Source organism: Pseudorasbora parva, chromosome 1, assembly GCF_024679245.1.
Source record: "Pseudorasbora parva isolate DD20220531a chromosome 1, ASM2467924v1, whole genome shotgun sequence".
NCBI lineage: Eukaryota > Metazoa > Chordata > Actinopteri > Cypriniformes > Gobionidae > Pseudorasbora > Pseudorasbora parva.
In genome coordinates, this window is record NC_090172.1 from 47256693 (window position 1) to 47545050 (window position 288358).

Here is a 288358-nt window from a genome sequence, read left to right on the forward strand (position 1 = left end):
TCAACCACTCATTCCTAATATTGGGATCCGAAGGAAGCTTATGCAGCAACTGTGTTCTTCCACAATCAGGAAAAGCGCAATATCTTAATCTTCCTCGGAATGTTTATTGTTGTTGACCAGCTAGCACGAGCCCTCCATTAAATGGTGGGTGGGGCTACTGGATTAGACACGCTGTAGAGGGTGTGTTTTGTCGCGCAGTGATTTAAGGTATGAAGCACAGGAACATTTGCTGGGCCTGGTGTCTATAAAAGCTTTTCTTTGACTAACAAGGAAGTTTTCAGTTCTTAAACTTAGAGAATATTCTTATATTACCATGACCTTTTATATATCAAAAGCTTAAGGGGAAGTTGATTTCTCAAGTCATCACCCCTTTGAGAGTTTACTTGCTCAAAATGTGTGTTTTTTTTTTTTTTTTTACTTTAAACTTACCCACATTCAAGTGCTGATAAAAAAAGAATGCATGAAGCTAAAATAAACTTTTTGTTTGTTTAAACGCAGAGGGTCTGTTCTTTCTTTTGTTGCATGTTAAGATATTCATACAACAATTTTGATTGTTGGAGGTCAAATCTTAAAATTTTATTTTGACTTTTGCATTAAAGATGTTCAGTTGTCTCAGTTAAATTATGCAAACTCAATGTCTTTTAACCCCTTGCCTGTCACCCCCAATTTTGGCAAGTGAGGCATTTTGACATACCCCAAATAAAAGGGCTGGTGCTCGCAAGTCTTTATGAGTAGACACATAAGTAACATATATCTAGAAAGCCAAGTTTCTAGTTTTAAATATGAAGATATTTAGGCTCAAAAATTTAAACATTTAAAATATATTTTTAAATATATACAAATATTATGTGACTTCTAGTATAACAACTTATAACCACAACTAACGCGAAGCCACAAGTGTTGGCAAGTGTGACCTTCATTTCAAATCTAAAATCATGCATTTTATGAAGCATATTGTAATGTCATGTGAGTGTTTAGCAGAGGCTAAGAGAAGATGCTAATCATTATGGCAACACTGGTTAAACCAAGATTTTAAATGCAACATTACATTAAATGCAACATTAAATGCAACAGTCTTGGCCTCCAAAATCTTTTTACAGTGCATCTTTTTGTAAAAATAGAACCCTCCATGCAGATAAAACATGATTGCTGTTAACCATATTTTAATTGTTAGGCTTCAGATAGCACTTAATTGGAGCCATATATTTGAGAATATACTTAGTTTTAGGTTTTTAGCAAATGCTTTTATCCAAAAAGACGTACAAAAGAGAACAATATGAGCACAAGCAAGCACAGTCAGCAGAAAGCAAACATAGTGCTACAATATCAAATTTCAGCCCTAAAACAGCACTTCTAATGTTTTTATAATGTACATTTATAATGTTTTTCTGCACAAAGTTTCATCTGCAATAAGTGCCATATGTTGGGGACTGGGGTTGCTTGGTGTGATTCTGAAGCGTAAGTATGTGCAGTGTTTTATGAGCTTACTAGAGGAAGCTCCCAGTGTTAGCAATAGGTCAGTAAATCCTTTGTGCCCTGCTGGCAGAGCTGGCACTGCCACACTACTAAACTCACTGCCAACAACTGAGTAATTAGAGAGAGAGAGAGAGAGAGAGAGAGAGAGAGAGAGAGAGAGAGAGAGAGAGAGAGAGAGAGAGAGAGAGAGAGAGAGAGAGAGAGAGAGAGAGAGAGAGAGAGAGAGAGAGAGAGAGAGAGAGAGAGAGAGAGAGAGAGAGAGAGAGAGAGAGAGAGAGAGAGAGAGAGAGAGAGAGAAAGAGAGAGAGAGAGAGAGAGGGTGGGGGTGGTAAGGGTACATTTACAGTTATGGTAGACATGTAACTAAATCTGTTGATCTGCCTCACCTTGTTTGCTTTTGCACTCATTAGCCTATGTGAGTCAGTTTAGGGTGTGTCAGAAAATCACATTATGGACTTTGCTCATGTACATGCAAACACACATATACATCAGGTAATAAGTCTGAATGGAAATGTATAGGGTATGCAATGTACTTCTGTAATGTGACATTTCTGAGTACAACATGATATTCAATAAGAAAAAAAAGATATAGGGCAGATATTATTTATTTGTCAGCAAATGATTAGACCAGGCATACCAGAATGGAATGGGATTTTTAACATTAATATTTGTAAGGTACGCTGGTTGCGTTTGATCCACAAAAAATGACCCATTAGATAGAAAAACTGGTTTCACTGATTTTCCCCCTTATTTTTTCTGATTCACTGAAAAGAACCAACTCATCAGATTCATTAGTTCATTCGGGAATTGGACTACAATGGTTGCACTATATATTTTCAATTCACTAGAAAGAACGGCTCATAATAAGAGTCATTAATTTGGGAATCAGACTACACTGGATGCAAAGTAAATTCAGTATTGACAATGAGGGACGCTGAATAAGGAATCATTCACTCACAACACATTATTGGAAGTAGAAGAATGAGGATCAACATTGGTCCAGCGTTTGCTCGTCGGCGTGAGCTGGAGGAGGCGTGCCCGACCGATGCTGTCCTGCTTGTTTATGGTGAGCTACCACTCAAACATTGAACTGAAGTATCATATAGATTCTGTAAAACAGTAACCAATAGACTACTTTATTGACGCTGGCTTGTAAACGTGAGCATCGTGATTATTTGCCGTTTGAAAAAAATAAAACCCATGAAATTATATTCATATGACATGCTGAAACATGCCACTGACTGTAACGTTACCTGGGATGAAGACATTTCACACGCGACGCCAGAAGAACTCTGAACTCCTCTTGCAGTGTTCAGGGGAACTGTTAGTGCTGCACCAACCCGCGGGCCGCTTTTATGAAGTTATTTGGCCCGCCCCGCACCACTGTATATATTTTTACAACCCGCCCCGCACCCGCGACCATTAAATAGACATACGGGGTCCACGGGTTATGAGACGACCCACGCATCACTAGTTCAGGGCTATCAGGGTTGTCATGTCAACAAATGCACGCGCGATGGCATCCCCTGTTGTAGGATTACAGAGCTTACGACAGTAGTTGAGGACATTATTTTTTCCAAACTGTAGGGGGACCCCGAGAACAAAAGTAGCCAAGTGCTGCTTTAACAGAATCAAATGTCATTTTTATAAATTACGTTCTGATTAATAACAAATTTTCTTTTCCGAAGCCTCTTATTTATTTATTTGGAATAACGACAAATTATTTACAATTACAAACAGGGGAGTCCAAGCCTGCTCATAGAGATCCACTGTCCTGTGGAGTTTAGCACACACTTGCCTCAACACACCTGCCTGGATGTTTCTATAGTTTGCCTACAGGGGTGTCCAAACTTGGTCCTAGAGGGCCACTGTCCTGAAGAGTTTTGCTCCAACTTTTATTAAAACACACTTTCTGCTAATCAAGGTCTTAGTAGGCATAGTAGAAACTTACAGGTAGGCAGGTTGAGGCAAGTTGGAGCTAAACTTTACAGGACAGCTCTCCAGGGCTGCATTTGCATACTTCTCTCCTACATTGAAGGTAAAAAAGTATGTGACAAGAGTAGTATGTCTGAATTCACAGTACACATAAAAGAGTGGGCAAAAAGTACCCAGATGACCTAATTCTTCCGACGAGATTCTGAAGTGTGCATACGATCGTTACGATGGACACTTTACTATCCCATGAGGCCATGGGAGAGGATTTGTGAATGGCAGCGAAGAGTGGAAGGCATGTGACGCTGGTTGGTCACTTGATAATGACAACATGGCAAATTTTGTACATCCAGATTACATTCGTACTACACACATTCATACTATACAGAATGTACTTTTTAGCGGATGTTAAGTAATTACTAGGTTTCGGACGCGATTTTGGGATGGAGCTAAACTCTGCAGGACAGTGGCCCTGCAGGAGCAGAATTGATAATTCTTTTAAAGGTAAGGTGTAGGATTGAATTGACAGCTAGCGGTTGAAATAGGTACAAATTCAAAATATTGGACACCCCCCCGCCCTCAGATTTGATGCTCACGAGGGTTGCCAGCTTGAGGACACGTAACAGAGCGAGTGCAATTGACAATGAAAGCCGAAGAGACTTACAGACTGTACGCTGATGAGTTGATTTGTCCGTGTTTTAATACGCTCTTATTCAAAGAGATTTTTAGATGGATGCTGAGGCTTTTTAGGTCGGGTCTGACCCAGTTTTTTTTCCTGGCTTCCATGGCAGCAATATGCTGTGTTTTCCACCAACTGGCAATCCGTGGTGGCGAAATACTATAAAAGGTATGCACATGATGTCAGCGTTGGCCGGAATGACTGCGGTTACGCCCACTGAGTGGCAAAAACACTAAGAGTAAGACTAACCTTTTCACTTCTTATTGGGCTGCACTCACTAGACTACAATATGTACAAAATTCTGCTGCCAGAGTCATCAATCAAGTCAAGAAAAATGATCACATTACCCCTTTGCTCTATAATCTACTGTCCACATTCAGTATAAAATTCTATTAACTTTTAAATATCTTCATGGACTTGCTCCCCATTATTTATCTGAACTTCTGCACTATTATTCTCCTCCTCGTTCTCTCCGGCCATCGGGCTTAAAACTGCTTACTGTTCCTCGTTTCCGTCTTTTAACTCTGGGTGGTAGATCATTCAGTGCAGTGGCTTCAAAACTCTGGAATTCACTCCCTCTTACTCTGCGTGACACTGCCACTATATCCTCATTCAAATCTCAACTATCTTTTTTTTACAGCTTAGTCATGGACCCCTTGGTCATCCCTGTGCACCCTCGATCAGGACTAAGGGAGACGGACTTGATAATAGCATGTCATTTTCTCACTCCAAACACTGCCGTCTGCTGCTTCTTCTACTGATTGCTTTAAGAAGGAAAAGCTGCCCAAAATGATCCAGTGCGTATATGATTGTGCTTGTCAAATGATTATATTTCCGCTGTTTTTGCTTCGGTCAGCGATGTAACCAATCACAGGTTTTGTCGATTTCTTGAAGGCAATGGCCAATCACAGGTGTTGGAAGTTAGAATCCACTCCCGCTCAAGTTTTGTCCAGTGCTGAGTTCTGCACGTGCGCAAATACTCAGTGTAGACATTATGTAAATAAGAACGTTCAGTGATTATAAAGGAAGCACTCTTGCACGCTGTCTAGGCGATTTCCATTTTTTCCATTCTTGACAAACTGCCACATATACATGCTTCAATACACAGGCCCATTGGCATATATATGCGGGATTCACTCTCAAAATTGTGATGACTGACATTGATAAATATATTTATATAACGAAATCAGGTTAATATAAATGTCAGGAAAACATTTCCTGGCTACATGTGATCTGGCTCTTTGGTATGTTGTAAGGAACACTATATCAAGTCCAGCCTTTAAACTGATAACGGTGTTTTACACGCTGTTAAATCCCGTCATGCAGCAGCTCTTTTGCCATTAAAAGGGCATGTTCTGGCGGGAAAGTGACGTCGATGCATACCCTCTATTAAAGGTGCACTATGCAGCTTTCGTCCAGTGGAGGGCGCCTATTCAAAACAAATCGTAGTTTTATGACGCAAAGTGTGAGCGCAGCATCTTGGGAGATGTGGTCTTCTCATCACAGCCGGTGGAAAATAGGATTTGAGCAGAAATCACGTTCATACACGCGGTTATTAACGTTACTGTAGTCTAAAGCAGAGCAGTACCGAGTGTTATGGACCTGAGCACAGCTGCTGGAGCGATTGTTAAACAAATACCCGCCTCGCGAATGCCGGGACTTTTATTATGACGGGACGAGACACATTCGCCGGGCGCCTGCACAGATCCGCTCTTCCGGTTATGATTTTGAGGTAATGTAGCTCTGTTTATCATATTAGATACATTTAAGTGTGTTCAAAACGATGTTATGACTTTACTCCGTGCGTTCACTTGTTCACACTGCTAAGAGTAAAGCGCTCCTGCGAAATAAAAGCCGAAACCGAGGGTAACGCAGATATGACGCAATTGACAGGCGACTCCCTCAAATGCAATGCTGAAACGTCCCTGTCCTTAGTTAAAATAGCAATTTTCTCACAATTTACAAATAGTTGGAAACTTCTGGGATATTGTAGGTACTCAACTGAACAAAATATATAACACCGGCCTAGTGGTTTTTGGATATTTTACTGCAAAATTACTACATAGTTCACCTTTAAGTAAACTGGCAGCTAGCGGTTATGTACAAAGCAAAACAAAAACAGACATTCTGACAAGTATAATAACTGACTGTAGCATTGGTTTTCTGAGGTGAATTTAGCATGTTTCATAAATATTTGCAAACATATTATCAGTGGGCCGTCAGGGCCAGCAGGGCCTTCTCTGCTGGCCCTGTCAAAATCATTATATATATATATATATATATATATATATATATATATATATATATATATATATATATATATATATATATATATATATATATATATATATAGTTACGATTATATTTCCAGAAAGAATGTATTTATTTTTGGTGTATTTTCCATATGTCATCATCTAAACGCATCACAGCCCCGAGGACCAGCACTAGTAGAATAGCTTGCCTTCCATTGAAGCTGCTATTTTCCATTGGACCATAGCTTTGACTGACGTGGGTCATTAGCCAATCAAAATTTGATGTGTAGTGGATAGAACGGCCCAGAGGCCCAGCGATGTGTCGGTTTGCTACCCCCTGCTGATGTCATCAGCCGTCTGAACTTTTCGCGGGTTGTGAGAATTCTGTGTGAAATAAACTATGGCCGCCGCGGATGACAGGCAGCGTGCGAATGATCGATCCTGATGTCAAGCCGGTAATGTTAGCTAACAAGCAGTGTTTTTTCTGTTTCTTTGGATGTTCTGTTGGTCCGTATTTTTGTTTGTTTAAGAGTATTTGTGCCAGCTGATTTTGATTATTTTCACCGTTTGCCTAAACGGGGACACGTGAGTGCAGTATCATCAATAAATAGTCAAATTGCCTTTTTGTCTCGCGTGTACTTTTTGCTTGCCCCCTTCCCAACGAACACTATGAAAGCAAAGTTCGTAGTAGTATTGCGTACAGTGCATTATTGTATTTTGTGTGTGTGTGTGTGTGTATTATGACACACAGGAGAGGGTGAAATATGAGGACATTGGCCATATCACTTTTCAAAATGCTTATAAATCATACAGGATGAGGTTTTTTTTAGAAAGTAAAAATGCATAATGTTTCCTGTGATGGGTAGGTTTAGGGGCAGGGGCAGTGTAGGGGGATAGAAAATACGGTTAGTACAGTATAAAAACCATTACGCCTATGGAATGTCCTCATATGTCACAAAAACAAACGTGTGCGTGTGGGGGGGTGTATGTGTGTGTTGTTATGGCGACGGCGTGGGGCTTGTTGATCGTGTGTGTGTGTGTGTGTGTGTGTGTGTGTGTGTGTGTGTGTGTGTGTGTGTGTGTGTGTGTGTGTGTGTGTGTGTGCGTGTTGTTATGGCGTGGGGCGTGTTGATCGTTAGTGAAGGCCCTGACTGAAACCCCACGGTACGCTACTGCATATTATGGTATTTGTATGCTTTAGTAAAGTGAAAAACTTACATACAGCACCTTTAATGTAAAAAGCAAAACTCTGTTCTCCCAAAAAACTGCATTCTTTTTTTCCTTATATATTTTGTTATTAGCCTGAAAAGCCAGACTCACATCAAGATGTTTGGTCTGGAAACTCACCATTGACAGGGCTCAATCCGAGCGGTGGGATAAACGGTTGTCTTTTAAACTCCCTCTGCACGCGATAGGATAGCGCTACCACCAACCGGAGCTCGTTGACAGATTAAACATTCGCCGGTCGGCAAAACTCCAAAAACATCTTCCCTGTTTAAGAATTACTTCAGTGCCGTTCTTTGTTCTTTTCTCAGAGAAAAGCTTAACTCCAAGTCTTCCAGAGTCGCGGTTAAAGCTGATTCGAAAGACCGCCGTTTGCCAGTTTCTGTGTTTACTAGACGCATGCAAACGCAACTCGGCTGTCGTCATTATGGCCCCGCCCACCGACTCTATACACGATGTGATTGGCCCGGCAAGGGTTAGGCGTTTACAGCTCAGAAGGGTATTGAGGTGCTAGCTGTCTATGGGTGCTAGACGACACTCGCGGGCAGCAGATTAGATTTGCTGCCACTAGGGTGCGTCTAGATTTCTAGGCTATTTTGTTATACATTGAAATACAAATTTTCCTTCAATTTCATATTTTTTCCATCACTGTGTCCCCTCCATAGAAACTTACTCAGTTAACAAAAATATGTTTTAAGAATGTTTTGCAAATGTCCTCATAAAGTTATGTAGACATTATGGAAACTTTTGAATGTTCTCTGAAAATGTTAAAACAAGTAACGTTTAAAAACAGTCAAATGCCAAACTAAAATGTTTCAGAAAAAATGTAACAATATACGATTAACATTTTAGTGCTAAGGTTTTTCTGATACCTTTGAATGAACATTCTATTAACATTTATTCACAACATTGTTAGAACATTAGTCAAAGTTCTAAGAACGTTCCCTGTTAGATGGGTAGTGCCAATTTCAAGTTGGAAGCTTGTGTAAAAAAGCCAATAAATGGACAAGCTGTTAACCTGCGTGCCATTTTTCTCTATGGTATTCATCCTTGAGAGGTTGAAGTGTTATAAAAGAAAGGTCATTTTCACTAGCTCTTGGTTGTTGCTCGGATAGACAAGACAACTGCAGTGAGAAGACCCGAGGGAAGAAATCTGTGTCTGCTAGTGTGTGAGAGAGCAGAGAGAAGTAGGTGAATGTGTGAAGGAGACAAGAAAAGGGACACTTAGGTCTCTCTTTCTGCTTCCATTCTCCCTGTATCAGCAGAAAAAAAGAGGAAAAAAATGCTGGCCTCTGTTGACACAGCCCTGACCTTCCCCTCATTCTGCTCCCCCAAGTGTGAAATTGAATGCCTGCCAGAAAGAATGAGGGAAGACAGAATAGAGAGAGCAAGACAGAAAGAGAGAGGCAGAGTCGGGGAAACAGAGAAAAGGAATGGGGAAGAAAAGGGATCTGTACAAAGCTAAGAGAGAAATCCAATATCACATGAATCAAGCAGTGCTGATTGTTGCTGTGCTTTTCCATTTATGGATAGTCCTCCATATGACAACCACACCAGGGATTTTTCCTTCATGCATGCTGCTTTGTCAAGAGAATAGAATTCAAACCTATAGTGTCACAAAGATTTTGGAAGTTTAGAAGCTTGGTCAATGCGTTGTTTGTTTGACTATATTATAACTATATTCAGTGTTATAAAGAGAAAAATGTTGGATTTTTTTTGAGCTGTGCATAAAACCAAAACAATGTTAAATATGTATAATGTGAACATTACACACACACACACACACACACACACACACACACACAGACACACTTCCTACCTAAAAAAAAGATATCTATAACAAACATGTCACACCTTTGCCTCAGCACTTAAATATCCCGATTTACTTAGGAGGGTGGGAGAGAAGTAAAGTGGAGTCAGGACAGGAGGTGGGTGGTATGTAGCCTACTGTCTGTGATGTCATGGGGGGGTGTGTTGCCCATAGCCACCAGCCTCCTGCTGACTCCAGACATTTCTGTCATTCCTACGAGACCAGCTTCCATTGTGCTGCGGGGGACCTTCCATTCATTCAGCCCAGGAAAAGGGAAGGAAAAGAACAGGGAACATTGAGGGAGGGAAGAGCAGAAAAAGAAGCGGGTGGGGGTGTGATGGGGATGTTCTGACATCCTGTAGTCGTTTATGAGGTATTAAATATTCAAGAAATATTCAAGAACTGCTCAAGAATCTACAATTAGATACGTTTTTTATATAGCCTACTCAAATAAGGATACAAAATCCCTTTTAGGGTCAACAAGTAAACACTTTAGCCATGTGTGAATGAATCATATAAACTAAATGTCAATGCTATTATTATTTTATTCCTGAACTAAATTAATTAATCCTGTCGATCTAGATCTGTTCTGTATGACGTTCCCTGAATTATTATAAAAGTCCTTTGTGCATAGATTTTTCTTTTATTTAATCCCAACGCAGGTTTCACAATTTAAGAGTTTTCCCAGTACTAGCGCAACATCTAGTGGCATGTTTGTGAACAGGATTTCAAGGAGAAGGTGATAGCCTATTTTAAACTAAACAGCTACGTTCGGTCGACAGCAAATCATTTTGGCGAAAATATAGTAGAATTATTAAATTATTCAAATGTGTTTGTAAAGTTGTCTAAATTGTCCTTCTGCAGCGGGACTACTTTTCAAGGTGAACGAACTGCTTTTTTCTATTTCCAAATGTCTAAGTCACGTGACGTTATTGTTATCCCTTGGCGGTTATCAGTTGAATAAATAGTAGGCTATTTTACACAAGCTTGGTTTTGCCAGTTTTATGTCCATTGAATAAGATTTTATATAAATGTGTAAAGGATGTTATTGTAAATGATGCCCTTTAACCTGTCATGTCAATTTATACTTTGCGCGACCTCCTCTCACCGCTCCAAAGATGCTTTTTGACATGTTCTGTTGACAAGGCTAAGAAAATGTAGCCTAGCTAAACTAGTTAGAAACAGTGAAGAGTAGGCTACTTAGCTGAACCCCACAATTACCTAGCCAGGTAAGTTAGCCTATGTATGATATTAGTTGGAAATATAAGTGTCAAAACAACAAAAACGCTTACTTTTTTAAGTTTCTTGTTCTAAACTGCACAAATATAAAGACAAACGCCTTATCAACACGATGTTTCGCGATTTAAAAATGTTTATTTGTGTTCAGCTGAACAAATAAGATCATGCAATCCTAAGTTTTATGGTGATTATAAAAAAGTGTACTAAGTCTAATTCCTCAAATTTGAATTAAAAAAAATTCTGTGTCCACTAAACAATGGACTATATGTTGTTGTACTATTCTTTACAGAACATAGGATACTTATTAACAGTAGGGAGAATCAGAGCCTTTGAGTTCATATCACCTCTTTTGTTGCAGGGGCTTAAAAATTGATAGATTTTCTCAGTAAAAGACTGACCAAACAAACCCACCTTCTGTGGCTTGTCTTTCAGGGAAAGGGAAACAGGACTGGACTCATTAGCCATATATTCATCCCCATTCCTTAGCCATATACACCAAAATCCATTCTTCGGACAGACTCTTATTTTCTCCTAATGGACTCTCGGGCCATACCTAAATCCCATTCAGTCTTATCACCGACTTGGATCTCAAAGTAAAATCTCCTGCAGGAAAACCCATCCTTTCCCAGGACACAGGCAGAGGAGTCAAATCTCTCAGGGTTATTGGGAACATCTGTCCAGTTTCCACCATGACTTGCTTGTTTTCTGTCTTTAGACAGGATGAGTTTAGGGTAAGCTGTGTTAGGATCCAAAATCACATCCACTGAAACAGAAAGACCGGTAAAGTGATGAATGCATTACAAGCACCCCTGAAGTTGAAGTTTTTATTAATCCTACATTACTTACCTGCATAAAGTTTCTGTATTGAGCTCAGATCTGGCAATGGCGATGGACCCAGACCGATGCATTAGACCGTCACTTGTTTATTAATTATTCCAACTCTTTTCGTTAAGGGAGTGTGAATGCCGCTGTCTGTTTTACCCAGTGTAAAATAGATTTTGACCTCTGTCTAAACTTTGCTTGTTTTCATTTTTGATATCTCCGTCAGGGTGGCCTGCTGTGTTCTCAAAGTAACAGTCGTATTCTTTTTCTCAATCACTGAATAACTTTTAGGTACCCATTACAGAAGTGAGGGAACAGAATCTGTGTTAGTGCTGCCAATTACAAATATCCTATTGGCTGAAGGTTGTGGTGTTGGTAGAACGAGTTTGAATCCTTGAAAGACTGAAGGTTGAGATGTGAAAGTAAATGTGAAAATCACTGGAATGTTTAAATATTTCAGTGAACAACCAAACTGATGCATGCTTTATTTTAGAACTAGCAATGAGCAACATACACACCATTAGGCAGATGCAAAATGTTGCTGGCAATCAGGATTCTGACCCGAATAAAAAAAATGGAGCATATATTTAAGCAGACTTGCAATCACATTTTAAAGTGCAGTAAGCGATTTCACTGTTGATATTTGAAATCAATCCAAACAAAAATGTCCCTCCCTTCATTGCTCCGCCCCCAAAATGCATGCACATGGAATTCAAGAATGGATGTTTTTTTTATCATATCTGAAGCGAAGGTAAATAATGCTTTGCGAAAAATAAAGCGAAGATGACGTACACAAGACTATACAAGCAAGAGTTGGTTGTTAGTCGCTAGAAGCACACCAGCTCCAGACAAACAATGACACCCAAAACTGTCCTGTTACCATTAACATTACAATAACAGCATATTTTAGTTCTGTAAAACAGCAAAATCAATGTTACTCCTGTATTGAGCAGAAACTAAGTTTCTAAGGAATGCTAGTTCATATATAAATTCACCTCCACAATGCTAACTGATCTCATGGATTTTTTTCAGTTCCTTGTTGACTTTTTCCTTGAGGTAAGAGCTTTCTCCAGAGTGTCTGTGTTTAGTAGATGAGTGTTAATGTCGATGTTCGTCCAGGTCTTGACTTGTGGAGGGCTGCACATGAGTAAACCTGGAGCAATGCAGAGGAAGAGAATTGCTTTTGCTTCAGAATGAGGAATGTTGTAAAGTCATGTGAGCAGACAGAGGGACACTGACCTGGAGGAGGTGCAGGTGATCCTCAGTGAGTGAGAGCAGGCTCCAGCTCAGCGTCTCTCCTCTTTAGCTCAGCGATCTCCTGCTCCAGCTCTTCATTGAGATCTTCAGCCTGCTTCTCTGCTGCTTTCTGCTTCTGCTCCATCACCTCCAGCAGCTCAGACTGATAGCTCTCAATGGAGTGGATGAGATCAGTGAGAATTTTTACACCATTTTTCTGGTTTGGTTTAGAAAAACATTAGAGTTAAGATTTATATTAAAGAGATTGTTCACCCAGAAATGAAAATCATTGCTTACTCACCCTCAAGATGTTCCAAACCTTTCAAAGAGTTTCTTTCCTCTGCTGAACACACAAAAGAATATATTTTGGAGATAATATCCCCCTCTTTGTGGAACTCTTTGGTTACCCACAATCTTCAAAATACCTTATTTTCTGTACAACTGAAGAAAGGAATTCAGGTTTAGAACAACTTGAGGAAGAATTATTAACCATTTTAATTTTTAGGTGAACTATTGCAAGTTTTCTACAGCAACAGCCCCAAAAGGTAAGCAATCACTACAAAAAAGTCTTCATAGTTTTGAATCACTAAAACTTTACCTTGTTGGTTTTTACTGAGCTTTTTATTTCCGCAGTCTTCTTCATTCTATCCTGGATCATCCTCTTGATTTCTGCTTGTGTTTTATCCAGCTGAGCCTAAGGACAAAAAGCAGAAAAATCGTTATTTTTAGTGAATTTGTTGATTTATGACAGTTTGGTTTGATTTACAGAGAATGGTATTTACTTAAATATCATCATATAAATGTGTCGTATTTCTCACCCTCCTATCCTTACTCTCTTGTTCTATAGGGACAGTATTGTGAGTTTTGTGTCCTGCTTCAATGCAGAACAGACAGAGAAATGTCTGGTCATCTCGACAGAACATCTCCAGTGGTTTATCATGTTTCCCGCTGACACTCTTCCATGTTCTTCACGGGGTCGATCAGTGTGTGCCATTTGAGCCTTGGTGCAGTTTTGTGATTTTCCAAGTGAGTCTCACAGAATGATGTTACACATTGCAAACATGACTTGACTGCCTTTAGTTTTTTAGTTTTGATTAGGCATCACACATAACATTAGGTTTGTTTGGGCTTTTTTGCATCTTCATATGGTCAACCACCTCTAAAGTTTTTGCTTCGGATTAGTCCATAAAACTGAGCACCTTTCAATACAGGCACAGAAGCTGTGTTTATTTTAGTAGTGAGTAACTTCTGTTATGGCTCTTGATTTGCCTCTCAAAATTTTTCAACAATTTCAACTGCATGCTCTACAGTATTAACTTTTTAAGGTGTATTTTATCCGATAAAATAATTCAAGATCCTAATGTTGCCCCCCCCCCCCCCCCAAAAAAAAGCAATTAATTTCAGTTTCAATTATTGCAATGAACATTTTATTATGTTGAATCAAATACAATATGTATTAAATAATCTTAATTTAACAATATACACCATTGGACTACTGCTTTCTCTGCATTATCCTAAAATTTCCTATGATTAATGTATTTAATAAAAATGAGTGTATCTACCAATAACAAAACCTTATTATGAACACCGATTTCTCATATGAAAAATATTCCTCTCACCTGTCTGTTAGTGTTGCCTCTATCTTTCAGGAGAAAATGCACAGCAGAAAATTTGCCCGTGTTATTTAAAACCAAAGATTGAAGAAAGTTCAGTAAAGATAAGGTTATTAAGATTATATAGTTTCAGCTTCACTTTGTTGTAAAGGTGTGTGCTAAATCTAAGTTTACATCAATCAATCAATCAACTTTATTTATATAGCGCTTTTACAATCACGATTGTGTCAAAGCAGCTTCACAGTGTCAAACAGGATAATATTGCGACAAAATTAGATTTGGCTGTACAGTCGTACTGGAGAAAACAGTGATGTTATCAGCTTATTTTAATTTATCATATAGCGACAATGTTGGCAGATCAGTATTATAGTTTATAGAATTAAATAAGACCTAATTCATAGATTTTATTTGTATAATAAGTTGAATAACTTTAATCATATTTTTAGTGTCCCCAACTGAGCAAGCCAAGCCAAAGGCGACAGTGGCAAGGAACCAAAACTCCATCAGGGCGTGATGGAGAAAAATAAACCTTGGGAGAAACCAGACTCAGTCGGGGTGCCAGTTCTCCTCTGGCCTATTAACACACCGTGTAAGATTATTACTCTGGCAACCTTACAGGTCGGAAATCATATTAGATCGGATTATTCAAAATTTTCAGGGTATCACGGAAGAGACAGATTTATTTAGGATGGGGCGTCAATTACACAAGAGTATGAATACATGAAAGATCGGAATTATTGCGCCGAAGACGGGTTTGAGCATGTCGTGCCAGTGAGGCAAATTCAGAGGAGACACCATTTGACACGGCTCAGCAGACACTCCAGGATGCGTTGGTCATGTCCAGGCAGGTCCACCATCCGATCCGGACAGGGCCCAGATCCGGGATAAACCTCGGGATAAACAGAGAGACTAACATTAGCGTAGATGCCACTCTTTTTATGATGTAACGAGTACATCAGGTGTTATGGGAAGTGTTCCCGGTTCCGGCTGACCTAGTTAATGCAGCCTAACAATCAGTCAATTGATCTGAATAATGAGAGTTAATAATGTTCTGTGTGTATGCCATAGTAAAGAGATGTGTTTTTAGTCTAGATTTAAACTGACAGAGTGTGTCTGCTTCCCGAACAATGCTAGGAAGACTATTCCACAATTTAGGAGCTAAATAGGAAAATGATCGACCGCCTGCAGTTGATTTAGATATTCTAGGTATTATCAACTGGCCAGAGTTTAGAGACCGCAATCGACGTGATGGGGTATAATGCGTTAAGAGCTCGCTTATGTACCGGGGAGCTAAACTATTTAGTGCTTTGTAAGTAATAAGCAAGATTTTAAAATGTATGCGATGTTTAATAGGGAGCCAGTGCAGTGTTGACAGAACTGGACTAATATGATCATACTTCCTGGTTCTAGTAAGAACTCTAGCTGCTGCATTTTGGACTAGCTGGAGTTTGTTTATTAAGCGAGCAGGGCAACCACCCAGTAGAGCATTACAATAATCTAGCCTTGAGCTCATGAACGCATGTACTAACTGTTCAGCATTTTGCATTGAAAGCATGTGCCGTAATTTAGATATATTTTTAAGATGATAGAATGCGGTTTTACAGATGCTAGAAACGTGGCTTTCAAATGAAAGATTGGTATCAAAGAGCACACCCAGGTTCCTCACTGACGACGAGGGCTTGACAGAGCAGTCATCAAGTGTTAGACAGTATTCTCGGTTACTACTTGTGGAGCTTTTCTGTCCAATAATTAAAAATTCAGTTTTATCTGAATTAAGTTGCAGAAAATTACTATTCATCCAATTTTTTATATCAGCTATGCATTCTGTTAATCTTGTGAATTGGTAGGTTTCGTCAGGGCGTGAGGAAATATAGAGCTGAGTATCGTCAGCATAACAATGAAAACTAACGCCATGCTTCTTAATGATATCTCCCAGTGGTAGCATATACAGGGTGAAAAGCAACGGTCCTAACACTGAGCCTTGCGGTACCCCATACTGAACTTGTGATCGGTGTGACATCTCTTCATTTACTGCTACAAACTGATAACGGTCAGATAAGTACGATTTAAACCATGCCAAAGCAGTTCCACTAACGCCAACATAATTTTCGATTCTATTCAGAAGAATATTGTGATCGATAGTATCAAATGCAGCGCTAAGATCGAGTAACACTAATAGAGAGATACAACCACGATCAGATGATAAGAGTAAATCATTTGTAACTCTAATTAGAGCAGTCTCAGTGCTATGATATGGTCTAAATCCTGACTGGAAATCCTCACATATACCATTTCTTTCTAAAAAAGAACATAATTGTGAAGACACGGCCTTTTCTAGTATTTTTGACAGAAAGGGTAGATTCGAGATTGGCCTGTAATTGACTAATTCATTAGGATCAAGTTGCGTTTTTTTAATAAGTGGTTTAATTATAGCCAACTTAAAAGTTTTCGGTACATATCCTAATGTCAAAGATGAATTAATGATATTAAGCAGAGGATCTATGACCTCTGGAAGTATCTCTTTTAATAGCCTAGTCGGTATAGGGTCAAGCATACATGTTGTTGATTTTGATGATTTTACAAGTTTAGCCAGTTCTTCTCCTCCTATAGCAGTGAATGAGTGTAATTTTTCCTCAGTGACCCTGCAGTGCTCTGTCTGAAGTGATACTGTAATAGACGGCTGCATGGTTATAATTTTATTCCTAATATTATCAATCTTACTAGTAAAGAAGTTCATAAAGTCATTACTGCTGTGTTGTTTACAAACATCAGAAGCTGAAGCTTTATTTTTTGATAATTTAGCCACTGTATCGAATAAATACTTAGGGTTGTGTTTGTTTTCTTCTAAAAGAGATGAGAAATAAGCAGATCTAGCAGTTTTTATGGCCTTTCTGTATGCAATCATGCTCTCTTTCCACAAATTGCGAAAAACCTCTAGTTTTGTTTTCTTCCAGCTGCGCTCCATTTTCCTGGCTGCTGTTTTAAGGGCCCGAGTGTGCTCGTTGTACCACGGCGTTGGATTATTTGCTTTAATCTTCTTTAAGCGCCGGGGAGCAACTATGTCTAAAGTGCTAGTAAGGAGAGAGTCAATAGTTTCGGTTGCAGCATCAAGTTCATCTTGGCTATCTGTAATGCTGAGGAAATGGAACTGATGAGGAAGATTATGTACAAAGCAATCTTTAGTCGCAGCGGTTATCGTCCTGCCATATTTGAAGCGAGGGGATGGCTTTGCAGCCTTAGGTAAATTAAGTATACATGATATTAGGTAATGATCTGAGATGTCATCGCTCTGCTGCAGAATTTTAACAGTATCAACATTTATTCCATGTGACATTATTAGATCTAAAGTATGATTAAGGCGATGAGTGGGTCCCGATACGTGTTGTCTAACTCCAATAGAGTTTAGAATGTCTCTAAATGCATATCCCAATGCGTCTTTTTCATTGTCTACGTGGATATTAAAATCCCCAACAATTAGTACTTTATCTACAGCTAATACTAACTCCGATACAAAACCAGCAAATTCTTTGATAAAGTCTGTATTGTGCCCTGGTGGCCTGTAGACAGTAGCCAACACAAATGTCAGACGGGATTTATCATTTACACTACACAGTGTTACATAAAGCACCAAAACTTCAAAGGAATTATATTTGAAACTAGACTTCTGAGTAATACTGAAAATATTATTATAAATTACAGCCACACCTCCCCCTTTACCTTTCAGACGTGGCTCATGTTTGTAACAATAATCTCGGGGGGTGCACTCATTTAAAGTAATGTAATCGTCAGGTTTTAGCCAGGTTTCTGTCAAACACAGCACATCTAAGTTATGATCTATAATCATATCATTGACAACAAGCGTTTTTGGCGAAAGGGATCGAATATTCAGCAACCCAAGCTTTATCAATTGTTCATCCGTATTATATCTGTTGTTTATTTGTTGGACATCAATTAAATTTTTACTGTTGAATGGTTTTGATGGTTTTTTGTATTTACTAATTCGGGGAACAGACACAGTCTCTATGTGATAATATCTAGGTGAAAGAGTCTCTATGTGCTGGGATTTAGCTGACTTTGGTGACGTGAGACAGCTAGCAGACGGTTGGTTTAGCCAGTTTGTCTGCTTCCTGACCTGGGCCCCAGTGAGTCAAGGTTTAGCTCTAAGACTATGTGCCAAATTACTAGAGAGAAGAGCAGCACCAGCCCAGGAGGGATGAATGCCGTCCATCTTCAACAGGTCAGGTCTGCCCCAAAAACTTTTCCAATTGTCTATGAACCCTATGTTATTTTGCAGACACCACTTAGACAACCAGCCATTGAGTGATGATAATCTGCTAACTATTTCATCACTCCTTTTCGCGGGGAGAGGACCAGAGAAATATACGGCTCTTGACATCGTACTTGCGAGTTTACACACCTCTTTAATGTTAATTTTGGTGATCTCCGACTGGCGAAGTCGAACATCATTAGTGCCAACGTGAATAATAATCTTAGAGAATTTACGATTAGCTTTAGCCAGCACTTTTAAATTTGCTTTGATGTCAGGCGCTCTGGCTCCCGGTAAACATGTGACTATGGTGGCTGGTGTCTCTATTTTCACATTCCGTGTAATAGAATCGCCAATAACTAGGGCACTTTCAACAGGATCCTCAGTGGGTGCGTCACTGAGTGGGGAGAACCTGTTTGATGTTCTAATCGGAACGGAAGAGTGGTTTTTTGATCCGCGACTATGCTTTCTCATCGTCACCCAGCCCTGCTGCGCGGGCTCAGCCGGAACCAAACAATGAGTGTTCACTAAGCTAGTCGCATCCAAAGCAGTATCTAAAGCTGTTACATTCTCACTACTCTCACATAAAGCTTGGATGCGTGTCTCTAAATCTGAAATCTTCTCCGTCAGCCTGATTAATTCCTTACATTTATCACATGTGAAGCCCTGTTCGCCAACGGAGATAGATATGCTAAACATGTAGCATGCAGTGCAAGTGACAATGACAGGAGAAGAAGACATGGCTTACCGTATTTGTTGATGAATCCAAAACTTACCACAGTTGTCTGATGGAGTCTTTTTAATAATCCAACTCACCACAGTTGTCTATAGAACTCAGAAAACAGGAGACCTGGATGCTGGGATGGAAAGCTACCAGGCTAGCGAAAAGCTAACGTGTGGTAGTGATTTAGATTAAAAGCTAGTAATGTCAAATTTAAATTGATAGGCTATATTAAACACTATATGGTGATGAGTAAGTTATATTTAGCAGTGTAAATTACAAAGAAAATATATCAAATAGAGATTCAAACACAGCTATACAGAGCTACAAACACTGTGGTGGCAGCAGCAGCAGGCAGACAGACAGGAGCAATCGATGCTCCTCGATTGGCTCGATCATACTATCATCCCAAATGTCAGCAGGCCTATGCTTTTATCTATTCCTTTGTTGTGCTTTTTGCTGGAGGTGCATTCTGGTAGTAACAATACAATATGTGCAGAGCAGTGTCTTATTTTTTTTTGGTAGGCCTTTGTGGTATGTAGTACGGTGCAAGAAAACACTGGAAAAGAGGGGAAACGGACTCATTCATTCGTGTTGCCAGATCTTGCTAGACAAAACAGCTAAATAAATCCAAATGCTTTGTTTGATCATGCCAAAATGTTAGATCGGATGGATCTCCATGTCGGAAATATTAGATATCAGAAGCTATATTAGATTCAACCCCCGACGCCGAATCCCTGCCAGAAAATATCTGTCTTCTATCAGCCTGAGAGTTTGACTGAGAAAGCCAGGGAAGAGCAGCATCAGGAGACAAGGTGATGATGATAAAATAGCAGAGTTTGAGTAATAGCATGCAAATGGCTCAATGCTCAGATTTCATCTGGATGTTTCAATGCTCAAATGTTATTATACCGAGAGTAAAATAATGGAAAATTACTGCTTCACAACATGGTCATGTGACATTAAAAACCTTGAAATGGAGACATTCTCTTATTTGTGGAGACAAACATCTATTTAAACCACACGATCAAGATTTAAAGTAATATAAAAACAAATGAATAATAATAAAATGATAAATTATGCAAATCAAAGAAGAAAAGTATGAATAAATGAAGGACAACTAGTCTACATAAAAGACGCAAATTAAATTAAATCATATAAAAATAAATAACAAGTAACATATAAAAAGTAAATAAAACAACACAGATATATGATTGCTCTCTTAAAATACCTTGACCTTGACCTTAACTCCATGAACATCATCGTTTTATAAGCCACAAACAAACAGGGCCAAAATGGTTATAATAAGAGGACGTGGAAACATTTTAAAGTCACCATGAAATAAAAATGGACAATTCTTTTTTCTTTTATGGCGTATTGCAGTATTTATTATAAATCATTACTTTTTTAAAATTCATGTGTCTATGTATTATTTAATCAAATGATTTCCCCTCCCTCTTGCATCATCATCTCTTCTCTGATGATGTGTTCACTGGGGCGAGGGCGGGACAGCCTGTCACTCACATGACATGACAATAATAGCATAACAACAACAATAAAACAATCGAATCAATTCCCAGTGAAAAAAATCTAGTCCTGCCCTACATTTCAACTTGTTCGAGAAGCCGTTTCACATGGATATATCACAAAAGAGAAGAAAATACTATCACAACTTCAGCCTTCCAATACAAAACACAATGCCTTTGTTTATGATGGTTTAGTTAAAATTGCAGATTATAAATCATTGGTCACTGCAATATTATTTGGGTCAAAAAGACCAGATATTGCACACTTGAGATGCCAGAACATTGTTATGGTTACAATTTTGAGATGTACATGTAGCATGATATAGGGGATTTACTCTTTAAAACTGTATTTAATTTCAGTTGTCACTCCTGAAACGTTACAATGTGTAGCTACATAGCTATATACTAAATAATTAAGAAAAATGAAAAAAAAAAAAACTAAATTACTACACTAATGTAGCATTGTCTTACCAATAATGTATTTGTTTCCTGTGGCTCTACAGAAGACAAGCAGTTTGGAGAATGGATGGATGGCTTTGTGTTTGTAAGAAATGTTTATCTACTCAAATTCAATTGTTTAAATCTGAATCACATTCTTAACTGTGTCAGGAAAATGAAAAGATTTGGGTGGATGTTTTTGGTTATTGGCATGCATGACCAAAATTGTAAGTATATTACCTTACTAAAAAAATATAGATTTATATTATGAACAATAATTGATTGGCCTAATGGTATTCCTGTCATGTTAAAATGTATTTATAAAGAGATCTCCATTGCTTTTTATAGAAAAGGTTTAATTGAGACAGACAGCAGCAGAAGTGAACTTCCCAAAACTTGTGACTCAGTTGCTTTAACAGGTGCTGACCAAAAGCATCCTGTGCCTTTAAGAGGAGCTGCAGTCTGTGATTGAAAGGACAGTGTGTGTGTGTGTGTATGAGTCAGACTCGGGGCATTAGAGCCAGTGTGTGTGAGTGTGTGCAAGCTGCCAGGAAGCGGAGCAGCAACCACACCAGCTACAGTCCCATCAGACCGCTGTCCTGTGCAGTTTGTTGTTGCAGATCTTTTCTGTTTTTCTTTCTACCTATTTCTCTCTACTCTTTTCCTCCTCTCATCTCTTTTCATTTTCTAGTCTTGGAGTGAAAATCAGAGTTATTATTTTGGACTTATTTAGGATCCTGACACACCTCCAGGGGTCCATCTCTGTGTGGGACCACAGTGTGCCATACTGTGACTCACAAGTGTGTTACCACCGGATCCCGCTGTAACCACTGTCCACCCATGCTGCGTGTGTTTATCCTGTGCGCCCAAAATGTGCTGACGCATGACGATGACATTAGCGATGCCTACTGCACCGTCACTTATGAAGGTAAGAGCCCGAACAGGGTAAATGAGTTCGAGGTTTTATACAAAATGCTGTATGTTTGCGTAGAATACCACTTTCTTTTCTGCACAATCACGGTCATTCTCTCTCTTCCACCGCCTTGTTGCCAGTCTTCCTACTTTCCACATTCCATCAAGCAAGCTATTATTGGAAAAGCAGTGGCAATCTCTCTCGTGTATATTTATGGGTGTCCTGTTGCACTTGGAATATGTGTGTTTGAATGAGTGCTGCAGAGCTGCTCTGTTTTTCTAAGAGATGCCATGTCATCACAGTTTGGTTCAATGTGGGGCTCCTCTTTGCTTAATGTTCAAAGCTTTTAGGGGCCCATAATTCATAAGATGGCTCAGAGAGGCTTCCCTTGTGTCACCCAGGTGTTCTGTTGAATAGCTTCTTTTTTTTCCTTGTTCTTTTTTTGTAAATATCTTGAAATTATACTATTTCACGCAACCTTCTTTTTTGAAAATCTTACCAAACTTTTACCAAATGTTAGCAACCTTTCTATTCCTGGCTCATCAGTCTGTGTAAATATTTGATCTTAATCAAGTATTTCAGTACATTGACCTGAAGTTTGCTGAATGTTTATCTCCGTCACAGACACGAGTCGGAGTTCACTCATGCTCGGGGGTTTATAGCCTCTGTGTTTCTTAGAGAATGCAGTTTGTTTGCTCAATAGAGGGCTTGTCGTTGTAGTCATGAGGCAATCGTAGCCCAGCAGACACAATCAGAGATAGCTATGCTAAAGTGCTACAGTAAATCACGATATTAGATCAATACGATATAGCATTACATTCCATTACATCCATTCAGTGGTGTGTTTTAGAATAACTTAAGCCATTATGAGAGAATAGTCAAGTGTTCAGTTTTACTGCAATGATTCATGCTATTTTGTTACTGCATCTTTTATTGCTGAGGTTTTGGAAGATATATCGATCTATTCGAATACAGAAATCTAAATACTAGTAACCCATGTTTTCACTAAATCTCCTGTACACCATTCATATATCTTGTGTCTTAACACTGCCAAGTTAAGGCTAGTCTGTGCCTGCTCAAAATGCAGCGTAAAGATGCGATGTCAGGCTAAAAATGATGCCTTCTCTGACCCATCTCAACATCTATAATGAAAGTATACAGTTTTTGCTGTGTAAATCCATTTATGCCAACTCATTAAACAGCAGGTAAGATGTGAATGCCACCTCAGAAGCCCTTTTGTGGCACCTTTGCATTATAAATTTAGCATAACATCTCAATCCATTTCAGCATTTGTTTATGGATGGATGATGTAAGCTCAATGTAAAAGTGTGTAGGCTAGCATGACTAAAGTGTATTCCAGTTTGTGCTATTGATTGGACAAATAGAGAGTCTCTTCCTAAACGTACTCTTTGCTCTGTCAGGCTAATTAGGAGGCTTGATATTTTGTGCAAAAGTGTTTTTTCTTCTTCAGCTAAATCAACTTATTTGTCTCTGCATATTAAGGATAGTTGAATGTATTTTAACGAAACAAGCTTTAAGATTCAGAGAGATGCATATTCAGGTTTCAGTAACTGACTGAGTCATGCAGTAGGTGGTGCTCCTCGCCTGGAAACGTCAGCTAACTATCGAGCCTACACTGAGCCCATAGAAACTCTTGAAGGAGACTCACATAATATATTAACTCTTTATAATAAACTAATGTGCGCAAGTCCCTAAATTAATGGATTTTAGTATTTATGTAGGCTATTACAGGCACCATTAAATCCCCAAATACCTTTCCCGAATTGTTATAAAATGCTGTTCATATGCACGTATATTATAAACTGTAAGAGATTTTATATTCTTTAAGGTTTTAATAAGTAAAGGTAATATAGTAAGAGAGAAAAACGTAGATGAGTAGAGAGAAGTACAAGCAGCAGGAAATGTTTAAATTTCCTCTTGAGTTATGGGCAGGGTCACTGGAGAGGAAAGTGTGGTCCAGGGTAAGCTTGGCTCCATAAGTTCCTACATGACAGTCTCTGTGTACGCATGTAAGAAGCGCTTGCAAGGGAAGGTCGTGAGACTCGTTTATAAATTCAGACGCCTTATCAAGGAAGCAGGCAGAAATTGATTTTCTCAGGATAGTGGTGGTGATACATTCCATTCTGGACATCACGCTTATCCTCAGCTTTTGGACCTGAAGATCACGAGGCGTTTATCTTGCAGAGGTCTTTGCTCCTGTTCTGCGGTCTGATGGTAGTTTGGCCTGTTTTTTTGTTGGAGAGTTTGGACATCAAGGCAGCATGTTGAGGTGTTTGCTACAGAGGGCAACCAACCTGAGAAATGTAGAAAAGGGGGAGAGGCATAGTGACCCACTTGCTAGCATCACATTCAGAGGTAAGGGTTGACAGCAAAAATGTGATTGGCAGGCTTTTTGAGGGCATGACAAAGTAAGATCTTCAGATTTCAGTCTTTGAGACTCTTGGGTAGATTGATGCTAATTGTGGTTGCTTAAGTTAAATTATCAGGAACCTAAATTTCAAACCGGAATAGGAACATGAGAGCAGAACTTTGGCAGTGTTCACCTTTATTAACAAATGAATGATTAAATCATGTTTAGTTATAGTTAGAATGACCTTTTTGACGGGTCACTGTGACATTGATTGTTGACAGCAGATTTCAAGTGACGAGTGTTTTGATAACTTTACTCTAGATGGATCAATAGATCATTACAGTCAATAGCAGTGATGTCATTATATCACTGGAAAATGCTAGCTAGATAATCTTGTGGATTTCTGGATTGATCTGAGCTCTGTTAATAACTGAATAAGCTCTTACTTTGAATGAATGAATGTGAAGGATACTAGTTTTAGACTACCTCGCAAACTGAGTGGCAGTTCCTCTCATTGTTACATGCTTCCTGTTCCAGCACAGGGATGTACAGGAACATGCGTTAGTGACTGTGTGGGATTGATGAGCTTTAAGTGTTTTTGTATTTTGAGTTGCCATGGGAACAAAATCCTTTCTTCAATTTCTTTCGTGTATCATGATCCCATTTGATTCTCAGTTATTACAAAACAACAAAATCAAATGATTATAATTAAATTCCTGAAGTTCATTTAGTTATTTTTTTGATATGCTTTTACAGGATGCTCAGAGAAACAATGCAGTTCCTGCCTGTGTTATTTAGCAGATCATTGGTGATCATTATCTTGGCAAACCGTTTTCGTCAATATAAAGGAAAACAGCAATTTTCTGAATTTTATTTGGATATATCTGTATTGTGTGACAGATATATAATGTTACAAATAAAGCTGTATAATTGCAGCGTTTATTTGGTTATATATCTGGCTATATATTCATTCATTCGGTTCAGTATTATTTTAGCATTATTTATTATTATATTGTTCATTAATGTTTTTATTTTAGTGTCCTTTTAATTTTAGTCTATAGTTTCAGTAATTTTACCACTTGCATGTAATTTAAAAAAATTCTATTTAACCTTATATTTATTTCATTTTACTTTATTTCAATTAACAAAAAACAAAATACTTTTGTTCTAGTTAACAAGTTTTAGTTAACATTAAAGTTCACTCAAAAATGAAAATTCTGTCATTAATTAGCCACCCCATATATCTTTCCAAAACTGTAAGAATTCCGTTCATCTTCGGAAAACAAATAAAGATATTTTTAATGAAATCTGATGTGTTTCTGTACTTGCACGGACAGCCTATGCACATATGCATTAAAATTTTGTAAATAAAGGGGGATTTCTTTTTTTCCCCCGCAAACAAAGCACTTGTGACGCTTCATAAAATTGAGGATGTGATACTTTAATTCATGTGGATTACTTTAATGCATTTTCTACCAGGCTTGTGCACAATTCAGAATTGAATTGAGAATGACTCCTAAATTCCAATTCAATTCTTGCATTTGAATTGAATTTGAATTGATGTCAAAAACAGGATGTAGAATTTCAATTCGAATTTGAATTAAAGGAAGCAGAATTGAAATTCAAGAAAAATTCATAGAAATTCATATAGATGTCTATCTTGCCATAGCAGCTTCATCTGCACGCATTGAGAGAATCTTTACGGTCAGAACGGTGCAGACTCAGTGATAAAACATTTGAGGAGTGATTGAGAATTAGATACAGCAGTGTTGCTCAGTGAGTTTTGCAGTGAGTTTTCCTCTGGGGGTTAGTCAATTCAATTCAAATTCCAATTCATGAATTGAATGGCCAATTCTGAAAATCTGAATTTAGCACAAGCCTGTTCTTTACTATTTTTCTGGGGCTTGAAATTGGTTGTTGCGCAGGCTGTCAATGTAGGGGAAAAAAACTCAGATTTCATCAAAAAGATATTAATTTGTGTTCTGAAGATGAACCAAATGTCCTACAGGTTTGGAAAGATAAGAGGATGAGTACTTAACATTACATATTTTTATTTTTTTAAATAAAAATTTAGTTGGAAAGTTTTTTTAAACCCCCCTTTCCATGCACGTTATGTCATACTTTGTCTTATAACAGTTGTGAACTTCCTCTCCGTATCATTAATGAGGGTCATCTCTTTTTCCAACTCTTTGTTACGTGATGTAAAGATTTCCCCTCATTCTGTCAGAAACAGATACTGAGTCACTCTATCCACTCTATAAACAATGACTCCAAACAATTGAAGGAAAATTAGATTTTCTGGCCTTTATTCTGAGTTGAACAATTAGCTCACTACTTTAGGGCTTGTAGTTGTGACATATTTCAGAGTCACATTTTTTTATTTGGTTTTTCCATTTACTTTGTTCTAATAATACTGTAAATATGTGTCTTTTAGATTTTACTTTCAGACTATTTTCATGCTAATATACTAACTAGTCTGATTGCATTTTAATCAGAACAATCTTGTGCTTTCTTAATGTGTGTGTGTCTGATTGCATTCTAATCAGAACAATCTTGTGCTTTTTTAATTATGTGTGTGTGTACAGTGTGTCTTCCGGTGTATGTGAATGTTAGGGATAGGGGATGGAAGACATAACGTAGCTGCAGTAAGTGTTTTTTTCCTCAGGCATGGTATCAAATACCATCTCCATTTATAGACATCACAGACGTAAATTAACCTCCTGGTCCAACTGCCAGAGTCCTTAGTTTGAGCTCTGAGTAAGCAACAATATATGCAGACTGCGCAAGAGAGAAAGAAACCGAATGAGACTTTGTACAGAGAAACATAGATTGTTGGCATTGCTGACAACCAACTTTGTACGACTAACAAAATGGCAAATCTGAAATGGTATGAGTATCTTTTGCATCTAGACATCTAGATTATGTTTAATACAAACTAGTATTGTAACAAACACTATTGTAACTATTTTATTTAAATAAAAATAAAAATAAAAGTTTAAAGTTTTCTATTTATAGTTTCAATAAATTAATATATTTAAATGCTATTCATGAGTAAATAATACAGTAAAACATTAGCATGTAGCCTTTATATATTTAATTTAAAATATTTAAATAAGTAAACATTGCATTAAAAAATTAAATAAAACGGTAGCAATAAAATGAAAAAAACAACAATAGATAACAGAAAAGTGGCAGGTCTTGTTGAATAGACTGCAAGACACAATACACAGATCTGTTCTGATTTTTTTTAGCAGTCTCTGACTAACTTAAAGGCACACTTGAAAAAAAAAAAAAAATTAACACAATTTATAAATCATTCTTTCAAACCACGTTTTGTCCTACCCTGTTTCACTATGGTAAGCCTATAAGTGAGGACATTTTAGACCTAACAGGTTGGTTTTCACGGGAAATTGCGTACATCCATAAACAGAGAAAATTTACTCTGATTACTTCAACGCTTGTATGGTCTGGGAGTGGCATAGTTGTCACAACGAGTGAGAAAGGTTGACGCGTTAATGGAGCGTGGTGATTCTAGAACAGAATCAGCCATTTAAAAAAAAAAACCTGAATAGAAAGTCTGCGGGAAAAAAGAGAGCGAAATATAGCAATGTTGAAATGTTGAAGAATCAACATTAGCTTGGCTTCTTGAAGATGACGGGAACTGAGGGATTTGAAATGTTTTAAAAGTGATCTGGAGATGCCGTTTTTATTACGGCACAAGGTATTTTATTGAACAGATCAATTTCCATATCTAGCTCTAACAGAGTTCATTGTAAAGCATTTCTGTGAACGGTCATTACTATTATGGTTTGTTGTTGCGCTGTGCTGGAATTAATTTTTAAGGAAGTACTGTGTCTATTAACCAGCAGCCATATCACCCTGTAGCCCAAGACTGGTTTCCCACTGTAGCTAAGCAGGGCTGAGCCTGGTCAGTACCTGGATGGGAGACCAACTGGGAAAACCAGGTTGCTGCTGGTAGAGGTGTTAGTGAGGCCAGCAGGGGGGGCTCACCCTGTGGTCTGTGTGGGTCCTAACGCCCCAGTATAGCGATGGGGACACTATACTGACAAAGAGCACCGTCTTTCGGATGAGACGTTAAACTGATGTCGTGACTTTCTGTGGTCGTTAAAAATCCCAGGATGGCCTTCGGAAAACGAGTAGGGGTGTAACCCCGGCATCCTGGCTAAATTTGCCCATTGGCCTCTGTCCTTCATGGCCTCCTAATCATCCCCCTCTCCTGATTGGCTTCATCACTCGGTCTCCTCTCCACCAATCAGCTGGTGTGTGGTGAGTGTTCTAGCGCAATATGGTGCCGTCGCATCATCCAGGTGGATGCTCCACATTGGTGGTGGTTGAGGAGATTCCCCACTTCAATGTAAAGCGCTTTGTGTACCTTGAAAAAGCACTATATAAATCGAACACATTATTAATGGGTATAGTTACAGTAACAACTTCAGCTAGTCAGCTTGAGATCCTTTTCCTGTAAACTGGTTATATCTCCTAGTAGTGAATGTTTTTGTAGGATAACCATATTAATCCGCACAGTCATGCAGAGGCGAAGCACAACCCAAATAATGTTCTTCCACAAAATTCATGGAGTTTAGCTTTTTTAACTACTACAAGGTAAACCATTAAACACCTATGATTGGCCATTGAATTTGCACACTCAACAAAGATTTCTGTGATTGGCTACAATGCAACACATTGTAAATGGAAACCTTTTTCACGCTATCAAAAGAACGCTCATTCTATGGCTGGTGGAATTGGCATATACAATTATGGTCTCACTTTCGAAAAATATATTTTAAATAGTTACAATTGTATTTCACAAGTCATAATTATAATTTGACTAGTCAGAATGATAATTGGAGATCTACAATTATTATTGATCTAGTAAGATATTCAATTGTAGATATCTCTAAATACGTTTTGACTATTCTAAAAATGATTTATCTACAGATTTATTTAGAGAAATCTGTAATGACTCATGAATAATGAGTAAAGAACAATGGAATTATACACCAAAATGTGAAATAAGCACGTGACTGACAGATATAGTGCTTCATAATCAAGATATAATCAAATTTAAGTTAAAGGCTTAATTTAAAAAAAGATTTCAAGTTAATAAAAGTTTAACTGATATTAACAATGTACTGATGACATTGATTAGTACTATATGGAGTGTGCCTTCTGTGGATTGACTCGTTACTAAAAGTACTGCAGTTTTTAATTTGACTTGGTACCGAAGTATATGTATTTAGACTGCATCTCAGTCTTGTTGTTTTTTACTCATACTTATTAAAGGCATGGTTTCCTGGCAATTTCTCAGATTCTATCCACCCATCGACTAGAATCTGATGTGTGCACACCAAATAAAGCCCAAGACTTTGAGGGTCAGATGGTTACAGACATTTCAGCCAGTTTCCATAACATTCAGTTCGAGGATGTCATACCATGCCAGCATTTGCCTTTTTCCTCAATCTTTTGTTGTCCTCTTCTTGCTCCAGGTCTATTTCAGGATTGCGAAGAGGAGCTTGTTTTTGCTTTATTCACACCTCTTGACATCTACAATCAAAACAGGAAGATAAACAGAGCTCTTTCCTAAAACACTTAATAGCGTGACAGACTTGTGGTGATTTGTATGGATACAATGGATAAGCCATACTATTGGTAGCCTACTTGTTTGTGCATGCGACTACTGTATGTAGCAAGAAGGATCAAAACACCTTGACAATGTGTACCTGCTCATTAGATCAACTATAAATTGTCCTTCACCCATTCAGGCTCAATGTCAAGCCTAATCTGTGTCCCTGTGGAAATCTTTCATCTGTATTTGTCAGGTGGAAGTTAGTACCCATTGTCCATCTTCCTCTCACAGAAACATTTTCATCATAGATTTATTGGAGGCTTGCCACTGCTGAAAATTACGTCAGATACATTGTCCTCATATGGCCCTATCTGAAAAGATGTTTCCCTGATCACATAGTTTTTCAAATCATTCTTTTATTTTGAAACTCAGCGGTAGTGTGTATCTCATGAAAAACTCACACATGACAATTACACCAATTGTACTCTTCCTTTTTTCATCTTCTTGTAGGGACAAAAAAGAAGACCAAAGTCATCAAGAATAATGTCAATCCTGTCTGGAATGAGGTTGGTTAATTACTTCTTTCATCTAACTAATATTAATTAACCAATAATATTTGTTGTTACCATAATAAGCATTATAAATGCTTTCCAAATCATTATTTTGTCCCTTTTCATCATTCCCTTTTCTTTCTTCCAGGGCTTTGAGTGGGACTTAAAGGGAGTTCCTTTAGATTCTGGAGCAGAGCTTCATGTTGTTGTCAAAGACCATGAGAAAATGGGCAGGAATAGGTAAGCTCTCTCTCTCTCTCTCTCTCTCTCTCTCTCTCTCTCTCTCTCTCTCTCTCTCTCTCTCGCTCTCGCTCTCGCTCTCGCTCTCGCTCTCTCTCTTGCTCTCGCTCTCAACTTCTCTGCCGACATTAAACAATTGCTTAACAATTCATTTGGGAAAGCTGTAGAATTTATGGAATGCGCCATTGTTTAAATGACTAGTGGCATCAGTGCGGAATGTGGTAAACAGCCACACAATTTTCCCATTTCCTCATCATGACCAGCAGTGGTTGGTTCCTAACTGGCCTTTTGCTTTATCGAATCCCCACGAAATTAGGCTAATATAGTACATATCAAATCACAGCTTGTACATTTATAAAGGCAGTAAATGTCACCCTAATAAGTGTCTTAAGTCTATTGTTTATTACATTACTACAGTCTCCCACTCTGACATTTTACATTTTGCAATATAACTTATTCTCACCAAGGGTGCATTTATTTGTTCAAAAATACAGCAAATACAGTAATGTTGTGTTAAATAACTGTTTTCTATTTTTAAGATGTAGTTTCATCCTGTGACTGCAAAGGAAAATTGGTCTTTTTTTTATTTTATTATTCTTATTTTGTGCTCAAGAAATATTTCCTATTATTATCATGTTGTGTTGCTTAATATTTTTTTGAAACCGCGTTACATTTTCTTCAGGATTCTTCGATGAATAGAAAATCAGTAAATGGTTAGTGAATACTATATTAGCATTTTGGGTGAAATATTGTTACTTTAATGATGGAATAAAGTAATAGGAGAAGGGTGGAAGGAGAGGAAGGAAAAGCCAATTGGATGGAGGGGGATGCCCACAGGAAGTGAGTCAGGGCAGTTTGTCATGCCTTCTCTTTCCTTTCAAACCTTATCTGAGCCTCAGAAAGCAACTGAAGAAATGCAATTTTTAGAAAAGCTGGCCAGACAGTGAAAAATCTGTCATTCAGGGTCAGATGACTAGTCGTATGTCAAAATTGTTTTGGCTTTAGTGTGTATTTTTATTTCTTGGCATCAGATTGTGAATCCTCATCTTTAAATAGCATGTCAGGTTTTAAAATACCCCTTTGTATATCTTCACAGGTTTCTGGGGGAGTGTCGAGTAGCTCTTCGAGATGTGCTCAACTCTCCAAACCTAGCTGCTACTTTCACTGTGTCCCTGGTAGACACCAAAAGGAACAGCACGGGGGTGCGTTTCTCTGTTGCACTTCACATTTCATTTGATATTGTCTATCACTTTTACATTTATGTTGAATGATGGAACTACATGCAGCCTGGACCTTCATTGTGGGTAGCAACATCTCACCTTCATGTCTACCACAGTCTATACTTCATTTGAATCTCACATTCATGCCACCCTGTCCCACATGTAATTTAAGAAAGACATTTTGGAGAAATACTACAAGGCTATGTCTTACACAACAGAGTGCCACTTCCTGGAATTGTGTGGTTATTTATGCGTGTAGGTTGACGTTGGGTGATAGAGAACGAAAAGAAGGAGAGGGAAAGGTGGAGTTGGTTTTCTTAGCTCCTTTGCATCCGTGTGCTCTTGAAATAGCTGAATCCGGAAATAATTTCAGGAAAGTACATTATAAGGTATCACCCTGACGCCGGTCTAATCTCAAAAACAACTTCATCATGTGTAGTAGCTTTTCTTTCCCACCCCTCCCAAAACAGCTCCATCTTCATTTAGGACTTTGATAATTTCATAATAAATCAAGTAATTTTAGCAATGATATCCAAAACGCGGTAACACTTTAGAGAACCATTCCATCATTAGTGAATAACTACACTGGAGCAAATGAATAATGCATTTTTATCCCTCTAGTAACTACTATTAACTAAAAAGAACTCTAATTAACAAATTTGTAAGTAATAGTGCTTACTTAACTTAAAAGTGGTAGTTCACCATTAGTTAATCAATAACTAAAAAAAAATTCACACCTCACAGAGGACTACTAAGAACTACTACATACAGATTCATAATTAAAGGGTTAGTTCACCCAAAAATGAAATTTATGTCATTAATGATGTTCCACACCCGTAAGACCTCATCTTCAGAACACAGTTTAAGATATTTTATATTTAGTCAGAGAGCGTATCTAAGTGTATGCACACTATACTGTCCATGTCTAGAAAGGGAATAAAAACATCATCAAAGTAGTCCATATGTGACATCAGTTGGTAAATTAGAACCTCTTGAAGCATCGAAAATATATTTTGGTCTAAAAATAACAAAAACTGCAACTTTATTCAGCATTGCCTTCTCTTCCGCGTTTGTTTTCAAACCTCAAATAAAGATTCAAACGGTCATGAATCGGTGTATCAAACTGCCAAACTGCTAAAATCACGTGACATTGTCGATCCGAATCATAATGATTCATATATGAATCAATATGATTCATAACCGTTTGAATAAAGTCGTAGTTTTTGTTATTTTTGGACCAAAATGTATTTTCGATGATTCAAGAGATTCTAATGAACTAACTGATGTCACATACGGACTACTTTGATGATGTTTTTATTGTGTGCACACACTTGGATACACTGTCAGACTAAATATAAAATATCTTAAACTGTGTTCCGAAGGTGAACGGAGGTCTTACGGGTGTGGAATGATATTAGGGTGAGTTATTAATGATATAAATTTCATTTTTGGGTGAACTAACCCTTTAACATGAATAATGCATAATATATAATTAATTCTAAAGTGGAGGTCATAGTAAGCCACTATTAATGACTCAAGTATTGCCAAATTCTTTAGAAGTAAAAACTAATTATTTGGATCTGTATTCTAAAGTAAAAAATAAATTTAAAAAATAACACTTATTACTCAAGTCATTGTAAGCTTTTGAGGTCTTTTGTATGTTTTTGGAGAGCTTGCGATGTGTGTGAAGAGTGGGAGGCTCGTATAGGGACTGGCCTGGCGGGAGCGCTTCCACTACAATCCTCAGATCACCGCGCTTATTAACGGAAGTGGCTCTCTGTGGTGCAGAAAATCCAGAACAGGGAATAATAGAGGGGACATCTTTTTCTAGGTACTCGAGTCTCGATCTCAACATCACAGTGGTCTTTTTCTCACACTAATAGCATGAACCATCAGCAAAAGCTGCAAAAATCATCAGTGAATTGCTCTTTTAGGGAAACGTGATTTAACCAAGTACAACATGCTCCTGGATCACCATCGTCGTATATCCTGGAACAACATTCCAGCCATATTTGAGGGAAAATTTTACAGCTGATGTCAAGTTTAGGCTTAAAACCGGGTCTTAGGTGTAAGTTATGGGAAGGGTTAGGTTTAGGGGTAGAGATAAGATTAAGGCTAAACGTTCTGACAGGAATGTTGTTCCAGGATCAACAAAATATGTTGATCCAGGAACATGTCTTGCTTAGTAAAATCACGATGACCTGAAGCACCCAGGGGAAGAATCACTTATCTGTGCACTTCATGGGATGAAAACACTGCTGCATGTGCGTTTTCTCCAACAAAAGAACGTCTCCGGTCTTTAGTGAAGGCAAATGGCAGAGCGTGTCGAAACAAACGCTCAGATTTGAAGCAAACAGCAGAATAAGTGAGTTACTGGCTAGCTATGTCTGGGAGAGAGGCTTGTTGTAAATCTCACTCACCAATCTTCATTGGCCTGTTTTCCTACTACTCAAAGGTGATTTGGCACCCAAGTGAGACCCCATACGTCAGTATCGACGTAACGTTGAACGTGACCGACTGAAAGGGTTTATTTATTTAATTTTTAAAGGGTTTATTATTTCATTTATTTGAAATAATAATCTAATCTGAAATAATACTTTCTTTGTCTCTCTTGATAAATTTAAGACATCCTTGTTAAATAAAATAAATCTTACAGAGCCCAAACTTGAATGGTAGTGTATATTAGTATTACATCTATCATCTATTAGTATATTTAGGTTATTGTATATTGGAGATGTAGTGTGTGTGTTTGTTTCCTGTAGGTGTGTAAATAATAAATATAATTCGTTCTGGACCAATACACCCCACATCTATCAAGTTGAATAATTATTAAGCTTCTAGATTACAAATAAATATATTATGAAAAACTGATGATAGACACCATATGCAGAGAAAATATCAGAATTCCAACTGTAAGTTTTATTACAGGAAATATGTTTGTTGCAGATTTGTTGTTGTGTCATTGCGGATTTTGTGCTCATTTCTTCAGTCTTTCTGAGAAGTGTCAAGACATCTTCAATCTGTGTTCCCTCTGCCAGGCCACAGTAACCCTGCAGGTTTCCTACATCCCTCCTCCAGGAATGGTGCCCATCTTCCAGCCTCCTCCACAGCCAGAGGCCCAGCACACCCCAGTGGAGCTGGACACCGTTACAGGTCAGTCTTCTTACCTAATATACAGGGCCCATTCATAGAGTTCCCTGTTATAGGATGCAAGTGTTCCATTGCCTATTTGTAAACCTGAGGGCTGCATCAGTATAACATCACATCTGTGCGATGTGATTCATATGACTTGTGCATGCGATTGTGTAGTTTTCTCATTGGACACTATGGGTGAGGAGGACACCGAGAGCATGCTGATGATGGAGGTGGTGGAGGAGCCTGAACCTATTCCAGGGCCCCAGGGGCAGGACATTGGGGCTCCTACAGCACCACCCAAAAAGGCTCCACCGAATTATAACCACGGCCTTAAGAAAAAGAAACGTCAAGGAAACAAATCCCCTCTGCCCGACAAACCTCAGGACCTCCAGGTGTGTATACAAGTATGAATCTTTGAGTGGGTGTGCATCTCTGTGTGCATCTATGAATCCAAAATTTGCTTTGTCATGTCTGGCAATTATCTATAGATGTCTAAAAAAATGGTACCTTATTTAATTTTCAAAAACGTTTTGTCTATAAATTTAAAAAAGCTGATTAATAGTATTTTCTTATTTCTCAGTGCGGAATAGATGCCCTAATTAAATATATGTGTATCACATAACAATCACTGTCCACTCTAGCAATTGTCATTTTCTCGCTATGCTTATACTTGGAAGATAGGGCCACCTTGTGGTAATGTAAAGTCTTGTGCAATATGTCAAACATTTATTTGGGCTATGAACTTGTTTATTTGCTCTAGGCAAGACAATCTATTCATCTAAATGTTGGATTGTAGAAAAGTTTAATTTAGAATTTTGAAAATTTTAACTAGACAATAAAAAAGTTGCAATATTAAAGTGTATTTAAGATAGTGGTTCTCAACTGAAAGATGCTCAATAAAAATAATAAAATCCAAATAACAAAACTATTTTTTGTGAAATGATTTTGCCTTTGGTATATCAATCAATCAATCAATCAACTTTATTTGTATAGCGCTTTTACAATCACGATTGTGTCAAAGCAGCTTCACTGTGTCAAACAGGATAATATTGCAACAGATCATATAGCGACAATGTTGGCATATCAGTATTATAGTTTATACAATTAAATAAAACGTAATTCATATATTTTTTTTTAATAATTAGTTGAATAACTTTAATCATAATTTTAGTGTCCCCAGTATAGGCTTGCTGAATTTGGCAGATTGCAACATGGACATGACATTTTGTTATTAATACTAAGTCTAATTATAAGTGATAACAACAATAGTAACTATAATATGAATAATAATTATTGATAAAATTATAATAAAATTGGATACTGTGTAGGGTCACCATTTATGCAAACTTACAAAACTAGACGAGAACCACCAAATGAAGCATTTAGCCAAGGTTTTATCCAAAGAGAATTTTAAAAAGTGCTTTAATATCCTATGCAATGATGCCATATATTACTGTGTAGTTTTGATTTTAAAAGCATAGAAACATTAATTAATTGAATGTTAATTTTAGGTACGGCTGCGTATCATTGAGGGAAGGCAGCTCCCTGGTGTCAACATTAAACCAGTTGTCAAGGTCACAGTTGGAGGTCAGACGAAGAGAACACGCATCAAGAAGGGCAATAATCCATTTTTTGATGAGGTAACAATTTTTGTTCTTGCTTTCTGAATAAAAAATTATGTAAATAATTGAGTTAAATGCTCAAATGTCATTTTCATATATTCTTTCCTTTCAGACTTTCTTTCTAAACTTTTATGAGAAACCTTCAGATCTTTTTGATGAACCGATATTTTTAACCGTAAGTTATATTATTACCTTTATTAACAATGTTGTTACTTTCATTGAACGCAAACCTGCAGTTAACTTGTCCATGTCCGTTCCAAGGTATTTGATTCCAAGTCGTTACGGAAAGACTCTGTCATTGGAGAATTCAAGGTAGATTTGCTCTTGTTTTTTTAATTTTTCTTCCCTCTATCCTTCTCTTGCTAATCACTGTCTTCATTTGGGGGTTTCTTCTCATTTCCAGTGAGTTCCAGTATATCTTTATTTTGATTTTCTTTACTGGTCACAGGCGTGTTTTTTTCTTCATTTTCAGCACACGTTATTTGTTCTGTTATTTCAGGCTTTGCTAATAATAGTGCTGATTTTGTGTTTTCTCTTTCAGCTGGATGTTGGCATGGTGTATAACGAACACCGTAAGTACCACATGGTCATAATGTGATGTTAATTGCTCTTTTCCAAAAGCACCGTTTTGATTGTGTCAAACAAACAAACCACTGGACCTAGACAAGTCAGTTTTGAGACTCAATTAAGCTTGTTGCCTTTAAAATTGAAGCTAAAAGCCCCCCATTGTTTTATATTTAACATAGTTTTTTTCTATTCCACTGAACAGGACATGCTATTCTCAGGAAATGGTTGTTGCTGTCAGACCCTGATGATCTTTCGGCAGGGGCCAGAGGTTATTTGAAGGTCAGCATGTTTGTGCTGGCTGCAGGTGACGAACCTCCGGTAAGTGAGAGAGAGAGTCAGCAGCATCTTAACAAATCAAACATTTTCATAAAGATCAATCTCTCATTCTTTTGAAAATACCAATTCTGTGTTAGATGGATAAGAAGGAGGGTCTGGAGGAAAAAGAGGATATTGAGGGGAACCTGTTGAGACCAGCTGGTCTTACCCTGAGGGGAGCCTCCTTTACTCTCAGGGTGTACAGGGCAGATGATCTGCCTCAGAGTGAGTATCAAACATGTCTGTGTGTAGATGTGTATGTTTTCTGTTTGCATCTGATAATCTGCTCTCCTCCTCGGGCAGTGGATGATGCTCTTATGGATGGTGTCAAACAGTTTCTTGGTTTTGAAACCAATCGGAAGAACCTGGTGGATCCATTGGTGGAGGTCAACTTTGCTGGAAAAACGGTGCTTCTGTCTTTGTAACTTTGTAACTAACTAAAACACACTGTATCATATTTGATATGCAAATTTCTATAGTCTCTAAAACTTTGCTGAAATATCTGTTGTTCAGAATCTGCTACATGCCTTCGGTCATCTCAAAGATTTTATAATTTTTAATATGTACTTTTTTTATAATTCTAAAAACGTCCCAATTCAGGTTGAGATATGCGTGTCTTTTTGCTGCAAAATCTTTACAGATTTTTATGAAGTAAATGGAGGTATACATTTTTTTATTGTTAGTAATATTTAAGGAGGAACATTTACTGGACTAAAGTAATGGGTTTACTTGATTATCCATATATCATTTATAATCCATATATCATAATCTGGTTATAATGTGAGTATCAAATATTATACATTATGCTTTTGTGGAATGTTTATTTGTACTTCTTTCATTGTCATTGTATTAGATTGCATTGCATTATATGTTTTAGCGCCCCACAATAATAACTATGTGCTTTGATTATAAAACTAACCATTTAAATATCATCTTACTAAAATATATTATTGGCAGATATTGAGTGACACTGATATTTAAGTGCATTTTATGTAAGTAGTCTGCTATACTGTTATAAAGATCTCATTTATTTTAAAATGTTGGATAAATATAGGATATTTTGCTCAGTTTTTCCCTCTTCCTCTTTGAGTATGAACCTCATATTCTCCTATATCATACTATACAAGCCATACAACTACCAGATATGATACTCAACAAAAAAACTATATTATATTTTTAACTATATTTTTAAGATTATAGTTTTAAGATTTTTAACTTAAAACTATATTGTATATGTCCTGCTTTATAGGTTTAATAAGTGTTTAAGAGGTACTGATATTATATTCAATTCTATCTCTAGATCAGTAGTAAGATTCTGGAGAAAAACGCCAACCCTCAGTGGAACCAGAGCCTCACTCTGCCCATCAGGGTAAATGTCATACACTCACCTCACAGAACAACCTAACAAGTCTTTCATTAGATTTATTAAGAATCTGTTTTTCACTTCAGTTTCCATCCATGTGTGAAAAAATGAGGATACGCATTTTAGACTGGTGAGTTACATTTTTCTTTCATAAGTGTAAATCTAACCTCCATATGTTAATATGGATTTCTACGGAAGAGGATTATACGGAAGAGGATTAGGGCCAAGCAAAAAAAAAAAAAAAAAAAGCATCTCGAGATTAAAGTCATTATAATGCGAGAAAAAACTTGTTATATTTCGAGAAAAAAGTCGAAATAAAATCTTGAGAATAAACTCATTAAATATTGAGAATAAAGTCGTTGTGTTTCGAGAAAAAACTTGTTATATTTCGAGAAAAAAGTCGAAATAAAATCTTGAGAATAAACTCATTAAATATTGAGAATAAAGTCGTTGTGTTTCGAGAAAAAACTTGTTATATTTCGAGAAAAAAAGTCGAAATAAAATCTTGAGAATAACGCATTCGATCAGTGTTCATTGCATAGGATACTGATAGAGGACATTAATATAATTTTGTCATAATTAGCTAAATAGTTGATAGTATTTCTTTGTTACTGAAAGAAAGTCTGAAATATAGCTTGACTAAGTGATCCAACTCTGCCATGTCCTCTATCAGTATGCTATGCAATGAACACTGATCGAATGCGTTATTCTCAAGATTTTATTTCGACATTTTTTCTCGAAATATAACGAGTTTTTTCTCGAAACAGAACGACTTTATTCTCAATATTTAATGAGTTTATTCTCAAGATGTTATTTCGACTTTTTTTCTCGAAATATAACGAGTTTTTTCTAGAAAGAGAACGACTTTATTCTCGATATTTAATGAATTTATTCTCGAGATGCTTTTTTTTTTTTTTTTTTTTTTTTGCTTGGCCCTAATCCTCTTCCGTAGTTTTCTTTATTTATGATGAAAATGTGTTATCTCACATGCCTTCCCATTCGCATTCTCTCAGGGATCGCGCAAGCCACAATGACGTTATTGGCACTACACACTTATGTATGTCCAAAATCTCAGCTCCTGGAGGAGATATTGAGGGTAGGTTTTTATTTTATTTTTTATTTTTATTTTTAATACAGCATGATTGAATGCTTTTGTTAAATGGTAGTGGCAAATCTAGAGTCACTGTCCTGCTTTACGGTTCTTGTACTCTCTTTATCAGTGGTTCTCAACCTTTTTGACTCCAAAGCTCCATACTGTCCTGTCCTCAACAAATTCAAAAGACAACCACCACCTCACCCGACCCGCCCCGCCCCGATCCCTGCTTGGGTTGAGAACCACTGCTCTATACTAACCATTTAAAGGGGGGGTGAAATGCTGTTTCATGCATACTGATCTTTTTACACTGTTAAAGACTTGGAATCCCATACTAAACATGGACAAAGTTAAGGTGGACGTTTGATGGGAGTATTTCTTTGTCAAAAATACTACTTCCGGTTAGTCATAAGTTTCGGCAAGTTTTTTGCGATCATGCGTCCCCTTTGACGTTAATGGGGGCGGAATTTCCTTGTATGGGCCTTACGGACAATTCTACCGGAAGCGCGTGAGAGAGAGCGAGGGAGAGAGCGAAAGCAACAGGCTATGCCCATCAAAGCGCTCGTAGACTGCGCTGCACAGGTAATGTGCACAATTAACAATGACATCAAAAAGTGCGTTTTTGGTTGCCAGACCAAGACAGTCCTGCACAGATTCCCCCAAAACCCCGCGGTAAGGCAACAGTGGATGGAATTTTCTTTTCCGGATCAGCAACTGAGTTGCGCAAATGTTTATATCTGTTCGCTGCATTTCGGTGCCGACTGTTTCATAAACAAGGCCCAGCTTGACGCCGGCTTTTCCAATCGCCTAATGCTGAAGGATGGAGCAGTCCCAACGTTAGAACCGCGGGCGGTGAGTTAGACTGCTTCAAATGTCTGTGTCTATGCTCATCAAGTAGCCCAAACATGATCACGTATAGTTACTATATATATTACTATATATAGAAATTGATCAATGGAGCATGCGATGTGTAGTGCGTGTACATTTGTTTAGCTGGCCACTATATGTGTAACTTTATGTTTGTGTATTGTAAAAGCACTCCAAACAACAATACACAAAGAGGGGGGAAATATGTTGAACTAAATAAGCACGCTTCTTCATTCAAATGCGCTACTATTCCGTGTTGTCTACACAAACCACGCGTAAACACACACACACACACGTGCACAACTGCACTTCCCACATGTACACCTTCAAAGCCTAAAATACGACGATATAATTCGAGTATAAATATGTAAATAACACAAGCCGCTAAGCATATTATATAGTTAGTGTATAACTTGTACCACATAGAGACGTCCTGCTCTAGTCGTTTTTGCTGCTGCTCCTGTTCAACTGCAGCATCTGGGTCTGATTCCGGATCATAGATGTATGGCTGTATCTGATTAAAAGCCATATTTTTATTTTGAATAAAGTTTTTCCCGCTGTTAGGGATGACAGCTTTACGACGCACTCAACACGGCGGCGCACACGTCACTATTTAGCTCCGCTCACACGATACGCCCCCACCCGCTCGCCTTTTTTCGGAAAGACTCGGAACAGCGCATCTTTCTTATATAATTATTAAAAAAATAAAGACTTTTCGGAGATATGCAGGATGCAATGCTACTCTATAGGTACTCAAGATTGACATGACACTGACTGAAACTGAGTGTTTCACCCCCCCTTTAAAGAATTAAAAAAAGTGTTTTAATTCTGCACTCCTAACAACATCATGCATAACTGCTGAAAATGGTACATTGTGTCAATTCCCAGTGCAAAAGCTTGTTACAATCAGTCCTTCCCAAAACTCACATTGGTTGAGCCAGAATTTGACATGTTGAGTCACTCAAACAGCAGTGCTTGTGCCACAATGCTTGCCACACTCTTTGGGAAGAAAAACAGCATCAAGTAATTTATTTGTAGTCTCTATCTATTTAGATAGTTGTAAGTAACATACAATCAAAATAAAGTATTCTGCACCTTTAAAGGTGGGGTAAGTGTTATTTCAAAACCGTTTTACAAAACGGACTCGGGCTGAGTGCAAGAACAAACTTGTAGCCAATCAGCAGGTAAGGGGGTGTGTCTACTATTGACGGTGAGAAGAGAGCACTTGGTGCACGTCGTTATTCACACAGGACGGACATTCGCCGAGAACTAATATATATGCTTGAATGAATATGCTTGTGTGTTATGTTCATTTGTTTGTCTATTTGCGATCGTATTGTGACTCACTTCAGCGATGACAAAGACCCGTTTATTTTCACACCGTATGGAGCATCTAAATCTCCTCACTGTCTCCGTCAGCTCACAAAATGTGTCCCACAAGTAAGATACTATACTCCTAATATATGTTTGTTTCCTCTTTTCATGATCTGTATAACCCTTATCCGGTCATAATTGTAATATGTTGTTAGCTGAACTAGCTGAACAGAGCCTGTGTACTATTGAGTTGTTCATGAGAACTATTTGTGTTTTGTGATCGCTATAACTCTAATCTTGTCATAATTGTAATATGTTCGTTAGTTGAACTGTCGGCTCGTGTTCTATTGAGTTGTTCATAAGAATGGTTCGTGTTTTAGTGATGGATATTCACTTTTTAATTGCATATTCGACCTGGATTAGTGTAACAGATTCTGCCAGTCGTTGACTGGGTTATGTTTGTGTGAGGCGAAGCTATCAAAATAGGGCCGAAACCCTTTTGGGGGTAGGGGTGTGTTTGTTTTGGTGATTTAAAATAACAACAACGGTTACCAGAAAGCACTTCCCCACCTTTAAGTGCATTTGTTAATGTGGAATGATGTCATATTGTTAGAGTAATGTGCTGGTTCCAGTGTGCTGGTTCAAGTGAGGAAAAGCATTACTTGTTGTTTGCTGATTTGTTGTTTTGATTTTGTACCACTTTGTATTGTCATCATAAGTAATGAATTGGCTGTGGTTTGAAACTAGAGAATTAAATTAACTGCATTTTGGGGAGTGTTGTGTAAAATTGGCTTGTGTGTTCTACTCTGTGTTCTTCTAATTACAGACAAGGATGACTAACAACTACAATTTTGTTAGCTACTTTTTTTAAACTTTAGCATCTATGCTATTGCCAAGGAGGTATGACAGATCAAAATTGGGTTACACATTATTTGAATGTGTCCCTATTACAGTGTAATTATACATTTAGGTGCAGAGTAATTGCAATTAACTACTTACTATAGGGTTATGGTAGGATTAGGGTTAGTTGCATGTACTTAAAAATGTAGTATATTTCAGTGTAACTGAAATTGGTTTTAGCATGCTAGCAGTTAGCAGTTGGTTGTAATATTTTGTGAGCTGCATAGAGTGAGTTTGGTGTGCAAATCTAACTACGTGTGGTGCAGACATGATTAATAAAGACTTGTGCATGAGTCAGGTTGTATAGCATCGGCTGGACTGCCTGTATAATTCATTATTATTGTGTCTCAAAACTTTTATTTCTCTCTGCACTCTGCATTCAGATGAGTTCCCTCCCAGGACCTTCCACGGCACTAGTATGTGTCTCTCTGATCTCAAATATCTGTACTACACTTCCTGTAGATCACACCTATGTCAGATTTGGCCTTTTGTTGGGCTGTAGTGCTTGTAGATTATAAATGACCTATTGCTTTATTCTGCTGGTCTTTGGATAAGGTGTTTTCCATGGCTAAATGGCAAAATTATTTGCCACTGAATCTATATCAGCAAGCAATACGACTACAGCAATCTGTTTTTTTATTTTTTACTGCTTCTAGGCTAAAGGTGACTGCTGTGTGTCTAATTCATGCTCTCCTCCCTTTTATGTCAATAAGTGGATGACAATATAGGCTTTCTTCCGACCTTTGGCCCCTGCTATGTCAACATGTATGGGAGCCCTCGAGAGTTCACAGCCTTCTCAGATCCACATGAGGCGCTAAACCTAGGAAAGGTGAGATTCACTATATATATGCTATTAAATCATTCAAGTGCGATAAGGTGCAAAAAAAGTACTGTCTGTGAATCACATGTCTGTTTGACAGATATGACTTGTGCGCACAGACAGCCAGATCAGACAGTGCGCCGGCTGCATTGAGTTCTTTTTTGCACTTGAAGGGACAAAAACACAACACAAAAGAAACAAAAAAGTATGCCAAAATCCCTGCTTTGTCGAGTATCCTCATAAGCACAGTCTTAAGTTAGTTAAATATAGTCTTAAATGACCTTAAAGAGTTTTGAGGCCATGGAATATCTGTCAGATCTGTGTCATGTGCTTTAGACATTAAAGTGACAGCAGCCTAATTAATATGCTGCTGTAGTGTCTGTACCGGGGGGGGGGGGGGGGGGGGGATGCTGTTTCATGCATACTGAGCTTTTTACACTGTTAAAGACTTGGATTCCCATCCTAAACATAGACAAAATTTCAAAAATTAATGTTGGACGTTTGATGGAGTATTTCTGTGTCAAAAATACTCCTTCCGGTTTCTCACAAGTTTCGGAGAGTTTTTTTTGAGTATGAGTCCGCTTGACGTCGATAGAGCGGAAGGTCCTTGTATGGGCCGTGCGGGCTCTTCTCCCAGAAGGGTGCGCGCGCGCGCGTTACTAGAACGAAAGAGCAAATGCACGCCCATAAACACTGCTCTCAGGTGGCGATCCATTTTACATTTTACATTTACATTTATGCATTTGGCAGACGCTTTTATCCAAAGCGACTTACATTGCATTCAAGGTACACATTTTACATTATTGTCAATTCTCAATTCTTGCTTTCCCTGGGAATCGAACCCATGACCTTGGCGTTGCTAGCGCCATGCTCTACTCATTGAGCTACAGGAAAGATCCACTCGTCCATGCAACACTTATGTCGCACCGCGCTTTACTTTATTCCTATGGGTGATGTCAAGCAACTTCAACGCTTCAGCACAGCATTCCAGGAAGGCAGCGCTGCATTTGAACCGATTTGAACGCAGAAATGACGGGAAGCTTCACAACATCGCTTCAGTTGCGTCGCAAAAAGTGGATCTCTATGGTCACTGCTGTCACAGGACTTCACTAAATCAAAAATTACCAAAGAAGTGTGTTTTTGATGGAGCGGTGACGATAAAGGTTCGCGGTCGTGCTTTAGAAGCAGGCGGTGAGTAAAACTGTCTGTGTTGTTGGCTAACGCTGCGTAAGTAAACATCAGTAAACAACACGATCGTGTATAACGTTAGTTAATTTATCAATGGAGCATGCGATCTATGGTGTGTGTTTAAATACATTTGTTTAGCTGACCACTATAGGTTTCAGTTTGTTTATTGTAAAACCACCCAAACATAAACCTAGCGTTCTCACAAAGCGTGCTTCGTCATTCAAATGCGCTAACGGTTACTCCATTGTTGTTCTATGTATAACGTTACACTAGTCTGACGTGCAAAACCGTTTTGCTTGCTACTGCTAATGTTTAGTCACATACAATAGTCCATAAACCGAATCATGTCCTCATAAACTGCGAGTAAACACACACAAATGTTGACAGGCCACTAAATACAGTACATACCACAGAGACGGACGTCCTGCTGTTGCTGTTTCTCCTGTTCAGTTTATTTCAGCCTCCGGATCTGATTCTGGATCATATCTGTAGTAGTTGAATCTGATTTAGGGTAGCGTTTTCTTCTCCACGCTTGAGGACGTCACCGCTTTGTGTGCGCTCGTCATTCTTTAGCTCCGCCCACACGATATGCCTCCAGCCGCTCGTTTTTTTCGGAAAGACTCGGTACAGCCCATATTTCTTTTATAAATATGATAAAAATAAAGACTTTTCGGAGATATGAAGGATGCAATACTACTCTACAGGTACTCAAGATTGACATGAGATTGACTGAAACTGAGTGTTTCACCCCCATTTAATGTAAATCAGAAAACAAAAGACAAAGAGAAAATCACTCACTGTTCTTGACTAAATAAATTTGGTAGCTTTAAAAGGGATTTATCTATATTTTAATTATAGTGAGACTATAGTTTGGAATAATCCCTTTTCTTTGCATGACACATTGACATTACAGTACAGAATGGCACCTTCTGCATTATCCTAAACATTGTGTAAGCATTCATTTAATGTACTATTGACCGGAAGAGAGGCTGTCGGAGCATGCGTGAATATCAGATTTTTTTTATTTTCCCGTCAAAAACGTGAAAAGTCTTTCAGGGTAAAACGGTCTACAGTATTTTATAGACAACCTAGGAAGTCTGGCAAGGTCTTGTTTTTTAAGCTTTGTTACAAGCTGTTCACACATTGGCAATAAAATGTGATTAATACATGATAATTCTTACATATAACACCTTTAATATCACTTAATACTTAAGTATACATTTCTCTGTATGGTTTTTTGACAAAGGGAGAGGGTGTTGCCTATCGAGGACGTGTGCTGTTAGAACTCATTACGAAGCTGTCTGATCAGGTGGAGCAAAAGATTGAAGACATACACTCCGATGAACTGCTGGTGGTAGAGGTGAGATCACAGTTATTCCTCCTGGGTTTAACGCAAGACATGAGATCATATGAAACAGGAATGCATCATTTAATAAGTGAAAGACCACAGTTGTGTTGTGTCACACAGAAATTCATGCGGAAGAGAAAGTTCTCCCTCTTTGCTGCATTCTACTCAGCGACTCTTCTTCAGGATGTGGATGATGCAATTCATTTTGAAGTCAGTATTGGTAACTACGGCAACAAGTTTGACAACACCTGTCTGCCTCTGCCCTCTACCACTCAGTTCAGCAGGGCTGTGTTTGATGGTGAGAAAACAACTAATGATTTATATCTGAAATGTTTAGATTAAGCATAGATTTTATAATACCCTATATAAAATGCCCATACTGCTATTTCACTTTAAAGTAGATTCTTGTGGCATTTGTTCTTCCTTTAACAAAAACACCATACCATATACAAAGATCAGGCACATATCTCTTCATCACGGCACCTGTTAGTGGGTGGTATATATTAGGAAGTGAACATTTTGTCCTCAATGATGTGTTCGAAACAGGAAAAATGGGAAAGCATAATAATTTAAGCGAGTTTGACAAGGGCCAAATTGTGATGCTAGATGACTGGGTTTCAAACAATCACCGAAACTGCAGCTCTCATGGGGTGTTCCTTGTCTGCAGTGGTCAGTATCTATCAAAAGTGGTTCAAGAAAGGAACAGTGGTGAAATGGCGACAGGGTCATGGGTGGCCAAGGCACATTACCGCACGTGGGGAGCAAAGGCTGGCCCGTGTGGTCATATTAAACATACAAGCTACTGTAGCTCAAATTGCTTAAGAAGATAAAGCTGGTCCTAATAGAAGAAGTATCGCCGTTTGTTGTGTATATGGGGCTGCATAGCCGCATTTTGGACGTGCATATCTATACTAGTAAAATGTAGAGCGCTATGTGATTTTGTGGCGGAACAAAAGAGTTTTAAACATTTTTTAAAAACTAAGTAGTAAGATTCAAGTTTTATATTACATGAAATGCCCAATATTGTTTAATTTTAGATTATTAGTTGGAAGGATCACCTATAAGCCAATGAGTGAGATTCACTCAAGTATCTAACTAATCACTTCTACTGTTTTACATGGTTATTAAGGCTGCCATTACTACTACCTACCATGGGGAAATGTGAAACCTGTGGTGGTCTTGTCTTCAGAGTGGGAGGATATCGTCCCTCGCATAGAAGCCTTGAACATGCTGCTCAGCATAGTTGACCGACTGGTGAGGAATGTTCCTTCGGTCAACACATCAAATTAAATCGAAGCATAATCAGTTATAATTGCATTTCTTAATATGTTCATCATAATAGGAATCAAACCTGGAGCGGGTACAGCTGGAGCTCAAAGCAAGAAGTGATGAACAGGAAGTGGAGCAGAGGGTTGTCCAGCTGCTTGATGATGTCATAGCCGACTGCAGGTGCAGATATGCTCAACTGTTTCATGAAGCTGTACCACACTCACTATGACCTACTAAAGCGTTCTTGTGTGTGTGTTGTAGTGAGGAGCTCCCAGAGGTGGATAAATGGCCCTGTGTGACTCCACTAGATAAAGCTCTGAGGAATCTGCGCAAGATTAACATGCAGCAGATAGTGCAGGCGGCACTGGCGCTTAAACACGGACCGGAGACCGAGCTGAGTACAGTGCTGGAGCAGGCTGAGGACTGGACAATGAGACTACGTTACCTCGCTGAGGAGGTGAAAGAGATGTAGCTTGCATGTCGAAATGATATATTTTGGTGGTTTTGTGATACTTGCACCTGATTCAAATAGTGACAGCAGCCTAGTATACCAGCATGTTATGTCAGTAACGTTAATCAAAAAATAAAAGAAAAAGAGATTAATTCACGGCTCTTGACTGATTAACTTTTGTGTTGTTAATTTTATACAGTGAAGGTTGAAAATAAAGTATACAGGGCCCTTAATATTTTTCAAATTAGGTATATAAATTTTACGTCATAACAACATTATTAAAATACATGGTTACATGGGTCAAAAACAAAGATTTTTTTTTTTCTGGTGGTGGGATGTTGAGCCCTGCTGTATTAAAAGCACAGTTAAATGTGGCATTTATTTTAATGGGTTTTAGCAAATATTGTTTTAAGTTAAATTAAAAGTTGTTATATTTTTTAAAGTCAATTAAATGTCGGCTTTCAAATATATATATGTAATGTTGAATGGCTATAATAACTAATTTCATCCCCCCAAATTAAGGAAAAAAATCTGTGCACTATGTAGTATTTTTGCAGTAAAATATCCAAAAACCACTAGGCCAGTGTTATATATTTTGTTTAGTTGAGTATTTACAATATCCCAAATGTTTTCAACTATTTGAAAATTGTGAGAAAATTGCTATTTTAACTAAGGACCGGGACGTTTCAGCATAGCGTTTGAGAGAGTCGCCTCATATCTGCGTTACCCTCGGTTTTATTTGGCAGAAGTGCTTTTCTCTTAGCAGTGTGAACATGTCACAGCAGCGCCGAGCGAACGAGTAACGTCATAACATCATTTTAAACACACTTAAATGTATCTAATATGATAAACAGAGCTGCTTTAACTTATAATCATGACCATCCCGTCCCGTCATAATAAAAGTCCCGGTGCTCGCAAGGCGGGTATTTGTGTAACAATTGCTCCAGCAGCCATACTCAGCTCCTCAACACTCTGTCCTGCTCTGCTTCATACTACAGTAATGTTAATAACCGCATCGATGAACATGATTTCTGTCCGTGTCCTATTTTCCACCGGCTGTGAGGTGAAGACCACATGTCCCAAGATGCTGCGCTCAAACTTGGCGTCACCAAACTAAGCCTTTGTTTTGAATAGGCGACCTGTAGTGGACGGAAAGTTGCATAGTGCACCTTTAATTATTAAAAATGTGCGATTAATAAGGTATTTTTTTTATTTGATTGACAACAGTACTTTCTTCCTTTTAGCCCCAGAACAGTCTTCCAGATATAATAATCTGGATGCTTCAGGGAGACAGACGAGTGGCCTACCACAGAATCCCCACACATCAAGTTCTCTTTTCCCAGGGTTACTGCGGCAAGCATTGTGGCCAACTTCAGACGGTTTTCATGAAGGTAAACATGCTATTTGAAGGCAAAGCACATAATAATGCTGCTGTGCAAATGATGAATGGAACCGTCGGGGTATTGATAAATCTCTCTGTCTCTGTATGCAATGTTGTGCTCAGTATCCGCAGGAAGATGAGGGATGTAGTAAGATCCCAGCTCAGCTCAGGGTCAAGCTGTGGTTCGGACTCACTGCTGATGTCAAGTCCTTTAACCAGTTTGCAGAGGGCAAACTATCTGTATTTGCAGAAACGGTTAGTGGGCAGTTACCCAACATGCATTTTTTTGGGCATTTCTTCACCTATGGGTATTTTTGCCTTGTGGATGTCTTAGTAAACACTTTACACTCTATTTCTAATGTATTCATTTGTCTATTGTTATTAATAAATACTGTTCTTTTACACTTTCTATTCATCACATAATAAAATTTTAAATAAAAAAATAGTTATTTTAAATGTTAATATTATTTCACAATATTTATGCGACTAATAATTATTTTAAAAACAAACAATCTTTCCTGGTAATCTGGTAGTGTATATAAAATAAAACAAAGAATTGTAATAGTGTTCATCCTTTGTATTTATGTAGTTGCATTTGTTTGAGTTGAATGTGTCTTTTAGTATTGTGTGTTTGAGCTTCTGAGCCCCTAATGGCGTTATTTTGATTCCCAGTATGAGAACCAGACTAAACTGGCCCTGGTGGGGAACTGGGGTACGACCGGTCTAACATACCCCAAGTTCAGCGATGTGACTGGCAGAATCAAACTGCCAAAGGAGAGCTTCAAACCCTCTCCAGGATGGAGCTGGGCAGGAGACTGGTACGTCAGCCCAGAGAAAACGTGAGTTTTATCATTAAATTTGCTTACATAATATTAGTGATATCAACATCATTGAACACCCTCTAAAACGGCATAACATGGATGTGTATTGATGTCCAGAATGCTGTACGAGGCTGATGCAGGTCATATAAGCTTTTTGGAGGAGGTGTTTGAAAATCAGATGCGTTTGCCAGGAGGACAGTGGATCGGCATGTCAGAGGGGTACACAGATGTGGTCAGTGTGTAGTTGTATTGTGACAAAACTGATAAAACTTAAGTTCTTTTTAAGTCCAGTGAAATTATTTGTTTTATTCATGAGGCACAAAGGAATTCTCAGTCAAAGATTATAAAATTTAAAAAAAGTATGTTCTACATTAAAATCAGTTGGCAGGAACTGACCTTTTTGTTCTTTATGTGTCCACTGGGGGGCAGAATGGAGAAAAGGCCGTGCCTAAAGATGAGATCGAGTGTCCCCCCGGTTGGGTGTGGGAGGATATTGAGTGGAGCGAGGATCTGAAGCGTGCAGTGGATGATCAAGGCATGGAAACTTTGAGACGCCTTATGCCACTGCTATTCATCATTCTGTATACCTATCTCTAGAACTACAATAAATCTGCTTTTACCTGTAGGGTGGGAATATGGAATAACCCTCCCGCCGGACCGCCGGCCGAAGTCCTGGGTTCCATCTGAGAAGATGTACCACACCAACCGCCGGAGACGTTGGATCCGACTCCGCCGTAGAGATATGCAGAAAATGGAGGCGCTTAGAAAAGTACATCATCAGTCATTAGCGAAGTGTTGCCGCTCGGTTTATTTTCAGTCAAAGATGTAACAAAGTTTCACATTGAGAGCAACTTATAAACAAAAGAGGAATCTTGGCCCAAGCTTCATTTTGTTCCCTTTGAATTCTGGGGGATTCTGGTAAAGCTCAGGGTGGCGTGACATAAAGAGCTCTGTGTAGTCTCAGGAGGTCATCCCCTGTCCCTGAACACATCTGGTGAGAGGCAGATGGAGCTCGAGAGGACACCTAATTAATCATGCCATCTGAGAAAAATCTGAAATCAATCCCACACCTCTAATCCACTTGGCAGGAAAACCTGGGTCCGACTTTAAAGTCCCGCCGCAAATACGTTTAATGTTCATCATCTGTGTGAGGGCGTGTGTAGGGGCATGTGTGTGTCCACTTATCCACATAAGCGAACAAGTTTGGGTAAAACACACTTTGTTAATAAATTAAATTCTGAAAATTACTGTTAAAATTACTGACAGAAGAACATCCACATATTTGTTTTTTAGAGTCACAGAGAATGGCAATGGGCCTCATTCATAAAACACGAACAGAACAAATTTGTGTAAATCTTTCGCAAATCCATTTTTATGTAAATTGTCACATTCAATTAAATGCGACAGTTTACATAAGAATGGATTTATGAACGATTTACACACACATTTGTTCTGCTCGTGTTTCCTGAATGAGGCTCATTGTGTTTACGTTTGGTTCTTTGCAAGAGACAAATAGGCCTGCAAAAAGTGGCTAAAGAATTACAAGGGAAATGTGAGGATTGGGTTCAAAAGGTGGTTTAGATTAATGCCATTTTTTTAATTTATTTTTTTATTTAGACAACTACTAAATAACATAAACCATCTATTAATACACTGCTGTTCAAATGTTTGGGTCAGTAAGAGTTTTTAAAATATTTTTGAAAGTAGTCTCTGTTCTCCTAATTGTAATAATATTTCACAGTATTACAGAAATCTTCAGAAATTATTGTAGCATGCTGACTTCCATTGTTATGTTTTCAACTGATTGTTAACCGTGATGCGTTTTTTCTCCCTCATGATTCTTTGACTACAAAGTTGAAAGAACAGCCTTTATTTAAAACTGAAAACTTTTGTAACATTACAAATGTCTTTACTGTCTCTTTTGAGTAATATAAGACGTACTTGCTTAGAAGTATTAGTTTGTTTAAAAAAAGGTTGTACTGTCCCCAAACTTTTGAATAGTATTGCATATTATTTATGACATAAAATTATTATTAAACTAATGCCATTTGTCTATTCTTCCAGAACTTCTGTAAATTTGCAAATTTGCTTATACTTTTATACCTATTATTAAAAATATGTTCAATTTTAGTTTTGCTTAAAAAGTGTGCTTTTAAAATAAATAAATACATAAAGCCACTTAGATATTTTATTTAATGCAGTATTTTATATTGTTAAAGTGTCCAAAGTACTTTTTGGGGTTATGATTTTAGGAGTTGTCCTCATGGTGGCAGTCTTTAAGCACAGATTTATAAACGCTTCTCTTGTGGTACCTCCTGTCTTTCTACTCTATTAGATAACTTTAATTCCTCACTAATCCTTTCCTCACTAATCTAAAGATCCTCGTGTCTGCTTTTTGTCTTTTTTAATGTTTATTGCACTGTGCACCACTGGATAGGATCATACATATTATGCAATTTGAGAAAAATACTTTAAATTACATTTAACAATTTAACTTGATTGAATTAGTCTTTTTCTGTGTGTGCTCACTCTTCAACAGCAGCATCCGGACGAGTCGGAGCGCGAGGGCTGGGAATATACCTCTTTATTTGGTTGGAAGTTTCACCTCAAGCAGAAGAAGACGGACTCCTTCCGGCGCAGACGCTGGAGATGTCGCATGGAACCGTTAGAAAAGACGGGGCCGGCGGCCATCTTTGCCTTGGAGGGTTCGCTGGTAATGAGGGTTGACTGTTTGAGTGATGTGGAGCTGGAATTGGGGTGAGATTTAGAAATAGAGACAGTAATGGAAGGAAAGGAAAGTGGTCGGAGAGAATCAAACGACGGCGAGATGCAATTTAGACAAGGCAAAGGCGAGAATGGGTGTGGAGGGCTTTGAGTTTGGACGAATCGGAGGTGCTGAGAGAGACTGGGCAAGCAAAGTGGAATCAGTCTGGTAAAATAAGGGCATCATGGGATATCATTTACAGGGAGACAGAGATGGAGCAGTGAGTGTGAAAGACGGTGTATGCATAAAGCCTAGTTAGTATGCTTATTCTTTTACGTATAGTCTGGTCCATTGGGTCCATTGTTTCAGGTCTATTCCAGGCAGCTTTTGGCATGAGATGTCATGTGGGCTTGGCTGGGTTGAGAACTGAGAGTTGATGAGGGTCTGGAAATGATCCATGGTGCAAGTAAGGCTTTACGGAGGTGAACTAGATGATTCCCTTGCTCTGCTTCCCAGGGCACCTGAAAATTCTGATCCATAGACATCAATTAATCACATCAAATGCTTAATTTAGTCTCAGTATAAATGAGAGAGTCAAATAAGAATGAATCTGAATTTCCACCATTACAAATAAGAGATTTGTTAAGGACGAACTGATTCACTTGAATTAACTCGTATGACATCGGAAATAGAGTGAGCGTTTTGAACTGTGAGAGGCATTATACTTTCTTCCTAAGTTGAATACGGAAGGCGGTCTGGCGGCAGCTAGATATTGTACTTTTTTCCCCCTTTTTTTTACACAAATGCATCGCTTTGCTTCAAGAGGCCCTTAATAACCCCCCAGAGCCGTGTAGATTACTTTTATAATGGATAGATGCACTTTTTGGGGTGAACTATCCCTTTAAGATGATGCTATTGTCCAATTCACTAGAATGAATCACACTTTTTGCCACCTCTATGCAAAAGAGTTGGGAGGATTTCATTAACCACAATGCATCAAACTTTAGTTTTCACTGCCACAAATGAGAGACCGAAAAGCATGTCTGATTATACCACAACTTGCTTAGCACTTAAAGGGGTACTTCAGCGCTGGGAAGATGAATCTGTATTTAAACTGGGTCATCAATGTAGTAGAAATGTGAAATTATTTTTGAATTTGGTGTCTTCTAGACTGAGAAAAGAGAGAAAATGTATTTTTGTCCCATGGGGATGAAAGACTACAATTCCCAGAATGCTTCGCTGCCCTGTGAGGCCATTCCCAACGCCAACAACTTCATTACTGTGACTGAGTTAGAGACACTACAATTAAAAACTGAACGTGTGTGTTCAATATAATGAGTGAGTCACCGCGCCAGTATCACAGCACTGAGCACTAACTGCAGGAGTGATGAGAGCTGAGGTAATCGCGACTACATTCGCGGCATACATTCACAACGCGATTTCAGTCTGGCGCGTTTCAGTTCATGCCTTTGCAAGCTTAACTTTCATAGAAAGGAATTTGAGAAGTTAAAAGACTTACATTGCTCACCATAGCTCCGTTTAAATGATCCTGTCTGCAAGCTGAGCTCTCCCTGCAAGCTGAGTGTAATCTCCCATCCCCCAATGCCGGATTCAAAACATGCGGAAATGGCTCCCTCTGCTGGCTGTAGTCTTTAGCCTCTGGGCAAACATTCCTCCTATGATGCAAAAATCGTCATTTTGCATCATAGGAGGAATTTTTCCTGAAATAAAATGCATAAATCTCTCGTCTCAGGGAGATATGAGAGGGGAAAGCACAATAATTTGAATATTCTCCAGGGTTTCTACTGATACAAAGCCATATGCTAATCGCTGAAGTAACCCTTTAAAGCTGCATGTGTGAACAAAGGGACATTGAAAACAACGATTCACTTTTTGGGTTTGCACTTCACTGCTAGTCGCTGGAATTGGATTCCAAATTCTGTTCTTGTTTTAGAGGGCACTTTGGAGGGTGTGTTTCTTTCCTTTTTTCTCCAAAACCATACAAGGGTATTGGGTTATGTAAATATTGTTAGCCACAAATGACATAGCAGTTTTATTTTGGTTAAGAGACATCATCAGGCATTTTATTCAGAGAAGATCAGGATTTTTGTACGTGTCAAAATTATATTTGTGTGTCTTGGTGTGGTGATAAAATCACTTCATGCCAGTGGTTTGTGGTGCATATACATTTGCCCTTTCCACAACTGACAGCAGTTATCATTAACACATACTCTGTTTATCCTTTTGGTCAGGATATTGTGATATTTGATCCAACATGAATGATTGTCTTGTCTGAATGCCAAAATGTGTGAATCTACTGTTTAGGTTGAAGGAACATAATGTGTCTCACAGTTTGTTTGTTTTTTTATGTCGACAGAGCAGTGTTACTGATGAAAAGAATGACGATAAGACAGTTACAACAACCTTTGGTGTCAACCGCCCAACCATCTCCTGCTTCTTTGATAGTAAGTTACACATGCCAGTTTTTTCATTTAATTAAAATAATAACAGGTTTAAATGATTACTGAAACTATGATGATTACTGTTCTTTTTCTTGATTCTTCAGATGGGACCCTGTATCATTTGCGATGTTACTTGTATCAGGCCAGAGACCTGTTGGCAATGGATAAGGACAGTTTCTCAGGTGAGCATACCACGAATGAGCCAAACATAAATACTACAGGCATATCAATGTTTTTGTAAATCAGGGTTGTGCAAAATTCAAAATTTAATTTAACACAACAGTTTTCTATGTTTAAATATATTTTAAAACGTCTTTGTCACATGATCCTTCAGAAATCATTCTAAAATGCAGATTTTCTGCTCAAGAAACACAATGATACTTTTGTCATTCTATGATGAATAGCAGGTTCAAAAGAACAGCATTCCTATTCTTTAAAAAAAAAATCCTAATGACTACAGAGGCTTTGAAGGCTTTTGAAGGGTAGTACTGGTATACTTTCTATTTACACTAAGTGCAAATAGCGCACTTTGTTGGCAAGCACTACTTACACTATTTCCACCCAGCAATGCCACACAAGATTAAAAAAGATGTGTATGTTATAATGTCTGCAGTGGCGTAGTCAGTAGAGCAAAATAAAAGGTTTTAATGCGATCGACCAAGGTTCAAATCCGCCTTTTGCCGAGCTCGCTCTTCTCACTTTTCCCATCACATATCGGAAAGGCATTTACTTTCAATACAAACAGAACAGTTTCGAAAAGTGGAAATAAACTGCCTAATGACTGTTTAATAGTAGTAAAAGTATGTACTGGGCTAGGTTTAAATGGCGGCATCCATTTTATCATTTTAATAGCATAGTGTCTATTCACACCAAGTGCAAATGTTGTGGCTTGTTGGCAAGTGCTATTGCACTAGCTTTGCTTTCAATGCCTGGCTGTGCTGCACAACATTTAAAAAAACACCTGTAATTTAACATCTTCAGTGGTGCAATCAGTAAAGTGTATGGTTAACGGATCATTGCTCTGATGCGATCAAACAAGGTTCGAATCCGCCTTTTGCAGAGCTTGCTCTTCTCTCTTCTCATAACAAATCACATCGGAAAGGCATTTACTTTGAATAAAAATTTAAATGTTCTTAATGTATATCACTATTGTCACTAAGTGTAAATTGCATGTATCGCTAATAAAATGTTATTTGCACTTAGTGTAAGTAGCCACTGCCATATACTGTATTTTAGCTTGTTTCTTGAAAAAAGAAAAAGGAGAAATTAAGGAGCCAATTCTTCAGCCAAACCATGGTGAAATTCCAAAGTCTTAGAAATCAATAAAAGCTTTGTAGGTTACTCAATCTTGTTGGGTAAAATCGGATCAAAGCTATGGATGTTACCAAGAAATGTATGCAAAGTAATTCATTTTGTAAAGCAGCAGCGTTTTATTTGTTTTATATTTTTTTTATCTATGTGTATTAGACTGTGACCTCTTAGATCCTGAACTTGTGGTTATTTGCATGGATTCTGAGTAATATATTCTTCTGAATGCAGTAATAGCATGACATTCAGACACACAGCAGGCATCGGCGAAATCTGCCTTTTTAAGACATTTACTACAATACCACATGAGAGCACCCTGCCAGCTGTAATGGCATTTTGTTCACGTTAACATACAATAAGATACATATTTCCAGGTCATGTGGTGAGACCAAATGAGGTCAATGATTAGTCCTAATGTGAAGCATATTGAGCCATAGCATAACATGGCAGAATTATGATTTTATGATTTTTCTGTTAAAAAAGGGTCAGTATTGCCTAAAATAATAAGAGAATTTTTATAAATAACACAATCATAGTGAAGTCTTTTGAGACTAAATAGTAGAGGAACCATAACTGAGCTTACGTCAGAGGGTGAAATATTGTGCCTGGCACAGGCTGGGCCGAGGCAGTTTGGGTCAAGTGTAGCCCAGAGAGAAGCGAAACGAAGTAGATTTACAATGGTGTCCATGAGAGAAGATGTTGGCAGCGAAGATGTAAATATGTCATTTGTATCGAGAAGAGGTGCTACATAAAGTAAAACAAATCAAGTCGGAGCTATGGTCTAGTGGCTAGTGCTTGCGCTCTGAAGCAGGTTTGAATCTGGCTCGCAACATATCCCATTACCTTCTTTCTCTCCCTGTCACGTCCAGCTTCTCTGAACTTTAAAAAGTGAAAAGCCCTGAAAAAAATGAAACATTATATGCTGAATTTGTTGCTCTGCTCTGCCGTTTTTCTTTTTGATTTACTGGCGCTAGTTTCTTTTTTGCCAAGCTATTTTTTCATAAGAAATCATCTTCCATGACTTGTGTTCTTGGAAAATATCAAAACAAAGGCACATAAAGCATGTGCACTGCATGGCTTTTTTTTTTATTCAAGATGCACGTGATGTTTTGCCAGGTCAAAGGGGCTTAACTTTGGGATTGTGGTCAGAGTAGCAGAAGTTTATGTGAAGTGTCTAAACACACACATCAGGTGAAACATTCTCTGGTTTTGTAGTTATAGATGTGCGTCTGTCTCCTTTCTAATCTGTATGTTAGCTATTGGTTATAGATTTTTGTAGTGGTTTTCTCTAACTCCTTAGAAAAAGGAAGCTACTCAAAAATTACTACTCCAAAAATCCACACCACCCTTCCACTTGATTGGTTATTCTTTTAATAATTGTAATTTGAAAGAGTTATGCGTAAATGTATTTCAACCACCAATATGTTTAGCGCTCCCGGCTCTGTTTAAGCCATTCCACAGAATTACCCTCATAAATGTGCAGATTCCGTGTGGGCCTTGTTATTACCTTATATTAATATTACCTATTAATAAACATGAAGTGAGTTTTCATTCAAAATGTGAGACTGATTGTTGATGTTGGCAAAAAAAAAAAAACAGTGCCTGAAAAAGTCAAATATAAAAGAGCTTTCTTGGCAAACCCAGAGCAGTATTTCACCCCCTTTAAACCATAGCGAGTGTTGCCATGGTCTAAAGCTCTAAGAAGTTGTGGTAGTGAAATTTTTAACCCAGAGTGCTCCACATCATTAAAATGCAGGCAAAATACGCCTGCTGGTTATCACCCATTAGAGATGTCTGGTATAAATCTCATATGCATGGAAAAACCATAGTCTAAAAATGGGAACAAAGCGGACAAGGATGAAAGAAAAAAGAAAAGAGACTTTAAGGTGGAGAAAGATCTGAAGTATATTGTTTTTTGTTTTTTGCGAAATCCTGGAAATGTAGCTACCCGGGCTATGCGCTTAAGGTTCATTCTGAACCCACAAGCACAGATGAAAAAACATTGAGGATCCTTTTAAAAATACAGGCCTGGTATAAATCAGGCCAGTCTGGCGCTCTGATTACAAATCTACAAATAGTTTTGGGTCAGTCTCCTGATGCAGAAAACCCAGCCTAGATCTTTTACAGGGTTCTGAGCTCTGAGGAAAATGAATAAATCAAGCTCGAGGCAGAAATCACTTGTCCTTGGTGCGCTTGAGAAGGAGTTTGGTAAAGGGAAATGATCGATGGACCACAATATTTATAAAGGAAGGAAAAATGTGGAGCTGCATCAGTGCTTTGGCTACTGGAGGGAGATTAGATGAAATCAGAGGGTTTTGCCAGATGCTATAGGCCCCTCTGTTCTGTCTATCTATCTATCTATCTATCTATCTATCTATCTATCTATCTATCTATCTATCTATCTATCTATCTATCTATCTATCTATCTATCTATCTATCTATCTATCTATCTATCTATCTATCTATCTATCTATCTATCTATCTATCTGTCTGTCTGTCTATCTGTCTGTCTGTCTGTCTGTCTGTCTGTCTGTCTGTCTGTCTGTCTGTCTGTCTGTCTGTCTGTCTGTCTGTCTGTCTGTCTGTCTGTCTGTCTGACGTGTATTTGAATAAGATTTTCGTACAGTTAAACACTGTATAGTATTGATATATGGGAAATAATCTATTGCCAAAATCCTTTCCCTATTTTCTTTGAGCATGTCATTGTTCCCAAGGGTCATGCATCATGTTTGAGTCGTACACGTGGGCAGCCGTCGACATGTCCAGTCCCATAATGCCCTTGGGGAAGACAGTTTATTTACATTTCACTGTAAGCAGGCAGATTAGACACTGCCTGTGTTTATTTCCCATTGGCTCCTGGGTAACAGTGCACGCTCCCCATAGCTTGTTTATCCGTTTGTTTATTTGAGCCACTGTGTTTGTGGGAAGTGGGAAGTTGTGTGTATGTGTGTGCATGTGCGTAACTTGGCTAGTTTATTAAGAGCTGGGAAAAGTGTCTATTTCTCCCTCCCAAGTGAAACTATCCCACTGAGGCTGCTTTACGTCGACTGAAATAATAAACATTGACTGTCCCTCCAATTTCTGGCATTCCTAAGCAGTTGATGTCACTGCATTATTTTTCTACACAAACACATTACCCCAAAACACACACACACACACACATTTGTTTTTGTGACATATGGGGACATTCCATAGGCGTAATGGCTTTTATACTGTACAAACCGTATTTTCTATCCCCCTGCACTGCCCCTACCCCCTAAACCTACCCATCACAGGAAACATTCTGCATTTTTACTTTCTAAAAAAACTCATCCTGTATGATTTATAAGCCTTTTGAAAAGTGGGGACATGGGTAATGTCCTCATATTTCACCCTCTCCTTGTAATACCTATGTCACACCTATGTCATTATACACATTTGTGTCCTCATATGTCACAAAAACATGCTCCCCCCCACACACACTTTTCATTCAAACATACAGTATATATATTTATTTTTTGCTGTTTTCAGTGACACATTGCTGTTCAGTGACAGTTCAGTGACCACAGTTGTCATGCTCCAGAAAGGACAAAAAAAGTAACCCATACGACTCGTGCATTATGTGCCTAGTGTTCTTTAAATCACATTAAAGTTTTGGGTCAAATTCATATTTTGACAAAAGCTCACAAATGTGAAATTTGGGCTTGCATTCAATTGAAATATTTTAAGAAATATCCCAAATGCCTTTGGCAAAAAATAATAATTTGAACCTAACTACATAGAGATTTGGAATGACAATGACATAATTCTTTTTTCCCTTTTTTGGGTGGGTGGGGGGGGGGGGGGTGGACTATCTGTTTAAAATGCTCTCTTAAATACATAAACACTCACACATGCACATGCTTTTGCTAACTCACTTACTTTTCCCCCCTTTCTCTGTCTCACAACCACACATCATCTTTCAGACATTACATAGACCTACTAAAGTTAAAAAATGGTCTCACCCTCCCTTCACCATAACTCAGGGTATCTCTGGTTCTTTTCACTTCCATAATTGATGTTATATTCTTGGCAAAGTCACCCTTATTACAGAACCAAATAAAAACAGAAATACTTGTGTTTATTATGTTTACTGATGCATTGAAAGTCTTGTTCTGAGGAGAACGTACCGAATCACTGCCTCAGTCTTGATGGCAAACAGACTTCAATGAGTTGATGGCTGCACATCTTTCCCAACTCTCGATGCAGTTCTTTCCATTGCATTTATCCATCTACGTGGCAATAACCTCCATCTGACCTGACGAAGCCTTTCTCGTTTCAGTTGACAGTTCAGATCTCGTTTTTGACAGTATACAAATGCACATTACCCATGCTATTCCCTCTCGATGTGAACTTGCAACTCATGCCATACTTCATCACTCTCCACAAAGTGAAAATGCCATGCAATATAGTGACCTTTGATCTTTGACTCTTTGATTAGATCCCTATGCCATTGTGTCCTTCCTGCATCAGAGCCAAAAGACGGTGACTGTTCGGAACACACTCAATCCCACCTGGGACCAGACCCTCATCTTCTATGAAGTGGAAATATTTGGAGACCATAAAGTGACTGAAAGGAGCCCGCCGCACATTGTGGTGGAGTTGTATGATCAGGACACCTATGTGAGTTTTTGTTGAGTTGGTATGTGTTATTTTATAAGCGGGTGTGTTTCATGTCAAATTTGTCTTGAGTAGTCAGACACTTGAAGACTTGAAGTCTGAGGTCTGAAGTCACTTTAAGTCTGGTCCAATTTACAGCTTATTCAGGTTGAGAACTGCCAACTTTGTCAAGCAGAGATTATCTGACCAAAGTTCCTTTATAGAAAACCATATTAAGTCATATTCATAACGCCAAGCAAGTACAGCTCTTATCTACTTAAATGAGAAAACACTGAAATCCATGCAACTGTTTGACAAATGGACGTATAAATAACAAATTATTCAAATCTGACAATGTTGGTATCATAAATTGCACTTCCATGGCAACCAAAACATTCAAGGTCCAAATCAATGTCGTTTCAATGTGCTTTGAAGGGCTTCAGAGGGCTCTCCACTATCCCAGTTGAGGAATAGGGTCTTATCTAGTGAAACCATTGGTCATTTAAAAAATAAAATAAATATGTATATACCCTTTAACCTAAATTGCTCATCTTGGGCTGCTCTGCATCTAGCCAGGAATTGCACGAATTGTCACGCCGGAACGGTCACGCTAGACAAAGGCGGAAATACCGCCCCAAGTGAACGTGCGAGGACTAATACAAACGCCCTTTACCAAAAAAACACTCCATCTTTAACTTCAAAATCATCTGACATTGTTGCTTTACCTTTTTTTTTGTTGCTAAAAGACATTTATATCTTCGCAGCTTTGTAAACACGGGGTGGTACTTCCGCTTACGTCTCGCGTGACCGTTCCGGCGTGATTACGCAATCCGTGGGATGAGCAATTAAGGTTAAAAAGTATATATATTTTACTTTTTTTATTTTTTTAAATGACCGATGGTTTTGCTAGGTAAGACCCTATTCCTTAGCCTAGAAATCTAGACGCACCCTAGCGGCAGCAAATTTAATTTGCCCGCAAGTGTGGTCTAGCAACTCTCAATTCCTATCTGAGCTGTATTCCTCAGAATCTGGACGGCCCAATCACATCGTGTAGATAGGCTATAGAGTCGGCGGGCGGGGCCATAATGACGACGGCCGAGTTGTGTTTGCGTGCTTCTAGTAACACAGTCTTCTAGTAAACACAGAAACTGGCGAACGGCGGCGGTCTTTCGAATCAGCTCTGCCCGCGCCTCCGGAAGACTTGGAGTTAAGCTTTCCTCTGAGAAAAGAACAAAGAGTGGCACTGAAGTCATTCTTAAAAAGGGAAGATGTGTTCGGAGTTTAGCCGACCGGATACGGCGAATGTTTAATCTGTCAACAAGCTCTGCTTCACCGTCGTTGCTCCGGTTGGTGTACCGCTATCCTATCGCGTGCAGAGGGAGTTTGAAAAAAAACGTTTATCCCGCCCCTCGGACTGAGCCCTGTCTATGGTGAGTTTCCAGACCAAACATCTTGATGTGGGTCTGGCTTGTCAGGCTACCTATTCCTCATCTGGGATCGCTCAAAGCCTCTGCATCCCTTCGTTGATGAAACCAGTGTCTAGTTTAAAAGGTTAGTTCAGACAAAAATGAAAATTCTGTCATAAATTACTAACTCTAATGTTGTTTCGACACCTGTAAGTTCATCTTCGGAAAACACAAATGAAGATAGTTTATTTGAAATACGATGGCTCAGACAGGCCTTCATTGACATCAATGTAGATTCCTTTCTCAAGACCCATAAAAGGCACTAAAGACGTTGTTACAAATGTTATTTCGTTTTTTGCGCCCAAAAACTATTCTCATCGCTTCATAAAATGATTGTAGAGGCACTGTAGTGAGATGGGCTTTGTAACAACAGAATGAACAGAGGTCTTATGGGTGTCGAATGACATTAGGGTAAGTAATTAATGACTGAATTTTCATTTTAGTGTGAACTAACCCATTAAGTTTTATAGTATCCATTTATTTAAGTCATAGTATCCGTGTTAACCTGGTCTTTAAACAGAAAATGCTTGACAAGTTATTTGACCTCTGCAGGGTGCTGATGAGTTTATGGGCCGTTGTGTTTGTCAACCTTCAATGGTATCTTCACCTCGCCTTGCCTGGTATCCCATCCAGAAAGCTGGGAAGGCTGCTGGAGAACTTCTCGCTGCCTTCGAACTGATCCGTAGAGATAAAGTAAGAGTTATTTCAATTATTATCATTCATAGTCCTTGTTAACATCAGTTGTGATATTGTAATTGGCATCACTGGCCTTCATTTTCCAATTTTCAATGTTTCATGTGAAGGACACAGTCATGATGCCATTAAAAAGCCATGAAGGTCACCATTTATCATAATTAAAATGACCTTGATGATTCTGTGGGATTCTTTGTGTCCTCTAGACACTTCTAGCACAGCTGTTGTCTGCAGCATCTCTTTTAAAAGAGATGCTTTTGTTATGAGTTTAACCCACAAGTGTTTACATGGCACATATCACTGCTTCTCCAGCACCACAGAGGAAGTTTCGTGGCTCCTTCACCCACGCAGTTGCATTTGTATGCATAGCGTCTGACAACATTTGATTTAAAATTCAAAACCGCTCTCAGTTTTTATAGTGCATCTGTGTACACATAGATGAGTGTTGAAATAATGTATTCATTTATGTTCCTTCTTTCTTTCTTCACAGCCTGCAGTTCATCACATCCCAGGGCAAGAGGTTAGTCATATTTTATTTTTTATTTTTTTAATTATTTGTAATTTTTTTATGTCTTCTATAAAAAAAACATGCACAAACACACACACAGACTTCCTGTTCTCCTTCGAGTCCCCGCTACTCCTTGTTCTCTCAGTCAGGCACGACTGAGTAATTGGATGGAGCTGCTGTAAATGACATAAACATCACTGTATCTGAACTGGTTTCCCTTGCCCTGTCTGTTTGGAGACTGGCACCGCTCTGCAGCTCTCAGTTCAGGCAAAAGGCCCTGTCTGGGCAATGCAGACAGCCAGGAGACTGATTGGAGATGCCAGTGGAGTTTAAGAGTGCCAGAGGCCCCACCCAGTCCAGACCTGACCAGCTGGCATCTGTTAGAGTGGGATAATCACAGGGAAATTGAATTAAAGTGAACCCTTAGAGAACAGTCAAGCCACCCACCCACGCACACACACAAACAAATGCCCACACAATAACACTTTATTTATTTGATTTTTCGTTTGTTTTTCCCCCAGGGGGATATTATACCACCCTCACATATCATGGATGAGGTAAGTGTTGGTAAAGGGCTCTTGTATAGAGTCAAGACTCAAGAATACAGAATGACTCTTGTTTGCAGTTGTCCCAGAGCATCTCTTTCCTGTTCTCTTGTTCATTTTCCCCTCTCTGTTTATTTTGGGCATCTTCAAGCTTGTGCTTCCAGGGTTCCTCTCTGACAGTCAACAGAAATGGGTACAATTCAGCATGCACACACATACTCAAACACATTTTACTGTATTTAGCAGGAACTTTTGACACAAAAAAAACAAAACAACACAGGATGTGGTTCCACCATAGTAAACCAAAAGGATTACAAAAGCCCTTCAGATCTCCATAGCAGCGTCTCTTCAAATGTTAAAACATAAAATGGAAGATAGCTGGAACCAGTATAGTTAGCTCCAAATTGTCATTCCCACTGGTTTTCATTAGGCTGTAGATATGGGGTGTTGAGATCTAGATTGTTTTGGGGGTTTTGTATCCCTGGTGGGTAGATTCCTCCAGAACTCTATGTACTATGTATGCACCTCCTCGATTTTTATGAGGCCTGCCAAGGACAAGATCTTTTGGGAGGTGACTTGGAAATTGAGAGCCCTTTCTGATCTGTCTGTATTCCCAGCTCTCCTAACTACTGGATTCTACTTCATCTGCACAAAGATTTGTATTGTTCTGCAGTGGCATTTCAAAAAGACACAAGTGATGGGCTAATGGTGTAACTAACATGCTGCTATTAGACTGCATAATAGCTGCTCTTCATTATATAGAAACACACTAGGGAATTAAACACACTGGACTAGTACATGTGCTTTGTGTCTCCAATAGCAAATTAAAACATTGGCAGTACATGGGAAATATGGCACTGAAAATAAGGCTTGCACTTTTCCTTTTCCTCTCTACTCCACCTTACTGTCCATGCTTTGCTGGAAATAACTGCATGATATCATTAAGGTCTAGGAATGCAATTATATTAATTATATTGACCAATATTAAACAATTATAATATTTTGTCTAAACAAATTAAAATTAAACACTTTGTTTTAAATGCTACAAGTGAATTTAGGCATCACAGCATTATAATGCACGGTATGAAAAATTCATATACATATGCATATTCAGTTGGGGGGCAAAGTGGGGCAAAAAAATATTTAGTCAGCCACCAATTGTGCAAAAAGTTCTCCCACTTAAAAAGATGAGAGAGGCCTGTAATTTTCATCATAGGTAAACTTCAACTATGAGAATGAGGGGGAAAAAATCCAGAACATCACATTGTCTGATTTTTAAAGAATTTATTTGCAAATTATGGTGGAAAATAAGTATTTTGTCAATATCAAAAGTTCATCTCAATACTTTGTTATATACTCTTTGTTGGCCATGAAGAGGTCAAACGTTTTCTGTAAGTTGCCACAAGGTTTTTACACACTGTTGCTGGTAGTTTGTCTCCATATCTCCATGTAGATCTCCTCTAGAGCAGTGATGTTTTGGGGCTGTCACTGGGCAACACAGATTTTTCAACTCCTTCCAAAGATTTTCAATGGGGTTGAGATCTGAAGACTTCAGGACCTTGAAATGCTTCTTACAAAGCCACTCCTTCGTTGCCTGGGTGTTTGGGATTATTGTTATGCTGAAAGACCCAGCCACATTTCATCTTCAATGCCCTTGCTGATGAAAGGAGGTTTTTACTGAATATCACGATACATGCCCCCATTCATTCTTTCCTTTACATGGATCAGTCGTCCTGGTCCCTTTGCAGAAAAACAGTCCCAATGCGTGATGTTTCCACCCCTATGCTTCACAGTAGGTATGGTGCAACTCAGCATTCTTTCTCCTCCAAATATAACTAGTATAGTTATATTTGGAGTATAGTTATAGTTCAGTTTTTACCAAAAAGTTATATTTTGGTTTCATCTGACCATATACCATTCTCCCTCTTCTGGATTTTCCAAATGCTCTCTAGCAAACTTCATAAAAGGCCCAGACATGTACTGGCTTAAGCAGGGGTACACGTCTGGCACTGCAGGGTTTGAGTCCCCTGGTGGTTACTGTTGGTAGCCTTTGTTTCTTTGGTCCCAGCTCTCTGCAGGTCATTCACTAGGTCCCCCCATGTGGTTCTAGGATTTTTGCTCACCTTTCTTGTGATCATTTTGACCCCAAGGGGTGAGATCTTGCGTGGAGCACCAGATTGAGGGAGATTATCAGTGGTCTTGTATGTCTTCCATTTTCTAATAACTGCTCCCACAGTTAATTTCTTCACACCAAGCTGCTTACCTATTGCAGCTTCAGTCTTCCCAGCCTGGTGCAGGTCTACAATTTTGTTTCTGGTGTCCTTTGACAGCTCTTTGGTCTTGACCATAGTGGAGTTTGGAGTCTGACTGTTTGAGGTATTGGAAAGGTGTCTTTTAACGAGTTCAAACAGGTGCCATTAATACAGGTAATGAGTGGCAGACAGAGGAGCCTCTTAAAGAAGAAGGTACTGGTTTGTGAGAGTTTGTGAGAGTAATTTGCAAATAAATTATTTAAAAATCAGACAATGTGATTTTCTGGATTTATTTTCTCATTCTGTCTCACATAGTTGAAGTGAACCTATGATGAAAATTACAGGCCTTTCTCATCTTTTTAAGTGGGAGAACTTGCACAATTGGTGGCTGACTAAATACATTTTTGCCCCACTGTATTAGTGTTAAAAGATGTTTTTTTTTTTTTTTGAAAATGTAATCTAAATGTATACATTTTTTTGGATAAATAAGCATGCAAAATTAACTGTCCAATACCAGCAAATAAAAAAGCTACAGTATATTGGCCAATGTGTGCAATACAATATTTTGTTCTGCATTCCTGTATCTCAAACAGTAGAGCATGGCACTAGCAACTCCCAAGGAATGCATGGACTGATAAATTGTATACCTTGAATGAAATGCAAGTCACTTAAAAAAAAGTCTATACGCACAATATACATTTCAGTGCAATATATATGTGTACTGGTTAACTTTTAAATACAGTGGCTTTTCCAAAATGTTATGTTTGTGTGTAAAGGCTTGAGCATGTTGAGCACTGAGTTTGTATAACTTTCAGGAAAACTGATAAATTCTCATTTATCAGTTAGATTATCGATGCATTTTTAAAGGCATTCCTATTTTAAAGTCACCATGAAATCAAAACTGACTAGGGGTGACCCCAAATAGTCGAAGATTCGATGCATCGAAATGCAGAGCCGGATTCGACCACAATCCCACAGTCGAATCTTTGTGGGTGTTATGAGCCACAGAGCGCCATTTCAAGGTTTTATATTAAATTTATATTATGTTTCCCTCAAATCGTCAATGCACATACTGATTTCACCCTGTGCTATGTCTGCGCAGTAGAGATCTTGGGACCGGAATCTGCACTGTAGAGAGCAGGAAGTAGAGGCGCAGTATTAAAAGCCCACCCACACTCGCAGATGCAGAACAATTCATTAAGTTGGTTTGAAATAAACAGTTATGGACATGTATAAATTAAATAACTAACTATAACTAAACTTATTTTAAAAAAATTAACACTTGAAATGAAATCATCGTGATAAAAACTGTCTACAATGACAGAAACTAACTTTGGTCACCTGGGGCCGAGGCGCGGAGGATCCAATCGATTCCCAAAAGACAAAATCAAATCAAAATCAAGTCAATATATTTCTTGTTTGAAACACAATTTCACGCAGATATACATCACAATATGGAAGAAAAGACTATCACAACATTTATTTAATGCTGATTTTAATGGTGCTCTTTTAAATGAAGTTTTTAAGCATGGAGAAGTTTTCGGCCATGGGGAATTTAAAGCTTCAGTTCTCCATGGCTGAAGAATATCTCCAAAGGTCCCTTTGCACAGAGTACCATTGTATTCAACAGTAGTGCCATTCATCAAACAATTGCACTGGCTCAATGCAGACCTGGCTAATCATTGTATATGCGTGTGTGGACTGTGAAGTGATCGCTAACTTTGATTGTCATGGAAAGTTATGATGTTTGACTTTTTGTTGCTGCTATTAGTAACCAATTTCTTGTTTGTTTTTACACCCATTTTAAAATTTGGGTGTGTCGTGCACATGCACTTGTAGAGAAGAATGGAACAAAGTTGAGTCCTCTAAATGTACTCTTTGTCTCCTTCAATTATATGAAGATAACGGTTTTTGAATCCCATCTTACCTCAGACTAAATAGTGAACTTGTATAGTGTATACGCATATCAAAACATCATTATCAATGTTGTTGTAGTAATATTTACCTACGATTACATTTTTATTCATATTTTTAATAATCTTTTCTTATACATTTTTTATATATATTTTTTTTCTTTTGTCATTTATATTGGTATTTTATTTAAATATTACTGTTTAGGTTTCATTTATTTTTCATTTAACTTGCATCTTTTGTTTTTTTATTATTATTATTATTATTATTTTAGTGCTTCAACTTTTGAATATTTGTATTTTAAAAAATTCCGGCTTTAGTTAAATTAACATTTTTTGTTAATAGTTTTAGGTTTAGTTAACAATAATAATGATCCTTATAGATTTTTTCCTATTATGCTTTGCCCTTTGTTAGTCAGAGGACTCTGATTTGCCCTATCCACCACCACAGAGGGAACCTAATGTCTACATGGTGCCACAGGGGATAAAACCTGTCCTACAGCGCACTGCTATTGAGGTGGGCCCAAAACATAACCTCAATTATCAATTTAAACAGTTTAAAAGCACTTCTAGCAGATTTGAACCTCACAAAATGCTATTTTCCCTTGATTACTTTAGGCCATTGCACCTGATGTGACAACCTTTTAACCTTTAAACTCTTAGATACTGGCGTGGGGTTTGCGTAACCTGAAGAGTTTCCAGCTGGCCAGTGTGACATCTCCCAGTCTTCAGGTGGAATGTGGAGCAAGTGTGGTTCAGTCGTGCGTCATTCGAAATTCTAAGAAGAACCCCAACTTTGACATCAACACCCTCTTCATTGATGTCGTAAGCTCTGGATTTAGATTTTCCAGTTATTATCTACATAATTTTGTTGAAATAAAGCAGATACAGTTAGGTAAGATTCAACTTCAGTGTGCATTCATCAAGGACGAATACAAAAATACGGCATCTATTGTAACTAACAAAGGTTAATAGTAAATACCGTTGACATTTGGCTGAGCCCTCTTCAGACATTTCTTGTAGATACTTCATGTAAAAATCCGGTTAAGATATCAGATTTTTTGTTACAGCATGCTGCTAACCAGTTGTGACAGACTTATATACAACGTGGTCATGGTGTCCTTCACATGGTGGATGTTTCTTGAGTGATGACTGGCACAGTAACAATGTTCCCCAGCAATGAGCGTCAGTTCTTAATTCTTAAACGTAAGATAGTTTGGATTCTGTTCCAATACTCATCTAAGACTGGGAGGCATCGCATGGAAAGAATGCTGAATGACTGGGAAAGTTATTTGCACTGTCAGTCGTGGTCAGTCCTGTGCCATACCGTGTCATGTTTGACTCAGTTTAGGGTGTTAAATACTTTCACAGAGAACGAGAGGAGAGAGAGAAAGGTTCTTTGGAATAACAACTGAAATGGATAAATAAACAAGTCATTATGTTACAAGTTAAAAGTTTGGAAGTCTTGCATCTCTTTACGTTCACATCTCTGCTCTTCTCATTCACTCTAGCGACTGCCCAAGGAAGAGCTCTACATGCCCCCATTGGTGATTAAGATTATAGACAACCGACAGTTCGGCAGGAAGCCTGTTGTGGGCCAGTGCACAGTCCACTCACTGAATGAGTTTCGCATTCAGCCAGAGATTCTGGAGAGAGACCCTACAGAAGAGGAATTTGGTGAGACAGAGGAAATAAGAAAAATACTTTAAAAACCGTTTGAACCATATTGTCCCTAAGGTGAATGTAATTTCACCAAGTACAGCACGTTCCTGGATCAACATCTTTAACATTAATGATGAATAACATTGGAATCAACCAATCAGATTTGAGAGACACCTTTACCGTTTACATCAAGTTTAGGTTTAAACCCAGGGTTAGGTGCTTCTACATCAGTGTTATTCATCATTTCCTTTGATTTTAGGGAAGGGTTATGGGTAGGGTTAGTTTTAGGACATTTTCGGACATGAATGTTGTTTCAGGAGCAGCAAGATGACCTTGTTATTAACTACATATCAAAATATATTTTTAATATTTTAAACACAACAGATACATTTAAAGGTGAGCTTGTACTGCTTAGGGAATCAATCAGTCATATTGGAGAAAATTATTTTGAGATTTTGTTTAGGGTTGCATATGAGAACTGGTTCTTATTTGGAACCAATTCATGTAAAAATCAAATGATTTTCTTGATCCTCGGTTCCATTAACAGTTTTCGAGTGTGCATTCTTCTGACGATGTGGATGAAACATTATACTTAAAGGGTTAGTTTACCCAAAAATGAAATGTATATCATTAATGACTCACCCTAATGTCGTTCCACACGCGTAAGACCTCCGTTCATCTTCAGAACACAGTTTAAGATATTTTATATTTAGTCCGAGAGCGTATCTAAGTGTATGCACACTATACTGTCCATGTCTAGAAAGGGAATAAAAACATCATCAAAGTAGTCCATATGTGACATCAGTTGGTTAATTAGAATCTCTTGAAGCATCAAAAATACATTTTGGTTTAAAAATAACAAAAACTACGACTTTATTCAGCATTGTCTTCTCATGATTCGGATCGCGTGTCAAACTGTTGAAATCACGTGACATTGGCGATCAGAATCATGAATCAATACACTGATTCATTCCCATTTGAATCTTTATTTGAGGTTTGAAAACAAATGCGGAAGAGAAGACAATGCTGAATAAAGTCATAGTTTTTGTTATTTTTAGACCAAAATGTATTTTTGATGCTTCAAGAGATTCTAATTTACCAACTGATGTCACATCTGGATGACTTTTATGATGTTTTTATTCCCTTTCTGGACATGGACAGTATAGTGTGCCTACACTTGGATACGCTCTCGGACTAAATATGAAATATCTTAAACTATGTTCTGAAGATGAATGGAGGTCTTACGGGTGTGGAACGACATTAGGGTGAGTCATTAATGACATATATTTCATTTTAGGGTGAATTACCCTTTAATGCTATACAGTATTTATGGTATATTTTCATCAACAGAGGAAATTGCTCACACCCCTAGAGATGAAGTTCTGGTTGATATCGATGACAAGGAGCCTCTCATTCCAGGACAGGTATGATCTGTCTTTTGACCTGTGACTTAAAATGTCCTTCTTTTTCTTGAGCTGATTGACAAGGTGACATGTTGTGCTGTATCCATATCTCTTCCTCAGAAATGCCTTTTGAAGAATGGCTTTATACCAGTCATTCTCAACCAGGGGGCCTAAGGGAAAATTCTAAGGGAGCCTCAAAATGTCACTTTAAATAAGTAAAATCAATTTCATACATGTAATGATTATACATTATTCTAGTTTTGCCAAGCTCTGAAATATTTTATCAGATACACGTAAAAATCCATATCCAGTAAATCACAACAACTGGAAAAGTCATGGGGCCTTTGAATATTGTTGTGGACACAGCAGTCAGAAAGTTGAGCGCAATGAATACACATTTTATTTTTTCGTCTGTTATGATGTGAGTCCATTTGGCTTTTAGGAGCCTTGTTTAGAGTATGAGGTATGCTGTCATGGCAAGGTTAAGGACCTCTGAGTATACACATTACTTTATAAGGTCTTCTAGGGATTGTATTCTCCATGCCTTTATTGGTGGAATTTAAGTGTGATTCTAGTTGTGAAACATGGCAATCACATCCTGTCCATTATAAAGTCTGGGTTACGGCATTGCTCCAGCGGGACACGACATTTGTGGCACTAAGAAAGGCAGCTTCTTGAAGGATTGAGAGACAAGACCACAATGGGCATAGTATTGAATTCAATTAGGTATTAGTAGAAATGCTGTTTCACAAAAAAGTTTGCGATCTATTACTCAAATTTACCTTTAATTGTAATTTAGGAGTAGTCTTGTAATGTTGCTATGGTGGCATGTTAGTCAACTTATGACATAATTGGGGGTGGGTGTGTGATGAAATCATGAACTATGAATTCAGTAACATGATGGAATATTGTTTGGCGCTAGCATGTAGGATGAAGGTTTACACCATCTTGAGACAATGACACGCTTCGCGTTCTGAGAAAAGAGAGGCCAGCTTTAATGACTCCTTCTCGAGCTGTCATCAATTCCCTCTCATAACTACGACCTAAAAATACTCCCAAAAAATAAATAAAAACAACATAAAAAAATGATCAAGGGGGATTAGGAAAATTGTTTCCATGTCTCAGCTTTAACCTCTCAGCCTTTATTTGTTCATTCACTGGAAGAAAATCTAGACTAGAATATCAGATTCGGGCCCGCATGGCCCACTTGGTTTCCTTGGAAATGTATCATACTCACAAACGGCAGTTTATTTAGGTTTTTGACCTTCCAGCACGGCTGGCAGTGCTTCCCTGTGGATATGAGACGTTCTGTCGAACGCAAAGTGGAAACAGGAATATTTCACGCTTGCCCTTTTGAGCTCAGTTTTATAAGCCCACGCCCAGCTCTAGTTAAGAGTCATTAATGGGGATTTTTTTTCTTCTGCACTTGCTATCTTTTCCGTTGATCTAATCTGAGAACAAGATTCAAGATTCAGTGTGTGACAAAGCAGGCTAATGTTTTTTTTTAACCTGCAGTGTCTTGCATTTGGTAGCCAATTATGAACCTGAAATGTGCGATTCAGATGGCATCATTGGCCGCACCATTTGTGGTTTGTCTGAAATCAGTTGCATACTCGAGAAATAACCACATGTTTGACTCTGAAAATGTATTGCTAGATACACAGTAAACATCCCCTCCAGTTCTGCTCCTGATTTCAGATGTCTCGTGACCACTGCGCTATGGGCTTGATTTATAAATGTGCATCCATCAAATGGCTCGTTCTTGCTAACAAAAATAAAAGAAGGACCACAACCACAGTCATCTGTGGTAGAATCCCAATGTCCCTTATTTTTGTCTATCAGAAATGTTTGATGGAATATAGGATGTGAAGGAACTGTGGGAAAATGGGCATGTTAACTGTTCATTTTTGTAAAGAAGGGCTATTGTTGCATGAGTTTGCATGCTCATCACTTTTTGGTTTTGCTTGAGGGTGTAGACGTTTTTCTTTTGCACATGTCAATCATGCCTTTGATTAGCAAATTTGGCAGCTCATCATCTTTACGTTTTCTGTTTTATACCATGTAGCGTTCATACATTTTTCAGGTTCCTCCAGGGTAGTTTTGACATACAGTAGCAAGGTCTCTCGTATACCGGCCAGCTGCACTGGTTTAGAATGAAGTTTCAGGGGTCTATCGCACTAGAAGGAAAAGCAATTTGATCCCTGGGCCGCAATCCCACATGACTTCTAGAATTCCAGTGGGAGCTTGAAGCCAAAGAGGAAAATATGATCGTCTCTATGTGGCTACTGTTTGGAATCTGATGGCAGTAAATGGTCTGATAGTCATTCTGAGATCTGGAAAAAAGATACTCGATATCTCCAATCAATATCCTGTGCACAGTAACTTTTGATTGTTAAAAATAAAAATTCTTCTTTAGACTTTACTCTTTAAGAATGATTCCAGCAACCATGTTTTACACATTTATCAAAGATTCCAACTCAGACAGTTTGCAAGGGTTCACAATTCACAGAAATCTTCACAAAATGCTACTTTTGCTTGCCGTATTTAAACGAAGGGAAAAATCAACACAACCATTTTAAAGTTTGGGTCAATTTTTTTGATGTTGTTTTTTGAAAGAAGTATCTTACGCTCACAAAGGCTACATTTATTTGAACATTTGTGAAATATTACAATTAAAAAAATATTGTTCTATTATAATATACTAAAATAGACTAAAATAGGGACACCAAAATTATGATATACAAATAAAATAAATAAATTAGGTTTTATTTAATTCTATAAACTATAATACTGATCTGCCAACATTGTCGCTATATGATAAATTAAAATAAGCTGATAACATCACCGTTTTCTCCAGAACGACTGTACAGCCAAATCAAATTTAGTTGCAATATTGTCCTGTTTAACACTCTGAAGCTGCTTTGAAACAATCGTCATTGTAAAAGCGCTATATAAATAAAGCTGATTGATTGATTGATAATATATTTAAAGTTTCAATTTTTTTGACAGCTGAATTTTCAGCAGCCTTTACTCCAGTCTTCAGTGCCACACGATACTTCAGAAATCAGTCTAATATGATGTTTTAGTGCCTAATAAACATTCTTATTATTATCAGTGTTTTGTGGAAACCGTGATGCTTCTTTCCAATAATTATTTGATGAATAGAATGTTAAAAAGAACAGCATTTATTTAAAATAGAATACATTTTTTTTACTCTTACTTTTGATCAATGTATCATTGCTGAAATTATTAACTTCTTCAAAAAACAAACAAAAAACAAATCAACTTTTGAATGGTTTAGTTGATTTTGTAAATTTATTTTGTATGTGTTGTTTCTGCTGATCTGATTCAGGTGTCTGAACTGCAGCACTGATGAAATGTTGTTGTCAGGGTTACGTTTATGCCGAGTTCACATTGTACGATTTTTAAAGTCGGATCACTGTTCTTGTCACATTGCACGATGGATCAGCGACAGGGGGTTACACTTTTGCGACAACTCTGTCTACGTTTCACAACCAAACACACGAGAGGTGATGGAAAAATATAGCAAGATCACGTGTGAGGCCGGAATTATTAAAAAATGGTTGCCTGCAAGAAGCTTGAAATCCAATTTCTGCGCTGATTTGCTGCAAAAAGGTGAAAAATGTAACCCCTTCCCGAAATTCCCTCTGCCGTGTATCTTGCTCTCTTATTGGTTGTTGGTCATCGCTGTTTTCAGTTAGACAGGTCCAGATATTTATCATGCCAAATATCTCAGAAGCACAATGCGTGATTGTCATCGATTTGCCTCCAATTTCGGGAATTTGTCGGCTATTTTGCAAAATCTGTTCAAAATCGGGGGTTAAAATCATGCAGTGTAAACTCAGCTTTAGTGTTTTTTCCTTCATGTGATGATGTGCTTGTGTTACTTGTGTTTCCTTTCAGTTTAGTCTTATTAATTCCTTGTTAGTTGCCTTAAGCCTAGTTCACACTGCCTGATTTTAGCCCCGATTTTGACTCGCCGACAGGTTTTGCGAAGTCGCCGACAAATCGGTGCTCGTGCATGCGAGTGACAATCACGTAGTGTGAATGATCAAAGACACGATCAGAGAGAATCGCAGACGAGTAGCCGACCCCCGTGAGATATTCGGCATGCTAAATATCTGGAGCTGTCGGCGATTCAAACTCCTGCTGTGTGAAATGAGTTCTGACTGAAAATAACATCTGCAATGACCGACAGCCAATGAGAGAGTGAGATACAGGGCAGCGGGAGGTTTAGGGAGGAGTTATAGAGCAGAATATCAGTATTTTAATGGATATATTTACAATTCTTTCAAACAGAAACAAAGCCCAAGCCGAAGCAGCAGCACATGCAAAATGATTTACCTCAAACTCTCTTTGCAGAACACAATCCTTGCCCCCTCTGTCTCTACAACAATTTCCTCCGCCATAATCTTTTTTTATTTTTTTCCACAAATCAGCGCACAGACAATTTGGAGCAAACTTTGTGCAGTTTATCATTTTTAATAACAATTCCAAGTGTCGCATGAGAACTGGTCTCACACACGTGTGATCTCGCGTTGTTTACTTGTCACATCATCGCACGTGTAGTTGGGAAACGTAGTTTGCACACCGGAGAGAGAAGGTTGTCGGCGATTGTTCCTCCTGTATAGTCATGCAGTGTGAACTCATCTGTCGTCGATCCATCGGTCAGTAGCATTCAGTCACTACTGTGTGAATAGAGCAGTGACCCGACGAGTTTGAAAATCGTGCAGTCTGAACTAGGCTTAAGTTATTACTGCGTTTCTCCGGTGTCTAGTTTAGTTGCCTTTGTTTGTCCCCTGTATATATTGTTGTTAGTAAGTGTGTGGATTATGCTGCTGCTTCTCCTGGTTTTCTCTTTTGTGGTTTTCCGTGTCAATTAAGTAGTACCTGCATCAAGCATTTTGGATTGGACCGTACACAACACGACAGTTGTATAGTCCCACTAAATTATGCTAGATTGTAATAGTCTGTTGCATCATTCACAGCCTCTAGCACTCATAACTGACCTCTTTGATAGAGAATTAGGCCATGCAAATTGCATTCAACAGACAGTGTGTGCCAGTAGACTAAAATATATTGGGATTTTTTTTCTTTATTCCCCCTTAAGCATTATAACTTATAATATCTTCCCCTCTAATGCCCTGTGTTTTGTGTTTGGTGGTGTACAGAGTGGTACAGCAAGCTGATCCCAACAGTTTGCATCAAATGAAACTCGAACCCCATCAACTCCCCAAAGACTTTGCTTTGGCTTGGCCCAGACCCCAATACTATTCCCTAGCGGTCTCATAAAAAAATGCTCCCTGGATCAGGTTCGTCACTTAAAGCAAGTTTTTGATGAGGCCAAACACAACCTCATAGGGGAAAGTAACACCAATCCAGTGGCTTTGTGGATTTGCTACGGTTTTGAGTGGGTTAAACGATATACTTCAGAAACAGGGCGCTAAAAGCAAGGACCCATGTAAAGGGACTTTGAAGAGGTTTCTGCGGTTAAACTTGAGGGAGAACTACTGAAAAGGTTTCATTTTGATCCTACGTCTTGGTGGCTTCGCCCAAAGGCCTTTAGACAGCAAGAGAGGCAAACAGCCCTACTAATGTGTGTACTTCAAAATGTTCTGTAATGCAACTCCTCTAGTTGGAGGACAACAGCAAACAAAGCGGCCTGGTCCTAATTAGCTGTTCTACTGAGTAGCTGCGTGGAGTCCTCTCTCTTGTTGTATTTATTATGCCCTGGCACTACACAGCAGAAGGCGCTGTGAGGGTTCAGTCCTCCCTCTGATGTGGTAAGTCCTCGTCTTGGGCAACTGCATCCCCCCGCTCCTGGCTGCTCACCACCGGCGCCACAATAACTGCCACCCCCTACCCCCACACCTCCCCTGCTAGGGGTCGACTCTGGGGGAATGAGAGCGCTCGATGACAGGCCTTCGCGACCAGGTCCCTGTTTATGAGCAGCCGGTCTGATGGCCTGTTGAGCTCAGTTTTCGTGCCTTTCTTAAAAGAGCCTGTTTGAAAAGGTTACCATAGACAGGATGAACTGTCCTTATGTCTTGCACTTATTAGAACATTTAGCTGTTTTTTTCCCTGATGTTTAACACCATATCCAGCATTCTTGATTGTATTTAGACTGTGGTGTAAAAAAGAGCAAGCTTGATTTCGCATAATTTCAGCAGGATGTGGTCGCTGCATGGGAAGACACATCTCTGGCTCGGCTCTGCTGTTTGTAACACCAGCCTACCATAGCATTGTAATCACCCACACCATGTGCATCAGAAAACAAAGGAATCGGGAATGCTTCGGCATGATTAGCACGTGACGGATGCGGTGAGGCTCATCAGGATGGAATGTGTAAAATTGCTCCGCGTAAAATGTGTTTATAGTTAAAGCTGCCGTTTATCGCAAGGCATTTTTGGATTAGATTACTTCTTAGGAAATGTATGTAAAAATCTCCAATTCACACAAGATAGAGACCAAAGTAATCGTAGTATTATTTGCATTCTAATAGTTTTTTATAAAACATCACGTAATTTATAAGCTGTTTTCATTATGGTGACCAAAAATCTTCTCACAAGGATTTCAGTGTAACAGCAGAACTGTTTTACATGATATATTATCCTTTTGAGGGGAGCATTTGTTGACATATGTAATAAGATTTCCACTTAAATGATATTAAATGTTTACCCTGATCATTTTATTTATCACAACACTTTTCATAATGCGCACAGGGACAAATGTCTTTAAAATGACACTGTTACGCTAGGTTATTGTTACTTCTTGGAGAGCTCTCTCCTCAGAATTCAATTATTTTATTCCATTGTTCAATCCGCAAAAATGCATTTTTACCAGTGTTGTTTTATGGCTGGTGTGGCACTTTCGCTGCAACACGTTCCCATAGAAAACACTGGTTTTATTTAGCGTTGGGAGGCGCAGCGCTGCGGAATATAAATGCGTGTTGTGTCTGCAGCTAATTAGCGTTAGCGCTTACATCGCAGCATGAACTCATCCTACTGTAGAGCCCCTCATCTGTTAGAGCTATTATTGAAGAAAGAAAGAAAAAAAAAAACACTTTTGAGCCCCATCCAGGAAAAACAACAATCTTGGGGTGTCATTCTTCATCGGGGAATCACATTTCATGGTCCTGACCTTGGTAATGATTTATCTATCGGCTAGAAACACAGCCCCGTCTGAGTTCACAAACCGCAGGTCGAGTCAGAGCGTTCGGTAGGGTTGCCATCTGTACCTCATTGACGCTCTCTGTTGCATCTTAGTCTGATAGTTCCAGACCTGGCGTTTCAATCCACTGTCTGCTCCATAATATATACTGTCATCTTACTTCATCCATATATGCTGCTGATCTAATGTGTTCCTCTGTTTTCATGCAATTTCTCTTTATAATCGTCATAACTGCGGCCAGGATTGAGCTGTTGACTGGTAGAGCGTGGTTTAACATGCAGTTGCGCTAGATTTGTCTTGATAAGGATATTTAATATTACAAATTCCAATTACAGCCTCAAACATTTATCATTTAAACCTGAAACACTGTTTTGCTTTAGACTTTGGTTAGCGAAATGGAAAGATTTGATTTTCTTAGATATTATAAATGCTCCTCTATGATTGCATATGTTTGAAAGTGTGTTGATTAGCGAATGAAGTGTGTTTACTAACGCTAACCAACTAACCAATGCTTCTGGTTTATAACAGGCAGACGGCACCAACTCTGCCATTATTAACATCTCGCCTTCTCAGTCCAGCCTCCATGTACGTATGTATGACACCATCACCTCTTTCACCATCTCTTTCCATCTCTGCAACTTTCATTTCATCATGACTTGAGGTCATTGAGTGGATAATGTTATGGTTTGAGTCCGGGTTTTTTTTTTTTGCCTTAAATTAAGTGGGAAAATAATATTAGATTTTTTCTCGTTATGTGTTTGTGGTTCATGGCACGTCACCTTTATTCATTCAGAATAGCTGTGACAAAGTCAACAAGCGGAATACACATGAGATGTGGCTTGAGTTCTGTCCTGCATGCCCTTGGTGTATACAATGCATGGACAAGTGACATCACCCAGACCAAGGTCTGACTAAAAAATATGACAAAATAAATGTCCTGGTTTCACAGAAAGGGGTCAGATTATGTTAGGATCAGGCCTAGTTTAATTAGAACATCTAGGTAGATTTAATAAACATACCTTAGGAAAAAAAAAACATTACTGGTGTGCACTTTGAGACAAAACAATGACACGGACAAAGTTTAAGATCAACTATGCATTTTAGTCCAGGACTAGGCTTAAGAGGCGGACAGTAGTGGAGTATTTTTATTTTCTAAGTAATTTTATTTTTCAAGTATATGTACTTCACAACATTCTAAAACATAATATTGTAATTTTTACGGCACTGCCTTTCACATTGAATATAATTTAATACTTAATTACATAAAAATGTAGTGCTGTATACTTTTACTCAAGTAAAAGTAATTAAAATTTTACCTGAGTACAAGTAAGAAAGTACTATAATGTTTAATGTAATTAAGACTTTTATAATTAACTTTTATTTATGAAATGCAGTGCAGTAAAAAGTATAACATTTATATATTATGCTTTGGAATGTAGTGATGTAAAAGTTTTTCAAAGAAAAACACTGATAACGTATATACTTAAAAAATGTACTTCAGTAGAAAGTAAAAAATACTCCACTACTGTCCGCCTCTGCTAGGCTTAAACCACATCTGTGAAACTGAGGGAAGATCTATTCTCTCAAAACAAGTCTTAATATTACTAAGCCATTGTGCTTCTCACTTTGCGTCTCACTTTAAGAGATTTTTAAAGATGATATTTAAATATGTGTAATGCGGACACTAATGTAAAGTACACTATGTGGAAAAAAATACGTGGACACTTGTTTAAAGAATTGTTTTGGCTTTTAGGTGTGTAAAATCAAGCATTCAGATGTCTTGTGTCTGCACAAAGTGAGGTCCATATAGAAATGGTTTACTCAGTTTGCCGTGAAAGAACCTGACTGGCCTGCACAAAGTCCAGACCTGGACCCCAATTGTTTTGGGATGAATTGGAACTCCAACTCCAACCTCCCCGAGGCTCTTGCATCTGAATGTGTGCAAATTCCTGCAGCCATGTTACAACATCTTTCATATTCCACAACATTCCCACAGCATGTTCCAAGCCTTCTCAAATGATCGAAAACTATTTTAGCTGCAAAACTCCCTGTCAATACCCATGGTTTTGAAATGAAATGCTCAGACAAGCTCATATGGGTGTGGTGTTTGGGGGTACACATTCTTCTGACCATAAAGTGCATTTCCAAATGATATTTACACCAGTTTAATTAGGTTAACGATATATAACGGAAGATATATGCAAGTGGGAGATCTAGCTGGTTTTGTGAGTGGTTACTCAAGGTTTCTAACGCAATGAAGGATTTTGTATTTGTGACTTACTGCAGGAATTTACAGACCCATTATTTTATTTTATTTTATTTATTTTTGAGGCAAAGCTAATTTGCTCTCATATTTGTCTTTTACTCTGTAAATTTCTGCTTCAGATTGGTTGCAGAACACGATTCCTCCACGGACATAAATCCTGTTTTGTGTTAAGATCAAGGAGACTTAATGGTTTTAAACTATCCTTTCTGCAGTTTTTTAGTTACAGGAATTTAATTTCCAACAGAGGAAAGTCAGGATCATGAAAGAGGGACATAGAAAAGCGAGGCAAGCATATAGGAGAAAGGTGTGTTCTGATATCTTTTTAGGCCCATTTACTCTTGGATGTGGTGCAGGTCTTCATGGGGTAGATCCAAATTGGTTCTATTAAAATGATATGATCTCCACAGCTTCAGGACTTTGGTTCTAGTCCTTATGACTTCATTACACAAGGCTAGGACCAAGCTGAATCCTTTGATATAACTTCTTGTTTATATCACACTCTAAATGTAGTACTCTTTGCCTCCACTTGCCAAAACATAGAGGTTTCTTTTTCTTTCTTTTTTTGCAAACAAAGATATTTATTTTATTAGAAAACATTGAAACCAGATGATCAAAACCCAAATTTTCTCTTTCACTAGAGCCAAAGTAAATAGGGCTGTTAAAAGATTCCCAGTGTATTGCCCCTCATTGCCAAATGTCAAGAACAGAAAGAAAAGGAATGAGTGAAAGGAAGAGAAAGACAGAGAGAGAGACAAAAATATGTATTCAACCCTCAGTTTTCCACTAATGAAATTTTGAAGATGCAGACTTTCTTTGAGCTTGTCCTGTCCTGTTGCGTTCAGGAGCGATAAAAGGTAATTTCCTCATTGTTTTTATAATGAGATGTTTCACTGATTCAGTTTTTTTTTAAATGTGTCACATGAAGTTGACATAACTTTAAGATGTTATATATTTATCAAATATGTGTAATGAAAAAAAAAAATATATATATATATATATTATATATATATATATATATATATATATATATATATATATATTATATATATATATATATATATATATATATATATATATATATATATATATATATATATATATATATATATATATATATATAATATTTGGGAAAGGTCACTTCAGGTGTCACAAGTGCACCGGTCCTCCCTTACTGCTTCACTCCCTCACTCACACTCTAGACTACAATTCCCAGCATTCCTCCTGCTCATCACCAGCACCTCATCAGCACACTCATCACTGCAATATTTTTGTAGGGTTAGTTCAACCAAAAATTAAAGTGAAGTCATTACTGACTCACCCTAATGTCGTTCCACACTCGTAAGGCTCTCGTTGATCTTCAGAACACAGTTTAAGATATTTTATATATTTAGTCCGAGAGCTTTCTGTCCCTCCATTAAAAATGTATGTGCGGTATACTGTCCATGTCCAGAAGAACCAGAAAGGTAATAAAAACATCATCAAATAGTCCATGGGACATCAGTGAGTTAGTTAGAAATACATTTTGGTCCAAAAATAACAAAAACTACGACTTTATTCAGCATTGTCTTCTCTTCTGGGTCTCTTTTCTATCCGCATTCACGACTCCGCACTGACGCTGCTGACATGTTATCTGGTGCACCCGAGCTTCGTTTATAGTCTGAGGGAGACGCACGCTGTTAGTGGTGGAAATGTTAGTAGTGGAAACCACTATTCTTTCAAGATAGTCGTTCATTATCAATTTGTTCACCAAAATGATTCGCTCAGATACATTCACTGATTCATTCAGTAACCATTTTTTAATATTATATAAATATGACAGCAGGTGACGAAAAAGAGTGTTTTATGTGTAATGTCTTAATCTACTCATTAAATAAAATAAAGTCTAAATAAGTGGTTCAGATGACCAAAACAGGACCAAACCCGGAAGAGAAGACAATGCTGAATAAAGTCGTAGTTTTGTTATTTTTGGACCAAAATGTATTTTCGATTCTTCAAAAAATTCTAACTCATTAACCCACTGATGTCACATGGACTACTTTGATGATGTTTTTATTAGATTTCTGGTCCTTCTGGACATGGACAGTATACCGTACATACTCTTTCAATGAAGGGACAGAAAGCTCTCGGACTAAATATAAAATAACTTAAACTGTGTTGAGCAGAGGTCTTACGGGTGTGGAACTACATTAGGGTGAGTCATTAATGACATAAATTAATTTTTGGGTGAACTAACCCTAAGCGCACACACTGCATCTGCATTAATCCGGATACATTTCAAAATGCCGTTTTCGCTTCAAAACACTCTAGTGTTTTTTAAAGCATTTTTTCCCATAAACTTTCACATTCACACTGAAACCTTGGAAAACACCAAATAAACCTTATTGTGCATGCAAGAAACCTTATAAATGCTTACTTGAATTATACAGACAGAACAGATAACGTTATCATGTTATTCTTCTGGCAGGATCATTTTATTTAGCAAAATATCTCACTATGCACTGATGCGTCCAGTTTGCATTCAGTCAGCATTATTTGGTCTAAAACTGCCCTCATGTATTGCTGCAGGATAGCAATTGTGAGTACATTTTCTGTTACCTTTGCAGGACTGTGGTATGAAGAGTGTAGAAATAATTTTTAGCAACAGTGTAAAAGTGAATAGCACAGACACAATACCGGTATAAAGAGAGATTTCTATTGGTACAATATGAGTCACATGACTAAAAATGGATCATCGCTTTCGAGTACCTCCATTTTCACAGTCCACACTACAACACGAGAACAGTGTTTTCAAATTTATATCTTTAATACATATCTAAGTTTCTCCACAAAACATCTGTCTTGAGTGTGATTTCGTAACATTAGGTTTATTTATAATAATAATAATAATGGATAGAAAAAGAGAGACACTCTCAGCAGAGATACAAAGTAAATATCTTCCAAAATTTTCATAATTTGCTTATTCTTTTGCTTTAGTAGGTTACCAACAATTTTAATGCCAATTATTTAATTTTGAAAACATATTTTTTCTTTATATTACCACAGACTTATATAATAAGTATAATTTTGTCCTGGAACATACTTTTTACTTGTGGATAGGGTCCATCACAAAGGGGTCATCATATTTGATATCTTTTGTATACATTTTTTTGTAAACCCCTGTTTTCAAGTGTTTTGTTCTTGCTTTCTAATGTTCCTCTAAAGCAGGGCCTATTCTATTCTATTCTATTCTATTCTATTCTATTCTATTCTATTCTATTCTATTCTATTCTATTCTATTCTATTCTATTCTATTCTATTCTATTCTATTCTATTCTTTGTGAGAACTTTGCCAAGCCTTTAGACACTCCAGAGGACAAATAATATTTTAACAGTTTTGCCAGTCTCTCGGTCGTAGCACTTGACATCCAAAACACATCAGTAGTTTTGAGAAGAGAAAAAGAAACATGTCGAACTGTGGTTGCTCATAAAATGGAATATTGGTTGGTGGCTTAATTTTCTTCAGACCATGCGAATATGCTAGAGGTTATTTGAAAGAATGCCTCTGCTCAAATGTGCAGACAGCGAAGGAATACAGCAGACTTCTTAGTGAACAAGAGGCCTAAAATCAAAATAAATTCAGTTGTAAATGTATACTTACATTGAAAAGTCCCTTTAGCTATATCCAACTTCCTAACTGAGAAGGCCACCATGGGTGTAATATTGATGTGATATTGTAGATGCTAAATCCAAGTTGACACATATTTATTATTCACATTTACATGTATGGATTGAGGCAGATACCCTTTTCCAAAGCAGCTTACAACAGAGAAACGTGGGGGGGGGGGGGGGATTTATAATGTTTTATATATATATATATATATATATATATATATATATATATATATATATATATATATATATATATTTATATGACTGTACTGACTAGCTTTCATTCTGTTAGTCAGCAAAAGCACATATTGAACATGTCAAGTGCTATGAAATGCTCTTTAATGACATGTGCTGTCTCAGTCCATAGCCTAAGCAATCCTCTTCTCCACTGGTAACCCAGTATAATTTAAATGGTTCTAATTATTCCAACATAATTAAACGTTAAACACTATTAAACAATATAATAGCGGCAGTGGATCAGTGGTTCATGTAGGTTGTCTACAAACCAGAAGGTTGGTGGTTCAATCCCCGGTTCCACCTGACCAAGTGTCGAAGTGTCCATGAGCAAGACACCTAACCCCAGCTGCTCCCGACAAGCTGGATGGCGCCTTACATGGCTGACATCGCCGTCGGTGTATGAATGGGTGAATGTGAGGCAAAAATGTAAAGCGCTTTGGATAAAAGCGCTATATAAATGCAGTCCATTTATAAAGTCTCCCCCTTATCTAATTTGGCCAAAAAACATAAAATATTTACAAAAAAATTACTCTTTTCATCAAGTCACACCCAAAGCTTGCTGGGAACTACAGTTTCAGCAAAAATCATGTTTGAGTACTTGATTGGTTCAGATTAACCCCAAATAAACCCCTAATCTAGTAGATTGCACATTTAAAAGAATTACATTGATCGAAAGCAAAGAAATCATGTTTAGAAGAGAAACACAATTTTGTTGCGTAGATCGCAAATAATAAGATTATGTAAATTGGACAATGTGTGTTTTCCTTTTTTCAGTGTTTGTAACAAAGCTTTCACCCTTTTTCAGGACTTATAATTTTTTTTTTTTAAAGTATTTTTTTTTTTTATGTGGTAATTCAACCTTATGGCACGTGGAGGTAAGCGGTCATCTCCGGTCGTGCAAATGGTTTGTCGGATCTGTGCGCTTCCACAGATTAAAATCTCACACTTTAAAGCACCTAATTTAATAAAACAGGCTGTGTGACTGTAAGGAGCAATTACCTCAAAATGTATATCCGTATGCAAGTTTGAATATATTACACAAAAAAAAAATCTTTAGCTATCGTCACGTACCAGTGATTATGTATCATGCCATAGGTTATTGACCCCTGTGGTAATTCAAAAAGACACTGTGAGCTGTGTGTCATCTGGAGATTTTAGATTGTGTCTTTCGTTGAAGCTGTTCATGTCAATAAAGTGCTGTACACATACAATTTGACAAATGAACTTGTGCCTCCATTGGACTCAGTTATGAAATATTGTGGAGCCAGATGTGGTAAGACTTTGATGTACACTGCCATCTTTTGTATTTACTTGCTGTGTCCAAAGTCACATATTGCCTGAGTAGGTATACTTCATTTAAATAAAAAAAGACTTTGTGACTGTTAACATAGGGTTCTACATAATATGGATGCGTGTAGTATGAATGAAATTCGGACCCGCCATATTGTCACTGTCTCGCTTACAGCATCAGTTACTTCAGTTATGCCACCATACCTTATTCAACGGTAGTAGTTGGTCATCCAGATACTTTTTGCCTACTGTAATATGAATGCCATGAATATGGACATGCTACTCTTTTCACATACTGTTTTTCGCCTTCTATAATGTAGGAAAGTAGACGCATACAGATGCAGGCACTAGTAAATACGGCCGTCATCCCCAAACCATGACTGTGTGAATGTAGCTTAAAAGTGTAGTGTGTAATATTTATGAGGGTCTATTAACAGAAATGCAATGTAATATACACAACCATGGTTTCAGTGGCGTATAAAGAAAGAAAGACCTTAAATAATGAAATGTTGTTTTAATTAGACTCTGGTCCCCTTACAGTGTTTTGTATGTTTTTTAAATGGACAAACTGCTCTACAGAGCGCTAGCTACTCTCTGCTGTATCAGAAGACAACATATAAGTCCTGTGTTGGTCACCATAGCTTCTCTATGTGCTTTGAAAGGGAGGGGCGAGCGCTGAACAGTTGCAATTTGGTTATATCATATATATATATATATATATATATATATATATATATATATATATATATATATATATATATATATATATATATATAAACGGTTTCAGATGCTGCTAAAATTTACACAGTGCACCTTTAAACAGTCGCATACTATATAGTATATAGTGTATGTAGTATGTATATCTTGACAGCCTCTACTGCACTCTTCACAGCATTCATGAAAAACAAAGGACTGTCTGAATTGTAAACTCATGGAAAAAATTTTACCTGCTTTAGATCCTTTCCACCAACTCCATGTCTCAAATTCCTGAAGCCATTTTGGATACTGCTTATATTTCTGAACGAACCATCAATCAAATCGCATGGAATGTCTGTACGGTATTTTCAAAAGTCTGTTCATTTCCCAATTAACTCTCCATTTTTCTCAACTAGTGCACACAAGCCCTTTTAGCCAACTCTACCAGTGCTCTAGATTAACCTTTACCTCAGGAATTGAGAATGTTTGCAACCATTTTAACAGGTTTTGCATGAATGAATTTTTGGAGGAGCAGTTAAGTTCCCTGTTTTCCCTCTGCCTTTCCGACCACCCTGTTCAAGTACCGAGCCGCTCTGGGGCATAGCAACCAATATAAATACTCTAATTTTCATACATTTTTAAATTCCTGATGTCTGAAATTTTATCGTACCCTTAACATTATCTTTTCATCTGTATAACATCTCTTTCAACGGTGTGTTTCCATTTTTGTGAGCATGCACGCACATATACACCAAGGTTTATACGAAGCAGTACTTATTTTAATAATAGCCTTAAGCCCTAAAACCTTTGGGTAGAGTATAGAATAACTAAACACATACATGTGGTGCACTCGAAGTGTCTGGGTGACCAGAAGCACATGCACACACACTCATTACACATAATTTCAGAGGCAAAATGGAACATTATTTCCTTGGTCACACGCAATCCGATTAACACAAACTTGCGCACAAACACCTAAGACGCACACACAGTAACTCAGATGGAAACATGGCTGTCACGGCGTCCTTAGGCTCCGCTTTAATAGCTCTTTCAGACAAAGAGAGGAGACATGTGGCAGTACTATGAAAAGCACCATTCAGGGCCGGTTAAACTGCCGCACAGCCAGGCCAACTCAGCCTAAGTGATTCTGAAGGCAGCTTCACAATACACTGCAAATCCTTACCGCATGCCCCATCCCATTTACCCTGTGTGCCGCCTTCTCGGTAGACGCATGAACCGGGAGACACTCCCCCAAAAACGTTTCCTTCATGTTACCTTCACCTTCCTGCTCTCTTTTTCTGCTCATCTCTTTCTCTCTGTGAATTACTAACGCTGAGTCATTCATTTCTCACCATAGTTATGCTGGCTTGAAATTATTGCATAATTTTGCTTTCTTTTTACAATCTCTGACCTGAGACCAACATTTTTAACTCTAACTTTTAAAGCTTTCTGTTTACAGCCCTTCAGCCTATTTTGACTCTCTTTTGTAAATGATTGGACTTACGGTTTTTAAAAATTTGACTGTAATTTGTCCAAACTTGACTTCCGGTTACACATATGTGGTGCACTTGTCTCTTATTTGTAAGTCCTGTAGCTTTATTAGCATCTTCTAAGTTATTAAAAGTAAAATAAACCACCATTTAAGGTGCACTTATTATGATTTTTTTAAGTTGAAAGTGCATGATAAATAAAGTTATTGCCTCCCAAAAGAAAGAATCGACTCTGAACCGTCTTAACTCTTTCCCTGCCAAACACAGAATTTTCCGTTACTTGTGAGAAAACGCATCCAGGCCAAAAACGGATTTTTTTGTGTTTCCGTGTTTTAAAAGTTAGGCACTAGAAGGTGCTATTACGCATCTCCTGAATGTGTGCTGAATCTCCTGATGAAAACGCACACGAGTAAGACGCAGTAAAATAAGCGATCATATGTAATCATATGCATATGAAAAATAACGTGATCACAAACATTAAACAGCATATGAATCAAAACGGCCTAATGTTAGTGAATGAAATGTGGACCCAGGACGAGCCACAGGACTGTGAAGCATTAGGGGTGTTAGGTGTAGGGGTGCTCTGAGTCTTTCACAAAAACGTGATTTTCTCAGCTTTTTGTTAAAAATGTTGTTGGTTTTTTTTAATGAAACTTACCCATATTCAAGTGTTTTGTGTTTAAAAGAAGAGGGTCAGCTCTTTCTTTTGATATGTTGCTTGTTCAGACACTCATAAAACAAAATATTCTATGTGCTATTCAGTTTTGGTGAAAATGGTCAAAAATCCTGGCGGTGGCTGGTAACTTTTTTTGAAAATGCTGGCGGGGAAAGAGTTAATGAGTCTTTTTTTGTGTGTGTGACGGTTCTATGTCACTAGAAAATACATTTGCATAATGCCTATGCTGTACGTTGTCCGCCTGCAGCTAACTCCTGTTATTACTGTCCTGTACTATTACCTAAAACTGTCGTTCTTACTACTTTCAAGAAAGTAAGGAGCAAGGTTTGTTTTTTGTGCAAGATCAGTAATTCACTTTAGTGCTTGGCTAATGTATGCACCATTATATAGTTTACACATGTGTTTCGCAATAAATTAGAAATAAACGCATGGGTTTGTTGATGGACATACTCTTGTTAATGCTGATGTTGAGGAATTACAGCTGCAACATCTCAGAATGTACCTCAAACTGAGTAGCCGATCACTGAGAAACGTCCTCCTCATATTGTCCTTGTGATGGAGGTTCGGTTTGGGTTTCCAATGTTTCATCATCGGTCTTGCGCTCAAATTGATATGGTAAAATCAACATCATCATTACTGTCTTTACAGTGTGTACAATCGCTGAGCTTTAGGAAGCTTCAGTTATGGTAATGGGAGTTTAGCTTCCAAAACGGGTATTGTACATGGTAGCCCAATCACAAAAGACTGGGCCATCTAGCCAATCAGAGCAGAGCACAGCAGTTTTGTGAAAAGAAGGGATTTAGAGAGACTTATTAATCCATAGAGTCGTTTGAGAATCACTGAAAAAAAATTTGATGTGCAATGTATATTATGAGAAAGTGAAAGTGTTTTTTGACCTTTGGTGCATGTATGCCTGTTGTACTAGTTCAAAAAAAAAAAAAAAAAAGGAATCTTTAAAATAGCCTAATAGGGGCACTTTAAAAGTTTGAGGTCAGCAAGGACGTGTTAAGTTGATTAAAAGGGACAGAAAGGCATTTTTGTCATGAAAAATTTCTGAGTGTTTGGCATGGTAACGGATATGACAATGTTAATATTATTGGTCTTGGCAGAATTGATCTGCTATACACTGCTGCTGCAAAGCAAGTACAGTACTTGCTACTGCCAATACATACATGAAACACTGCCGTGAGCAAGTAAGGCATGCTGCTGCTGTACAATATCGCGTACATGAATTACCCCCAGCAGATCTATACAGGTGGAGCTGGGGAAGGTGGCGGGTTTCTGAAACCGCACTGCAACTGCTGCAGCAAATGCTGATCACATATTTGTAGGTTGAGCAGCAAGTTCAATAGTTACTGATACAGTAGGAACCAATCAGCAGTGATTGATGTCAACATTGATGGTTCTTGGGCACCAAATATGTATATTAAAATGATTTCTGGAGTAAGGATAGTATAAATTCAGCTTTGTCACCACAGGAATAAATTATATTAAAAAAGAAAACAGTTCTTTTAAATTTAGAATATTTTTTTTATTTTATTTTAAAATTAGAAATGTTATTGTTTATACTGTTTTTTTTATCAAATAAATACAGTCTTGGTGAGCATAAGAATATATATATTAAACATTAAAAAAACTTACTGACTCCAAACTTCAATGTTTGTCTTGATGATTTTTTTTTGACCATTTCCAAAGCAAAGTAGATTCAAACTCATGTCACCCACATATAACTCAATGTGTCAGAACAAGTGCACTAAAAATAGGCCATAAATATATTTGACTACATTGAGTTTACTGTACAACACACATGTACAAAGTGTGGGTCTGTGACAGTAAACAGGATATTTCCTCCACATACAGACACTGTAAACACACATAATCGTTTACAGCAGTGGTAACCTATATGACACACTCTGACACGAGCACACACACATTCCATGGCATGGCATGTGGCATGTGGGGTAATTAAACAACACTGTTGGTCCCCCTTCCTGGCCACCAAAATCCATGCCACTCTGCCACACTCCCCAACGACTAAGATGAGGAAAAAAACTAAATATCCTGGCATTGCTCCACCACTACTATTTTTACTCCCTTATCGTAAAAGTTGTAAGAACGATGGGAGCGAAACTTGAAGTCTCTCCCCGGGGTGAGTCGAAACTGGCTTTCTAGAAGAGAAAGAAGTGTGTGGAGGTGCAGCCAATGGAGGAATCTCATTTCTTCCAAACACACTGCGTTTCATGCCACGGTAGATCAGTCTGACTTTCATCCATCTGTCACACAGACACACATGAATTTGCACAAGACTCCCATCATAATCAGGCTACTACACTTTTCTTGTTTTGAGGCAGTGTCGCTTGCAAAGGGTGTTGTCCTCATTAACAACACTCTTTTGTCTTTTGGTTGGATGGGAATGTAGTGCTGGCTGAGGTGGGATCTGCCTGATTTGTACCTTTTTGAAAAATTCCCACATTTTCCACATGGAATGAGCGAGCGTTGGCGAGACTTGCAGCATCAGTGGTGATTAGCACATCAAATTGCAGCAGAACATCAGCGTTCCTGAATCATACCCGTGAAAGTACCAGGAAAATGACAATATGAAAGCTTACTTTCTAGTTTCAGTTGATATGCTCACAATTACCAGCATTACAGCAGATGAATGATTTATCAGTCACTTATGGAAAAGATTAAGTTATGGAAAGGGTTGTTTCCACTGGTCATTTGGTCTGTGGTGTCACTGTCACTCATGCATGTTTCTGCTTAAAACGTTTTGACATTTGAGGGTATTTTCTCTTGACTCTTTTTCTGTCTTCACTTTTCCTAACCTTGTCTTATTGTTTGTGTTGAATTTGTCGGACATGCTTTAGATGGGACAGTCGGTAAGTTGAGGCCTTCGTTGCTTTCAGACTTGACGTTCCTATTCATGAAGTTACAGATTTAATTAAAGGGATAGCTTACCCAAAAATGAAAATGTGATGTTTATCTGCTTACCCCCAGTGCACCCAAGATGTAGGTGTCTTTGTTTCTTCAGTAGAACACAAATGAAGATTTTTAACTTCAACCGTTGCAGTCTGTCAGTCATAATGCATGTGGATTATGCATCTCTATCTCTATGAGAGTAAAAAAAAAAAACATGCTTAAGGCGGGCGTACACTGTGCGAATTCGGACACTCGGAAGGTCGTGAGATATTGCAGACGCTACGACTCATTTAATTTGATCATCGCATCAAATCAGCTGGTACACGGCACGACTGTTTGCACCGCGAGCCGGCCGTGATCACACGAGTTTTCATGTAACACAGACACCTGAGCTTTCAATGTTGCTGCTATAGCTTTAGATACAAAAAATAAAGAAAAAAGATGTGAAAATGATTTGTTGAAAAGCAGAGAACAGCCATTCCTTTTAACCGTTACCGAAACAACCAGAGGGAGAGAGAAGAGTGCACGTGAGAGAGAGAAAGTGTGTGTGTGTGTGTGTGTGTGTGTGTGTGTGTGTGTGTGTGTGTGTGTGTGTGTGTGTGTGTGTGTGTGTGTGTGTGTGTGTGTGTGTGTGTGTGTGTGTGTGAACTCAGTATGTGGCAGCCACTGAGCTAATAATAGTCATATAGATTGAGCGTATGTGACGTGCTTGTGCATGATTTGGCAATAGGGGACAGCCATATGCTGGTAAAAATCAGGCCGACTCCCCAAACTTTTTAAACATGTTTAAAAATTATCGTAAGGTCGGGAGGTGCTCTTAACGTGCTCGGCTCGTCTCGTATTTCCTCTCACACGGTGCGAGCCGCGACCATACGAGCATCCACGATGTCCACGCGATTTCTCCCGAGAAAAAAAAATCGTCTGTGAGTTCGTACGACAGCAAAAATCGCACCGTGTACGCCCGCCTTTAGACAACATGCACAAAAACTTGGCTGCTCGTGACGACACATTGATGTCTTAAGACACGAACCGATCAGTTTCTGTGAGAAACTGAATAGTATTGGTTCTTTTTTTTAACCTCATATCCAGACGAATCTCATCTAGTGTTCCCATCCGCTATTACTGCCGTCTGGTAAGGTCAAACTAGCGTGAATTACTGCCTGTGCGGATGAGGAATCTACATCATATATATCTATGATTGCGCCAATTTGACCTAACCAGATGAAAGTAATGACGGATGAGAACATTAGAAGAGATTTGTCTACATATGAGGTAAAAAATAAAACATAAATACTGTTAGTTTTTTCACAGAAACTGATCGGTTCGTGTCTTAAGACATCAATGTGTCGTCACGAGCAGCCGAGTTTTTGTGCATGTTGTCTAAGCATGTTTTTTTAAAACTCTCATAGAGTTGTTACCCATTTACATGCATTATGACTGACAGACTGCAACGGTTGAAGTTAAAAATCGTCATTTGTGTTCTACTGAAGAAACAAAGACACCTACATCTTTAATGCACTGTGGGTAAGCAGATAAACATCACATTCTCATTTTTTGGTGAACTAACCCTTAAAGCAAGGGTCTATTGAATGAGGGATGTGGGGTCGGATATGTACAGACCTTCCTTGCTTGTGATATTTCAATCTTTCTGGTCTCTTATTTTCTTGCTCTGTTTCTACAGCAGGATGAATTTATGGACTGGTGGAGCAAGTTTTATGCTTCCACAGGAGAGAGGAACAAATGCGGAAGTTATCTGGAGAAGGACTTTGATACACTGCAGGTAAGGCATCAAAGTAATGTTGTCCCTCATGTTGTTCCAAATGCATATGACTGACTTTCTTTTCATACTTCTGCAGAACACAAAATGAGATATTTTAAAGCACTTTTTTTGTTCAAACATTGAAAGTCAATGAGGCCCAAAACAACATTAGAACCCCATTAGAAACACTAAAAGGCTTTTCACAATGCACTTATAGGGAAAATTCACCCAAAAATTAAAATTAGCCCATGACTTACTCATCCTCAAGTCATCCTAGGAGTATATGATCAAACAAATCTTTATTAAGACAAGTTGTCTAAGAGAGCGATTCGTTCATTTTATGTTGACTGCACATGCGCAACATGCCATCGCTTCTGTACAGGTTCTCTTCTGTTTCTGTATTCAGCCTATGGGGCTGTGAATTGGTGAAACGAATGATTTAAACCCAAAGACTCGGGTGGTGAACTAATCAATTCTATGCATTACATATGGGGCTGTCACGGCCCAGATCAGACACTGATGACGGAACTCAAACCCGAAGACACGAGAGGTGTACTAATCTTTCCAGGGAACAGAAGTGATTAAATGCGAAGTGGCAAAAGAAAGAATGACTTGGATTCAGAGTTGAGGTGAACTAACAGACTGCATAGCCTGAAGACCCAGCTAAGCAATTCATTAATCATTTCTTTCTCAAAGTTTGGCCGTGGCTGCATTAGCTTATAATAATTTTTTGCAACGTTTTACAAACGTCTGCTCAAGTACTCAATGTGTTGGGTAATTTAGTGTGACATTTTAATTATATTCTGCTGAAATTAACAAATTCTGACTTGAAAAAAGATTTGTTCATTTTGCTGAATGAGTTTCAAAGATCTAAACATGTATAATGATTCAAACTTCCCACTACTACAAAAAGAATAACCCCTGACGCGATGTATACGAGTATTGCAGGTTTTGATGCCTCTTGCGGTTTAAAGGAATAGGGCTGGGCAACAAACTAAAGCCCCTCTCCTCTTATATTGAAATCCTCCAGCATTTCTCTTTTAAAATTCTTACTTTAGACTTCTAATTCATGGCCGGTGTTTTGTTTTGCTCTATCCTCTGTGCTTCTGCGTTCAAGGGGTTACTCCTTTGCCGTAAATCAATGCTTACGGCCATCTGCCAGAAGCTAGTTATTTTAGTTTATAAAGTTTTAAATACAGAGATTTTTCCAACACAAACACATAGCTTTGCTTCAGAATGCCTTTATTAACCCTCACGAGCTTTGTGGATTACTTTTATGATAGATAGATGCACTTTTATGGACTTCAAAACTGAAATAACCATTCACTGCCATTATAATGCTTAGAAGAGCCAGGACATTTTTTTTAAAAATATAACTCTGATTGTATTTGTCTGAAAGAAGAATATCATATATGCAGACGATGGCATGAGGGGGAGTAAATCATGGGCTAATTTAGGTTTTTGGGTGAACTATTCCTTTAACCCTGGGGTATCGGCCTTCTAATCTCTTTTTACCCTGGGCATAGAACGTTTCACACTTTTAATTTAGAAGTGGGGTTAGCATCATTTTTGATCTGGCGTTATGAAACCCTGGAGCAGGGTTAGCACCTACTGACTAACTGCACAAACGTTATGGCTAGAAACAGAGACTAAACTGCATGCCTCATATTCACATGCTTTGGATAGTATTAGTTACAAAATCACTGTGTTGTGTTGTTTTAACGTTTGAGGGGAAACATGTTTTATTCTTAATTCTATAGACCAAAAAGTCTCATTCAGGTTTAAGTCAATATATGCAGTACACAGGACAGAATATAATAAGAGGATATGGAATGCTAGAACCTTTATTTAAACGGGTCGCATACTCATAGAAATAGAAATAGCTGTCATTTCACCATCTCAGTTAACTATAGACCTGATATAGTCTGGCTATGAGTAACCCACTTCTAGCCGAAATAACCTTGAATTTGAATGTTGCTTTTGCCAAAATAACTTTCGAGATGTATGATATTCCATCATGTAAGCAGAGTCAACTGTGATTACAAGGTGTTTGGTTTCATTTCTTTGACATGTTCATGTTCTTGATGACTAGTCTATTCTTGGGCTATGGCGAGACAGCGTTTACATTTTCACTGACTGTCCAGGTTTTGCCCAGGATTCCATTTACCCAGGGTTTAGAATGAAAAAGCCATTTTTTTAAAAAGGGGTGATGACTTGAGAAACCAACTTTCCCTTGAGCCTTTGATATATAAAAGGTCATGGTAATATAAGAATATCCTGTACGTTTCAGAGCGGAAAACCTCATTGTTAGTCAAACAAAAGCTTTTATAGACACCAGACCCAGAGAACAAGGCTCTCAATCAGTGAGGTATTAGATGGGGGAAACACCGCCTGTGTCTACAGATAAATGTACGCCTGTAGCGTAGATTCTGTAGCCCCCCTCCCCATCCCCCCAACATGCCAAAGATAGCAAAATTATCTTTTGTAAACCAGACACAGGTCAACACTGGATTTACAGACATATTGAGATTAAAGCACAATGCTGCGCCTTCGATATTGGATCCGACAGGAATGGTGCAACACACTTATGTGAGTAAATAAAAAAATAAAAAAATAAATAAAAATATATTAGTATTGCATTGTTACCATAGCACACTGTCACAGGTTGGAGAATCTTTTATTCGTTAGTTGTTTGCAATTAAGTTGGTTGGTTCATCAGACTCCCAGGGCTCGCAAAGCCAAATATCCCGGGGCCATGTGTTTTCCAGACGGGCTACCAAACCGTAAGCACGTCGGCAGCCTGGTGAATTTTAAATTGTGAAATAACATTAATTTCTTGATCTGCATTCACTCTCTTGACTTGATGTTTGAAGAGCGTGTGTGCGTGTGTGGTTCAAGCTTATATCCACCGATTAGACAGGCCAAGTAATAAAAAAATGAATCAGTCACGGGTGGATGAGAGATAAATCATTGTGTTTGTTTGATAAATACGTTTTGAGAGCCCTGTCAGAGAATTATTCCGGTTGCCGCTTTAAAAACCATCCCTTATCCCTCCCATGAACTGACAAGGGAGTTGAAGCTCATTAAATATGCAAATCTTATCCAATCCTAACCGTGGGTGTTTACTTCTAAGTCTCCAGTGCGTCACACCCATTAAAACCCAGTGTTTAGGAGAGAGCCTCAAAACCAGTGTAGAAAATAGCCTATTACTTATTAGGTATGTTGTTTTTGAATGTAAAAACCATGTGAACGTCATAAGAAACAGTTCATGACACCTTTAAGATATCTTTTTTTGTGTTCCACAGAAGAAAGAAAGTCATACTGGTTTGGTACAACATTAACATGAGCAAATAAGGATTTTCAATTTGGGGGGGACTACAGCATACTCTTGAAAAACCAGTTCAGTGTCCTGCAGAGATAGAAAATGAAAAGTTCTTTGTGGAACTTCAAGGAATAATTCAGCCAAAAATGAACATTTTGCCATTGTTTATTCATGCTCATGTCTTCCCACTGGCACGTCTAACATGATCCCAGCGGTATGAAATCTGTACGTGGAGATTAACAGCAAAAGTTCATTGTAACATTAGTGACATTATCAGTGCCCAAGCAAAACCAACATAAGGATGCCAGAATCAGAGGACGCAGAAACATCAGCTCCACAACCGAACTTCAAAGCCCTGTGGTCTCCCGAGGGAGTGCATGTGCCTACTTTCAAACGCTCACTTACCCCGACTCCAGTCCACTCCAGCCCACTTCCCACAAGCTTATCCATTTATAATAGAGCCAGTGGCTGCCAGATTCCCAACTTTTCCGATGAATTCATGTCGGGGTTGCCACAGGGGGATAACCAAGTGCAGACAAGGGCTCCGTTACTGACGTCATCCAGCCGTTTTCCCCCCAGCCCACACCTCCCTATCATCCCTCGATCTCTGGCCGGTTTGTCAGCGATCTCCCCTGTCACCACGTACTCTCTCTGCTTGCCTTAGCCACTCTTTCCAACCTTTCCCATCTAAACGTGTCCGTTAGTCATCTGGCAGAGGCCTCTGGTCTCAGGGCTACCTGCTAGGAACGGGCCCAGTTGTTGGCTGCCACCGTGTGAGAGCGTCCCACGCACCGGGAGGAGCGACGGACAGAAACACTTTCCCTAAAACTGCTGAGATGAGCTGTTATTTTGGGCTTATGGTGCCTGAGGGAGAGATTGAAAGCAGGGAAAGAGCAAAAGAGACTGGGAGAGGGTTTCATGTGATGTGTGCAGTGTCACACGTTCAGGGACCGGGCCTGAGTGAGTCAACTAGAAAAACAGAGCGACTTGCTTACGAGGATTCCTTCGTACTTTTGTCACTAAGTTGTCTCCTGGGTGGCCATTTGGTTATAGAGTTGTGGGGCGCTAGTTAAAAGTTGTGTAATGTCATGGCGAAGCATATTTTCCTTGGGCACAAATCGCTTTTGCGCATTTTATTGCCGTTTTTAAACATTCTAATAATCAGGAATTTCCAGATCTTTTTGCATTAATGGTGCATTTGAGGTGATTTGACTTGTGCCTGAAATGTTAAACCCACAATTAAAGATCCCAGAGTCCAAGATTCTTAAAGAAAACTGCTTTGGCAAGACAAACAATGGATGTCTTGTACATTGTGTGTCTTTTCAGCCCTTTGAGTTGATTAGAGCACATTTTTTTCACAAAATACACATTCTCCTGTGCTTCCTTTCTCAGGTGTATGACAGAGAACTGGAGAAAACTGAAGGCTTTGAGCAGTTTGCTGATTTCTGTCAAACGTTTAAACTTTACCGTGGAAGATCCCAGAATGAGAGTGAAGACCCTTCTGTTGTTGGAGAGTTCAAGGTAGGGTCATTATAACATCTCAGTTACTATCAGCTGCTATAACATGTGCTCTCATTCAGTGTTCAAGAGGGAAAACATTCAGACGTTGCCAGATAAAGCAAGGGTTGGGTGTCGATGCTTATTAGCTGAGCTAATGAAAAGTCATTGAAAGTCATTGGTTTCTGGGTTCTTCAAAGCACCAGCACATTGATAGTTTCTGAAAAACTAGAGAATAAATTGTTTGTTTGTTTTTTGTTGGAAATGTAATTCAATTACGACAACTCTCGGAGTGGATAGATTCAACCAGCATTTTATTAGCATAGAACATGGAATGTACATAGGCTTGATTTTGGTGGACGAAATCTGCTACACTGCTGCTGCTTCATAAAATATGAAGTTTAGTCATGAAACTCTATTAATCGTTGATCGGTTCTTTCTGTTCTACGACACCAACCAGAGGTACTTCCTCATCTATGTGGCTTTATTTATACCGTATTCTAGCCGCAAACAGTACGCCACACAATATGAGAACTCCTATTATCCCACTTCCTCCCCAGTGCCACCTGTAGAGATCTGCTATGGAGGTTATGTTATTCTCCAGCAGCCTTTCCTTGTTGTTATCTTGACTAAGCTGAACATTATGTTTTGCACAGCAGCAGTGTAGCAGATTTCGTCCACCAAAATCAAGCCTATGTACATTCCATGTTCTCTGCTAATAAAATGCTGGTTGAATCTATCCACTCCGAGAGTTGTCATAATTGAAATACATTTCCAACAAAAAAAAAAACAACAACATTTTATTCTCTAGTTTTTCAGAAACTATCAATGTGCTGGTGCTTTGAAGAACCCAGAAACCAATGACTTTCAATGACTTTTCATGCACCAGATTTTAAAAGTTTCTTCCTCATATTTTATTTTATTTTTTATTTTCTTGACAGATCGCAGCAGATTTTAACAGAATAAAAAAATTATAATTATATATATATATATATATATATATATATATATATATATATATATACAGTCTTGTTCAAAATAATAGCAGTACAATGTGACTAACCAGAATAATCAATGTTTTTAGTATATTTTTTATTGCTACGTGGCAAACAAGTTACCAGTAGGTTCAGTAGATTCTCAGAAAACAAACAAGACCCAGCATTCATGATATGCACGCTCTTAAGGCTGTGCAATTGGGCAATTAGTTGAATTAGTTGAAAGGGGTGTGTTCAAAAAAATAGCAGTGTGGCATTCAATCACTGAGGTCATCAATTTTGTGAAGTAACAGGTGTGAATCAGGTGGCCCCTATTTAAGGATGAAGCCAACACTTGTTGAACATGCATTTGAAAGCTGAGGAAAATGGGTCGTTCAAGACATTGTTCAGAAGAACAGCGTACTTTGATTATAAAGTTGATTAGAGAGGGGAAAACCTATAAAGAGGTGCAAAAAATGATAGGCTGTTCAGCTAAAATGATCTCCAATGCCTTAAAATGGAGAGCAAAACCAGAGAGACGTGGAAGAAAACGGAAGACAACCATCAAAATGGATAGAAGAATAACCAGAATGGCAAAGGCTCAGCCAATGATCACCTCCAGGATGATCAAAGACAGTCTGGAGTTACCTGTAAGTACTGTGACAGTTAGAAGACGTCTGTGTGAAGCTAATCTATTTTCAAGAATCCCCCGCAAAGTCCCTCTGTTAAAAAAAAGGCATGTGCAGAAGAGGTTACAATTTGCCAAAGAACACATCAACTGGCCTAAAGAGAAATGGAGGAACATTTTGTGGACTGATGAGAGTAAAATTGTTCTTTTTGGGTCCAAGGGCCACAGGCAGTTTGTGAGACGACCCCCAAACTCTGAATTCAAGCCACAGTACACAGTGAAGACAGTGAAGCATGGAGGTGCAAGCATCATGATATGGGCATGTTTCTCCTACTATGGTGTTGGGCCTATTTATCGCATACCAGGGATCATGGATCAGTTTGCATATGTTAAAATACTTGAAGAGGTCATGTTGCCCTATGCTGAAGAGGACATGCCCTTGAAATGGTTGTTTCAACAAGACAATGACCCAAAACACACTAGTAAACGGGCAAAGTCTTGGTTCCAAACCAACAAAATGAATGTTATGGAGTGGCCAGCCCAATCTCCAGACCTTAATCCAATTGAGAACTTGTGGGGTGATATCAAAAATGCTGTTTCTGAAGCAAAACCAAGAAATGTGAATGAATTGTGGAATGTTGTTAAAGAATAATGGAGTGGAATAACAGCTGAGAGGTGCCACAAGTTGGTTGACTCCATGCCACACAGATTTTAAAAAACTGTGGTCATACAACTAAATATTAGTTTGGTGATTCACAGGATTGCTAAATCCCAGAAAAAAAAATGTTTGTACAAAATAGTTTTGAGTTTGTACAGTCAAAGGTAGACACTGCTATTTTTTTGAACACACCCCTTTCAACTAATTGCCCAATTGCACAGCCTTAAGAGCGTGCATATCATGAATGCTGGGTCTCATTTGTTTTCTGAGAATCTACTGAACCTACTGGTAACTTGTTTGCCACGTGGCAATAAAAAATATACTAAAAACCTTGATTATTCTGGTTAGTCACATTGTACTGCTATTATTTTGAACAAGACTGTATATATATATATATATAATTTTTTTTTTTTTATTCTGTTAAAATCTGCTGCGATCTGTCAGAAACTTTTGGTTTTGTAAATAATTTATTTTGATTAAATTATGAAAAAAATATTTGTGCAATTTAAAAAATACTCTCCTATGGCATCCGGTATATGGCCGTAAAACACATTTTGGTTCTAATCGGAACCTCTAATTTGAAGAGTGTAGATACTTTTTCCTGGTTTATTTGGATTATAACTGGTTTAGTTTTAGTAGGATTTGAGGGAACTAAATTTGAGGGATTAAAGTGTAATTTGAGGTCTGTCTGGAGGCCCCAGACAGCAGTTCTCCAGAAAAAAGTAAAACTAAATTGCACCATGAGTTAAACTGAATCCTGTCCCGTGCTCCTTCAGGGTTCATTTAAGATCTATCCGTTGCCTGATGATCCCTCGATGCCTGTACCCCCACGTCGCTTCTGCAAGCTCCCCCCGAATGGAATAGAGGAGTGCCTGGTACGCATTTACATCATCCAGGCCTATGGCTTACAGCCCAAAGATGCCAATGGCAAGGTATGTACGACGCAACCAAAATACATAAAAAAGGAAAGGAACATGCTATCTAGCCGTTGGCTTATCAGTGTCCTTGTATATTCTTCGGGAATAGGAGAGGATGTTACAACAGCCCTTGTATTTTCAGCATTCACAAATCTCTGTAGTTTCTCGTCAGCCAGACGAGCCCTTTGCGAAGCCTCTGCAGTGCCAGAGTCATAAGAGAGCCGAGAAATTGCTTTATGAAAACATGGAGCCACCCTTTTACCCACAACCATAAACTCTCAATCGCTGCCCGAGACCTGGCCAACACGCCACCTCTCTGGCTCTGCGTCAGATGGGCTTTCCCTTCATTAGTTGCGAATATGCTAAGATGACGTCCTTTCATCACCTACTCAGGCCAGGAGTTATGATATGGAACATTTCACACATGTACTCGCTGCCTATGAAACAACGCACTGATCACAGAGATTTGATGCTTTTTTCCACCGCGAGAGCAAAGAGCGGTTGTTTTAAGTACGAAAAGAGGGCGTGCTGTTTTGGATATTGTTGCTTATAGTATATATGTGTGAGTGTGTGGCTATGTTAACACATACTAACAAGTACTTCTTGTTCTTTCGTAGTGTGACCCCTATGTTAAGATCACACTTGGCAAGAAATCAGTCCATGACCATGACAATTACATACCCTGTACTTTGGACCCCGTCTTCGGAAAGTAAGTATCTCTCTTTTTTCTCTCTCTTTCTTTCTGTCTCTTTGAACAGATTCTCTGTCACACACACACACACACGTACAGAAAGACGTCATGTCAAGCATTGATTATACCAGCAGGGGTCGCCACACTCATAATAATGATGACACCCCTAATTCTAAGTCTTTAATGTTGGATACGTGCAAGAAGGAAGGTTTGATCTGGTGGCTAAATGATACTTAGACAGAATATGGATCATGTGAATGATTACCTTTGAAAACGTTTAAGCAAAAATAAGTCTTTTGCTTCTCATTTAGGATGTTTGAGCTGACATGCTCTCTGCCTCTTGAGAAGGACCTAAAGATCATGCTGTATGATTATGACATGGTCACTAAAGATGAGAAAATCGGAGAGACCGTCATTGATTTGGAGAATCGCTTCTTGTCGCGCCATGGCGCTCGCTGTGGCCTGCCACAGTCCTACTGTCTGTAAGAAATGCCTCTGTCACTCATCCTATTTCCTTTCACTGCCCATGTTTTGTAGTCATTATGAAAACTGTAAAGAACAGATAGTTAATGTTTAAGTTTGATCTTTTTGAAGCCATGACGAAGCCTTTGACCTTTGAATCACATCATATTGAATGGTTAGTTCACCCAAAAATGAAAATTCTGTCAATAATTACTTACCCTAATGTCGTTTGACTTCCGTAAGACCGCCGTTCATCTTCAGAACACAAATGAAGATATAAAAAAGATATTTTTGTTGAAATCCGATGACTCAGACAGGCCTTCATTGACACCATTGTCATTTCCTCTCTCAAGAACAATAAAAGGCACTAAAGACGTCGATACAAAGCCCCTCTCACTACAGTGGCTCTACAATAATTTTATGAAGCGACAAGAATAGTTTTTGTGCAAAAACAAAAAAACTACTTATATAGTGATGGGCCGATTTCAAAACAAAGTTTCTAACCGTTATGAATCAATTAAACGATTCATGATTCGGATCACCAAAGTCACGTGATTTCAGCAGTTTGGCGGTTTGACTCAATACGCTGATTCATGACCTTTCGAAACTTTTTTTTGAAATCGGCCCATCACTATATAAGTCGTTATTCCGTTTTTTGCACACATGAGAAACTATTCGCTTCATAAAATTATTGTAATACCACTGACTGTAGTGAGATGGGCTTTGTAACGACGTCTTTAGTGCCTTTTATAGGTCTTGAGAGAGGAAATGACATTGGTGTAAATGAAGGCCTGTCTGAGCCATCGGATTTCAAAAATAAACAAATCTTCATTTGTGTTCCGAAGATGAACCAAGGTATTATAGGTGTCAAACGGCACTGGGGTAAGTATTTTATGACAGAATTCTCATTTTTGGGTGAACTAACCCTTTCAGTCATAATCTGATCCTGATCTCTATCTTCTATGACTCTGCTGAAAAAAACTGCTTAAATCAGTCTAAGATGGTTAGTTGGTCTTCTAGCCTGGCCAAGCTGTTTAGACTAGTTTGTTTTGCTGGAAAAACAGCTAAAGGACAGCTAAGAAACCAGTGTATCCAAGCTGGTAGACTAGCGAAGACCAGCAAACCACCTGTTTTTCTAATTATAAGTTTGAATCATGTGTCATGTTATGATCAAGGGCAATCTGGTTTTTAACTTGTTCAGGTTACACATAATATTCTCATGTTCTTATTCCCCAATTTTGTATTAAATGATTTATATTAATTGTAATAATTGCGATTTGTTTTACTTTTTACTTTTTTTATTTATGTACTAATGTATTTTTTATTATTTTGATATATTATTTAATTTATTTTTAAATATGTTATGGATATGTTCCATTTTGCTGAGCCATTTTGTCTTATGAAGTTTTCTATAACTTGTTTAGTGGGTTGCTTGGCAAATACATATCAGCCTCAACAGCTTGGCCTGGCTAGGAAACCTTTTTTTTCTTTGTTGTTACCAGAGTAATCATCTCCTAAATGTAAAACAAAATAATAATTAAATGAAGTTGAGTAACCGTTGGCTGTCCCACACCCTCATCATACATCCGTGGTTTTGCACTGTAAATGAACTCTATGTTTCTGTGCTGACTAGGTCGGGAGTTAACCAGTGGAGAGATCAGCTAAAACCATCTCAGTTACTTCATCGTCTGTGCGAGAGGCGAAACTACAAACTGCCCGTCTACAAGCAGGATAGAGTCTATTTCAGAGGACACGAGTACACCGTTGCAGACCTTGGTCAGTGTCCTAAACACACACTCCAACTAGACCTAGTTTCCTACCACTGAATTTAATATTGATGATATTTGATCATTAATTCTGCTATTGTCATTACCAAAGAGCAGCTTCTTAGAGAATTGTGCGCAGAAATGCACAGCAACACGTACGAATGAATAAACACGGGCATCACGACCTATCAAACCCGGGGGTTGGACGGCGAAAAAAGAAAGTGGAAGTCTTTTCTTTGGAGCTGCTGAAAGCATTAGTCACGAGTAAGAGCTAATCAAAGCAGCAGCCTGACTCCATCACATCTTCCGTCATTAAAAAAAGCGAGTCGAGCACGAGATCGGCTGCGGTTCTGTGAAAACACTGACAGAAAAAGAATAACGATATATGTCTCGACTTGTGCCATACATCATATCTGTGTGTGTGGGATCACAGAGCTGTTGGGGAGGCCGCTTGGCTTTTCTTGCTCGGGCGCTATGAGCGGAAAGAATGAGTTGTTCCTCTGTGTGAAGAAAAACAAGTGCGATATTGTAAAGACGAAGGACCTGTGTAAACATACAGCACCTCTGACATAGTCATTCATTCACAGCAAATATATCACTCCTTGCCACAGCAACTTGACGTCCCCTCCTGTTTTAAAGTGTGCCCCTGGGATGACAATGCTAACTAATGCTAGTTCACCATTAGGTGTGTATTATGTTGATCTTAATGATGTGTGACCTCCATCAGATCCTCCCAACACTTCTGGTTTGACCTCTAAGCCCTTAAAGTCCCATGGCCATCTTTCTACCAGTCAGATGTTACACAGAGCCTACAGAAAGCCAAGCTCTCCAGCCATTTTCCCTTCCATGATGCTTTGGGACGAGGTCGGCTTCAGATTTATGGTGAACTAGCATACAAGCGTGTTCAGCCAAGGTCAACACTGTGGCGGGCTTCTCAGCCTCCAGCTCCTGTGTCTCGCCGCGGAGGAATACTACATCTTTTTGTTTGGCCCACGTAACTGCGGCAACCCGCGCGTCAAAGCAATTATCAGGTGGCCGTTTCGGGCATCCAACTTCATGGCAGGAATTGTCTTCCTCCACTTCAATCTTTTTCCTCTTTTCTCCACACTCCGACCATGTTTCCCTCAGGGACATGACACAGGGTTTCAAACCATAAACTTAACATTGGACGTTTATTTTTTTTTCTTCTCTCGCGCTCTCTTTTTGCTTTTTGAAAGGGGAAACTCTCTTCTTAGATCAACAGCAATGAAATCAACGCATCATCTGAGAAATGGAGAAAGATAAACATTTCCGACTATTTAAGTGGAATGCTTCATGAATGTTGGCTTTTTTTTCTGCTCTCGGTTATGACTTCATAAAACCTGATGCCCAAATGTTCTTCATATCAAACCAGGTTTTGCATAGTGGTTCCATTTCACAGTTTTAATGGAAAATAACATAATGATGAATCTTCCTTATAACTGTTAAACAATTTTAAGTTAAAAAGGTCAACATTTTGGATACAATGACCTTATGGTTGACCACATTTGGCCCTCAGATGAAGGGAAAGCTCTAAACCCTCACCTGGGACCAGTGATGGAGCGTCTAGCTCTGTTGGTGTTGAGAAGGCAGGGTCTGGTGCCTGAACATGTAGAGACGCGACCCCTCTACAGCCCCTTGCAGCCAGATATAGAACAGGTTACACAGTCTTAACTCTTATTCCATAATAGTATCTATTAAAATATATTTGACACATTTATTTTAGTAGAATTGCATGTTTCATTTTATATATGTAATTTATTTTATTCTATTGTATTTTAATAATTCTTATTTATATATTTTTTTATTTTATTCAGTTTAAATATGTAATGATTTTCATTTTATGAATGTAATACGCTTTGTTTATGTCATAAAAAATGTATGCCCTGTCAGTCTTCACAGAGTTGTTTTATTTGCCAACACACAGGGGCGGCTACAGATGTGGGTGGACCTGTTCCCTAAATCTTTAGGTCCACCAGGACCTCCATTTAACATCACACCACGCAAAGCTAAAAAGTAAATGCATCGCCTTTGTTTAGCATCTATCGGTTTGTCTCGAAACACATCCAGAAGCGTAACATGTTGATGTTTTCTGCTCCCATAGGTTCTTCCTGCGCTGTATTATATGGAACGCAAGAGATGTTATCTTGGATGATGTCAGTGTCACTGGGGAGAAGATGAGTGACATTTATGTGAAAGGGTACATCTGGGTGTCATAAACGGGTTGTTGGGTTTGTGTGTATGAGCTCTGGTTAGATTAAGTTGTTATTGTTTCCCATGTCATGGGCCTGTTGCTTGTCTGTTGCCACTGTGACCAATAGTAACAACGGCATGCAAAAATGATCGATCAGTAGAAACAAACACACAGTTGCAAGGCAACCATAGACCCAAGCTGTAGGTCAATTACAGCTAAGCTGCATTGTCTTCTAATGTGTTGGAAATGATGTGTCGGGTAATTGCGAATGTTATTTTTTCAATCCTAGCTGGATGCACGGCTACGAAGTGAGCAAGCAGAAAACAGACGTGCACTATCGATCTCTGGGAGGTGAAGGCAACTTTAATTGGCGGTTCCTCTTCCCCTTCCTCTATTTACCTGCAGAACAGCTCTGCACCATTGATAAGAAGGTAAGGTGTAACGTACATTGGCCAGTAAGAGCAGTGCATGTGACCCTCGCTCCCCTGGCCTCAAGAGGAGCACTAGCGAAACTACGTTCTTTATCGTCCTTGTTAGTGTGCGTTTTGAATACCGCTCGGAGCAAGTCTGGTAGGACCGGTTACATTTGGTGCCGTTGACCCGGATGAGAGTGAGGTTTAAGGGGGGTGAGTGTAACGTAGGCCGTTTAGAACAGTGTGTGTAAACCTCACTCCCCTGATCTCAAGAGATACACTAGCGACTGATGCGAGAGGCTGCGGTCTTAAAGGGATAGCTCACCCAAAAATGAAAATTTTGATGTTTACTGTATCTGCTTACCCTCAGTGCATCCAAGATATAGGTGTCTTTGTTTCTTCAGTAGAACACAAATGAAGATTTTTAACTCCAACCGTTACTCGTATAATGCATGCCAATGGGGTGTTTTCTATGAGAGTCACTATGGGAGTAAAACACACATAGATGTGTGATACCATATTAAACACAGAGGCTCGTGACGATACATTGATGTCTTAAGACACCAAAAATCGGTTTGTGTGAGAAATCGAACAACATGCCTGTTGCATGAAGCTAGCTGAACAAACTCTGAGTTTCAGAGTAGGTTTAGAGTTGACAAATCCAGATAAATCCAGCCTGGTTTAGATCAAGTTCAACCGTTTCTCTAAGCTCGGTATAAACATTCTCTGTCAACTCATGTTTAATCCAGAGTTTGCAATTAACTCTGAAGTGCGTGCACCTGAATGTGTGACACGTGCGCCAAACAGCCAATCACAGTGTCCGTTTGATTCACTTCTCTTCTGAAGATTGAGAGATTGCTTTAAAAATTATTTTGAAATTAAATGCGTTTACAAGGCAGGAATAAACACTGCTGCTGCTGCTGCTGCAACAGTGTGAGAAGGCAGCTGAAGGATTATCTGACTATATCAATGCATTATGTGAATCAAAGAAATATGCCAAAATAATTATAGGTTCACAAAGAGCTCAAATTAATAGACGTTTTAAAGAATAATGAATGCATGTATTATGTTTATATTACTATTTGGCTACATATAATATTTATATGAACATATATAAATTATAATTACTCTGAACTCATATAATATAAATATAATAAATAAATAGCGCCAAAAATGCGCAATTTTATTTCTAACGTTTTTTTTAATTATAAACTGCTTTAATTTGGAACGAGAGATACAAGGGGGTATGACTTTATTGCTTGCAGCTGATTGGTCCAGTTTGGGTTTGCGATCTCTAGGTTAGCCGTGTAGTGTAAATTACCATAGTGATGAACTGATAAAAACCAATCCACCTTCTTGAGCCCGAAAAAACAGAGTTTGCTCAAACTAATCTCAAACTTACCTGGGTAACAACTGAAACCAACTTTGTGCAACAGGCCACTGGGGCTGAGCAGATAAACATCAAATTTTCTTTTTTGGGTTAACTATCACCTTTGTTAGCATGCCCACGTCCCACGCCGGAGATCCAGGTATGAATCCCGTTCTGAGCGGGTCGAGTCGGACCCGTTACAGAGGCGCAATCTAGGTTTACTGTAAACAAAGAACAAGTCAGAAACTCAAACCCTGTCAGAATTTATATCCGCACGCTGCACTTCAGCTTCGTCGCAGAAACAAAAATCTTCTGCCTTGATTGAGTCTGAATAGGTGATCCGCGGGTCACCCTGCATGATTTGCGGGCGTTTTGTCTAACGCCCACATTTTGAAGGATATCACTGCAGTTGGCAGGTGTTTAATGCAATGTTTCAAACCCAGATATGTTACAGGCTGCATCTGGCAAGCCTCCACATACCAAACGTGGTACATGAACATCTTGTAACAGCAAGACAGTCCAGCCTTCAGTCAAGCCAGCTCAGGGAAAACAGCTGTGATGGACAAGGCACTTAAAGTGAGGTTTTGGCAGGCAAGAGATCAGTTATAGTAAGATTGAAGATAGCGGTTCCACCCATTAAACTGAGAGCGGCCCGCAACAGCTGTCAAACGATAGATCCACTTTGGCTGAGCTTTGTTGGAAGCAACGCATAATAGAACAGATACATAGTGAAACCAATTCTCTCGCATGAAACACGGCTCTCAGTGATAATTGGAAGTGAGTTCTTATTTGCAGTGTTTGTTTTGATGGAGCTGTATGCGGTTGTCAGGCAGGATGTGCAAACCGGCGGGGCCTATTTACCGGTGAACGGCAGCAGTTCAGCTCCGTGAAGCGTGAGTTCATTATCCTCGTCGTGTTTGTCCACACATCCATCACGGGTACAGTACGGTGGGAATGCTGTCACGCAGATGGAATCCTGTCTGGCGATGGGGTGCAGAATCAGGGCTGTAGTGGGAGTCGCTAACACTCTTTTCTGACTGGGACGTTTCTGTCGCTCTCGGTGGCTCTCACTCTCTCTCTGTCTCTCACCCTCTTTCTAATTCTGCTTCACACATTCATGCTATCATTTCCTCGCTCTGTCTTTCTCAGTCGTTGTCTTGGTCTGTCAGTTTATCTCTGTTTCTCCTAGAGGTGGTGTAGCTCATTTCTTGGGCTGGTAACTAAAGGGTTGGTGGGTCTTATCTCACAAGTAAGGCTCTTGTGATGCATGATATAGCAATTATTTACTGATATTAGACATTATTTAATGTATTGTATCTGTCGATATTGGACATTTAATTATTAATTCTCGTTTCTCCTCTTTTTACATTTAGAGTACCTTTGCCATCATATAAAACCAACTTATAGTTAATCTTTAATACATTCATAATTTTAAAACACTATTAAATGTAATCTTTAGCAAGATATCTCAAAATTAATATCTATTTTTATACTATTATTATGTTGTGATGCCTAAGCTCAATTAGGAGCTTGGTTAGGAGCTTGGTCATGGTTAGGAGATTCTGAATTGCAAGATGCAAACTCGCAGTTGTGAGAAAATAAAGTCTGAATTGTGAGATGAAAAGTTGTAATTATCTTTACAAATTTATTCAATGGCGGAAACAAGCTTCCATTGTTATCTGTCGATGATGCTTTTTTTAATTTATTGGTATCACCTAAATTTGGATATTTAATTGTGAATGCTCATTTCTACATTTATATAACTTTTTCCATCATCTAACCCTCCTTTAAGTTAATATTTAAAAGGCTAAGACCACTTTTAAATGTAATAATTACTGTATGATGTTTTGATTCCTAAATGTACTTATTTTTTTAGACAAAATATCATAGAATTGTAGCATCTGTCATATATATATATATATATATATATATATATATATATATATATATATATATATATATATATATATATATATATATATATATATTATCAGCCGCAACATGGAAATAATTATTGGCTCAACATAAAATGTTCATATTGGCGCATCTCTAGCTTCTAGTCCAGGTTACACTTGTCATGGTTATAGTAACACACAATGAAATGATAAATTAGCTAGTAGTTCTGATTGTACCTTTGTGAATCTCACCATGTTTCTTTTTCTGCAGGAGCATTTTTGGAGTCTGGATAAAGTTGAAACAAAACTTCCTCCTAAACTTTTTATCCAGATCTGGGACAATGACAAGTTCTCCTTTGATGATTTCCTTGGTAAGATTAAAACCTAATAGTCGTCCCTCAACTCTTCATCTCCTCAACTCCTCAACTCCCTTCCTCAGCTTTGCCACCCTCAGCGTATTCAGTCACGTTAACCTTGCACGGCACCACAAAGCTGTTTTTCAAGCATATTTTTCAGCCTTGACATGACAGATGAAAAACTTATGGGACTGGACCACACTGATAGGACCATGTGTGTGGTTTATTGTCATTAACCTATGTCTGTCTATATGGACATGCGAGCACAGGGAGATGGTAACCAAAACCTGAACCTCCTTAACCTGTGTGAGGTTACCAACCACATTACTGTGAAGCGTGACCGTCAGCATAAATGCACTTAACAACCTTAACACAAATACATCATTCAGACCACAAGAGTCCTCTATAACATATTTACTGCTAATGTTATTATTATCAGCTGAACCTAATTTCCAACATGTCAGCACAACTAGAAGAGAAATAAGTTATGACCTGACTCTTTAGAGACCTCGATAAAATACACTGATCTATGTACATTTGTAAAATAATTAGCATCTGACCGCAATGTGAAAACCTCAAAGAAAATGAAAGACTGCCAGCAGCAAAGTCTGAAGGACAAACATTTTTTTCTGTCTGATATTATGGGAAATGATCTGGAAAAGATTCAAACAATTCCTGTGTTTTGCTTCTATTCTATTCTTCTTTCTTTTAGATAATATACATTTACCTATGTTCTGTTGTGTTCAATTCACACACATTCTCTTTTCGGTGAAGTCTACAGCACATTTTACTGCTGTAGTGTGTCATTTAACTTTAAGATTGTGATGATTCATTTATAGCTCTCTCTCTCTCTCTCTCTCTCTCTCTCTCTCTCTCTCTCTCTCTCTCTCTCTCTCTCTCTCTCTCTCTCTTTCTCTTTCTCTCTCTCTCTCTCTCTCTCTCTCTCTCTCTCTCTTTCTCTTTCTCTTTCTCTTTCTCTTTCTCTTTCTCTTTCTAAGGCTCTTTGGAGATGGACCTGAACCATATGCCGAGTCCAGCAAAGTCTCCAGAAAAGTGTGGACTTGAGATGCTCTCTCAGTCCCAGGACAAACTGGTGTCTTTGTTTGAGCAGAAGACAATGAAAGGCTGGTGGCCTTGTGTGTGTGACAGAGAAAACGAGAAGTTACTTGCTGTAAGATTTACTCACAAAAAACAGGGTTTTTATTGTGTTGAGAAATAATAATAATAAAAAAGTCAATACAATAGATGCCAAAAGTTATGTCCGGAAGGGATATTTGTTTTTAATGAGCCTACAAGTTCAATTAAGCCATCAAAATATGAGAAAAATATTTTATATTTTTTAAATATTGTAACTATGGGGGAAGAACGAAACACTGAACTTGGTTAAGGTATTTTTCTGACAATTATTATTTGACACAAAAAACTAAAACTTTGACACAAAAAACAAAAACTACAGCTACAGGTTTTATTTTACTATGCAAAAAAACTGCACATGAAAAAGCATAGACTGACTACAACATGATCAATTATTCATATTTTGTTGGTTCTTTCTTGTTTTTGCATATGCTCATAATTTCTTTGTTTGACAGTCTCGACAAAAACATTGCGTTTTCACAATTAAAGCAATTGACTCCAAGCACAACTACACAATATGCTTACAAAATCTTTAAAACATTTTTAAATAAAATTTTAATAAATGGTGGAGTTGCCCGGACATAACTTGTGGACACTTATGTGTTATTTATTTATAGTGTAATACACATTTATAGCTTGCTAAGTTTTGATCCATTTTTATTTTGTTTAAATATTTTTATATAATATTTGTTATAATATTATTACATATTAAAGTTAAAATATAAAATATTTTAATGTTAAATATTTTTAAATGTTATAGAATGCATTTTACAACTACCAGTCTCTCTCTCTCTCTCTCTCTCTCTCTCTCTCTCTCTCTCTCTCTCTCTCTCTCTCTCTCTCTCTCTCTCTCTCTGTCTTTGTCATTCAGGGAAAGTTGGAAATGTCACTGGAAATCGTCTCGGAGCAGGAGCAGGATGAGAGGCCTGCTGGACACGGCAGAGATGAGCCCAACATGAATCCTCATCTAGAGGAGCCACAGTAAGTCAAGCACAAGAAGAAGAAGAAAAACAACTTTCTGTATTAGCCTTTTTATTGGTCCTCCTTCCAAGGTGGGAATTATAGAATTTAATATAAGGTTAGTAATATAGTGTCTGTTTCTCTCCAGGCGCCCTGAGACCTCATTCTTTTGGTTCTCGTCCCCATATAAGACGTTTAGGTTCATTGTGTGGAGGAGGTTTAAGTGGCTTATTCTGGGCTTCTTTATACTCTTTTTCATTATTCTTTTCCTTGGAGTATTTCTCTACGCCTTCCCTGTAAGTATCTGTGTGTGTGCGTATGTGTGTGTACAAGCTCATGGTAGTAATTGTGTCAGTGAAAGAAGAGGGTCAAAGCGAAAATGGGGGTTTCTGTGATCATGAAGTGTTTGATCAGAGATGTGTGTGTCTGATCGCAGTTCAGGAATGTGGCATGTGTTATTCAGTACTGCAGACACACTCACACACAGAGTCATATTGAAGACATTTCATACACAGTTCTGTGTAACATATTAGTCAATTTAATGCATTATACATACATATATTAATTATATTATTAAATTACATTATTATTCAATTTTTACATGAATACATTTATTCAACAAGAATGCACTACGTTTATCAAAAGGGACAGTAAAGAAATTCATAATGTAACAAAAGATTTCTATTTTTAATAAAAAATCTTGCGCTTTTTAACTATTCATAAAAAATATAAATAAACGAAAAGTGATAATGAAATTCTAATTGATCACCCTATCAGAATAATCCTTCAACAAAGACTGGAGTAATTTGACTCTGTTTGATCAAATAACTGCAGCCTTGGTGAGCACAAGATATACTTCTTTCAGAACATAAAAAAATCCCAAAAAAGAGTGAGACTTTTAAATGGTAGTGTATATTACATTGAGAATTCATAGTGAAATGCATAAATATAGACATGCCCATTTTTGTATTTTTTAAATATTATTTACATTTTTACAGAACTATGCTGCTATGAAGATGGTTGGACCCTTCAGTGGAGTAGGAAAGGGAACACAGTGAGACTCCGATGGGAAAAAGGACACAGACCTTCACGCTCAAAACCAACCTCACCAAAAATCCATCCCACTGGAGAGATCTGCCTTCCTCATACACGTGCAAGCTGAAGACGGGCTGAGATTATTTGAAGTCTTGTGTGCGTGTGCCTTTATGTGTTCGTTAGCCTGTTCTAGTCCTATATGCATGAAAGTTGCGTAACATCTCTGTGTGTGTACGTACATGTATTACACATCAAGCTCCCTGCCCCGTATCTGACCCGGTCCTGAACTCTCTCAGTATTCTCTTTAACTCCCACTTACACTTTCATCTCCCTGCCTGTTTAATCCTTTTTCATGTCTCCTGTAAAACAGGGTTCTTTCTTCACAGCCAGATGCTTCTTTCTTCTTCCTTCACGCAGAGAGAGGGAGACAGAGCCGCGTCGCACCACCTCCCATCCATTCATTCCTCTCCTTTACTTCCTTTAGGTTCAACCCTGATTTGTACAGTTAGGCTGTAAGGTCCAAGACAGGCTGGTTATTAGCTGAGCCCCCGCTGTCAGCAAGCCCACCTCTCTGATTACTATCACACTCTGTTATTTTGCCTTAGCGAAATCCCCACTAAATGGATTCGAGGTCAACTGTGGGTTCGCAACATGTGTGTGTGTGTATGTACGCGTGTGGAATGTGGGCTGCGAATGAGAACAAGAGAAAAAAAAAGACTTGTTTATTTGTGTAAATGTTACACTCACGCCCTGGTGCCTTTGTGCCTTTTTGCTTTTTACTCCGTAAAGTATGAAAATGAACAGGCGCATCTGGAAGAAGTTGCCAGACTTCTAAACATGCATGTGAACGAGCTGTTACTTGACAAAATACACAAATTGCTTGTTTTCTCTCCATGACCAGGTCATGAGCTCCTCTTCTACCTAGTTAAGTGAGTATAAACTGTTGTGGAGTCACAGTTAGGGAAACTGGAATCTGAAAACTGTTACACAACTTGTCAACTTTGTGCATTCTCGCATTACATTTATCTGATGGCAGGAATCGTACTATCTTCTCTATGAACAGGAAATGTCAAGAGATCAGGGTTAATCCGACCTAATCTTTAGGATTTCCAGAAGTGTTTACATTTTTTTTATTCTAAAAAAATGAGGGGTAAATGTAAAGAAAGGATTTCCATAAACAACACTGATTTGACAGTAAAGAGAATGCATTCCCGTCTCACGGATAGTACAAGAAGGTTTATTGCCATTACAATTTTTTTTTAACAACACTATTTTTTGCATGGATCTACAATATCACGCATTCATGAAAGTAAAATAAATCAGATGAACCAAAAATCCTTGCATTTAAGCAAAAATGCTCTCTTGCCAAATATTGTACAGTATATGGCTATATAACTGGATTTATGCAAATAGAAATCCCTCTGGTATCTATGAAAAGTCATTCATATACAAGATTCACAACAAGTCTCTTAATTTGACAATCAAGATGGATATTTCTGTTGTTGAACGTAAACAATGATATTCTGCTCTTTTACTGTAATGGTGCATGTCATCTAATTGCCTTAAAGCTTCTGTTATTATGAATTCACTGTTAAATTGACTGTATTTGTATCTCCACGTGAGCACTGTGTAATATGGTATGGCCAAATATATACATCCATATCAATTCTATTCTATATTTTGATCTTTTCAGATTGAGCCATTTAAGTCCGATGTCTGTTCTAAAGAACCGTGTTGCATTGATTACATTTTTTTTCTACCAGATTCGCGGACCACCTTATGTGCAGATTTAACCTTTTAAAGCCAAACCACAACAGACTGGTCAGGGTGTTTGACTTGAGAGCAAATTAGAAGCACTCCAGTGCCTAGCCAGGATTCATGGAGCCAACGGCAACTTACTCTTGCATTTAGCAGCCGTTCTGTGAAGTGAGTGATAAAAAAAATGATGCAGGATATTTTTTGACACACTTTTGAGTTCACTTTTCTTTTGGTGTAGGGTACTTTTATATGGGTTACCTTGTAGCAGTGCAGGGAAGAAATGTTATAGCATTGTAAATCTGGTGAGTACAATGTTTTGAAGGAGCACAGTGTCATACTCATACTCTCTCATACTTATTGTAACCAGCATACACCATATAGAGAAATGGCAAAATATTGTAGTGTTCACTGGAAATTATAACAAGAGTAAAAAAGATTTAGCTTCACATCCTAACTGTAGAAGAAGAAGAAGAAGTTTTATTTATATAGCGCCTTTCCAAAGCTCAAGGTCGCTTTACATTCAGACAATTACATATACTTCTATGTATACACATCACATAATACATATAATTGCATTATCCGAAATGCTTGTTAAATAGATATGTTTTAACTGGGACATAAATTCACCCACAGATGAGATGTTTCGTAGTGTAAGAGGCAGCGAATTCCATAATTGAGGAGCATTTCTAGCAACAGGAGCAACTGTAGCGCTGCATAATGTTCTGGCCCATCTGAATGGGACAAGAGACCAGTTCATGTGCATATGTGACCATGTTTGTATCTACAAGAATATATAATGTATACATAGACTACCATAAAAAGTTTGGGTAACGCTTTACTTTGATGGTTCCCTTTAGACATGCTGTTGACTATAAGTAACTTTTTACCTACATGTCAACTAACTCTCATTAGAGTATTAGGTGAGTTTTGGTAGACTTTTAGGGGTAGGGTTAGTAGAATAAGTTGACATGTACTTGCAAAGTTATAGTCGGTAGAATGTCTGTTGAGGGACCAATCGCAATACCGATATTAAATCGGTAGTTATCAGATATAGCAGACAATCGGCTAATGCTTGTGACAGTTAGTAGACATTTAAGTGCAACGCTACTTAAAGTCAACAGATTGTTTAAAAGTGACCATCAAAACAAAGTGTTACCAAAGTTTGTAGTCGGTATGAATGTATTTATTTCTTGTCATTAAATTGACAGGCTTCTTTTATTCAGCAAGGGCAATAAAACAGTAAATACAAAATCTCGGTTAAAATTCTGTTCAAATAAATTCTGATCTTTGTAATTATCAGAGATTCCTGAAAAAAAAATACGATTTGGACAAAAGTATTAAGCAGCAAAACTGTTGAGCACCAAATCAACAGATTGATCTCTGAAGGATAAGGATCACGTGACAATGAAGACTATGCCCTGCAGAGCCCTTGAAGGAAGCAGGACATGATGTATTTGTTTGGAACACACTTGGAGAAGGGAGCAACGAAAAACAATGTCATTTTCTCATCTTCACATAAAATGTTACCATGAAAATCACCTCGGTGTTCATCAGCCCATTAGTGCCAGTATATGCTGACACAATATAGCAAAGAAAAAAAAAGAAAGTCTGATCTCAACTTTAAAACTTGTCAACTCTTGTTTGGATACTATTAAACTCATTTCTTACCTATGAAACCTTACACTTTATATGAAAGTGTGTGTAACATCTAATTTTTTTTTAAATTTTATATATATATATATATATATATATATATATATATATATATATATATATATATATATATATATATATATATATATATTAGCTTAAAATCTCCTGCATCACGTGTAGCCTTTGCTAACGGGCTTCAGGGAGGCTCCTTCATTGAGGGATTTAGTTCCCCTACAAATGGCATCCACTTCACGAAGAACCTTCAATGGTGCAACAATGTTGTGTGTAATTTCACAATAATGTGATTTTCCCATAATTATAACAGTCATATAGTATTCCTTTTGTATTACTAAAAGTAATGAGAAAATTAGGTCAATGCACATTATTGGCATACTAGTATATTCAAGTGGCAAACATACCCCTGGTTTCACAGACAATGCTTAAAGTCCCACTGAAGTGCCTTGAAACGCACAGAATTAAATGTGTTGACGTAATTTCCACTTAAACAGGAAGACAGGGTGGGGCATATTGAAAAGCTCCTTCTCCTTTTTAAAAAAGCCAATAGCGTTTAGTTTGTATTACAGCTCAGCCACAGCGTTTGAGCCCGGTAAAGCTGCAGTTTCCTTCTAATGTCTAATCTTCCGAGAGTGTTACTTTAAGCCCTGTCTGTGAAGCAGGCATAAAATATTCCAATGTCAGTTTCTTCATTTATATGTGAATTTAATCCAGCCAGAAGAGAGCTTTAATAGTGCAACAGTCGCTATACATTTGCTTTAAAACATGCTCATTGACATTTAGAAATGTGAACAAGAGCAGGGCATATTTTTTGTTTATAAAAATCAATTTCGCCCTGTGCAAAATCAACCCAATCTTGCTCAGGTACTGAACTGCGCACCATCTTTCTGTAAAGGAAGTGACATCATAGTTATATGTCAATCTTACAAGACAATGAACTCTTCTCTCAAACAGCAAAAAAGAAGTGAAATATGTTCTCTGTTCACTGACCTGTATGTGAACTGGTGAAGTCTGCAAAACGTTGACTGTAACTTTGTTTCAACAGTCTTCTAGTTTTCCTTAATTGCTGCCGCGTTTCTCCCGCTTTCTACACTTCGCCCTCTGTAGATAACAGGCACGTGAATGTCAGCTTGGTTTGGGTGTGTTATTTCAGCCTTGGTGAACTTCCTGTGCTCCCTGACCGCTGTCCACATTCTGCATGGGTGGGAGGCAGGAGCCAGACCCTTGTCACCACTTTTGGTCTCTCCTTTGTTTTGGGGAAATATCGGATGTCACCAGCTGAGGGGTTCCTATAAATTAGACTCCTGATGCAACTAGGAATTATGGAAATATTGCTTAAATTGACACTGATACCCATAATACTTAAATATAGCCTAATTTAGAATAGGCCTTTGCAATGGGTTTTACTATGTTTGAGGCAAAGGCGGGACTTGTTCTCCGCATGGAAAATGATCATTGGGCTTAACAGAACTTATTTTTAATGTTTCTTGAGTGAGAACATGGAAAAATCCAGACAGTCAACATCAAAAAGCTTTTCCTATAAAACCACATCTGCATTGACTGCCCTGATCTTGCCAAGATCGCCCCCAGCCACTATCTCACGTCCGTAGACCAAATCCATGTAGACAGAAATAATGGATTAATAACCCCAAAACTATGGGAACATCATGGGTGCTGTAAGAAATGGATGATGTTGGACGTGGGTTCACAATAATTAGCCATCTTTGGATTTGCATTTGTTGCATGTTTATTCTCTGCCTTTATGGCAGCTAACTGCATAATAGTCTCGCTAAGTGGTCTCTTAAAGCGCTTTTTGCAAGCATATACATATGTATTATCTCATTTTACACTTAATTATCAACTGAATAAACAAGGCGGAATTTTGAACTGCGAAATGGAAAAAGCTATATAAATTTACAAGCTGAGCAATCACTAGATTTTTGATGTGTTGAGTCACCTTTGTTTCTCTTGCCCTTGTTTTGACAATGCTGAGCTTTAGCATGTTTGCACTGTCTGAACAGCAAAATAATGCACTTAAAAAAAATCAAGGCTTTTTTATGGACATTACTCGATCATCCAACATAATCTCATTAGTAATCACAAAGTGTGGTTCTACATTTTTGTAGACACTCAAACATTGGCAGCACCTTTAAAACTTTAGACATATAAATCTTTAAAAAAAAAAATCCTTTTAGGTTCCAAGAATATTGAATTCATTAACTGATTAGGTTGTTTTTAATTATATTTAATCAACAAGAGTAATTATTGCATTTACTTTACCCATTTCCTATAAGCTGATATAATGGTTACAAAATTCCTGCTTAGAAATGGTCACCACGTGAACGAGCTTCTGGAACAACATAACTGTCTGAAAATGTAATCCTAACCATATCCCCCAGAGTGAAGGGTGTGTAGATTCTCAAATATATATATATATATATATATATATATATATATATATATATATATATATATATATATATATATATATATATATATATATATATATATATATATATATATATATATATATACAGTGCCTTGCGAAAGTATTCGGCCCCCTTGAACTTTGCAAATTTTTGCCACATTTCAGGCTTCAAACATAAAGATATAAAACTATAATTTTTGTGAAGAATCAACAACAAGTGGGACACAATCATGAAGTGAAATTAAATTTATTTATATGAAATTTAATGATTGCCGTGCAAAATTATTCGTCCCCCTTAATTTAATACTTTGTAGCGCCACCTTTTGCTGTGATTACAGCTGTAAGTCGCTTGGGGTATGTCTCTATCAGTTTTGCACATCGAGAGACTGAAATTTTTGCCCATTCCTCCTTGCAGAACAGCTGGAGCTCAGTGAGGTTGGATGGAGAGCGTTTGTGAACAGCAGTTTTCAGTTTTTTCCACAGATTCTCGATTGGATTCAGGTCTGGACTTTGACTTGGCCATTCTAACACCTGGATATGTTTATTTTTTAACTATTCCATTGTAGATTTTGCTTTATGTTTTGGATCATTGTCTTGTTGGAAGACAAATTTCCGTCCCAGTCTCAGATCTTTTGCAGACTCCATCAGGTTTTCTTCCAGAATGGTCCTTTATTTGGCTCCATCCATCTTCCCATCAATTTTAACCATCTTCCCTGTCCCTGCTGAAGAAAAGCAGGCCCAAACCATGATACTGCCACCACCATGTTTGACAGTGGGGATGGTGTGTTCAGGGTGATGAGCTGGGTTGCTTTTACGCCAAACATAACGTGTTGCCAAAAAGTTCAATTTTGGTTTCATCTGACCTGAGCACCTGCTTCCACATGTTTGGTGTGTCTCCCAGGTGGCTTGTGGCAAACTTTAAACAACACTTTTTATGGATATCTTTAAGAAATGGCTTTCTTCTTGCCACGCTTCCATAAAGGCCAGATTTGTGCAGTATACGACTGATTGTTGTCCTATGGACAGAGTCTCCCACCTCAGCTGTAGATCTCTGCAGTTCATCCAGAGTGATCATGGGCCTCTTGACTGCATCTCTGATCAGTCTTCTCCTTGTATGAGCTGAACGTTTAGAGGGACGGCCAGGTCTTGGTAGATTTGCAGTCTGATACTCCTTCCATTTCAATATTATCGCTTGCACAGTGCTCCTAGGGATGTTTAAAGCTTGGGAAATCTTTGTATCCAAATCTGCCTTTAAACTTTTCCACAACAGTATCTCGGATCTGCCTGGTGTGTTCCTTGTTCTTCATGATGCTCTCTGCTCTTTAAACTGACCTCTGAGACTATCACAGTGCAGGTGCATTTATACGGAGACTTGATTACACACAGGTGGATTGTATTTATCATCATTAGTCATTTAGGTCAACATTGGATCATTCAGAGATCCTCACTGAACTTCTGGAGAGAGTTTGCTGCACTGAAAGTAAAGGGGACGAATAATTTTGCACGCCCAATTTTTCAGTTTTTGATTTGTTAAAAAAGTTTGAAATATCCAATAAATGTAATTCCACTTCATGATTGTGTCCCACTTGTTGTTGATTCTTCACAGAAATTATAGTTTTATATCTTTATGTTTGAAGCCTGAAATGTGGCAAAAGGTCGCAAAGTTCAAGGGGGCCGAATAATATCCTAATTAAATTTATAATCAACTCATTAATCAATAATTATCCTCCTATATAATTATAATGATTTTTAATGATTCTTTCCAGTTATGATATTACTTAATCAAGTCTTCATGTATGTTTTGTAAAGTTTTTATTTGGTCTCTGAGGAGTGACTGAGGGTCTGGCCTGCAGTGTAGCAACAGTGCTTACTCACTTAGCCAGGCTTCCAGAGATGAAATATTGATTTGTCTTTCATTTCATATTATATTTTATTACATTCATTTTATATTTCCTTTTACTGAAACACTAAATAATTGGAGAATACTGCCTGTACCTCTTACTAAGAGAAGCACATGATATTATGTTTTGCGAAACTTTCTGGTCAGAACTGGAGCTCAACCAACTCCAACCTTAGAGAGACTGTATCTGTGTGTGTGTTGTAGTCTGTGTTACAGATCAGTATTGAAGGTGTACAACGGGCATCCTAGGGAGAGTGACAGAATGTTGTTCTGGACAAGCTGGCGCCTGCTCCAGACCTGGAAGGTCACTACGTGCCTAATTTGTGGTGAAAAACGTCAACAAGTGATATATGGCATCTGATTAACTGACAATGTGTTTTTTTCAATTTACTATGACTATCTGTTTTCTCTTAGCCAATCAGAATTATTCCACCTGCAGTAATGACGTAGTTAGACCTTGAAAAGAGTATAACTATTGAGAAATTGTGGGGCGGACTACAAACTCCTCATGAGACTTTCTCTTGGTCTTTCTTCTTCACTATTGGTCTTGGGTCCTAAACCGTTATCCCCTAACAAGAGGGAAATTATAGGTAAATAACACGGATGAAGCACCTAACCCTGGTTGTAAGCCTAAATTGGGCATAAACTGTAAACTTGACCCTCAGATCTGATTGGTTGACTGTAATGATGGCGGATCATTCCAGGATCAACATAGAGCAGATAAATTCAATCACTGTAATAATACAATTTAAGTATTTAGATTTTTATGTTTCTACGCACATGTAGATGCTTTTTACTTACTGTAAATATGTTTTAGAGACAGTCAGTATGTCCATATTGTAAAATTCAGCATATCCAAAACCTGCAAAAGTGCTTTAACAATATGAATACCTATTCTGTATTGTAATTGTTTCCATTACAGGCCAGGTGGCCTTACTGTGCCCTCTCATCCTTGTACACTCATGGGAACCACAAAGGAGGTAGTTTTTAATGGAGCAGTGTGCATAATTGTTTGCCCACTCCATGCATTCTGCAAGCAGCGGGGTGGTACACATGTGATGCCCTACTGAGGTCTGGCTCACAGCCTATCCTTGAGTTTGGACCATGACAATAAAAGCTCCTGCTACAGGTCTGCCTAGTTCTCATCCACAAAACCTCCAAACAGGCTATTAGCTCGACCTACCACAGCGCCTGACAGTAAGCAGCAGAGAACACCATGAGAACAAAAAGAAGGGAGGAGAGGAGAAAACTGCTGGGAAGTCAGTCTACAGTAACACAAACGCAATTTGAGGAACGCGAGGGATGCTGATCAATGAGAAATTAAATGAAACTGTTTGTGGTTCCAAGTTTATGAAGGCAAAAGCGGCCGAGGGTGTTAAACGACAACAGGAAAGACGAGCTCCGATGAGTCCTTACAGGACCTTTATTGATGGAAGACAAGTGTGCGGCTTGCGGCCACTCAGTTGTTACTGGCTGTATTGCAGATGTAAAGGCATCAGTCTCACATTATGATGCCTGGGAACCAAACTCCACACAGACGGCCTCTTTCCTCTCATTGCAGCAGGAGGAAGCATTCAAGGTCAGCTAACAGGAAGTGAAAAATGCCCTTTTCTTTGAAGCTGTAATGTGGGAGTTTAAGCCCTTAGCTTAAAGCATCTAGCCCTTTGGGTCGTCTTCTCCAGCTAGAACAATGTGTTCCTTTGTTGTGGGAAATTGCATTGTCGTCCCCAGTGGTATTTGGTTTTACCACTTCATTTTACCCGTGCTTAAATGTGCCCACAATTCTTTTGTTTCCAGCAAAACAGGGCGCTAAATAACATGTAGCATCAGTCGTGTACAATGTTCTCATTTGTAATTACAGCTGAAAGCCCTCTATTACACTTACATTGATTTTCATTTTAATTAGGGAAACATTTGAGCAGCTGACCAAACCTTCATAAAAAAGCACATTCTGGTGGTTTCCGATCAGCTGAGACCTCTAGTGTCGTTTTAATCAACTTATGCAAACTCCATTACGAATAACAGCCAATTCTGTTTACAATTCTTCTGCCAATATGGATAGAAAAATGTACGAAAGTATTTTTTCAGAGTTCAGCGGAGGTGCTAGCCTTAAAATCTAGACACACCCTAGCGGCAGCAAATCTAATCTGCCCGCGAGCATCGTCTAGCAGCTCTCAATACCCCTCTGAGCTGTAAACGCCAAACTCTGGTCGGGCCAATCACATCATGTTTAGAGTCAGTGGGCGGGGCTTAACATAATGACGGCCGAGTTGCGCTTCCGTGCTACTAGTAAACACAGAAACTGGCGAATGGAATCGGTGCAACCAGAGTAACTTGATTCACAAACAAAATACTGATTTGAGCCGGATCTTTTAAGTTATTCAAAAACATACGATTTGAAGAAATCGTTTTTTATTAGTGACTTAAACATGCAGCTTTGTTTGGTTGTCTACATAGTAAAGGCAGTCAATTATTTGACTGCAAACCATTATTTGTCTCTGGGAAAAGTAATTTAGCAAAAACATTTTTTTAAATGCATTTATTAATTTAATAATATAAATGATTTATTAGAAGCACTAAAAGAATGGTTAATAGAACAATAAAGGAACCACAATTATTCATTAATACGAGGAATCAGATCCTGAAACATAATATTTTTAAATGTTCCCATTCATAAAGATTTTTAAAAAGTTTTAACGTTTTTATTAATATAGCATTGTTTTTTTAAAGTTTGATCACCATGACGTTTCCAAATCTACCACATTATGTTCACATTATGAATCTTTCCTAAACCAAAGACAAAAGACTATGGCATCAGTGGTGTTTTACTAGCAATTTTTGCAATCAGTTCTGGACAGGACATTTTCATCATTCCATTTTACTGATGCAAAACAACGAAAATGATACAGTGTGGCGAAAGAATAATTTTTTTCAAGTAATAGGGCGGTTAACATCTTTATTACCATTCAGAGAAATACTGGAATCTGCTGGAATGCTGTCCGGTCTGAAAATGTGGCTTGGAAAAGTTTGTGAGCCATGTTAATTTCACTTTTTATTTTTCTAATCAATTTATTACAGTTCCTGTGACTCTTTCTTCTATGATGCCTTCAAAAAGAGATGACCTATGAACTTTATGAATCATAGCATCGCAAAACACTTTAATAGATCAAATGACTGGCAACTCACATTACTTTGTGATATAATATCCTGTTGCTGTTTGATGTTGAATTTTTTTGTTTCACATTTGTTTCCAGTTCTGCAGAATGCAGTTCCCTCCAAATTTCCTTAACCTTTCAGTCACCTCTATAAAACCGAAGGGGGAATGGTATCGAAAAAAAATGTCAAAAACAATATTTCTGGTTTTTATAGGGGTGATTATTATGTTTCATAAAATAAATTAATTTAGGATTTGTGTGTTGCATCTGCCAACCCGTGAACCCACTACTTCATTTCCCCTCATTTTAGAGGGGGAAAATCCTTTGGTATTCTTCCCTGTTCAGAATCATTAGGGCCTGGTATGTTAAGCTTGTAAAGTTAAAATTTTCTGACTTTCAAAGAAGACTTTCAAGACATGGTATGATCAAAAACAAGGTATTGATTCCATAATGGGAGCAAAATCCGTCACTCCTCCACAACAGTTAGGGTTTGACCTGTAAAGAATTCCTTTGAATCCAGAGCAAAGGAATTCGCCTTGAGCCAGTGCTTCCATAATGAAAAAGACTAACACCTTACGTGTCAGAGGTTATTAAATCATAACCAGGACTACTTTTTTTCCCTTCATGGCTTCAAACATCAAAAGTATGAGTTAGTCGAGAGAGAGTCTGCTGATCGTAGCTCCTATAAAATCATAATGACGTCTGCTGGCCTCGCACATTTCCTCCTTTCGACCAAGCATAATCAAACTGTGTCTTTAGAATAAAATTAAATTCCATTAAAACCATAATGGGATTACACTTGTTTGCAATCATGTTTAGTAGTGAGAGACAGCACCACCCATCTGCTTTACAGCCCTCAAACACCGTCATCACGTCTACTTGCTCAATACTGTAATGTCCAAATGATTTTTCTTGTTTCTTGCTCCATGTTGCACCAGATGTTTATCTCTTTATTTATTTACAGTGCATCCAGAAAGTATTTACAGCGCTTCACTTTTTCCACATTTTGTTATGTTACAGCGTTATTCCGAAATTGAAATTGATTAAATTCATTATTTTTTCCCTCAATTCTACAAACAATACCTCATAATGACAACATGAAAGAAGTTTGTTTGAAATCTTTGTAAATGTATACAAAATTAAAATAAAAAACTCTGGAAAAAATCATAAGTACATATTCACAGCCTTTGCCATGACACTCAAAATTGAGCTCAGGGACATCCTGCTTCCTCTGGTCATACTTGAAATGTTTCTACAACTTGAGTGGAGTCCACCTGTGGTAAATTCAGTGGATTGGACATGATTTGGAAAGGCACAACATTTTCTATATAAGGTCCCACAATTAAAGGGATAATTCACTTTGAAATTAAATTTTGATATGTATGTCATACTTTCCGGATGCACCGTATTTATTGTGCAAACATTTCATTGCAGTTTATCAGCCAAGCACTTTAGATTGACTTCGGGTTGTAGCTTTATCCAAAAGGCCCTACACATTTGGGAAAAAAGCTAAACCAGATGGAATATGCGTATAGTGCTGCTGCTCCAAAACAGCACCAGAGCTCCATTGTGTTTCTGTGTTTTTATTGCAAAGCCATCATACATTAATAAGGTTTTACAGTGAGTGTTTCCAAATTATAATTATTGAATGAAAGTAATGTGTGAGCTGCCCCGTACAGACTTAGGCCTTATAAAGCACTCTGTAATTGCTCTTGTCAATTACACTCATAAAAGAAACTTAGTAACCATATTCTGCGTGCCAACTGTACCTTACGGACATGAGCGTATTTTGTAGCAGAAGCTATTTCATTAATGCTAGCCACATGAGCACATAATAAAAGCACATAGCAAATTTCTTTATTTTTATTTCTCTTTACAACTGTTTTAATTGTCCTTGTTTTTATTTTAATTCATACACATTTCTTATTTCTTATGCATGTGTTATCAGATATTTTAATTATTTTTTATGTAAAGCACTTTGAATTGCAATTGCAAATAAACTGCCTTGCCTTGCCTTAATAAAAATAAAATCCTAAATAAAAATCTAAATTGTTTTTTTGTCTGTCAAAACAGGTAAATCATATACATTTTTGCACCCATTACAAATCTGTTTGTTTATTAGAGGAACAAAAAATTGGAAAGGGAATGAATTGAACAATGATTCCGGTTATTCCATTGTGAACCTTTTGGCAACCAATTCAGTTGCCAAATGCTGGGATCATGTGTTTTGTCACTGGTGTTTTATAAAAAATAAAGAAATAATTGAAATATAGTTAAACTAACATTTTTGTTATATGTTGTTTTACTTTTATTAGGCTATTGAAATAAAAGCCTGATAAATGTAAAACAACATATAACAAAAATGTTATTTTAACTGTATTTCATTCATTCCTTTATTTTTTTAATAAAAAAAACAGAGACAAAACACATGATTTGTATCTTTAACTAATTGGTTCATGTAAAAATTATAACCTACAGTTTAGTCAGATTAATTCAAACTGCTTCAACTGATTGACTGTAAAAGGTGCTGGTAATTTTCTGCAAAGACATTACCATTTCATTGTTTCATTTCCCTTAAAGTGGGGGGTGAAACACTCAGTTTCAGTCAATCTCATGTCAATCTTGAGTACCTATAGAGTAGTATTGCATTCTTCATTTCTCCGAAAAGTCTTTAGTTTTATTATATTTATAAAAGAAATATAGGCTGTACCGTGTCTTTACGGAAAAAAACGAGCACCTGGAGGCGTATCGTGTGGGCGGAGCTAAAGAATGACGAGCGCACAAAGCGGTGACGTCCTCAAGCGTGGAGAAACCCATGGCTATTGATCTCAGCTAATAGATATATGATCCAGAATCATTCAGAGGCTGAAATAAATTGAACAGGAGAAACAGCAACAGCAGGACGTCCGTCTCTGTGGTATGTACTGTATTTAGTGGCCTGTCAACATTTGTGTGTCTTTACTCGCAGTTAATGAGGACATGATTCGGTTTATGGACTATTGTATGCGACTAAATCTTAGCAGTAGCAAGCAAAACGGTTTTGCACGTCAGACTAGTGTAACGTTATACATAGAACAACAATGGAGTAACCGTTAGCGCATTTGAATGACGAAGCACACGATCGTGTCGTTTACTGATGTTTACTCACGTGACGATAGCCAACAGTATAGACATTTGAAGCAGTTTTACTCACCGGCTGCTTCCAAAGCAGGACCGAACCTTTATCGCTGGGACCGCTCCGTCAAAAACACACTTCTTTGGAATGATTTGGTGAAGTCCTGACAGCGGAGATCCACTTTGCGACGCGACTGAAGCGATGTTATAAAGCTTCCCGTCATTTCTGCGTTCAAATCGGTTCAAATGCAGCGCTGCCTTCCCGGAATGCTGTGCTGAAGCGTTGAAGTCGCTTAATGTCACCCATAGGAATAAAGTGGTGCGCGGCGTGGAGTGTTTATGGGCGTGCGTTTCCGCGCGCTTCCTACCGGGAGAATAGCCCGTACGGCCCATACAAGGACCTTCCGCTCTCTTAACGTCAAGCCTACCCATACTCGAAAAAAACTCTCCGAAACTTGTTAGTATTTTTGACACAGACATACTCCATCAAACGTCCAACATTAGTTTTTGAAACTTTGTCTATGTTTATCCAAGTCTTTAACAGTGTAAAAAGCTCAGTATGCATGAAACAGCATCCCCCCCCCCCCCCCCCCACATGAACGTGCTTCACCGACCGCTGGAAGACTCATTATTTACCTCAGACGAGCAGTGTGCATGTAGTGACATCATGTAAGAATCACATGTAATAAAACATCTAACTTTATCAGTATGAATATAAACAAATAAGATGTCTTTTAGTACTCACTATCAAGCTTAATACCGATACTGGTAAAGTTTAAAATATATTTTAGTTTGATTCGGTAATGAGCTAGTTATATTTTAGATATATAGTTAGTGACTTCCTTTTTTGCATTGTTTACCTTCGCTGACTGCAAAACCAGGCACTGTGAATTTTGAATGCTTTTGCTCTTCCTAGGGGCGTGCGCATGTGGGCAGACCCTGTTGCGAAAGCGGTGGTTGCCATGGTAGCGAGAGAGAGTGACAGTCGCCCAAGCCAATCATTTGTTTTGTCCCGAACTAAAATAATGAGCTTTTTAATTGCAGATTAAAAAGTCTGGAGTCACTTGATTTTTATACCCTCTTTTTCAGAGTATTTACATTTTAATTATGTATTGACACATGAAGAAAGTTTAAACAAATGTGGACAAAAGTGTTTTAGATCATTCTTACCTACACTACCTTTAACACTGAACATTGTGCTCAGTTTTTATGCTATTGTGATTCACAATAATAATAAAAAAATAATAAAAAAACAAAGTTTAACAATCATAATTCACCGTTCTACATTTCACCTGTATGTTCTGTTTTGATTCAGTTTTCATTTTGTTTCTGTTTGCTGTAAGGCCTGGGGCACAGACAATTTTCAAATTTGGTGTCAAACTTTTACCACAGACATAAGGGCAGTTTGTATCAGTTGTATTTCTGTGGGTTCTAATTATAGACTGTTCCGGAATTTTCTTGGTCTTCGTGAGCTATATACTACAGCCGATCGTGACATCACTGGTCATGCTATATATTTTTGACTTAATAAAATGCTTTTACTTGTTTTGCATTCTGGTCATACTGTAAATTTACTATAGCCTAGAAATCTAGACGCACCCTATACGGCAGCAAATCTAATCTGCCCGCGAGTGTCGTCTAGCAACTCTCAATACCCTTCTGAGCTGTAAACGCCAAACTCTGGTCGGGCCAATCACATCGTGTATAGAGTCGGTGGGCGGGTCTTAACATAATAATGGCCGAGTTGCGTTTGCGTGCTTTTAGTAAACACAGAAACTGGCGAACGGCGGTCTTTCGAATCAGCTTTGACCGCGACTCTGGAAGACTTGGAGTTAAGCTTTTCTCTGAGACGAGAACAAAGAACGGCACTGAAGTCATTCTTAAGAAGGGAAGATGTTTTCGGAGTTTTGCCGACCGGATACGGCGAATGTTTAATCTGTTAACAAGCTCTGCTTCATCTTTGTTGCTCTGGTTGGTTGTAGCGCTATCCTATCGCGTGCAGAGGGAGTTTGAAAGACAACCATTTATCCCACCCCTCGGATTGAGCCCTGTCTATGGTGAGTTTCCAGACTAGTTCCTGTCTACTACCCTACTGACTCAGAAGAATCATTTACTTTAGTGATGCAAATTTATTTCTGCAAATCAGTTTTTTTTTCAGACAGTTTAGCTAAATGAACTGATTACAAAAACAGATTCATAGGCTCCTGGTGTCATCATACAATTATGTCACTATGCATTTCTTTTTTGATACATTTCTCAGTGTCATGTTACATCAAGGACCACATTCAAATAAAGTAATCTATGTCAATGCAAATAAAGTTGAGCGTGAGCATTTGCTGGTTATTGCCTTTTATTCACGTTAGTTAATAATGGTGTTTGTCAGAGTTAATTAATTTATCCTTCGTAACTACAGTACGCATTACAGGCACCGAACAACAAACGTGGATATGTTACATGTCTAAAGTAGCCTTTAGAAAGAATAAACTTTAAACTAAAATGAACTAGAAACTTTTCAATTTCACTTAACAATTTAAAATATAATCTGCATGCATAATAAACTACAGTAAAATGTATTTAAATCTCTCAACAAAAAGGTTTTTGCAGGTTTTTTTCTTCACTAAAAGAAAAAGCAGAGTTATTTAATCTGTAATCGGCATTCTCTGGTTGTGCTGTATGTTTCACGCTGAATACTTCCAGGGTTTCACTTTCCATTCCCATTAGCACATATGAAGCATGAAGAATGCACGCAGGAGGACAGTTAACGGCCCGAACGCCATTAAAATTCTGGTATTTATTTATTTTTTAAATGGAACCGCGGTTTTGAACAAATACTTGTTTCTCGGTTTCCAATCCTACTCGCAACTCTCCCAAGGTTGGTGTTACGCACACAAACCAATGCTCAACACTGTCTTGTCGCCCTCAATCAAAAACAAAGCCCATCATCCTCCAGCAATGCTGACCCCACCAACTCGAACAGCGTACTTGCCTTAGCATTCTGTTTTCAAGAATTTGTGTGGTTACGATGACGCCATGGGCTTTTGAAATGGAAAAATTTGCAAGAATCCTTCATGACAACAGCTTCTCTTTTGCCGCGTGTTAAAACATGAGGGATGGGAAAGAGAGGGTGAGATGAACCTTTAGTGCCAAACAACATAAAAATGACAAACAAGCGTTTCGCAAAGAACTGAATCCAGAAAGGGAGAGAATCAACTAACTCTCAGTCCTAGTCCTGGTGGGGATTGAAAACAGCTCCCAAGAGCACTAGCACAATCTCTTTGCTGTCTCGCTCCTTTTTTCTCCGTCGGTCTTTCTAAAGCTGTGATTCTGGCACCAGTTGGTTGCAAAGCAGGCCTAATGGCCACTCGCCTCCTCTGATTTTCCATAAGTCATTCCCAAAAGGCCACAAAACATTTCATTGCATGCTGGGTTAAAGACGTTAGAAGTCGAGGTAATGTGCAGAACAGGGTCCTTTATAGTCTGGCAGAGACCCAATAATCAAACCAGAAAAGCAATCAACATGGGTGCCAGGGTCAAGGTTCACAGTTGTGTTCATAGTCCCAGCAACTGCCCTCTCACAGGGTGGTACTCCTGGATTTCTGGAACGATTCACAAATAGCAATTTCTTAATAAGGCAGGCATTTATTAGAGTTCAGTGCTAAGCCAAATCTTAGTTAATCTGTTACAGCTCTGTAAATGCTAGTTTTACTTTGGGTGTGGACTTTTTACAGTCGAGTCATAATATTCGCATTATATGCTAGACATATAAAGATTAGCATGGTCATTACAAAGAATGAAAAAGGAAATATTTTTACTTTTTAATGTATGTTTGATTTGGACCATGGCATGCTCACATTTTCAATTGTTTTGTGGTTTAGACTATAAATTGTACAAATAATGAGAGGTCTATTTGACATTGGTATTTGTATTATTTATGAACTATACAGCATGTAAAGGGAAACCAAAAAGAAAAAAGAAAAATCCTGTCAATATTTCTGTCAGTAATCTCACCTTTGTTCATGTTTTGTTCTTCTGTAAATCACAAATGAGATGTTTTAAAGCATATATTGATCACTCTCTTCAATATAATGAAAGTGAATAAGAACTGGAGCTATCACAAAACAAAAAAGCCAAGTCATAAAACCAAAAGCTGATTTGTCAACAAATTGTTCTTATTCAGGTATTTGCAATGAATCAGATGAATACAAATGAGGCATTCACAAATCAGACTGATTTGGTTCTTGAATTTTGACTCAATGATTTGACTCAATGATCCACAGCAGTTAACAACTCACTGGAAAGGTTGATTATCGCACTGTGAACACGAATAAGTTGGCAAAAAAAAAAAGGTAATCAGTTACATAAATGTTTTTAATTTAAGACATTTTAAGTTTAAGTAAGCAGAACTTGCAGATTTTTATGTTGTACTAAGTACTTGAGTGAGCCAATTTATGCATTTCACTTTAAAAAAAAAAATCATATAAAATCAACTTAAATATTTTTGTAGTAGCTTTAGAGTAGCTTTAACTCTATAATTCAATAAATGCTACCTTGCTAATTGGTCAAATAATGTTCTGATAGCATTAGCATAGCAAAACATTTGCTGAAGGAGTACTGCAAAAAATGTTTAACATACTGCATATCTGTTTTTAAACCAAGCTCATGCTCCACTCGTCCTCCATCATGATGGTAATCTCCCCAAAAAACCTAACATAATAGACACTCTTCTTCTAAACTAGAATACAAACCTTTAAATAATACTAAAACTCCCACTTTACACAAAAAACATAACACTTCATTTTAGCATTTACTCTCGTTTGAGTGCCATATAGCAAAGCATCTTGGGAAATAGAAATCCCTGCCCAGTTTCAGTTAAATTTACGTTTGTCTAAATTATAAGAAACAAGATCATAAAACTCAAACCAATGAAACAATTCAGAGTACTTAAAATGTGTCAGTTTTGTGTTCTAAATACTCATAAAAGTTAATTTGATTGAACTAATTAGCTTACTTTGAGTTGGCTCTACGCACACCAACAAATTATTTTGATTGCAGTGAATCATGCTTTTTTGGTCTGTGAATCATACAAAGCTTGAGTGACGCATATTTTATTTGTACCTCACAGCTTGTATGTATAGCACAGAAGATACAAAATAAAGTGTGGACAGCACACTTTATTTTGTGTCTTCTGTGCTGCTATACTAAGCTGTGAGGTAATATGCGTCACTCAAGCTTTGTATGATACTTTCGTGATGCTTTTATAGTGTGTTTGTGTCCTTTCTTATATCTTGAAAGCTCTGGGCTCTATTCATATAATTGCATGGAAATGAACTACTAGTTTTTGTTTTGTTTTGTTTTTTTCAGTACAACAGAACCACAGGAAAAAAAAGAAAGAAATTCACACAGGTTTGGAACAAGATGACTTTTCATGTTCAGCAGAACTGATGCTTTAATTCAAAAAGTTTTCAACATCCGTGATCATCAATGAACACATGATGAAAACCTTTGCAGAGAAATATAAAGTATATAAGAATACACCACCAACATACCACAACATGAAAGACATCACTGTTAGTCTTTGGAAATGTCAGGGCAACAGAACATTTGGCTAAGAAAATCATTATTTCAGACCATATTTCTCTTCACTTTAGTCTTACAGTATGTCTGGAACATGCCCTCGTCTTTTCAGCTATTTCACTATGGACCATTAGCACAATGAATGGAAAGCCAGCATAAACAAAACCAATCTTCAAAACCAATCCCCGTTCAATCAGGCCTGTTGAAACGCTCTCATGTTTGACCAGGGCACACTGAGTGGAAGAAGCAGAGCTCCAGGGACTTTGCAGTAGCTGTTTAAATCAACTCTGAATGAATATTAACTTACATTTATGAGGCTTTAAAGGATATGCATTAATTGTTTCCTATAATGTATGCACATTAGAAAGAGTAAATCGAGAACGGTGTGAAATAATGGCATGGTTTTGATGCGTATATGTGCATTAGATTACTCCAAGTCTTCATTCTAGAGACTTTCCTCTTTGCACTAACCTCAGTTTCATCCCTCCTGTCATTTTCTTCCTGACCTAAGAAAAAGAATGTTTTTTTACTGGACCTCCCAGTCTTTCTCTCAATACTGTAGCTCCTGCGAAATTATGAAATATTAGCATGGCTGTAAATTTTTAGAATTATACCTCAAGCTTGTCTGAACTCCAGCTTAATAATAAATAGAACATTCATATTTCAGACCATAGAGAGGTTTTCACATAAATATCTTCAGCATAATAAAACTATTTCAGCTCTAACCTCAAATCAAATATGTGTGGCAGTAGAAAATATCTTTTTTTGATCTTTGAGAGTATCTGATTTCTCACAGTAGTTTAAAAACAAAAAGTAAAATATTGGGAAAATTTGCCAAAAAACAAAAAAACTTTTTTCTTATACAATGGCTATTAAAAAGAATCATTTATTAGACAGAAACCAGCTCAGTTAGAAAAATACTCGAATTCATGTTCTCAGTAGCTGGAAATTCAAAGCACCCTGGTTGGAGGCCCTGCTATTAGCTTACGACCAAAACAAACAGCGGAGGGAAAAAATCACCTTTGTAAAAATGTAAAACGGAGACTGCCAAGTCGAACGTTTTTGCTGTTATCACAATAAATCACATGTGAAACTTGGACAAGAGAGCGCACATAAGCGCTGCCTTTGTTTTCTATTCCACTTAGAAAGGTCGTGTCTCAAGAGGAAAATTAATGCTGAGATATTATTCAGGGCATGTGTGTGTGTCTGAGTGTGTGTTAGTAATGTGCGTATAAATGATGGAGATGAGTTTATGTGCTTAAATGCAACAACTGATTAGTCCTCCGCTGCCAGTGTGTCTATTTGGTTATTTGTACCGCACACTTACAAACGTGTGTGTGTGTGTGTGTGTGTGTGTGTGTGCGTGCGTGTGTGTGTGGAAAGGGGAAGACACTCTGGCCAAAAGCAGGTGATCGATTGGTCATATAGTGACTGATGATACCTCAGGATGTCTGGGTAATAAAGTGCTGCTTTCCTAACTGTGTCCTGGGCCTTCGCTTGCATGTATTTTTAAGGTCAAAACAAGTGCAGAACATTCATTATATTCACCATTTTTAATTTTAATATGGCAAGCCATCAAGTCAAGCTTTGTATTTACAACTTCACAATAACCAACATGGAGCCTCATTTTGTTTTAACATAAACTGATGTAAGACCAGCATAAATCAAAGAAACACCAGCATTGCAGCAGAAAACACAGTCCTTTGCCTCCCACAAAATATTTGAAGAAGCTATGAATATATAACATTAAAATAAAAGTTCTTTTAAAAATAGAAACTATTATGCTGTAGGCATAAACATGGATAAATATATGTATAACTCGTATTATATAATAAGGTAAATGTGTCAATCAACTCTATAACTTTTCAATAAAAACAATATTTACTACTAAATATGACAGAATTTCTGATGAATTGAAGAAAGAAATGCATCTTTAGTGCATCTCTACCTTTATGTGTCATGTTAAATCCAGTCTTCAATCTCCATACACTTCTACAGAAATAAAACCAAGAGGTGAATAAAACCTGACCTGACATTTTTACAGGCTACTTTTCTTCAAAATGGAGCCCAAAATGTGTCATTCTGACGCTATATGACTGGATGTCTGTTTCCATTCTTCTCCCTAAATTTTTTCACATTTTGGCAATATTGTTTTTTTACATTTTGTGGGGAAGTGAAGGCAGTGTGGGTGTAGGAGTCTCTGTTAACCACCCACATTCTGCAGAACAAGACTTTCTTTATTCAGGCAGTAGACTATATGCCTGTACTGAGGAACAATTAGAAAAAAATTAAGGTTAGACTAACAACATGCACTGCCAACAAAAGGTTTTCATATTTGTTGACACATATGTCGCTTTTTTCTTCCCTTATAAGGTGCACAGCAAAAAAGCCAGTGTACATTTAACTCAATTCGAGTCAAATTTAACACTCATAAAATGTATATATGACTCCGTCCTTTTGGGAGTTAAAATCACACTTTTTAAAGTGTGAAATATGTACACTACTCACAGAGTACATTTTAACTCCCTAAGTGTTAAAATGTACTCTTGTGAGAAAAGTACATTTTTCACACTTTTTAAAGTGTAAAATTTGTACACTACTCACAGAGTAAATTTTAACTCCCTAAGTGTTAAAATGTACTCTTGTGAGTAGTGTACATATTTCACACTTTAAAAAGTGTGATTTTAACTCCCAAAAGGACGGAGTCATATATACATTTTATGAGTGTTAAATTTGACTCGAATTGAGTTTATATTGAGTATAATGGAGTTGAAAAATGAAAGTTGAAAAAATGAATGCAAAGAGTTGTTTTAACAAACTAGTTCTTTATTAACAAGCAAGACCCTTTACATCACTGAAGGTTAACTTTTAAAATAAATGAATAAGGCACAGTATAGGCATTTCTGTCATCAGAATTATATTAAAACTTCTCAAGTGGTGTGTAATACTTCAAGTCCTGCATGTCAGTGAATATATGTCCTGTGTCAGTGAAGTTGGTTCAGTACCTTCAACTTTGCAACAGAACAGCAGTACTTGAGTCAACACAACATTCAGCAGATGAAAAACAGTTGCAGGATATCTGTGGATCAGGTTGTGTCCAGTTGCTAACAGTACAGTTCAGTGCATGGTTGTTGTTTCACATGCAGAGCAGGGAAGGTTGTGCAGATCCAACTCTCTCGAAAAATCCTGGAATGCTGGTTCCCTAGACAACACAAAACCATACCAATTACAATTAATATTATTTGTATTTTATAAATACAGCAAGTTTATGGTGGAAAAAGTCCAATCATCTTAGACTTTGGTGACTCAAACATGAAACTATTTTGGTTAGAATTGACTGATTTCCAAGTAAATTAAAGGCTTACATCATCCAAAAATGTTAATTCTGTTATTAATTACTCATGTTAATTAATTACTCAGATAGAGCAACCATTCACTACCATAGTATTTTTTTCCACTATGGTGGTGAATGGTTGCTCTATCTGCTTGGTTACAAACATTTTTCCAAATATCTTTTTTAGTGTTCAACAGAAGAACGAAACTAATACAGGTTTGGAACAACAAGAGGGCGAGTAAATGAATACATAATTTTAATTTTTGGGTGAACTTTCCCTTACAGAAATCTCACTTACTAGTCAGCTGCTGGAATGATTTTTGTTCGCTTCTTCCTGACTTTGGGATAGGCAGAGATTTCCCAATCTGTTGAGTCTAAAATCAAACAGAAACCATCTACATGTCAAATCATGAAAACAATTTGTTTGACTCTTTTTTTGTTTTGTTATTATTTGATGTTAGCCAAATTCCAACAAAGCTATCATTATTTTTGTGCCCATGATTCTCTGATATATGTTAACTATTAAATCTTACCATCACCAGGCAGGTTCTATTCTGTAGTCTTTAAGCACCAACCCAGGGCCTAACTTGATGCATTACAGAAACTCCTAAAAACTGAAAATATAAAAACAAATATATTTAAAGGGATAGTTCACCCAAAAATGAAAATTTGATGTTTATCTGCTTACCACCAGTGCATCCAACATGTATGTTTTGTTAGCCTAGAAATCTAGACGCACCCTAGCGGCAGCAAATTTAATCTGCCCGCGAGTGTCGTCTAGCAACTCTCAATACCCTTCTGAGCTGTAATCGCCTAACTCTTGCCAGGCCAATCACATCGTGTATAGAGTTGGTAGGCGGGGCCATAATGACGATGGCCGAGTTGCGTTTGCGTGCTTCTAGTAAACACAAAAGCTGGCGAACGGCGGCGGACTTTCGAATCAGCTTTGACTGCATTTCTGGAAGACTTGGAGTTAAGCTTTTCTCTGAGAAAAGAACAAAGAACGGCACTGAAGTCATTCTTAAAAAGGGAAGATGTGTTCTGAGTTTAGCTGACCGGATACGGCGAATTATCTATCAAAAAGCTCTGCTTTATCTTCGTTGCTCTGGTTGGTGGTAGCACTATCCTATCGCGTGCAGAGGGAGTTTGAAAGACAACCGTTTATCCGCCCCTCAGATTGAGCCCTGTCTATGGTGAGTTTCCAGACCAAACATCTTGATGTGGGTCTGGCTTGTCAGGCTAGGTTTTTGTTTCTTCAGAACACAAATAAAGATTTTTAACTCCAACTGTTGCTGTGTGTCAGTCATATCATGTGAATGGGTAACAATTCTATTAGAGCAAAAAATAAATAAATACATGCTTAGACGACATGCACAAAGAGCCCTGTGGTTCATGACAATATTGATATCTTAAGACACAAAACGATCAGTTTGTGTGAGAAACTGAGCCGTATTTATATAATTTTTTACCTCAAATACAAAGCTATATCCAAAAGCCTGGAACGCCTCTCACTTCCAGTAAGGTCAATATCCACACTCGATATACGAGCCAGAGCGTGGATATTGACCTTACCGGAAGTGAAGCGCGTATATATCCAGAGTGTGTATATTGATCTTACCGGACATGAAGCGCATTCCAGGCTGTTGTATTTGAAGTAAAAAAATTATATAAATACGGCCTGATTTCTTACACAAACTGATCGTTTTGTGTCTCAAGATAACAATGTGTCGTCATAAGCCACAGGGCTCTTTGTGCATGTTGTCTAAGCATGTTTTTTTTTTGCCCTCATTGAATTGTTACCCATTCACATGATTATATGACCTACACACAGCAACGGTTGGAGTTAAAAATTTGTATTTGTGTCCTACTGAAGAAACAAACTCACCTACATGTTGGATGCACTGGGGGTAAGCAGATAAGCATCAAATGTTGAACTATCCCTTTAAACATGAAGGCATATCCAAACATTACCCAAAAGTTAAAATGATAAATACATTTTGCATAAATATTTAATATGAAAGAATTACTTACCCATTCTAAAAGTATTAGTCCTCCAAATAAGGAGTTGTTCTTCTGTTTTTCAGTCATATGGTAGGTGTGCTGGCAAACAAGAGTTAAAGATAGTTTGAGGATGAAGAAATACTTTAAATAGTCTTAAAGAATACATTTTTTATTAGTTGTAATCAGACCCCATTCATAATGAATCAATTATATTAAAATTCTTACCCATCTACTTCAATAATTTCAACAACAACTAAGATAAAGGGATAGTTCACCCACAAATGAAAATTATCCTATGATTTACTTTAGCCTAAAGTCATTCTAGGTGTATGACATTCTTCTTTCAGACAAATTCCATCAGTTATATAAAAAAAAACATCCTGGCACGTTTAGATGCACTTTTATGGACTTCAAAGCATAAACAGACATTCACTGCCATTATAAAGCTTGGAAGAGCCAGGACATTTTTGGTATAACTGATTGTATTTGTCTGAAATAAAGTCATATATACACCTAAGAGTAAATCATGGTCTGATTTTCATTTTTAGGTGAACTTTCACTTTAAAGCGTTAGTTCTCCCAAATTTTTGAACTCTGTCATCTTTTACTCAAATTGACTTACATAGTATTTGTTCTATTCTTTTATGATAATTTTCTAACTACCATCCTGTCCTGACTAAAACATGTCAATAAGTGATTTGAATTGGTATGCACAGAGGTCATAGTTGTGCTTTATTGTAAATAAATATTATTATCTATCCTTCAATAATCTTCCAAGACAGGCACCACACATTTTGTCTATACCATATACATACCTTTTTTAATGCAGAACAGCAAGAACGGTCATCAGTGCAGCCTTGGTTTCATATTAGGGGATTGTCAAAAATCAGTGTTGATGCAGATGTTGAACTTGATGCTTCTGAAGACAGAGACATCAGACAGGTCAAATGTTCTGCGCAAAACAAGAGGTCAACATTTTCAGAAAAAAACGTTCATGAAACAATCCTGCCTAAAACTTTGTCACTGATTTTGCACACAAATAGCCTTTCTTTGTTAGTCATTTCATCTGCATCTTTGAATCTGGATTTCTAACTAATACAAATCAGACACAAAGATTAAGTAACGTTAGTGCAATAAGATTACAGATTGATGAATGAACAATGAATTAAAGAAAGGTGAAAGCGTTAACGTTTCTCCGTCTGATGCTAGTTTCTTCAGGGAGGCCACTGTGCATGGCTCGTCTGTATAAAACTCTTACGCAGCCTTTCAAGCAGCATAGCTACTGGATTCGTTTTCCAAGACATAAATACATAATGATACATTATAGATATAGATTAATATAGGTGTGGGACACTTACTTTTTCGGCGTTGTCTCTGTTTCGGTAATTTCTCTGTTCTCTGTGATGCGGTGCAAACTCCGTGTGCACCAGATCACGAGCCTCAGCCTAGTCTGAAGGGGGTCGCACACCGGACGCGGAGCTCGGCGGCGCTCGGCGGCGCGCCACGTCTTTAAAATTCGAACACATTGTTTTCAATGAGTGTACGCACACCGGTGGCGGCATCCGGCGCCTGTCCGCGGCGACTCAGGAAGTTGTTCTAAATCCTGCCGCGCCACAGAGCGCCATTTCAAGGCTTTATATTAAAAGTATATTATCGTTAAGGTATACTGATTTCAACCTTTGCTACAAGACACATTTGTTTTACATTCTGAGTTCAACAGCTTGAATAAAGTCTAAACATATTTTGGGGAAATGTATAATAAACGTAGCCTTTTAAAATGTGCGCGTCTGGTGTGAGATACCAGAGACGCTGCGCAGCGTGCCGCCGAGCGCCGCCGAGCTCCGCGTCCGGTGTGCGACCCCCTTGAGAGGTTTAGGCGCGTTATTAAAGCGTCAAGTTGTATATCGTTATAAAACAATATTTCCTAAAAAAACGTGTTGCAAATTAGGCAAAACCACTTACTTTCGGTGTTTCCTATGGGTGTTTCCCTTATACAAGCAACCCTCCACGTCGTCCGCTCCGTATCGCGAGTGAAAAGATGCAGCATGTGAGAAAAGTTGTCTCGTTTAAGCTCGCAGAGAATTCAGACATCGCTTTAAATCAATATGTTATAAAATACATATTGTAAATTAGGTAAACACTTACTTACGGCGTTTCCCTGTTAAAAAGCAACCGCCTCCGGTCTGCTCCGAATCACACGTCAACGAAAATGCCTGTATCAGAGCTGTTAAGCCGGGCACAGCACATTCATAGGTATAAAACAATATGATGTAATAAAATACATATGTAAATACGATGAAACCGCATAAAACACGCAATATCAGCGTTATCCCTCCTTCTGTGGTCCGCATCGCGAGTCAAAAAAAATGGCGTCTGTGGAAAAAAGTTTCAGCTTGTGTCGCCGAAATGCCCCGGATGTAATTTTACTCTCTCTCTCGGTGTTGAAATTTAACTCTACATATGTTCACCGGCCAGAGAGTGCGGTTTACACTAGCAGTGTTAATTCAACACCAGAAATGTAACACTTTACTCTGAGAGTCCTTAACACCAGGATTTTAACACTGGAGATTTTGCTGTGTGCTGTCTGTTAAATGTTTATTTATTTTTCTTTGTACTGTTGGATAATTTCAAAGCAGGTAAACACGATACAGATAATAATGTGTACAGATATCCTTTGTTCAGACAAGTAGCAAAAATCTGCTATGTGTCATGTCTGTCATGATAAAAAAAAGTATCATTCTTTGAGCACTTTTACATCATGCGGCAAGAACAAGAATGAATCCTGTAAAAAAGATTGACAGCATGACTTCTTGCTTCTTTCCACTGTAGAAAAATGAAGCAAAACTACCCCAGTAACGGGGTGCAGGTATAACATAACTTTGCAGGCCAAAACGAAAGAAGCAAGTTTGCAATGTAGCACTTCCGGTTTCGTCGTCCTGAAGTCATTGGTTTTTTGAATGGGTTTTTGATTAAATGGCTGAAATAATGTCTGTGGTGAACACAGGTTCAAGGCACTTTCACGCTTTATTCCATATGGAATAAAATACATCAGTATTACCCCACTCGTGATTTTTTAAAGCTGTTATGTATCTTGAAAAAGGCTGTGTCCCTGATCTGTGAAGGATAGGACTCAAGCGCAGAATGAGTTTCACAAGTTTAATAACCAAATAGTTTTTATTAAAGGGGGGGGGGGGGGGGGTGAAATGCTGTTTCATGCATACTGAGCTTTTTACACTGTTAAAGACTTGGATTCCCATCCTAAACATAGACAAAGTTTCAAAAACTAATGTTGGACGTTTGATGGAGTATTTCTGTGTTAAAAATACTCCTTCCGGTTTCTCACAAGTTTCGGAGAGTTTTTTTTGAGTATGGGTCGGCTTGACGTTAATAGAGTGGAAGGTCCTTGTATGGGCCGTACGGGCTCTTCTCCCGGTAGGGTGTGCGCGCGCGTTACTAGAGCGAGAGAGGAAATGCACGCCCGTAAACACTCTCAGGTGCAGATCCAGTCGATCCAGTCGCCGCGCTCCACTTTATTCCTATGGGTGATGTCAAGCGACTTCAACGCTTCAGCACAGCATTCCGGGAAGGCAGCGCTGCATTTGACCCGATTTGAACGCAGAAATGACGGGAAGCTTCACAACATCGCTTCAGTTGCGTCGCAAAAGTGGATCTCCACCGTTCACTGCTGTCAGAACTTTACCAAATCATACCAAAGAAGTGTGTTTTTGACGGAGCGGTCCCAGCGATAAAGGTTCGGTCCTGCTTTGGAAGCAGCCGGTGAGTAAAACTGCTTCAAATGTCTATACTGTTGGCTATCGTCGCGTGAGTAAACATCAGTAAACGACACGATCGTGTGCTTCGTCATTCAAATGTGCTAACGGTTACTCCATTGTTGTTCTATGTATAACGTTACACTAGTCTGACGTGCAAAACCAACACATTCTCACACCCAACTCGTCACATATGGACGCTTGACCAGGACCCCTTGTCGTCACTTTTCAACGAACTGGGTGTACCTTTATCGTTATTTTTCGACGCGCTGGGTGCTCCATTCATTACAATGAGAAACCTTTGGCGTCATACTCAGACGCATTTAATTCTAAGCAGGAATCAGGCCTCAACGAGCAGCCTGCAATGGGCTGTATCCGCTGATTAGAACAGACCTTGTCCCCAATATAACCGGAACAGAGAATAATCCAACTCAAACGGGAAATACAGACAGGAGACTAGAGATGAGAGAGATGACTGGCAGAAGCAAACAATTAGATATGGACACCAAACAGAACAAATCCACTAAAAACTGCTCACAAAGCAGTTATGCAAATGAAGCAGCAAAGTCAAGGGGGAAAAGAGATCATTATAAAGGGAAAAGCTCATGAGGATCAAGCAATCAGTATTTATAAAATAATTTTTGATAAAAACTAATGTTCCATTATTTTATTTTTTCAATTTTAGAGTGTAAAAGACCACAGAACAGCGCAGGTTTGCATCTAAAGCAATCCGATTGTACACTTCAAAAGTCTTGCGCATTCGTCACTAAAGTCATACGTTTGAGTCAATGCAAGTGTGTCGTTACTATGTCAACCAATATACACTCACATAAAGGACTATTAGGACCACCTGTTAAATTTCTCATTATTGCAATTATCTGATCAACCAATCACAAGGCAGTTGCTTCAATGCATTTAGGGTGTGGTCCTGGACAAGAAAATCTCCTGAACTCCAAACTGAATGTCAGAATGGGAAAGAAAGGGGATTTAAGCAATTTTGAGCGTGGAGTGGTTGTTGGTGCCAGACGGGCTGGTCTGAGTATTTCACAATCTGATCAGTTACTGGGATTTTCACACACAACCATTTCTAAGGTGTACAAAGAATGGGGTGAAAAGGGAAAAACATCCAGTATGAGGCAGTCCTGTGGGCAAAAATGCCTTGTTGATGGTAATGGTCAGAGGAGAATGGGCCGACTGATTCAAGCTGATAGAAGAGCAACTTTGTCTAAAATAACCACTCGTTACAACCGAGGTATGCAGCAAAGCATTTGTGAAGCCACAACACGCAGAACCTTGAGGTGGATGGGCTACAACAGTAGAAGACCCCACCGGGTACCACTCATCTCCACTATAAATAGGAAAAAGAGGCTACAATTTGAGGTCACCAAAATTGGACAGTTGAAGACTGGGAAAATTTGGCGTAAACAGAATGAGAACATGGATCCATCATGCCTTGTTACCACTGTGCAGGCTGGTGGTGGTGGTGTAATGATGTGGGGGATGTTTTCTTGGCACACTTTAGGCCCCTTAGTGTCAATTGGGCATCATTTAAATGCCACGGCCTACCTGAGCATTGTTTCTGACCATGTCCATCCCTTTATAACCACCATGTAACCAGCCACCAGCTTCGTGCCAAATCTCCATCAACTGCAAGATATTCTATCAATTTGGGCCAACATTTCTGAAGAATGCTTTCAGCACCTTGTTGAATCAAGGCCATGTTGAATTAAGGCAATTCTTAATGCGAAAGGGGGTCAAACACAGTATTAGTATGGTGTTCCCAATAATCCTTTAGGTGAGTGTACACATGCTAGCTGCATCTCTGATGACAACAGTAGATCAGACAACATGTGACTTATGGTTTAAAGTGGATGTAAGAAAATAAATCCATGTGTTAACAAAGGTTTAGAACCTTTATTTAGAATAAATAATATAATTGTTAAGAACAGTCAGTCAATTTTCCAACTGTGTCCCTTTTAGTTTTAATAAGAATACTCCACACATATTGACCTACATATCAATCTATTTCCATTTTCAGTTGTAGTCGACTGGTGATTCTATGGCAATCTCTTGCCATACACAAGAGACTCTCCATTAAGTACAGTTAACACTAGACACTAACAGTCTTGATACATGGTTCACACTAGAGAGCAGCACAGAAAGAAACCTTTAAAGGGGTCATATAATGGACTCGCACTTTTACACTTTTATGGAAATGTGTGTTGGCAGTGTCTGGACACAACCATCCTATAATGATAAAAAATCCATCCAGTGTTTTTAAAAAAAAATCTCCTTATATGTGTGAGATGTGTTAGCAGTGGCTGAGTTTTGTTTTCGAAGGGAATATTACCACCGATTATCGTCAATGCTTTCATGTTTGCGCCACGCAAATAATTTCTCACCAGACTGCTTTATAAACGATGGTCAGTATAAAGAAGGTTTGGCTAAGAAGCTGCTCCTGAATAAAAGATTAGTACCAACTTCGTGATCATGCTGCACCTCCAGAAGAAGATAGTTTAGCATTTGAAACACTTGCATGCTTCACGATGAATGCGGCTAAAGTTTACAGGGTAAGTTAAAGGGGTGATGAATTAAGAAATCAACTTTCCCTTAAGCTTGTGATATATAAAAGGTCACGCTAATATAAGAATATCCTGTAAATTTCAGAGCTGAAAACGTCCTTGTTAGTCAAAGAAAGGCTTTTATAGACACCAGGCCCAGGAAACGATCGTGTTCGCAACTTGATGTCATCGACTGACGAAACGCCACCTCTGAAGAATAATACGCACATGTAATTCAGTAGCCCCGCCCACCGACTTATGGAGGTGATCGGATTGCGCTAGCTAGCAGCAATAAACATGCTGAAGAAGATAGGCAAGGCAAGGCAAGGCAAGTTTATTTGTATAGCACATTTCATACCCAATGGCAATTCAAAGTGCTTTACATAGAAATTAATTAAAACAGTGGTAACAAATGCATGAGAAAAAAAAGAATACCATATGGACGAATAAAAAATTAAAAACAAGCATAGTTAAAACAGTCGTAAAGATAATAATAGTAATAAAAAAATAATAATAATAATTTAAAAAATAAAATAAAATGGTCAGATCCACAATAATGGTCTGATATAAAAACAAACATTCTTCAGTTTACAGCCTACATACATGCACCATCTTAATTAGAACACCTCTCATTCATTTCTTTCTCAAACACGTTCATAACATCCATTTTGATCATTCTTCCTTGATTTTTACTCAGAAACCTTCTTGTTAAAACCCTTACTCACTCATCATACCCTCCACAGATTTACACACCTTATTGTCAAACTTACTATTTCCATCAAACCCAGTTTTCACTCATCATATTTAACTCAAAAGAACATATAAAATAAACAATAACCAGAGATAAGAACAAAGGTAAACTAAAATAATTATAAAAAGAATAAAGAGATAAAAGAGGGTGCAATCAGTCGGACATACAGTGCTCAGAGCTCATTCAGTAAATGCACAGCTAAACAGATGTGTTTTGAGTCTGGATTTGAATGTGGCTACTGTTGGAGCAAATCTGATCTGTTCAGGAAGCTGGTTCCAACTGTGGCTGGCATAATAGCTAAAGGCAGACTCTCCTTGCTTTGAGTGAACTCTTGGTATTTCTAACTGACTTGATCCTGCTGATCTGAGTGATCTGTTGGGTTTGTATTTAATCAGCATATCTGCGATGTATTGAGGTCCTAGCTCATTGAGTGATTTATAAACAAGTAATAGTACTTTAAAATCGATCCTAAATGTAACTGGAAGCCAGTGTAAAGACCTGAGGACTGGTGTGATATGGTCATATTTTCTGGTTCTGCTCACAATCCTGGCAGCAGCGTTCTGTATGAGCTGCAGCTGTCTAATGGTCTTTTTAGGAAGGCCAGTGAGAAGGCTGTTACAATAGTCCACCCTACTGGTGATGAAAGCATGAACAAGTTTCTCTAAGTCTTGCCTGGAGACAAAACATCTAATCCTTGCAATATTTTTCAGATGATAGTAAGCTGATTTAGTTATTGCTTTGACATGACTACTGAAACTCAGGTCAGACTGTAAAATCACTCCAAGATTCCTGACTTGATTTTTTGTTATCAGGCCTTTAGCCTCAAGATATGCGTTCACCTTGAGAATTTCATCTTTGTTTCCAAATGTAGTGATTTCGGTTTTGTCTTTGTTTAACTGAAGATAGTTTTGGTAAGCAATATTGTTCTTTTTCATTATTTGGCTCAGTGGCAGCATATACAGGTTAAACAGGAGTGGTGCAAGAATGGACCCTTGTGGGACTCCGCATGTCATGGATGTCCACTCAGACTTATGGTCTCCTATACTCACATAATAACCTCTCCCTTCTAAGATAGCAAGATATTGCGCTATTTCTGGTTGTGGAAGAACACGGTGGCTGCATAAGCTTTCTTCGGATCATAATATTAGGAATGTGTGGTTGAACTTTATTTTTAATGAAGTTCCAGCTCACGTGCATACGGAAGACATGGTGTTCACTTAATTTCACTTTTTTTTGTAAAAGTTTTTGTAAAATTGAAAGTTTTTGTAGAATTGTTTGTAAACAAATCTTTACAGGAGGAATGGTGCAACACACTTATGTGAGTAAAATGTGTTTTTTATATGTAATAGCATTGCATTGTTATAGATCGTTTTGATTATGTGTATGTGCAGAACATACCTTTAGCATGCTGGACTCAGACATGTATGAGCCAGGGCTCGCAAAATCCAACATCCCGGGGCTATGTGTTTTCCAGATGGGCTACCAAAACGTCGGCCGGCCAATGAATCTCATAATTTTAATTTCTTGTTCTGTGCTATTCTCTCTCTTCTTGCCCTGCCAACATAAATATATATATATATATATATATATATATATATATATATATATATATATATATATATATATATATATATATATATATATATATATATATATATATATATATATATATATATATATATATATATACAAAAAAGTAATAAATAAAATAAAATTGGCCTAGTTATTGCTTTTGTTGTTTTTGATCCATGTAACCTTAATAAATAAGGTTGACTCAAAGCCTAACTCATAATTTTTTTAAAACATTGTTAAAAAACAGTCTGTAATGAAATAAGAACAAATAATAGAATTACGAGCGACAGCACAAATACAACAAAACAAACATACAAATAAAAAGTTATTTTTAGGTTTTTTATGTAGGTCTGAACTAGATTTTCAGGTAGGCTACAGAAATAGTAATCAAATGTAAAATATCACTGCATAGTCTTCACTGTATAAATATAGATTAACCCTTATTAAAGTTATTAAGTCAAGAGCAGTAAGTACGTAAGTGTTGATTAATAAAGAATGCATGACGCTAGAATAAACCAGTTCTGTTCTTTCTTTTGATATATTTGCATGTTTTGATAATTCTGTGCACCATGAAACTTGTGAAAATGACACAAATGCTGGCGGTGACTGACAGTTGTACCAAACACTGCATAGATAACGTTACGCATCACTAACAAACCTACATTTACAGAAAAAAAAAGTTTTTCATGACCATTAGCTGTAACATCAATCCGTCAATGAACTAGTAAACACATAGCATTCATATCTCACTGCGCTAATGTTACCTTGCCAGAACATACAAAGATAGAACAAAGTGACATTACATTAACCAACCATTCAGAAAGGTCCAGTATATATACACATATACTCACTTAAAGGATTATTAGGAACACCTGTTCAATTTATCATTAATGCAATTATCTCAACCAATCACATTGAACTTGCTTCAGTGCATTTAGGGGTGTGGTCCTGGACAAGACAAACATCCAGTATGCGGCAGTCCTGTGGGCAAAAATGCCTTGTTGATACTAGAGGTCAGAGGACAATGGGCTGACTGATTCAAGCTGATAGAAGAGCAACTTTGACTGAAATAACCACTCATTACAACCGAGGTATGCAGCAAAGCATTTGTGAAGCCACAACACGCACAACCTTGAGGCGGATTGGCTACAACAGCAGAAGACCCCACCGGGTACCACTCATCTCCACTACAAATAGGAAAAAGAGGCTACAATTTGCATGAGCTCACCAAAATTGGACAGTTGAAGACTGGAAAAATTTGGCATAAACAGAATGAGAACATGGATCATTGGATCATTGGACATGGATCATAGAACATTGCAACCTCGAATACAGTATATATATACCGTATTTCCTCAAATAAAAGCCTGTAGTCAATTAAATGCCGGGCCTCTGATAGAGGCCGGGGGCGTGGTCAGCACGAACAAATAAAGGCCGGTCTCAAATAAAGGCCGGAGGAAAATGAGTGGATAATCTCCTAAATGCTCTTAATTTAAGTTCATCGTAATGTTCAATAGGGTTGAGCCATGACGGCTGACTGACATCATGATGGAGCGAAACCATCCTGATGCCACGCGCCCCGATGCGAGTCTGTGAAAATGCCGTGACAGGCAGGCTACAAATATCGTTCTTCACAATGCGCGCGTCTTAATCAGCTCCCTAGTTCAGTAGGCAGGGCACTGATCAGGGAGTCAATCCATTGACTTACCGGTATGTCCTGATCAGTGCCCTGCCTACTGAACTAGGGAGCTGATTAAGACACACCTAATATTAGCCTCTCGTCTCTTTTATGTCTTAAGGTGGTCGCACACAAGCCTCAAAGCTCAGCTCCGCGCAGCGCCACGCAGCGCCACGTCTCACGCCTTGTTTATACTTTCGCCTGTCTCCACGGCGTGAGCCTCCGCTGACTGCGCGTGCTCCTCCCGAAACGGACGAAGCGTTTATATTTGACGCGCTCGCCCTTGTGCTATTCTTTGAAACGACAGAGGGCGACTCAGAGTAATTGTTCTATAAACCAACGCGTCGAGAAGAAGTGGGCTAATGTACACAGGTGATGATATTTATTTTAGTACATTTCACCAAAAACCACACCACAAAAGAATCGTGAAAACTCAGTTGATATTATTCCTTGTGACATGAGAACAAATTATGCACTAGATTAAATTTGATTAAACATGGACCTTTATTTAAAATGGCTTATTTCTGCTTTTTTAGGCTCATTTATGATGGAAAAGGTGTCTGAAAAACCTCTTGCAGCAAAATGTAAAATTATTCAATAATGATTACTTTGCATTAATGCCAAAGCCAAACAAATAGTTTAGAAATTATATATAATAAACATTTAAAAAAAAAAAATGTAGGGGTAATTGGTAATCCTTTTTTATGTAGGGGTAATTGGTGTCAATGCTAAAAACTTTTATTTTGAAAATTCAGTAGTACTTTGAATTTCAAAGTAAGAGAATGTGATTCAAATACCGTAATTCCTCAAATAAAGGCCAGGCCTTTATGGTAAATGGTAACTGGACTGCATTTATATAGCGCTTTTAACAGACCCTATAGCCATCCAAAGCGCTTTACATGTTTGCCTCACATTCACCCATTCATACACCGACGGCGATGTCAGCCATGTAAGGCGCCATCCAGCTCGTCGGGAGCAGCTGGGGTTAGGTGTCTTGCTCATGGACACTTCGACACTTGGTCAGGTGGAACCGGGGATGGAACCACCAACCTTTCGGTTTGTAGACAAGCTACATGAACCACTGAGCCACTGCCGCCCCTATGTACCTGAACTGCCGATGGGAACCGGCTTTTATTTGAAGCAGGCTTTTATTAGGGGCAGGCCTGTATTTCTAATTCCATCTGTTTGAAATATAATTGCTTTATGTAAACCGTTTTCAATTTAAAGTGATCGTTCCAGTGGACAAATATCATTGATTTATTTAATTAACATTTGCAAAAATATCACCATACAACAAAATAATACGCATTTTTTTGCAACTCCGCACGCAGCTCCGCATCCGAAGATTAACGAGTTCTCGGCGAATCTAGCCGAGCATGACGTCTCATCACACCGGCACCCAGTTTGCACAAATTAGGTGCTTATATTTACTGAATGAGCCTACAAAAGCAGAAATAAGCCATTTTAAATAAAGATCCATGTTTAATCAATGATGATGGCCGGTGTATATATATATATATATACTTCTATTTTAAACTGAGATTTTAAGACCCATCAATGCCCATATTTTTTCCCTAATTTATATTTTCCCTTAATAATAAGTTAATTAAAAAAAAGACTTGTACCCTTGATTGACACATCACACAGCTACTACAGTATATGTTTTTCAATTTTCTTTTGCAAAATATTGTTGAATATTTTCAGGTTCAAGTTAAGCATCTGTTTAGCAGACTGAGGACTTTTAAACTGCTCTGATCAGATGCCATATTCAAGGTGAGTAATGTAAGGTTATTTCTGTACAAAAGCTCACCCTGCCTCAGACCTGAATGCCTCCTCATGATTCGCAGATCAAACAAAACAATGATGTTCCAGCACAGAGATGCAGGAACAATATCTGTCGTTTAGCAAGATTTACAACTATATTAGCCACTGCACTTGGATAAATAAATAAATATATATATATATATATATATATATATATATTTTTTTTTTTTTTTTTTTGGATATCCTGCTGCATACTAAATTTCCTTTCTAAGGATAAATAAAGTGAAACTTGAACTTGATATATATATATATACATATATAACACGCTGTTTAAGAAGTGATATGCATTTGGCTGAACTATAATATTACCAGGTCACTGTTCCATATGGTAACCAGACTGTTGCGGCTGCAGGCCCATAAAGAAGCAGAACAAGAGAGAGAGAGAGGAGAGTGGATTTGAATTGAGGATGATAATTGCACAGAGGAAAAGAGGAAAGAGCTGGAGCAGGTTATGACCACGCATCAGCCAGTTCCATTACTATAGAAGAGTCCTTTTAACAAACTGGCCTGGAGTGTGTGTGTGTGTGTGTAAGTGAATGCACACGGCCTCAGTTCAAAAGTTATTAGCTGTCATTTTCACAGACAAATTAGAATGGAAAAATCTACCATCGTTGCAAGTGGTTGACCGCCTCTCTCTGTCTGTGCAGTGCTTGAACTTTAAAATATTTTTTTCTCTCCAATTTTCCCCCCTTAATCCCTTCTCTTTTTTACCTTTTCATTTTTCATTCATCTCAGTGTTTCACTTCAGGAATACAGTAAAAAAAAAAAAAAAAAAAACTAGATTTAACACTTGCCCATTTTTCCTGCTTCCAATACATCAACTTTCAGGACAAAATGTTCACTTGCTGCCTAATATATACCACGCACTAAGAGGTGCCGGCATCAAGAAATAATCAATTGCTGTGTCCAAAACCTGAAAAATGCTGCCTTCGGAGGACACATTTCAATGCAGGAATTAAGGCAGCAAGGCACTTCCAAATCTAATGTTAGCTTCACTTCCTGTCTCTGAGACTGAGAGTCTTCACTTCCTGAGACTCTGAGACCTTCATCTGATCGATTTTTTTATTTTTGAAGGCAGCATACATGTATCCTTCGCTGCCTTTGATATCCAGCAATCCTGTGCTTTCCATTCTGTGACAGTTGAGCTGAGGAAAAAAGATGGCGTCCGAAAGTTGTTTGAGGGTCAGTTTGTATGCAAGTTTTTTACCAACATTTTCCACTTCTGGTGTAATTTCTAGCGAGAAATGAATGTAGTAATTAAATAGTTGTTTAGTTCTCACCAAAGCTCACTCTATTTTGCTGTAAATCATTGAACTGTTACACTGCCTTAGAAGTCTGTCCAAAAATAGTTTTGTGTGGTGCCTTCATGCACAAAACGAGTCAGTTTTCCGACATAGCCAATGTTATTCACTTTGTCTATCATAATGTTATGCCTGATCAGTGTATATCCGTTATGCAAATATATTAGACCCCAACATTGCACATATTTGCTATATGACTGCTAACATGAAACAGCAGCAGCATACATTAAAACAGATACATATTAAGCAATGATAATTTTTAATACATAATTATTTCAAGCTGCAATGCGTGCTGGGAACTTGATAATAAACACAAAATAAGTAACTGACTCCTCCTAATTTTTACATTGTAATAGTTGACAGCATACAGTTGGCTTGATTTTTGTTTCACAGTTGTTTTATCCATATTTTGTGTTTTAGGATTGAAGGTTATGTCCATAAATGGAAAATAAGGCCTACTGACAATTTTCTGCCATTACATTTTCAAGGCATTTCAAGGCCCTTAGAAGTACAAGCATAGACATGACCAGGAAAGATTAAAGTTTGAAGCTCTGATGAAGGAATCTGGCCTTAATCACCACAAAAGTGAAATTTTTATTTTTATTTTATTACAATTATGCATTCAAGCAATGCATATATGTACACGGCCGTCACTCACACAATAACATTGACCAGCCAGTATTCTGTTCAGATGAAATACAAGGACAATAACAATGATGAATTTATGTGAAAAATTATGAGGTAGTTGACACTCAGCTGACATGTATTAATGTTTCTGTGCTGACATACAGAGTTTGAAGTCTTTATTTATGACTAATCTGATATCAATAACAGATTTCATGCCAAGATTCCATATGTCTTCAATGGCTTCCATTTGTTTCAGTCAATTGTCCTCATGTTTACAGGTTGAAACCACACCTATAATGTATAAAGTAAAATCAGCCATTAAAACTCCTCAGCCCACCACAGGTCTATCATTCTGCTATAAAATGTTTGATAAATTACAGTCTCCCATCAGGTTTGAACCACAAAGGCTGTCCCTGTAAGGATGATTTATGGCTTTTCCCTTTCTTTCACGTTCTCCGTTCTTCCTCCACCAATGACAGAATCCCTCTTTTGGATGGTCACTTTTCCAGACCACACTGCTGCATGGATTCAAACTCCTCCTGAGGGCCCTGTAAAAGCCTTCTCTGAGTCAGATGTGGCTTTGTTTGATTTCTTGCTTCTTGAAATGTTCCGAGACGTTGTGCATCACAGTGGTTGAACCCATTTGGTCTGGTGATTTGGACTTTGTACCCCATCCTTTACCCTGTGGGCTAAATGTGTCCTCCCCTTCAACCCCACACTGTAAACTTTGTTGGGCTAAAATTTTTAGATAATCAGTTACATAATTATTTTTGAATTATGATGTTCCCAATTTTAAGTAATATAAGCAGAACTATCAAGTTTTGGGTTTGTAGTTCTCATGCATGTTAACTGCTCCTTACTTAAAGTACTGAGTTCGCTATCTCATACATTTCGATAGCAATTAACATACATGTTTAGTTAATTAACTTTTTTTTTTGAGTTCTTGCGAATCAAATTAGTTATTTACTTCACTGTAAACCCTAAGTTTTTTAAATTAAGAGATATTTTGCTAGCTATAACAAACTAATTCAGAAAATGCAGGCTTGCTAATTTGCTAACATGTTAACGATATCATGGTATAGCACTTACTGAATGAGTAGAGCATATTAAAACATCAACCTGGTCTCACAGATTTCCGTGAAATCAACACGGACCCTTAACTCAAAAATCTGTGGTAGGTTCACGGAATAGCCGAAAATTCCATGATGGGTTCACGGAAGTGATGCCTATGGTCAATGACAGCACATTCCAACACCTTATATTCGTCAGTTTGATTCAGTCAGCAAAATTTATTTACATTTATTTTTCTTTTTATTCAGACACGTTTTGAACACGTAACTCCATCCCTTCCCTAAACCTACCCATTTGTGTATTATAAAAAAACAGGATATAACAGGCATATACACAGATACTGCAGGCACAATTTATTCAGAAACTACAAATATTCCAAGTGTTCCGAGGCCAAACGATTGATTTGTGTGAAGAAAATCCCCAAAAGCGATCAGTGACGTCGAGTCCATCCGCCGAATATTAATACTTTTCAAATATTGCCGCCGGAAGAAACGTAACGTCAGCTTTGACAGCATTGGCTGTTGTATGTCGCGTGACCAATTGCGTCATTACGTCAGCTTTGATTGTAAAATGCCATTGGCTTTCGTGTGTCTCGTGACCGATCGCATCATCATGCTGTCGTCTGTATCATTTGAATCATGAGAAATATGAACGAGTGTGTGTGTAGCGCGATCATCATTTCAACGATTAAAACATTAAACATGAAATGCTGTTTCATGCATACTGAGCTTTTTACACTGTTAAAGACTTGGATTCCCATCCTAAACATAGACAAAGTTTCAAAAACTAATGTTGGACGTTTGATAGAGTATTTCTGTGTCAAAAATACTCCTTCCGGTTTCGGAGAGTTTTTTTCGAGTATGGGTCGACTTGACGTTAATAGAGCGGAAGGTCCTTGTATGGGCCGTACCCGTACGGGCTCTTCTCCCGGTAGGGTGCGCACGCGCGTTACTAGAGCGAGAGAGAAAATGCACGCCCATTAACACTGCTCTCAGCTGCAGATCCACTCGTCCGTGAACACTTATGTCGGTTATAGTCCGCGCCGCGCTCCACTTTATTCCTATGGGTGACGTCGAGCAACTTCAACGCTTCAGCACAGCATTCCGGGAATGCAGCGCTGCATTTGAACCGATTTGAACGAAAAAATGACGGGAAGCGGCACAACATCACGCTTCAGTTGCGTCGCAAAGTGGATCTCCACGGTCACTGCTGTCACAGGACTTCACCAAATCATACCAAAGAAGTGTGTTTTTGACGGAGCGGTCCCAGAGATAAAGGTTCGGTCCTGCTTTGGAAGCAGGCGGTGAGTAAAACTGCTTCAAATGTCTGTGCTGTTGGCTATCGTCACGTGAGTAAACATCAGTAAACGACACGATCATGTGCTTTGTCATGCGCTAACGGTTACTCCATTGTTGTTCTATGTATAACATTACACTAGTCTGACGTGCAAAACCGTTTTCGTTGCTACTGCTAAGATTTAGTCGCATACAATAGTCCATAAAGCGAATCATGTCCTCATAAACTGCGAGTAAACACACACAAATGTTGACAGGCCACTAAATACAGTACACACCACAGAGACGGACGTCCTGCTGTTGCTGTTTCTCCTGTTCAATTTATTTCAGCCTCCGGATCTGATTCTGGATCATATCTGTATTAGTTGAATCTGATTTAGGGTAGCGTTTTCTTCTCCACGCTTGAGGACGTCACCACTTTGCGCTTGTCATTCTTTAGCTCCGCCCACACGATACGCCTCCAGCCGCTCGTTTTTTCCCAGAAAGACTCGGTACAGCCCATATTTCTTTTATAAATATAATACAACTAAAGACTTTTCGGAGATATGAAGGATGCAATACTACTCTATATGTACTCAAGATTGACATGAGATTGACTGAAACTGAGTGTTTTACCCCCATCTTTAAGATCAACTACATGAAGATATCGTTTGACTTCAGAAGACTTGGACTGCAACATGAGTTAATACTTCTATACTGTTTCTGGTCCGTTTTTGCAATAAATACCTGTGACTGTACATTTATTTGCCTGTTATGTGTTTTATATTGTTGCCAGTGGATAGGTTTAGGGTAGGAGTGGAGTAAGTAGCTCCAAAATATAAAAGTAGGCTATAAATATTAATAAAATCATGTCTACTTTTACAAATGCAAATAATTAGATGTGTGTTGGGAATCCGTGTGTGTGGACCACGGATGCTGCCTGTCATTGACTTACATAGGCATCACTTCTGTGAACCCATCAAGGATTTTTCGGCGATTCTGTGAAACTACCATTGATTTTTGAGTAAAGGGTCCGTGTTGATTTCATGGAATTCTGTGAGACCAGGTTGTAAAACATGTAACTTACCTCAAGCAGCATGCGCCACTTATCACCATGATAGCATCTCAAAAAAAAACATAACACAACATTAATCACTAAATCTCCCTTACCATTAATCTTCGATATGATCACACACACACACACACACACACACACACACACTCACACACACACACACACACACACACACACACACACACACACACACACACACACACACACACACACACACACACACACACACACACACACACACACACACACACACACACACACACACACACACACACACTTAATTTTAGCATTTTATCTCCCTTGCAAGGGTCATGGGTGAAGCAAGCTGGAAATGTAAGATTTATTGGGAAATAAAAAAAAATCCCACCCTGATTTCAGTTAAAAAGTTAAAGGAAATTAGTTCATACAACTCAAAACAATGAAAAAGTTCAGTTTACTTGAAACAGGTCAGTGCAGTGTAGGCTACTCAAAAGAAAAAGAAAGTTCAAAATACTCATAACAGTTAATTTAACTGAAGTAATTTATTTAATTTAAGTTTGTGATACTCACTGAAAAAAGGTGTGTTAAATTTACTTGATTTAATTATATACATCAACTCAAAAATGTAATATATGTTAAATAAACATATATTGATCACATAACTTCAATATCATGGAATGAAGTAATTTTTAAGTAATCCAATTAAGAAGTCTCAAAATGATTTTAATATGGTTCCCTAACAACTGTGGTGTGCACAGGGGGACTCTGCCACTTTAATCACTAGTGTATTCTGTTATTGTATTTTTTTGTGTTCACTTGTCTATAAGACTGTACTAACTAGATTTCAATCTATTAGCCAGCAACAACACAGCCAGCTGTCTCAGTCCACAGCCTATGCAATCGCTCCGCTCTTCTCCACTATGGTAACCCAGAATGCTGGGAACTAGTTTCAGCAAAATAATTTTCAAGTAATTAATTGGTTCACAGCCACCCCAAATAATGTAATCTAGACTGCATTAGAGAATGACATTAATCGAAAGCAAAGAAATCACGTTTAGTAGAGAAAAGACAATTTTGTTGCGTAGATATCAAATAATATTATTAAGTAATTTGGACAATGTGTGTTTTCCTGTTTTTTCAGTGCTCAAACCAATACCAATTATGTATTTGGAGCATTAGGGTTTGTATTCTGAATAGTTAGGGTTAGAATGAAATACTAATACTATTTAAGAACTCTGAAATACAAGCATGCAAAAACATCATACTTCTCTAAAATTCTTCTACTTCTCAAAACTAAATGAATAGCCTTGTCAAATGACTGTCGTTTTAACTTATATGGTGGAAAAGGTGACATTTGCTAGAAGGATCGAGTGAATGATCTGTAAGCAACGTATCTAAGGTTATATTTTGTAATACAAAATAAAATAAACCTTTTGCATTAGACACACTATTTAGTTTTGTATGGTACTTCGTATGGTGTTTCCTGTTGTTACTGTACTAGCATCTTGCGTTATCTTGACAATGCTGTCTCCCTAAGAAACTTTCAATTTAATCAGAAATTGTTTAAACAGTCAATAAGTGGATAAATCGCTACTTACTGCTTGCAGGAACACAATTGTAATTGCCCCTTTCTTCAGTTTAAGACGCTGAGCGAAGCTTGCTTGAAATGGACCGAACAAATTAACGATTTTGAATTAAATTTGTGGTATTGGATTATAAACATCAACCATGACTGTTGACATTTTTTATCTGTGGGAAGGGAAGAAAAGTCCTCACATCCCCTGCACAGCCTGAACATGACATGTGTCAATGAGAGCTGTCGTTTTTGCTATCCTCAAGTGTCGCTTGTTTACCTGCAGTCCCGATGATTCAGCTGCAGTTCCGCCTGACAATGAACATGTTCGGACATATGCAAATAGTTTTTACAGTATGTATGAAATATTTAAATCAATGTGATGTTCTAAAAACCAAATGCATGACTTGACAGACAAGAACAGTGTTTGGAGCACTGAAGAAGTGATTAATGTTGTTTAGAGAAAGGGGCGTATACAGTAAAGGGGTTACAAGTGCAGAATGTCATTGGTTGCTGGTTTAAGCATGCACACATTCTTGAATGTCAAATTTGTTAAAGGTCATCTGTAATAATCTCAGAGTTAGTGTTTTTTGTCAGTGGCCTATTTGTAAAATTAAGATTGCACATGCTGCGACTGATTAATTGCGAGTGCACTGAAGCATTTATTTAGTATAAGCAACTTTAACCAATTTATCTACTGCCCTGGCATAAATGTTTTTTAGGCATTGTAACCAATCGCAGACATATCTGTTGATTGCACAAATGCAATGACCAATCAGATGCTTAAAAACAGCACCTGACGCCCAAAAATAAATTCTATTTACCTTACGTGTCTACTAACACGAAAGAGATTGACTCAACATCATTTGTCACTGGTTTGTTTGTTGCTGGCTGTTGCTCCTATTGTAATCAACAAGGCACAAAAATGATGTAGGCTAAACAATATTTATTTGACAGTTTGGGTGATTATTATGGGAATTGTAACATTTACCAGAGCCCAGGCCAGAACCTGATATGTGAGCTAAGCTGAGCTTTTGCGGGCGCTTCTTTCATAACTAATCAGTATGAATGAACAAATCCTTTAAGTGAACAAATTATTCTTATTACTCCTTTTTTTCATACACTGCTGGGTGCTTCAGAAGGTCCTCAAACAGGGCCCAAGGATACTGAGATGGCATTTGGTGCTTGATGACTTGGCAGCCGAGATATGCAGTCTTATTAGGATGCAGCCTTTCGTTTGAAATTTCAACAGAAGAAAGAAACCCAAACAGGTTTGGAACAATTTGAGGGTGAGCAATTACCGAATTTAAATTTTTGGGTGAACTATTCCTCTAAGGAATCGATGCTAAATTATTCAATCATTGATTCATTCATAAAATAAATGTTCACCATTGTGCCCTGCAAAAAGTGTTACACCAGAGTTTTTTGTTTTGTTTTGTGTGTGTGATATTTTTTAAATATAATAAAAAAATAAAAAATAAAAAAAAATCAATGATGAATACATTTTCATGAATCAAAATTCACACCTCAAAATATAGGCCTACAGTCATATTTGAATGTTCTGTTATCGACACAACATAGTTTAAGCAAAGTTTAAGTTTCACTATATATTTTTTTGTTTACTATGAAAATCTGGATATTAAAATACATAAAGCTATTTTATACATATTCATAAAAAAAAAAAGTGGCATAAAATAAAAGACATTCACTGTAATGGTTCTGCTGATGGATCGTCACAGAAAGAAACGGTGTCTACCGCAGGCCTAATCAGTGAACACCCAAGTCAGTTAAACTGCGATTTTAAGCACACTTTTGGAGAGATTTTCCTCCGTGATGTTTTACGTGTCTCGCAAACGAGGCCCAGTTAGTTCTGCTGGAGTTTGACGGATGTAAGTAACAATGCTTAACCGAATGGATCGATATTTTGAGGAAGATCATGGTGGAGTCTGCAACTAAGGTATGTTATGCGGTTTATTTCGTCAGCTTTAATCGTTACTACACTGAACTTAGTCATCTACGCTTATGTTGGAAACTTTTGCTGTTGTGAGTGCGTCTCGGGTAGTTTCGTGTAGTGTTGTACTGGAACTTGGCCCACAAATGACTGGCAAATGCGCCATTGATTGCGCGCGAACAGATGTGTGTTTGGAGGTTATGATGACGGCGGATGTGCTGTTCTGTGCCTGTGTGTTGATAGTCACCATTCCTGGAATTTACTCTAATGATCTAAATGTATCCTGCGAAAAAGTATCAGTGTTGCACTTTTTTTTTTTTCGTAATGAATGTGCCAGTTTTACATCCCCCCACTGATTACAGGACTCCTCAGTCTAGACCGGATTTAGAGGATTTAGTTATTTAGCCTTTAAGAATGCTTTTGAATCAATATTCCTCTTAGGGTTCAAGGAAAGTTAGACTGCTGGATTTTATCTTTGTGTTGAGAACTTCGCAGGATTCCATGTGGATCCATATGCCTCTTTTCTGTTCCACCTGTCATCACTCTTGTTGCACATGCAGTTCTCAAACCCACATCTCTTATTCATGTTCATACTACAGTATGGCAAGGTATTCCATTTCCACTATACTGTCCAAGATACCTGAGACACAGGCGCCTGTTCTCGATTGAATACTGCAGATTTATAAAGAGAACACTGATGTTTTTTTTCTTCCATTTTTTTTCTCTCCCTCTCAACTCTTTACCTCTCAGACATCTCTAGTCTACTAGTTTTACCTTACTCAAGGTGTGCCATATGTTATGGATCAGAACAGTAATCAAGAGGGCAATTTTAGGTTACTAGAAGAACTCTTGTGTAGTGTATGTAGAAAGAAACACTTTATTTTACAGGTACCATGATTGTATTCTTTGAATGGACCATAGTCTAAGTACCATGGCATTCTATGTTAATCATTAAGTTACATGGTATGCCAATTATAATTGTTTTACCATTTGATACTATACATTTACCACAGTAGCCTACTATTGCGCTAGTTATATTTGTTAATGTAGAAGCATGGCTAAGGAATGGGGCCTTCACACTTTTCTAGTTTATGTATAACTCAACAGCAACCCAAATCAACTCTTAAAACGAAAACTAAAAAATCTAATTTGATCGCAGTGTCTGTCAACGCTATATAAATAATAATAATCATCATCATCATCATCGCATGATGGGCCAGATGGGCATAAATAAGAAAATTGAAAGACATTTAGCACATTCTTCTAGTTGATAAGCCTATTTATTTTGCTGCCTTAAAATACATACAAATATTAGTTTTATTTTATTATTTGCTTTTAGCTCTGTTTATTCACATTTTTTTCACAGCCCTCTCAGAACAAACCTGTGCTACACAAATCTGGATAAGTGTAAGTTTTTTTTTTTTTCTCAAAACATTCTCTCATGAAGTCATGATTCTTTCTGAATAGACAACGAAATAACATGTCATTTACATAGACTGTAAAAAATATGTACTATCTGCTATCTCCGCAGATTTGGTTTGTACGTTTTACTGCAGAACAGAACAGAACAGTGCAGAGCTTTTTTTCAACAAACAACTTGCATCAACGTGATTAAGAACTACATCAAATAGGAGAAACCATCTTTGGAAAAAAAATATTTGAAGTGTAATTTTAAAGTTTAGTTTGTCTTGTGTCGTTTATGAGTTATACTGGGACCAACCACCTGGGGGTGATCGAGGCACTTTAGCTTCACTGTTCAGGACGCCTGGCATGCTTGATAATTTACTAGAGGTTCTGTTTTGTTTCATTACTGGATGAATCAGGATAATAATTCAATGATAAATATTTTTTCTCAGTCCCCAATGTAATCAAAAGAAGCGACATCAGTGTTTATATCCGAACTATAAGCTTTTATCCCAGTACTTTTTTGATAATTTGAATATTTGTAACACAAAAATAATCATACTATGTGGTTGAAAAGTATGCTTGTGATTGTTTTTTTATTATTATTATTATTATTATTTTTTTTTCATATACCTATAACAGCTGTTCTCTCTGGGTCAGTGGCATCGCCGGAGAATCGTTGTCATTTAAGAATAAGATTGAGTGTGTGTTGGAATTGAGATCATGATCTTTTAATGATTAATCGTGCAGCTCTACTGTGACCCATTTTTGGGCCAGGACACCAGTTCTAAATGATCATCTCCATTTGATGGCTTTCCAGGCATCTGGATCTCACATAGGTCAGTCAGGAAGTGTCCAACTCCAGGCGCTTGATCTCATTTACTCTTTATTGGTGCATGGGCTCTGTATCTCACGCCTTCACCCAGGAGGGTCTCGAGGTGAGGAATGTGACACTAGCAGTCGAGAGTACAACATTTGCAGTTATTCATTTACTCACTTATAGGACCCAAGATATTTATGGAGATGTTTAGCTATTAATATTTGTGTGCTCGACATTATAAAAGCAAGCAAACACATATTCTCAAACTTACTTGCATATATCATTCATACAGTAGATGATAACTAATAATTAATCTTTGTTCTCATTGCAATAGTTACAGAGTCCATCTGGTTGTTAACTTCTTGACACCCACAAAATTCCCACAAATAGTCAACAAGAACAAATTGCGCCTTCATTAGCGGCTGGAGCCCGTCAGCATTTCTTTTTACTGTCGTTTTGCCATTCTTCCTTTTTATTCACCTCTTGTTAATATGGTTTGTAAAATGCATCTGATAAAATACTACGCCAATAGGCGGTAATTAGTCGAGCTTTATAAGTGCAGAGTTTCTGTTCAGTTCATAGGACTGTTGGGCGGGGTGATGGCAGCTTTTATGACCTAAAATCTCATCCTCACACCTGGATGTCCAACCGAAGGACAGATTTGCAGATTCGGAGAGACGTGTGGGCGTGGTGTAGTCCTGAGTGCCCTGCAGAGATGGACTGCTGACCCTGCCGTGAACCGTGATCTGGGTTTGATTAAAAGGGTCCTTTAAATCTTGCTCACTAACAATGTGCTCAAGGCATGTTCTGCAGTAAAAAAAACATTTTTTCAGGCATTCCCTGTTGAGTTCAAAACAACAACCAGAAGGCCAAGGGAAGAGAGGAGGAGAAAAGGCATTTTGCCAGTGAATGAATTCAGTACAGGGTGGCATCTATGAAGGGGGTACTGAGGAATTTACAAAAGCTGTTGAGGGCTGAAAGTGAGATTAGATCGAGTCCAAATTGAGTCCAGAGTCAAAGAAGGTTTGTCCAATAATTTAAGGGGGTGCAGAGGAGTGTGAGGCATTGCTTTTTCCCCATCACTCTCACACAAACTGTTAAGATGGATGTCAAAATTCAAGTCTTTATTACTGTAAATATGTTTATTACATACAGCTCTCTGGACAAATTAATTCACAGTCAATTTTTGTCAAATAATGCTAAGCTATAGACCATTTTTGCAACCAATTTTAATGGTTCTGACCAATTTCTTTATTTAATTTAAGAATGTCATCTGGTCATTATTACAAAACAAACCCTTCCGAATACACACAAAAAAAGATAGTGATACCAGGTCCACCAGGTCAACTAACACAGTTGCTGCGTCTCATTTTTTTGAAGTCTGCGCCTTCCAGAGGTCGCATTTGTTGGCTGCATATGCCATTAAGGATGCCTTATTTTGAAAAAGTAACCATTACATTTCTAAGAAAGAAATTACAATAATTAAGCCTCACTAGGAATAACAGTAAATAACTTATTTCTGAAATTATATACAAAATAAAATAACGTATATATGGCAGACGAATGCGACCTACTCTGATAGATAAAAAAAAAAAAAAAAAAGGTTTTGTGGCGAAGTTAATGCTTCAAAACTATTTGCATTAGTTAGCAAACCGAATGACTGGGGCACCTCATTTCTGAAAGAGGCTCATTCTTGTTTTGTAGACATGCATGTTTTAACAGAAGACAATAATACTTGTTGCTGTCATGAATGAATTAATAATTTGATGTTTTGCAACAAACCTGTAAAACGTGGAATGATTCAATGACTTGCTCAGGGGCGTCTTTCCTGTACAATGATGTAACTCGCTAGCCTAGAAATCTAGACGCACCCTAGCGGCAGCAAATTTAATCTGCCCGCAAGTGTCGTCTAGGAACTCTCAATACCCTTCTGAGCTGTATCCCCCTAACTCTTGCCGGACCAATCACATCGTGTATAGAGTCGTTGGGCGGGGCCATAATGACGACGACCGAGTTGCGTTTGCGTGCTTCTAGTAAACACAGAAACTGGCGAACGGTGGTCTTTTGAATCAGCTTTGACCACGACTCTGGAAGACTTGGAGTTAAGCTTTTTTCTGAGAAAAGAACAAAGAACGGCACTGAAGTCATTCTTAAAAAGGGAAGATGTGTTCGGAGTTTAGCCGACCGGATACGGCGAATGTTTAATCTGTCAACAAGCTCTGCTTCACCTTCGTTGCTCTGGTTGGTTGTAGCTCTATCCTATCGCGTGCAGAGGGAGTTTGAAAGACAACCGTTTATCCCGCCCCTCGGATTGAGCCCCGTCAATGGTGAGTTCCCAGACCAAACATCTTGATGTGGGTCTGGCTTGTCAGGCTAGTAACTCGCTGCTTAACTACCATAACACAATGCATTGTTGAAGAAATCAAGATAGTCACGTCTGTTTCTCGAAACCGTATTGTTGCAAAGTTGACGTTCAATCAAGTTGGTTAATGATGTCACTTCAATGAAATGGCACTTTAAAATCTATTGACAAACTAAATTACATAAATGACAAAAAGACATAAATTGTACTGAATGTCAGCTTGCTATTTTGCTTAAGATACGGATTAATTTAGCCCACGTCACTGTTCATTGAATGAACTCATCTTTTTGGTGAACGGATGCAAAAGAGTCTCTATCTCTCTCTTTACCTTTAACTAAATAGATTCAATGCCAATACTGTTAAGGTGACCTTTGTGTTGGGATAATTATCTGATTGGTTAGCCATCTTTTTTTTTTATTAGCTCAAACGTTAAGTTAACTCAAATGTTCTTTTAATAAGGTTTAGCTTTGCTTTGTTCACCCCCCAATACATTTTCCTCAATGTCCACAAATTACTTCAAGATGACCCTATACAGACTAAAGAACCTAATTAGGCCTGTGGCTTCATTTACCAGAATCACATTAGCTAGTGAGGACTTGAAACAGCAAACATGCTGTTTCATCATTACCACAACAACATATCCTACGAGCTGAGAATCGATTTGAGCGGATGAGCTCAATCAGCCAAGCTTTGAGAGGAGACCAAACCAGACTAAGTATGGAGATGAGCTGGCGTTGAGAGAAAGGAGACTCCAGATTTCGCAATGGTTGCAACATCTGCAGTCAATGAAGCATTAAACCTGAACTTTCCAGAACCCTGAGAGAGAGAGAGAGAGAGAGAGAGAGAGAGAGAGAGAGAGAGAGACAGAGAGAGAGAGACCTTCTTCCCCTGAAGTTATAAAACTGGTTTACATTTAAGTTGTGGTGCTGTCCAGTGTCTGCCCTCATCATGCCCTCTGTTCATATTTTTCATGTCATACTGTACAGGATTTACAGGACCATAACGTTCTGTAAAATATTTGAATGTTTTAGAATTCTGTATTGTTCACCTTATTTTTCACAATTTTTAGACTAGTGGGTGTGACCATTTGTAGCCTGAATGTGCAAGGCTTCAGTTCTCAGCTGCTTAAGTCCGTTATGCTACTTCAGTGGTTCCTAAACTTTTTAGAGTGGTGTACCCCCCGAGGCATTTAACATCCTTCTGCATACCCCCTCTCTTCTCTTTCACTTAGACTGCAGTCACACTTCTTCCATCAATGGACAATATTTGGCCTCTTGAATTTCTTTTTTCTGTTTTTACTTTTATAAAGGCAAAATTGTTCTAATCCTATAATGTGGGATGTTTTGTCAAAATCCCATTAATTTAATTAGTAATATAATCAATAAAGCAATAAATGAAACGAAATCAATATCATATGCACGCTGCTTGGATTAAGTTCAGTTTGTATAACAAAATTCTGTTGTAAATATGCATCTTTCATTTATAGGATGTTTAGAACCAGACAGTAAATTTGATATAAATTTGAATAATTTGATTCATTCAGAAAATAACCAGTTCATAAGAGTAATTATTGGAAACACTAGCACAATGATTTTTTTGACAAAACCAACTCCTTTGAAACTTTCCAGACCTTCGCCTTATTTTAAGTTGTTGTTGTTGCAGCTTTTTTTGTTACGTGAGTGACCATTTTAGTATTTTAGTTCTAATTCTCTTATAGCTATTTTTTTTTTTTTAATACCATTGTGTTATTTGAAGCAAGGTTCCTTACTGGAATTTCTTAACCCTCTCACCTTTGTTCAGGCACTAGGCCTAATTGTACATCTAGCAGTTCTGGTAGACCACTTCTGTTGATTTTTCCATCAGACTCCCCAGGCTATTTCTGAACCCTTCTTCTTCTTTTTTTTTTTTTTAAAATCTGCCCTTCATACTAATTTCTTCCCTTCTGATCTCTGATTTGCTCTATGGAGTGGTCGCTGAGAAGAACCAGGACCACAAGTCTGACGTTCTCTTCAAGTCAACTGTGACGCTGCAATCCGTCATCAAGAGGCCCAAGCGTGTTTTGATGAGGAATCCTTTATGAAGAGCAGTATAGCTTCAGTATTTTAAGTGAATCAAATGTCGGAAAGCTGCAGTTGGATGAGACTCTCCAGTGCTTGTATACTCCAGCATCACTTGACCGAATATCTGTCTGTTGTTCATACATGCTGTCTGTGGCCTAAGCTAAAGGGTGGGCTTCGACCGCAACACTGGTGGATGGCGCTCTATTGCTTTTCTCATTTCCATCTCCCTCAATCCTGAAACAGGAGGAGGAAAGTAAATAAGTCAGAGCTCTCAAGGATTAGGTCATCAGTGCCTTGACCTGCTGCCAGCCATAATATTGTGTTGTGGTTTCATTACCGACCCAATCAGAGCCGTATAATTAAAACATTCCATTCGTTTACTTCACTCGTCTTCCATTCCTTGCTTCACTCAAAACAGGGATTGTAAATCCTCAGTGCCTGATGCCTTGTGTTAAATTACATTAAGATCATTAACTGATAGCTCCGCTAGTAATCTCTGTAAATAAAGGCTGTGTGTGTTAAAGCTTGTATCTTATCTGGATCTATGATGTTACATGGAAGATTTTCTACATTTGACTCCGAGCTTTATGTAAAATAAGCTAACCATAACAAAGAGCCTCAGTACTACACAATGTTTGACTATTAAATGGTTATTTTCACTGATTTTCATAGAACATTTACTGGTGACATGCTGAAATGGTGGAAATGCTTGTTTATTCTTTCAGATATTATCATCTATGTGTACCATCTATTCAGCTATTTAAATTTAAAAAAGGTTTTTTTTTATGGTACAGACTGTTTGTACTGGGTTAAATAATGTACATTAGATTTGAAATAATGCAGCTTGCTTGTTGCAGGTTATGCTTGTTTACATTTTGCCTAGTTCCTAAAATACCTTTTAAAAAGAGTGTTTGGAGACAAATATTGCTTTTAAAACAAATTTGAACATTACATTGACCAGCTGATCTTTGAAGGCAGTGGCTAGTAAACATCAACAGAGGTCCACAGCAGACATTTAACCACAGAGCAGCTTGAACCATAATGACGCAGGGTAAAATGAGACTGGTAAAGAGTTTAGTGCATTCACCCTCAAAATAATTAATTGGTTTGTGTTTAGCCAACTCTGATTAGTTTCAATAATTTTGCACTACAGCCTTCTTTTACTTTTGAGTTCACAAAACAAATTTTAAGTAATATAAATTGTTTCATTGTTTTGAGTTTTATGTACTTGCTGCTTTTAATTTAGACAAAATTATGTTTCGAAACTGGGCTAGGATTCTTTTTTATTTATTTATCTCCAAACATGCTTTGCTATATAATGGGAGATATGGACTTAAAAATGTCACAAGATTTTCACAAATATAACATGTTCTTATAATAAATGAAAATTGCATTCCAATTTTTCATTAATACATTTAGGAACTTCCGACCATAACCTCTTTGTATATTGACAGTGCCAAAACATATAGTGGTACAGTTTCTGGTTGCAAAGAACAAAATAAACAATTTACATCTATGTAAATTTGTGCATGAAATTTCCTTCACCTTATTTGTAATAATAAATGTATTAGGTAACAGCCAGACCTTACTCCAATTAATAGTTCCAATAAACCTTGACCAATAGGAAATGACATGTGGTTTATTTACTACTTCTTTTTGGAAAAGAAAAACATATAAGCCTTATTATTTTTTGTTTGCCGAAAAACAAACTTTAGACTGTATCAGCTAAATGCAGTAAAGATGAGGGGTTTCAATTAATTTCTTCGATGCATTGCGATGCAGGTGAGGATGATTCGGTATCGGTTCATTAATAGACCATAACCGATTATAATGTGCTGATTCTTTTTTTGCCGTAATTTTTTGCATATGTACTTTGTCGCGGTAGCATACAATGGCAGAGGGAGGCGAGAGACAAGAGTGAGAGTAAATAAAATGCTGCAACTACTTTAAAAGCTAACATCTGAGCACATTTCAGCTTTTATGAACAACCTGGTAAGAACAACCTGAAGAACATGCACTGTGTGTAAATCAAAGCTATCTGATTTTTCAAAACAATTTCATTTACACTTGGGCACAAATGTATCTCCGTAAAGCAGATATAAATCCGATCTTCAATTCCTGTGCTATATGCAGATTTAATGTTAGTTCAAGTCACGTCAAAATAACAGATATGAGCTGCATTTTATTAATCCACAGCTGATTTCACAATCAAAGACTGCAATAGGAGTGATTGCGGACACAGTACTAATAAGATCATTCAGTTTCTTTACTTTAAATGAAGATGATTGTATGTTGAGCACCTACGACTTTACTCGGTTTAATTTGTGGTAGTTTGTGCATTGGCTTAATGAAGAGATTAAGCAGCAAAAGAGATTTGTCTGCAGCAATGCGTGCTGTGTTAGGGGTATCTGGCTATAACATGACATATAGCCTAACACGCTTCATATGTTTATTTTTAGCATTGTTGGGAGGAGTAACATTTACCTGTGTGGTTTCAACAACCAGATGAATTTAGACTTTAGTTTTGACTGTAAGGCGACTAGAGGTCGACCGATAGTGGATTTTACCGATAATAGGTTGGACCACACCTGCCTTGCCGATAACCGATTAATCGGCCGAATTTTTTAAATGGATACTGGATAAAAAAAACATAAGTAAAGAAGTGCTGAACTTTATTACAAGAAATTAAAAAAACAGTACTGTTTTATGAAAATGTGCTAAATTTAAAACATAAAATATTAAAAAAGATCTAACAGAACAAATTCTGTCGGAAGCATGACAATACAGTTTGCTTTCTCACAGCACTAATTTTATATATGCAACATTTGGGTCGGACTTGCGTGTGTTTTTATCACATTTAACTGCTTGAGGTACTGCTAATTTTTTAGCGTCCTCTCAGCCTCGTCGACAAACATACACACTGCTGTTCTTTACCTGTTAATTTAGCCTCTAGTCAAGAAATAAATAATTTTATAATGATTTGACAACAAGTACTGTAGTGTTCTGTATTCATACCATTTCGCAGTCGTGTTTTAGACGCACATCTGATACGTCAGCATGCTCTGTGCAGCGTTTCCGTGCAGCACAGCCTCACGTGTGAATGTAAACACAAGGCGTCAGTGAGGTTTTTTCCACCTCTAGAGGCCGCTCTTGTGCTATATAATGCCAGCAGATCCTCTCAGTGCTCTCGTACTGTGTAATGACAGTGCACCCTTCTAAGACGCTCCAGCAATGGACGCATCACGGAAAAACTGTCGGTGTGGATTTTTGCTGATAACCGATTTTTCTACCAATCAGCTATCAATGCCGATTAATCGGCAAAACTAATGATTCGGTCAACCACTAAAGGCAACCCAGACCACCTCTTAAATTGTTTTTTTTAAATTAACTTTTGTGTATTTATTCTAAATGCTCCTGTGGTCTTCTGTCCCCAGACTTGAGGTTTTTTTTGTGATATTTAATACATTCAAGAAGCTTGTTTTCTTTGAGAAGATTAAATTAAAGCTACGCTGTGTAACTTTTTTAGTTTATTCTTAGCTAAAAACACTTAGTTCTTTCAAAAATATGTGCTTATTAATGCATATTTACTTTTTTCAAGTAATAAAGTATTCTCGTAAGTTTATAATATGCCATTGAAAATACACACGGGTGAGGGGTTTGAATGCCGGTCGCCATGTTGCCCATCCATCTTGAAAGTACATTAGCCAAAGAGGGACATACCCGTAAATTCAAGCTTCGCATATCGCGTTTTAACACTCGATGGCACCAAGCAGCAACCTCCCGCGATCTCTCTTGAAGCCAATACGGAAGTAATGTAAACTGTAATTCCTTAACTGGCCGCTAGAGGCAGGCTCCAGAAGGGAGCAGAATCTCATTGAGCCCCATGTTAAAATTCTCAACTTTATAGCCGAAAAAAAAACGTGTTTACAGTAGGGCTGTTTCGAATGCCATTTTTTGAGCTTCGAAGCTTAGGTGGCAATCAATATCGAATATTCGAAGCTTCGGTGGGTGGGGCTAAATATATAATAATAGTGTTGGTTTGCATTTGTATCATCTTTCACGACTTCACGTTTCACTCTTCGGCATCGTAATTGTGTTGTGGCAGACCCAGTGGAGTGCAGTGTTGCATTTGGTGCAATATGATCAGGTGGCACACATTCTTTAAATATTAATAAACATTTAATAATCTTTTCAATAGAACAGTTTCCGGTACGCATTACACGGGCAGGTTTATGCTCCGAAAACGAACAGTGCACAAGTGATACAAAACACAGTGTAGTGTAGTCTGGCTCCATTATCTTCATTAATTTTCTGAAGCCTTCGCCTTCAACTACATTAACGGGCCTCATATCCATAGCGACAAACTCTACTATGGCATCTGTTATCTCTCTCTTTCTTTTCTCTGTTAACGGTTTTCGGAATTCCAGGATCTGCTGTGAAGGTTTGGGTTTTGTTGAGCATGTTGATGGCTGCGATACCTGTGGATGTACCTATAAACAAATTATTATTAGCCTGTGCTGCTGTATGTTTTTAAATAGTGTCGTATTTGCAATTAGCCTATTTATCATAGCAAATTAAGCGCATAAAAGCAGTTTTTTTTGTTGCTGCGTGCTACTTACAGAACTCAGGTGATTTTTCAAACTTGTGGTGCTGTTGTGGTAGGCCAGTTTCAAATCGCATATTTGACACACTACCTTTGTCTTGTCATCCTCACTTAATTTAAAGTGCTCCCAAACAGCTGAGGTCTTGGGCAATTTGTAACTATTCAGTATGAGATGAAATAAATCACTACGTTCGCCAACGGGTGTTTCAAGCATGAGTGAGAATAAGTCCGCGACGGAAGTCACGTGTAAAAACAAACAAACGAATATTTGAATCTCAAAACTGAAAATCGAATGCCACCTCACCGAACGAATATTCGAATATTCGATTATTCTAGTACAGCCCTAGTTTACAGCCTGGTACAAATTGTGGTTTTGGCCTATAAGGCTAATTTTGATCTTCATGACAACTGTGAGGGGGGTGAATTTTTTTATAACTCATTCGTTTACGTTATATAAAGCCTTTAAGTTCTGTATAATTAAGGGCGTGGTTACAAGTGAATAGCCATTTATCTGCCATCTATAGTCATTGCGTCACCTCAGCTCCACGCACATCCTGCCTTTTTGCCCATTTTCTGTTATCCGGGAGTGAGATGCGATGACTCGCTAACAAGATGGCAACGCCCAGCTCACCCCTACTTTAAGCTTCAGAACGGCATATCTGAATCCTATTGGTGATGTCACGGATACTACGTTTATATTTTTTACAGTCTATGGATGGCACTCATGGATGAGGTCAAACTGAAATCGGAATTGAGAGTAACAGAAACTAATTTTCACTGGATTGTCATATACCTTTACGCCGCTAGATGGGGCAAAATATCACACAGTGTAGCTGTAAAGGTTAAATTCTTATAACTGACTGCTTGTATTTATTAGGGCTGTGTATTGCCAAGACTCTGGCGATACAATACGTATCATGATACAGGGGTTGCGATACGATATATTGCAATATATTGCGATATTGTAAGAGAGGCAATATATTGCAATATATTGCGATATTGTAAGAGAGGCAATATATTGCGATATTTCTTTTTTGTGTGTTTTTGTTTTTTATAATTTAAAAGAATAAAGAACACAACCATAAGCCTAAAACACGAGACAAAGTATTTTATTTAATTAATACAGTATAATTTATATCACATTTATATCTAATCATATGCAATGTGCAATCTAAGTTGAGGGAAATGTAAAGTTACTGCAGGATTCTTTGTGTAAATGTTTTAAAGGTTCACAGTATAGCAGTGGCTATTTAACAACAGAAAGTGCAGTCCATTTCATGACTGAATGACCGTTTGTTTTATATTTAACACAGTAGCCCCGATTACACAGAACGCGTTTTTGCAGCGAGAGGCGCCTTTTTTGAATGGATTTCGTTTGGCAGAGAGCGTTATGCGCGCTGCTTATGCGCCCTGGGCGCCTCGCGTTTAAACCGCTTGCTGCGCCTCGCGTCTTTGAAGGAGCGCTCCGAGCGCATGAAGTTGAAAAAAAGTCAACTCTGAGCGGAAAAGCGTGCAACATCATCGCGCTTATGTTCTGTTGTCCAATCGAATGAATGAAGCGGCGGGCCTTCCGTTTTGTTGACCGTTACATTGATTTGACTGACAGTACAGGTGATTCGGGGGTTGCCTAGAAACATTAAAGCGCATTTTTGCGCTTTATTAAGCGCATTTTTGCTCATTTTTGAATGAAAAAACGCCGACCAAAAAAGGGAGTGCAGTGCGCCTCGCGTTTTCGAACCTGAAAAACGCGTTCTGTGTGATCGGACCCTAAAGCTGTTTTCTATAAAGCAGTCTATTGTATAAAGTGCTATTTCAAGTAACGTTACTGAGCTGCAGAGCTGGTGCATCCATATCCACATCGCTATTATCTTTCGTTCTCCTGCCACCGCTGTCAGTTTTGGTGTGTGTTTATTTTGTTACTGAGAGGAAAACGTGCAGTACATTCTATCGAAACACTTCTCAGCAGCGCGGGTGACATCAGGATGTTAAGCGAGCTCTCTGTTTCAATGTGTTTCCCGAGTATTAAATTATAACTTGGCCTATTTTGCAAACAAAATGATTCTTGTTGATTTCCTTAGTGGCTTCTTTTTAGCTGAAGCCAACATGAGTCCACACTTCAGCTCTGTATACTGCAAGAGCGGAATAATTCTATCGTCTTGAGAGCTGGGTTTGCTAATGTAAACACTAGCACTTTCACCTTGCGCTTCTCCGGGTCCGCGTCCGTTATACGTTCTGAGATAACACTGCCATCTAGCGGTTGGGTGTTATACAGTCTGTGGTTTAAACCGAACACAAAGCCACAAATCTTGGATGTAAATAAATAAATATATAAATATCGATACAGCGTTTTTGAGAATCGATACAGTATCGCCAAACATAATATCGCGATATTCACGTGTATCGATATTTTCTTACACCCCTAGTATTTATTGACAAAATTGTATAAATGAGGATGTGATTCATCTTGAATTGAACTGAATCGATGCCATGATGATCGTAATCGAACCGGATCGTGAGGCCATTGTAGGTTCACACCCTTAAAGGTCCCGTTCTTCGCGATCCCATCTTTCAAACTTTAGTTAGTGTGTAATGTTGCTGTTAGAGCATAAATAATACCTGTAAAATTATAATGCTCAAAGTTCAATGCCAAACGAGATATTTTATTTAACAGAAGTTCCCTTTCAAAGCCTACAGCCAACGGCCACTTTGGACTACACCCCTGCACTTCCTTGCATGAATGACGTCACTATAATAGTTTGTTGACTAACCCTCCGCCCACAAGAATACGCAAAAAAGGGGGTGTGGTCTTGTTTCTCTCCCATGTGGAGAAGATCTCGCATTCAGCGCTTGCATCTCCCCGTTATGGTAAGAGGCGGGACCTTTCCAGGCAAAGTGCGCTAAGCTGCTGTCCAATCACAAGACGGGAAGCGCTGGCCCAATCAGAACTCGTTACGTATTTCTGAAGGAGGGACTTCTTCGGAACACAAAAAAACGGAACACACAAAAAACGGGACCTTTAATAAAGACAACGTTTAGAGCACCAATTACAGAGGCAAATTCTTTAGGAAAAACAGGGAAGTTAAAGTATAGGAATTAATCATAAGTCATTAAATACCCTTGTCAAAGTTTAAAAAAATATACTATTATGCTTATGCAAAATATTACAATTATTCCAGATGTAATAATGAATTGGTGAAATATTATGCTTGCAAATTAACTTTCCAAACCAAAAGTTTTTTGATTTTGCAGTCACACATAAGCAAAAATGAAAGACCACCAAGTTAGTCAAAACCAGATTTAGAAAAAATAATCCAATAAGAATTACTGTTTTTTTGTTTTGTTTGTTTTTTGTTTTTGTAGTTGAGAAAATTTCAACTAGTTAATTATAAATGTGTAAGTCTATTTTAAATAGAAAAATCTAAATAATCAACCCCACCATGTTTATATGAATTGACAATTACGGAATTTCTAATATACTGCATAGTTTTTCCACAAAAGGTTTAGCATTATTTGATCAATTATCTTATTTATTTCATTATCTAAATGTATTGAGGTAGCTTCATACGTAATCTTTCCACTTTATAAATACCTTCTGCTTTAGCAAACAACCTTTGAGAGACAATTTCCTCTGTAACCAAATATTAAATCTGTGTTTTACTTTTTTAATCACAGGATTAAAATTTTGTGAAAATCTCTCTGGCTCATTTTTAGCAATGACCATACCCGAATATGTTGGAGCATATTTTACAGGTTATGGCATGGCAACTTTTTAAAGCAAATAGTTTACATTTGTATAAATGAAGGCAGTGACCTGACTGTACTTGACAGCTGACTGAATTTAATCAACATTTTTAAAGAAAAGGGCTGCGTCATTAGACAACTGACTAAAATCAGGACACTTCTCTCTTCACCTTGAATCCCTTCTATATTGCTTAATTTAATGAAGTGACAAAATACCTGAGCAACAATGAGAAAGAGGTAAGGAGGTAAATTAAGCAATATAGAAGGGAAACTGCATGGGCAACCTTGCCCAAACTCCTTTCCAAATAAACTCTTTGTGTAGTATTATTTACTTTCACAGAACTGTTCCCACCTGCATAAATAGTTTTTAAAGCATCATATAAACAAGCCCCAAACCCAAATTGTTCTAAACAGTAAAAAATAAAAAGAGGCTCAATGGAAAAAAGGCTTTGAAAAAAAAAGTTTTTATAAGGTCAGAATAATCAATAAGATAAAAATAAGACTGATATTATTAAATATATGTCTGTTTCCCATAAACCCAGATTTACTTTTGCCAATAATTTAATCTAATGCTAATTTGAACCTTTGGGCAAAGACATGAGCAAATATTTTAAAGTCATTATTCAACAGACTAATGGATCTCCAATTATCAATAAGCAACAAATCTTTTCTTGGGAATCCTTCTTAAAAAAATAAGCAGACATCTGCTCTCAATGCTCTAACCATTCTGGCCTTGATCGCATAAGGGCTGAAGGCTCCTTGCATGTGCTCACGTTCTGTTCAAGTTATCAAGCTCCTTTTGCAACTCTGTTATGGGTCCTGCACACTGTGCGATTTTTCAAAATCCTTTGCGAATGTCCCTTGTCAGACTGTACGAACATGATCGCCGTGTCACACTGTAAGATCTCAGTTGACATTAATGTCAGACTGCACGATAGTTAAGGCGTGCTAAAAACGGACGCGCGCAAGAAAACTCACCCGGAGCTTTATATCATCAATGAATGACGCGTTGGGTGACGGTGAGCTGCATTACACACGGGACTGAAATGCTGGCTACAAATAAATTTCTAGCTCTCGTTTTGGTCATAGTTTGTCTTGAAAAACGGAGATATTTGACCTAACCTAACTGATGAAAAGAAAATTAAGTAAAGCAAGTCTTCAGCGTTTCCACGCCCTAACTTACCTACTCTCTCTAACCAAATCAAAACATACAGAAGTGGTGCTCACTTCTAAACTAGTGTGTCTATACATTGATCACTGGGTATTGCAAAATGTACGTCACGTGACATGCTACCTGTCCAGTTTTCCCACGGTCCACAAAGGTAGGCAGATGCACCCAAAAATAGCCCAGGAAAGAATTAACAGACCACGTCAAAACCTAAACCAAATACCTAACTTAACAAACATAATCAAACGGGCAGATACACAAAGAAGCAGGAGAATCAAGCCGCCCTCGCGTCCGTCTCTGTCGCTCTTTTAAGCTCTGGCGCGGGACAGGATTCGCTGCGGAAGTCATGACGTCACACCCGTTTCGGACGACGAACGGTTTCTTGAGCCAATCAGCCGTTCCGTGTATAAGGCTAGGTGTGTCTAAGAAATTGACAGGGAAAGAGAAAGAGAGAGAGAGAAAAAGAAGAGCACACACACAAGCACAAACAACTGGGGACGTAACAATATCATCAATGAATGACGCGTTGGGTGACGGTGAGCTGCATTACACACGGGACTGAAATGCTGGCTACAAATAAATTTCTAGCTCTCGTTTTGGTCATAGTTTGTCTTGAAAAACGGAGATATTTGACTGCCGTCGTAGGAGAAGTCACACTGCAGGATTGTGTGCCAAATCTTCTGACACTGCCAGAATTTCGTCTGAGGTAAAATTTGATCGCAGCGCTCATTAATCGGCTGCCGGTGGACATGTCAAACTAACGACCAAAGACGTCAGATTTTAGCCGAGGGTCAGAGGAATCTTTTAGGATTTGCTAAATTTGTCTCAGACGGCCAAATCGTGGGCAAAATCGCACAGTGTGCACCCGGCTTTAGACACAATCTCTGTCCTTCTAACAGCTCCACAGTGGGAATGTTAGAAATGGCTAAGATTTCACTAACAACTTTCTCTTCCACAAGACACTGTGATTTAACTAATGTGCTAGTAAACCGCCTCAAATATTTTCCAATTTCCAATTTTAATAATTCCCAATTATGACAATAATAATAGAGGTAAGTAGAGCTTTTCAATTTACTGTTTAAGTAGACTCAATTTAAGCAAAGAACTATGAATTTTCCAGTAGGAATTATTTACAATTTGTGTTTAAAGACATATAAATTTGGATTAATATGGCCTTGTGATCAGTTAATGGTGTTGTCATAACATAAAAAAATATTGTTCCCATCAAAATGGTTAGAGGCTAGCCAAAAACCAATCATAGAACGTCTAGAGCCATCCTTGTTGCTCTTAGTATACCCAATATCATCAAAAATGTTCTCTCTCCATATGTCAATCAGATCAGATCTATTTAAATTTGAAGGTCATCTTGGTGGCCACCTAGGCTATTTATTGATTAATTTAAAACAACATTGAAATCATCCCCTTCCCCTATTATTAAATAAGAATCAGTAAATTTGCATAAATGTGTAGACCTTTCCTCCAACAAACACAATTACTGGGCATTATCAGATTTACAATTATATCCATCAATATTAACTACTATAAAAATCACACTAAAACATTTTAAAATTAAGCAAAGTGGCCATTTTTATCACAGTCTGAATGCAAATCCTCACCTCCTAATCCTAGCCATAATTATTTTTCAGACAAGAAACCCCTGCTGAGTGTTCTGTTACATGAGACAGCCAAATAACACTACCCCATTGTGATCTCCAAAAATGGAGGCAATACAGCGGCAATACAGTAAGATTCTTGAAAAAAAATTGCCTCATGATTAACATTCTCTCAAATAAAAACACTGAATAAAAGTGTAACCTCTTTTAAACGGTCAGTTATATAAGATTAATATTGGCAAAAAGGTCAACCGCATAATGTAGCACCATGAAGTCTTGTATTCTGTGCAAATTACCATCTCTTCAATAAAAAATTTAATAATCTAGCTTCAACCACTGAAATGGTTCAATGTCAAAAAGTGCAGATATGCATAAGATCGCACAAACACGCAACTTATGTCTTCAACTCCATTCGAAAGTCAAAGCAGTGCAAATCAATTAGCAGAATTACTTTCCAACTCAACTTGATCGTGAGGATAATTTCACCTTGTCCTTGTACAAAGGCTCTGGCTCCAACAAAGAAAGCAATTTTTCCAGCCACTCAAGCTTTTTGAACTTCCGGCCGAAACTTCATCCTTCTTTCACAATCTCCTTTGGAAAAATACTCCCTGAACTGCAAACCATTGTCCCGCAGATACAAAGAGTTTTTGGCAGCCTTCCAAACTTCATCTCTTTAGGAACGTGTGGAAAACTAGTATGGCTGCTCTAGGCCTACCACTGGCGCCACCGTTGCTCTGTTGCGCACTCCTGAGATGGTGAACAACATCAATAGCATCTGAAGCATATCACTTTCACTGGGGAGAACAGCTTGACAGATCTTGATGACTTCTAGATGAATATTTTCATCAGCTGCCTCTGGAATGCCTATAATCTTCAGATTGTGGCGTCTCATGTAGGTTTCTAGATTATCCATTATTCTTTCCATTTTGTTAATTGGCTTTTCAATTTGAGCCGTGTGCGCTCTAAGCACATAACCTTTGCTGTGACAGTCTTTAAATCAGACTACACAGCATCAACTTTTTCTTTCAAGTTGGAGATCTTTCGCTCTGTTGCGTCAGAGCGCATGTTGATCAGCTACGTTGTTTGCCAGCTAAGAAGAAATATCAACACTTGTATTATCATTGGCCCTTTTCTTAGCAGCTGGCTTGCTTGGAGCAGCATGCAGAGCTGGGAACTCCTCTTCTGCCAGGCTAAATTAATCCTCTTCGCTCATGCTGACAACATAATCATGCCCGCTGCTAACCACTGAGATTGTGCTTGTGCTAGCGCTAGCATTACCCTCTTCAGAACATGCCAAGAGCCCTCGTTTATGAACCACAGTGAAGCAAAAAAGTAGTTGTCAAAGATGCAATAGACTGTTACGACTCAAAGTTCCAGAATAACTAATTACTGCTTATAAGCAACATTTATAGTACGACTTGGTGCAAGGTCTCAAAATAGCATCCACTCAGACTGCCGTCTTGGTCACGCCCGCGCTCTCAGCCGTGCGCCTCACACTAGTGTTTACTGTGTGTCAAATACACTGCACATTCATTGAGATTAACCTCAAATGGTGTACTTTACAGATCACTTGACAAAGAGTGAATCTCTCAAGCGCTCAGTCCAAGTGCTCAATGAGTGAAAATATAATTGTGTGTACAGGTTCCAGATTGTAGAGGTAGCTCCTCATTTAGTGATAAACTCCTCTGCAGCTTCCACAATAGTTGTTTTCGATATGCATGTGGACTGTGACTGGCTCGCGTCAACTGTTTATCGTTATTCAGGGCTCCAGACTGTGTCTAAAACTGTCTCTCGTTTGCAACCAAAAAAATATATTTTCAAGTAATATTTTTGCTGAGATCGCCATTGGTGACCGTTCTGTGATGAGTAGCCTATCACATCTTTTGTTGTTTTGATGTAATAAAATGAGATGACATGCAGCAAAGTTACTGTGAAAAAAAACAGTGTTTTTCACCAGTGAGAAGCTGACGAAATATATCGGAAGATTCCGTTTCAAAGCTAAATGTAAATGCGCCTATTTAAGCCAGCTTGTCATTCTTGTACCGTTCTCTTATGTTTTTCATTAAGAATAGTAATGATATTAATATTAAACACACCATTCAAGCAATTTGCTCCCAAATTGGTACTCATTCTCTAAAGTGAAAGTATCCGTGCGGAAATTCATAACAGTGCACATTATGAATGCAGCCTCCATTCTTCGTGAAAGATAAAGATAGAAATGCGCACATGAAACCAAAACCTTGCAAAAATGATATACAAACCGCCTAATCCTGGCCAAATCACAGAGATGTTGATTCGCACAGGACTAATATTATCACAGGACCTCGGTGTTCTGCGAAATATGGTAGGTCATTTGCGGAAGAATTTTTACTTTACAAATTACAGACATAGCCGATTCGCACGGGATTAAGATCACAGACATTCTCTGCAATTATTACAAATCACCAGAGGTCCCCAGATAATACTAGTCCCGTGCGAAAAAGGCTTAAGAAACAGATGTCATAATGGAAAATACCAGGCTTTTTCAAAGCCCTCATCTCTGTCAAGCAACAATGTTGATGGCTGTGCCATCATGAGAGAGATCGAAAGCGATGGAGACGGGTCAATTAATGAACATCCAAGAACTGTAAAATTGCAGGTAGGCTATTTTGTGCACAAAAACGTGGATAGCACAAGGGCATATAACATTTATAACATAAACATGTCAGCTGTTTGGATGCCAACTAATCGATAACAATCCTCTTTTTTAATTCATACTGAAATTGACTCTTATTCTCAATATACAGTATTTTACTCTTTGCTGTTTTTTGTTACTTCCTGTCAGGGCTCGCAAAATCGCTAGCCCAATGTCTAGGGTATCTTCACGACGGCCTCTTTTTTTCTAATTTTTCTAAAATGCCAAGTTTGCCAACTTATTTGGGTTTACAGTGTGCTTGTCCAGAAATCCTGTTTATCAGACACAAAACTTCTAAAACTATTATTTTTTTTTATTTTATTTTTTTTATTTTTTACTTTTGGGTTATTTTCTATTTTAGATAAATGCTGTTCTTTTGAATATTTTATATATCAAGAAATCCTAAAAGATAAAATTAAAAAAATGATGATGGTTTCCACAAAGAACAGCAGTAGCAATTGAATGTGCAATGTTTTCAATTGATAATAATAATACAAATTTTAACCTTGTGCACCAAAACAGCATATTAGATAAACCAGACACTCCAGACACTGAGGTCTGGAGTAATGACTGCTAAAAAAAACGATTAAATTAAATTTTTTAATATTATTATTATTTTACATAATGTTTGTGGCATTTGTCATTATTTACTCAGTCATGTCATTCTTAACCTGTATTTCTTTCTAAGTGTTTTTTAACAAATTTTTTACACCATACACTTACTACTATCAGTGGTTCATATCAGTGATATTAGTTGATTTGTTAATATCAACATATCAAAGTCACCCAGTGACCTCGATTTGTATGCAGGATCCAGACCTCATGGGCTGTTGGGATGGAAGCAGGCTGACAGGGTGTAAGTGGAGTAGGATTTCAGAGGTTTTATTATGTGTATGTGTGTGGTGTGATGGCTCCAACTCCACCTGCTCACCTACAAAACATTCCTGGCAGCCCCTTGCACTGTACCTTTCACCATCTCTGGACTGCTGACATAAGACAAAAAAAATCCATGCTCTTAGTGATCAAAGAGGAGTATTTGACTTGAAATAGTTTGGTTGTAATGAAACCCCAGTGTGATGAGCTGTCTTGATCAGACCCAGCAGGTGGGTAGAAATATGCTAAGATGATGAGTGATGTGAAGATGACTTGCCCAGGTGTGAGAGTCAGATATAGGTAGTTGAGGAGAGGACCCGGGACTGCAGAGCAACACAGAGGTCAATCTTTTCTTGTTAGCCTTCTCGTTTAGGAGTTGACAGGTGACACAAAAATATGATTTTGCTAATGCTCCTTATCAACCAGACTGTCATTTTAGGCTGTGATATTACAGGGTCTTTAGATGTCTATAGACTACAAAAAGAAAGAAAAAAAAAGAAGAAAAGCCCTCTTGGGACTGGTTGTTGGAAATGAAAACGTACTTTGTTTAAGACGAATGTCTGAGCCAAAACAACAGATTGGCTTGTACTGCTTCACTCATCTAGTTAGCATACCGTATTGATTTGAAGTTTCTTCTTTTATTGGTATTTGATGAGCACAGCATGCTTCACCCAATTGTCCTTTGGGACCTCAGGATCTCATGTGAACTCTTCTTGATCTTACCATTAATTGAAAATGACTTTGGCATCGTTGATTTCCTTCATCATTTTGTTCTATTCCTAATGGGAGCCTTTTGTTGTGGTTTTTGGCTACAGGATTGATTATTTATATATTTATTCCCTATATATCACTCTTCCGAAACCCCTAATACTGGTGGTGTATAAGAATCCCACAACAAAACCACAGTTAGTAGGAAGGATTCACATTTTGACGTCAATGGAAATGTGTTTCCCGTCTTTACTTTGGCCAGCCCAGTCAGCATAACGGTGGTGGGAGACAATAAAACAGGATTCTCACCACACATTCATTATTTGATACACATAGAAACAAATTCAAAACATTTATAATGTATAAAAATGTTTTGATGTAAACTCTAGCTCAACGTGGTCGTGTGGTAATTATTTATTTTATTTATTTATTTTTTACTATTAAAGAGCATGTTCATTGCCAATTTTTGTAGCTCCAATGCATCATTAACCCTAATATTTAAACAAAGGAAATACTTGAGTACAAAATCAAGGACAATTGAGGATTTCTTGTTGTCAGGAAAAGCAACCAGAGGGTTTATGCCTCTAATTGAACCCTTTTCTCTTTTTTGTAAAAAAAAAAAAAAAGTTAAATAGATTGTCCAAACATTTTAAAGGTCATTTTAAATTTCTACAAGGGGAGTCATTTTTGGTAAAGTTTTTCTCACAGCACTATTTAGTTTCCAGTCATATTGTAAATTTAATTCATAGAATACATTTAAAATAAATCAATAAAACATACAAACGTGTTTATTAAATCAAAACCTTAAGTACATTTTTGTAAAATAGAAATGTTGTGCTTGTCACATGCCTGGGTTTTGTCAGTATCTGGCCATTGTGCTTCTGTCATTGTTTGATCCCTCCCTCCTTGTTATCTCATTATTGGTTTAATTTGCCCCACCTGTTCCCTCGGTCCCCACCTCATTTGTTCCCTTTTATAAGCTCCTTGTGTTTGTCAGTCTTTAGCACTATTCCCACAGGATTAGTATTATCTAGGGACCTCTGTGATTTAGAAATTACTCCCCCACATCTGAGTTTTGCATGGCGCATTCGCACAAAGCCTGTGATATTACTCGAATTTACTGACGTCTTCCCGGATATGATGTCAAGACTTCGTTATAGCCTAATAAATAAACTGTAGTCTAATAAATAAACATAATTTCGTTCAGTTAGCGAACAGACGCAAATAACTTAGCACAGACCAGCGGCAGGAGTCAGATTAAATTTATCACGAGTGAAAAGCAGTCATTTGCGGGGGAATTTTTACTTTACAAATTACAGACATGGCCGATTCGCACGGGATTAAGATCACAGATCACATTGTCTGCAATTATTACAAATCACCAGAGGTCCCTAGATAATACTAGTCCCGTGTGAATAGGGCTTTAGTTGAATCGTTGTACTGTCTACATCTCCTGGTTCCCTCTGTTGGTATGTCTTCAGTTTCATGTATTTCTAGTTTATGTTTTTCCCCCTCATGGGTTTTGTGATAATGATCATTTCTGCACTTGAGTCCCCGCACTAGTTTTCCTTTGTGTTACATGACAGCACTTTTATTGACTATAGATTACAGTTAAAGTACTCTGACAAACTCACTCAGTCACATGATTAGATTAGATTAATCGATAACAAACGTGATTGATGAAATTCTTAATGATCAATTATCGGTCGTTGATTAATCATGCCCATCCCTAGTATCGAGTCATGATTGGGATCACGTGTCCATCCGCCAAACTGCTGAAATCATGTGACTTTGGCAATCGGAACTGCTGATTCGATATCATTCATTAAATTCATAACAGTTTGAAGCTTTATGAAGCGGTGTTTTAAAATCGGCCATAATTTAGTTGTTTTTTTTGCACAAAAACTATTATCGTCGCTTCATAAAATTACTGTAGAACCACTGTAGATCCTTTATATAGTGTTAAGTTGGGACTGTACAAATTGTGAATAAAAACAGAATGCAATGATGGGGAACTTTCACATTTCAATATTTTATTCAGAATACAACATAGATGACATCAAATGTTAAAACTTAGAAAATGTATAATTTTAAGGAAAAAATATGTTGATATTAAAACTGTAGTCCGTAACTTTTTGCGCTCTAGCGGTTAATAAACATAACTGCACGTGTCTTGCGGTAGAACATTGCAGCCGGAGCTACTTCTCTCTGTTTATGTCTATGGCGAGTCATTTAGGGACTGTGCTCCTCCGCAGCGGTACCTAGCAATCTGGCCTGAAGTGGTCCCAATATAAACACTTATTATAAGTGTACCATAATGATTCAAGGTAAGACAAAAACACGGTTTGGACAATGGATTCATGTTGTACATTGTCATTGTATAATATCTGTAAATCTTGAACACAACAAAAGTTACAGACAGCAGCTTTAAATTTCATGGCATCAACAAACAAAAAAAAGTTCTCAAAAAACTCAATGTTGGGAAAGGCCATGTTTGCCACTGTGTGGCATCCCCTCTTCTTTTTATAACAGCAAACGTCTGGGGACTGAGGAGACAAGTTGCTCAAGTTTAGAAATAGGTATGTTGTATTATTCTGGTCTAATACAGACTTCTAGTTGTTCAACTGTCTTGGGTCTTCTTTGTTGCATCTTTCACTTTATGATGCGGAAAATGTTTTCTATGGGTGAAAGATCTGGACTGCAGGCTGGCCATTTCAGTACCTGGATCCTTCCTCTACGTGATGTAATTGATGCAGTATGTGGTCTGATATTGTCATGTTGGAAAATGCAAGGTCTTCTCTGAAAGAGATGACGTGTGAATGGGAGCATATGTTGTTTAGAACTTGAATATACCTTTCAGCATTGATGGTGCCTTTCCAAATGTGTAAGCTGCCCATGCCACATGCACACATGCAACCCCATACTATCAGAGATGCAGGCTTCTGGACAGGGCGCTGATATCAACTTGGGTTGTCTTTGTCCTCTTTAGTCCAGATGACATGGTGACTCAGTTTTCCAAAAAGAACTTCAAATTTTGATTCGTCTGACCACAGTCACAGTCCATTTTAAATGAGCCTTGGCGCAGAGAAAACGCCTGCATTTCTGGATCATGTTTAGATATGGCTTCTTTTTTGACCTATAGAGTTTTCGCTGGCAACAGCGAATAGCACTGGGGATTGTGTTCACTGACAATGTTTTCTGGAAGTATTCCTGAGCCCATGTTGTGATTTCCATTACAGTAGCGTTCTTGTATGTGATGCAGTGTAGTCTAAGGGCCTGAAGATCACGGGCATCCAGTATGGTTTTCCGGCCTTGACACTTACGCACAGAGATTATTCCAGATTCTGTAAATCTTTAGATGATATTATGCACTGTAGATTAGGGATGGGACGATACACTTAAACTCACGATACGATGCACCTCGATATACCAGGGTTACGATGCGATACGTCACGATACAATATCAAAATATTTTTTATTTTTTTCCAAATCTGTGATTTTTTTTGTACCACCTAAGTAATGTACTTAAACGAAAGGTATGATTTTTCTCTTTTTTTGCATTTTGGTTCTATGTTGTTTAAAAAAAAGGAGAATTTTTAGAAGTCCGCGACCTCATCTTAAACAGGGGGTGCCAATAATTGTGGAGGGCACTGTAGGGATGTCAATCGATTAAAATATTGAATTGCGATTAACTGCATGATTGTCATGAGTTAACTCGCGATTAATCGCAATTTAATCGCACCTTTTTAGCAATTGTAAATGTATCTTAAATTAAGTTTTTAATACTTTAATTAACATAGGTATGGACAAATATGCATGCTTTATGCAAATGTACATGTATTATTAGTGAAACCATACTTATTCAATAATAATCAAGACAGCATGAAGACTAGACATATCAAAGGTCATAGATATGTTTATCTAAGAAATTGTTCATGTCTCTTAAGCCTAAACTTAAAAATAATGAGTAAGTAGTGATTTCTCTAATTTTGACAATATAAAGGGAGTTTTTACACTGGCAGTTTAATTCAGAACAGGGCAAAGTTCGTATGAAAAATTGTTAATGTGTACCAGTGAGCGAACCAGAACCACACCATACCTGGAGGAGGTCCATATTACACGAGTAGGAATATAGTGCGGCCCCTTTAAGAGCTGGAATATAGTGCGGCCCCTTTAAGAGATCCGCCTTCCCTATTGAACTGCCGGTACTTTGCGTGTGCGCGCCGCCGAACTGGTCCGCGATTCACGTGGGCAGTGTGAAGAACACGGACGACTCGACTTGTTCAGGAAAGTAACCTGTGCATTCGTTTTAGCCGATTGTAATGTATTTAGTTCAATAAAACGTGTACTGTAAGCGGGGTGATGGTGTTAATGATTTACCTCAGACATGAGAGAGTGAGCTGCACAGTGCATCACGCTCAGACTGCAGAGAATGTGCTCAGTGAAAAAACGCCCTTTTCTTTCTGGAGTCTAATAAAAGTTAAACAGAAAATATGGTAGTTTATGTAGGCAATAACTGCATTTTTGGTTTAGAATATTAATGCTAATGTCAACCATTTTCTTTCCCTATTAATATTTGCTGCTACATATCCTTTGTCTGACAGCTCTCACTTTTTCCAACTACAGGCTATGCCTCAGATCAAACAGAAAATGCGCGCTGCGTTTTGTCATGTCTGCCCCCCACACACACATATATATAATACACTAAATTATTTATATACTACGCAAATCATGCAGAAGTGCCATCTATCTTTATTTCGCGATCCATTTTTTTCGACCTCGATATGTTTCGTCACGTTTTGTATCGCGATATTTTGTCAAACGATATTTCGTCCCATCCCTACTGTAGATGATGATAACCTTAAACTCTTTGCAATTTTTCTCTGAGAAACTCATTTCTGATATCGCTCCACTTTTATTGCTGCAGCATCGTGGCGATCCTCTGCCCATCTTGACTTCTGAGAGACACAACTCTTTTTTATACCCAATCATGTTGCCAGTTGACCTACTAAGAACATGAGCATTTAACTTTTCCGGCCTCTTATTGCTACCTGTCCCAACTTTTCTGGAATGTGTAGCTCTAATGAAATCCAAAATGAGACAATATTTGGCATGACATTTCAAAATGTCTCACTTTCCACATTTGATGTTATCTATATTCTATAAATAAAATATAATAAAATATAAGTTTATGAGATTTGTAAATTATTGCATTCATTTTTTTTTATTTGCATCTGTGAAAAAAATGACATCTGTGCATCCGTAGTTCCAAGATGGCGGCTGCGTTGATGTGTCTGGAGCGGTTGTCAACAATGTCAAAAGGTTTCTGTGAGGGTTAGGTTTTTCTTGGGGTGGAATTGTTAATTTCAGTCGATACTTTATTTAAAATGCTAAGAATCAAATGAATCGCGATTTCAATAACGATTCAGTGTTTTAAAACAAACATTTGATTATATCTACTACTACATGCATAAATTAATAGAGTTGTGCTCTTTACCGCCTTCACTAGATTGTGCTTGACGTTCGCTAGATTGTGATTGTCCGTAGCTCATTTATATAAAATAAAATACTGAAGTTTTAGTGAAATGGGTCATACCTAAGCAGTTGAAGTATTCAAGGATGCACATTTATTGAATGGATGGAGCAAACACATTTGTAAAGTGTCTAAAATGCATACGCACAGTTCTGCTGAATTATACATGAAATTTAACCTAATGTCATTTAACTGAATATACGAAGCAAACTGCTAAAGTAACTACAACATTAAAGGGTTAGTTCACCCAAAAATGAAATTGATGTCATTAATGACTCCAATGGCAAAAATTGTTCTTGAATCTAATCGAAAACTATGAATCGTGAATCGTATCGATTCACTGCCTACCCAAAGATTCACAGCTACAAAAACTACTGCAGTGATCTAGACTATTATAGCTTCAAAAGTCTGTGTGCGAGTATCCATGTGTGTTACTCCTTCCCATGAGAGAAATCTGGCGAGGGTCAGCGATAGGTTAACACTATACCCATGTCCTCATCAGCACTCCATTAACAGATCTGTGTGTGTGTGCAGGAGTGTGTGTGTGTTAGGGTCAGCGATAGGCCGTGTCTAAATCAGAGGTCCACTGTGGTCAAAGGCAGGTCACCAGACGCTCATTAATGTAGACACCAACTCATAATCATAATGTTAACAAAACAGAACACCCATGCTCATATGATACCTAGCATGCACCTTCCACTCATGAACATCCTTTATAGACATTTTGACTGTAAATCCATATAGTAAATGCCGCAACGGATCTATTCTGAGGTAAAATCCTTTGTCCCAACCCCATCTGCCTCTGCAGGCTGCACGGTCGAGTTGCAACGCTGAACTTGTGCTGAACATTTTTACTGCTCTGCCACCAACCTTGCTCCGCCTGTAAATCTGACAGAAAATTTGTTTGGCCTTTGACCCACGGGTGTCCCTCACGAGGCTCATACAGCCGGGGTCTGTTAAAACTATCACAGGGGAGGAACGTTCTCTCTGCGTGTGTGTATAAGGACTAATGAGAGACTGGGGCCGTTTGACTCGAGCTGTAAATCTGTAACCCCCCAATGCAAGCATTCACAAACGCATACACATCGCCATCGTCCTCTGGCAGAATTTCACAGGCCTCTGTGCTCTAAAATAATGGCTTGTGTTCTCACAGTAAATACTCGCTATAGCTCTGTTGTGGTATGTTTTTGCACTTTTCACCCTGTTCTCATTAGAAAAAAAACGAGAGAGAGATGAGGGAGGGGATAAAACAGCTTGTTTGGAGAGGTGAAGAGGTCATATTTATGGAAGCCCGCAGCCGTGATTTTTTAGGTCTGAGTAATTGGTTAATTTTTAACAACTGCTCCGGTAAGTCTAACCGATCGTGTTGTAATAATCCCGGTTAGAGCAGTTGACCTCTGATCTGAGTGGCAGGCTGCAGGGCAGCTTTCTGTCTCTATAGGAAGTGACTTTTTACCGTCAGAGCCAATGTTTAGTGTATTTTTCATAGACTGAGCCCATAAACTTCTGTGTTATGGGAAGCAATGCTGCATTTGTAAGCATTCACTGCATGCAATGTTAACTGCGGTCATAAATGTCTGAGAAAAATATACAGAGGGATTGTGAGCCCGTGTACAGGATGAAGCTGTGTTGTGTGGGCAAAAGGTCTCTGACCTCAAGGCCAAGTGTTCCTTCCAAAAACATGCACTCTTAGACTGACTAATGCCGCTGTAGATTTTACAGAAAATGACCCTCATTTTACAGTGGTGGGAAGTTTTGTGTCTCCCACACGTCCGGGGCAGAGGGACACATGTTTAAAGATATATTTTCCTTTTCCTCACCACTGGTATGTGCTTTTTTGCTACTATTGATTACGTTATGTTCTTTCATCCTGTTTTTCCTCTGTCCCCTGACTGTAGTAAAGTTGATATAATTATTCAGGCATTCCTAAACCCATTCCCAAGGCAATCCCATTCACTGTAAATGATTTCAGAGAAGTGAAATAAATCAGTTTTGAAATTAAACTCAATTTATCCCTGGACTGAATTGATACAATTAGGGTTATTTGTTGAAAATAGTGGCATTTATTGTAGATGCCATTTAGGTCTGTTTGAGAAAATGAATGAGATAATTATTGACAGCACAATTAGCTACATAATGCACCGCTTTCATTTCTACAACTATAATGGTGTCAAGCTAATGCTAATACTAAACATATGATTTTGAAAAAAGAACCTTGTACGTTTTGAACTGATTAAACCTGGCTTGTTGCTTTCCTGATTTGGTCATGAGAAATGCAAAAGTATCACACCGTTACAGGAAACAGCCATTGCACTTCCAGGAGCTTGCGTGCTTTAGCTTTCAACCTCCCTTAACCTTGAATCTGTCAAACGTGTATCATTTTTGACAGACAATAACACATTTCTCAGCTCATTTGAGAATGGATGTGCTTGGGTGGTCAGGGACCTCTGTGGATTATTCACACACACACACACACACACACACACACACACACACACACACACACACACACACACACACACACACACACACACACACACACACACACACACACAGGCTCACAGTGTGCCACTGCAGCCTACAAAACATGGACTGAAGACTGACCACAGGCTGCATGAAACCACTGACCGGGTTGAATATCCGCCCTCGGTTCCTAACCAGTCCAAACCAGAAGTTGGGCCCAACAGCAGCTGGACCTGTGCTGCTAAGTAATTCTGACAGGCGTTAACACAACCCAAGTAGACAAGATCACATACACTGATAATCTGAAAAATCATTTATTCTATCATATTTCTCTCTGTCTGTTTTGGATAAACTCTTAATTGTCTCAGTGCAATTTTTGTAGATTAATTACAATTTATATGGCTTAATCCACACAGATGTTCTGGACTATATTGTCATGATGGCTAACTTTAATGGCCATCATTTCCACTGCAATGAAAGAGTCCTAGTGTCTTCATGAAAGCTTTACCTGATCAATGGAAACTCATGGAGGACAGAACATGGGTAGAATGAGTAAGCCATAATCATGGCTGCTTTTTGTAATTAGCTTGTTTATGGATGAAATAATATAATATGCTGTAAAGCCTGTTAACCTGCCAGGCTGAGTCATTTGAATAACTGAATATTTTGTAAATAGTTCCATCTTCTGACATTTTACAGTGTGCTTGATGCTTTTAGTGTGTCTGCGATATGAAATGCTGAATCTAGGTAAGGATCAGGAATTTCATTACCTTGCATAATCATGCATTACACATTTTATCTTAATTACTATGACAAATTTCACACTGTAACGTGGTACTATTGTCTTAGTCTAATGAATAGGTGTAAACCATAGATACCCTTCATGTAACAAACTTATTCAAGTGACCAGTGCATAAATAAACACTCATGACTCTGATGAGGAGACCAGCAAGCCAACCTCACACCCTTGCAAGAAAGTTTTACAGTCCTGTTAAAAATGACTAAGGGGAAGAAAGAGATGGAAGAGAAGAAAAGAGTGGTGGGGGTTGAAGAGTCAAGGCTTTCAGTGGCCTTCTGGGACTCACTTACTGCCAGTGAGTTTCTTATAGCTGCCGTTTTAGGTCTATGCAGAAACAAATGGCCTTGAGAGTTACCACAGTTTTACTCTACTAGGCCAGAGATGTGTCGGCAACCATGTTTGCAAAACCACTGAAAGTTAGAATGTTGTTAGATGCTGTATCAAGTTACAGTTATGTACAAAAAGTTAATATTTAAAATAGTAACTTTTACAGCTAAGAACCTTGGAGGTATAGCACAAACAACTGCATGAAACATTGTTTTGTTTGCATCCCTCTTTTTGTCCACACTGACTAACGGTACATAGTGTACACAGTGATGGCATCATTTGCATATTTACCTGCTACTATGCAAAAATACAATATGTAATATTTTCAGGGAAATGCTGCTTTAATACTGTAATTCCAAAAAACTCTGCATGGTTCTCTTCAGATTACAATACTGTTTCCTCTTTGCTTCGCCACATATTTCTCGGATCACAGCCCTTAACCACCATGAATGTCCATTATCCTGGTGACGGCCATTACCCTTGAGTTCACATTGCATGGGCCACTAAAGCCTCCTGAATATATGCTTTGGACTGTGAGGTGTGTTTGACTTCAAGCCCACGTCATCTTTCTTCTGTTAGACAGAAGCCTGGCAGATATGCGTTCCGATTCAGACTGATATGAGAGAAAATATTGAGCCTGGAGCTTGACCAGTCTGCATGAGATGACAGTCTCCAAGAAACTATGTCCAAAAACTCAAGCTTCTGTAACAAGCTCCAAAGAATTTTCCCTGGCCTCATGATCTCAATATCAGACAAAAGATCTCAATATCAGATCTCAATATCTTTCTGTTTATAGAAGGACGATGCTCCCAATGTTTCATCCATCCATCCGTCCATCCACTAATGATGACAAAACATGTATTTTATTTTATTATTGACACCCCCCCCCCCCACACACACACACTTTGTAAAATGTCTTATTTGTATGGTTTCCCCTCATTGATTTTTATTTTCCTCACTGTTCTTTAAACCATTATTAATCTCCCTGTAGAGAAACATGCTGTTGTACCAACATATGAGAGTGAAAGTCAGCATGACTGCTAGTAGTGTCCAGCTCCCCATATCTGCCGCCCTCTCCGGGATGATACGGATGTATAGGTGCTGGCCATATAATTAGAATTTCATCAAAATTTTTATTTATTTCACTAATTACATTCAAAAAGTGGAACTTGTATATTATATTCACCGGACATGCACCACCATGTCTTACTTACCCATCAATGCATCCACGGAAACGCACCCCCCTACTTAAAAGAACTACTCGTCGCAACACAAAACTCTTCACGCAACCTCCGTTCTGGAAATAAAGCCCTTCTTCAACCATCCACAACTAAGCTCCGCACTATGGGGGATCGAGCCTTCTGCTCAGCCGCACCGCGTCTTTGGAATTCCCTCCCAGAAAACCTAAGGGCTCCTCAAGCCATAGACTCTTTTAAGAAAGAACTAAAAACCTTTCTTTTTAAACAAGCATTTTTTACTTTTTGCTAATTTTTTTTTCTTTTTTTTTTCGGTTTTTAATTTTGTTTTATTTGTTTTATGTATAGCACTTTGGGATTGTTTTTAACTATGAAAAGGGCTTTACAAATAAAATATATTTATTATTATTATTATTATTATTATTATTATTATTATTATTATTATTATTATTATTATTATATCTACAGGAACTCATCACTTTGAAATCCTCCACCTGCACCCTCAAATCTTCAGGCCACCTACTTCTTCATGTTCCCACCACCAGGCTTCCTACCATTGGAACCGCCTTCCCAGTGAGCTGAGAACAGTACAGAGTAGGTTAAACGGTTTAAAGTTTTTTTGTTTTTTTGTTTGCTGCATGGTTAAAAAAATGGTATTTTTTAACTCACGGGGTGTGTCGACACATGCAACCACACATGCCGACACACAAATATTTCGCAAAATGAAGCAATGAGAAAGAAGAAGCCTACTGTGTGGAACTATTTAGACAGAAAGGGTGACGAAGTTAGGTGCAAAATAAGCTATGCGGTATACAGCCGTAGTACACGCTCCTGACTGGTGGAGGAAACCAAATGAAAGTCGCTTCCCGAGGCTGGCCGCTCTAGCGAGGCGTCTCTGTGTCCCTCGGGCACCACCTGGCATGGACTCTATAACCCTGTGCGAGCCATATCTTGACGGTTGCGTAAGCTATTATGGTCTCGTCTTGTGTCCACCAGCGCAGCACATCTCATTGTTACTTTTAATTAATAAAATAAATATAAAACAAAGGAGAAGCCTAAAAAAGGCCCGAACATTTTAGGTATGACATGAAAATTGACTTGAATCCCGGCCCTAGGGGCGTAAACAAGTCGGCTCCCGTCGGGTTCAGGGATAAATGGAGGGCTCTAGTGTGAATCTAGGTTCTGTTGTTGAGCTGTTCTGTATGTTGTGCTGTTTGCACAATACAATAAACACATGGAAAAGTTTTTTTTAATGAGTCACAGACACTCGTCAATTGTATTTTTGTGTAATGCCAATTCAGTATTATAATCTTATCAGTTAACGGTTAATAATCAATTAATGAGCATCGTTTGTCGGTCGGGAAAATTAACTGAAATGACCATCCCTAATTATTATTTTTAATCTATTATTCATTCATTCATTACACACAGACAAAATTTCATTTTGATGATTATAATTGACAATTAAGCAAAATCCCAAATCCCAAATTAGAATATTGTGAAAAGGTTCAATATTTAAGACACCTGGTGCAAAATTCTAATCTGCTAATTAACTCAAAACACCTGCAAAGGCCTTTAAATGGTCTCTCCGTCTAGTTTTTTAGGCTACACAATAATGGGGAAGACTGCTGACTTGACAGTAGTCCAAAAGACGACCATTGACACCTTGCACAAGGAAGGCAAGACACAAAAGGTCATTGCAAAAGAGGCTGTCTGTTCACAGAGCTCCATCCAAGAACATTAATAGAGAGGCGAAGGGAAGGAAACGATGTGGTAGAAAAAAAAATGTACGAGCAATAGATAACCACACCTTGGATAGGATTGTGAAACAAAACCTATTCAAAAATGTGGGGGAGATTCATAAAAAGTGGACTGCAGCTGGAGTCAGTGCTTCAAGAACCACTACGCACTGATGTATGGAAGACATGGGTTTCAGCTTTCTTTTTCTTGTGTCAAGCCACTCTTGAACAACAGACAGCATCAGAAGCGTGTCGCCTGGCCTAAAGACAAAAAGGACTGCCGCTGAGTGGTCCAAAGTTATGTTCTCCGATGAAAGTAAATTTTGCATTTCCTTTGGAAATCAGGGTCCCAGAGTCTGGAGTTAGAGAGGAGAGGCACACAATCCACATTGCTTGAGGTCCAGTATAAAGTTTCCACAGTCAGTGATGGTTTGGGGTGACATGTCATCTGCTGGTGTTGGTCCACTGTGTTTTCTGAGGTCCAAGGTCAACGTAGGCGAATACCAGGAAGTTTTAGAGCACTTCATGCTTCCTGCTGCTGACCAAGTTTATGGAGATGCAGATTTGATTTTCCAACAGGACTTACACACAGTGCCAAAGCAACCAGTACCTGGTTTAAGGACCATGGTATCCCTGTTCCTAATTGGCCAGCAAACTCGCCTGACCTTAACCATGAGGATGAATTTACATTTTTATGTTTAAGGGACTCGATTATATTAGATTTCTGTTCCTCAAATCTCTGTGAAATTTGAGTATTTTATATCTTAATTGTTTAATATTTTATGTTCATATGCAATTATTAACAATTATAATTTGTTGGTAAAACAACAGTTGAAAGTGAGTTTTTTTGCTGAGTGTATGTGTATATATATAGTGTATATATAACTCTGTTTAAGAGAATCATGATCCTCGGCCAGCAACAGTAGAGCCAAGGCAATGATGATAATTTCAGAGGAGGGGAATCTATTACTAGTAATAGTTTTATGGGTCTTTTTGCTTTGAGGCGTGCAAATGGTCTATGCACTCCCACCAAAAATAAAGCGAGTAAGAGAAAAAGATCCTGCAAGTAATGCGCTGGTAATGTAAAAGCTTCACTTTGAACTGTTCTTTGAATGCAAGAAGTTTAGGTCTTCTGACTTTAGTAATCTGTGCCATAAACTGTTATATTTGGCACTGCCAATGCACATAACATAAAATACTTCTCAAAGAGTCTTTGTTTCTGCTTTTATGCCGTGGCATACAGATTGTCATTCTGAACTTTTTTGACCTTCAGCATGATTCTTTTATGAGTCAACTTGTCTGTTTCACTTGAAACTTTCACTGAAATGTTGTAGAATTTTGACTGGTGCTATTTACATTCTCTGTGAAGTTAATAACAGAAAACAGTGAAAAGAGTTTGAAAGAACATGTAGACCTTTAAGATATCTGAATACGTACAGTATATGCCATGGTAGCACGATTCTCCACATGTTTCCAAAAAGCCGTCAGGAATGATTAGTGTGCAGAGGCGAGTTTCCAGAGGCTTCCCCCGACCCAGTGACACCCTGCAGAGAGACTGTCTGAAGCTGTGGAAAAGAGCGAGCACTTATCCCTACCCAAAGACATAAACAAAGAATCTCCACAATCACTGTTTTGAAGTGCATTGGGATCCAAAAGTGTGAGACCTCTTTGGAAATCTGGCCTTCATAATCTAATTTAAACCTGGATTTTTTTTAAACAAAGATTTAGAATGTAAAAGGAAAAAATAGTATAAAATATTCTGCACTATTTTTAGGTCACTTGTCAAATAAACAAATCTATGCCATTGGTCTCATGAACTCCAAACAGCAACGAGACACAGTGAAAAATGTTCATGCCAATTTTTCACTCAAATTATGCTTCTAATTTGTAATGAAAAAAAAAAGCATTAAATCAGAAAAGGGCAACATAGAAGTATTTCCACTAGTGTCTTTTGGATCCCGTTGTATATTTCTTAGTACGTACATCCCTTTCTGACTTCCACACAGATCTGGAATAGTCTGTGGAAATGGGAAGGGGAAGGATTCATGAGTTCGATGTCTGAGTGCTCAAGTTCTTAGATGAATAGTGTTTATTGTAGCTTGGCACATCCCGTCCCTCTCAGTCAACAACGTCTTTGTGCTTTTACAAAATATGTGTGTTCCATGGATTGATGCAAGTTTGAAATGTGATATTTCTCAATTCTTTTTTCGTATGCTCCTTCTAGTCTCTTCTCTCTCTCTCTGTCTCTCTCTGTCTGTCTGTCTGTCTGTCTGTCGGTCTGTGTCTCTCTCTATTCTTTCACCCACTGCCCTCTCCACTTGTAATTATATGTTAAAATAAACACTAACCCTAGAGGCCACATCACTCGACAACAAAACGAACGACAAAGACATTCTCTCATTGAGTCAAAACGATGTGGTAAAATGCTCCAAAGAATTTGATGCTTTCTGGAGAGGGTTTTCTCTGAAAATAAGTGCATTTATGCGTCAGTATTTAGAATCATCCCTTACGAAACAAAAATATATTGCAATATACTAGAATTTATATTGCAATACATTAGAAAATATATTTCAATGTATCAGAAACTTCCTCATATATTTGAAAATATATAGCAATATATGGATGGACAACCTATTGCTATATATTGATTCATATATTAAAATACATTGATATACAAACAAAACTGAATTATTTCATGTATGTTTATTGAAACAAAGTATTTTTTGTGAGTTAAGCAAGCTCCTGCATATGTTTACAGAGGTTGATTAACAATAGCCCAAATCAGATGGTGCATGACATTCAATATATTTTCTATATTTAGAAAATATGATGGTGCATGACATTCAATATATTTTCTATATTTAGAAAATATTTCTATTAGGGCCGGGACTTTAACGTTAATTACGTGACTTTAACGCGTTAATTAATTACGCAAAAAAAAAAAAAAAAAAATTTTTACCACACTTATTTTTGCACCGCGGAACGTTTTTCAATTTACATTTACATTTAACATTTAATCATTTAGCAGACGCTTTTATCCAAAGCGACTTACAAAAAAGGGTAGAGCAATAGAAGCAACGAAACAAACAAAGCCAACAACCTGTAAGAGCTGTAAGAAATCTCAATTAATTTGCACAGTACACAACTGTGTTTTTTTTTTTTTTTTTTTTTTATAGCCAGCTACAACAAATACTCACGTACGGAAAATACAGAACACTGGATTTGGATAGCTAAGATAACAACCCATTAGGACTAAGGCTGATGCCCCAACTGTTGTCGTTAATGCGGATTCAGTGGCCCAATGGGTTGGTTTTGTATGGCATTCTAGCTAAACGCGCAGCAATAGCCATCAACAGCAAAAACTCACGTACGCAAAATACAGAACACTGGATTTTGGTAGCTATGATAACTATGTAACATACCCGCCTGAAGGCACAAATCCGGATGAGAGACGTAGATATGATCAGTAAGTGCTATTATGTATTGGTCAAGTGCAATAGGAAAAGTGCAATTGGAAAAGATGTGTCTTAAGATGTTTTTTAAAAATGGCTACAGACTCGGCAGCACGAATTGAGATCGGCAGGTCATTCCACCAGGTGGGAACGGTCCAGGAAAATGTCCGTGAGAGCGATTTCATGCCTCTTTGGGAAGGAACCACGAGGCGCCGCTCATTCGCAGAACGCAAGCTTCTGGAGGGTGTGTAAGTCTGAACAATTGAGTTTAGGTATAATGGTGCAGAACCAGTGGTTGTTTTGTAGGCGAGAACTAGAGCCTTGAATTTGATGCGAGCAGCCATTGGCAACCAGTGCAGTTTGATGAAGAGAGGCGTAACATGCGTTCTCTTCGGCTCATTAAAGACCACTCTCGCCGCTGCATTCTGGATCAGCTGCAAGGGTTTGATAGTGCATGCTGGAAGCCCAGCCAGAAGAGCATTACAATAATCCAGTCTGGAGAGAACAAGAGCTTGAACCAGGAGTTGTGCAGCCTGTTCTGATAGGAAGGGTCTAATCTTTCTAATGTTGTATAAAGCAAATCTGCAGGACCGGGCTGTTGCAGTAATGTGGTCAGTGAAGTTTAACGGGTCATCAATCACAACTCCAAGGTTCCTGGCTGTCCTTGATGGAGTTATGGTCGATGAACCAAGCTGAATGGAGAAATTTTGATGAAGTGCTGGGTTGGTTGAGAAAACAAGTAATTCTGTCTTTGCAAGATTGAGTTTAAGATGATGCTCTTTCATCCAGTCAGAAATGTCTGTCAGACAGGCAGCGATACGAACACTGACTGTAGGATCATCTGGTTGAAATGAGAAGTAGAGTTGAGTGTCATCAGCATAGCAGTGATAGGAAAAGCCATGTTTCTGAATGACGGAACCTAATGATGACATGTAGATGGAGAAGAGAAGTGGTCCAAGGACTGAGCCCTGGGGAACCCCAGTAGCTAGATGATGTGACTTAGACACTACACCTCTCCATGACACCCTGTAGGACCTACCAGAGAGGTAAGACCTGAACCACTGGAGGGCAGTTCCTGAGATACCCATCGTCTTAAGTGTTGACAGGAGGATCTGGTGGTTAACTGTGTCAAAAGCAGCAGACAGATCCAGCAGAATGAGCACTGAGGATTTGGAAGCTGCTTTTGCCAGTCTCAGTGCCTCAGTTACCGAGAGCAAGGCAGTCTCAGTCGAATGGCCGCTTTTGAAGCCGGATTGGTTGTTGTCTAGGAGGTTGTCCCTTTCAAGAAACATAGAGAGTTGATTGAACACAACTCGCTCAAGGGTCTTTGCAATGAAAGGCAGAAGGGATACCGGTCGGTAGTTTTCTAAAAGTGCTGGATTCAGAGAGGGTTTCTTAAGCAGTGGGGTTACCCGAGCCTGCTTAAATGCTGTGGGAAAGGTTCCCGTATGAAGAGAAGTGTTGACAATGTGAGTGAGTGCAGGAGTGATTGAAGAAGAAATGGCCTGAAGGAGGTGAGTGGGTATAGGATCAAGTGGACAGGTAGTAGGGTGATTGGAAAGGATGAGTTTAGAAATATCTGCCTCGGAGAGCGGAGAGAAGGATGGAAGCGTGCTCGTGTTAGTTGTTGAGATGTGCTTGTCAGTTTGTGATGAGGAGAACTGTTTGCTGATGAGGGATGTTTTGTTTGTAAAAAATGATGCAAAGTCATCAGCTGTAAGAGTTGATGAAGGAGGGGGAGGAGGAGGACAAAGGAGAGAGGAGAATGTTTTAAAGAGTTTGCGAGAGTCAGAGCATTTGTTGATTTTGTTGTGGTAGTATGTTGTTTTAGCAGTGGAGACATTTGTAGAGAAAGAAGAGAGAAGCGACTGATACAAGGTAAGGTCAGTATAGTTTTTAGATTTCCGCCATTTCCTCTCTGCCGCCCTGAGTCCAGAGCGATGTTCACGGCGAACATCAGACAGCCAGGGGGCAGATGGGGTGGGGCGGGCTGGTCTGGATGAGAGGGGGCAAAAACTGTCTAAGGAGGATGTTAGAGTGGAGCAAAGAGTGTTGGTAGCACTGTTAGTGTCCAGTGCTGAGAACTGAGCAGGTGGAGGGAGTGAAGATGAAACCATAGTGGATAGGCGAGAGGGAGAGAGGGAGCGTAGATTACGCCGAAAGGTAATCTGTGTAGGAGTGCGTGTTGTATCAGGAGTCAGTATGAGGTTAAGAGTGATGAGAAAGTGGTCTGAGGTGTGTAATGGAGTAACTAAAGTGTTGTCCGTGGAGCAGTTGCGTGTGTATACAAGGTCTAATTGGTTACCTGATCTGTGAGTAGCCGTAGTAGATACTAACTTAAGGTCAAATGAAGTCAGTAGAGTGCTGAAGTCTGCAGCTAGGTGTTTATCAAGATGGATGTTGAAGTCACCAAGCAGAATCAGTGGAGTGCCATCCTCAGGGAAGTTAGAAAGTAACACATCCAACTCCTCCACAAAGTTACCGAGGAGACCTGGAGGACGATAGACCACTACCACATGGATTTTAACAGGGTGAGTAACAGTGATTGAGTGCGATTCAAATGAACTGGCCGGTAGAGATGGTAATGGATCAAATTTCCAATCATTTGAGATAAGCAAACCAGTACCCCCACCCCTCCCAATAGGCCGAGGAGTGTGTGAAAAAGTTAAATTGGTTGAAAGGGCTGCAGGAGTGGCAGTGTCCTCTGGTTTGATCCAGGTCTCAGTTAGGGCCATGAGGCTGAGCTGAGAATGAGTCCCAATAGATGAAATGAAGTCTGCTTTGTTTACAGCAGACTGACAATTCCAGAGACCAATTGGAATAGAGAGTAAAGTAGCAGAGGATGTTAGGATATAGCGCAAACTATTAGGATTGCGGCGTCTCGTGCGTACAGAGCGTGAATTACGAGTGCTAGTAGTTATAGTTGAGATTTGAAAGCACATGGTGAATACAGATCAGAGAAAAGGCCAGATCAGAATTAGAAAAGAGCCGAACACAAATAATGAAAGGAAGATGATACTCAAGTGGCTTGTCGAGGTCCTTGCTCGAAAGGAGTTGCACAGGGAAGAGTTGAAGTCTTTACACTCGTCGGTCTTGCACAGGGAAGAGTTGAAGTCTTTACACTCGTCGGTCTTGCACAGGGAAGAGTTGAAGTCTTTACACTCGTCGGTCTTCACACAAGGAGGGCTTCACACTGCCGCTTCCACTGCCGCGGACTATCACGCTATTTATACTCACTTGAGTATCGTTATTGAAAGCAGCTGGGAACGCCCCCAACAAACTGACTCCCAACGTGGCAAAGACCAAACAAATGCTAACTCAACAAATGCTAACTCCCACACACACCACCAGAATACACCAAAACTACTAATACACACCACTGCACCACACAGACACACTTATCCAACAACAAATGAACAAACAATCAAAAATGAGAAAAGTTACAAACACTTACACAGTAGTTGTCTATCAGTCAATCAATGCTTCACCTCTAGCCAGCTGCTAACAAACACACGAGGCTTTTAATACCTCGCTGGCCACGCCCCCAACAAACTGACTCCCAACGTGGCAAAGACCAAACAAATGCTAACTCAACAAATGCTAACTCCCACACACACCACCAGAATACACTAAAACTACTAATACACACCACTGCACCACACAGACACACTTATCCAACAACAAATGAACAAACAATCAAAAATGAGAAAAGTTACAAACACTTACACAGTAGTTGTCTATCAGTCAATCAATGCTTCACCTCTAGCCATGAGCCACCTCTTCAATGAATGAGTTTCGACGGACCAATTATACTGGAACACCAACTAGCGCTCCGGAGTCACGACAACAACGAACCATGTGAACATGAACGAAGCTATGGAACGAAGAAGCTGATGAGACCGCTTTGCTTGGCCCCGTGGATGGGAAATTTTGTTTTAAAAAACGAAAGAATGGAAGCGTCATCAAGAGCATGGTTGTGTGCAAGCTATACAACAAGGAATTCGCGTATCACCGCAGCACATTGAGCCTCAAATATCACAAAAATGCTTTTGCTAAACTGGCAAACATGCACTGGTCTGCTGGACTGAAATAAATAAACAATATTTTGTTGATTAAGCTTATGTATTCAGTCATTATTCAATGGTATACTAAAAATACATGTGAAAAATTACTTCTCATTGTTCTCAGGTCAAATATTTATATGCAATTAAAATGCGATTAATTAATTACAAAGCCTCTAATTAATTAGATTAATTTTTTTAATCGAGTCGCGGCCCTAATTTCTATATTATATTTTAATCTGTTATATTTTAAAATATATTACAGACAGTGTACATTAGATTATTTCATATTTACCATGTATACAATATATACGATAATTATATACTATGTAATATAAATCAATATAATTAAGACATATGTTCCCATATAAATCTGATTATATTATCCAGTACATTGAGGTATATTATCTCATATAATTTTACATATATATTTACATATACAATGACTCTTCCAATACATAATTTCATATATTGTAGGATATATTTCAATATACATAGCAATATATTGAATAGTATAATGATATGTATTTAGTCAATATATGAAAACGGCAATAATTGCAGTATTGTCCCATATATTGCAATATATAACTTGCATATATAATATATTATTATATAATATATCATATGATATATTACCATGTAAATTTCACAATATATGGAGACACATGAAATATATTGTCAACTAATATATTGAGAAATATATTGTCAACTAATATATTGAGAAATATATTTTTGTTGCGTAAGGGATGTTCTAAGTGTGAGCAGGACTGAATTGCTGTAGACAATGATACATTAGGCTGGAACAGGAGAATAATGTGTAACATCATACAGTGAAAGCTGTTCGTGTAACTTTGCTCTACTGACCCTGAAATGACCTGTGATTTCATTGTACACTTCTCAACAGACAGATGAAGACGGACAGAAAACTGACCGGCTGTTAAATAATGCTGCAAAGTTTAAGCCACAGCTTTGCGTTTTAGCTTGCTCTTACTTTGATGTTTTTCACAGCGAACACCTCAAACTATGTCACGGCTCAATTTCGTCCACTCGCCTTGCCTTGATCGTCATCACTCCTAAACCAAGCGTTGGTTAGTACGCTATTTCCATCCACTGTGATGTGAAGAACAAATTTTAAGTTTCTGGGCCAAGCAATTCCGCCTGTTTTCATCGCCCTGAATAAAAACAAACCAGAAAAATGACAGAATCCTCTGGGCCTATCTTGGAAGATTGCGCTCACCATCAAATTACCAGTCACCAAAGTTTTGTTTACCGTCGTTTGAGTGGTTGTGTGGGTTTGTCGTATTAAGGTCTCCACATTACATCAGAGGCTGTCTCTGTGGAATTGAGGGAAGGCCCTTGTTCTTTTTCCAGAAGTGGTTACATACACTTGGCAGCCCATGAACCCAGTAGCTAAAAGCACATGCTAGATTTTATGTCATTGACTTAAAAAACAAAACCCATATTGATTAACTTGACTGCATCAAATCATGCTGTGGCTGCAGTGTGATTAGAACATGAATCTCCTTATTTACCTCTAGTTCTTCTGTCTGATCATTCTGTCTTGTCTCTCACGCTTTCCAGATGAATTCTCAGTCTAAAGCCTGATGATGTGAACGCCTTAAATACTTCTAAATGAATCATTCATCTGGTAAATGCTTTAGAAGATTTAGATGAGATTGTACTTAACATTGGTAAGTTGGTTGAACAAAGCAGTGTGTGTTGGTCCTCGCTCTGTTACATTACATGACATTATTTTCTGATTTTCATTTTTGTATCCTATAATGAACACATAACTCTCTTACTTGGCATATACTTTATTTAAGTTTATTTAAAGTGCAAAAAGAGGCTTTGATAAACACTAGTGTCAAAGTCTTCGGGATGAAGAAATAAATAGACAGTCACTGAGTTTAAAGAAATAAAACAGATTCTGAACACTATACCCTACTGATTATTATGCATTCTCCATGGTAACACGAACAAACATCAGAGTAAGCCATGTTCTTTATAATCTCTTCACTGAAATGCATAGGTAAATAAATAATGGCTACAACACATTTCAATTATCAGACTGCCTCGTTTTCCCAGTAGCCAAATTCAGTTTTCAACCACATTAATTTGATGGATTGGCTGAAGACACTCTTTCCAGTTCAAAAGCCATGGAAAATCTCTTCAGCTCTGAGAGGGGAATAATACGCAGGAATAAGTGGGGGAAGACATCAGGGAGAGTAAAATGACCTGTATCAAAACATAGGGGTTGTCCTTTTTTACTAGGAGGTTGTCCTTTAGCTGTTTGGTTCATCTTTGAAGTGGTAAGTTCGAGGCAGAATTCCACCAATGGCATAAGGACTTCCGTGGGCCTGCGTGCCCGACATGGAGGTGCTCCACAGGGGAAAGCCTCTGCCAGCTCTCTGGCTCTAGTGCCCTGGACAGCCGCCCCAGTGGTTTGTGGTAGAGTGCCATAGCAGTGAAACCGCGGCGAGTGCTCCCGCTCCCACATAGTTTCTGGTCAAACTGAAACATTACAGCCCAGAGAACGCTGCCCGCCTCCACCAGACAGCCGGCATGAGATCAGCACTGAAAACATGCGATCATGAAACCCGCTGCACAAAACGTTTATAGACGTGCAATGCCATGAAACGCAGCATGTGGTGCTTTGCTTGTATTTTGGGTTGAGCAGTTAAAAGCAGTTGAAAGGCTGCATTATATTTGCCAAAGCCATGTTAGCGTAGTGTTTAATTAAGGATGTCCATGTTACACAATCCTCAAGGCATGAGGTCAGTGACAAAAGCATCAGTCTGCAAGTGCACATATATTCCAACAATTAAAATAAAACAATATACTGACATTTTTAATGTCTTTTAAAAAATGTATACTGCCACAGTAATGCATTTAAATAATCTTAATTTGGAGTTAATTTCGATTTAATGATTTCAATTAAAAAATATAAAATGAATTGGTCAAATAATTTGTGTGTCTTATCTTGCCTGTGCAGTTGGGGGCAATTGTAATGCTAAAACTTTGCATGACTTTTGAACCTTTAAAGCTGGAAATGAACAGTGTTTCAATAAAGTACTTAATTAAAGACTGATTTTGGATATCAACTCATCATTGTTTTTTGCTTGTGCTCATATCAAATACTAATAACAAAGTAGGCCTCAGTTAGATTTCTACTGAACACATAATGACAGCTAAATTGTATTTACAGTTCAGAATACTTCTGAATACTTACCCACTGTAAATACAATTTTATATATATATATATGTGTGTGTGTGTTCAGTAAAAATGTAACTGACCCCCTATCACAGCAGACCCCCTTACATTTTTCACTGTTATATTGCAGCCATTTGCTAAATTAATGTAAGTAGATTTTTTTTTCTCATTAATGTACACACAGTGCACTGTTTTTGTTGCTAAAAACACCTGAAGGACTCCAAGATGGTGAGAAATAAGATTCTCTGGTCTGATGAGGCCAAGATAGAAACCTGCAAAATATTACAAATGATTGTATTTCAATATCTATATTTTCCTCCCTCTCGATATATAACTCTTTTTTTGTTGTTACAAGTGTATGTATTTGAGCATGGCTTAATGTCAGTGTTAATTTTGTCAAACACATTTTTATCCATATTTCATCTACTTCTCTGTCTCTCTGACCTTTAACTCAGAGGACAAAAGAAGTATTGAGGATGTTCCTCTCAGATTTTGAAACAAAACCTACCAACATGTAATACTATAAAATACTGCGGCTAACAGATCTAGGAGATGTAGAGTTCAGTTCATGTTTGTTGCCTGGGGTTTCCATGACAGCCATCCTCCTTCAATTCATCTTGAGTCAAAAGAAAGTAGTCTTTTCTCTTAATCCTTTCTTATGTCATCCTTTTGCCAGATTCAGATCAAAATCATATGTGGATGTGATTACCTTGACCTAGTGGAGACTGGAGACTAGGCCCGGACTTTCTGCCGTGTAGCCCAGAGCTGCTGTGTTACTCAAGGCTGTTGACTCTTTCCCTTCTTGGTTCCAAAAAAATCTTGACACCGTTGAATGAGGCCTTGTTAAAGCTAATGTTTAATTTTATTCATACTTAACCTATTTATGTAACCTTTCTCCAACCAAGCTGTCCCCTGAGATGAAAGATCATTTTTGAAGCAAAGACCTGGCAGCACTTGGCAATCCTAATCTGGCAACGAAGGCAATAACATATTACATAAGGAGCCACCATTACTGTTGTGGGCTGGTGTAATTGATGTAATTGATGTTTTTGACCTGATGTGACTTGTATGTTCAAACAGTTTAACTAGCAAATACATTAGGCCTGTGTTTCAGGACAATTTAATATTCAGAAATGAACTTGCTAATTTGAGTCTCCACAGATGGCAAATAATTCAGTGTTATAGAGATTACCAAATGGCATATATCTAATGTGTCGGCTGCCATACAACACCAGAGGCCTGTAGCTTTAAATTTAACACATGTGGCTCTTTTATTCAATTAAATTGAGCCACTTTCAGTAACCAATACAACAACATAGCCATCACAGAACAACAACAAAAAACTGAGAAAGTGAAAGTAGTTCTCCCCCGAACCCCCCAAGTGTAACATATAGGTAGGCCTGGAAATGAGATTTAACTTTGACTTATATCTGCTTTCCATCTGTCTTGTACACCCAGATATGTACAAAAACATTTAAACCCAAACCCTTGATCTTGGGATTTAAATCTAAAATTCACTGGAGAAAATTTCTCTCACTTACCTGTAGTCAGATATGCTCCTATTGTAGATCTAAAATGATTAGAAGTAGATGAGTCTGAAAGAAAATACAGATCCAGCGGTGCTTGGTTCAGAAAGAGCGACGTCTGGCCAATTTTTTTCCCTATTACTCTCTTTTCTGTCTAAAATAACTGCAGTGTCTGTCTTTGTACTGTTTCTCACCACTCTCGTACAGTTATTTCACCACACATGAACACAGTGACGTGAACACACATCATTTTTCAAAAGATATTTCCTAGGATGTTTTTATGAAACCAGAACACGTTGTGATTCCTATCATCAGTATCTGTGTACTATATCCAGCCATCGGGTACATCCAGTTGGATTTGTCCATTAGGTTGTCATGGCAACGTTTTAATTAGATATGATGAATTAAGTCAGTCAGATGGATGACCTGTCTTGGCTTTGATGGCAGAACATTTTGATTCAGAGTGCCTTTTGGGAAATGAATAGGTGTACTGTAGACTCTGATAAAAAATACCATGAATAGCAGTTATTGATTTACATTATTAATATTCTGTGTGGGAATGTCTTGCAGAAGGCTGTCACACATGCAAAGCAGCAACATGATCTGATGTTAGTGTAACCTTAAATCTTTGCAGATTTAAGATTTTAATAGATCAATATTTATCGGTATTTCATCAATTATAAGTAAATATTAAGTATTTGTGCATGCTCATTTCCCCCATTTTACATATAAATCACCTTTGCCATCATCTAATGCTCACTTGAAGTTAATCTTAAAAAAATTATTTAATAACACTGTTAAATGTAATCTTGAGCAACTGAATATCCATTTTTCATACTGTACAGTGTGTACTACTAAATTGTAGTTTTGAATTGTATTGTTGTATTTTTAATTTATTTAGAGAAAATTGTACATCACTTTATTTCGAAAATTGGCCATTTTATGAAAATAAGTATTTGCTTATTGGTATAAGAATTTCAATATCAGCGCATTCCTTATAAACATATATATATATTTATTTATTCATTTATTCATTTAATTTCATACTTAAATGCTACTGTACATCTCTGAGCTGCCACTGTGAATCTTACATATATTTGAATATACGATACATACATACATACATACACACATACACACACACACACACACACACACACATATATATATATATATATATATATATATATATATGTGTGTGTGTGTGTGTGTTTATATACATAAACATATATTATGCGTGTCTCTGTCTGTGTGTACTATAAGTAAATGTAACTGGGAATTTTGAACAAAGGGGACATTCAGATGGTGCCATGAAGACATTGCTGCCGGGGATGTTAAGCCACCGGGGCTGGAAAAAGTTTGAGATCCAGAACACAAAAGCAGGGGTGTGGGATCTTGCGGTGTGTGTGCTACACGCTGATAAAAAGGGAGAGAAAAACCCATACAGTTCCCAATGTTTCTCAGAAGCAGAGGTTTTGTTTTGTCCTGCAAGTCTGACATTGTCGAGAGATTTACTGTGACACGCTTATTCAGAATCAGCTCCTTTATTTTTTAAATAGTGGAAATGAATGTGGAAACTGTAGTGTTTCTCACACCTGAGACCTTTCACTAATCAGGACAGCACCATACTAAAAAATTGGAGTACTTGTTCTTACACTGAATATTGATAAATAATTAACAGTAAAATTGCTAGCTTCCACCAGACCACCTTCCATATTCAACTTAGGAAGAAAGTGTAATGCCTCTCACAGTTTAAAATGCTTACACCACGTCCTACATCATATGTTGCGTCAGTTACACTTTTTCCGTATGTTGAATATGGAAGGGGGTCTGGCAGGAGCTAGATATTTTGCTTTATAACATGTTAAATATGGATATTTTCATTTTAAAGTAAATTATTATTATTATACATTCTAATATTAAATTATCTCTCTTGTGGCAAATCCCCACATTTTTTCCCACAAAAGTACCAAAAGCATCATTGGTACTTTTCGCAACCAGAATTGTAATCATTAAATTCCTTACAATTCACATTCATGTTTTATCAGTGTTGTTCGATTATAGGTTGTATGAAGTGTAGTGTGTGAGCAAATGGTGAGAGACAAAGTACCCGAGTCAGTCTGAACAGCATCTAGAGCAGATGTCTGGTGTGTACACCCATATAACCGCATATTTCTCTTCACTAGCCAGGTGTCGCTGAACCCTTAGGCTATGTAGCAGTGGGGTATTCAGAAGAAGGGGCCCAACGCCTGAACAGACATCCCACACTGATCCCCCTCTGGTAGACTACAGGGGCCAACGGAAGTACCGCCCTCTGTGTCTCCACACTGTACACCCCCCTCCAGACCCCCAAACTATGTCCACATTGGATACTAGGTTCCCTCAGGGCGCGAGGGGCAATTAAGCTCAGTACAGACGCCTTTTCTTGGGCTAAAAAACACCCTGGTACCCACAAAAACTGGCTCCCGCAGTGTATGGTATTTATTTGACTCCTCACACACGTACACATATGCAGACACATTCTTGACTAAGTAGATTCTCATACCTTAGCCCACATTCAGTCCTACCTCTCACACCTGGAACCAATGTGTGAACGACCAAATAATGGAAGGTATGAACAAATTAATGAACAAGCAAGTGTACAGAGATATAATGAGTCACTTTATTCAGCTTTATTAATACACATGTGCTCTCACACATTATTAGACCTTCATCTGAACAGTTAAAATAAATATCAAAGATGAATTCCCATTAACCTTCACTTTTCCAAATGTTGGAAAAGAATTGAGATCAGTTAGTATATTTCTAGTGTGTGTACATTTGTTTGTTGATTGTCTACATAAAGACAAGATTTTTTGTGGTGTTTTTTGTGTGCAGGAATTAGACGTCTCTTTTATTGACCTCTTTTATGTGTGAGTATAAAAATTCTTGTGTGGTAAGAACATAATGTTGTTTTAATGTTGGGTGACTACAAAGAATGCCACCCTCTTAAACATCTACTCTGTAGCTTTGACCGAGCTCATCTTGTAAACAAATAAGCCAGAGGCTCACTCCAGAGGACATTTAACGAGTCTCACACCCGACCACGTGTGGATGTTATTTCTGTCATTGCAGTAATGTTTCATATACTTACATCTGCGCTTCTGTCTTGCATCTGTCTAGAATGTTTGCACTAGTTCTCATTGGCAGTTGGTTGATTCTCTATATCCTCCAGAATGATAGTTCTGTGCTTGGCTTAAAGGCTTAACTGTTTGTATGCAAAAACATTATGTAGTTTTGTTTCATACGTTATGGTGAAGGGAGAGGTATTGAACCTGATTTTGTCAGGACTTTTTTATGTATAAATTAATGTTTTGGAAGATCATGTTCATGGAATCCTGTCAGTCACAAAGCATATATACACCGTGAGAAAAAAAGGTACATTTCTGTCACTGGGGTGGTACCCTAAGGTACAAACCTGAAAAGGTACTAAAATGTACCTTTAAGGTACTACTATGTTCCTTTAAGGTACTAATTCGCACTCTTAAATAACTGAAATGTACTTTTTAAGGTACTAATATATACCATTTAGGAGGTGAGTAAGGTACAAAGATGTACCTTTTCACTTTTGTACCTAAGGGTACCGCCCCAGTGACAGAACTGTACCTTTTTTTCTAAGAGTGTATATATAATGCATGCATTGCATATCTTGTAAGCAGCACAGCGTTTGTTCACCTAAAAAGATTTATTCATCCTCATGTCGTTCCAAACCCGTAAGACTTTAGTTCATTTTCGAAACATGGTTGCTTCATATGATAAAAATATTTGGACTTGGCTTCTATTCGCATATAAACATTCAACATTAGTTGTGGTAAACAGAAGCTCAGGTATGTTTGCATTATGTGCTAGAACCAATGAGGTTCATTCCATTTGTTTCGCAGCACGTTTGAGCTTCCGTAAGAAATAAAAATAAATGTAACAATATATATATATATATATATATATATATATATATATATATATATATATATATATATATATATATATATATATATATATATATATATATATATATGGGGGGGAGATTAAATAATTGATTAAAGATTTCTATGTAAATATTGTCTGTCCAAAAATGTAATGTAATCTGTTGCTGTATTCCTAGAGCTGTTGAATTTTAGTGCTGTTCTTTTGTGTGTTATATATTACTTAGCTAGCTTGTCCAGTGGCCACCCCATAAACTTTACAGCTTCGATGTAATCAAACTGAATGTTTTAATTGACTTTCATTAGCCTTTACAAGGCGCCACACTTTTTTTCAACACACATGGACCTCTAAAACAGTACAAATTCACACAGTAAAGGATAATAAATAAGGATATAAACATAAACCTCAATTTTACCACTGAATGTATTTGTTCAAGTATGATAAATGACTGTGACTGCCATTAAACCAAGCCTGTAAATAGTTTTGAAAGCAGAAAAGCTATTGTTTAGATTTGTAGTGCTAGTTTTGTACAGCATATAAAGACAGTTATTTAAATGTTTGTACCTAGTTACTCTTAATTAAATTAAAGTTGCATATTCACTGTTCTCAAAGGACACCTTGCAGTTCCTGCAATTCACCTTTGTTCCTCCTCAATACCATGAGATGGCGCTAATGCAGTCTTTTGTGCTTCTGTCATGCCCATTGTTTTCATAAATATAGATGTAATTCCTCAGTCTGGGACATTGCTTACTATGCCTTTTTTCTCTTACATAATTATCATCTTGTTCATCACGCTGAAGAGAAAGAGTTAGATTGTGCAGTGATTTATCTTGAGCCATGTATGGTTTACATATAACTGATAATGCATTGATCCATGGAAATAAAATAAGATAAACGTCATTAATTCATCACACTGAATAATTTATTTGGGCAAAACGTGAATGCATGGTTCAAAAGACAAAGTTGATTGAGGAAGAAATGAGTGAAAGAAACAGGGTCAGGGGTCACTGTGTCTCCTGTGCACATCTCTCTCTTTCATTCACAGGGTTTAAGTGGTTGTATTATCCTCTAAGCTCTTGCTACCGTGTTCTTCTTTTCTCTCCCATTGCCCTTTAAAGAGTAACTAGAGCCAGCGAGAGGACAGCGGGCATGTGGAGACAAACACTCTGGCCCAAAAAGTGAAAGAGAGAGAAAGACACTGAATGGAAGGGGAGGCCAACAGCAAATGGGGCTGTTTTAGAAAGTGGGGTAGTTAGCAGATAAAAACTGTCTCCAGACTGTAAAAAGATCCTTCCTCTTCTTCTTCTCTCCCCCTTCTTTTGCCCTCCCTCTTTTTCTACAAAAGAAGCACCGGTTTATCTTTGTGCCCTTAATTGGGCTCGGAGACAGAGAGCTACTCAAGGCCGCTGAGACCCCAGACGCCTTTCTACTGTTCATTCATCTCTCCTGTCTTTCTTTCTGTCTATCTCTCTGACCCTCATGCTTTTGAGCCTTCACTTTCTTTTCTCTCCCTCTCCCCTGACTCCACGCCCTGTATCTCTCTCCTGCCTTCTATCTCTCCCTCAATTTTCCTTTGTACGGCACTATCGGATTCTCTGTGGTGGCATACCTTTTACTTTTCCCTCACGTTAGAGAAAGACAAACACACATGCGTACACGTATCAGAAGGACAAGAGATGGAGATGGTGTGTGTGCGTGATACACTTTGCTGAACATGGGAAACTGAGGTGCGACTCTGTAGGTTCACTGAAAGGTTGATGCATTCAAAACCGACCACACAAAGAGAGAACGAAGAGAAGTGATACCAAAAGGCATCACTGTGAAAAACTCTGTAACCCCTTCATTTCACTGTATGGGAATTGTTCACTAACTTTCAGGGGTTTTGCTTTCAGGAATTTATTTGTAATTTTTGTACTTTAGTCTGATGAGGTTTAATACACACAATTTGAATTGTCTTTGGTTGCCCTTGCATTGTTACATACCCATCAACTCTCTTTTAAAAATGAAAGTGGTCTTATTATTCCTTTATTGGATAGCACTGATCTGAAGGGAACGCATGGGCAGAGAAAGGGGAACGGGTTCGGCAAAGACCTTGAACCACCATCGTCGTCTTATAAATATAAAGATTTTTGTCATTTTTGAAAGAAATTAATACCCTTACAGGTTACACTTTATTTCGATAGTCCACTTTAAACATTCTACTAACTATAAGTAACTTTCCAACTACATGTCAACTAAATCTTATTAGAGTATTAGTAGACTGTCAGTAGACTGGTAGGTTATGGTTAGGTGTTAGAGTTCGAGTTAGTAGAATAAGTAAAAATTGTAGTTGCAAAGTTACTTTAGTTAGTAGAATGTCTAAAGGGGACTATTAAAATAAAGTGTTACCTATTTACACATTTTATATTACAAAGATTTCTATTTCAAACAAATGCAGTTCTTTAAACTTTCTATTCATCAAAGATATGGTTTCCACAAAAATATTAAGCAGCACATCAAACAGAAAAAATTCTGTCGATGACGTTATTGGAACGCATGCTTGTGAGAGGCTATAAATTGATGTGAAACAGGTGCGCCTTCAGGTTATCACTTAGTCTAATGGATCCTGCACACTGTGCGATTTTTCAAAATCCTTTGCTAATGTTGCTTGTCAGACTGTACGAACATGATCCCCAATGTAAGCCATGTCACACTGTAAGATCTCAGTTATTAAGATGTCATTAATGTCAAACTTTACGATAATTGAGGCGTGCTAAAAACGGATGCATGCAAGAAATCTTGTCTGGAGTTTTATATCATCAATGAACTTAGTACACCTGATTCCTCTCATCATGCTGATCACATTCAGCATCTTACATTAAAACTCCCCAGTTTACAGTAGGGCGTTTCTAGTTCTCGTTTGTCTTGAAAAACCAAGATATTTGCCGGTTGTCGTAGGAGAAGTCATGCTGTAGGAGTGTGCGCCACTCTTCTGACTAGGGATGTCAATTTTCACAAATTTCCATGATCGATCGTCGTTTAAATTAACGATCAATTAATCGATTAATCGTTAACCATAATACTGAAATATGCGTCTACAGCATGACAGTAAGCCTATGTGCAATGCTGCTCAAAACGCCATGTTCTTCACCAAATGAATGAGAAGGATTTTTTTTATCTAAACAAAGGGCTATGGGATTGTAAAATTAGTCGATGTTATTTATAATTTAATTTAATTACTTATTTAATAACCGAATATAACATGTAATACAACACGAACGCCGCCTCAGATCTGTTATTCAGAATTTGTGGACGCACTTGCAAGAGCAACGTGCTGAAACGTCACCTAAACCCAGTTAATTCAAAACGATTTATTAAAATATTGTTTTCATTAATGTTATGTAATGTGACAGTCCCAATCAAAGTTATTATTAGTCGTGCGTTGCTGTTTGAACAGCGCGAGCTGAAGCCGATGCGCTGAATCAACACTGGTAAGTTACATTGAAACTTTGCTAGCACGTTATTTAACTCAACAAAAAGCTTCCTATATGAGATTAATCAGATTTATATAAAGTTAACAAAATGTTACTAATTATATATCTTCACAAAATGATGCGAATGGACAAGTGAACTTGAATTGAGTTGCTGATATTCATATGCAGAATGGGAGACGCGCTCTAGGAACAACGCTCTGAACACGGCACCTAAACCCGATGACTTTACAACCATTTATTAAAATAGTGTTCTCATTTGTTATATAATATGACTGTCCCAATCATCGTTATTATGCATTGCTCTGTATGCGCTAAAGCCGAAGCACTGAATGAAAACCAGCCATCACTGACTGAAGCCATTTGTTAGTGCGTTTTATTTCGCTGAAAGAAACGCATCCTATATGATTGATCACATATATAACGTTACAAAATAAATGTAATATTACAAATTACTTCAGCACAATCTGATGCGAATGCACAAGTGAACTTGAACTAAGTTACTTGCGCGAGTCAGAATGCGTGACTCATGTTGTGCATGCGCTCTTCCTGGATCAACGTAATGAAACACACGGCAAATAAACCCAAATACTTAACAATCACAATGTTTTATTACAATAGTGTTCTCATTAATGTTGTGTAATATGACAGTCCCAATCAGTCATTATTAGTGCTGTTGGAGCTGCACGCTGAAGCTGATCACCGCCACGCTTTTACTACCGCTCACCTCTAACGTAATTATTAACCAAATGCATCCTTATGAGATAAATCAGCTAAAGATAGGCCTGAACAAAATAAACACAATATTACAACTTACATTTGCACAAAACAAAAGGCTGCGAATGCACATGCAAGCTTGCAGTCATGATGAAGGTGTAACTCCAGCTGTAAAATTTTTCCTCCCGTTTCCTCACGCACGCGCATGACCCTGCTTAATCGATGATCGATAAGTCTTATTAATCGACCCTGATTAATCGTTGACATCCCTACTTCTGACAGTGCCAGAATTTCATCTGAGGTCAAATTTAATCGCAGTGGTCATTAATTGGCTGCCGGTGAACATGTCAAACTAAAGATCAAAGATGTCAGATTTTAGCTTAGGATCAGAGGAATCTTTTAGGATTTGCAAAACTTGTCTCAGACGGCCAAATTGTGGGCAAAATCGCAGTGTGCACCCGGCATTAATTGATGTCATGACACAGCATTGAGGCTCAGCATGTCGTTGCAGCTTTTTCAGGAAACAAGGTCAAGCATGCTCTTACACAATTGTAATGAGAAAACCAACGCCGCTGCACTGGGAAGTGTCTGGTGCCCTCAAGGTTGTGTAGTGTGTGCTCACAAACACTGGATTAGTCTCAGATATGAACTTGGAATGTCGACTTGGTCCCCCAACAGACTCAAAGACATGGGAGCCTGCAGTAGCATGAACATCTAAACTATAAAAACTGGTGAATGTGTGCAGAGAGGACCAGCCTGCCGCATCACATACCTTGCTGCAAGGGGGCACCTCTTGTCAAAGCCCTGGAGGATTCAACCTCCCTGGTGGAATAAGCCCTAACTCCTAGAGGTGAAGCTTGACTGTACGTCTCATAGGCTAGATCAATTTCATCACTCACCCAGTGTGACATTGCTTGTTTGTTTGCAGCTTCCCTCTGGTTGTAACTCCCCTAGCAAGTTAAAAGTTACTCTGACTTGCGTCACTGGCTAGTGCAGTGGATTGGAGAGCATGAACTGGACTCAGTAGGTGGAGTTTTTCGTGCTCTGGCGCAGAGGATAGAAGGCTTCAAGAACGAAAGGATGCACAGTCGAGAATTGAACATTAGGAAGATAGTCAGGGTTGGGGTGAAAAATAGTTTTGATCAGTCCAGGGGCAAAGTGTCCTGCATATCTCCAGTTCACTTTAACGAAGTAATAGAGAAAAACATCTTTATAGTCAGAAGCTTGACAGGCACTGACTCTAGTGGTTTAAATGGTCTCGACTAGCCCCTCAAGGGCTATGGCTAAGTCCCGTGAAGGGACCTTCAACCTAACAGGAGGCCTCAGCCACCTCCATGGATGAAGCAGGCTGTCAGAGGGTGCTTCCCCAGCGGAGCCCCATCAATCTGGGCATGGCAAGGTGATATGACAGCCACAAATACCCTGAGAGTAGCAGGACAGTTGCCTGCTAATAACTTTTCCTGCAGAATTTCTAGCACTCAAACAATATGCCATTGAACTCAGTCTACACACCCCATTTAAGGGCATAGATTCTTCTTGTGGAGGGAGCCCTGGCACTTCTGGAAGCCCAGCATCTCTTGGTTGTTCCCCTTCAGGGGCCAAACATGAAGGTTCCAAATCTCAAGCCAGGGATGAAATATTGTCCCCTGCACCTGAGACAGAATGTCCTTGCTGTTTGATAACTCCAGGGTGAGTCATTGGTGGGATACTATCTCATACCCCTTTTCCACCAAGGCAGTGCTGGTGCTAAATCGGAGCCAGAGCCTAGTTTCAAATCGGTTCTTTGTGTTTCCACAGCCAAAGCACCAGCTCTGAGCCAGGAAAAGTGGTTCTTAAGTAACACCAAAACATTGCTGGGCTAGAAGTAAGAACCGCTTGCGTCACCGGCTGGGGGCGGCGTTACCGTGATCAACAAGATGAACACAAACCTGTGACCGCCATTTTTTCAATAGCAGCTAATCAAGCTAACAGCTGCTGGATTGTAATCTCCGTCTATACAAATCATGGAGAGCTGCACAAATGCGTTGGATTTGCGGCGTTTTAATGCTGATGTAGGATCATTAAGCCATGAGCCACTGAGGGAAGGCTTGTTCGAGATGCATCGGCGCGCGCTGTGCAGACTGATTGCGTATGACATCAAAGTACAGCGAGCGCCAACGACTCCTTATGCTTTTGAATCGCTCGCGCAGTATTTGGATCATATGTGGGTTGGTCTGCGCAGCGTCAATGCATTAGATAGAACACGCCTGGAAATTGTGTGTGTGTGTGTGTGTGTGTGTTTCCCGCTGCCTCGCTAGCAGTAGAGTCCTGCAACGGGTCGGGTACCCGCGGGCATAAAAGTGGCTTAAACAGGTGGATTGTGACATAAATTATAAAATACACGGGCGGGGTGCGGGCGGATAATTAATTCCGTGCGAGCGGGTAGAAGCGCGGATGAAAAATATGTGCAATACTTTTCTGTGCTGTGGCGAGGCGGAGGAGCGAGCGAGACCGGGGCGTGATGGCGAATGAGTGTCACCTGTGAGCCACACCGGTCTCAAATCCTCTCACGAGGGAGCTCGGCGGCTTATAAGGACGAGAGATCACCAGACCTGGATTTTACGTTGAGTTGTGTTTGTTTTATTATGTGTGTGCGTGGCAGATGTCCGTGAGGGGCCGCGTTACTTTCGCTTTGTTTGGTTAAGTCTTTTAAATGTTCGCCGGTTCTCGAAAAACGATCAAAACGATCCGGTCGTCCTTTTTCCCCCCTAAACATACTGTATTACAATTTCTATGTCCAATTTACCATTACACATACACGCAACAACGATATGCCATATGATCCATCACGTCACCACCACTGTGACTTTTGTTGATGCCACTCGTAGCCCAGATGGAGCGAGCGTTGCAGGATTAGCAATGGATGAAGTAAAAGTAAAGTTGGTAAGTGAAGTATATAAAATTGTTGACAACGAGTCTATAAAGGCACTTTAGCCTGTTTCTTTAGCCCATTCATGATGCTGTTGATGTTGAGAGAAGTGCAATATAAAAAAAAAATAAAGCATTTTAATTGGAATGATTTTAGTGTGTGTGATTTATTGCGGGCACGGATCGGGTAACGTGCAAATATTAACGGGTCTGGGATGGACCCGTGCAGGACTCTGGTATGACGTAAGACTTGGCTCTGTTGTGGCTCTTAGCATGTGGAAAAGCAAACGGTTCTTAGAAGGCTCTCAAGTCGAACCAACTTAGAACTGACACTAGCACTGGCTCCGAACTAGCACCCGGTTCATTCTGGTGGAAAAGGGGTATCAGAGAACCAAACTCTGGTGTGCAAACAAGTTGCTTGGCCAGGAACCCTGTGAGTAGAGCGATCGATTGAAACAGATATAAAATGCAGTCTGGGTCGCGTATGGACAGTAAGCCTGCTCCCACATTCCAATGCCCAGGAATGTAAATCACCCTGAGGGACAGGAACTTGTCCTTAGCTAAGTCCAAAGCAGAACCTGCTGTGCTAGCCTGTTCATGGTGACTGGGTTGTTCTCTGGGCAGTAGAGAGAGAGAGAGAGAGAACACTTGTCTTGGTGTTGAGTCTCAACCCAGAGATATGAGTGAGGATGACATCCTGATGCTAAAGTGCACGCTCTTGAGAAGGTGCCAAAATCAGTCTATATAATATAAAAAAATGGATACCCTAGAGTCGTGTAGGGCTGTGTATTGCCAAGAATCTGGCGATACAATACGTATCACGATACAGGGGTTACGATACGATATATTGCATTATATATTGCGATATTGTAAGAGAGGCAATATATTGCAATATATTGCGATATTGTAAGAGAGGCAATATATTGTGATATTTCTTTTTGTGTGTTTTTGTTTTTTATAATTTAAAAGAATAAAGAACACAACCATAAGCCTAAAACACGAGACAAAGTATTTCATTTAATTAATACAGTATCATTTATAACACTAATCATATGCAATGTGCAATCTAAATTAAGGGAAATGTAAAGTGACTGCAGGATTCTTTGTGTAAATGTTTTAAAGGTTCACAGTATAGCAGTGGCTATTTAACAACAGAAAGTGCAGTCCATTTCATGACTGAATGACTGTTTGTTTTATATTTAACACAGTAGCCCCGATCACACAGAACGTGTTTTTGTAGCGAGAAGCCTTTTTTGAATGGATTTCGGTTGGCAGAGAGCGTTATGCGCGCTGCTTATGCGCCCTGGGCGCCTCGCGTTTTTGAAGGAGCGCTCCGAGCGCATGAAGTGGAAAAAAAGTCAACTCTGAGCGGAAAAGCATGCAACATCATCGCGCTTATGTTCTGTTGTCCAATCGAATGAATGAAGCGGCAAGCCTTCCGTTGTGTTGACCGTTACATTGATTTGACTGACAGTACAGGTGATTCGTGGGTTGCCTAGAAACATTAAAGTGCACTGCTCATTTTTGAATGAGAAAATAACAACATCCACATCGCTATTATCTTTCGTTCTCCTGCCACTGCTGTCAGTTTTGGAGTGTGTTTATTTTGTTACTGAGAGGAAAACGTGCAGTACATTCTATCGAAACACTTCTCAGCAGCGCGGGTGACATCAGGATGTTAAGCGAGCTCTCTGTTTCAATGTGTTTCCCGAGTATTAGATTATAACTTGGCCTATTTTGCAAACAAAATGATTCTTGTTGATTTCCTTAGTGGCTTCTTTATAGCTGAAGCCAACATGAGTCCACACTTCAGCTCTGTATACTGCAAGAGCGGAATAATTCTATTGTCTTGAGAGCTGGGTTTGCTAATGTAAACACTAGCACTTTCACCTTGCGCTTCTCCGGGTCCGCGTCAGTTATACGTTCTGAGATAACACTGCCATCTAGCGGTTGGGTGTTATACAGGCTGTGGTTTAAACCGAACACAAAGCCACGAATCTTGGATGTAAATAAATAAATATATAAATATCGATACAGCGTTTTTGAGAATCGATACAATATCGCCAAACATAATATCGCGATATTCACGTGTATCGATATTTTCTTACACCCCTAGAGTCGTGTATGTGCTTACTGTGTTGTGGCAGAATTTCTATATGATTTGTGCTCTTGAGACAAATCTTGTGACAAACCAATCATTGTGTTGGCTCTGAGATGCAATCATTTTGATAGTTAGCATCTTGTAGGTTTTGAGCGAACAGTTCAGACAGCAAGATCTAAAATCGGATCTAAATTCCTTAAAATCAAATGCAGCCAAAGATCAAACAGACAAGTGTAAACAGTCTGGATGAAAGGCTGAATATAGTACATTAATACAGGCATCTAACTTCTCAAAATCAGATGAGTATTTATCATTTAATCCCTCAAAATTACAGGCAAAAAATCATAAAATTAAAGAGAAAAAGGAATAAATCTGCTCAGTTCCCTCCGCATTATTGATTTATCCTCATAGATGGGCCGTGAGGCAAAAAAAAAAAAAAAAAAGCTCTAATCTCCTGCCTAACAATTCTAAACTCCTGCCTAACAATTCTGAACTCCTGAAACAGGGATGGAACAGAGAGGTAGCACACGGCGCACGCACAGTAGGGTCTCTGAAGACAAAGAAACCTGGAAGTGCATCTGTTTCACATCTATTTATCTGTTCCTTCACATCTATTCCAATAACATCATTGTAAGAGGTTATTTAAGCGAAGTTCTTGGCGTGTTTGCCACACATGCTTCACTACCGGTTAAACAAAGATGTTTCCCAATGTGTGAATATGCAGCATCGAGAGTAGCTTTTGAAAGGAAAACCACATATTAGAATGAATTCTGAAGGATCATGTAACACTGAAGACATGTATAATGTTCTGTATTTGTGTGTGATAAGTCTTTGTTGAGAGATAAGGCTTTGTTTCAAAGCCTATGAGGGCTTTTGTACATCTGCTAGATCCATCAGTACAGATTTTAGATAAGAATCAGAGAGAGCAGATCTGACAAATACAACAAATGGACAAATACAGTCTGGTGAACCTTGGTCTAGTGGTTAGCACACATACTACAGACACACTGAACCGAAATCATGTGGGAAATTCAAATTGGAATTCAGCCTGCATCATGTCCTGATCTTGAATAAAAAGGATTTTTGAGATGCCAGAAGCTAAAGCATGTCCATTGTCCTGTACATTAAATTAACGGTTTATGATATTTTTTTTCCGTTGAAAGATGGTAAATGTTGACATTTGAGGCTTCTATGTTTCCTTTTTATTTTCCCTTTCGTATGTTACATCCTTGTGAAGTCTTAATTATTATGTGTTGAATCACCTGACCCCATCTTTCGCTCATCATCTTTCTGCAGCTCAAGCCCCATCTCTAGTTTGCTTTCCACAGACCTGACTTTGAGTACGGTTTGGAGGTAATCCCAGACAAAAATAGTCTCTTTTTTTAAAAGGAGGACCAGAGACAAAAAGGAGATGAAGAGAGGAATGTCAAACCATCCTTTTTCCCTTCTCTCTTTCTTTGGGATGAGGCCAGAGGATGCGCTGGCTGAATAGCACGACTGTCCGATAAGGTTGCATGCGGGAAATCTGTTACCCCCTCAGGTACACATGATGGGCTGCACAGTTGGATAGAAACATGTTTGCGAACATGACTGAAAAGCGAGAAATCAAAAAAGAATGTTGAAAGCAAGTGATTGAAAGTCAGTAGACAATGACTTGTCTTCTATGTCAAGTGGAAACACTAATTTAAGTAAAAACAAAGGTCAGATAATAATCTCTTGTCGCTATATTTGAATGGAAAACGTCTTCATGAACTCACCCACGGCCTTGAAACTGGCTCTGAGCTTGACCTTTCGAATGGGCTGGGAACCGAACAGATCCTGTCCAGTAATCCAAGCATTCCTCATGGTTTTTCCTCTGCAATTTCAGCAGGAGAGATTCTGAAAAAAAGTCCCGTCACCTTTGGGAATCCTTGCTCCGGAGTGGAGCTTTTCAAAATAGCACTTTGGAGCCTGTTGTGGTTGACATGTCGCAACAACATGAAAATTAATGTTCTTTGTCCTTCATCCACCTATGGGAGCACTCGACAAGATGTTTTTATACTCATGTTTCTAATTTCTCCCTCTTGTAGATTAAATTCAAAAGTAAATCAAGGCAGTTGAACTCCGTTCTGTCTAGGCTGAAAGCTCATTACGAGTCTTTTTGGGAACTGTATGTTATCCCACCTGATTTCTTACACTGAGGCCACAGTTATTCTAGAAAGTGTAATTAGCTGTCCATCTGTAGCTCTGACCAGTTGCCAAAGCCTTGGGTCTACAGGGGATCTGCTGTTTCAAATGAACAATTAAACATCTGGATTCATCCTTTCATTCTGTCCATTTACCAAGGTCTAACTGCTGATTTAATTTGACAGGTATTGGCAAGTAAAATCAGTGTTCATTTTTACAGTATGACAAAAATACCCTTTTAGATTATTTTGTCATGTCATATTCATTCATTTGTCAATTTAGCTGTCTAAAATGGCATCTAATTTTAATCAACAAAAACAATTTAATTTGATATTTTTTTACAACAACATTCTTAAATATAAATATAACAGAATGTGTATTATTATAGTATTATAGCTTTTTTGTATTTTCAGTTTTCATAGTTTTAGCAATTTTATCATGTGCCTGTCAATTTTTTTTACTTAAATTTTAGTAATTTAACAACTTAAGTTGCATTTAGTTTCATATATTTATTTTGTTTCAGCTTTATTTTAATTAACTCAAACTATAGTTTTAGTTAAAAAAAAATAGGGTTTGTTTGGCAAAGTTAGCAGTTTACTTTAAACTATTATTTTAAATAATCAGTCTTTCTCGAACATTGTTGGACGGTGCTTCTTAGCTTGTGTTGTTATTTTAAGTATGTTTTAATGGCCATTTTTCTTCTATTCTTTCTTGCTGATAAAATAAGTTTTAAAAAAACACTTAGGACACACTTATGACACTTAAAACACAATTCATTATTTACCTCAGTTAGTTTGTTGATCAGAGTAAGAGAGTGAATTATGCCCTTGAGAAGTTCACCTGTTAAAGTAATGCAGTAACATTCAGTCAGTAACTGTATCAATGCGATTATTAATAAATATTATTTATTTTTTGTTTTCACTCAAAAATTTAACAAAAAGATATCAACTTCTATTCTCTTCTTTTTTTTTTTGACAAGTTCAATACCAACATATCACATCACTGAAAAAATCCTCTATAAACTTTTTATTCAGTTTCCATTGTGCAAAATTTCTCTCTTTCCTTTATTTTTTCAGTCTTTCCACTTTCTGGATGCCTTAATGACCCTTCAAAGCAGCATTTTTGTGTTTTAGAGTGAGTGGAGTGAAAAATGAGAGGAAAAAGAGACAGAAATGGATTGTGACGGAGGCAGCAAGGCTAATAGGATTGAGCCTGAACTCGGCGGGGTAGTGCTGCCCTCCTAACCGGACTCACTTCCTCTCTTCCCCTCTTCCCCACTGCGAGGTCAACCAGTCGTCCATCAGATCGCTGGCTAAACCTTTCACAATGATATAGTTGGATAAGTTTCTCGGACAGAAAGCGTAAAAGACAAATGATGAATGAAAGAATGATCACACCCTTGTGATGAGGAGAGTGAGGATCTCATGTGATGCTTGTGCCTGAATGGACTGGAGCCTAATTTGCAGGAAATTAAACAGGTTGCCCTGTTAAGTTCACTCTTTTATATGCACAGTGTGGCACAGCATGATGAAGAGGGGCCCATGCTGCTATACTAAGGCTAAAAAACAGGTACACATTAAAGGATAGGACTAAATAAGGCAGACAAAGAGAAATAACTTATTTTGACTGAGTAAGTGCTAATGACTTCTATAGAGAGTTTGCACTGCCATGCTCACTGTTTGGACCTTTTTTGTAGAAATTATGTCACTGAAAATTAATTAATTTATGCTATTTTATCACCTGTAACTTTACGGATCCCCTGAACTGCAGCCACAAGGTTTGTCCTTTTTTTCTTCTGTTTTAATGTTTCTTACTTGTCGCCAAAGAAGTACCATAGGTGTGGAAATTATCAAACAATGAGGAAAAATGTGGGAATGTGACAATATCGTACTTGCAATATAGTGTTTATGCAACATTAAATCAGTAATATTTAGGAATACTACTTATTGTTTAGTCAGCAAGTCAGCTTGAGAACCTTTCCATCTAAATTGGTTATATCTCTTAAGCTTAGTAATGAATGTTTTGTAGGATAATCATTGATTGTTTTTTTATTTTTGAGAAGGAACCTTTTTTTATCCACCAACAGAGCAGAAGCACAGTCAGAATAATGTTTTTCAGTTTTTTTTGTAAGGTTGCATAGTTGTACTTTTTTGTTCATTAAAAAAAAAAAAAATCTTTGCAAAAATGTCAGATCAAAAATAATTGGGAAACCCTATGAAGTGTCACTGCGGGCCACCTGTTGTAGACCCTACATTTAAAGAAAACCTGAAAAGAGCTGTGAATTAGATGTATAAATTTTTTGGGCTATTGACAACCAATAAGCATGTAACAATACTTGACGTGTGATTTTCAAAGAGCTACAGATCACAGAGAACATACGGTTCAGAAGAGATGAAGAGATGCTAGAGCTGCCTTTAATAGGAGTCTGGCCATCCCAGATCCATCTATTGATTTTCCAATCAGAGCTTTTGGGACTGTGCAAACAATTCCACTGGAGCTGTAGAGCAGATACGCAGACTTCACTCTTCAGAGCTCAGGGTTGAAACTGAGGCCAGTCTGTTATTATGGTTGAACTGCTACGCTCAACTTCAGTCGCAATACAATAGTGGGGCACAGCTCCAGCCGTGGAGGATCAGAGGAAAAGCCCTGCTATACTACATTTATGGCAGCATTCGTTAAAAAGTTTAAGGTTTCGAGAGGCGAATAAATGAGGCATGGAAAACATATAAATGGCACATTTTCCTGCCTCAGATAAAAGAGCTCAGACAAAACTATTTTATGAAGAAACCAGGGAGAAGAAAAAATGCACATTAAAAAAATCAGTTTCGCTGCTGTAGTGGTGCCGTATTGATTCAAGACAACACAAAAAGTTTTGAGTTTTTATATTTCAGCAACAACAAAAAATCCATCCTTTACTTACCCTCATGTCATTCCAAACCTGTATGGTGTTGTTTTGGACCCCATTGACTTTAATTATATGGAAAAACATTTCAAAAAGTTTGAACATTATTTAAAATATTTTGTTTCTTTGTGTTCCTCAGAACACAGAAAGTCACTATCCCTATAGCAAACTATATAGCGAATTAAAGTTCACTATAGCGAACTATCCCTTTATGCTACAATTAACACATTTAATTAAAATGTCCCACAGCGAAACACATTAAATTAAATTAAAGAAGTGTTACGGTCAAAACACTCGACCCAAACCCAACCACTTCTATTTTCTAGTTCAGGAGCCCCTCGTGCGGAGGATTCAGTCCCTCCGTGTTGATCCATCAACAGCCGGTGGGTGAAAAGAGCGGGGCATAATAAGCAGCTCTCTCCAAACGAGTCCCCGTAGGCAGCGAGCATATTTACTTAGCCACCGTTTTGAAAAAGGGATGAAATAACAAAAACGTAGAGAAGGAAAAGGCTGAGAGAGAGACTGAGTGAGTGAGTGGAAGGAAGGAGCATTTGAGTTGTTGAGATGGCATGCCAAGTAATTTTATGCGCCACCATTTCCTTGTGTTTTTGCAGAAAACAGTGTGAATGTTACCCACGGGTCAAGGTGTCAGTGGAGGGACAGAGAGGAATTTTGTATGGCAGCAGTAAAACTGATGTGAAGGAGAGGAGTAACGAGTCACATATTGTTTCGTGGACACCTGGATGAAATAGCATAAATCAGCAATGAACTAACTGTGCTCTTTATGAGTTACTATATGCTATTTCTTGTCAAGTACAAAAATACTCACATTTTGTCACATTTTGAATGACAAAAAAATGACAATCTTTGAAATCCTAATCTATCAAAATAGAAACAAATATTTTCTTCCACATTGTGACGAGTGAAACGGATTGTTGTAGGCTGGGGATTTGGTTCTATCTATCAGTTGTTAATTTCGATGGAGGCGTTCTGAATGTGAGCTTGCACTGCCTTGCATTCACTTGTAAGTAAGAGGCAGGGTTTAAGGTGACTAAATGATTGGTGAAGACTAGCATTCGTAACCAGAGAGAAGTCTATTGGATAAAAATGTGAGGTCAAAATATATATTTTTAAATGAAGCGTGCATGAATGCATCTTTCACAATAAGGTCAATAACTAAACTAGTAAATGTTCCTTTCACGCCATGTTTAATGCAGTTGATGGAGTTTATATAAACGGACTACAATAGAATCTAAATTAACTAGTTTTATTCAAGTCAGAAATTTTATTTACCATCACTGAACCAACCTATATACATAAATTTATAGGGATGTGTTAAATATAGATTTTCTTAATTTTAATCGATTCTCATTTTGAAGAAACTATATAGATTCTTAAATCCCAATAATCGATTTTTCAGTCTGTTTTCATTTTATGAATGAATAAACTTTCCAACGCCTCCCATCCAGTAAATCACAATAAGCTTTGTTACTACTGATATGAAACAAAGTCTTTGCTTTCAAATTATATCAGTTACAAATTACAATTACAATTCTCTCTTACAAAATTCAAATACCATTACCAAACACCATTTTGACACTCTTTAATGTTTAAGGGAAGTGGTAGCACGGAGCGTGCATAAACTGATCATCACCGCTTTTCTACTAGTTGTAGCACAAATGAAACGTGAATGAACATCAGAAGGTATATTGACAGAAACAGTACAACTGAAATCCATATCATCCACTCTCGGAGTTTCAACTGCCAAAGGACATCAATAAAACAGTTTGTAAACAATGCCATGCAATGTTACAAAATATACAATTCAAAACTTGTTAGAAAATTAGTCAAATGTATTCTAGAGAGGATGATTTTGCTATATGCAAGTTATATGTATCTAATAAGGTCATTAAAATGTTATTATTATAACGTTAACATAAACATTTCCATGCAATTGAAATGCAAGTATCCTAAAATCTGTACATTTTAACCTTTAATATTATAGTGATGTACCAGCTGGGGTTCCCTTTATAGTTTACAGCATTATTTAGAAGATATATTTTCCTTGTGTTAATTTCCAATGCATTGTACCTGATAGGCCCCAATTAATTGATATTAAATTAAACTGAATTGAAATCAAATGACAAGCTTGTAAATCGAAAACTAATCGAATTGTGAAGTGTGTGTCAATGCCTAGCCCTATTTATGTGGGGTTATTTATGGGTTAAATTAAATCATTATGTGGTATACCTTTTCTTACCTTATCATTGTAAGTTAACAATTGCTAGTTGCCAATTTTTACAGTGTATTCTTACAAGAACAACAAGAACAACAACAACAAAACAGTCTAATTAGCATTTAGGTATTTGTGCATAAAGTGTGGTCCTAGCAAACATTCTTTTTTTTATTGAAACACAATATCAACATATTCACATCATCTAAAATATAAACATTTATACGCATCAACAACTACAACAATTAACATTTTTATAAATCCTATGAATATTGCATTAATTTGGATCACAGTGTGAACAGCCCAGAAGCAATTTTTAATTCTGGTCCACCCTCATGTGAAAATAAATTGGATATATATGTTTTTTTGTTTGTTTTTTTCAATGAGGCCTTCGTATGAACAGTCAGTTCAGATTTTACGCGGTTTTGACACGATAATGAATTCTGATTCTTGATCTAAACCCGTTTACATATGAGCTTTAGAAATGTACACGTTTACAAATCCTTTGATGTTCATAGAACATTGAAGTACACAAATCAATAAATGGGTGAAACACATTAAAGTTCACTTATATTTCATACTGTTGAGCTTTGATGATAATTAAATTCAGCAATACAATATATATATATATATATATATATATATATATATATATATATATATATATATATATATATATATATATATATATATAAAATCAGTCCCATCTGGGTTTCATTTTTAAATAAATTTGGTCTTTAAAAAGTGTTGGACAAAGTTCCTACAATTAGTGATAAAAGAGTATTGCTTCGGGATAGTGTCTAAATATTAAACTAATTGTCACCTGTGACAGTACCCTTGCAACCGTTTCATCTGTTCTAACCAGGCGTCTTTGTAAAAGGGTTTGCGTTTTAGAGGCTGTTAATACATTGAAATTGCATGCTTACAAAGTAGCTTACACCTACATTCAGTTTTTTCTGGACAGCTACGATATCGCTGAGACAAACTTCTCCTGCTGCTTTCCTGTAAATGTGGCATTGGAATTGTCTGCAAGCCATACACATGCCCTTTTTACCTCTGGTTGAGTGCTATAGAGTAGACATGTTGCCTTTGAAAAGAAAAAGTTGGGTCTTGATCAAAGAAAACATGTTTCTTTTTTCTGTTGTACCAAACATAAATTTGATAGAAGTCACGGAGAGTGAAATATGTAATGCTGAGGGCAAGAAAGTTTCTTCCTACTTCTAAAAATTGAGCCCTGTTTACCCTGACACTTACGCTTATAATTGTGGCTTTTACATGGGGTAAATAGATGAAGTGATGTCAAACTGGTTTCATCAGTATTGGAAAATGAAAGTGATTGGAACAGGCACATCTCCTTGGAGAATTAAATTGCACCTCTTTGCATTCTTTCTTGCCTTATATAGTGTTTTAAGTTTGTGTGTTGCTCAGAAAAGAAGGTTCAAAATAATAGATTACAGAATGCCTTGATCCAAGTTGGTGGTAGTGTAACTCATGTCACATGAGACTTCGAAGTGCATTTCTTATTTTAATTCTCTCCTTGTAATTCTCTTTTATTTGGTATTCCTGAAAAACATTTTCACAGACTGCAGTTAATTCAGAATTCAGCAGCCATGATTGTTACCCACTCGCGTAGCCTATCTTTGATCATATTCTTTTTCAATTTCACTGGCTTCCTGTCCGTTACCATGTACATTACAAAATTGTACTCCTTACATAAAAAGCTCTAAATAATTTGGCATCTGATTTAGGGGTGGGCGATATCTCGATATTTAAAATATATAGAGATATTTTTTCAACTCGATATGGATTTGGACATATCGTATATATCAGAATCAGAATCAGAATCAGAAAGAGCTTTATTGCCAAGTGTGCTTTCACACACAAGGAATTTTTTTTGGTGCTGAAGCTTCCAGTGCACATAAACAATACAATACAACTGTATTGTAAACAATACAATACAACACGGTAATAAAAAAATTCTAAGAATAAAAATATGAAGAAAAATATGAACAGTATAAGGTCACGGTTACGTTTAGTCAGAAGACGTAGATTATGAGCATTTACAGTATTTGGGTGGAGAGAATAAATATAAATAATAAATAATATAAGTAATATAAGTAATCACCTGAGTTTAGGAGATATTGCACTAAAAAGTGGGAAATGGCCTGTGGGAAGAAACTGTTCCTATGCCTAGATGTTCTAGTGGCCAGTGATCGGAGTCGCCGTCCTGACGGTAACAGTTCAAACAAGAGGTGTCCGGGGTGAGTGGAGTCTGTGATGATTTTACCCGCTCTCTTCCTCACTCTGGAAGAGTACAGGTCCTGGAGGGTTGGCAGTTTGGCACCAATAATCCTCTCTGCAGTCCGGATGGTACGTTGCAGTCTCCTGATGTCTGATTTGGTAGCTGAACCAAACCAGACAGTGATGGAGGTGCATATAACCGACTCAATGACAGCTGAGTAGAACTGAATCAGCAGGTCCTGTGGCAGGTTATATGCCAGGTTATATACAATATCGATATATTGTTTATATTTAATTCTGATTCCGCCACTTTGCTTGTTTGCCTTCCCTGTGCTGTGCTCGCTCCCGCTCGCGCGCCTCCCACCTCTTGCTTTTGTTCCCCCTCCCCTCGCGTGTTGTCTCATTGAACACGGCTGCTTCCGGAGGATTAGTTATCATGTTGACAAGCGCGCGCGTTGTTCAGAACTCAGTTTAGAGACCATGTTTTCCTTCTAACACAACTGCTTGCTAAAATTCATAAAGAAATATTAATGTTCATCATAGTTCAAAGCGCAAGTTTCACCCACAGTCAGGTGATTGACACTATTGGTGCGAGACGCGGTCGCAATCATGCCAGTTTATGATTTGTGTCTAAGGGTGCGTTCACACTTGTCATGTTTGGTTCGATTAAAACGAACCCTGGTGCGGTTGCTCGGTTAGTACGGTTCATTTGAACATATGTGAACGCTGCCATCCGAACCCTGGTGCGCACCAAACAAGCGGACCGAGACCGCTAAAAAGATGGGTCTCGGTCCGCTTCCAAACGAACTCTGGTGCGGTTCGATTGATATATGAACGCAACACGGACCAAAGACATGTAAACGGACCAAAAACCGGACGTAATGTCACAAGATGCCACGCATAATGCAGCTGATTTGACGACGCGGAAAGATCGGTGTATCCAAAATGAGTAACTTTAACGTTAGAGGGCAAACGTGGAGCAACGAGGAAGTGCCTAATCAATATTTGGTCAGACGAGCATGTTTCGAAAATGCTAGAAAAAACACACAAAAAGCATACCTGGCTCTTCTCATCAAAGTTCCTGTGTTGCCCATTATTAGCAGGGACAGACGACAGAACGGCCGTCTCTGTTCTGCACAACGGAGGAAATCCTGCTGCTGTTTTGAATGTTTTGAACATTTTATGAGCTCTTCATGAGTTCTCAGCGGGTAAAAATAATGCCACATGTACACGCATAAAATGATCGCGTTTAATCCAGCACACAGCGTTGTTTTGAACATTTCATGAGCTCTTCATGAGTTCTCTGGTAAGAAATAATGCCAAATGTGTTACACGCATAAAATGATCGCGTTTAATCCAGCACACAGCGTTGTTTTGAACATTTCATGAGCTCTTCATGAGTTCTCTGGTAAGAAATAATGCCAAATGTGTTACACGCATAAAATGATCGCGTTTAATCCAGCACACAGCGTTGTTTTGAACATTTCATGAGCTCTTCATGAGTTCTCTGGTAAGAAATAATGCCAAATGTGTTACACGCATAAAATGATCGCGTTTAATCCAGCACACAGCGTTGTTTTGAACATTTCATGAGCTCTTCATGAGTTCTCTGGTAAGAAATAATGCCAAATGTGTTACACGCATAAAATGATCGCGTTTAATCCAGCACACAGCGTTGTTTTGAACATTTCATGAGCTCTTCATGAGTTCTCTGGTAAGAAATAATGCCAAATGTGTTACACGCATAAAATGATCGCGTTTAATCCAGCACACAGCGTTGTTTTGAATGTTTTGAACATTTCATGAGCTCTTCATGAGTTCTCTGGTAAAAAATAATACCATGTACACGCATAAAATGCCCGCGCGTGTAATCCGCACACAGCATTGTTTTGAATGTTCGGTAAACGAGCTCCTACGTCATATAAGCCGACCAATCAGGTTGTGAGCGTCTCCCTGTGCCTTTGGTTCGGTAACTTTAGGTTCACTGTTAAAAATGCCAGTGTGAACGCTAAGCGGACCAGGACTATTATGTTTGTTTTTGTTTTTTGGTCCGGACCAAACGAACCAAACGAACGGAACTACAAGTGTGAACGCACCCTAACTGATCGCATGGTTTTCCGTTAAAATGTCAAAATGATCGCATATCATTTGAAAACATTTATAAAGTATTGCAATATCATTACTATTATTATTTTGTCAGCTTTATCACGGGATTATGATGAATAGGTCTATGTTTTAACCAAGAGGGAAAAACGCGACATCCCGGGTGTCCTGAGACACGCGTTGCTCTTCTGTCAGTTGTACTGTATCATATTATCATATAGCCTACCTTCTGACATTCATATTTCGTTCTGTAACTGGAAAAGAAGTGAAGTTTTTTCCGCTTCCGAGCCTATGCTATCCGTGCCTAAATTGAGTGCGAGAACGGAACAGACCGGGCATAACACATCAACATATGAAATAAATAAAAAATATTTTAGGCTAGGCCTAATATTTAAACAAACCCAATTAAATAAGCTAGGTTTTCTTTAACCCATGGCTGACGAAGTCGGCGCATTCTGATGGACATTGACCTTTAGCCTATGGCAGCGGATATAACAGTACAAGACATTTTTAGCCAGATATGTGCAAGACATAATTATAAACTATAAACTGTCTCTGTCTGCTTTTATCTGTGTAGACTACACTCACAAAGTCCGTTGATTCAGAGAACAGATTATTTTGCATGCACTCACTCCAAACGCCATCTTCATTTCAATAACGTTATACGCGATCGTGTTGTTTACTGATGTTTACTTACATGATGATAGCCAACAGCATAGATATTTGAAGCAGTTTTACTCACCGCCTGCTTCTTAAGCACTACCGCGAACCTTTATCGTCACCGCTCCATCAAAAACACACTTCTTTGGTAACTGTTGATTTCCTGAAGTCCTGACAGCAGTCCCTAATGAAAAAAAAGTATACTAAGTATACTTGCGGCCAGACTCATTTTCAGTATACTTGAAGTGTGTTAATGGCTAGTTAACTTGAAGTGTGCTATTTTGACACAACTAGTTTTGTACTAAGTATATTTAAGTTGTAATTAAATTGTGTTAAAGCACAACTTTAAGTGTATTTAGTATACTTTTGTGTGCTAAATTGGAACAACTTTAGGTATACTTAGTACACTTTAAGTATAATGACTAATTACATGCTTTAGTGATATTAAATGTGCGTTATTTGTATTATAAGTATATTTTATTTGTATTATAAGTATACTTTATTCGTGTTATAGTACACTTTATTTGTATTATAAGTACACTTTGTGTTATAGCATACTTTATTTGTGTTTTAATAAATTACAAATTAATTACCAGTATATTCAGAACACACAAACAATATACTATGAATATAATATATATTTTATTTACCTTGACTCATTCAAATGACTAAAAATATACACTTTGTAGTCAATAACAATACAATGTGTTATTACTTAGCTATACATTGTACAATATAATTTGAATTACATAATGTCACACAATACAGTATTTTAATGTGCTACCTTACATTTTAATGAATTACTTACTGACTTACTTTCCCAATGTTGAATGCATTTGTTTTCAAGGACATTACAATAAATTAATCAAATCTAACACACATAACTAATGAAATGAAAAGACATTTCATTAAACAAGCCCATGATTTTTATAAATGGTTTCACATGGTTTCAGCAAAGCTAAACAAAATTAACTTACTATGTTTTTCATTAAATTAACACTGGAAGATGTTGGAAAACATATCATTGAACTAACTCCACTGACCATCTCTATACATATAAATTACACATTATATTCAATTTTCTGGTGAGCTGCTCATTACACTTGCGTCTGATGACTTCTTACACAGGGACAGTTGACAGCAAACACTCGTGAAGAACGCAATCTGTTAACAGAATATACGAGATAAGGTCAGGTGCATGTTCATTCAACTTTTTATTCACGTTTAGTGACACTACATAGGCCTATTACTTACCTCCAAACAGAAGGACTTTTTCCGGTGCTTTTCGGGATCACGTAACGTTTGGCCATTTTATTCCAAAACAGTTTATCGTCACCATCAAGGTCAGGCAGCGATGTGACGTAATTGAACTGGTCCGAAGAATGAGCAATGTACTTTCCGCTCTCAGTGTTTTATTAAATAATTAATGTAACGCAACATTGTACTTCACCTGCAAGGCTGCAAACATCCCGCGAGTGAGCGTCATAAGGACGAGTACCGTCAGCAGCTCTGTCTCTGATTGGCTGCAGGCATTGAGCAACACAATCTGATTGGTCACAGATCAATGAAGAGACATTTGAATTCCGATAAGAAACAACTATTTAACTCATATTTTCTTGCGTTGTATTTTAAGTGTGCTGTTGGATTCTTCTTTGCCAGTGTAAACTTATTAAACATATTTACACTTAAATCACAACTAAAGTAGGGCTTATAGCATACACTGCGTATATTTAAAAATGGGCTTTTAGTCCATAAAATAATTTATTTATATAATAATAATTTATTATCACTTATTTATTAATGCTTAAGCTTGAACAGTTATGCATGAATAAATTACCTTAAACAGTATTTATAACTTTTTATACAGCTTAATGATATTAATTATGTATTTTTAAAATATACTTTTAGTGCATTGTTAACAATGACAATTTTGAGCATAAGTTTAAAATATATAAAAAATATATTTTAAAGTAATGTTCAAATAAGTACACTTTACAAAAGTACACTGAACTTTCATTTAAAGTATATTTTTCTAAAATATATTTTTAGAAAATATACTAAAATACAATTATTTTAAAGTGTGTTAAAAGTTGTATTGTGAAATATGATGCTAATATATTTTTTATATATTTAGAAATGGTACATTTTTTGTAAGTATATTTCTAGTATACTATCGGAAAAGAGAATATATTTGAAATACAATAAAGTATACTTTTTTTCACTAGGGGTGACGGTGGAGATCCACTTTGAGACGCGACTGAAGCGATGTTGTGAAGCTTCCCGTCATTTCTGTGTTCAAATCGGTTCAAATGCAGCGCTGCCTTCCCGGAATGCTGTGCTGAAGCATTGAAGTAGCTTGACATCACCCATAGGAATAAAGCAAAGCGCGGTGCGACAGAAGTGTTGCACGGACGACTGGATCTGCACCTGAGAGCATTTGCTCTTGCCGTGCGCGCACCCGTTCCGGGAGAAGAGCCCGTACGGCCCATACAAGGACCTTCCGCTCTATCGACGTCAAGCGGACTCATTCTCGAAAAAAACTCTCAGAAACTTGTGAGAAACCGGAAGTATTTTTGACACAGAAATACTCGATCAAACGTCCAACATTAGTTTTTGAAACTTTGTCTATGTTTAGGATGGGAATCCAAGTCTTTAACAGTGTAAAAAGCTCAGTATGCATGAAACAGCATTTCACCCCCCCTTTAACTTCACTTACATTTTAGATGCAATATTGAGTGTTTTGTTCTATTTTAGAAGCGAAAATCGTTAATTTGCAGAACCGTAACGTGTCACAAAGCAACTGTACGATTCAGAATCGTTTGAATGAATCATTTGAATGAACAACTCAATTACTCACTCATTAAGATAGCCATCTGCTGCCACCTACTGGAGGTTTAGTTTCATGTTTAAATATTTCCAACATTTCTTTTTTGTTAGCCTGGATGCCAGCCGAACTTAGCCCCGCCCACAAATTTTTTAGGTCGGGAGGTTCAGTCTGGCCTTGCTCCATAGAGGAGTAATTATCCCCGAACAGAAACTGTTCGGACCAATGAAATCATCAGGGCGGGCTTTAGACGATGACGGACAGATGATCAACAGTAACGTAATCATGAACGTCATCAAAGGGGCTTGGATTATATTTTTTCGAATCCTAAACGGAGAGCTTGTTTGTATATGCATTCACCTTCACAATTTCTCTAAGAAATGATGATCATGTTGGGTTATTACTCTGTGTATCATTAAATTCTTTTATTTTTTTACAACACCGGCAAAGATCGTGTATTCCAGCCTGATTTCAGCTCGTTTTTACAACAAAACCCGCTAACTACTAGCCCTAAACAATAGCTTCTCGGGGGGTTTTCCGAGGGAAAAATGGCGTTTGGGGGGTAAAATGTGTGTTATTTTGACAAGGTTGCCTACTAAAATTCGCACTTATGGGTCTATATATCACAAAATAGTCGCTTCAACCCGCGGACATAGAAAAAAACGCGGACTTGGCAACACAGTGCAGTTGAGCTCTGTTGACATTTGACAATGCGTCGCTTCGTTGCTCTGATTGGTTGTAGGTCTGTCCAATTGAGGTCTTTCCTGGTTTGGTTGAAAAACACGCCCCATAATCACAGCCCAATGGAGCAGTTTCAGACTCATATTCTGACTAGAATTGAGTATGACCACGACAGGCTACTTTTTTGTCTATTAAAAACTACAAATCTCTAAACATTATTTAACGCAGTTGTTATTTTTCAGTGTAAATTATTTAATTTGATTGGTAACAGCCCTTCAGTGTCTTATTTTAATTTCATGTATTTATCAAATTTAACAATATAAAATTAAACCTGAAGCATAGCCTATATTTAATAAGATTAGGGGAAAATGCCCTTATATATATCACAAACATGCAGTTTTAAATTATGTGAAAGCTGACTGAACATTGGTAAGAATTAGGGCCGGGACTCGATTAAAAAAATGTATCTAATTAATTAGAGGCTTTATAATTAATTAATCAAAATTAATCACATTTTATTTGCATATAAATATTTGACCTGGAACAATGAGGAGTAATTTTTCACATGGATTTTTAGTATACCATTGAATAATGACTGAATACATAAGCTTAATCAACTAAATATTGTTTATTTATTTTAGTCCAGTGCAATGTCTGTCATTAAGTGTAGCAAAAGCATATTTGTGATATTTGAGGCTCGATGTGCTGCGGTGATACACAAATTCCTTGTTGTATAGCTTGCACACAACCATGCTCTTGTCGATGGTTCCATCCTTTCGTTTTTTTTAAAACAAAATTTCCCATCCACGGGGCCAAGCAAAGCAGTCTCATCAGCTTCTTTGTTCATGTTTACTATGGTTTGTTGTTGTCGTGACTCGTGAGGTGAGCGCTAGTTGGTGTTCCAGTATAATCGGTCCGTCGAAACTCATTTATTGAAAAACGTTCCGCTGTGCAAAAATAAGTGTGGTTAAAATTATGTTAGTTATTTTTTTGTCTGTGGGTCATGACCGAAAGGACAAGATCCCGGATACAGGCGGCTGAAATGAGCTTTCTCCGCAGGGTGGCTGGGCGCTCCCTTAGAGATAGGGTGAGAAGCTTGGTCACTCGGGAGGAGCTCAGAGTAGAGCCGTTGCTCCTTCACATCGAGAGGAGCCAGCTGAGGTGGCTCAGGCATCTATTTCGGATGCCTCCTGGACGCCTTCCCAGGGAGGTGTTCCGGGCACGTCCCACCGGGGACGAGGAGGCCCCGGGGAAGACCCAGGACACGCTGGAGGGATTATGTCTCCAGGCTGGCCTGGGAACGCCTCGGGGTACCCCCGGAGGAGCTGGAGGAAGTGGCCAGAGAGAAGGAAGTCTGGGCGTCTCTGCTTAGACTGTTGCCCCCGCGATGATATATCATCAATGAATGACGTGTTCGGTGACAGTAAGCTGCATTACACGCGGGACTGAAATGCTGGCTACAAAGAAATCTCTAGCTCTCGTTTTGGTCATAGTTTGTCTTGAAAAACTGAGATATTTGACTGTTGTCGTAGGAGTCACACTGCAGGATTCTGTGCCAAATCTTCTGACACTGCCAGAATTTCGTCTGAGGTCAAATTTGATCGCAGCACTCATTAATCGGCTGCCGGTGAACATGTCAAACTAACGACCAAAGACGTCAGATTTTAGCCTGGATCTGAGGAATCTTTTAGGATTTGCTAAATTTGTCTCAGACGGCCAAATCGTGGCCAAAATCGCACAGTGTGCACCCGGCTTAAGGCAGATTGTCTGCTCCAAATTTCAAGATGAGCTCTCTTGGTGGTAGGGCTTTCAGTTATGGAAGTTATGGAACTCTTTACACATTCGACAGTTCAGATAAAAAACACATCTGTTTAGATTAGCTTTTAATGATAATGATATGATTGATTGATGTCTAAGTTGTGTTTTATTTGCTTCCTATTTTATATCCTGTTTACTGTTTGTACGGTGTCCCTGCGTGTCCTGAAAGGCACCTTTACATAAAAGGTATTATATTTACCTTTACATTTTTTATTTATGTTTTAGTCACATTTATGTTTTAGTCTGCTAGAGTGCATTCAAGCTACCCATTTGATCACTTTGGAGTTGCTAGCACCATGCTGAACTGTTTGAGCTACAGGAATTTTGTTTATTTATCATTTTATTTGAGATTTGAATGGTGTAGGGTCTGTAACTCTTTACACATCCACATTTTAAAGGTGTCAGTTTCTTTCTGTTTGTTTCCACTTGGCCCCTCTGTGAACAGTATTTAAATGCCTGGGGTGTAGTAATGATCTCTTGGAGTGTTTGTGGGGACTGTTTTTAACACAACACGTGGTGTGGTTGCCGAATCTATGCGGGAACAGAATATACATGTACGTCCACATTCCACTGAGGTCATTGGTCAGCATGGCTGGCACCTTGTATACAGATTTTATATGTGTCCGCGGGTCCTTTGGGCGGCCTTTAGAAGTTATACAGCATCCCCCGTATACAGTGTTCCCAAGCTGTTAAGACACAGCAGATGTAGAGAGCCGGGCTGAATTGCCGTGCCCCCGCCACCACTTTCAACCGCAATCATTAGCCACTAGCGCACCACTAGTGTTTGAAACCAGGATGTAAATGGGTGGGTATAGTCCCCATAGATGGCTGTTGATGGGTTTACTGAGAAAATATTGTAAAACGGAAACTGCCTGTTCATTATGGGTGGGGTTCATGTGATACTTGTCATGGTAGTCTGGTTGAGAATCTGGCCCTTGGTCTATTTTCCCTTTGCATAAAGGTGCTTGTGTGTTAAAACTGGGGTCAGAGTTGACAATGTGGTGCTGATGGATGAAGCAGGACAACTTACAACTCACTTTGATGCCCAGCTGGAAAGTGTATTGATTTTGACTGTCAGAATGAGATGTTGATGCTGTAACTACAAAACCAATTTACTTCTCTATAGAATACATTTCTGTGGCAGAACTTCCAGATTCTTCTAGCGTCCTGGAAAAAAAGCCATTTTAAAGCTACACTGTGTAACTTTTTTAGTTTATTCTTAGCTAAAAACACTTAGTTCTTTCAAAAATATATGTGCTCATTAATATATATTTACTTTTTTCAAGTAATAAAGTATTCTCGTTAGTTTATAATATGCCAAAAAAAACATTTAGGTGAGGGGTTCGAATGCTGGTCGCCATGTTGCCCCTCCATCTTGAAAGTACATTAGCCAAAGAGGGACATACCCATCAATTCAAGCTTCGCTTTTCGCGTTTTAACACTCGATGGCAGTCATGAACGAGGAAGACCTGGAAGCCATGTTAATCTTGGACTAAATCGGCCACCGTAGGAGTTAAAGCGAAATCGGAATTGAGAGGAACAGAAACTAATATTCACTGGATTGTCATATACCTTTATACCGCTAGATGGGGGAAAATATCACACAGTGTAGCTTTAAAGTAGTTTATTAAAATTGAGCTGAAATTTACCAACAATTGCTTTTTCACACTGATGGATCAGGACAAGATCAGAAGTTTATGTTAATAAATTAGCATTTTATTAAGGCATCTTATAAAACGTGTTGCAAAAAAGATTAAACAATTTATAAGGGTGTTATACTATTATGCAAAATAAATTAAAACCTCTATAATAGTAATAACTAAAAAAGTTACTTTCAATTGAACAGCAAAAAGCTCATTTTAACTTGAGAGTTTTATATTGAGCAGAATTGAGCAACTTAAGTTAAAACTGGATTAGTTTGTTTTATAAATTAAAAAACATGCTCTTTAAGAAGATTTTTTTAATAGTTTAAATCATTCATATTTCACTTGCTCCATATTTTACCCCTTTCCAGTAATCTTTCTTCATTCATATCCATCCTGTAAGGTACTACTACCCATTACTCATCATCTCAACGCAATCTGTTTCTGATTATCAATCCGAGATCATATCTTTTGGACGTCTTAATAAATTACATGTGTACAAATAAAGTACATTTCAAGGGAACCGCTAGATTATCTGTGATCCTAATTAAACTTGAAAAACTGGCATAAACCATCCAGCATTTGTGTATTTCTTGTGTTTTGCGTTGTGCTTCCAAACGGACAAATAAGCAAGGACATAGGGTCACATAACAGCAGAGGAATGTAACTTTCATTATTGAGCACTGTGCTAAGTATTAACACATCACATACATAAAGAGGAAACAGATTTAGAGTGTCTTTTTAAGCTGGTTTTACAGCTCAGAATGTGGGCTGAGGCTTCGCCTTTGGATGACCTAGCTGGCTTTTGTCATCATCTGAGATCGTTATGGATTCCCCAGACCTGAGAGCTGGCCCAGTGCATCAGAAATGTGCTAGTGCACCTCTCCTGAATTTACAGATCGCTTATTGGGATAGACCTGGTGTTCCCGTCCTAATCCAGGCATGGGACAGACTTTGCACATCACAAATGAAGATGGAGGACTATCTAAGTATTTCTGTGTGTTCAGTTCCCGCTCTACATGATAAATTGACCAACTGGGACACCCGCTGATACACAAATGAAAGATACAGGGTACAAACTATTGGATGAATCACGAATTCCCAAGTGAAATATTTATGACTTTCTGGGTTGGAGTTGTATAACCATTTGTAAAAAATATATATAAATAATAATACATTAAAAAAAAAAAGACTAATAAAAAAGAAGAAAAGAAAAACCCTTTCCACATCAGAAGTTACCTAATATTTTTTGTGTGTGCTATTTGTAATTTTATGAAGTATTTAATAATTTATATCATTATAATCACAACATATCAGACTCGAGTCTTGTTTGGAGATGTCTCTGTGTTACTATACTATACAAATAATACAAGTCTCAAATAATACAATACGCTGACTGACTTGTGGTCCGTGTGAGAGAGTTTCAGGCCGATTGATGGAACTGACTCTTGCCCTTTCAGGTCATCGCTGCATTACCACTAAAACATTTACATCCCTTGATTTTGTACATCCATTTCTATTCCTTTGCAAATTTAAATATTTGGTATTCTGTGATGCTGTCAGACTAACAAGGATTGCCAAAATGAGTCTTGAAAGCTTCAGTAAGTATCTGGTAAAATTGATATCATTCAGCAATATTTTTTATTTCTTATATACATTTAGTTAACAAAACAGAAAAATTGTTAACAAAATGTAACATAATATAAAATATATTTTGACGTGCACTTTTGAGGTAGCGCGTTCATTTTCAATTTCCCAGCCAGACTGAAAAGTTCCTTAGTGAAAGAACCATTTAAAAACATCTCCGTCTCTCATGTCCATTGGCTAAACATATAAAAAGAAATAAGGATAACAGATCCCATTTTCTGTAGAAATTCCCTAGAGGGAGATCATATACCTTCTTTCAACAACAGAACAGAACAGAACTTATTCCTAAATTGCTAATGAGCTGCAAAGTGGTGCCTACAAATGTGCTCCATGTTACGTTTAAGTTCTCTAATCATATTTTAGTAACAAATAGTTGCATTTAGTTGTGTTAAAAAAGTACCGACTCTGGTTCCAAGTCAGTACTGAAATTAGGGCTGCACGATTTGGGGAAAATATATAATTGCGATTATTCTGGGTAAAATTGCGATTGCGATTTAAAATGCAATTATTGTTATTATTTTTACAAATGAAAAGTGTGTGTATATAACATTTTGTGTTTATATATAATAATTTGACTAATAATAATAATTATGATTATTATTACTGCTAAACATATTTAAAAAAATAAGAAATATTACCATTACAATAACATTTTCATAATTACAAATAAAAAAAGAGTATGTCAGAACAAATATAACAATATAATACTAATTATTATTGTTGTAATATTTTACAGAAAATTTATTTTACAAAAAACTGCTGGGTTACCTATTAATATGCAGACAGCCTATGACTAAAAACATTAGAAAGGTCTAAGCCTAAGGAGTTATTGTTAAAAAAAAAAAAAATAATGAAAAGAAATAAATAAATAAGTGTGTGTGTGTGTGTGTGTGTGTGTGTGTGTGTGTGTGTGTGTGTGTGTGTGTGTGTGTGTGTGTGTGTGTTGTTTAACTGTGATCAATTTCTTAAAGTCTGTCTTTAATATGAAATATGAACCTCTTGTGCATCCGCTGTATGGGAAAAAAACTCCTGTACATTGAAGAAAAACATGTTTCTTAAGTTTTAAAATGTATTAAGTTATTTTCTTATTATTGATTACCCAAATGTTTTTAATTCATACTGAAAGCCAGAGGGCGCCCTTGAGCGGAAAACGCCACATTCGCCTCAGAGAAGTAATTGACGTTAGTTTTCAGGAAATCCCTGATGTGAAGCTAACGCTGTAAACAGAAGATAGAGACGTTTTGATTAAACATGACGACAATAAACACGACTGCAGCAAAATGTGGTGTATTTGAGTTCTTCAAGCCGTCAAGGGTATTTTCATAGTAATAAAGTGTATTATAATGCAGTGCTGATTGACATAGACTGCTATAAAATAACGCATCGTCTGCCTCACTCTGATGAGAAGCCACATCAGCTCACACACACTCGACTGACGATATGAAGTGAGGTAAAACATGTTATTAAACGTTGTGTTTTGTTGAACAGGTTTATGAACGCTTCACTAGTTTGTGAAGATGTTTGACTCGTGTTGCTTTTTCAAACGCACGTTATAAGCGACTCAAACTCGCTGTCTTTCAGACGGAGCAGCGTTTATCACAGAGCAGCTCTTCGCTAACACACTGGCCATTTATTTATTTCATTTAAATCGCAGCCTTTGAGCTTTCATAATCGAACACGAGCCAAATCGCGATTGCGGTTCGATTTCGATTAATCGTGCAGCCCTAACTGAAATGTAAAAAATGTGAGGCTTTGAGCGCTTTTGAGCGGAAATGTAGAAACCTCTGATTGCCCATTGCGCTCTCACACTCACCAAATATGTCTGCGATTGGCTCAACAGAGCTTAAAATGTCGCATTTTTTACATTTCAGTACCCACTTTGATTGGTTAATCAGTGTTCAGAGTTTTGATATTCAGTAACAGCAGTTAGACACTTCACTGTATCCGTTTGTCCAGAGTTTCAGACCGGAATGTGTAAGCGATGCGGAGAGGTGAGAGGTCGTCATGTTTTTGTATCCATGGACTGTGATCATTTAATTTGTTGTGTTTGGAATGACTCAGTTTTGTTAGAGTAACTTCATTCCATGTTGTGGTTTCCGGGGTTTATTAGTCAGTGCTCAGTCATTTTGTTGATTATGTGTCACAAGAGGTGGTCACACACTTTTAGATTTCTTTCTTAGCAGTGCTAGAACAGATTGTCATAAGTTGTTTGTTAATCACAGCTGCATCTAGCCTGAGTTGTGGGAATGAATATGAACCCTGACTGACATCCAATGAAATTCATGAGGATTTGATTCCAAATCATTCAAATGCTTCTGCTTATTGGCACAGGAGAACAAGAGAGTGAGAGATGGTAGTGTAGAGAGAGTGCTAACCTTCATGTGAACTCGAGAAGGATGAGTAGAATCACAGATATGTCCTTGGCTCTGCTTCTCACATCTCCATGTGTGTTGCATTTGTAGGGTTATGTTTGTTGAAAGAACCTCTCCTTTGTTCTTGCTGTTGAACAGCTATGCGTCTTGAAATGTTGATGGTTTCTCTCACAGCTCTGCTAAGATGCATGTGACATGGACATCTTCATGTATTAGCAATTTCATTAAAACATTTCTCTTTGTACTCTTATAATACTCAAATGACCTGCTACACCTGACTAGTCTCTGCTTTTGAGTATGTCTGTCATACTCATAACCTCTCTGATGAATTATCAGAAAAGTGGCTCATAGCCACATTAATGATCTCCATTTCTGTCTTACTGTCACTAAAAATGAGATCATGCATTTGTTTTGTCTGACATCTGAAAGACATCCTGACCAGTGCCAGATTGAGATTAGGTCAATCTGACCATTGAAGGGGAAACCCCACAGGATCTTTCTGTCACTTTTGGGAAGGAATTTCTAATGAATACAAGGTTCCGTTTCAGTGATGCACCACGGATGGAGTTAAAAACATGAGAAAAGAAAGGACATATAAAGGACAGCTGAGTATTTTCCTGCTGTTACACAGTGCTGCTAGGAAGCAAACTCATCTGCAGCGCACATTGTCAGTCTCCATCACTGCACTTGGAAGAATGTTTTTTGGAGCTTAACTTCTATAGGTTTGGATGAAGGCCATTAGCTACTGACACACAAATAAATTTTTCTGATGAAATGTATCTTTATTGCTGAACTTAGATGTGCTATTATTTCCCTTTTACATCAGAAATGGATTTGTGTTGGATAATCATCAATCAGATGATGATTATCCAAGAGTGTGTGATGATGTTTCCATCAAAAAAAATTGACTATATCTCACAATTGCATATTTTTCATACTTTTCACAACGGTCACTTTAAATCACTTAATTATATACTGTTTATTTTATAATATTTCTCAATTGTAAATCTCATAATGCGAATATACAGTGTCACAATCTCAGAATTGCGACTTCACACAATTATAGTTATATACATTTTTGAAATATAGTTTTCTCATAATTGAAATTTGTATCTCACAATTACTATAACTTTCTTATAATCATAACTTTTTTTTTTGTAATTGCAACCTTCTATCTCTCAGATGTAAAGGCATAATATGTAACATTTTAGATTAAAATATCCACTGTAAAAAAAAATGTTGGTTCTTGTTGGTTTAACTTAAAAAAGTAAGGAACCTGGTTGCCTTAAAATTGTCAGTTTATTGAAATAAAAATTTGAGTTGATACAAAAAAGGAAATTTGTTTAATAAATAGAAACTCAGAAATATTTTTGTATCAACCACATAAAAATAAATCATGAAAATAGCACTATTTGGCATGTTTCACTGCGTCATCAGAAATAAAATTTCTCAATATGCTTACACAATATTTTAATAACATTTTAATAAAGGTTGTCAAATCTCAGTATTAACTCAAAGATTTAAAAAAAAATTTACCAGGCAACCTGGTAACTTTTTTTCAGTGTTATATATTTTGTTGACTTGTGTCAACTTATCCCAGATGTTTCTAATAATGGCTTAATCTAGAGAAGTAAGCAATATTAACCAGGCCGTGCGTCACCTATCAGTGACGTCATACCTGCCTTACCCTCAATTTTGTAGAAACCATGGAAACACCATATGACTAGTTTTATATATTACATTTCTCATAATTGTGTTAATTTTTATCTCACATATTCAAATTCAACTTTCTCATAATTGCAGCTTTATTTCTCTTCATTGCAAAACAAATCTCTCACAAATGCGACTCTTGATTTCTCACAGTCCTTTTTTTGTTTTGCATAATTGTTACTTTGTGTCTCACAATATGACATAATTTCGTCATAATTTCGACATAACCTCTGCCTGTTTTATTTGTTACCCCTATAGATGTCTTTCATAACTTGACTATTCAGTACAGGTGGACAGATAAAAAAATCATTTCAATCTCACCCTTCTGCTCGCTACATGACAAATCATGAATGAACTGGCGCAATTCTGCCCGTACTTGCTGGAAAATGAGCCAATTATGAGTTAGCTAAGGGTAATTGTACATCCACTGAACCTTGGCAGCTTCGGAAGGCAACATGCAGAGATAACTGAGACTTTGTCAGATTCTATTATCGATAAACCCACATTACTCAAGAACCATTTCGTAAGAGAGCTATTCTCCCTCTCAGACCAGTTAAATAATTTTTACAGTTTGTTGTTTCAACATGAGCGTGATTTTGCGAGATCATAGTGGGCTGTTCTTGTTTTGCTTTGGAGAGTGAAGTGGGGAAGAAAAAAAAAATCACTTAATGAACTTGAACTCCAGCAACCCTTGACCTTCGCAGAGGAGGCTGGACAAACAGTTGGGGTCAGGGATGTGCCGGTCGCAACCCTGCTGTTTTCTCTATCAGCAGGGAAGAGTGGAACGGGGATCATCATGTCAGAGGTCACAGTTCATCGGAGAGGGAAGAGTAACACATGTAAGCAGACATTAACACTCAGGGATATTAACTCACGTACGCTGAAACTGACACTCATAGGAGAGCGAGAGCTGGTAAGCAAAAGAAGGAACCAGAAGGAACGAGTCTGTAGGCCTGCATCTGGATACCAGATGGCAGTTGAGTCATGCCTGGGTTACCAGGGGTTGGGAGCTGTCTGTAAAGGAGGAGAGGGGGGCGAAAACACACACACATGATTTTTCTCTTTCATATATTAGCTCTCATTCTCCTGCTTTCCCTTCTCTCTTTCTCTCTTTCTCTCTTTCTCTCTCTCTCTCTCTCTCTCTCTCTCTCTCTCTCTCTCTCTCTCTCTCTCTCTCTCTCTCTCTCTCTCTCTCTCACACACGATCTCTGAATGCTTAAGAATGGTGTTCTCTCAGGAGAGCGAGCCCCTTGTGGAGAGGCAGATTGCTCCCAGGCGCAGCTGACCTGGGGCTAAACCCGACACCTGACTTACTGTGCTGCTGACGAAGAGTTCAGCCCGAGGGTGACACATACCACACTCCTCCATACCGGAAAAAGAAAGAGTGAGAGACGCTTTAACATGCAAAACCTTTGCTTAAAAAATTAAACACTGGATTTACAAATTGAGCAAATTGAACGGCTGAATTTAATTTGAATTTAAATGGATTTAGCTATACTTTGTGCATTGAAATGTTAACAGTGAATTCAAGTACATATTTTAATGGGGAGGGGGGGGTATACTTGAATGTTCAAAAAACATTATTTTTCATACATTATACTGAGAATATTTTTCACACATTATATCAGTAACACTGTACAATAACGTTTAATTATGTTAACTTTATCCTTTATTGATGTTAGTTCATAAAAAATAAAATTGTTCCCTTTCGAAAGGGAACTATCACTGTGTCAAAAATGCATTATGGTGTTCTTAATAATGCGTTCTTGAGACGTAGCCTGAGACGTTCTTCGTTCATGTTAGTTCAAAGGGCATTAACTAATGTTAAGATTGAACATTTGATTTTAATAATGTATTAGTAAATAAAGAAATTAACATCACTAAGATTAAAAGCTCAATATGTAAGATTACAGATGTAGATTCAAATATCCACTAGAACAATTGTTGACCTGTGTATTTACATTATCCATTTCCAACAATGTTTAAATCCAGAGAAACTATTTTAAGTATAGTGTTGAACTGATTATGTACTGTGTCCTTGTGTCGCATGTAAATGACGTCATCCACGCTACCCTTGATTTCCATAGAAACCATGGAAACACCAAAGATGCTTTAATATAAGATGTATTTTATTAGACAGTCGAGTGACTGTTTGGAAATACATATATCAACAAAAAACAAATCATTGTTATACAGTGCCACACGGCTATCCTAATGTTTAAATCGTTTTTTCTGGCCTTGACTTACGCACAGAGATTGTTCCAGATTCTCTGAATCTTTGGATGATATTATGCACTGTAAATGATGATAACTTCAAACTCTTAACAATTTTACTCTGAGAAACTTTTTTCTGATATTGCTCCACCCATTTTTCTCCGCAGCAATGGGGAATTGGTGATCCTCTGCCCATCTTGACCTTTGAGAGACACTGCCTCTCTGTGAGGCTCTTTTTATTCCCAATCATGTTGCCAATTGACATAATACGTTGCAAATGGGTCCTCCAGCTGTTCCTTATATGTACATTTAACTTTTCCGGCCTCTTATTGCTACCTGTCCCAACTTTTTTGGAATGTGTAGCTCTCATGAAATCCAAAATGAGCCAATATTTTGCATGACATTTCAAAATGTCTCACTTTCAACATTTGATATGTTATCTATATTTTATTGTGAAGAAAAAATGAGTTTATGAGATTTGTAAATTATTACATTCCTTTTTTATTCACGATTTGTATTGTTTCCCAACTTTTTGGAATCGGGTTTGTACATTATTATCCCTTAAATGTCACCCTTAATAGTCTTGTTTGAACTTGTTTGTTTGTCTTTGGCTCAAAACCACTTGCTGCAAACTTTTCTCGTTAAAAGAAAACAGTGTTGTGTGCCTGCGCCAGACCTGCCATTTGACATGTTCAATACGACAGAGACAGTGCATATGGAACTGATCAAGTTTGGCAATCTGCCAGCGATAAATAGCCCGGGACACAGATCCATACAACAGCAGGATGACTGCCTTATATACTGCCACCTTTGTATCCAGACAGATGCCATGATCATCCCATATTTTCTTGGACAGTCAACTGAAGGCAGAACTAGCCTTTGAAATGCGGGCACTGATGTCGGAGTCTGCTTTTGTATCAGCTGCGAGAGTACTACCGTAGCAAAACGACCTAGTCAACGGCTGTCAGCACTGTCTCACCTGCAGTAATTACCAGTGGATTGGAATTTAACTTGTTTACTGCTTGAAGCATGACTTTTGTCTTGTTTAGCCTGACAGTGAGCCCAATTCTGTCAGGACGACTATCATCAAAGATGATTTATTGACTATTACGATGCAGTTTGGATTGGTGGAATGGTTCTTTTCTGGGCAAGAGCAGCAATAACTGTCGCCTTTGGCTTGGCTTGCTCAGTTGGGGACACTAAATATATGATTAAAGTTATTCAACTTATTATACAAATAAAATGTATGAATTAGGTCTTATTTAATTCTATAAACTATAATACTGATCTGCCAACATTGTCGCTATATGATAAATTAAAATAAGCTGATAACATCACTGTTTACTCCAGAACGACTGTACAGCCAAATCTAATTTTGTCGCAATATTATCCTGTTTGACACTGTGAAGCTGCTTTGACACAATCGTGATTGTAAAAGCGCTATATAAATAAAGTTGATTGATTGATAACCCCCCTTAGGGTAAACAGAACAGAACCAACGTTATGAATTGCAGATATCATTAATGTCAATATTAAATTGTACAAAATAATTTGGGAATTTAGTCTGATTCAAGGGGAATCAGAATACCAAATCCTTACTGGACGAGAGGAGGAGCTGGGGATGGAGGAGGATAAATGAGCTCTTGAGAACGCAATAGCTGCTGATAGTACTGTCATCTAAGGTCACGCAGATTTGAGGAATGTGTCTTTGTACGAGCCTGAAGCCTGTGTAGATTTAAAAACACAGCCATCTCCATGGAACTGGATTGGAATGCCCATGTTGCTGCCATGTAGTGTTCTCCATTCTCCGCTAAGCATAACTTATTTACCTGTATTTTGTCATAACACTGATGATATCTTTTACTGTCCATACTGTACCCAGCGTTGTAGGTCAGAACCTGACTTGCAAGAAGATCAAATCTGAAGTCAGTGGACAAAAAAAGGTTGTGACCTCTTTTGATGTTCAGCAACATGAAGGAATATTTTGTCTAGTTTCTTTTGGCATGCCCTGCATTGTTCAATACAAAGGTCAGATAACAGACACCATCTCAGTGTGTGATCTGATATGAAACTGTTTTATGAGGGAATAGTTCTAGGAGATAAAGAAATACTGCATTAACGTTTGCACACAAGCTCATACCTCGGCTCTCAAAAGGAATAAAATCTGAGTCTTTCAGCTCCAGCGGTCCAGGGTGGCTCTGGTATTTCAAAGAATTGGACAGGATTATAATTTTAAGCAGTAGTAATGCATTTAAACTAACCATCAGCCACTACTCTGCCAGTATGAGAACACTTCATAAATTAAACATGGGCTTTGATAAAGGAGACAGAAAGAAGCTTTATGTTCATTAGGTTCAAAACTTGGAAAAGAAAGAGAGGCAACAGATAAAATGATTCAAATCACCAATAACTTATTGGTGGTAAAAGAACTTCAAAGTAAAAACATTTCTTTGGTTTTTAGTCCTATTTTATATTTATTGGAAAATTGTGGTTATACCAACCATATACATCATGGTTTATGTCAAGTAGTCCGTTTCTAAAAGTTGTTTGGTTGTTTGGTGACATTGAGATTGCAATGCTCAATTTTCAATCCCACAAAGCACAAGTTCTGGACCATTAGGTTTCAGAACTTGATCACAAGATCTCTTATTTTTCCCTGAGAGGTGTCATGGATCTGTACTAAATGATCTGCTCATCCAAGTAAAGTTCAGAAACTGTGAATTAAACAGTGTTTGTCAGATTCAGCAGCTGCACTGTCCCTGAAGAATGACAGGAGAACAAAATGTCTGTATCCCTCAAAAAAGTAGTAATTACAGGGTGGACAATTTTGTAGTATATGCACTGAACCGGCTCCCGCTGAACTGGCATGTTTGCATCTGTCAGTTCCTTAGGTCCAGGTATCAGTCATGAGCGGTACTATGCCAAAATCAATACCTGGTCCTTCTCCCCAACCAGTGATTCATATTCCATATGGCTCAACTGTCTGAGACATGGTAAGAAATGAACATTCACTAGAAAAATTGTTGTGTGCATATATATATATATATATATATATATATATATATATATATATATATATATATATATATATATATATATATATATATATATATATATATATATATATATATGTATATGTACATGTAGATGTGTGTGTGAAAATGTTTTTTTAATGTTTTCGTAAAGAAGTCTCTTATGCTCACTAAAGCACCTACTGTAAAACTGTTGTATTGTGAAATATTACAACATTTTTAAATACCTACACCCCCGTAAAAACTGAGAATTAAAGAAAGGAAATAAAATTGCACTTCACCCAGAGTTTGGGGCAGGAGAGACACTCAGTAAAACAAAACGAAAGCTTCTAGTAATTAGGCAGTAAGATTCACAGGGGGCAAATATTTGAATACAAATGTGCTATCCTTTCCCAAAGTTGTCTTTTATAGCATCAGTTTATAAACGTTGCGTGTCTGGAGCGTGTGTTTCTCAGTAACTAATGGTGTTTAATATACCCTCTAAAAGTGTGCAATATGTTCCTTAGTCTTTTACTACCCTGTTCAGTTTTATTTACTTGTTTTTAATTTTTTTTTTCATCTCACCCAGGTGCTTGTAAATTTGCTTGTTGACAGAGCACTCAAAGCATAAACTTGTGAGCAGCTTTTTGAACTTCTGAGGCCCCTGAAGGCTCCAGATTGGCTGATTAAGAAGGGATTTATTTCAGATTGCTCCAAATCACACAATTTTTTACATACAGATTCATGATAATTCATGATGAAATGTTCCATTTAGTAAGCAATCTGCTCAAAAATGAGGGAAAATAAGACAAACACTTGAAACAACTTACACATTACGCTTACTGTTTAAAAGTAAAAAGCCTCTTAGAATTACCTGTCTCTTATTATCATTGCTCATTCTGTTCCCCATCTGTTTTGCTTGACATTACTTTTGCTGGAGCCAAGTGGAGAGGAACCCAGTGTGGTCAAGTATGACCAGCATGTGTTTTCTTTATAGAGAAGGTGTTTGCGTGAAATGATGCACTGAGACTCCTGTAAATCAAATATTGCATGTTTGATTTAGAGTGTGTCTTTGGTTCTCTTAATGGGCCATGATAGATTAACTTATGAGGACAATTTGTATTCTATTACAAACAGGAAGGAGAAGGCAGTTTATCGTCATTTTAATAATCTGTCATTGAATAGGCGGCTTCAATTCATTTGCAGATAGTTTCTCCAATAGGATTGCCAAAAGCCAATAGTGCAGTAGATTACTTTACTGAAATAAGTCTCTGGCTGCATTTACACTGCAGATCTTGATGCACAATTCCGATTTGGTGACTATATTTAATGTTTTTGACGATCCGCTTACATCATCTTTTAAAAGCGACCCGTATCCGATATTTACATTTATACTCTACACTGGTGAAACAGCCCAAGACATTCTTAACTGGAAAAGGAAGTAAAATGGCGCGTTAGGCAATGGATGCAGAAAAAAATCATAATACAATGTTTTGCTTTCTGCACTTTTCCACACATCTTTAAAGATCAGCAAAACATTTCTCTCGTAAGGCGGAGAAAAAGAGGAGAGCCCTCCCTTGATCGCCTTTCGTGTCCCCTTTAGTTGACGTCATTCGCTTCCGTCCCTTTTTCAGTGACGTATCACTCGCATTTACTGGGGAATATCCGATTTGACCGCTTACATGGCAGACGCAAATGCACGCATCCGAATCATATCGGATTTATTACCACATATGAGTTAGGCCTGAATCCGATGAGGATATCGGAATCCATACATTTTTTTTTTCCTGCTTACACATTCACACACTCTAAAAACTCCAATTAATAAAATGTTGGAAGAGCAAAAAATATATATATTGAACTAATTTTCTTACCTGTGCTTAGTTAAGAAGACATATTATACTAAGTCTGCAGAAATATTTTAAAAACATTAAATTAATTGATATTTTCAAATCCAGTTAACTTTTAGAATTGAAAATGTTGACTGGACTAAAAAACGCAAATCCAGTCAATGTTTTATAAAAGTAGGCTATTAAGGCCAACACAATATTTATACACAATTATTCTAACCTTATATTCTAATTTGGTGCTCAAGAAAAAAATCTCAATATTATCAAGAGGAACAGTTGAGCTTGATTTTTGTAACTTTTGACCAATTTCTTAAAAGAAAAAGAAATACAACATTAAAGATTTCTGAACTGTTTGTCCTGTCCTCTCATAACTAAGTTCTGATAACTGACTTGAACAGCAGCAACGGTAAATGAACATCTGATGCTTTTTCCCTCTCACAGCACTATATTGTTCCTCCATAATTAAACCAGGTATGTTTCCATTATCAGTGATTAAGCTGTTGAATAGCAGACATGGTGTTTGGAGACAGCCACTTCCTTAACAAGTCATCATGGCCAAATGCTTGCACTCTGTGTGTTGAATGGAAAGTTCTACTCTAGTCTATGTTATTCTTGCTCCAGAGGGAAGGATAACTTATATAGTAAGTTATATTTAGGTCTGTATGAGGGTCATTGTGTCTTGTTCAGCACAGGTGTTCTTATTGCCAAAACATTTGTATGCATATACTGTAAATAAACTGTGTGTATACAGTGGTGGCCACAATTATTAGAACACCTGACAGATCTGAAAATATTTACCTTTTTTGCTTCCAAAACATGATTTCATTTCATAATGTTCATGAAACATGTAGATGGTTCCATCAAATATCAGATGAAGTGAGTCATTTTATCCACTTTTTACTTTAATATTTGTGACCCTGGACCACAACATCAGTCATAGGTCACATGGGTATATATGTGGCAATAACCAAAAATACTTTGTATTGGTCAAAATTGTAGATTTTTCTTTTATGCCAAAAATCATTAGAATATTAGGTAAAGATCATGTTCCATGAAGATATTTTATACATTTCCTACTGTTTATATAAAAAAGTATTATGAGTAGTAATATGCATTGGTAAGGACTTTAAAGTTGTTTTTTAAAGGTGATTTTTTTAATATTTAGATATTTTACCATGACTGTTTTTTGGTCCCATCCACCTTTTGAACTCTCTGGTAAAGTGACAATATATTTCCTCTGAGAACTTTAACACTAATGTTATCCCATGCCTTCTGCAACTGAAGCCAAAAGCTTTCCTTTGAATTTACAATAGATCAGTCCATTTTATTTTCCAACTTGCCCCAAATGTGCTCGATGGGGTTGAGGTCCGGACAATGAAGGGCCATTCCAGCAGTGTTTCAGCAGATTCCTTCCATCGCAGGTAGTTCAGGTAATAGTTAGAAGAATGTTTTGGGTCATTGTCCTCTTGAAAAATAAATCCAGGCCCAATAAGACGACTCCCAGATGCCAAGGGTTCTAATAAGTTTCTAAAAAGCTTTAGGTCGAACCATTCTAAGATCTTGAACTCAGGTATGATGCTCGTTGCGTGCTGCAAATAATGATTTCATCATTCATTGTTGAGTAAAAAAAATAAAGTAAATCATCATCTTGCATTTCTCCTTTGCACTAGCTAGTTTCCTAGTCCAGCTTTCAAATGTTGTATTGTTTACTATAAAAAATTGTTGGCTCTGTGACGAATTGCTCATGCTCCTCTATTTTAAGTCGCTTTGGATAACCTTGAGAATAGCATGGTTAGTTCAGGTTTCTTTTAAAAGTGTATTTTTCGGAACCAGCTGCGCCGTTGATACCCATACGGTTATGCTCCTCGCAGACACTTGGTGAACATCCAGTGTGCACCAGGCTCATCATTTCTGATGTCCATCTAATCAGCAGTACTAAAGTCAAAGCATGAATGTAGTGAAGGTTCAAAATCTGAGCTGGCTTGCAAATGAAATGTGGAGAGGTATTTTTAGGGTGAAATGTATACGATTATCTGCAACATGCCAGATGGCCACATTGTCTCCACACAGTGAACTTGAATTTGGGGGTTCACGCTCTAGACAACACCATTTATATGAATTGAAAAAGACAAACTGCAGGTTCACAACTTTAAAAGGTATTCAAGGTTATATCACATATCATGTAGAGCAGCTGGAAGGAGAAACTGTGAGAGAAGGTGTCATTTTTTTCTGAGCTAAATCTACATCTATTTGTCTAAGTGATTTATGGAGAAGTGTAAGGTGTCCAGTCCAAGCATTTGCCGGAATACCAGATTAAATGAATCCAGGAATGCAGTTTTAGCTTAAAAATGGAGCAGCGAATAAGAGAAATGGGGAGACAGGCCGAGAAAGAGAGACAGGCTGCGATTCTATTTGTGGATAATTGACCGTAGGGCCAGAGATGGTGCATTTCTGAAGCTCGTAAAATGTAATATATTGTGCTCTGCTCCGTGGTGCGAGGTTATTCAAACAAACCACATGAATGCAAAGTTACATACCGGTAATCCTTCAGTGTTTTACTGGCAGCCTTTACAGAGTTCTCCAAGGTCATCAGCTCTTTCAGAGCAAACGAAAATAAGTGGTTGAGTTACAGGCAGTGAGAAGGGCAGGCCGGTGGGGTCCTGAGACGGGTAGGGGGTGAAAGGGGGAAAGATGGAGGTGAAGACACAGAGCAGGAGAAACAGAATGGGGTTACAAACGAGAATATTGGAATGGCTTTGGGTAGATGTACTGAATCTATGGCTTTTCCACTTATGGCTTCAGATGGCTATGGTTTGTTATGTGCTCAGCATTTTACCAGTCAAAATATGCAGATGAACTGCCTGATAAATCTGTTGCGTATTGTTTTAGCCCCATGGAAAAATGTGCCTCTGGAGGTAAGAGCAAAATAATGCTTGTGGATTTTCGCTCTGACAGATTTACCTCAGCGGACTAGGGGACAGTTTTGAATGCAGAGAGAGAGCCAGACCCCCCAGCCTCCAGGCTCTCAGAACCGAACACGATATTCCAAGAGACGTTATTATTGTGTATTTGCCAGCACTTGTCAAACCACCTAATTATATAATTATAATCATGCAAACTTGAAGTTAAATAAACAGTCTACTGGAGCAGGGCTTGAGACGGCCAGGGAAAACGATTAAAATACATCTAACCAGCTCCCCTGCTGAGCTTCCTCTTTCTTGCTCTCCGTTACTCTCTCTCTATCACTCTCTCCTCAAGTATTCCAACAATTTGACAGTCTGATGGTATTTATATCTCATTCTGCCTCAGATTTTTTCCCCTCTCTTTCACTGCTCTCCTAGAATATTGTTATGATTGGCGATGTGGTACGAATACCGGTGCTGCGCAATAACCAGCGTGGTGTGTGGTACCGGGAAGTAGACGTGACACGCAGCAGCAGGCTTTTCTTCACGTGGTTCTCCATTTGTCCAGCACATAGAAGATGCGCAGAGTTGTGACAGTTGCAATCTTTAGAATAATAGAAAGGCTTTAGTATTTTCCCGGCAATTACTGTTCTCTGAAGGCATTTACCAGAGGTGTTTCTGCCAAGTGAAAATTTGCAGTAATTTGCCACTGTTAATTTAATGGTCTTAGTGATATCAACATTGGTAGATTAATTTTGAGATTTGGTAAAGATTATCTATAATAGATTAGATGTATTGTTTTTAAAGGGGGGGTGAAATGCTGTTTCATGCATACTGATCTTTTTACACTGTTAAAGACTTGGAATCCCATACTAAACATAGACAAAGTTTCAAAAGTTAAGGTGGACGTTTGATGGGAGTATTTCTTTGTCAAAAATACTACTTCCGGTTAGTCATAAGTTTCGGCAAGTTTTTTGAGATCATGCGTCCCCATTGACGTTAGTGGGGGCGGAATTTCCTTGTATGGGCCTTACGGACAATTCTACCGGAAGCGCGTGAGAGAGAGCGAGGGAGAGAGCGAAAGCAACAGCCTACGCCCATCAAAGCGCTGGTTTGTAGATTGCTGGACAGGTGACAATTACACATAGCACATAATGTCACCAAAAAAGTGCGTTTTTGGTTGCCAGACCAAGACAGTCCTGCACAGATTCTCCAAAACCCCGCGTTAAGGCAACAGTGGATGTAATTTGCTTTTCCGGATCAGCAACTGAGTTGCGCGAATGTTTATATCTGTTCGCTGCATTTCGGTGCCGACTGTTTCATAAACAAGGCCCAGCTCGACGCCGCATTTTCCCAATTGCCTAATGCTGAATGATGAGCAGTCCCAACGTTAGAAGGGTGAGTGAGACTGCTTCAAATGTCTGTGTTTTTTTTAGTCCGCTTACTGTCTACACAAACCACGCGTAAACACACAAACACACGTGCACAACTGCACTTCCCACATGTACACCTTCAAAGACAAAAATACGACTATATAATTCAAGTATAAATATGTAAATAACACAAGCCGCTAAGCATATTATATAGTTAGTGTATAACTTGTAACTTACCACATACAGACGTCCTGCTCTAGTCGTTTTTGCTGCTGCTCCTGTTCAACTGCAGCCTCTGGGTCTGATTCCGGATCATAGATGTATGGCTGTATCTGATTAAAAGCCATATTTTTATTTTGAATAAAGTTTTTTTCCCGCTGTTAGGGATGACGGACTCGACTCAACACACAGCGCGCTGCTGCACACGTCATTATTTAGCTCCGCTCACACGACACGCCCCCACCCGCTCGGCTTTTTTCGGAAAGACTCGGAACAGCGCATCTTTCTTATATAATTATTAAAAAAATAAAGACTTTTCGGAGATATGCAGGATGCAATGCTACTCTATAGGTACTCAAGATTGACATGACACTGACTGAAACTGAGTGTTTCACCCCCCCTTTAAAGATTAACCGTAAGTGAGCATTCGATGACAGCAAAGGATATTTGGAAACACTTTATTTTAAGGTTCAGTTATTAACTAGTTGCTTATCAGCATGCATATTACTAGGATATTGGCTGTTTATTAGTACTTTTAAAGCACATATTAATGCCTTATTCTGCATGACCTTATTCTACATCCGTTAATCCTACCCAATACTTAAACTTAAATGCTACAAAAACTACCTTACTAACTATTAATAATTAGTACAAATTCATACATTAGGAGTTTATTAAGGCAAAAGTCGTAGTTAATAGGGAATATGTGTCCCCCATACTAAAGTGTTACCGGAAATTTAAATGAAAAATGTATGGAAATGACAATACATAATTAAATAGCATTATTAAACTGTTATAGATCAACCAAAAAATTCAATTCTGACATCATTGACTAAACCTGAACTAATTTCTACCTTTCTGCTAAACATGCACAAAAAAAATATTTTGATGAATATTGATAATCAAACATTTGATGGACCTCACTGACTTCCATAGTATGGCGGGGGGAAAAAACATAGTCAATGGCTAGTGTCAAATGGTTACACATATTCTTCAAAGTATCTTATTTTGTGTTCAGCAGAAGAAAGATTCATACAGGTCGAAACAACTTGAGGGTAAATGTAAATAAGAGTAAATGATGACAGAATTTTAATTTTTGGGTGAAATATCCCGATATTGGCTGATATTTTAATGAAATGACATGAAGTTTAGCTTTTCTTTTAAAAAAACAGAACGGCATTGAAATCATTCTTAAGAAGGGAAGATATTTTCGGAGTTTTGCCGACCTGACACAGCGAAAGTTTAATCTATCAACTAGCTCTGCTTTACGTTGCTCTGGTTGGTTGTAGCGCTATCCAATTGCGTGCAAAGGGGGTTTGAAAGACAGCCCGCCCCTCGGATTGAGCCCTGTTAATGGTGAATTCCCAGATCCACCATCTTGATGTGGGTCTGGCTTGTCAGGATAGTGTTTAGGTGATATATTGAGGTGATATTGTGTGCTTTTGTGTAAACTGGCTGTTTTGTTATTGTAAGAAGTTGATTATGGCGAAATTATTGTTTATGTTTATATTTTAGTCAATCATAACTCTGGTAGAGGTGATAAAAATATTGCCTTACTTCGTAAACACTGCATTTGTTGTCTTGAACACATTTCTGTTTCACCCATGGCAGTTATGCAAGAGGCTCTCTACACCAGCTCTTTCAGTTATCCTTCTTTCGTGGATATAACTGCTTTGTTTTATAATCTATTTATTACCATAGAAAAGTGACCCGTGGAGACGAGCAGTTTTGTGGGGAAATTACAAGTTCTGGGAATCAATGGTAGATGGACGCATAGCTGGCTGTGCCGATGGGTCTACCATTGTCTCTGCGACGACTCCAACACAAATGTGTCTGTCCAGTCGCCGGAGCCTCTACGCCTAATAAAACTAACCTTTCCAGTACATACCAGTCCGCCACACTTTAGGGGAGGCAGCTGCAGAAATAATTTTCGTCTAATTAAATCGCTACTCTCGGAGGACTTCACAAAGGAACAAGGCAAATGGATCCAGCTCGAAAATGGCTTTATCCAAAGGAAAGAGAAGAAGAGGGTGAAGGGTGAAGAGGGTTTAACCGCATGAGCCCTCAGACATGTACAGGTGGAAGCACCACTACTGGAACCTGGAAAAAGTCAAGATTATTTGGAGTAGAGTGATGACAGGAGACTGGCGTAATGCAGAGAAATGAGCTCTATAGCAAATAAGGTTAAGCTGTGGTGCAAAGGCTCTGAGCCCATGAACACCAGCGGCACAGATAAGTGTGTGTGTGTGTGTGTGTGTGTGTGTGTGTGTGTGTGTGTGTGTGTGTGTGTGTGTGTGTGTGTGTGTGTGTGTGTGTGTGTGTGTGTGTGTGTGTGTGTATCACTGTCCATGTGCTTGGTATTGGCCAGAAATTTAGCAGGAAAGCTTCCAGTGTCTCGCTGTTTCTATCCAATTATGAAATGGAGGGAAATGAAGGTTAATTAAACTAAAAGGCTCAAACTGTGTAGACTGAAACTATGTACCACAGGCTGAGTTTCTTTGCCTCTTTTCAAGTCATTAGGCTCATTTCCTCTGCCCTACTGGAATCATATGATCCACAACGTAAAACTGTCCACTTACCTGTCCAGCTGTGAAGGGTACACTGTGTAAAGAGTCTTTAGAGGTTTCATTTTTAAAAGAAATGAATTTATTTAATTAGCAAGGATGCATTATATTAAGATGACAAAGACATTTCTGTTTTAAACATCTCACATCAAATATATCAGATAAATATTAAGCAGCACAAACGTTTTCATCAAAGATAATGATAAACATTTCTTAAGAATTAAATTGGCATATTCTAATGATTTTGGATGGTTCATGTGATACAGTATTCATGAGATACTGAACCATCAGTGATGGCAGCTAAAATATCAGCTTTATCAGAAATAGGTTGTTGTTATTCTTTGCACATTTTCTGTGTGACATGTTTAAATAATATGTGACCAGTCAGTTGGGATTATACAGTATATATTCCTGACTGTTCCATCCATTTTTGAGTGTACTTTTCTGACCATAACTGCAAGAATAATAAGGCATCTTTCTCAGTCAAATTACAGGTTTTCTGTCACTGTTTGACAATTAAATTTTTTTCCCATTCAAATTCTTTAAACTAAATATAGTGCATGCAAGTTACTATAACAGTATAAACCACACTAATATTTAATATAGCAAGCACAACTAACCATTGAAACTGGAATGGTTCAGTTAAAAAAAAATTCTGTCATTATGTGCTCACACTCATGTCATTCCAAACCAGTATGAATATTTAATGTGGAAAACATGTGAAAATATATTTTAAAGAATGTGTTGTTTTTTGTTTTCATGCAATGAAGGTCACTGTATGAAATAAAAACAGAAACATTCCTCAAAATATCTTTTTTTTTGTGTTCCAGAGAACATTTTAAATCGAGTTTGAAACGACATGAAACTGAGTAAATTATGAGTACAGAATACATTTTTTTGGGGTGAACTATATGTTTAACTCTGGAGAAGAGTTTCATAACCCAGGGTTAAAAGTCCACTTTCAAAATGACAAGTGTAAAAAATGGGGTAAAAGTGGGAATAGATGCAGTGTGAAAAGCCCCCCAAAACACTCGTTTTGTCAGACTGTCTTCAGCCGAGGTAGACAGAGTGGCTTTTCTGCACAAGAAGAGACAACATAATAATAGAGCGCAAAGAAAGAGAGAGCAAGAATGAGGGAGGGAGGAAAACGTACAAGACAATTATTCAAGAGCAAAGTTGTCCCTGTGGAACCTTCTCTGCATGTATGAAGTTTCACTTCCCATCTGTCCCGCCTTCTTGGTCTGGGCTCCAGCTCCAGTTCTTCTGCAGAGAGAACCTCACACACGTATACAAACAGAGAGACACACATACACACCCTCAAGAAAAAGGATGCTCTGTTTAGATTTACGCACCCTGGCCTGGCTACTGGTTTTCTCATCATCAACTGTAGGATGAGCAGGGAGGCAAGGTCTGAAATAATCTCACAGCACACTTGCTCTTCATTGAGTCGAAAGGATGGCAGGAGCGCTCGCCAAAGGAACCTCAGGAACGACAGACGCGTCCATCCATCAATCGCTACCGATGGATGTCCAAGAAAAGCAAGACTGAGCGTCTGGACAGGCACTGGAAGATGAAGACAGAGAAAGAAGTGACGAGGAAGATAAAAAAGATGACGGCATGCACGCAAACCAAAGCATTAAAAGAAGATAAACAATAGTTACATTGGAACTCAGTATAATGTGCTACTAAGGATCATCCTACAAAATAAGCTTGAGTTAATGTATTACCATAGTTTTCTCTGATTCTTAAAGGAATAGTTCACCCAAAAATGAAATCTCTCATGTTGTTCCAAGCCTGTATGACATCAAAAGAGATTAATACAATGAAAGTGGTGTACAATATTGTTCTGAACCCCATTGACTTTCATTGTATGGACAAAAACAATGATCATCTTTTGTGTTCTGCCGATGAAAGGATGTCATACAAATTTGGAACACAATGAAAGTGAGAGTTTGAGTAAGTGATCAAAAAAAAAAAAATTTAACTATCCCTTCAACACTCCTTAAAACGGTAATTGCAGTTTTGATTTCCTTAGAAGAACCATCAAAGTCCGGCTCCAAACTAGTCCAGCTGCCATTCCAAACATTCTTTTTAACAACACTAATAACAAACGTCCCCTTTCCCGTAAGCTGTGTAGACCGTTCAAACACAAAAGCATGCTACAGCCAATAACTTTAACTGCGTTCCTCTTCTGCTGCTATAATTGTTGTATTTCACACAGCCTTTATATTTTTTTCTTCTTTTAAATTGCTGGTCAAGCCCCTGTTTGGCAGTATACTGATCACAGTAGGGAGATAAATATGACTGTTGCTGATAAGAGCATTTAGCCTGTGGTTTAACTTTTTGACAGTCACATTTCATTCTAGAAAGCTTAGCTGACTTACCACATACTTCAAAATGTATTTCTCCATTTCATTATCTTGTTGGATGATGTTGACCTATTTTTATCCTTTTTTAAATGTGTTTTACTTGCAACATCTTATCTGTATTTCAGCCAATTTGATAATATCCAATAGGCTATACTTCATTGACAGTGCTGCCATCCCTTCAATCGTGCGCCTTCTCTCCAAATCGTTTCTGATCGGCTTAAAGATTTCAGGCTGTTCCCTTATTTTTTTATTTTTTTGCCAGACTGTCAGAGGCAGGTGTGATGTCTCAACAAACTTATTTCAGTCATATCAGGGTTATTCAGCTGGGATATTTTATGCATGGTATTAACTCACAGGAGCTTTAATATACTGTTTCTTGTCCGAAACATCTCATCAGATGTTTAAATTAACACCAAGAAGAATAGGGTTTTGTAACATGTTTAATGGTGGAACTTTAAAAATTAAAGTAAGTACCCTGTAGTAGTTTGGGAGTTATAATTGGCACAGTTAAAAGTGAAAGCTGCAAGAGAACTAATATTCAGAACATCCTAAAACCAAAGGCCCAACTCTGCTCAGCCTATTTAGTCTGTGTAAATTCTGTTCATGACTCTTTAAAGCCAGTGTGCTGTTTTATAAGTTCATTCTTGACCTCGGTGAATGCAATCAAAGCAGATATTAAAAACTCTTGTTAAATTACAACATTTTTCTCACCAAATATACAAATACAGTCAGTTGAACTTGACAAAGAACGAGGCACTGAAATGCAAACTAGAAAATAACCAAAACAACGTGTGGTGAAGACATAAGGCAGCTAACCTTGTGCTGTATTGTGATTTAATGACTTCCAAAGGGATTTGGTTGTTTGTAAGCAGGACTGATTGATAACCTTGAACAACTAAAGTTTTGGCCAAATGGATACCCTAGACAGAAAGAAAATTAACCTCACACTTCTGAGCATTTATTTTCAGTTACTCTCAAGTATATCCATCCATTTGAAAAGACATGTTTAACACTAAAACTCCAATCACTATATAAGTCAATGAGTGCAGCACTTACAAAGAATGTGGTTAATACAAATCTAATGAAAAAGAGAGACAATACAATTGTTTGTAGATACTGTATGTATATATATATATATATATATATATATATATATATATATATATATATATATATATATATATATATATATATATATATATATATATATATATATATATATATATATATATATATATACAGTCCCTGACAAAAGTCTTGTCGCTTATCTATTTTCTAGAAATACCTGATATTAACCTGATTTTTAATTAATTCATTGGTGTTAGAAATACCTCATATGAAAAGCTAAAACCCTCCCAAATGATGTTTAATGCACTGAAATTAACAATTTTCATAGAAAAAATATTTATCATTTAATCAAGACAGAAAGGTCAAATTTTGGCAAGACAAAAGTTTTGTCGCCTATACAGAAATTGAACAAATTTACAGCAAATACAAAAATATGTCAGCAAATGTGCTGTGAGATCCAAATTTAATATCTTGTATGACTTCCATGAGCTTGAAGGACTGCATCCATGCGGTTTGGCAAGGATTCATACAATTTATTGATGAAGTCATCAGGAATAGCTAAGAAAGCAGTCTTGCATGCCTCCCAGAGTTCATCAATATTCTTTGGTTTCGTCTTCCATGCATCCTCTTTCATCCTACCCCACATATGCTCAATGATGTTCATGTCTGGTGACTGGGCTGGCTAATCCTGGAGCATCTTGATCTTCTTCGCCTTGAGGAACTTTGATGTGGAGATGGAAGTATGCGATGGAGCACCGTCCTGCTGCAGAATTTGGCCTCTTTTATGGTTGGGAATAAGAGGTAGCTAAGATTTCTTGGTATTTTAGACTATTGATGTTGCCTTCCACCCTGCAGATCTCTCGCACAACCCCATACTGGATGTAACCCCAGACCATGATTTTTCCGCCACCAAACTTCACTGTTTTCTGGGTGAATCTCGGATCCATTCGGGCACCAGTAGGTCTCCTGCAATATTTGCGGCGACTGTGGTGTAATTCAACTGAAGATTCATCTGAAAAATCCACCTTCTGCCACTTTTCCAGCGTCCATCCTTTTAGCAGGCTGTGGGCCTTGGCAAATGCCACACGGTTTTTCAATTGTCTTTTGTTTAGTGCTGGCTTCCGGGCACTGATTCGACCATGGAGGCCATTTCGAGACAGAATCCGACAAACAGTTCTGGTTGACACAGGGACTTCAGGTGACCAGGTCTCGTAGAGCTCTGCTGCAGTGGAAAATGGGCTGGCCTTGGATTTTCGAGCCAACAAACGGTCCTCTCGAGCAGTTGTCTTGTGGGGTCTGCCTGACCTGGGCTTGTCAAAAACGTCTCCAGTCTCTTCAAATCTTTTTTTTATCCTCTGAACTTGACGCTGAGACACATTGAAGGTGTCTGCCACATCAGCAGTGGATCTGGTCTTCAGCCTCATGATAATCAAAACTTTAGTCTCAGGGTGAATCTTAGGCATGTTTGCAGAGGTCTAGTTGCAGTTGATGTGAAGGTCTAGCGTACTGGGGTTCTTTTTATACACACTTGAGACCTAATTGATCCAATATTAGTCACAGGGGAAGCTCATATGACAAGGTGAAGCTCATATGACAACACTTATGTCTTTGCAAAAATTGACTCAGTGGGCTTTACCAAGCTGTGAATATTAGAATACTTTTTGAAAGTTTAGTTTTTCACTGAAACATTATCACAAAAGCTGGTGGGATTAAAATGAGCCATTTCTTGTAAAAAAATCTTGATTAGAAATATATTTCAGCGGCACTTTAGGTCAATTTGTGCACAAGCGACAAGACTTTTGTTAGGGACTGTATATATATATATATATATATATATATATATATATATATATATATATATATATATATATATATATATATATATATATATATATATATATATACAAAAAAATGTATTGTCTCTTTTATATTTACTTATATATACTTTCTCATTTATTTTTAATGAAGTTCCAGCTCTCGTGGGGAAGACCGTATGTGTGTTCATCTCAGGTGCTGGATTTGCAGACACAATGTTGTGCCTTCTATATTGTATCTGGCAAGAATGGTGCAACAAACTTGCACCACGTGTGTGAAACATCTTTTTTATATGTAATAGCAGTCCCGGGGCTATGTGTTTTCCAGTCGGGCTACCAAAACGCACGCCCGTATATTTCTCTCTTGATCTGGGCATGCACATGTGTGTGTTTGTGGCCATGTAATACAGAAATAATATTCTAATCAATCGTGGGTGAATGAGAAATAAATCATTGTGTTTGTTTGATAAAGATGTTTAAGAGCCCTGTGATCGAGAGAATCATTCCGGTTGCCGCTTTCAAAACAATCCCTCCCTCATGTGAACTGAACTGACAGGGGCTAGATATGACGGAAGCTGAAGCTCATTAAATATGCAAATCTTATCCAATCCTTGCCGTGGGCGTTTACTTCCAAGTCTCCAGTGCAGCACGCCCACCAAAACCCAGCGTTCAGGAGAGAGCCTCAAAATCAGTGTAGAAAATAGCCTATTAGTTATTAGTTATTATCTTTTTGAATGTAAAAACCACACAAACATCATTAGTTGACCTCAGACAACAGTATTCAAAAAATTATATTTTTTATTGTTTATTTATTTTTCTATTGCAGGTTTATAAAAGCTACTTATATTTCCTAATTGATTTGAGGTTTAATTTAAGCCCTGTGTATGGAATCAGGCACTTGTTTTTTATTGCAAATCTCAGCTGTGTAATTGTTTTAGGGATGTTAACCGATGACCGTTTGACCGATGGTTGACCGTATCAACATTAACCGATCAAAGTTGTCGGTTGTCGGTTAAAAAAAAAGTGATCTCTAAATTAGGCTATTATAGACAGTGGACTAAACGCCACTACAGTTAGACATCTAATTCAAAAAAATATTTTTGTGTGAAGTGAACATCCCTCACACTCAATTTTTCATAACTCACCTGTTTGTACTTAATAAACCAATAAAAACATTTGGTGCGAGGTTACAGCGTTTGTGCCTTCACAAGGTTTCCCAAAAGTAAACAGGCTAAAACACTCAAGGTTAGAGCCAGGGCAGACGACAGTATGAAGCGTGCATTCCACATAAGAATGGGCTTGGAAATATATTACATCTACATTACAGTGGTAACACATAAGGTGTTGATCATCATCTTCCTTTATTATTGTTAGCACTACCTCGAACTAAAGCGGCGTCTCTTCGGAGCTGTCATTTTCTTAAATGAGCCGCGGCAATGTTTCAAATGAGCTTCTTACGCTAGAAAAATGCCTTTATTTTCAACGCGATCACCTTGTACCCAAACCATTTAGAAAATAAGGAGCCATTTGTCCTCCGATTACAAACAAGCTCCTCGTTTGCGGGACTAATGCGGGACTAATGTTTCACCCTGTAGGGGATTTTAAAAAAGTGACGTGAGTGGAAGGGAGGCGGTGGTGCCGGGACAGTGTGTGTGTGAGAGAGGAGGCAGAGCGGCAGAGAGATCATAAAGAGATGCGACAGTGTTGCGAAATTGCAGGTGCGGCTCGCGGCACCGACTAATCGGTTAACCGGTTTCAACCAGCGAGGCTCGATGGTCAGTCAAGAAAATGTTTAGTTTCTGCCATCCCTAAATTGTTTATGTTTTTGCAAAATGTTTACTATTTTATCCCCCTGTGGCCTGTTGCATGAAGCCGGTTTCAGTTGCAGGTAAGTTTGAGAATAGTTTGAACATTAGTTTTAGTTCCTTAGTTCAGACTTAAGAAGTTGGATTGGATTGGGTGAACTAGCCCTTTAAGATATTAAGATATTCTAAACCTTAACATCATGATTTTCTGTAAAGCTGCTTTGAAGCAATGTGTACAGTAAAAAGTGCCATACAATTTAATAAGACTTTTACTGAAATTAGATTATATTGGATTCCAGATGTCCTGGAATTTAGTGAAATGAATATACTTAAAATTATTTGTTTTTATTTGATTTCTTGTGGATATAAAACCAATATCTGTCAAAGGATATATACATTCTTTTTTATTGGCAATTTAAGTCTGCACTTCTCATATGCATTTGATTCTTTTGTTTGCATGATTGGCAGAACATGATGTGCATACTTCAGCGGTTCAATCACAACAGTTTGTATTGAATTTAGCTGAGGTTAAATACTCTGTAAAAATGATCTTCATCCATTAAGCACGAAAAGTGAAAAAGGGAAGATGTAAACAGCTAAAACTGAAATATTGCTTTTATTGCATCCTGTAAATTACATCCCGTTTAAAAAAAAAAATAGAAATGGAATGTTATAAAGTATTTTAAAGAGAATATTGTTATTATTGCCTCATCCATAAAAATATTCTGGATTCAACTTTTCATGACTTACTTTTCACAGGATGTATACCCGTCTTAATTTTATTTTATTTTCATTTAGCAGGAAGATACTAGATACTTTTCATAGAAAAGCATAGGATCAGCTTGACCAAACCTTCACCCAGTCAGAAATGTCTGTCAGGCAGGCTGAGATGCAAGCAGCAACTATCGAATCATCTGGCTGGAATGAGAGATAGAGTTCTGTCATCACCATAGTAGTGATAGGAAAAGCTATTTCTGAATGACAGATCCTAGTGATGACATGTACCCCAGTAGCTAGATGTTGTGACTTAGATACTTCAACCCTAGCCTGGAAATATAGACGCACCCTAGCGGCTGCCGTGAGTGTCATCTAGGAACTCTCAATACACTTCTGAGCTGTAAAAGCCAAACTCTGGTCGGGCCAATCACATCGTGTATAGAATCGGTGGGCAGGGCTTAACATGATGGCCGAGTTGCGCTTGCGTGCTACTAGTAAACACAGAAATTGGCGAACGGCGGTTTTTCGAATCAGCTTTGGCCGTGACTCTGGAAGACTTGGAGTTGAGCTTTTCTCTGAGAAAAAAACAAAGAACGGCACTGAAGTCATTCTTAAGAAGGGAAGATGTGTTCGGAGTTTTGCCAACCGGATAAGGAGAAAGTTTAATCTGTCAACTAGCTCCGCTTCACCTTTGTTGCTCTGGTTTGTGCGTGCAGAGGGAGTTTGAAAGACAACCGTTTATCCCGCCCCTCGGATTGAGCCCTGTCAATGGTGAGTTTCCAGACCAAACATTTTGATGTGGGTCTGGCTTGTCAGGCTACCTCAACCCTTCAAGACAGGAGTGTGGTTCCTGAGATGCCCTACATCATGAGGGTTGATAGGAGGATCTGTCAGTTAATTGTGTCAGGAAGCAGCAGACAGATCTAACAAGATTAGTACAAATAATTTAGAAGCTGCTCTTGCCAGTCTTAGAGCTTTAATAACCAAAAGCAGGGCAGTCTAGGTTGAGTGGTGGCTTTTAAAGCCAGGTAGGTTGTTGTCCAGAGGCCTGTTGCATGAAGCTAGTAGGGTTATTTGAGCATGCTTGAACGCTGTGGGAAAGGTACCAGTGTGAAGAGAAGTGTTGATAATGTGTGTGAGTGCAGGCACAACTGTAGAAGAAATGGTTTGAAGCAGATGAACGGGGATAGGATCAAGTGGGCAGGTAGTAGGGTGTTTGGAAGGGATTCGTTTTTGTCAGTTTATGGTGTGGATTAGACATGTGCCGATTTTCGATAATGCGATTTATCACGATAATGAATATGCACGATATTGTTATCGTGGGCACTTTAAAATATCGTAAATAATAATTTATTAATAATTTATAATTTTTTTATAATGCACTCAAGAATACTTTGCCCATTAAACATATAAATGCTCAACACTGCTGTATTCTGCGAAAGGGACACGCGCTCAGATATAAACAAGCCCAACGTGCGTTTGCACATGACTGAACCAGACGCGCTGCTGAAGTGCCGCTCAGTGACAGCAGAGGGCGCTGATGAACTGCAGAATGCAGCCGGTTACCCCGGAAACCAGCAAACAAACAAAAAAACGCGTGTAGTTTTTAAAACAGCCACTCGTTTTTGTAATCTCAATGTTGTTCATCACAGCACCAAATACTTAATACTTAAAGACTTAATAGGCTATTTATTTTCAAATTTAAACATTTTTATGTTTTAATCTGGACTACAACATACCCTAATAATTAGAACTGTTCTAATTATTTGTTATTGTTCAGTATAACTTTGAGACATACGACTTCATTAGTTAACATGTTAATTCATTATTACCAAACTGACAATGAAAAATACTTATAAAGAATTAATCATTCTATGTTAATTTCTTAGTTACTTTTTAATAACATTAAAATCAAAATCAAAATAACTTTTTTAATGGACCTAAGATAAAACTAACAATGATCAGTATTTCTTAACTGACATTACCAAAAACATTATACTTTCTGTACCAAATATAGCTGTTGCTCAATCTTAGTTAATGTATAAACTAATGAGACCTTATTGTAATTTGTAAGCCTACCTGTTGTTCTTAATAGCCTAATTCTTTTGCACTTTAATCTGTTTGAAAATTGTACTTTTACAGCTCTGAAAAAAATCAAGAGACCACTTAACATTGATTTCTCATGAGGGATCTCTTAATTTTTTTTCCAGAGCTGTATATATTTTTGGTGCATTATTGTATTTAAACATTCCGTTATTTTTGTTCTTACAAAAATAGTTCTTAAAGCTGTTATGCTATGGCAACACTTTTTTTTGCAACTTATTTCAATATCGTGATAATATCGTATATCGTGATAAAACTTCATCAATTAATCGCAACATGAAAAATTGATATCGGCACATGCCTAGTGTGGATAATTGTTTGTTTGATATTTCATATTTTTGTGAGGTGAAGCACTGGTAAAAAAGTAAAGCTGCATTCACATCAGACGCAAGTAGGGCAATGCGACGTGAATAAAGCAAGTTGAACCCATTACAATCAGTGTTGCTGTCTACACTGTCCAGAGAGTTTAGCTTGAAACCCTACACACCTGAAAAGCTAATGTTTTCAGGATTACTAGAAAGCTGCAGGCAGGGTTTTAACAGGGTTGGAACTAAACTCTCAGGAAAATGTAGACCGCACAGCTCCCCTCCAGAATCAAAGTTGTCTTTTCCTGATATAGAGGAACTCTGGGAGCTTCTGACAGCTTTGAGTCTAGAATGATTGAAGGTATGGTTGCAAGTTTGGGTAAAAACGAGCTTTCATGCTGCCCATAAGACATGCATTTTCCCTGCAATGCTCCAGATTCACACAGGCCCAACAGTAGCCCTTCATTCGATAACTCTTTTTGAGTTCTATGCAGCAGAGCGGGGCAATTTCCTGCCTGCTAAACTTTCCCTCCATCCTCTCTTTGGCTCAGTCTCGCCCAGAGATGTGGAGTAAGGGTCACTCGCTGCGAGACTCCTGTTTGCCTTGGAGTCCCTGGGAGCGGTGAGCTGAATATTCAACCTTGTCTTCTAGGGGGAATGAATGAAAACACTGAAACAAAGACTAAATCAACAGTTGCTCTACTTATTCTCTCAGTGGTACAATGAAACACATTATGTTTTTCGTTTTCCCTCTCCTCTCCACTTTAGCGCATAGCATCTTGCGCTCCGTTGTCTCTTGCCGTCGTCAAACCCATTGTTATGATTAAGATTCTTTTCTCGCGGTGAACCCAGAGCGCTGTGTGATTCTTGGATGCCACACTGCCAAGAGGAACAAGAAATAAATCTCAGGTCGGGTTTATTTTGTCTGCCGCCTGCGGCAAAAGAAAACATAATGCCTAATAAAAGACTTCCTTCTAGAGGGGAGCCTTTGCAAATTTGCAGGTTATGACATATATTTTTATGAGGGAAGGAGGCCAGGAGATTGTGGAGAAGCATGAGGTGATTTGGGGGGCAGGGCAGTGGTAGTGTGAAATGGGTTGTCTATAGATTACTGTTAGCATGCATTTTGTTTTAACATGCGTTACATCAAGCATAAGTAATGTATGAGCCTGCTGCTTTTTTTGTTGTTGTTTTTTCCTGCATGTGCACGCAAACCCTTCCAACATGTTTGATATTAAAAATAAAAGTTGAGTGTGATGCACCCTGGGCGGTCTTGATTTTAAAAAAGGCAGGACTTTACAATCTGACAAAGAGACTTGGAGACTTGGAGACTTGGAACGATCATAGCCATTTATCAGCAGAGTTGAGGTGAGCTCGCTATTTCTGGTCCAAAAACAGTATTCCTGTGATATCTCTCCTTGAGACTTCACACTTCTGAAAAAGGGCAACGAACCAAATGTTGCAGAAATGTTTAAACATGATATTTTAAACATTTATTATACACTCTGGTCTTTAAATTTGATACCCCTTCTCCAAATTCCTACAAATGACAAGGCTCAGTTCAAAAATGGTGCAAATTTTATAAGCCATTTCAATGTCGGGCCACCCATGTATCCACCAAGAGTCTGATTCAAGGCTTCAATCACATATAACGCATCATCAGAAAACTAGGGCACAGAGTCAAAAACATTTTTGTTTTACATCTCCCTGGGTTACTATGAACAGGAACACATCTTTCCAACAACCTGGTGGTTTTGTGTCCATGACTACTGCTGCCGAAACAGCTTCTTTTTTTATTTTTTCAAACATTGGACCACTTCTGTATGAAAAATGATTGAAGTGCGAGTTAATATTTGATATTTAACTTTGCATGCTCATTTCCTCTATTTTTATATTTGGACTACCTTTTGCTGTCATGTAACACTCACTTAAAACTCTCTCTTAAATCTTTTTTTTTTTTTTTTAAGTTATTTTAGAACGTGATCTTAAGATTCCTTTTCATACTCTACAATGTACATTATAGTGTCGTGATGCCTAAATTCATAAGAAGATAGCTCTATATTTTTTTTAAGGTATTTAGACATAACAATATTGAATTGTAGTCATCTGTCATATTATCCATTACTCTGTAACTATCAGCTTATTGTGTCAGGTAGCATTTTTTAATCGATGTATCCTTTCAGAGAGAGGCACTTTTTTTTGCATTTCTTTTACTATTCTTAGTCACAGTGGTCATAGCATTTCTGTTAGAATGATAAAGCAGTTAGGATTAAATCACTATAGTCTTTATTTGGACCTTCACCAGCAGAGCTCCATCCAAGTGCTTTTTCTGCACTGCAGACACGCAATAAGCCTCTTGTCTTTTTTAACTGTCTTACCTCTACTGCCTGCGTAGTCCATTAGCCGATAGTTACCCTCTGCTCCCCTGGCCCCCAGAAAGAAAAAAAAGAAAAAGGGGAAAAAAACCTTTGCTGTCCACATAGTGGAAACTCTTTGGATCTCCAAACTCCAGTCTGCTCCATGTGCTATGGTTTTGCTCAATGGAGAAAAGAGGCCTGGATATGCATGAAAGCAAAGGACAATGTTTAAAATAAACAGTTACAATAATTGTTTAATAACCACAGGTTTAGGAAAGAATTTATAATGACATTAAGAAAGAAGGCCACGAAGAGCTTGTATTAGAGTCCCAGAAGTTTTGTGGTATTTGTGTGTGCGAGTATGTGCCGATGATTGTTTGGCTTGCATACCTCTCATTCATTTGCTGTTTAGGCCTTTCAGTTACTATTTCTCTAAAGCCAAATACTGTACATTTTAAAGGATTTGATGAAGTGCTAAAAAATTTTCCTTCCTATAAATCTATAGCATCTAATGGCTCTCATTTAATGATACTTGCTTGGCATATATTGTGATGTTCAATATATGTAAAATAAACATATAGTAAAAAATGTTTTTAAAAAAAAATTCAACTTGACTGACTGGAAATGTTTTAATATGATTTTTAAAAAGAATTAGATTTTGTTGATATTTTAGATCTTAAATCTTAAAATCCTTTGACATTGTCTCAATTTCACTGTAATTTAGGTATTTTGTTGTGACATTAAGTTGGCATAGCCTTGTTGTTTGTAGATCTGATTATCTGAAAGGCAGTACAATTTTTTATGTTTTAAGTCTCTTATACTGCATTTATTTGATAAAAAAATATTGTGAAAACATTAAGATTGTGAAATATTATTACAAATTATTTATTTAGTTGTGTTGTGAGTATTTGCAGCGCATTTCTGTATTTTGATGTGTTGTGAACGTTTGCAGCATGTTTCTGTATTTGGTTGAGTTGTGAGTATTTGCAGTGGGTTTCTGTATTTGGTTGAGTTGTATTTGTAGCATGTTTCTGTATTTGGTTGAGCTGTGAGTATTTACAGCATGTTTCTGTATTTGGTTGAGTTGTGAGTATTTGGAGCATGTTTCTGTATTTGGTTGAGTTGTGAGTATTTGCAGCATGTTTCTGTATTTGGTTGAGTTGTATTTGTAGCATGTTTCTGTATTTGGTTGAGTTGTGAGCATTTGCAGCGGGTTTCTGTATTTGGTTGAGTTGTGAGTATTTGCAGTGGGTTTCTGCATTTGGTTGAGTTGTATTTGTAGCATGTTTCTGTATTTGGTTGAGTTGTGAGTATTTGCAGTGGGTTTCTGTATTTGGTTGAGTTGTATTTGTAGCGGGTTTCTGTATTTGGTTGAGTTGTATTTGTAGCATGTTTCTGTATTTGGTTGAGTTGTGAGTATTTGCAGTGAGTTTCTGTACTTGGTTGAGTTGTATTTGTAGCGGGTTTCTGTATTTGGTTGAGTTGTGAGTATTTACAGCACGTTTCTGTATTTGGTTAAGTTGTGAGTATTTACAGCATGTTTCTGTATTTGGTTGAGTTGTGAGTATTTGCAGTGGGTTTCTGTATTTGGTTGAGTTGTGAGTATTTGCAGTGGGTTTCTGTATTTGGTTGAGTTGTGAGTATTTGCAGTGGGTTTCTGTATTTGGTTGAGTTGTATTTGTAGCATGTTTCTGTATTTGGTTGAGCTGTGAGTATTTACAGCATGTTTCTGTATTTGGTTGAGTTGTGAGTATTTGGAGCATGTTTCTGTATTTGGTTGAGTTGTGAGTATTTGCAGCATGTTTCTGTATTTGGTTGAGTTGTATTTGTAGCATGTTTCTGTATTTGGTTGAGTTGTGAGCATTTGCAGCGGGTTTCTGTATTTGGTTGAGTTGTGAGTATTTGCAGTGGGTTTCTGCATTTGGTTGAGTTGTATTTGTAGCATGTTTCTGTATTTGGTTGAGTTGTGAGTATTTGCAGTGGGTTTCTGTATTTGGTTGAGTTGTATTTGTAGCGGGTTTCTGTATTTGGTTGAGTTGTATTTGTAGCATGTTTCTGTATTTGGTTGAGTTGTGAGTATTTGCAGTGGGTTTCTGTACTTGGTTGAGTTGTATTTGTAGCGGGTTTCTGTATTTGGTTGAGTTGTGAGTATTTACAGCACGTTTCTGTATTTGGTTAAGTTGTGAGTATTTACAGCATGTTTCTGTATTTGGTTGAGTTGTGAGTATTTGCAGTGGGTTTCTGTATTTGGTTGAGTTGTGAGTATTTGCAGTGGGTTTCTGTATTTGGTTGAGTTGTATTTGTAGCATGTTTCTGTATTTGGTTGAGTTGTGAGTATTTGCAGCGGGTTTCTGTATTTGGTTTAGTTGTGAGTTTTTGCAGTGGGTTTCTGTATTTGGTTGAGTTGTATTTGCAGCGGGTTTCTGTATTTGGTTGAGTTGTGAGTATTTACAGCACGTTTCTGTATTTGGTTGAGTTGTGAGTATTTGCAGCATGTTTCTGTATTTGGTTGAGTTGTCAGTATTTACAGCGCGTTTCTGTATTTTGGTTGAGTTGTGAGTATTTACAGATAGATAGATAGATAGAAGTTTATTTGTCATAACAAATGTGCAAGTACACTGCATGAAATGTGTCTTTGGAGCAAGCCTCCGGGCTGCAGCCATTTACCAGCGCTGCCACACGCTCTCCGAAGAAAAAATGCAGATTTTGCAAAGCATAGCATACGTACATACAAGAAACACAACATAACATAACACAGCACACGTGGTCACGTGATGGAATTTTTTGTTTGGATTTGGTAAGGGAGGAAGGGGGGGAAGAGGCAGACGGATGTAGGGGGGGATGGGATCGGGGTGGGTGTGTATGGTGCGAGTAAGAGTCTGAGATTGTGTTGTGAGAATGTCAGCCATAACTTAAGATGTTTACAGTTCAGTTCTGTGGCTTGCCCTTGAAGGGAGATGTATTCTTTGAAAGTTGTGAGTATTTACAGCGCATTTCTGTATTTGGTTGAGTTGTGAATATTTGAAGTGGGTTTCTGTATTTGGTTGAGTTGTATTTGTAGCATGTTTCTGTATTTGGTTGAGTTGTGAGCATTTGCAGTGGGTTTCTGTATTTGGTTGAGTTGTGAGTATTTGCAGTGGGTTTCTGTATTTGGTTGAGTTGTCAGTATTTACAGCGCGTTTCTGTATTTGGCTGAGTTGTGAGTATTTGCAGCATGTTTCTGTATTTTGGTTGAGTTGTTAGTATTTACAGCGCATTTCTGTATTTTGGTTGAGTTGTGAGTATTTACAGCGCATTTCTGTATTTGGTTGAGTTGTGAGTATTTGAAGTGGGTTTCTGTATTTGGTTGAGTTGTATTTGTAGCATGTTTCTGTATTTGGTTGAGTTGTGAGCATTTGCAGCGGGTTTCTGTATTTGGTTGAGTTGTGAGTATTTGCAGCGGGTTTCTGTATTTGGTTGAGTTGTGAGTATTTGCAGTGGGTTTCTGTATGTGGTTGAGTTGTATTTGTAGCATGTTTCTGTATTTGGTTGCGTTGTGAGTATTTGCAGCATGTTTCTGTATTTTGGTTGAGTTGTGAGTATTTACAGCGCATTTCTGTATTTTGGTTGAGTTGTGAGTATTTACAGCGCGTTTCTGTATTTGGTTGAGTTGTGAGTATTTGCACAGGGAACTACACTAACCTTTTCCACTGGTGGCACTTGCGCTACTAACTTTTTCAGTTACTGGCACAAAACATGATTTGGTCGCACAAATTATTTAAAGTAAGCCACTCTGGATAATAATGAACAATACTGTCATTGTGAAGCTTCAGTGCGTTTACATGGGGCACTGTAATCGGTTTAAAAGTCCAATCCAAATGAAAATGCTCCATATAAACACCTCAATCTGAATAAAAATGCCAAAACCGAATGAAATTGTAATCGGTTTGAGAGGGGTGGGATAAACCTTTTCATGAAAAATGTAACCATGTAAACGACCTGACCGGATTACTTTTGAGTGTGCGTCCTTAGGTGACGTGATACAGATAAAGCGCGCCTTCACCACTGGCCGCGCGCCGCGTTTAAACGCAGGGTATAATGTTGGGAGGAAAGTAAATTTTTCTGAGGGGTGAACTTTTAATTTCTTAAGAACGTATGAAGATAATGTTGGTATGACACAGACATAGCCTGGCTACATCCTCTCATCTTGACAGCGTTTGTCCCAGGCACTTTTGTACTTCAACTGCGCCTGACAGAAGAATTCTTTTTTCTGAGATGATTATTTGCACACTTTACAATAAATAAAGAGCTTTTATTAAACCGTGTAAGTCCTGGTGGCCGTTGAGAGTTATGTGATCCGTGAACACATTCAGCTGCTGGAGAGAAGCGTCGACATTTCTGAAGCGGCAAACACACTGCTCTGTGATGATTGCGATTGAAAGTCAGCACATGTAACGTTAAACCCCAGATAGGTTTAGATAACGTCTCGTGTAAACAGTCCACTGAATCTTTCAATCGGAATTATTTTAATTGGAATGACAAAAAAGTGTGCATGTAAACGTGCCGGCTAATGATTCGTGTTTGAATTGTTTTGACGCAGTTAATTGTGTATGTCCCACACAATTTACAGTAACGTTACACACAGTGCATTGCTCCGTCTTGGTACCTTAACCACTGGTATTCTTCGAGCCACTGGTGTCGAAATTCATATGTCCGTTTCGTTTTTCCCGCGTGTGCTTTCCCTGACATCATTCTCACTCTCACAGGCTCCGTTTGACATGTCGCATCGACATCAAGTGATGGTTCTATTTCACTGAACTTCCCTTTTTACAATAGTCAATTGTCCGCTTCATTTCAACACGTTCAGATTGTAACTTAGGCTATGTTGAGATATATATGCGATTGCTGTGTGTGTCCTAACGAGAGGTATATTTTTTTAAATCAACGTTAGGCTACGCCTCGCCTACATTTCGGGAGGGGTCGCGGGGTTGAAGCCAACTTGATGTGTTGAATGCTCAGTCAGAGCATGTTATAAAACGTATTCTTAAAATAGGCTACACATTTCTGTATTAATAAATGCTCATAGTAAATCATAGTATATTGCCTAAAACATAGGTACAAAAATAATCAGTGATACATTTGCGACCCCATAGAAATTAGGGTCGCAATGGCATTTCAAAAGGTCGCATATGCGACCATTTTGGTGGCAGTGTAGTTCCCTGTTGCAGTGGGTTTCTGTATTTGGTTGAGTTGTATTTGTAGCATGTTTCTGTATTTGGTTGAGTTGTGAGTATTTGGAGCATGTTTCTGTATTTGGTTGAGTTGTGAGTATTTACAGCGCGTTTCTGTATTTCGGTTGAGTTGTGAGTATTTACAGCGCGTTTCTGTATTTGGTTGTGTTGTGAGTATTTGCAGCGGGTTTCTGTATTTGGTTGAGCTGTGAGTATTTGCAGCATGTTTCTGTATTTGGTTGAGTTGTGAGTATTTGCAGCATGTTTCTGTATTTTGGTTGAATTGTGAGTATTTACAGCGCATTTCTGTATTTTGGTTGAGTTGTGAGTATTTACAGCGCGTTTCTGTATTTGGTTGTGTTGTGAGTATTTGCAGCATGTTTCTGTATTTGGTTGAGTTGTATTTGTAGCGGGTTTCTGTATTTGTTTGTGTTGTGAGTATTTACAGCGCGTTTCTGTATTTGGTTGAGTTGTGAGTATTTACAGCACGTTTCTTTATTTGGTTGTGTTGTGAACGGTTGCAGCGTGTTTTTGTATTTGGTTGACTTGTGAGTATTTGCAGCGCGTTTCTGTATTTGGTTGTGTTGTGAACTTTTGCAGCACGTGTTGTCAAACGGATGAAGATGTTTTCTTTATTTGCTGGTGTTTTTTTCTATTTGCATGTGTTTTCTTCAGTTGCAGCATGTTGAGCTCTCTTGGACACCGTAACGTAGCATAGCCTATGTAGAATCACTTCTGCTGCTTAACAGAGCAAGATATATAAAGAAAAACTAAGCCGTATTGAGTTGGATTGTCTGTACAGTAGTATCTATGACTGGAAAAACAACCCAACGGAATGGCCAGAGGTGTCATTTTCCCGTCAAAATGCATACTGCTCCCTCAAATATCACACAACATGCCTACTTCATAAATATTTCTTCTTTCATTGAAGATGCTTATTCAGTGATCCTGAATTTAATGTATGGATTACATACATTTTAACGTTTTAAAATGATCAACCTGTCTTGGGCTATGAAATGGCGAGTTTTCTGGATATGCCATTTGTTTATGTATAAATTTGTTTGGGCTAGAATAAAAACATGAAAACCGCAGAGTCTAATGTAACACATTAATTTACCGCAATGCCACGTTTAACCAACATTTGTCAAAAGCCTAAAATCCAGTGATATGATTAGCTGTTTGGCATCAGTGACACAGGTTTAGATAAAGTTTAGACTTTCAGTCTTGCATGCATGTAGCTTTATTTCTTTATTAATTCATTTTTCTTCTTAGTACAGCCATGCACAAAGGAATTTGTTCAGAATTTGCATTTGACAAAGCTAATTTGGAGTTGACCATACTATTCTCAAGTTACTGACAGTAGCAAAGTTTGTTGCTTTTTTATAGCAACCGTCTTCATCAAAAGACTGGGTGATTTATGAAGTAGGCTATTATGTTGTGTGATATTTGCGGGAGCAGCATGCATTCTGACGAGAAAATGTCATTACAGTGTCGTACATGTAATGTGACTATATCCGTTTGTAAGCTTGAAGCACAAACATGAGCCCAGTCCTTCCAATAAGAAGACTTTTGAATGTTTGGTACGTTAATGAACTCACATATTCTGTTGCTATGTGATCACTCATTGTGGAAAAACCTGCTTTAACAATAAGTTTACTGCTTTTTGACGCAGTTTGAGTCCCGTGACAAGTATGATTATAATGGTTAAACAAACTTTTGCCAAATAATGTTTATTTGTAATGGACGTGTTGCACAGGCTTTCAGTTTTGACGAACAGCTCTGTTCAAGGTTCTCTTTTTGTTCAAGGTGCAGGATGCCACAAAGCAAAATTTCAGCATTGCACCAAGCAAAAATTAATTGTAATCATTACAAAAATTAAAGATAAAGCATCAAATGGCTTTTTTCATCCCATGGCATCAACGGATTTGACTTTTATATGGGTGACGTTCCCAGTAATGTATGTCCCCTAAATTGGCAGTTGACGATGTTTACAGTAAAACATTGCGATGGACGATGATATCGTCTTTGTTTTTATTTTTATAAAAATATATAATTTACCATACTCTGCATTTTATCTCTTTACATAAATACTATTTTCTACTTAAAAACTATAATTTCATTATTTTAGTAACCCAAATAAGGGCTCACCCGCACTAGGTTGCACGTGATGGGGAAAAAAGTAGCTTCCTTCCACTTATTTTAATTTATCTCTTTACATAAATACTATTTTCTACTTAAAGCTATATTTTCGTTATTAACCCAGTGTTTTGTATGTGAATGCTGTTTTACATGAATATTACCACAGGAGTAAAGCACAAAGCTTTGTTTACAAAGGAAATAAATTTGCAGATGTAACATTTCAGCTCTAGATGAGCCCAATTTAAGATTGCAAACTTTTTAATTCTGTTTTGCGATCTGGTCACCCGATTTTCCAATTTCCGTGAATTTTAACAATAAGCCTAACGTTAGTCAAAACAACAAAAGGGACGTAAGTCGAACAAGCCTCTAGTCTTGACCCTGTGGAAGATAAAATTAACTTTTCAGCCCTTTTACAACAAGTGTTGCTTTGCTCCATTGTGATGTCGGTCAGCCGATGATATCGTCCATCGGCACAACCCTACTTCCTACTAGGGCTGTGTATTGCCAAGACTCTGGCGATACGATACGTATCACGATACAGGGGTTACGATACGATATATTGCAATATATTGCGATATTGTAAGAGAGGCAATATATTGCGATTATTTCTTTTTTGTGTGTTTTTGTTTTTTATAATTTAAAAGAATAAAGAACACAACCATAAGCCTAAAACACGAGACAAAGTATTTTATTTAATTAATACAGTATAATTTATATCACTAATCATATGCAATGTGCAATCTAAGTTAAGAGGAATGTAAAGGGACTGCAGGATTCTTTATGTGTAAATGTTTTAAAGGTTCACAGTATAGCAGTGGCTATTTAACAACAGAAAGTGCAGTCCATTTCATGACTGAATGACCGTTTGTTTTATATTTAACACAGCAGCACCGATCACACAGAATGCGTTTTTGCAGCGAGAGGCGCCTTTTTTCAATGGATTTCGGTTGGCAGAGAGCGTTATGCGCGCTGCTTATGCGCCCTGGGCGCCTCCCGTTTTTGAAGGAGCGCTGCGAGCGCATGAAGTTGAAAAAAAGTCAACTCTGAGCAGAAAAGCGTGCAACATCATCGCGCTTATGTTCTGTTGTCCAAACGAATGAATGAAGCGGCGGGCCTTCCGTTGTGTTGACCGTTACATTGATTTGACTGACAGTACAGGTGATTCGGGGGTTGCCTAGAAACATTAAAGCGCACTGCTCATTTTTGAATGAATAAACGCCGACCAAAAAAGGGAGTGCAGTGCGCCTAAAGCTGTTTTCTATAAAGCAGTCTATTGTATAAAGTGCTATTTCAAGTAACATCACTGAACTGCAGAGCTGGTGCATCCATATCCACATCGTTATTATCTTTCGTTCTCCTGCCACCGCTGTCAGTTTTGGAGTGTGTTTATTTACTGAGAGGAAAGCGTGCAGTCTATTCTATCGAAACGCTTCTCAGCAGCGCGGGTGACGTCAGGATGTTAAGCGAGCTCTGTTTCAGTGTGTTTCCCGAGTATTAGATTATAACTTCGCCTATTTTGCAAAAAAAAATGATTCTTGTCGATTTCCTTAGTGGCTTCTTTTTAGCTGAAGCCAACATGAGTCCTCACTTCAGCTCTGTATACTGCAGGAGCGGAATAATTCTATCCTCTTGAGAGCTGGGTTTGCTAATGTAAACACTAGCGATGCACTTTCACCTTGCGCTTCTCCGGCTCCGTGTCAGTTATACATTCTGAGATAACACTGCCATCTAGCGGTTGGGTGTTATACAGTCTGTGGTTTAAACCGAACACAAAGCCACGAATCTTGGATGTAAATAAATAAATATATAAATATCGATACGGCGTTTTTGAGAATCGATACAGTATCGCCAAACATAATATCGCGATATTCACGTGTATCGATATTTTCTTACACCCCTACTTCCTACCTGTTAGACACAGAAATTGGATAAACTTATCAAACACCTTTCTTACAGACATCACAGCAATTGGTTTATTAAGCTGCTGTCGCTTTTGCCAAACATGATGCTGTCATGCTGTCATCTCCTTTTCTCACAACTCTTTCAGAAGTTCATTTAAGACTTTATTTTACTAATTTAAGACTCCTCTTATGGGCAGTGTTGGGCAAGTTACTGAAAATTAGTAATAATTAGTTACAGTTGCTAGTTACTATTTTTGCCAATCACTGTATATGAAAAGTAATTAGTTACTAGGGAAAGTAACAGTCAAACTGAACAGTCAAACATAATAAACATAATTTTTAGACCTATTTATTGTAATCAACAGGTCAACAGGCCTTCAAATCAAGCAGCAGTATACTAGCCTACAGTCGGTATTTAGTGTCCACCAGCAGCAGCGAGAGTTTTTATATAATTTTTTACCTCAAATACAACATTATGTACAAAAGCCACAAGAGCGCCATCACTTCCGGCGAGTGAGGTCAAATATACACAATACGGCATATCTCAATGGGATACAAGCGGCGGAAGTGATCTCTTGCTCGTATCTCCACGCCATATCGTATAAATTTGACCTCACTTACGGGCAGTGATGGAGCGTGGACAGCTGATGTATAGTATTGTATTTAAGGTAAAAAAAATATATAAATACTTTTCTCACACAAACCGATCATTTCGTGTCTTAAGACATCAATGTATTGTCATGAGCCACAGGGTTCAATATGAATTTGTATGTCTTTTTTTATTCTCATAGCTCTCGTACTATAAAATGTTCCTATTGATATGCATTATACCACTGGCACACTGCAATGGTTAGAGTTAAAAATCTTCATTTGTTTTCTACTGAAGAAACAAAGACACCTACATCTCGGATGCCCTGGGGGTAAGCAGATAAACTTCATTTTTGGTTGAACTATCCCTTTAATATTCACACTGAGGTGACAGACATATTCATAGCAGTGCTAGTATTGTTTCATTATTGCTTTGTGTATAAAATTCAGGAGCCAACAAAGGAAATTGAGTGGGGAGAATTCCAGGCCAAAAGTCTGCAGACGAGTCCTGCTCCTGGCCATGTGTTTAGCATTAAGGAGACGTCTCAGGACAGCATTTTCTTCTTGCATCTCTCTACTGTCACTCACACACACTCCAAATAGGCCACATGAGACAGGAATGCTAATGAAGAGTCCAAATGATAACATCATCATTGTCTCCATTTTATGTCCTCCCTTGTCCGTGCTTTGTTGGAAGGAAAAAAACATTGTTAAAAACATTGTGAAAAATACATAAAGGGTTAAGAGAGAAAGAAGGTGAGAAAATCAGTTTAAAGTCTGAAGGAGGAACAGTGGCGACAAGACTCATAAAAGAGCAACTTGAATGAGAATGGGAAAGCATTTTAAATTCTATAAAGGAATATTTTTCAGACCTGTCATATTTGATCAAATGAAAGTGTTTAATCACGGTAGTGAGGTCATATCCAGGACATGTAGGCTACTATTTCTGTTTGGATTTTGGTGCATATCAATATGATCCTCTACAGTGAACCACAAAACTCGCCTGAATGATTCTAAGAGAGGAATTCCTAACGTTTTATTGCTAGGAACAATCCTAGGGGTACAAGTGCCACCCCCTTCAGTGTTGCCCAGGATGTGGCCAGACTCCTGGTAGAATGAGCCACCAGGTTCCCCGATACTTTTCTAATCAAAACACACAACAGCTGAGTGCGTGAATGTTGCGACGACTGTGTGCTCAATGTACGTGTGAAGTGGTCAAACACTTGACTTACACAGAAAGTCAAGCCCTGTGCTTGAGAGATCTGGGCCGGGTTAAAACACCTGTTACGTGTGAGCAGGGATGACGAGAGATGAGAATCCAAATGCAGCATAACCGATTTAATAACAAAACAACATCAACAGTAAATCCTAGAACAAGGGTATTCAAAAACAGGAAGAAACGCAACAACAGGAACATGCAAACAGGAGCAATGACCAACAAACAACAACTGTAGAACTGGGGTATTTATGCACAAAGTGAAACAAGGTTAAAGGGTTAGTTCACCCAGAAATGAAAATTATTTCATTAATTACTCTTACACCCGCAAGACCTTCGACGTTCATCTTCGAAACACAAATGAAGATATTTTTGTTGAAAGCTGATGGCTGAGAAAGGCTTCAGAAAGGCCTTCATTGGCATTCAGTATCAATCGCCAAGTTATTGTCTTCCGTGTAGGTCTCGGACGTGAACTCACGTGATAAGAGGCGCTCCTCTTCGTACCCGAACGGCAGATCTCTGTCATATTCTCACGCATGCGTCAAGTTCACGTCAATAACTTGGTGGATAAAATCGTTATTTTGATTTTTGTGCACATCATAACTATTTTCGTCGCATTGTAAAATTATTGTACAGCCACTGTAGTGAAATGGACTTTGTATCGATGTTTTTACTGCCTTTATGGGTCTTGTGAGTCGGAATGTACTGAATGCTAATGGAGGCCTATCTGAAGCCTTTCTCAGCCATTAGCTTTCAACAAAAATATCTTAATTTGTGTTCCGAAGATGAACAATGGTCTTACGGATGTCAAACGACATGAGGGTGAGTAATTAATGAAATCATTTTCATTTTTGGGTGAACTAACCCTTTAACAAGATAGCAAGTCGAAGTGGCTAATAGGCAACACCTGGGGAAAACTTTGAAACATGGCACAAGACAGGAAATAACAGAAGTCCTCACAAGACAGGGAAGAACAGGCTGGGATCATGACAGCTGCAAGTTTGATAACATGATTAATCGTGGAAAGATTATGAACTTTAGACAGGAAAGCAGAGTTCGGCCATCAATAATCTACTTTCCACCTTAGACAGTCCTCACTTTTTGCTGAACAGATAGCAAGAACAAAAACTATTTTCCATATTATTGATTTAAGATCTGCCTGGCCTAGTTGTTCAAATGGGGCTTTGGTCAATGGCTAGAACCATGGGAGGATCCCAGGATGGGGATTTTAACATTTTCCCAGATAGAGGCCATGTTCCTTTGAGACACCAAAATGTGCTTACTGATTGATAAGCCTTCCACAATATTGTTGAAATGAGAAATAGCCGGAATATAAACTTTCACTTCGTTGACACTTCTTCCTAAAAATAATAGTAAAAGTCTAAAAGTGGTTTCTGTCCTGATACCAGTTAGTTTATATCATATATAAATATAAATATGACTCATTAGACAAGTAATTTGAGACGGATGGCATCTTTCTCACGATTACGTGTTGTATCAGTGCCGACAGCGGACGCGCCACCAGCGTTGTAGAGACGAGTTGGACGTTGCCATCTTGGCAACACGTCATCGCCCATCACACCAGGATAACAGAAAATGGGAAAAGAGGCGGAACTGAGGTGACGTGATGACTAACAGACAGCGAATAAATGGCTATCCACCTGTCAATCAAAGTGGCCATGCCCTTAATTATGCAGAACGTTAACGTTTTATGTTAACAAGGAGTTCATGAGTTCAAAAGATTCACCCCCTCACAGTTGTCATGAAGGGCAAAATTAGCCGCATAGACCAAAACCACAATTTGTACCAGCTTGTAAATATGCTTTTTTCTGCTGTAAAGTTTTAACATGGTGGGACTCAATGAGATTCTGCTCCCTTCTGGAGCCTGTCCCTAGTGGCCAGTCGAGAAATTGCTATTAAGTCACTTCCGTATTGTAACAATGCTTTTCTGTGATGTGACAAACTCAGAACACACATTTAATATTGCTTTACAGGGGACTTAACTTAGTTAGGTAGAGTTTACTTAATTCCATGTGTGTAATTTACTTAAAAAAATATGCATGCAAAAACGTGCAAAGGTTTAGTACTTTTGTGTGTGTGTGTGTGTGTGTGTGTGTGTGTGTGTGTGTGTGTGTGTGTGTGTGTGTTTATGCGTGCCTTGTTTTATTTACTGATGGTTACTACGTTACCAGTCCCACAGTCATCTGCTTGAACAGCTTGATGGAAACGCACCTAATTCGAATTTGTTTTGTTTTTTGAAAAGATTTGCTTCACGTTTGAATGGGAAAAAATAGTGTTCAAAACTAACCCGACAAATACTGCCTGTTGCTGTGATTTGACATTGCTCTTTTCGCATTTCATGCAGACCCTAAAGTCTTGTATGTGGTTGAGCAGTTTCTGTATCTCTCAAGACCTGGTAACGGCCTGGTCCACAGATCAACCAGTCGTCCAAGCATGAAAAGATCTTTATACCCACAGCTTGAAGATTGATGCCACCCTGCTAAAGACACAAGAGAAGAGGGAAAAGCTGAAGGAGTGGACCTTGAATTATATATCCTTGGCCTTGAAAGGCAAATTAAACAAAAATTGTGTCATCTGGATGAGTAGGCACATGAAAGTAGGTGTCTTTGAGGTCTATAAACCACTAATTTGGTTCTATAACCTACAAGATTTGTGTGCTATGCGATGGTTAGCATCTTGGGTCGCAAACACATATGTACTCATTCAGTCCCCTTAGGTCTAAGATGTGTCAGAGAGCTCCATCTTTTTTGGAAATAGTTCAAATAAAACCCAGTGTGCTGTTTGTTGGGTTTTAGCAGAGAAATTGCTTTCTTCCTCAGAAGGGTTGCAATTTCTGTGGATAAAATTTTGCCTAGAATGGATCCGTGACCACAGTTGTGTGGATCCATGAAAACAGAGGAGGACATCGCTGGTCGCAGAAACTGGATTCCGTTTATTGATTGATTGATTGATTGTAGTGAGTACCCAACGACCTGAGGTTTCTTTTTCCTGCCAGTTTTACAGGCATATAGCTGGGAAAAGATTCTGGCAACTCCTTATTGCTATGCTTTGCCTCCATGGGCCTGAGCCCCTGGGGTTCCGCTTCCTCAGTGGGGCATCCTTGAATGAGGAATGAGACTGTGCCACTTGTGTGTACCATGTCATTTCTGACACCTTGTGTAACCCACAGTTTGAAAACAGCCTTTTTAAGGTACCTGGTAAGGCTGCTCGATTTTGGAAAATATCATAATCACAATTTATTTTGGCCAATATTGTAATCACAATTATTTAACATGATTATGAGTGGGCCATATGACCGAACCCAATTATTAGGTACCTAGAGGATTGCTTATTTTTTACTTTATATTTTTTATAAATGTTACTTTTAAACAGCTTGTAGCCTTTAAATGTTTAAGTATTTTTTACTGATAATGACTATCATTATAAATAATAATAAACTCATTGAATTAATTTAAACAAAAAATTCAAATAGTTAAATAAAATGGTAAAATAGTTTCAAAAGATTTTGCTTTTGTACCAAAATTGGTACAGAGAACCATAAAATGTTAATGGTATTGGTAAGAACTACTGGAATTTTGGTATCGTGACATCCCTGGATTTGCTCTGTTTCTGAGCGCATAGTGAGACACCTGAGGAACAGCAGTAGTTCTTTTTCACGTTTTTAATAAATCTTTTTAATACCAAACATGTCCCATTTTATGAAAGTCACCTTACATGATTTGAATAAATTGCACATTAAGAACGGGGCACAGTAATCGTTTTGTCTCGGTTATCATATTTACTTAATCGTTGGAAGCTAAAATCGAAAAATAAAACTCAATTTCAATTAATCTCACAGCCCTAGAATCTGGCCAGTTGGATTTTTATCTTGGATTTAGGACACCACAACTTTTATAGGCTTTTCCAGGCTGTCTCAACAGGGATATAGCATGGCTAATTCCACTAGAATTAACTGCGCTTGGTTTAATTTATTGCTTCATTAAGATGGCAAGTCCTCATCCAATCAAGTTACATTTGTCCGACAATAAGTGTCGATTTCATAAACTCATGGAAAACTCCAGATCTTTGGGTATTTAACTTTATTTTTCAGTGTGTATGTAATGGCTTTCGCAGAAGTCCATAACTACAATTATGGGCAGATGGAAAACCACATTTACTTAGTTGTAGCTTGCGTTCCCTAGGCCTTTGAACACTGGTCAGGATGACAATAACAAGGGAGTACTCTACCCCTTAACGGGACAGGCAGATTCAACGGATTTTCAGTCACGGACCATGTGATCTGAAGTCCGCGCAAGGAAAAAGCAGAGAAAGATGAAATGAGTGAAGTTGAAATGAGGAATGCCTTGGCAAAAATAATGTCAGGGCATTTTAAATCGCTGTCAGCACCTGACAGTTGGTTAGATCTACCGCAAACGCAGGCTCTGGGGAACAGCTTAGTCAGGCTTGTGAAATAGTTCCGAGAGAAGGAATGGAAGAAAGAATGGCACAGTCACAGTTATTTCAAGAATTCAATTCTGAGGCAGAGAAAACGGCTCCAAGCCCACACCGCAGAGTGACGAATTTGAGAAGCTCTAATCACAGTCAAAGAGACATGGAGAGTCCGCATTCCCAGTGGTCTGCCTCCAAAGCGATGACCCCAAGAACTTCAGTTTTTGGTCACAAGAGGGAAAGTTTGGCTGAGTCAGGTAAATCTAATACATTTTTGACAAGTGTGATCTGTGATGGAGAACTCTGGCTTACTTTACTTGTAGCATCCCCATGTTCATAATTACTGCTGGAGATGTGCAAGTCAGATTCCATGACTTAATGTTTGATGGTGAGGAAAAAAGTTTTTATAATTGCCTATTTATTTACAGAGCGCTCAATAAAGGACTGGAATATAACAAAGTAACACTATGGCAGTGGTTTCATCATGTTTTACTGGCAGCACATGAAGCCGATTGTATCATTTTCACATGGCAGAGATGCAGGCCCACATTATACTAATCGAGACTGACCACCTACTGACAGAAGAGGCAGCCACATTGGCTGGAACAGTAGAACTGAGAGAGAAATTGTCCAATTCCAGTCAACCCCTCAGCATTTTGGATCAGGCATTGCCTCTGTTTATTTAAATTTGAAGTCAAATACATCTGTTTCAGAAATCATATTATCTTAGAGTAAGATTTCCAAATCACTATCGCTTACACAAGGTTATCCAACAATTTGGCGTCCCTAAATAGTAACAGTACACCCCAAAACAAAAGGAATGTCTCATGAATGTCTGCAACTGCGTGCACTCTACCGACATCTTTCTTGGCAGGCCTGAAATGCAAATGTTTTCTTCCTGAGACCCCAAAAATGTCTAGACTGGCAGAAAGTTGATGTTACAAGAACACGACTGGGATTGAAAAAGGCTCTGCTGATTTAACACATGATGGTATTTTGCTTCTCTCCCAGTTTTGCTTAGGAGCAAACGTCTTAAAGGGTTAGTTCAGCCAAAAATGAAAATTCAGTCATTAATTACCCTCATGACGTTCGACACCTGTAAGACCTCCGTTCATCTTCAGAACACGTTAAGATATTTTTTTGAAATCCGATGGCTCAGAAAGGCCTCCATTGGCTGCAGTGTCATTTCCTC

The 288358-nt window shown here is 38.1% G+C and overlaps 2 protein-coding genes, 1 long non-coding RNA gene and 1 pseudogene across 13 annotated transcripts in view; 2 read left to right on the forward strand and 2 right to left on the reverse strand.

The window, feature by feature from the left end:
• The window catches only part of si:ch73-211e3.1 (mastermind-like domain-containing protein 1), a 103309-nt gene extending 95383 nt beyond the window's left edge, over positions 1–7926 (reverse strand). Inside the window, exon 1 of the mRNA XM_067443235.1 lies at positions 7687–7926. Coding sequence (XP_067299336.1) covers positions 7687–7689 — 3 coding nt within the window. The 5' untranslated portion in view covers positions 7690–7926. The remainder of the gene's footprint in view (positions 1–7686) is intronic.
• A 5533-nt stretch (positions 7927–13459) lies between these two features.
• Positions 13460–115822, forward strand: dysf (dysferlin, limb girdle muscular dystrophy 2B (autosomal recessive)). 9 transcript variants are annotated; one of them, XM_067443155.1, is made up of 59 exons: positions 13460–13696; positions 21301–21341; positions 21969–22163; positions 30617–30672; positions 30806–30897; positions 31994–32099; positions 35156–35270; positions 35427–35644; positions 36764–36892; positions 36987–37049; positions 37136–37186; positions 37416–37446; positions 37644–37759; positions 37855–37981; positions 38060–38163; positions 39057–39125; positions 39206–39249; positions 40133–40215; positions 43677–43709; positions 44007–44122; positions 46548–46661; positions 46770–46947; positions 47779–47903; positions 47992–48098; positions 48180–48375; positions 49614–49760; positions 49874–50005; positions 50423–50589; positions 50689–50803; positions 51001–51106; positions 51198–51340; positions 53111–53284; positions 55653–55740; positions 55842–55919; positions 61505–61686; positions 63681–63821; positions 64312–64341; positions 64851–64886; positions 65026–65067; positions 69452–69553; positions 69700–69861; positions 70548–70713; positions 72049–72122; positions 79821–79877; positions 94196–94294; positions 98988–99116; positions 102129–102284; positions 102887–102978; positions 103272–103442; positions 105056–105198; positions 106726–106865; positions 107134–107222; positions 107311–107406; positions 107690–107831; positions 111349–111448; positions 112432–112604; positions 113439–113548; positions 113676–113823; positions 114526–115822. In XM_067443155.1, the coding sequence occupies exons 3-59, from the start codon at positions 22076–22078 to the stop codon at positions 114583–114585; spliced, it is 6351 nt and encodes a 2116-aa protein (XP_067299256.1). In that variant the 5' UTR covers positions 13460–13696; positions 21301–21341; positions 21969–22075; the 3' UTR covers positions 114586–115822. The 9 variants fall into 9 exon arrangements, with proteins under 9 accessions (XP_067299256.1, XP_067299291.1, XP_067299305.1 ...); XM_067443146.1 differs by lacking the exons at positions 13460–13696; positions 21301–21341; positions 21969–22163 and adding an exon at positions 24170–24524; XM_067443190.1 differs by lacking the exons at positions 13460–13696; positions 21301–21341; positions 79821–79877 and having other exon boundaries at positions 21768–22163.
• On the forward strand, positions 28381–28497 carry LOC137089093 (5S ribosomal RNA; annotated as a pseudogene).
• A 21031-nt stretch (positions 115823–136853) lies between the features above and the next one.
• On the reverse strand, positions 136854–142047 carry LOC137084950 (uncharacterized). Of its 3 annotated transcripts, XR_010906852.1 has the most exons (7): positions 141456–142047; positions 140852–140943; positions 140309–140412; positions 139525–139593; positions 138027–138107; positions 137792–137867; positions 136854–137361 (listed from the first exon to the last, which is right to left on the reverse strand). It is a non-coding gene; the product is annotated as an uncharacterized lncRNA (long non-coding RNA). The 3 variants fall into 3 exon arrangements; XR_010906851.1 differs by having other exon boundaries at positions 139525–140412; XR_010906854.1 differs by having other exon boundaries at positions 139525–140445.
• Between the last annotated feature and the right edge of the window lie 146311 nt (positions 142048–288358).

What these genes read in the sequence shown, in the direction of transcription:
- dysf (XM_067443146.1), top strand. Translation starts at nt 24,431, where the DNA reads ATGTTGAGGTGTTTGCTACAGAGGGCAACCAACCTGAGAAATGTAGAA. An exon ending in TACGTCAGCCCAGAGAAAAC is followed by an intron (nt 50,590 to 50,688) that starts GTGAGTTTTATC and finishes ATTGATGTCCAG; the next exon opens with AATGCTGTACGAGGCTGATG. An exon ending in AGGACTTTGATACACTGCAG is followed by an intron (nt 94,295 to 98,987) that starts GTAAGGCATCAA and finishes TTCCTTTCTCAG; the next exon opens with GTGTATGACAGAGAACTGGA.